This window comes from Oncorhynchus nerka, linkage group LG14 (genome assembly GCF_034236695.1).
Source record: "Oncorhynchus nerka isolate Pitt River linkage group LG14, Oner_Uvic_2.0, whole genome shotgun sequence".
Classification (NCBI taxonomy): Eukaryota; Metazoa; Chordata; class Actinopteri; order Salmoniformes; family Salmonidae; genus Oncorhynchus; species Oncorhynchus nerka.
The window spans coordinates 37,423,698-37,637,263 of NC_088409.1; the positions used below are offsets into that span (position 1 = coordinate 37,423,698).

Consider the following 213,566-nt stretch of genomic DNA (forward strand, 5'->3'; position numbering starts at 1 on the left):
GACAAGTGTAGGGTGCGAAATATCACTGACATTTTGCGGGTGGGGAGAGAGCGAGAGAGGGTGGAGGAGCCGAGGAGGAGGTTTAGCTTGAAAGGAAAGGGAAAGGGAGATACCTAGTCAGTTGTACAACTGAAAGCACTGGCCATTTTGTTATGACATGCATTATCTGAATTAGGCCCACAGAATTATACCTACGGAGGAGTGGCTTCTATGGAGGTACTTTGAATGTCTTTGAACTTCAGATATTTGGCTTAACGTTGGACCAGAGCTAACCAGCTGGCTAACAAATTGTGTGTGCAGAAGGGCACCAGAATAAAATAAAAACTTGTCTTACCTTTTTGTAGTTAATAAATCCAATGTGGAAACTGATAATTAACTAGCATTGAAAAAGTTAATCCATTCTCTGTAATTAAAAATCTCTCTCTAATTTCTGAATCACGCTTGTAACATCAGTAGGCTACAGTAACCTATGCTTCAGAGGGGGAGGGGCAGGAAGCCTACACACGCATGCACGCACACACGTAAAGGTTTTCAGCTGGCAGGCAGACACTGGAATAAGTTTCTGAATGGCAGAGTGATGGCCTTGCATTGGCACTTTGTTGCATTTTTTGTGGGGACTGGAAAAAAAATGTATAATTTATAAACAGGTTTACGCTGCAGCAGCAAATTGACATCTGGATGAATTTAGTGACGAGACGTCAACTTGTCAGAGTGTGTGTGTCTGGGGATGGCTACTCGCAAGTGTAATGAACACGATGGGAGACAGAGAGCTTGTTTCAAGCTCAGGGCGCAGCAGGTGTTTATTGTAAAGGACCACAGGAGGAGGCAGGTAGCTGGATCCAGGGGCAGGCAGAAGGTCATACACAGGGGGTCCAACAAGGCAACAGTACAGGCAGGGAAAAGGCAAATAACGTCATCCAGGAGATCAGGCAATAGGTTGATAACAGGAAATCCGGCTAAGGTACAGGCAGGGAATAGGCAAAAGGCGTCATTAGTGAGGCAGGCAAAAACTACCATACACGGGAAGAGCAAATCACAGGAAAAACCAGCTCAGAAAGACGTGTGTCACAAAACAAAAAATACCTCACAGTGATGGGGTGCAAAGAACTGAACTAAATAGTGTGTGATAATGACATACAGGTGTGTGAACAGGTGATCAGAATTAAGGTGATTGGGATCTGAAGAGTGAGCTGTATTCAGGGGATCTAGGTATTTGAGAGTGTAAGCTGGAAAGTGAGCTGTGTTCTGGGGATCTACATGTTTGAGAGTGAGAGTTGGAAGCAGACTTTACAGCAGGGAGCAGAGGCAAACTGAAGTGTGTGTGTACTGTAGGTGTGCCGTATCATGTCAAATGAAACATCTCATTTGAGTGTACCGCAGAAAAATAGTGATTCATGTACAGGAGCTGTCAGCAATGTTCTGGCACTATACACACCATTATTTGTATATACAAAGCTCAAAAAAATAAATGGAACACTAAAATAACACATCCTAGATCTGAATGAATGAAATATTCTTATTAAATACTTTTTTCTTTACATAGTTGAATGTGCTGACAATAAAATCACACAAAAATTATCAATGGAAATCAAATGTATCAACCCATGGAGGTCTGGATTTGGAGTCACACTCAAAATTAAAGTGGAAAACTACACTAGAGGCTGATCCAACGTTGATGTAATGTCCTTAAAACAAAAAGTCAAAATGAGGCTCAGTAGTGTGTGTGGCCTCCACGTGCCTGTATGACCTCCCTACAACGCCTGGGCATGCTCCTGATGAGGTGGCGGATGGTCTCCTGAGGGATCTCCTCCCAGACCTGGACTAAAGCATCCGCCAACTCCTGTACAGTCTGTGGTGTTGGTGGATGGAGCGAGACATGATGTCCCAGATGTGCTCAATTGGATTCAGGTCTGGGGAACGGGCGGGCCAGTCCATAGCATCAATGCCTTCCTCTTGCAGGAACTGCTGACACACTCCAGCCACATGAGGTCTAGCATTGTCTTGCATTAGGAGGAACCCAGGGCCAACCGCACCAGCATATGGTCTCACAAAGGGTCTGAGAATCTCATCTCGGTACCTAATGGCAGTCAGGCTACCTCTGGCGAGCACATGGAGGGCTGTGCGGCCCCCCCAAAGAAATGCCACCCCACACCATGACTGACCCACTGCCAAACCGGTCATGCTGGAGGATGTTGCAGGCAGCAGAACGTTCTCCACGGCGTCTCCAGACTCTGTCACGTCTGTCACATGTGCTCAGTGTGAACCTGCTTTCATCTGTGAAGAGCACAGGGCGCCAGTGGCGAATTTGCCAATCTTGGTGTTCTCTGGCAAATGCTAAATGTCCTGCACGGTGTTGGGCTGTAAGCACAACCCCCACCTGTGGACGTCGGGCCCTCATACCACCCTCATGGAGTCTGTTTCTGACCGTTTGAGCAGACACATGCACATTTGTGGCCTGCTGGAGGTCATTTTGCAGGGCTCTGGCAGTGCTCCTCCTGCTCCTCCTTGCACAAAGGCGGAGGTAGCGGTCCTGCTGCTGGGTTGTTGCCCTCCTACGGCCTCCTCCACATCTCCTGATGTACTGGCCCGTCTCCTGGTTGCGCCTCCATGCTCTGGACACTACGCTGACAGACACAGCAAACCTTCTTGCCACAGCTCGCATTGATGTCCCATCCTTGATGAGCTGCACTATCTGAGCCACTTGTGTGGGTTGTAGACTCCGTCTCATGCTACCACTAGAGTGAAAGCACCGCCAGCATTCAAAAGTGACCAAAACATCAGCCAGGAAGCATAGGAACTGAGAAGGGGTCTGTGGTCCCCACCTGCAGAACCACTCCTTTATTGGGGGAGTCTTGCTAATTGCCTATAATTTCCACCTGTTGTCTATTCCATTTGCACAACAGCATGTGAAATTTATTGTCAATCAGTGTTGCTTCCTAAGCAGACAGTTTGATTTCACAGAAGTGTGATTGACTTGGAGTTACATTGTGTTGTTTAAGTGTTCCCTTTATTTTTTTGAGCAGTGTATATATATATATGACATGGGGGGGATTATGTGTTTGTATATTTTTTATTGCTTGGTATTACTGCACTACTTGAGCTAGAAACACAATCCTTTCACTGCACCTGTGATAACATCTGAAAATCTGTGTCTGCAATCAATAAACTTTCATTTGGATTTGATTTTGAACAAACGGCACACACACGCACACACGCACGCCACCCTGGTTCAACATAATTTCTCAGACAGACGAGAGAGGTGTGAGGAGGTGCTTAGGAGACAGATACAAACAAATAAGCATGCACATTGTTTGGAGAGTTGGCAGTGGGAGATAAGCCTCCTGCTTGTTGGACTGACTGAGCTTACAAACTTCTTCAGGCTAGGGTATTTTTTTCTCAATTTCCGCCTGACTGATGTGCCCAAAGTAAACTGCCTGTTGCTCAGGCCCTGAAACCAGGATATGCATATAATTGGTACCATCGGAAAAAAGAAAACACTCTGAAGTTTGTAGAAATGTTAAGATAATGTAGGAGACTATAACACAACAGATATGGTAGGAGAAATCCCAACCGGAATTGTTTTTTTTCGAGAGCCCATGCGCTTCCAATGGAACATATAGGAAAAAAAATAAATCTAGCTCCCAGTGTGCAATTCCTATGGCTTCCACTAGGTGTCAGTAGTCTTTGTTCAAGGTTTCAGGCTTGTTTCTTCCAAAACGAGGAAGAATAATGAGTTTTAGTACAGGGACTCCGACTTGGAAATCTGTCTATGCGCGTTCAACGAAGAGGACGCGCACCTGTTAATATCGCCTTCCTATTGAACATACTTCTCTTAGTATGAAATATTATAGTTGAATTACATTTTAGGGTATCTGAGGATTACATTTTGACTTGTTTTAACAAAGTTTAGCGGTAGCTTTTTGGATTCCTTTCTCTGCATGTTGAACAAGTGGATTACTCAAATCGATGGCGCCAACTTAACTGACTTTTTGGGATATATAGAAGGATTTTATCTAACAAAATGACACTACATGTTGTAGCTGGGACCCTTTGGATGACAAATCAGAGGAAGATTTTCAAAAAGTAAGTGAATATTTAATCGCTATTTGTGAATTTATGTGTGCCGGTGGAAAATATTTCGATGTGGGGCGCCGTCCTCAAACAATCTCATGGCATGCTTTCGGCGGTAAAGCCTACTGTAAATTGGACAGTGCCATTAGATTAACAAGAATTGAACCGATATAAGACACTTGTATGTACCTCAATGTTTAATATCCATAATTTGTATGATTATTTATTTGAATTGCGCGCCCTCCAGTTTCACCGGAAGTTGTCCCGCTAGCGGGACCCCTAGCCTTAATTAAAGGAGAATTTACCCCCAAAACAATGTTATTTGATGATGTTTCCACTTACAGGGTACCTGAACTGTTGCCAAGCAACCAATGTAGGTATTTTCAGCAACCTTTCATTAGCTTAGCATACTAACGTGAGTGTCCAAAGAGATCCATGGGCAGATGTTAAAGCCTCAAACCAACTTGAAGTTATTTCTGTCCAAGTTCTATCACCATATTATTATGTGGCCAGATTTGCTCAATCACTTCAATGGACACATTTCTGCTGATGTTCCACTTGGGAGAGATGCCTAGCTCAGGGGAAGAGGGTGAAATGTCAAAACAGCCTAGAAAGAGGTGATTTGACTTTACCAAGCGTGGCCAGATGCTAAGTGATTACTTTCCAAAACCCGGACTCAAAAATATCATAATTTCTCTCTTCTGAGGGCTTTCACACTCACTCACTCACTCACTCACTCACTCACCTCACTCACTCACTCAAATGTATATGCACACACTCTCACAGACACACAAACATGCAAGTGTACACACTCACTCACACACACTCAAGTGCACAAAAATACACACATACATCCACATACAGTACACACACACCTTTTTATAACTCTGCATGTTCCAGCCTCTAAAGATTAGTGTCACTTTGACATTTTCACTGCTCTAATGTTACCTGAACACAAACACCCCCTCTATACTACTCCCTCCCTCTCTTTGTGTTGTCCTCCATCACCACCCCTCCTTCCCTCGCTCCCTCCTTTCTCTTTTCCTTGGCTCAAGCATATTACTGAGGAAATTGGGGCCGATGGAGTCTGTCACTGTATGACCTAGAGCTTACAGAAGAAAATGAGAGAGAATAAGAAAGAGGGGGAAGAGGGGAGGGAAGCAGAGACGGGTGCGGAAGTGTAGAGGAAACAGGCAGAGGGGAGGGAAGCAGAGACGGGTGCGGATGTGTAGAGGAAACAGGCAGAGGGGAGGGAAGAGGAGCGGGAAACAGGGGGACAGAATGGGCAGAAATGGAGAAAGGGGCACAGAGAGAGGGGGAATGCAAGAGAGAGGGAGAGAGAGACTCAAATTAAATTCCCATCATGTCAGGGTAGAGCAGGATTCAGTAGTGTTTATTGGCAGCTCCGAGCCTCAGGGAAATTACATTCTGCTGCAGAGCGTGAACACACTGACACACCCCCACCCACACACCAACACACCCACACATACACAGCTGTTTGTGTCCTAAGGGGTGGCCGCTGAGAAAACCCACTCACGTCAAGTCACTCTAGACGCATGACTGGGTGTGTGTGTGAGGGGGGTGGGCGGGTGAGAAGTTTTTGATTGTGTCCTAAGCTGGCCTATGTCTTCTCTCTTAGATCAAGATCAACCTCACCAACACAAGTCTGTTTTAACGTAGTGACATGAAGATCTAATGTAGCGTTATGAAGGTTTAACGTAGTGTTATGAAGGATGAAATTGTCCCACTCCACCCTGCTGCTTTCCATAAACCCCACTGAGGACAGAACATCTGGAGTTGACATCTGTGATAGCATAACTAACATCTCTCTTTCCCACGTTCTACACCTTCTCTCTTTATCTCTCTCTATCTCTCCACAAATGTTCTCTCTCTGTCCCTCTGTCTCTCTCTCTCTTTCGCTCTCTCTCTCTATAGGATCATGGTGAGAGTGCAGCAGGTACAGTGGAGGATGATGGGAAGTCGAGTTTCTTCTGCCAGCTGTGTGAGAAACAGTACCTGAGACACCAGGAGTATGACAACCACATCAACTCCTACGACCACGCACACAGACAGGTAACAAACACACACAAAAACACGCAAAACCTCCCCTCACACACACACAAAACAAGTTTTCCCGTCTCATCCCACACAGAGGAATGTAAAATAAACATAAAGCTGTTGCTTAGTTGTCATTGTTCTGAACATGAATTACAGCAGCCCAGAGTTAAGGCTTTGTTGTCGCCAGCGGCAAAGACATGAAACGAGCTATAGGAGCGGCAGAGAGACTTTAGCCATGGGCGTTGTACCCACACATTGACACACACATATGCACACACACACACACACACACACACACACACACACACACACACACACACACACACACACACACACACACACACACACACATAAAGACACACACCAGTTTTCGAGCTGTAATGTAGAGACTAGTTAATGTAGCCTATTTGTGCTGGCTGTTCTGTTTGTGATTCAGAGGCTGCCGCTATAAAGACACGTCTGTTCTTCCTTGTCAGGGGTAGTGAAATAAACATGTTGGGATTGTATAACACTACAGAAACACGTGACACACTGATTACGTACTGTTGTTCTTTTATGCCGCGACCATTTGTGGTAGATGGTTGCATTCTGTTATCACACCACACTATCACAAGGAGGGATAGCATGCTGATCTATCGGTAGTCTAAACTGTGGCAATTAATGGAGGTGTTTTCAGTCTGAGAGTCTCCTCTAGCACAAGAGTCCTGCATCAGGCAATAACAACAAAAACTGTCGGTGGTCCTGGAGTTAAGAGAGAACTTGGGTAAATACAATGGGGGAATTTCACTTGACATGTGGACTGAAGATTTTCCCCAAAAAAATCGTGGTGGGCTTTTGGTTTCTCTTCCTCTAAAAACAGAAATAAATCATTCTAAATAACAAACTGGCTTTATTTACAAATTAGTAAGAATGTCTCACCCCATGTTCAAGAATGGCTTTTTTCCAATTTATTCAGATTACAATCGCTCACTTTCAGTTATTTGAAACGAAATAATCTCCAAAATATCATTCTTTTTTAAACAAAGTGATTATTATTATTATTATTATTAACCGTGCATTATTATTATATAAAAGCCCCTTAGATATTCTCACAGACAAGATTTGCCCTAATGGAAAATGCCCCTTAGATATTCATTTAGAATCCTCCAATCATCTAAATGTAATTCTTGGCGGAGAGTCACGTCATTGGCGAGAGTCAGGCAGCATTGGCAGAGTTGAAGAGGGCGAGGAACGAGATGGAGTCACAATCCATGCCAGGCAAACATGCAGATGATTATTTAAAATACATTTTAGTTGGAACAAGTTCGATCGGGTTTAAATCAGGAAACCTACATGTAGAGATTTTAAAAATATTTGTAGATATACTGTAGGCCTACCGTAGGCGACATGAGCCGAACTAGTGTTGAGTACTGTGCTGTTAAAAGTGTTGTAGGTCTTGTTCATTTAAATGTATTTTACTACATAAAGGTCTACTTACTGTTCTGGCGTCTTGACCCAGTTTGTGCCCTCATTTGCATTGCAAACCATAACGAAATACTATGGGAATAAATGGAAGAGGCAAGTGGTAGGTGGGGGAAAGTAAGGAACTTCTCTGTTGGCCCTGGAGGCATATTGAAAACATGTTTTCACCGTGGGATTTTGGTTTCTCTCCATCTAAAAACAGGGAGAGAAAACAGGCGTAGCAGGCTGTTCTGCAAACAACATTTCTAGGATGGGCTATTAGCAGGACAATAGTCTCTTCAACCATTAGAAAGAGTAGTAGTTCCACCTCTGTAGGTGTGACCCCCCCCCACAACTTGCAATGTATTAAGTACTCTAAAGTTTGACGTTTCTAACTCTAAACCTCATGAAACCACAAAACGTTGGATCAACCATCAACTGTACAGTATTTGTGCTTTCTTTAATACCGGTCCACACAAGTTCCTTCAACTGTCTTCTGACGATGATCAGAGCGATGTTGATTGCCTTTGCCGATCGATGATCATCTTCAACCATCAGTGAATCCATCTTACCGAGACTAAAACCAGATTTGCCCCAACAAAAAAATGCATCAAGCCCTACAAATATATACATTTATCATTAACCCTGCATTGTAATTGTAATGCAATTGTTTATTTTGTTATGGATCCAAAACGAATTACTATGGGAATAAATGTCACTGAATGACATGTGGTCAACTATTTCATCACCGTTTCGCGCTGCTCTGAGACCAGCATGGGGACTGGTCTTGATAAATTAGTCAATGAGATAAAAAAAAATATTTAAAAAACAAGAGAACACACATGGTTAATGTGTTTTCTTTTTTTTTTTTACAAATAATTAATAAATAATAATTAATATATATATATATATAAAGTTTGGGATCACTTATAAATGTCCTTGTTTTTGAAAGGAAAGCCATTTTTTTGTCCATTAAAATAACATCAAATTGATCAGAAATACAGTGTAGATATTGTTACTGTTGTAAATGACTATTGTAGCTGGAAAGGGGCTGATTTTTAATGGAATTGGCCAGACACTGGACAGAGGAAATCTGCCAAGAAGCATCCCGGAGTTGTCTCTTCACTGTTGAAGTTGAGTCATTACCCTTCCTCTCCACTTCTTACCTCTTATTTTCTAGTGCTTTTTTCCAGGCCTATGGTGCTGGAGGGAATAGCAGCTGTTTTACGGGATCCTGACCAATTGTGCTATTTTGTGTGTGTTTTTTTTGAGCTGATCTTAACTTCTTTTGTATATAATGTTTCCGCCATCATTTCCTATGACTGAAAAGAGCTTTCGGACATCAGAACAACGATCACTAACATCAATTTGGATGAGGATTTCTACTTCAATGAGTCGGGTCGAATGACATACTGCTCATCCCGGACCAGGCCCAAATCCCGACACTCAAAAATGGAAGAGGCGGTGCTATAAAGCCCAGCATGCGAGATGCCTGACAAGACAACATCGGCGAGTGGGTAAACCACCTCTTCCCTCGAACCAGCAATCACTGGAGAATAAACTGGAGGAGCTCCTTTCAAGACAATCTTATCGACGTGATCTGAAGAACTGTAATATCCTATGTTTCTCTGAGTTGTGGCTGAACAAGGACATGGAACATTTAAATCTAGCTGTTTTTTTCTATACATCGGAAGGACAGAACGGCAGCGTGGGATAAACTCGGGGGGGTGGGGGGGGGGGTGTCTTTGTTAACAAGACCTGGTGTGTGGTCTCTAATACTAAGGAGGTCTCGAGGTTCTGCTCGCATTAGTTAGAATATCTCATGATAAGCTGTAGAGTTTTCATCTATAATTTTCATAGCCCTCTACTTACCACCACAAACCAATGCTGGCACTAAGTCCGCACTCAACGAGCTGTATAGGGCCCTAAGCAAACACTAAAATTCTCACCCAGAGGTGTAGCTCCTAGTGGCCAATGATTTTAATGCAGGAAAAATGAAATCCGTCTTACCTTATGTCTACCAACATGTCACCTGTGCAACTAGAGGCGGAAAAACTCTAGATCACCTTTACTCCACACACAGAGACACATACAAACTCACCCTCCATTTGGCAAATCTGACCATAACTATATCCTCCTGATTCCTGCTTACAAGCTAAAATACACTGAGCTAAAGGCTAGAGCGGGACACTAATCCAGAGGCGTATAAGAAATCCTGCTACGCCCTCGGACAAACCATCAAACAGGCAAAGCATCAATTCAGGACTAAGATCAAATCCTACTATACTATCTCTGACGCTCGTCGGATGTGACAGGGCTTGCAAACTATCATGGATTACAAAGGGAAACCCAGCCATGAGCTGCCTAGTGACCCAAGCCTACCAGACGAGCTAAGAATACGTGAGAATGCTGTTAATTGACTACAGTTCAGCGTTGAAGACCATAGTGCCTTCAAGCTCATCACTAAGCTAAGGACCATGGGACTGAACACCTTCCCCTGCAACTGGATCCTGGACTTCCTGACGGGCCACCCCCAGATGGTGAAGGTAGGCAACAACACATCCACCACGCTGACCCTCAACACAGGGCCCCACACGACACCAACACCATAAATTAAGATTGCCAACGGCACGACGCTGGTGGGCCTGATCACCGACAACGATGACACAGCCTAGGAGGGGGAGGTCAGTGTGGTGCCGAGACAACAACCTCTCCCTCAATGTCAGCAAGACAAAGGAGCTGATCGTGGACTACAAGAAACGGAGGGGCGAGCACGCCCCCATTCACATTGAATGGGCTGTAGTGGATTGGGTCGAGAGCTTCAAGTTCCTCGGTGTTCACCACACTAAGGACCTATCATGGTCCAAACACACCAATACAGTCGTAAAGAGGGCACAACTACATAATTTCTCCCTCAGGAGGCTGAACCAATTTTGGCATGGGCCCTCAAATCCTCAAACAATTATACAGCTGCAAGATCGAGAGGGTCTTGACTAGCTGCATCACCGCTTGGTACGGCAACTGCTTGGCATCTGACAGTAAGGCGCAACAGAGTGTAGTGCATACGACCCAGTACATTACTGGGGCCGAGCCTGCCATCCAGGACCTCTATAGCAGGCGGTGTCAGAGTGTAGTGCATACGACCCAGTACATTACTGGGGCCGAGCCTGCCATCCAGGACCTCTATAGCAGGCGGTGTCAGAGTGTAGTGCATACGACCCAGTACATTACTGGGGCCGAGCCTGCCATCCAGGACCTCTATAGCAGGCGGTGTCAGAGTGTAGTGCATACGACCCAGTACATTACTGGGGCCGAGCCTGCCATCCAGGACCTCTATAGCAGGCGGTGTCAGAGGAAGGCCATACAAAATGTCAAAGAATTCAGCCACCCAAGTCATAGACTGTTCTCTCTGTTACCGCATGGCAAGCGGTACTGGAGCGACAAGTTTGGGACCAAAAGGCTATTGATCCGCTTCTAACCCTCAGGCAATAAGACTGCGGCACATGCTACTTGGACTATTTGCATTGGCCACCTTTCACCGGCTCTATGCATACTCACTGGACTATACCCACACACTCACACACACTACACTGACACTCCAACACACACATACACAAGCACATGCATATTGACGCCACATACACACACACTCACTCAGACACACTTTCACGCTCTTCACATACGCTGCTGCTACTCTGTTTATTATCTATCCTGCGTGCCTAGTCACTTTTACTTCTACCTACAGTGCCTTCAGAAAGAATTCATACCCCTTGACCTATTCCACATTTTGTTGTGCTACAGCCTGAATTTAAAATGGATTAAATATTTTTTGGTGTCCCCCATCTAAACACAATACCCCATATGACAAAATGAAAACATGTTTTTAGCAGTGTTTGCAAATATCTCATTAACATAAGTATTCACACCCCTGAGTCAATGCATGTTTGAATCACCTTTATCAGCGATTACAGCTGTGAGTCTTTCTGGGTAAATCTCTAAGAGCTTAGCACACCTGGATTGTACAATATTTGCCCATTATTCTTTTCAAAATTCTTCAAGCTCTGTCAAATTCATTTTCAAGTCTTGTTACAGATTTTCAAGCAGATTTAAGTCAAAACTGTAACTAGGCCACTCAGGAACATTCACTGTCTTCCTGGTAAGCAACGCCAATGTAGATTTGTGTTTTAGGTTATTGTCCTGCTGAAAGCTGCATTCATCTCCAAGTGTCTTGTGGAAAGCAGACTGAAGCAGGTTTTTCTCTACGATTTTACCTGTGCTTAGCTCCATTCTGTTTCTTTTTCATCCTAAAAAACATCCCAGTCCTTAACGATTATGCAGCCACCACTATGCTTAATAATATGGAAAGTAATGTGTTGTGTTGGATTTGCCCCAAACATAACGGTTTGTATTCAGGACATAAAGTTCATTTCTTTGCCAGATTTCTTGCAGTTTTACTTTAGTGCCTTATTGCAAACAGGATGCATGTTTTGGAATATTTTTATTCTGTACGGGCTTCCTTCTCACTCTGTCATTTAGATTAGTATCGTGGAGTAACTACAATGTTGTTGATCGATCCTCAGTTTTCTCCTTTTACAGCCATTAAACACTAACTGTTTTAAAGTCATCGTTGGCCTCATGGTGAAATCCCTGAGCGGTTTCCTTCCTATCCAGCAACTGAGTTAGGAAGGACCCCTGTATCGTTGTAGTGACTGGGTGTATTGATACACCATCCAAAGTGTCATTAATAACTTCACCATGTTCAAATGGATATTCAATGTCTGATTTTCTTTTACCCATCTACCAATAGATGTCCTTCTTTGCGAGGCATTGAAAACCTCCCTGGTCTTTGTGGTTGAATCTGGGTTTGAAATTCATTGCTCGACTGAGGGACCTTACAGATAATTGTACGTGTGAGTCATTCAGAAATCATGTTAAACACTATAGTCCATGCAAGTTATTATGTGACTTGTTAAGCACATTTTTTACTCCTGGACTTATTTAGGCTTGCCATAACAAAGGGGTTGAATACTTATATACTGAAGACATATCTGCTTTAAGTTTTAGATTTTTTTCTTACTTTTTAACTATGCATTGCTGGAAAAGGGCTCTTAAGCATTCCACTGTAATGTCTACACCTGTTGTATTCGGCGCATGTGACAAATACAATTTTTCCTTCTATTCCCTCTTCACTCCTCTACTCTCGGGTGGTCCAGTCACTGACAATCTGCTCCCTCTATGATTGACATAAGTCCTGTCACACACACACACACACACATTCCTTTACAACTAACCTTGTGGAGAATCTTATTTTCCCTAACCCTAACCCAACCCTAGCTCCTAACCCTGACTCTAAAACTAACACTAGCTCCTAACCCTAACCTTAAACCTAATTCTAACCCTAATTCTAACCTTAACCCTAAACCGCCTAGAAATAGCATTTGACCTTGTGGGGACTAACAAATGTCCCCAGTTGGTCAAGTGCTTGTTTGTTTACTATTCTTGTGGGGAGTTCTGGTCCAACAAGTATAGTTAATCATGTCCACATACACACGGATAGAGAGTTATGTATTATGTATGCATCTGAGTAGGAATATGATTCATATTTCTCACATACCAGCATTTGGCATCAAAGACTCAAAGCTCCTTACTGTACGCTACCTACACACACACACACACGTACGCAGGCACGCACACATTAATACACCAGTGTAGACATGCACGCATGCACTCAAACACACATACCCCCCCCCACACACACACACACACACACAGCAGCAGTAGAGCACATCAAAGCCGTCTACAGTGAGCTGACAGTGGGATGTTAAGTAGTGAGTGATAACACACAGAAACACTTGTTTGTGTTCTGCTCACTACACATTAACCTGAAAACTGTCAACGTGTGTGTGTGTGTGTGTGTGTGTGTGTGTGTGTGTGTGTGTGTGTGTGTGTGTGTGTGTGTGTGTGTGTGTGTGTGTTTTCCTGGATTAGCGGGATGAACTTATCTGACATTGATTAGCAGCCACGGGAGGTGTGATGGTGAGAGTGTGCATGAATAAATGCATGCTCATTTGAGTGTGTCAAGATGTGCCCTTAGGGTTTACTGTGTGTGTGATTTCATGATAGCAAGAGAGGAGAGTGAGAGGGGAGGGGTAGAAGGAGTAAGGAGGGAAGGAGAGAGAGAGAAAGACGGAAGAGAGGAGGTAAGGTTTGACTGAACGACATGTCAGGCAGAGATGCAGGAAATAATCAGCTGTTGGGATAGATAGTTAGCGGCTAGATAAAATTATGGAGTCTCCTAGATACTAAGTTAGGTGTAAATATGATCAACTAATGAGAGCGAGAGAGAGCGAGAGAAAGAGAGAGGGAGGGAGATAGGGAAAGAGGGAAGGGAGACAGCGGCAGGGTAGCCTAGTGGTTAGAGCGTTGGACTAGTAACCGAAATGGTTGCAAGTTCAAATCCCCGAGCTGACAAGGTACAAATCTGTCATTCTGCCCCTGAACAGGCAGTTAACCCACTGTTCCTAGGCCTTCATTGAAAATAAGAATTTGTTCTTAACTGACTTGCCTAGTTAAATTAAGTTAAATGAGGAGAGAGAGGCTGATAGAATAGAGGAGACTGATGCAGCTATTGTCAGACACCTTTACATCCCTCTACAGCCTGAAGACAGACACACTGACACACACATGTATATACCTCTACCTGCCAAGTGCAGATAAAGGCAGGATGAAAAATGATTAACAAAGGAAGGCAGAGAAAGAGAGAAAGAGACATGAATCACTATTTCCCTGAAAGAGCTGGCACGCCTGAAGGAGCAGACTGATGGAGAGGAGACCCACACAGTGGTCTGTTTCTCAGTACTGATGAGATGGTGCTTGCTGTGATCTTAGGAGTTAGAGGTGAGTTCTAGGTTAGAGGGATTTTTGGGCCTTCCAATGCAGTTCCTCTAGTGCTGTTTATGCTTTATTTATCCAATCAGTGGTCTGTAGTTTCTATTAGTAACATCATCTCCCTGCCATACTCCAGTCAATGTCTTCAATGTAAGATTTCAATAAGCAGGCTTATCACTGAGATTTGCGTAATGAAGTAAGTTTCCTAAATGATCCTCTTATGATGAAGTCCATATTAATGTGACAGATGGTTGCTGGCATTTAGGCTGATGATTGAAGGGTTGATACACTGCAGCCTGCTGAGAGATGACAATCTGACAGACTGCAACACTCATCATCATTAGGCTTATAACACTGTCAGTACTCAATCATCACCATTCTCGCTGTCATACAGTTTCTATGGCAGACCATGTAGAAACAACATGTTTCTCTCCATCAGAGTTGAATGAGTCTGTAGACACACACTTTTGATTGATAGACAATTCACACTCAGAGATGGTTCTTCCCAGAGATGGAGGGAGCTGAAATAGTTTCCACACAACGCGCGCGCACACACACACACACACACACACACACACACACACACACACACACACACACACACACACACACACACACACACACACACACACACACACACACACACACACACACACACACACACTCACACACACACACTCTGACCCTCTCCTCTCCTCCTTGTAGAGACTGAAGGAGTTGAAGCAGAGGGAGTTTGCTCGGAACGTTGCGTCTAAGTCGTGGAAGGACGACCGCAAGCAGGAGAGAGCTCTGAGACGCCTGCACCAACTAGCACTGCTACGACAACAGACACACAGGTAAGATGGTGTGTGTGTGTAGAGACCTGCTTTCCAAGCGCACTGCAGGGAAATCTCTATGATACACACAAACTGTCCACATACGCTCACGTGCATACACTCTGTCAGTTTCTCTATTCCTCAGAGTGATGGATGTAAGAGCTGGCCTAGATACTGTAAGCACAGGCTGAGTTAATATAACATGAACACTCACAGTAAACTGCATAATATGGACAGTGTTTCACATGTTCACAATTTTATATTTATTCTGTTCTCTGCTATCCTCTCGTCTCCACCTCTCCTCTCTTTTGCACCAGGGTACCGGGCCAGGTTGTTAGGTTCCAAGGGACAGTGAGAGCTGAGATCCAGCATTCAGAGAGACACTGTGGAGAGAGAGACAACAAACCAGGGGACCACTATGTCCCCTTGACCCAAACAGGGTTAATCCAAACCACAGGGAACTCCCAGCGACCCGCTGTTACCCTTCCTCCAACCCAGCCCCAGACCATCCCGCTCAGCCTCCAGGGAAAGGACTCCCCCCATCTCCAGACCAAGCCTCTCTCCCCCTCCCAGCCCCAGCAGCCAGAGTATCCTACCCACATACCCATCTTCCCTGGAGGGCCCTTCCAAGCCTCCCGTCCCCTAGCCTTGCTTTCCAGATGTGGATCTTCTCTGGAGGATCATCAGCCTCGCCTGAACAACTCTCCCCAGGACCCTGCCTTTCCGTGGGGCAGAGACAGAGGAAGGGTGGGGGTCTCCTTCTGTTTCTCCAGGAGGGGCCCAAGACTAGAGCCATCTGCCTCCGTCTTCTCAGACCAGCAAGAGGAGGAGGGGAGAGGAGGAGGAGGGCAGATGAAGGAGAAGGGAAGGGGAGGAGATGAACTATGGCTGCGTCACCCAGACAACCTGTTAGTAGGGCAACCAACCAACAGCCTTCACCCCGGAAACAAGACAGAACCCCCAGGTGGGGAAGAGGGGGAGGAGAGAAGAGAGAAGAGAGGAGGGGAGGAGAGAGACAGGTTCTCTGCTAGCCATGACCCAGGCTGTCCTACCCACAATGCCAGACTGAGAGAAACAGACCAGAGCCCTGTACACGGGACAGCAGATAAGAGGGAGGAGGGGGAAGAGAGGGAGGAAAGGAACAGGGGTACAGAGCACAGACAAGAGGGCCATGAGGTGAATCAGAATCCTATGTCTGACTCCTATCTCCATGTGGTTGCCAGAGACGGATCCACCCATCTGAGATGGCCAGCAGAACTGCTGCAGTTTACCACAGCCAAACCCCACCTCTCCTACAGCTGTAAGCCCACACACTGGCAACGCCACACCAACCCACTACACTGTAACCCTGAACACAACCACAACCACTGTCAAACCAAGTCACGCTGTAACCACTCAGCAAGCCAGCAGGAGACAGAGAAACACACAGAGGAGTCCGACTCCCTCATGTTCTCTAGCTCCCAGCCTCCTCCTCAGGACACAGAAAATGTAGAATCCAATACAGATCTATATACAGAGACAGGCGGGACAGATGAGGGAACCAAACACTCATCATCCTGTCACGTTGTGGAGAAGACAGAAGCACATGGAGTGACAGCAGCCTTCCAGGCAGAAGCAACAGTGCCAGGGAGTGGAGGTGAATCTGGGTTCAGATGGCACCACCCCCTCTTCGGGGATGGTGACCCCCTTCGCGGTGACAACACGCACACAAACCCCCACAATCCCCAAAGAGGCAGATTAGGAGGACATGTGAGACAGGAGAGAGATCGAGCCGTCAGAACCCCCAGGCCTAAATTAGAGGCTGTCATCCAGCCTTGCGCTGCCGTTTGTGTGTGTGCAAGCGAGGTTAGGTGTGTGTGTACGCACACTGCCAGCTCACGCACATACTCCGTGGGCGGTTCAGTAAGCACTTCGACAGATGTGTCATGCCGAAATTTAAATGACAGCACAAAGAAGAATAGGAGGAGAGGGGAAAGGTATAATGGGACTTCAAACGAGTGCGAGGGAGAGCGGCAGCGTCTTAGGAGCGTCATAACCTCTGTTTCCACCTGGTGGGGCGGAAAGAGGAGATGTGAGGGAGCCAGAGGGGGAGAAGGAGACAGGGAAATAGAGCGGGAGAGAGAGACAGGTGGAAAGAGGAGAAGAAAGGCAGGGGGGAAGAGGAGGAGGGGGAAGAGGAGGAGGGGTGGGACTCTGTGCCTGCTGGGGGAGTGTGACTCGGAGTCTGTGCCCTGCTCTGACAGACAGAGGCCTCACAGGAGTCACAGTAGAGACCAACATCACTATAACTATAACTCTGCCTCCCGTTCAAACCAGCACCAAGAGTCACAGAGAGGACAGAGTACTACAGCACAGAGTCTCAGCTGTATAGAGAGATAGAGAGAGAGAGATATGGAGAGGTGGAGAGAGGAGAAAGGCAGGGATGGCCTTTCTACTGGAGTTCAGACTCCTCTCTGTGTTCTACTTCCGGGTCGCCCTGGGAAAAGGCTCACAACCTCCCAGTGGCATATGGTGGCCTCCACGGTTGCAGCGGGGGCTACCCAGTCTACAGTCGCCATGACAACATCCATGGTAGTAATATTTCCTGTAGCCCAGTGAGGAAGAGTAAATACATCCACAGAAACAGGAAATACATGAGTAGGAAGTGGTCAGAGAGTGAGGAGTGGGAAAGAACAGAGAGTGGAAGGAGGCAGAGCTGGGATGGAGGGAGTAGAGGCTGTCGGGAAAATGGTAGGGAGAGAGGGAACAGAGATTGGGGGAGTAGGAGGCAGGGTTGGGTAAGCAGGTTATCCAGCCCTGGAGGAGTCAGTGGAGGGGGCTGGCAGTGGTATCTCTCGACCCCCAGTCACAGAACTCTGGAGGGTTTCAGGGGATGGAGGTCTAGTCCTGGGGAGGGAGAAGTCTGGAACAGAGGACCAGTAGACTCAAGCCCAGACAGATGTACCTGGGGCAGCAGTGACAGTTGGGAGGACAGGGGGACATACTGCAGGGAGGACAGATACAGCTGGGATGACAACTGGGAGAGACAGAGGTCCACTGAAGGTAGAGAGAGCTGGAGCAGGTGGGAGAAGGGATCACGACCTAGCCCCAGACCTGATAGTTTTAGCTGGGACTGGGCAACCAGATGCCCTGACCATAGACACAGCCGCAGTCCTGGTTCCCAGTCTGTTCCCAGTGTGCAGGTTACCAGATGCCCCATCTCCAGCCCCTGGCCTGATTCTAGCCCTGACTGGCTGCCCCGACAGCCCAGCCCTGGCTTCTGTAGCAGCAGCACCAGTGTGTCAGACCTGAGTGGGGGGTGGAGTAGCTTTAGTACCCACTCAAGACTCAACCTGACTGGGAGAAAAACAACAGGGGTGCCCAGGCGAGCACCATGTCCCTCACCCACCGAGGAGAAACACCAAGCCTCCAGCCTCAAACCTACTCCTCCTCGACCTCTGCCCAGCACTGATACCACCCATCCACAGGACAGGGGCCCCGACCCCACAGCACAGCCTACATGTCTCTCAGACAGAGAGCCCAAAGCCCCCCCAAAGCCCAGAGAGGGGAACCCCAGCAGAACTATGCTACTGCCACTTATCGGGAAACTACCAGCAATTAGGAGAGGAACTAGGAGACGAGGGGCAGAAAGAGAGAGGGAGGGCCCTGACCAAACAGAGAAACAGGACCACAATCAAGACCAGGTCCAGACACAGGACAAGGACCACAACCAAGGGAAGGAGAGTATGAAGAATGGAGCGGTCCAAAGTGGTCGACTGTGCCCTCAACCCCTCTTGTCTCCGAGCCCTGAGAAAACTGGAGAGGACACGTCCTGTCCTTCCCTGACATCACATCCTGCTGTGACCTCATATCCTGCCCTAACCTTACCTCACAGGGGTCAGTGGTCACATGGCCCCTCCCCTCCTCTGGCTCAACAGCCAATCAGCTTCAGCGCTGAAGAGATGGGCAAGTATCGCTGTCTGCAGGAGCAGGCACGAGAGCACATGCAGAGACTGCTACAGGGGACAGAGACACACACACACCATACCCCCTCTCCAGAGCCATACACACACCCCACACTCACTCATACACATGTGGCACAGACTCAAGACAAAAACATACACTCCACTTTCCTAAATACCTCTCTAAATCTAGACGCACACCCCGTACAAACACAGCTCTTACAGACACACTCTACCCCCAGGCTCCCCCCTCCTCATCCTCCTGTCCCCATACCGCAGCCTCTAATGACCCACCCTCCTCCACCCACACAACATCATTACATTCTACAACACACAGCATTCAGTATGGCACTCTCGTCACCCTCCTCTACCTCTTCCTCTCTCGCCCCCCACACCTCACCCCCTCATCACCTGCCCCTCCTACACCTCCCTCTCCCCCATCCCCACCTCCCTCCATTCTCCATCTCCTCTATCTTTCCCTCCATTCTACTCTCCCATCCTCCTCTACATCTCCTCCCTCCCTCCCCTGCCTTCCACCCCTCTCCCCTCACCGCTCTCCCCCCCCTCACACTGCCACCACCGAGACCACCGTATCCAGAAAGACTTTGGTCGTTGAGGTTTCAACAGAAAGCATTATGATGCTCTCTGAGGACATCACATAGTAATACAATGCATTGTTAACTCCTGGACAATAATGTCCCATACAGTATAACAATCCACTGAATTTTCAGAATTTGTGTGTGTGTGTGTGTATTATGTTTTTGTATGAGTGCATGCGTGTGTGCGCATGTGTGTGCATGTCGTCGCTGTCGGATGAAAACCTTTTAACTCCATTTTTGCCCATTTTCATGTTTATACATGTATTGGAAGCATTAACTCCACTCAATGTTCTCTGAATATTTCATGACTTTTGGAACAAGAAAATGTATTCAACATAGCTTCTGTAGTTTCATAATTGTATGTTTCCATCCCTCCCTATTCAAGTATGACTCAAGGGAAAACGTGCACCTGCTAAGACTAGCTGGCTTTCTCTCATCTCTTTCTTCCTCTCTGAACGTTAGGCATACTGGCTGTCTTTAGAAGTACCCTCATACTGGCTGTCTTTAGAAGTACCCTCATACTGGCTGTCTTTAGAAGTACCGTCATACTGGCTGTCTTTAGAAGTACCCTCATACTGGCTGTCTTTAGAAGTACCGTCATACTGGCTGTCTTTAGAAGTACCCTCATACTGGCTGTCTTTAGAAGTACCGTCATACTGGCTGTCTTTAGAAGTACCGTCATACTGGCTGTCTTTAGAAGTACCGTCATACTGGCTGTCTTTAGAAGTACCGTCATACTGGCTGTCTTTAGAAGTACCGTCATACTGGCTGTCTTTAGAAGTACCGTCATACTGGCTGTCTTTAGAAGTACCGTCATACTGGCTGTCTTTAGAAGTACCGTAAAACACCTGAGAGAGAGCGACAGACAGACGACAAGGCCGTGAGCAGAGCAATAGGCCCAACCCCCACTCCTACATCCGCCCAAGCCCCATTCAGCGACCAAAGAGCGATGTATCAGGTGCCCAGTATGTTCTGCTCACCCCTATTAGTCTGAGGCGTAACCACACAAAGCACAACACTGGACACTATGGAACACAAAGCTTTTACTATATCATGCTAGAATATCCAAGGTTATCTGCCTTTGACCTAAAGAGCAGGAATCCAGACTTCACCAAAGACATCAGAAATACAGACATTGTCATCCTACAAGAAACATGGTATAGAGGAGACAGACCCACTGGTTGCCCTCTAGGTTACAGAGAACTGGTAGTCCCATCCACTAAACTACCAGGAGTGAAAAGGGGAAGAGACTCAGGGAGTATGCTAATTGGGTGTAAATCAGACCTAGCCAACTCTATTGAATTAATCAAAACAGGAGCATTTTAGATCTGGTTTGAAATAACAGAGAAAAATGTCCTCCTGTGTGCTACTTGTATACCCCCACTAGAATCCCCATGATTTAATGACAACAGCTTCTCCATCCTACAGGGGGAGATCAACCATGTTCATGTTCTAATCTGTGATGACGTAAAACACCAGAACCAGTCAGGGACCTGACACTCTCAGCGCACAGGGGGGCAAACACCTACCTCGAAGTGACAGCATTCCCTCCCAATATGCCCCCCTAGACACAACTATGACAAAACAACCAACAAAAACAGGTCACAAATCCTGCAACTCTATCGCACTCTGGGTCTGATAGGTTTCGAAGGGAATCCTTCGGTAGGTACACTTACAACTCATCCCTTGGCAATAGTACTGTAGACTACTTTATTACCGAACTCAACCCAGAGTCTCAGAGCGTTCACAGTCAGCCCACTGACACCCCTATCAGATCATAGCAAAATTACAGTCTACTTGAACAGAGCAATACTCAACATGAGGCATCAAAGCTGAACAAACTGCACACCATTACAAAATGTTATAGATGGAAGGAAAGTAGAGTAGAAACCTACCAAAAAACTACTGGCAAACAAAAATGTAATCCCTCTTAGACAACTTCCTGGACAAAACATTTCACTGCAATAGTGAAGGTGTAAACCTATAGTAGAAAGCCTAAACTGTATATTTGACCTTTCAACTTCCCTATCAAATATAACATTTCCAAGCAGACAACCTAAGAAAATGAACAACAATGACAAATGGTTTGATGAAGAATGCAAAAACCTAAGAAAGACATTTTGAAACCTATCCGTTCAAAGACAGAGACCCAGAAAACCTGAGCCTACGTCTTCACTATGGTGAAACATTAAAACACTACAGAAATATACTAAGGCAAAAGAAGGGGCAGCACTTCAGCAGTCAGCTCAAAGTAATTGAAGAACACATAGAATCAAACCACTTCTGGGGGACAACACAGCCCCACCGTCTTCAACATATACAGTATATCACTAAAGTGAGTACACCCCTCACATTTTTGTAAATATTTGAGTATATCTTTTCATGTGACAACACTGAAGACATGACTTTGCTTTCAATGTAAAGTAGTGAGTGTACAGCTTGTATAACAGTGTAAATTTGAAGGCCCCTCAAAATAACTCAACACACAGCCATTAATTCTAAACCACTGGCAACAAAAGTGAGTAGACCCCTAAGTGAAAATGTCCAAATTGGGCCCAATTAGCCATTTTCCCTCCCCGGTGTCATGTGGCTCGTTAGTCTCAGGTGTGAATGGGGAGCAGGTGTGTTAAATTTGGTGTCATCGCTCTCACACTCCATTGTACTGACTGGTCACTGGAAGTTCAACATGGCACCTCATGGCAAAGAACTCTCTGAGGATCTGAAAAAAATAATTGTTGCTCTACATAAAGATGGCCTGGGCTATAAGAAGATTGCCAAGACCCTGAAACTGAGCTGTAGCACGGTGGCCAAGACCATACAGTGGTTTAACTGGACAGGTTCCACTCAGAACAGGCCTCGCCAAGAAGTTGAGTGCACGTGCTCAGAGTCATATCCAGAGGTTGTCTTTGGGAAATAGACGTATGAGTGCTGCCAGCATTGCTGCAGAGGTTGAAGGGGTGGGGGTCAGCCTGTCAGTCCTCAGACCATACGCCGTACACTGCATCAAATTGGTCTGCATGGCTGTCGTCCCAGAAGGAAGCCTCTTCTAAAGATGATGCACAAGAAAGCCCACAAACAGTTTGCTGAAGACAAGCAGACTAAGGACATGGATTACTGGAACCATGTCCTGATGAGACCCTGATAAACTTAATTGGTTCAGATGGTGTCAAGAGTGTGTGGCGGCAACCAGGTGAGGAGTACAAAGACAAGTGTGTCTTGCCTACAGTCAAGCATGGTGGTGGGAGTGTCATGGTCTGGGGCTGCATGAGTGCTGCCGGCACTGGGGAGCTACAGTTCATTGAGGGAACCATGAATGCCAACATATACTGTGACATACTGAAGCAGAGCATGATCCCCTCCCTTCGGAGACTGTGCCGCAGGGCAGTATTCCAACATGATAACGACCCCAAACACACCTCCTTGCTAAAGAAGCTGAGGGTAAAGGTGATGGACTGGCCAAGCACGTCTCCAGACCTAAACCCTATTGAGCATCTGTGGGGCATCCTCAAACGGAAGGTGGAGGAGTGCAAGGTCTCTAACATCCACCAGCTCCGTGATGTCGTCATGGAGGAGTGGAAGAGGACTCCAGTGGCAACCTCTGAAGCTCTGGTGAACTCCATGCCCAAGAGGGTTAAGGCAGTGCTGGAAAATGATGGTGGCCACACAAAATATTGACACTTTGGGCCCAATTTGGACATTTTCAGTTAGGGGTGTACTCACTTTTGTTGCCAGCGATTTAGACATTAATGGCTGTGTGTTGAGTTATTTTGAGGGGACAGCAAATGTACACTGTTATACAAGCTGTACACTCATTACTTTACATTGTAGCAAAGGGTCATTTCTTCAGTGTTGTCACATGAAAAGATATACTCAAATATTTACAAAAATGTGAGGGGTGTACTCACTTTTGTGATATACTGTATATCAATGAATTGCAGAGGGCACTAGATCAGTCTGTAGCACCCGGCATTACCCTACTATACTCTGTAGTCAAATGCCTACTGTTTGCAGATGATCTGGTGCTTCTGTCACCAACCAAGGCAGGCCTACAGCAGCACCAAGATCTTCTGCACAGATTCTGTCAGACCTGGGCCTTGACAGTGAATCTCAGAAAGACAAAAATGATGGTGACCAACTAATTAAAATTCTATCTAGACACCATTGCCCTCGAGAACACAAAGAACTATACCTACTATACCTCAGCCTGAACATCAGCACGACAGGTACCTTCCACAAACCTGTGAATGATCTGAGAGACAAGGCAAGAAGGGCCTTCTAGGCCATCAAAAGGAACATAACATTCGACATCCCAATTCGGATCTGGCTAAAAATACTGGAAGCCGTTATAGAACCAATTGCTCTTTATGGTTGTGAGGTCTGGGGTCCACTTACCAACCAAAAAAAGTCACAAAATGGGACACACACCAAATCAAATTGAAACTCTGCTTGGAGAATTCTGCAAACACATTTGTGTACAACGTAAAACCCAAACTAATGCATGCAGAGCAGAATTAGGGTGATACCCGCTAATTATCAAAATCCAGAAAAGAGACGTTATGTTATGTTATACAACCACCTAAAAGGAAGCATCACCCAAACCTTCCATAACAGAGCCATCACCTACAGAGAGATTAACATGGAGAAGAGTCCCCTCAGCCAGCTTGTTCTGGGGCTCTGTTCACAAACAAAAACAGATCCCACAGAGCCCCAGGACAGCAACACAATTAGACCCAACCAAATCCTGAGACAACTATTTGACACATTGGAAGTAATTAACTGAAAAACAGACCAAACTGGAATGCTACCTTTCCCTAAAACAATGATATACAGTGGCAGAATAGCTGATGACTGTGCACTGGCGTAATGCAATTTCTCTGGACCCCCCAAAGGTCGGAGTTTGCAACTGACCTGTATATCCTACCTGAATGTGCATGACATGAGCCATTCCTCGCAGCTTGGATAGACATTTGTTTTGTGTAAAACCAGTTTATTAATGCCAATCTCATTTTTTCTATGTAGAGGCCTGTAGTAGCTACAGTATGCGGCTGCGTCGGCTTGCATTTTTGTGTGCAAACGTTCTCACCACGGCCCGTAGGTCCAGGTTACAGACCCCACTGTTTTCTATACTGAGTATTGACAATCCAGACAGTTTTTTCTGAGACATTGTGCATTATATGTCCATTGCGCTGCACACAATTTAAACTTAGTCTTGAATGGTGCATAGCAAGATATACCAGAGATAAGGGACTGTTAATATTACAACCACACAACTCAAATGACGGTTCACCAGAATGAACAAAATCAAGAACGCAGATCTGTTTGCATCTGCCAATTTACTGGCTGTCCAGTATACAGACAACATGTCCCAGCGCTTCCTCGGCCTACAATAAAGGAGACTGCGAGAGACTCAATTAAAGATATTGCTGAACTGCTATATTTGAAGCACCAGTCCTTTCTTCCCAGTTTCCCTGACGTTGCTACGGCAATCAAGTTGTTTATAACCATCCTGTAACTGTCACTTCTGTGAAGAGATCGTTTTCTAAACTAAAACTCATAAAGACCTAACTAAGAAGAGTTAGGCTCTCGGTCTGACATGCACGTCTGAACACCTAAGTAATCTCCACTCATGTCACTGGCACCGTGGTAGTTCTGACCAGGCATTTGCTCACCAATATCCACTTCATTTCAATCAGTTTAATGAATTATTTTTCAAGGCCTGAGGGACTTTGATCAGTCACATTATTGAAGCCCAATAAAACAAATGCTTAGCTTCCTAGTATATATGGACATTTAAAAGGTTAATGAATTACTTTTTAGAGGGTTACTGTGAAAATTATTTATTAACTCAAATAAAAATAGACCAACGTCAGACAGGCGCATGGCCCCCCACGGGGATGTGGGGGTATCCAGCAAGCCATCGCCACGGTGACTAACCCAAACTTAAGAAAAGCCTTGCCTATTTACAGACTCCATGTGAGCCTTGCTGCTGAGAGAGGTCGCCATAGGCAGAGAGAGAGAAGAAAGTCTGTGCCCACTGTCCACCAAAACGAGGTGGAAACTAAGCTGCACTTCCTGACCTCCGGCCAAGTATGAACATATTAGAGACACATATTTCCCTCAGATCACACAGACCAAGAAAGAATTTGAAAACCAATAAAATATTGACAAACACCCTTATTTGTCAAAATACCGCAGTGTGCCATCTCAGCAACCAAATGTGTGACCTATTGCCACAAGAAAAGGGCAACCAGTGTAGCACAAACCCCTTTGTAAGAACAACCAATATTGGTTTATTTTCCCTTGCCATTCCTATTACAACTATTTGCACACTGTTACAACATATACCTTGCTAATAATATAACATTTGGATTGTCTTTATCCTTTTGAAACTTTTGTTTGTAATGTTAACTGTTCATTTCTGATTGCATATATCACTTTTGCTTATTGTTTTCCACTTGCTTTGGCAATATAAACATGGTGTTCCCCATGCCCATAAATCCCCTTTGAATGAAATTGAATTGAGGGAGAGAAAGAGAGAGAGAAAGAACAGAGCGAGAGAGAGAGAAAGAAGAGAAAGCGTGAGGGAGAGAGAGAGCCCTCGAGGGATATAGTGAGAAAAAGGGAGGTGTGAAATAGAGGGAGAGAAAGATCAAGAAAAAGGGCCATCTCTGTTTCATACAGGTTAGTTAAGCATTTGTACAAAAAGGCATCAATCACATTAAAAGCTGAAAATACTGTAACTTAAAACATAAAGACTGTATCATCCCTGGGACAACACACACACATATAATGGAATGCAGCTAAATGTAATAACCTGTTTCCATATATCTGGTGTACAATGTAATGTAAATATATCTGCCCTGCTGAGGGGTAGAGAGACAGAGACTGACTGCATTATACAACCATGGGACAATAAAATGACTTTACAGATACAATTTATTCCTGTCTGCTTATTTCACATGCTGTGCTCTTTGTTTTGTTTTTTAGCTCAATGTCTGCTCTCACACACAACCATACACAAACATGCACGCATGGGCACACATAAACATATACACACACACTATCTCAGTTCAGGTCCAGATGGCGCATATTGAGTAGATTACCCAGAGTGATTTGAGAGATTTGATTGATTTGGCCTCTGTGAGATTATGGACCTCCGGGGGAGGAGTCATGAGACTCCTGCTAGGGATGACACACACACACACACCTACAGGACCAGTCAAAGGTTTGGACACACCTACTCAAGGGTTTTTCTTTATTTTTAAAATGTTCTTCATTGTATAATAATAGTGAAGACATCAAAACTTTGAAATGACACATATGGAATCATGTAGTAACCAAAAAGTGTTAAACAAATCAAAATATACACTGCTCAAAAAAATAAAGGGAACAAACAACACAATGTAACTCCAAGTCAATCACACTTCTGTGAAATTAAACTGTCCACTTAGGAAACAACACTGATTGACAATAAATTTCACATGCTGTTGTGCAAATGGAATAGACAACAGGTGGAAATTATAGGCAATTAGCAAGACTCCCCCAATAAAGGAGTGGTTGTGCAGGTGGTGACCACAGACCACTTCTCAGTTCCTATGCTTCCTGGCTGATGTTTTGGTCACTTTTGAATACTGGCGGTGCTTTCACTCTAGTGGTAGCATGAGACGGAGTCTACAACCCACACAAGTGGCTCAGGTAGTGCAGCTCATCCAGGATGGCACATCAATGTGAGCTGTGGCAAGAAGGTTTGCTCTGTCTGTCAGTGTAGTGTCCAGAGCATGGAGGCGCTACCAGGAGACAGGCCAGTACATCAGGAGACGAGGAGGAGGCCGTAGGAGGGCAACAACCCAGCAGCAGGACCGCTACCTCCGCCTTTGTGCAAGGAGGTAGTAGGAGGAGCACTGCCAGAGCCCGGCAAAATGACCTCCAGCAGGCCACAAATGTGCATGTGTCTGCTCAAACAGTCAGAAACAGACTCCATGAGGGTGGTATGAGGGCCCGACATCCACAGGTGGGGGTTGTGCTTACAGCCCAACACCGTGCAGGACGTTTGGCATTTGCCAGAGAACAACAAGATTGGCAAATTCTCCACTGGCGCCTGTGCTCTTCACAGATGAAAGCAGGTTCACACTGAGCACGTGACAGACGTGACAGAGTCTGGAGACGCTGTGGAGAACGTTCTGCTGCCTGCAACATCAAATCAAATCAAATGTTATTTGTCACATACACATGGTTAGCAGATGTTAATGCGAGTGTAGCGAAATGCTTGTGCTTCAAGTTTCGACACTGCAGTAATAACCAACAAGTAATCTAGCTAACAATTCCAAAACTACTACCTTATAGACACAAGTGTAAGGGGATAAGAATATGTACATAAAGATATATGAGTGAGTGATGGTACAGAGCGGCATAGGCAAGATACAGTAGATGGTATTGAGTGCAGTATATACATATGAGATGAGTATGTAAACAAAGTGGCATAGTTAAAGTGGCTAGTGATATATGTATTACATAAAGATGCAGTAGATGATATAGAGTACAGTATATACATATACATATGAGATGAATAATGTAGGGTAATGTAGGGTATCCTCCAGCATGGCCGGTTTGGCGGTGGGTCAGTCATGGTGTGGGGTGGCATTTCTTTGTAGGGCCGCACAGCCTTCCATGTGCTCGCCAGAGGTAGCCTGACTGCCATTAGGTACCGAGATGAGATCCTCAGACCCCTTGTGAGACCATATGCTGGTGTGGTTGGCCCTGGGTTCCTCCTAATGCAAGACAATGCTAGACCTCATGTGGCTGGAGTGTGTCAGCAGTTCCTGCAAGAGGGAGGCATTGATGCTATGGACTGGCCCACCCATTCCCCAGACCTGAATCCAATTGAGCACATCTGGGACATCATGTCTCGCTCCATCCACCAACGCCACGTTGCACCACAGACTGTCCAGGAGTTGGCGGATGCTTTAGTCCAGGTCTGGGAGGAGATCCCTCAGGAGACCATCCGCCACCTCATCAGGAGCATGCCCAGGCGTTGTAGGGAGGTCATACAGGCACGTGGAGGCCACACACACTACTGAGCCTCATTTTGACTTGTTTTAAGGACATTACATCAAAGTTGGATCAGCCTGTAGTGTGGTTTTCCACTTTAATTTTGAGTGTGACTCCAAATCCAGACCTCCATGGGTTGATATATTTCATTTCCATTGATAATTTTTGTGTGATTTTGTTGTCAGCACATTCAACTATGTAAAGAAAAAAGTATTTAATAAGAATATTTCATTCATTCAGATCTAGGATGTGTTATTTTAGTGTTCCCTTTATTTTTTTGAGCAGTGTATTTTATATTTTGGATTCTTCAAAGTAGCCACGCCTTGCCTTGATGACATCTTTGCACACTCTTGGCATTTTCTCAACCAGCTTCACATGGAATGCTTTTCCAACAGTTGGAAGTTCCTACATATGCTGAGCACTTGTTGGCTGCTTTTCCCTTACTCCATGGTCCAACTCATCCCAAACCATCTCAATTGTGATTGTGGAGGCCAGGTCATCTAATACAGCACTCCCTCACTCTCCATCTTGGTCAAATAGCCCTTACACAGCCTGGAGGTGTGTTTTGGGTCATTTTCCTGTTGAAAAACAAATGATAGTCCCACTAAGCGCAAACCAGATGGGATGGCGTATTGCTGCACAATGCTGTAGTAGCCATGCTGGTTAACTGTGCCTTGAATTCTAAATAAATCACTGACAGTGTCACCAGCAAAGCACCGGCACACCTCCTCTTCCATGCTTCACGGTGGGAACCACACATGCGGGGATCATCCGTTCACCTACTCTGCGTCTCACAATGACACAGTGGTTGGAACCAAAAATCTCAAATTTGGACTCATCAGACCAAAGAACAGATTTCCACCAGTCTAATGTCCACTGCTCATGTGTCTTGGCCCAAGCAAGTCTCTTCTTATTATTGGTGTCCTTTAATAGTGGTTTCTTTACAGCAATTCAACCATGAAGGCCTGATTCACACAGTCTCCTCTGAACAGTTGATGTTGAGATGTGTCTGTGACTTGAACTCTGAAGCATTTATTGGGGATGCAATCTGAGGAGCAGTTAACTCTAATGAACTTATCCTCTGCAGCAGAGGTAACTCTCGGTCTTCCTTTCCATTGGCGGTCCTCATGAGAGCCAGTTTCATCATAGCGCTTGATGGTTTTTGCCAGTGCACTTGAAGAAACTTTCAACGTTTTTGAAATTGTCCGTATTGACTGACCTTCATGTCTGAAAGTAATGACGAATTGTCGTTTCTCTTTGCTTATTTGAGCTGTTCTAGCCATAATATGGAGTTGGTGTTTTACCAAATAGGGCTAACTTCTGAATACCACCCCTACCTTGTCACAACACAACTGATTGGCTCAAAAGCATAAAGAAATTCCACAAATGAACTTTTACTGTATACACACATACATTCCTGTTGTGTAAGTATGCAGAACCAAACAGACTACTAGAGTCTCAGTAATTGGAGTTCAAGCCTCCTCTCTCCTCCCTATGACCCCAAATTGTGTGTCTGTGTGTGTGCGCGCCAGAGCACGCACACTCTCGATCCGTCTCCACAGGACAGCAGATCAAACAGATTGAGTGAAATCCAGAGCAGCAGTAATTAGCAGCTGTTACAGCATCAAACCTCTCATCTTAAAACACAGACACTCAAATTGAAGGCACTGATAATTAGTGGATGTTTCATAATCAAGCTACACCAGTCAGCCATCAATCCTCCCCTATCATCTATCAGACACACACATATTCTGACTGAACCACCACACAAACACACAGCTTGAACCTCCCCAAACACACACACGCACACACACACACACACACACACACACACACACACACACACACACACACACACACACCACAAAACACAATGGTTATTATTGAAGTGAAGCAGCGATGCTGAACCCAAAGCTCACTGGAGTTAATGTTCAATGGAACTTCTCTGAGGGTGAGCAATAGCATGTGATGGAGTGATGTAGGAGGTGTACTGCTGAGAGAAAGACCCTCACCAGCATGACTCTGTAACAACAAAAACACACACACACACAAACCACACACACACACACACACACACACCTCAGGATTAGGGGAAAAGGGCCCTTATTAATCATGATGTCACAGTATCATGATGGCGCTGCAGGTAGCCTAGGTCAGAGTGCCGGGCCAGTAACCGAAAGGTTGGTGGATCGGATCCCCGAGCTGACAAGGTAAAAAGAAATCTGTTGTTCTGCCCCTGAACAAGGCAGTTAACCCATTGTTCTTAGGTCGTCATTGTAAATAAGAATTTGTTCTTTACTGATTTGCCTAGTTAAATAAAAACATTCCTGTTGTCTGTCAGTGACGGATTAAATCCTTATCACTAAAATCAAAACCCTGTGTGTGTGTGTGTGTGTGTGTGTGTGTGATTTACGACCAGGAATAGGCTTTTTCTGTGGCCTAATGATGTAGGAAAACAAGGGAGGTGACACAATCTCACACACACACCACTGTTTGTAACTACAGTGTACAGCGGTCAGATGTGAGGTGTCGCTCTAAGACAGCATGGCTAATTGGCTGGTTATGTTATCTTTGAAACACACTGTATCTAGTAAAGATTACGGCGCTCATGTACACACAGACAAACACAATGCTCTTTCACACACACACAGAGAGCGAGAGAGAGAGAGAGAGAGCAGAGCAGGCGGTGTTAGAAGTAGAGTTATTGACAGAATAGTGAGGTCATTAATGAATGGCGTTCCATTTTGTGAAAGGTAATTATAAGAGTTAGTGCGTCTCTGCTAAATAGAGACCGAGTTCGCCTCCTTTCTATTGACTGTTGTACTGTTGAGAATAGAGAGGGAAAACTGAATACTTCATTTTAATTAACTTTTCACTGATGTTTTAACAGACAGATGGAGGCTTCAGAGCCTTTCAGAACACACCGCCCCAACACAGTGATAAAAATACACCCCCCCCGATCCTTTAAAAAGGGCCAGTATATTAGAATGTTTCTTTATGGCCACTTTAAATCCATACTCTCAGCTGTTACTTACTTACTTACTTACTTACTTACTTACTTACTTACACACACACACACACACAGTGTAAGGCTGCTTTTACAGGCAGCCCAACTCTGATATTTTTACACTAATTGGTCCTTTGACGAATCAGGTCAGCTCTGAAAAAGATCTGATGTGAAAAGTTCTGATGTGATTGGTCAAAAGATAAATAAGTGGAAAGAAATATCAGAATTGGGCTGCCTGTGTAAACTCAGCCTTACACACACACTTAAACACACGCGTGTGCTGACCGACTGTGACCACACATTGAAATCTCAGCTATTCAGGAAAACATCAGTGTACAATATGTGATAACTCAGGATGTGTGTATCCATTAATCCATTAACCTTACAGAGGATCCATCACTCTAAACACCAGGATGTTACTGTCTTTAGGAAGTATTATCCCTTTGGGTGCATTATGTATCATACTCATCAGGAAGGATATTAGCTTAGATACACAACTATCTCGCTCTGTCTCTCTCTGGGAGAGGTAGGTTATACACACAGACACAGGTCTGATGTGTTCATTTAGTAGGATTCTGATTTGATGATTTATTCATTAATTCCCTGCAAGATGGCCTGATTAACTCACTAATTAACTACACACACACACAATGATCAATGTTCAGTTCCAATCAATGTGTTGTTATGACAACGCAAGTGTTATAATCTGTTAATCCAGGATTAGCTCTCTCCCACAAGCCTATGTTCTGATTAATAAAACACACTCACAACTACATCACACACAACTACACCACACACACACATATACACTAAGTGTACAAAACATTAGGAACACCTGCTCTTTCCATGACATAGACTGACCAGGTGAATCCAGGTGAAAGCTATGATCCCTTATTGATGTCACTTGTTAAATCCACTTCAATCAGTGTCGATGAAGTAGAGGAGAGAGGTTAAATAATCATTTTTAAGCCTTGAGACAATTGTATTGTGTATGTGTGCCATTCAGAGGTTGAATGGGCAAGACAGAATATTGAAGGCCTTTGAATGGGATATGGTAGTAGGTGCCAGGCGCACAGGTTTCAGTGCGTCAAGAAGTGTAATCCTGGTGGGTTTTTCACCCTCAACAGTTTCATGTGTCTATCAAGAATGGTCCACCACCCAAAGGACATCCAGTCAACTAACAGCATTGGTGTCAACATGGGCCAGCATCCCTGTGGAAAATTTGACACCTTGTCGAGTCCATGACCTGACAAATTAAGGCTGTTCTGAGGGCAAAAGGGGGTGCAGCTCAATATTAGGAAGATGTTCCTAATGTTTGTACACTGTGTATACCTGCACTCTGCAGACACCTACGCAGATGCACACACACCCCCCGTGCACACACACACACACACGTATCCCCCCATGCACACACATGCAAAATCAGCTCTCCTCATCTAAACCCCAGCGTTCCCAAAGCAGCTATCTCTCCCACGGGCCTGATGATAATCAGTCCCGGAATCTTAGATAACATTCCTGTTTAGCGGTGTGGGAATTCTTCAAAGAGACGAGGTGCTGTGCTGTGTTGGGTTAGCTAACAGGCTTGGAGAGACACCTAGGTCAGTGTGTGTGTGTGTGTGTTTGTGTATTTGATTTAACATTGTCTGTTTATCTGTCTCAGATCCAGGAGGTGTTTCATAGTGTGTGAAGCGTAAAGTAGGTTAGAGTTGTGTGAGTACTGTATCTCCTCTTTCTGCTTTATTCGTGTTGCTTTAATGCTTTACTGTTCCTGTTCAGTACTTTTTCCACATTGTGTTACCTTACAGACTTATTCTAAAACTGATTCCATTTGTTTTTTCATTCCACAGACAATACCCCATAATGATGAAGCAAAAACAGGTTTTTAGATATTTTAGCAAAGTTATTCAAAATAAAAAGCTGAAATATCACATTTACATAAGTATTCAGACTTTTTACTCAGTACTTTGTTGAAGCACCTTTGGCAGCAATTACAGCCTCAAGTCTTCTTGGGTATGACGCTACAAGCTTGGCACATGTATTTGGGGGGTTTCTCCCATTCTTCTCTGCAGATCCTCTCAAGCTCTGTCAGTTTGGATGGGGAGCGTCGCTGAACAGCTATTTTCAGAGATGTTAGATCAGGTTCAACCACTTTGAAAAAGTTGGGCCACTCAAGGACATTCAGAGACTTGTCCCAAAGCCACTCCTGCATTGTCTTGGCTGTATGCTTAGTGTCATTGTCCTCACATCATGATGCTGCCACCACCATGCTTCCCTGTAGGGATGGTGCCAGGTTTCTTCCAGATGTGATGCTTGGCATTCAGGCCAAAGAGTTCAATATTGGTTTCATCAGACCAAAGAATCTTGTTTGTCATGGTCTGGGGGTCTTTAGGTGCTTTTTGGCAACCTCCAAGCAAGCTGTCATGTGCCTTTTACGGCGAGTTCATTAGAACGTGCGTTGAAGATGTCGTTCCCATAACAACGATTAAAACATTCCCAAACCAGAAACCGTGGATTGATGGCATCATTCGAGTGAAACTGAAAGCACGAACCACTGCTTTTAATCAGGGCAAGGTGACCTGAAACATGACCGAATACAAACAGTGTAGCTATTCCCTCCGCAAGGCAATCAAACAAGCTAAGCGTCAGCATAGAGACAAAGTAGAATCTCAATTCAACGGCTCAGACACAAGAGGTATGTGGCAGGGTCTACAGTCAATCACGGATTACAAAAAGAAAACCAGCCCCGTCACGGACCAGGATGTCTTGCTCCCAGGCAAACTAAATAACTTTTTTGCCCGCTTTGAGGACAATACAGTGCCACTGACACGGCCTGCAACCAAAACATGCGGCCTCTCCTTCACTGCAGCCGAGGTGAGTAAAACATTTAAACGGGTTAACCCTCGCAAGGCTGCAGGCCCAGACGGCATCCCCAGCCGCGCCCTCAGAGCACGCGCAGACCAGCTGGCTGGTGTGTTTACGGACATATTCAATCAATCCCTATCCCAGTCTGCTGTTCACACATGCTTCAAGAGGGCCACCATTGTTCCTGTTCCCAAGAAAGCTAAGGTAACTGAGCTAAACGACTACCGCCCCGTAGCACTCACTTCCGTCATTATGAAGTGCTTTGAGAGACTAGTCAAGGACCATATCACCTCCACCCTACCTGACACCCTAGACCCACTCCAATTTGCTTACCGCCCAAATAGGTCCACAGACGATGCAATCTCAACCACACTGCACACTGCCCTAACCCATCTGGACAAGAGGAATACCTATGTGAGAATGCTGTTCATCGACTACAGCTCGGCATTTAACACCATAGTACCCTCCAAGCTCGTCATCAAGCTCGAGACCCTGGGTCTCGACCCCGCCCTGTGCAACTGGGTACTGGACTTCCTGACGGGCTGCCCCCAGGTGGTGAGGGTAGGCAACAACATCTCCACCCCGCTGATCCTCAACACTGGGGCCCCACAAGGGTGCGTTCTGAGCCCTCTCCTGTACTCCCTGTTCACCCACGACTGCGTGGCCACGCACGCCTCCAACTCAATCATCAAGTTTGCGGACGACACAACAGTGGTAGGCTTGATTACCAACAATGACGAGACGGCCTACAGGGAGGAGGTGAGGGCCCTCGGAGTGTGGTGTCAGGAAAATAACCTCACACTCAACGTCAACAAAACTAAGGAGATGATTGTGGACTTCAGGAAACAGCAGAGGGAACACCCCCCTATCCACATCGATGGAACAGTAGTGGAGAGGGTAGTAAGTTTTAAGTTCCTCGGCATACACATCACAGACAAACTGAAATGGTCCACCCACACAGACAGCATCGTGAAGAAGGCGCAGCAGCGCCTCTTCAACCTCAGGAGGCTGAAGAAATTCGGCTTGTCACCAAAAGCACTCACAAACTTCTATGCACAATCGAGAGCATCCTGGCGGGCTGTATCACCGCCTGGTAGGGCAACTGCTCCGCCCACAACCGTAAGGCTCTCCAGAGGGTAGTGAGGTCTGCACAACACATCACCGGGGGCAAACTACCTGCCCTCCAGGACACCTACACCACCCGATGTTACAGGAAGGCCATAAAGATCATCAAGGACAACAACCACCCGAGCCACTGCCTGTTCACCCCGCTATCATCCAGAAGGCGAGGTCAGTATAGGTGCATCAAAGCTGGGACCGAGAGACTGAAAAACAGCTTCTATCTCAAGGCCATCAGACTGTTAAACAGCCACCACTAACATTGAGTGGCTGCTGCCAACACACTGACTCAACTCCAGCCACTTTAATAATGGGAATTGATGAGAAATGATGTAAAATATATCACTAGCCACTTTAAACAATGCTACCTAATATAATGTTTACATACCCTACATTATTCATCTCATATGTATACGTATATACTGTACTCTATATCATCTGCTGCATCTTTATGTAATACTGTATCACTAGCCACTTTAACTATGCCACTTTGTTTACATACTCATCTCATATGTATATACTGTACTCGATACCATCTACTGTATCTTGCCTATGCCGCTCTGTACCATCACTCATTCATATATCTTTATGTACATATTCTTTATCCCCCTACACTTGTGTGTATAAGACAGTAGTTTTGGAATTGTTAGTTAGATTACTTGTTGGTTATTACTGCATTGTCGGAACTAGAAGCACAAGCATTTTGCTACACTCGCATTAACATCTGCTAACCATGTGTATGTGACAAATAAAATAGGATTTGATTTGATTTGATTACCGAGGACTGGTTTCTGTCTGGCCACTCTACCATGAAGGCTTGATTGGTGGAGTGCTGCAGAGATGGTTTTCCTTCTGGAATATTCTCCCATCTCCACAGAGGAACTTTGGAGCTCCTTCAGAGCACTTATCAAGAGAACATCCCTGGTCCTCCCTACTGCTGTCACGTCGGTTTGAAGGATCATGAGACAAATGCAAGAATGCGTAATAGGGTTTTCTATTAAGCCCAAATTACGGCGTGCCGTGTAAAGGCACAGGGACGGTGACCAAACAAACACGTAACAAAACACAGGGTAGAAACCCAAAACAAAAGAGCGAGGAGTACCTCGAATAAATAACACACACGCACAATGATTAACCCATGGGACGAGACCCGTAATCATCTGTGCAATCCACAATGGCACGAAAGCCAAACACACATTACAGGTACTCACACGCACCAACAAACATTGTAACAATAATGAACAGCCCAATGGAAAGTATTAATCAGTGGGAATAGGTGACAGGTGTGCGTAATGAAAGTTCCGGAGGGATCGATGACAACTGCCTCTGATCTGAGGGACTCCCTAAGCTCAAATGCTTTGTTTGTCAATTATGTCTGAGTGTTCTCCTGGCTATTCATAAATAAAAAGAAAAAAAGAAAATGGTGCCATCTGGTTCGTTTAATATAAGGGATTTGAAATGATTATTTTACTTTTGATACTTACATATATTTTAGCAATTACATTTACTTTTGATAAGTACCAAATACTAAAAACCAAATACTTTTACTCAAGTAGTATTTTACTGGGTGAATTTTACTTGAGTCATTTTCTATTAAGTTATCTTTACTTTTACTCAAGTATGGCTATTGGGTACTTTTTCACATCACTGATTCAAAGCCCTTAAAAATCTAATTTAAGTTTGAATCACTCCCTCTTACACCAAAGGAATTGTGGGAAAACATTTGAGTGCGATTGTACGGCCACTTGGTCAGGCGACAAGATAATAATCTATGAGGTTGTGTTTGTGTCTAAATTGGGAGGAATAATATTGTACATTTTAGTGATTTAGAGCGACTTGGCGTTAGTGCATTCATCTTAAAGATAGCTAGGTGGGACAACCATAGGCATAGAAAGTACATTTTTCCTCAATAATGTAGCCATCAGTAGAGTCAGAGCTGGGGGGGGGGGGGTGTTGAGGTGAGGAGGAGAATTATTAAGATACTGTTTAACGCTAGGGAAGTGCAGTTCAGATGTTTGGATGGGCTTCGATGGGCCAGGACTGTGGAAGAGCTGTCCTAGCTTCAGGGGAAGCTGGAGTAATCCAAGGGTTTGAGCAATGATAGGAGAGACGTGATGATATGACGGAGCCAAGTGACTAGGTGTATAGAGAGAAGAGGGTCTAGATCCGAGCCCTGGGGGACACCAGTAGTGAGAGTATGTGGTGCAGACACATATCCTCAATTGTGCCGCAATCCAAGAGTGCAGCGCCTGAGACGCCCAGCCCTGAGAGGGTGGAGAGGAGGATCTGATGGTTCATGGTGTTGAAAGTAGTGGATAGATAGAGGATGAGAACAGAGGAGAGAGTCAGCTTTGGCGGTGCGGCGAGCCACCGTGACACAAAAGAGCAGTCTCGGTTGAGTGACCCATCTTGAAGCCTGACTGGTTAGGGTGAGGGAAGTCAGGAATGGGAGAAGGTCTCCAGAGTTGGTCTGGGGAAGGAAGGAGGGGATGGGGTCAAGCCGGCAGGTTGCTGGGCAGCCAGACCTCACTAGTCACAGGATGTCATCTGGAGAGAGGGGGGAGAAAGAGTTCAATGCATAGGGTAGTTATATGAGAGTGAGACCAGTGGACTCAATAGGCTGAGTGAATGAGTAGCGGATGTCAACCTTTTTTTCAAAGTGGTTGACAAAGTCGTTCGCAGAGAGGGAGGGGGTGGAGGATTAAGGAGGGAGGAAAAAGTGAAAAAGAGTTTCCTAGGATTAGAGGCAGAAGCTTGAAATTTAGAGTGGTAGAATGCAGCTTTAGCAGCGGATACAGAGGAAGTGAAGATAGAGTGAGTCACTCAGCCATGGAGCAGGAGGGGAGGGCCGACCCGGACGGGAGGAAAGGGGACAGTGCAGGTCATAGGATGCGGAAAGGGAGGAAGGTAGGGTCGAAGAGGCAGAATCAGGAGACAGCAGGATTCAGTAGAAGGGAGAGATGATAGGATAGAAGAGGAGAGAGTGTGAAGATTCCGAAGGCGTATGACCATATGGGTAGGGGCTGAGAGGTTAAGGTTGGAGGAGAGGGAGACAAAAAAGGAAACAAAGTTGTGATCAGAGACCTGGAGGGGGGTTGAAGTGAGACTAGTGGGCGAGCAGCCTCTAGTAAAGATGACGTCAAGCGTATTGCCTGCCCTGTGAGTTGGAGGGGATTGGGAAAGGGTGAGGTCAAAAGCGGCAAGGAGAGGTAAGAGAGAGTTAGAAAGAAATTAATAGAAGGCGGGGGGGGGGTCAAGGTAAATTGTCCGGTGGCAATTTTATTAATTGTTCAGCAATCTAATGCCTTGGGGGTAGAAGCTGTTGAGGAGCCTTTTTGTCCTAGACCTGGTGCTCCGGTACCACTTGCCGTGCGGTAGCAGTCTATATCTTGGGTGACTGGAGTCTCTGACAATTTTATGGACTTTCCTCTGACACCGCCTATTGAATAGGTCCTGGATGGCAGGGAGCTTGGCCCCAGTGATGTACTGGGCCGTTCACACTACCCTCTGTAGTGCCTTACAGTCAGATGCCGAGCAGTTTCCATACCAGGCGGTGATGCAACCGGTCAGGATGCTCTCGATAGTGCAGCTGTAGAACCTTTTGAGGATCTGGGGACCCATGCCAAATCTTTTCAGTCTCCTGAAGGGGAAAACATTTTGTTGTGCCCTCTTCACGACTGTCTTGGTATGATTGGACCATGAAAGTTCATTGTTGATGTGGACACCAAGGAACTTGAAACTCTCGACCCGCTCCACTATAGCCCTGTCAATGTTAATGGGGGCCTGTTCAGCCCGCTTTTTCCTGTAGTCCACGATCAGCTCCTTTGTCTTGCTCACATTGAGGGAGAGGTTGTTGTCCTGGCACCACACTGGCAGTACACTGACCTCCTCCCTATAAGCCATCTCATCGTTGTCGGTGATCAGGCCTACCACGGTTGTGTCGTCAGCAAACTTAATGATGGTGTTGGAATCGTTTTTGGCCACTCAGTCATGGGTGAACAGGGAATACAGGAGAGGACTAAGTACACACCTCTGAGGGGCCCCAGTGTTAAGAATCAGTGTGGCAGACTTGTTGTTGCCTACTCTTACCACCTGGGGGCGGCCCGTCAGGAAGTCCAGGATCTAGTGCAGAGGGAGAGTCCTTAGTTTAGTGATGAGCTTCGTGGGCCCTATGGTGTTGAACGCTGAGCTGTAGTCAATGAACAGCATTCTCACATAGGTGTTCCTTTTGTCCAGGTGAGCAAGGGCAGTGTGGAGCGTGATTGAGATTGCGTCATCTGTGGATCTGCTGGGGGCGGTGTGCGAGTTGGAGTGGGTCTAGGGTGTTCGGGAGGATGCTATTGATGTGAGCCATGAGCAGCCTTTCAAAGCACTTCATGGCTATCGCCGTGAGTGGCACGGGGCGGTAATCATTTAGGCAAGTTACCTTCACTTCCTGGGACACAGGGACTATGGTGTTCTGCTTAAAACATGTAGCTATTACAGACTCGGTCAGGGAGAGGTTGAAAATGTCAGTGAAGACACTTGACAGTTGGTCAGCGCATGCTTTGAGTACACATCCTGGTAATCCATCTGGCCCAGCGGCTTTGTGAATGTTGACCTTTTAAAGGTTTTGTTCACATTGGCTACTGAGAGCGTTATCACACAGTCATCCAGAACAGCTGGTGCTCTCGTGCATGCTTCAGTGTTGTATGCCTTGAACAAGAATAAAAGGCATTTAGCTCATCTGGTAGGCTCGCGTCACTCCGCAGCTCGCGTCTGGGTTTCTCTTTGTAGCCCGTAATAGTTTTCAAGCCCTGCCACATCCAACGAGCGTCAGAGCTAGTGTAGTAGGATTCAATCTTAATCCTGTATTGACACTTTGCTTGTTTGATGGTTCGTCTGAGGACATAGCAGGCTTTCTTATAAGTGTCCGGATTAGTCTCTCGCTCCTTGAAAGAGGCAGCTCTAGCCTTTAGCTCAATGTTGCCTGTAATCCATGGCTTCTGGTTGGGATATGTACGTACAGTCACTGTGGGGATGACGCGTCGATGCACTTATTGATGAAGCCGATGACTGAGGTGGTGTACTCCTCAATGCCATTGGATGAAACCGGGAACATATTCCAGTCTGTGCTAGCAAAAGAGTCCTGTAGTGTAGCATCTGCGTCATCTGATCACTGGTACTTCCTGCTTTAGTTTTTGCTTGTAAGCAGGAATCAGAAGGATAGAATGATGGTCAGATTTGCCAAATGGAGGGCGAGGGAGAGCTCTGTATGCATCTTTGTGTGTGGAGTAAAGATGGTCTAGGATTTTTTTCTCTGGTTGCACATGTGACATGCTGGTAAAAATTTGGTAAAACTGATTTAAGTTTGCCTGCATTAAAGTCCCCAGCCACTAGGAGCGCCGCTTCTGGGTGAGCATTGTCTTCTTTGCTTATGACCTTATAGAGTTGGTTGAGAGAGGTCTTAGTGCCAGCTTCGTTCTGTGGTGGTAAATAGATGGCTACGAATAATATAGATGATTACTCTCTTGGTAGATAGTGTGGTCTACAGCTTATCATAAGGTACTCTACCTCAGGCGAGTAATACCTTGAGACTTCTTTAATATTAGTCATCACGCACCAGCTGTTATTGACAAATAGACAAATAGACACATACCCCCATGCCTCGTCTTACCAGAGGTAGCGTCTCTGTTCTGCCGGTGCATGGAAAATCCCGCTAGCTCTATATTGTCTGTGTTGGCGGCAGGGTAGCCTAGTGGTTAGAGTGTTGGACTAGTAACCAAAAGGTTGCAAGTTCAAATCCCCGAGCTGACAAGGTACAAATCTGTCGTTCTGCCCCTGAACAGGCAGTTAACCCACTGTTCCTAGGCCGTCATTGAAAATAAGAATTTGTTCTTAACTGACTTGCCTAGTAAAATAAAGGTTAAAAAAAATATAAAAAAGAATTCAGCCACGGTCTTGGTGAAACATAAGATGTTACAGTTTTTGATGTCCCATTGGTAGGATAAACTTAATCGTAGGTCATCAATTTTATTTTCCAAAGATTGCACGTTAGCAAGCAGAAATACGCTGTGAGCAGGACCATTATAAATGCCTATTGTAGAGGGGACTGGTAGATTTCCATGTGTAATACGCTCTCTGCCTGAGTGGAAGCACTGGACTGATAACAGAAGAACACACTATCACACACATACGCTACAGCAATCACAACACAGAAACAGACAGACACACACACTGATTAATTCCTTTTGCTACAAAATGAAACTTCTCCTCTAGTCCACAGTGATGGAGATAAGCAGATCTGGGAATCTTGGCTGAATTAGTCTGCTTCATCCATGCACACATGTGCAAGCACACACACACACACCAGGGTTTCTTTTTATCCGTAATTGCCGGATTTTGGCCGATAAAAAAAATGAAATGCCGATAAATAAAATTTCTGCCGGCCAAATTGACCGGGAGAAAATACAATCCCATTGCAAGATAATACTTTTTATACATTGATGGAAATATTAGTAGATGGAAATACATTTACCGTCATGCTTATTGGTCTATAGGTTAATTTGCTACATTGTGTGGATTTAAATTGAGCCGTGTGTATTTTCATTAGTCCTCATGTATGCCCCACAGCATACAGAGCCTATTTCCCCTTCAAGTGCATAGGCAATGGTAGGCAGGCTAGCAGCCCATCATTACCTACCACTTTGCAATGTGATCTGGAGGCAGAATGCATTTTGAACACATATACTTAATTGTTTGAAACCGGAACGTTTCACTTCATATTATGAGGTATGTCTTACTTTGCTTCAAGGTAGCCGAGGCAAAACCTGACGATAGAAACATGGAGACAATTATTTTATAAAGACTTCCTCCTATGCCATTGAAACCAGCATTTCTTTCCTGTTCTATTGGTTTTCATATCAACTTTCTTTTGTTGTCCAGAAGCAAAAGTCACAATCTTAGCCATATTAGTAAGCCTTCCTAGTTGTTGCATCTTTAGATTCCCCATCATTCTACGTTTCTAACTTTTCATCTCTGTCACATGAGAAATTAAGTTGAATACTCACTTTACATACAGTTGAAGTCGGAAGTTTACATACACTTAGGTTGGTGTCATTAAAACTCGTTTTTCAACCACTCCACAAATTTCTTGTTAACAAACTATAGTTTTGGCAAGTCGGTTAGGACATCTACTTTGTGCATGACACAAGTCATTTTTCCAACAATTGTTTACAGACAGATTATTTCACTTATAATTCATTGTATCACAATTCCAGTGGGTCAGAAGTTTACATACACTAAGTTGACTGTGCCTTTAAACAGCTTGGAAAATTCCAGAAAATGATGTCATGGCTTTAGAAGCTTCTGATAGGCTAATTGACGTCATTTGAATCAATTGGAGGTGTACCTGTGGATGTATTTCAAGGCCTACCTTCAAACGTAGTGCCTCTTTGCTTGACATCATGGGAAAATCAAAATAAATCAGCTAAGACCTCAGGAAAAAAATGGTAGACCTCCACAAGTCTGGTTCATCCATGGGAGCAATTTCCAAACGCCTGAAGGTACCATGCTCATCTGTACAAACAATAGCAAAATAACACCAAGGGATCACGCAACCGCCATATCGCTCAGGAAGGAGAGGCGTTCTGTCTCCTAGAGACGAATGTACTTTGGTGCGAAAAGTGCAAATCAATCCCAGAACAACAGCAAAGGACTTTGTGAAGATGCTGGAGGAAACAGGTACAAAAGTATCTATATCCACAGTAAAATGAGTCCTATATCGATATAACCTGAAAGGCTGCTCAGCAAGGAAGAAACCACTGCTCCTTTACCGCCATAAAAAAGCCAAACTACGGTTTGCAACTGCACATGGGGACAAAGATCATACTTTTTGGAGAAATATCCTCTGGTCTGATGAAACAAAAATAGAACTGTTTGGCCATAATGACCAAAGTCATGTTTGGAGGAAAAGGGGGAGGCTTGCAAGCTGAAGAACACCATCCCAACCGTGAAGCACGGGGGTGGCAGCATCATGTTGTGAGGGTGCTTTGCTACAGGAGGGACTGGTGCACTTCATAAAATAGATGGCATCATGAAGAAAGAAAATGATGTGGATATATTGAAGCAACATCTCAAGACATCAGTCAGGAAGTTAAAGCTTGGTCACAAATGGGTCTTCCAAATGGACAATGACCCCAAGCATACTTCCAAAGTTGTGGCAAAATGTCTGAAGGACAACAAAGTCAAGGTATTGGAGTGGCCATCACAAAGCCCTGACCTCAATCCTATAGAAATGTTGGGGGCAGAACTGAAAAAGCATGTGTGAGCAAGGAGATCTACAAACCTGACTCAGTTACACCAGCTCTGTCAGGAGGAATGGGCCAATATTCACCCAACTTATTGTGGAAGGCTTCCCAAAACCTTTGACCCAAGTTAAACCATTTCAAGGCAATGCTACCAAATACTAATTGAGTGTATGTAAACTTCTGACCCACTGGGAATGTAATGAAATAAATAAAAGCTGAAATAAATCATTCTCTCCACTATTATTATTTATTATATTATTATTTCACATTCTTAAAATAAAGTGGTGACTAACTGCCCTTAAACAGGGAGTTTTTACTAGGATTAAATGTCAGGAATTGTGAAAAACTGAGTTTAAATGTATTTGGCTAAGGTGTGTGTAAACTTCCGACTGTATTCTTGACATAGCTCATCCTGTATAACTACTGCTGTACATACCTTTTCCTACGTATATATTGTCCATGCTGTCTATACCCACCATTAATTTATATTGCTCATTCTGATATTTCCAGTCAGGTCAGCTTTCTTAATTTTTCTTTTGTTTCTTATTTGTCTTTCAGTATTGTACTGTTGGACACTTACCGCACGTATGGCTCTAAAAACATAAGAATTTAGCTCCACATGCTTTAGCATCTCCTAATCTGCATATGGCGACACTTTCATTTGATATGGAACCACACGCATCATTTGCACTGTTTAGAATGGTGTTTTCCTATAAATTGCATTTAGCAAATGTTTGAAAATGACATTTTATTGGCTGCTTTACATGAGTTGCATGTTCTGTTAAGATGAATTACCCGGACCCCAAAAGCGTTCTACCTGGAACCAAAAAAGGTTCTCCTATGGGGACAACCCGAATAACCCTTTTTTCAAAGAGTGTACTCTTAAACACTCACCTGGCTCAACCCTCTCTTCCTACATTCTGCTTCTCTAAAGCCTTAACGGTCCTTGAGAAACATTGAGAGGTGAGTGTTGTACACACACACAAAACTCACTCTCCTCGCTCTTCAGCTGTCATTTCTCTCCTCTCTCCCTTCTGTTAGCAAACTAAATAGCTAACAAAATGACTACATGGACTATCAGAGTTGACTCTCTTATCTATGCACACTCACAGGGCCCTACACACTTACAGTACACACCCACTCCATAATTTGCTCACAAACATTTACACTGACTACACACACACACCCTCTCACATACAATCATCATATATGCTGCTGCTACTGTTTATCATATATCCTGATGCCTAGTTACCTTACCCCTATCGATCCAGTATCCCTGCACATTGTAAATATGGTACTGGAACTGGCCCTGTGTAATATATTTGTTTATATCTTGTGTGTTTTAATTCTACGTTATTGATTACTGCATTGTTGGGGTTAGCGCTTGCAAGAAAGATATTTCACTCTACTTGTGCATGTGACATTGAAACTTAATCCATCTCTCAATGCTCACTCCTCATGAACTCCACAACCCTACAGAATCTGTTCTGTATTAGTTATTTTAGCAGGTCACATTCCGATTGGAATATCTTTCTAAAGTGAGCCTGGGTCATGAAGGGAAGCAAACATTCACCTCATTATTAGAACATGTATCCCAAAAAGTATCAGATTGAGAGGAGAAAAATACAGAAAATAAACAGCATTGAAGTTGTTTTTTTATCTGGTTCATTCCAGGACAATGGAAACAAAGCTTGAGTCGACATGTCAATCACTCTTTTCTAATACAGAACACAATTCAGCACTAATATGACAGAGAGAGAGAGGTCATATGATTCTGGGAAACTCAGGGTTGAACAGCAGAAAGGCACTTCTGAGAACACGATACAGACAATATCTAGAGAGAGATTCAGAGAAAACTCAAGGGCCCATTCATCCTCTCTCAAGGGCCCATCGACTGTCGCACTAGCAACTCTGCTGCTTTCCAACAAAGTGTTGCATCTGGTCTAGTTTGTAAGGTGTACAGTGATAGTTAAGAGGTCTTAGTAAACTACATCTCTATAAACTTGACCTTTATTTAATGTCCGAGTTAATAGTGTACTATAAAAGTAGAGAGTGGTATGCAGTCTAAACGCTGTTTACCCACTTTTTTATTTATTTACGCACCTGTCGCAGAAAAAGATATTGGAAACATGGAGAGCATTACTTTATTCACAGCGAAAGTCTCTCAGCGTTACCAACGTACTGTTTTACCACTACATCACTGGTAGAGAGGGGTGAGGTCAATGTTACATGGTATCCTCTTCCTCATCGTCACTGTAGAGCTCAAAGTCTTCATCCAGTGCAGGGTCTGTCTCCTCCTCCCCCTCTGTCTCACCCCCAGTTCCACCAGGAGCTGCTCCATGTGCTCCAGTATGGGTCCGTCGTCACAGCGCAACTTCACGTATAGCTGGAGAGAGAGAGACCGTTTGTTACATACATGCACATTTCCACCACGACTTATTGTTAAAAATGCCTCTTTCCTAGTGTATTGGACTCAGCAGAACAAGGAAAGCAGAGAGGATTGTTCTCTGCTCTCTCTCGCATACACAGTATTGCTGTTGTTATCTCAGTGAAATGTGCTGTGAAGCAGGACCATTACAAAAGCCTATTGTAGAGGGGACCAGTAGATTTCCTGGTGTATAAAACTCTCTGCCTGAGTGGAAGCACTGGACTGATAACAGAACGGAACCCACCACACACACACTGATTCATTCCTTTTGCTCGAAACAACTTCTCCTCTAGTGAAGGAGATAAGCAGGTCTGAGAATCTGGGCTGAACTGCACACAAAGTACAAACAGCAGCAGGAACAGATCACCTTCACACTTACAGTGTAACCCTGCCAAAATAGTTTGTGCATGCGTTTGTGTCACCCCAGGAACAGTCTCCAAGCAGACGCTTGGCCCCTTAGGAGCTCATTTGGAGACAGTTGATGTCCTTCATTTTCAAGCGGATCAATTGAGTAGCATGGCATATCAATAAAATGTACTTATTCAACATAAGCTGTGACGTTTATGGAATGCTCATTTATAAAGAGGAACGCATCTGCCAGGATAGTATCATTTTTCATTGCGATAGCCGTTAGTTAAATAAACAGTGTTATACATTAGAGAAGAGTGCCGAGCTCGGCAAAGCCACACAATCAATTGAACACATTTCTCATTTAGAGTAATGCAAGTTTCTCTCCCTTCTTTCACAGGTTGGCTGCTCTGTGTATGTGAGAGTGTGTTTGTGTCTCCCTCTTTCACAGGTTGGCTGCTCTGTGTGGTGTGTATGTGTTTGTGTCTCTCTCTTTCACTGGTCAGCTGGTCTGTGTATGTGCATCACGGGTCAGCAGGTTCTCTGGTCTAAACCAAGAAGCTTTCCCTCAAAGCCTGGAGTCTGAGGCACATCTGGCCACTGCTGCACGTACACACACCCAATGACACGTCTTTCTTAAGCCGTTGTGACAGGGGGTGAGGGTGTTGACCTATGAAGAGAGAGGAGGGAAATTAACCCTTTAATTATCTCACCCTCTCGCTCTCCTTCCTCTTTCTCTCCCCACGCTCCAGATCCCTCTCGCTCTCCTTCCTCTTTCTCTCCCCACACTCCAGATCCCTCTCGCTCTCCTTCTTCTTTCTCTCCCCACACTCCAGATCCCTCTCGCTCTCCTTCCTCTTTCTCTCCCCACACTCCAGATCCCTCTCGCTCTCCTTCCTCTTTCTCTCCCCACGCTCCAGATCCCTCTCGCTCTCCTTCCTCTTTCTCTCCCCACACTCCAGATCCCTCTCGCTCTCCTTCCTCTTTCTCTCCCCACGCTCCAGATCCCTCTCGCTCTCCTTCCTCTTTCTCTCCCCACACTCCAGATCCCTCTCGCTCTCCTTCTTCTTTCTCTCCCCACGCTCCAGATCCCTCTCGCTCTCCTTCCTCTTTCTCTCCCCACACTCCAGATCCCTCTCGCTCTCCTTCCTCTTTCTCTCCCCACACTCCAGATCCCTCTCGCTCTCCTTCCTCTTTCTCTCCCCACGCTCCAGATCCCTCTCGCTCTCCTTCCTCTTTCTCTCCCCACACTCCAGATCCCTCTCGCTCTCCTTCCTCTTTCTCTCCCCACGCTCCAGATCCCTATCGCTCTCCTTCCTCTTTCTCTCCCCATGCTCCAGATCCATCTCACTCTCCTTCCACTTTCTCTCCCCACGCTCCAGATCCATCTCACTCTCCTTCTTCTTTCTCTCCCCACGCTCCAGATCCCTTCCACTCTCCTTCCTCTTTCTCTCCCCACGCTCCAGATCCCTCTCGCTCTCCTTCCTCTTTCTCTCCCCACGCTCCAGATCCCTTCCACTCTCCTTCCCCACGCTCTCCCTTCCACTCTCCCCTCTTTCGCTCCAGATCCATCTCACTCTCCTTCCTCTTTCTCTCCCCACACTCCAGATCCCTCTCGCTCTCCTTCCTCTTTCTCTCCCCACGCTCCAGATCCCTTCCACTCTCCTTCCTCTTTCTCTCCCCACGCTCCAGATCCCTCTCGCTCTCCTTCCTCTTTCTCTCCCCACGCTCCAGATCCCTATCGCTTTCCTTGAGGTTCAGGGTGATTAAGTGTACATACAATAAATGGCACACATCTCATAAAAAGAGCAGCAGAAATTGTTTAAGTGAGAGCCGATGTGCCCTTGACGCAAAATGAATGATAGACTTTCTTTCTTTCTTTGGGTGAATCTAATAGAGATCAAGGATTTTCTCCTCGCCTCCCTCTAAATCACAATCACCCTCTCCTATCTCAGCTCCTCTCAAACTTCCTACAAATCTCTCCTGCTGTGTCTCCACTCCCTCCATCCTTCACCCGCTCTCTTTTCCTCCTGACCCACACTACTTTCTTCATCCCTCTTTCTTCACCTTCTCCATCTTTATCGACCCGCCTTCTCTCTCTGCTCCACAAGTGACCTTCCTGTCTGTGTGACAGATCACTGCTCAAACTCCAACCTAGAAACACACACCCACACACACACTCTCAGGAGATGAGGAGAGCAGGGTAGGGAATGATGTGAGAGGTGGAGTGTAGGGGAGTAGAGGGCTGAGGGATGGTGTGGTATGGTTAACAGCAGAGGAGGTGAAATCAATAGTAAAAACATCAGAGAGAGGCAGCCTTGTGTGTGTGGAGTAAAAGAGTATGTATGTGTGTGTGTGTGTGTGTGTGTGTGTGTGTGTGTGTGTGTGTGTGTGTTTGTGAATATATGTGAATATATAAATGAATGTGTGTGGGAAGGAGCAAGTGGAGGTCAAGCGTTTTACTCTTTGATGAGCTAGAGGCGATCCCTTAGGGTATGGATGGCTTGGAGGGTGTGTGTGTGTGATGTAATTTTAATGCTGTGGCTGAAAAGCGTGAGTGAACTCCAGGAGTGAAGTGTTAATAGTGTGTGTGTCAGGGTTTTTGTTAGGAAAATGTGGCGCCGGACATTTAACCGGCAGCATTTTAATTTAACGGACATTTGAGAGATTTACCAGACCTATATGCATTGGGTGCGCAACCTGATTAGGGCGTCAACCCACGGTGCTCAGAATGACAGAACTCACATTTAGATAATGGTTACTCAGAACATGCAAGTCTAGGATGCTACGGTGTGGGTCCTTATCTAATTCCGAAGAGCAATTTGAAGATGTTAGAATAACTGCCACATATACCTTTCCTCAGCCAACAAGACGAGTAACAGAAAAATCACTAGCCTATGTCCATCTACTGTCCCCCTTAGTGGAAAAAGTTGACCTATTCTATTGGTCAGCTTGTTGAGAAAGAAATAGCCTAATCCAAACAGACTCTGGGACAGTTGTGGGACAATATATCCCAAATTCGTACAACCAGTAGGCCTAGGCTACATCAAAAAAAATATGTATAAGCAATGAGGCTGATGCAACAGATCAGAACTTGATAAACTATTAATTCTTCACATTATAAGCGCAGCAATGTGCACAAGGCTACTCGCAAATGTATGCTCCATAATGCAATTAGCGGTAGACACTGTTGTCAAACGCACACCGCGCATGAGTGGTTTCATGTAACAAGAGATGAAAAATATACATTTGAAGTTCCATGATCTCGCCATCACGGTTGACAACTCCATTGTGTCCTCCTCCCAGAGCGCTAAGAACCTTGGCGTGATCCTGGACAACACCCTGTCGTTCTCAACTAACATCAAGGCGGTGGCCCGTTCCTGTAGGTTCATGCTCTACAACATCCGCAGAGTACGACCCTGCCTCACACAGGAAGCGGCGCAGGTCCTAATCCAGGCACTTGTCATCTCCCGTCTGGATTACTGCAACTCGCTGTTGGCTGGGCTCCCTGCCTGTGCCATTAAACCCCTACAACTCATCCAGAACGCCGCAGCCCGTCTGGTGTTCAACCTTCCCAAGTTCTCTCACGTCACCCCGCTCCTCCGCTCCCTCCACTGGCTTCCAGTTGAAGCTCGCATCCGCTACAAGACCATGGTGCTTGCCTACGGAGCTGTGAGGGGAACGGCACCTCAGTACCTCCAGGCTCTGATCAGGCCCTACACCCAAACAAGGGCACTGCGTTCATCCACCTCTGGCCTGCTCGCCTCCCTACCACTGAGGAAGTACAGTTCCCGCTCAGCCCAGTCAAAACTGTTCGCTGCTCTGGCCCCCCAATGGTGGAACAAACTCCCTCACGACGCCAGGACAGCGGAGTCAATCACCACCTTCCGGAGACACCTGAAACCCCACCTCTTTAAGGAATACCTAGGATAGGATAAAGTAATCCTTCTCACCCCCCTTAAAAGATTTAGATGCACTATTGTAAAGTGGCTGTTCCACTGGATGTCATAAGGTGAACGCACCAATTTGTAAGTCGCTCTGGATAAGAGCGTCTGCTAAATGACTTAAATGTAAATGTAAATGTAATGAAATTTAGAAAGAGGGGAGATCTAAAGATGCAACAACTACCACGGATTGCTAATATGACTATGATTGTTCCTTTGGCTACTGGTAAATGAAATAAATAATTGCCTCCACGTTTCGACGGTCGGTTTTTACTTTGAAGCGCGGTAAGACATGCCTCATCATATGAGAAGTAAAATGTTCAGGTTCCAAACAATTAAGTATGTTTTTAAAATGCATACTGCTTCCAGCACATTGTAAAGTGATGTGTGACACGCTGAAGCCTGCCTAAAGTTGCCTACATGCACTTGAATGGCGAATAGAAAGCTCGCTTCAATTAGGCCTACCAGTTGACAAATAAAAATAGTAGTCCTAGCTCTTTTTAAATTGTGGATTTAGAATAGTTTTAGAATGATTGGGCTTATAAAAGCACCTTTAACTCCAGGAGCAACGAATGACCTGTTTGAGAAGCTGTAGCAGTAGCTCCCGCGCTGTCTAACAGATTTTCCTCTCATAGGTTCTGTGTCTGTATACTGTGAGCATGTGATAAACATAACGAATATAGAAATTATAAGCGCGCCAATTTAATTCCACTAAATTATGCAAATTAACCTATGTTAAGCATGAGTGGTCAAATGTGTTTACATCGACTGGTATTTCAGAAAAGCAATATTTTGCCATGGGATTCTTTTTCTTCTCCTGAACAGTTTTATTTAAAAGGCTTAAAAATATATTTTACGCCAAAAGCTGGCTATTGTCAGCTAACAGAAGCCCTGGTGTGTGCACACATGTGTGTACGACTCCCCTAGTGAGAGATAAATTGCCAAAGACATGTACTGTTCACACCACTACCTGTGTGTGCGCGCGCGCGCGCATGGTGTTCATGCCTGTGTCCTATGACAAACATACAAATTGCATACAGCTATTTGTGGCTTTATAAGGGGCTATGGTTTACAGCTCCTCTTCTCTCCTCTAAGAGGGGTTGAGGGAAGGTTGGAGGGGTGTCAAGGTCAACCATCATCCAACCCCCTTGTAAACTTCCATGAGAGCCGAAGAGAAACAGGGTCTGTCTCTTTAGAAGTAATGTGGCGAAGCACATTCATCAGAGGGGAAATGAATAATGGAGATATTTCTAACGAACAGAATCAAATGTGCACAGACACATACATGCACAAATGTAATTAAATATGCACACTCACACAAACAGTGCTAACAACATAATTTAGTATGCTAGAAGTGGACTTGTGTCTAAACAAGCCAGTGTGTAGTAGGCCTCATTAACATGTTCAGTGTTTCTGACTAACTTTGAGACTGAACACTTTAATAATTAACACCACGCTCACAAACACTGGTCTGTTACAATGGAAGACTCTCATACACACACTTGTGATGCGCGGGTTGAAACTAACCCGCAATCCCCGTGGTTAAATCTGTGGGGTGGGCAGGTTTATGGTCATGAAATATTGTGTGGATTAAGGGTGGGTGGCAGGCGGGCGGGTTGAATAAAGAGATAAATCCATAAATGTATAATTATTGTGCAATTCATAGCTATAGGTTACATTGGGGTTTCCCTTTAACTATTTGTATCTGAAGTCAGTGCGTAAGCCTAAGCTTCAGGGCCTAACTGTAAAGGCGCCAAATACACAGCAATTGCCAAATGCTTTTGGGAACACTGGCAGAAACTTTTACGTCAGTCCACTGAGGCAAAAAGGACAATGTCGGAGTATAATTCAATAAGAGAAAAGCTGCTAAATGGAGTTTAAAATAAAGAGAAGGGAGGACCAGAAAAGTAATAAATGGGAAAAATGATGTGTGATGGTTGTGAGGAGCTATACAAATTTGACAGTCACAAGACTGGGACTTCAAATATGTCAAGGGACCTGTACTGTTCAGATGGGTTAAATGGAATAGGAACTGAAATCTGGACATTAACTGTGGGTCTTTAACCTCTCGCATAGTCTTAATATTAACTCCTGCAGAATTAAGTGGTTATTGCAGTAAAATTATACACCAAATGTAAATTGACTTGGAAAGAGCAGTGGATAAATATGATTTATTTATCTTGAGAGAATGAATGCGCGGTTAGAGACCGCCCGTGAAGGTCCTAACTTTATCAGCATCGAAAAAGCTGATAGTATTTCAACCACATAAAATATGTATCCAAGCTCAAATTGAATCTTATCAGAAACATGTTGGGTCGTTTTCACAGCTTTTAACTCCCTTAAAACTAGGGATGCAAGGGTACACAGTATGTTATCGAACCGTTCGGTACGCCCCCTACGGCTCAATACACACACGTGAACCGCGGAATTACGGTATGAATGTAATGTTCTTATAATTTCCTAAATTTACTTATTGGGCTGCAGACTACACGCACATTGTACATTCAGATCCACCAAACCAGACGCGCAGTTTGTGGCCGTTAAGGGGCTTCCTGGGGGCTGACAAACTTTACTCCACAGCAATGTCTCAAAATGTGACAACCGCAGTGACAGCAACCCCCCTCCCCTTAAACAACCAATGGACGATTTGCAATGACAGTAGGAAACCTCCCTAATGCGGCCCCATGAAGAGAATGGAAACTAAAAATAATATTCTCTCAGCTCCGTGACAATGGCAAGACAGAGAGAAGCAATGCCGTCTTTCAAATCCGCTGTGTGGGAACATTTTGGATTCAGCGTTCAATACGATGATGAGGGTAAGAAGACCGTAAAAAAAACAAAGTACAGTCTGCAAGCATTGCTTTGCCACTTTCGGCTACTCGAGTGGAAACACTTCTAACATGATGTGTCATTTACGTCGCCATCACTCGGCCCTATCCCTAGCAGGTGGAGCTGGAGCAAGGAGCGTCCACTCGTTAGCGAAAACACAACAATCTCTCGCTGCTGCCTTCCAACAACAATTTGCGACAAAAAAAAATAAATAAAGAAAGCAGTGGGATTATTAATAGCCAAAGATTTGCAGCCCTATTCGGTGGTTGACTCTGGATTTCGTCACCTGATTAAATGTTTTTTTGCCGCGTTACAATGTCCCCTCCCGCACACATTTCGGCAGCGAAGTAATTCCCAAACTATGAAACATCACGGAGAGAAATTGAAAACGAATTGACACAGACACCCTATCTAGTTCTCGCCACTGATAGTTGGACCTCCAGAGCAACTCAAAGCTACCTCGCTGTGACGGTTCACTGTGTACTGGAAGCTACCTCACTGTGACGGTTCACTGTGTACTGGAAGCTACCTCACTGTGACGGTTCACTATGTACTGGAAGCTACCTTACGGTGACGGTTCACTATGTACTGGATTGGGAGATGAAGAGCTACGTGTTGCCAACTCCAACTCGTCCCCTTTATGAGTCATACAAGCACACACTTTTCTTAAAAATAAAGACACCGAAACCATACCCCACAAACTGTGATACATACCGAACCGTGGGCCCACTGTACTGTTGCATCCCTACTTAAAACTGGTAAAATGTTGGTAATTTGGACATTTTGCACAGAAAATCGTTCCCATTTTGGGGGGTTATTTCTGCGCAGAGAAACAGATGAAAGAACTTTGCCGATGTCAACTAGATTGAAGCATTCATTCTATCGATGTATACATACATCTTTTCTGTTGAGCAAGGGTTTATTTTGTTTTCTAAGGCAACAAGTAAATGACAAAAGCTGCATGTATCTAATTATAGACAAGTCGAGTAACAAATAGCCTAACAAAATGTCAGAAAGCAGAAACATATGCCCACCTAAAAATAAATCCTGCACCCCCAGTTAAAAAATTGTTCCAGCATCTGACTGTACAGGACATTTTCTATATTAGCAGTCAGATGCAAGCCTCAGATTTCCACTTTGTCACAATTTGGCGGTTGCGGATGGCTTATTAGCAATTGCGGAGGGGTTGAACAAACAGCTGACCCGTGCATAACTAACCTTGTGGGGACACACAATTCAGTCCCATTCAAAATCCTATTTCTCTAACCTTAACCCCCAAACTGAACCTTAACCCTAAAAATTAACCCTAGCTCCTAAAAGTAATTCTAACCTTAACCCTAAACCCCTTTTGTTTGTTTACTATTCGTGAGGACACACACACACTTCATAGGGCTCTCCATATAGAGTGTAACAAAATTCTAAATTAAGAAAGGGTTAACATTTCAGATTCACTGCCAGCAGTGAAGCTCTGTATCATACATGTGTATTACTGACTGTACAAGCTGACAGTACAATATTGACCAAACAGGCTGACATCAATACATGGCCTCATCAGTGTGTACCTTCTTGGCTTTGGACAGGTAAGATCTGGCTGCCTCCTTCAACGCTTCACACTCCTCCCGCTCTTCTCTCTCCTCCCTTGTTCTCTCCTCATCGCTCTCTTCTCTCTCCTCCCTTGTTCTCTCCATGTGCAGGTAACACACCCAGCCTGAGAGATACCACACCTGTGAGAGAGAGAGAAATTTGTATTTTATTAAGTGAGCTCAGCTGTGACAGGGAAAAACACATTTAACGGTCTAGCCTGCGTGAAATCTGTACCTGGAACTGTGACAAACAGGCTTTACACACGCGCACACACCGGAGGCACTTATTGAAATGCTCACGGCATCCTCATGAGCTGCCACTATGGTAACGAGCTGGGCCTGTGCCGCTTCACTGTGTCTTCGCAAACTTTCGTCTCCATGCGTCAATCTGACAGCGCTGTCACACACACACACACCACTTACAGACTAAAGGACAAAACACAGCTACACACATTGCATTCCTTCTCACCTCTCAACTACCTGCTGTATTTTCTCTCCCTCATACCAATATTGTACACACCTACATTAAAACACACCCTACATAGTTTACCCTCTTCCTTCCACCTACAACACACAGCACACTTGTACTTCAGAAACGTGTGTGAGGGTGTGTATTTCATCTGAGGACAAGGATCAGCCACCAACACTTTTTGCAGAAGCAGGACATTAACATTCCCCTCATTTACTATTCATTTTACAACAGAAAACATCCGCGACCTCCACCTCTATCGGTAGACCCATTACATGCATGCACGCACGCACTCATGAAGACAAGAGGCTTGAAGGCTGAACATAACTTTATGCCTTTTGAATGATTATACAATTATTAGAAGCATCCTCTTCATGACCTGATCTGCAACTCTGTAACTTAAGTTGAGCATAGCGGTTTCAGAACTTTTGAATACACGCACTGACCTGTGTGTGCATGTGTGTGTGTGTCTAGATCTGGGTTGCTACTTCAATCAGAATGTCTTTGCTTCCTCAAAAGAACCTTCATTAGAATAAGTCTCTTTGAAAGTGTTTATGAAATATGGTCTGTTTTGCTCGTATTTATGGATGTATTAAACTAAGCACACACACACACTTCATGAGCACACACACCACTCATCTCAGCAAACGAACGAGCCAGCTAATTAAGAACATCAGAGAATCCACTCAACACCCACACGTTATTCTCTTAATGATAAGTCTACAGTAAGGAGGTGTCAATCAGTCCTCTTGGATGAGACAAGAGTCACAGATACCATCTAGTTCTAGAGAGTATTTGTAGTTTTAACAAGGTCCATGTAAAGACGTCTAAGTCAGAATTCTATTGTTGACAAAGTACTACTTTGTACAGCGAGTTACGTGCCACCACCTTGACTAGTGGAAGCTGTTTGGGTCCATTAACAATGCATGAGTTACCGAGGTGGGTGACTTATCAAAAGGAATGGTTAGCACAAATACAGTTTGAGCTGTGGATAGAGGGTTTAGAGTAGGCTGTGTCTTCGTCATTTCCAGTTGTGTTATACAGGTTATTCTGATGGTGCGACTGACAAAACATGCGCTTTACAGTATATTCATAGGAGTTCAAACTGTGTGTGTGTGTATATATAAAAACAAATATATATATATATATATTATGTGTGTGTGTGTGCGTGTTTCTGCTTAGAGCAGGTGTCTCCTGAATGAGTTCAAAGGTTCAGCAAGTGACTGCTCTCAATCTGTCAGCTGAGGTGTGTAGGAGGAAGGGTGAGAAAGAATGAGCACACTGCAGTGAGATCGTCACACACACACACACACCCTGCAAAGAATACCAATATGGCTCTGGAGCAGAGAGAACTGAACAGAGGCTGCAGGTGTGTGTCCTGCTCACTTCACACACAGAAAATAAAACTACCCCAGAATCTTTTCAGTGTCTATTTTCAAAGGATAAAGGTAAAAACATGAACAACTTCATAGTTAAGAACACTATAACAGTGGAAGAAAATGTAACTTCAGAACACTATAACAGTGGAAGAAAATGTAACTTCAGAACACTATAACAGTGGAAGAAAATGTAACTTAAGAACACTATAACAGTGGAAGAAAATGTAACATATTCTATACAAGAACCAATATCACTCCCTAAAAACAACCCTATGGAACAATCCTTGGATAGCTTTTCAGAATTCACAGATAAAATGGTCCACATTGAAAACTAAAAGGCATAGAAACTGTAAATGACGGTAATAGGAAATAAATGTATTTCCATGACAGAATTAAAAAGCAATTTTGAACTGACCAATGTAGATATTTTCAAATGCATGTAACTTAAAAGTTATATCAAGAAATGTTTATTTAAAATATTTTAGAATCCCATTTGAGTCAGAAAAGGATATTCATATGATAGGTTAAGTATACAAAACCTTGCAGAGACCATAATCAACGGACAATCTCTTAGAAAAAAGAACAAAAAGAAACTATTGGAACCAAGACTTAAAAATAACTGATATTGGCACAAGATAGAGGGAATGTTGGAACATAACTAACAGAATTACAGTGCACGAAAATGTACGCTTAACCCAGTATAAACTAAAGAGACAAAATGTATAAATTCTACACCACAACGGCAGAGTCACGTCTTAAGTGTAAAACGAATAATGACGCAATAATCCATGCCTTCTGGGAATGGTGAAGTCCAAAAGTTATGGGGAGAGTTAGAAAGTTGGCTGTCAGAAGGATTCATGTAAATAAACTTTTAATCAGTCTGTCTGCATACTGTATTTCAAGACTTGGCATATGAGGGTGCAGTGAGATACCCAATTGGTTGGACAATACTTTTCTCATCAATCATCTTGAAAAAACTTACACTTAAAACTGGAAATCAATCAATCCCTCGTTAACACAATGGAAAAGGTCAAATGCTTTATTGTCTAAATGTTTAAAGTATGTAGGCGACGGAGAGAAACAAAATGGTGCAGTAGAGGCCAGAGAAAGTGATGCGGGTGCTGGAGACGGGGGTGTGAGCAGGTGGGCCTGGGCAGGGGTGATGTTGTTGATGTTTGTGTGTGCCTGTATGCTATCATTTGTGTGTGGATGTTTTGTATTGTGTAAAAATATATATATATAAAAACACACACACACACAAAAAAAAAACTGACATCATGACTCACCTGCACCACCTCGTCATCTTCCTTTAGTAGACCCTCCAACACATCTAGTGCTGTCAGAGAGAAATCATTAAAAAAACACACAAACCATAATTTCTGTTGTTCATTATACATCAAGCACATCCTGCTCCTAGCCTGAGTGGCTATGTGTGTGGAGGCAGAGCGAGCGAGGTGTTTCCTGTCACACACATCTCGCTCTTTCTGCTGCCCTAATCAATGGATGTGATCAGCGAGTCTGATTAGACTCTCAGAACCCAGTGATCCGTCGACACGGTCGTCAATAGCAACAGGACAGCTTACACAGTCATCAATACACAACGAAGCTAATCTCGTGATTACTATCAATAATCAGTCAATATCGCTCCTTTCCAATAGTCCTCGACCACAACAACCAATACAGAACTGGTCATGGTCAATAGTTCTAGTCTTGATCACCAGTCCACGCCCTCCTGTCCTGATGATTCCAGACTAGTTCACCTTACCCCTCCCCAGTGTTTATGATCTCACGCATCTCTTCAAAGAGTTCACCTGTCCCGTTTTCTTCTTCCCTCTTACACTTTTTATCATCACTTGTGTATGCGAGAGACAAAGGGTGTGTGTGTTCATTAACTGTGGCGCTGATTACCTGCTGAGTGGTATTACGTTTGATTAATTACCAATTCTGAAGGGAAATCAACATCTCATTCCTGATGATCTACAGAGTACATGTTTTGTATTAGAGCGGAGGTTGATCAAACTATTTAGCCGATGTAGTTAAACACTCAACTATCTGTGTTAGTTCCAGACCTCCAAGGAGCCAACCACTGAGTAACAACAGCTTACTAGAAAACAGACATCAACTCACAACAGACAGACATTCCCCTGACAACAACCCATGACGACGACAACAACTCAACTCTAAGACTGGTTGTCATGACACTACCTCTTGTAAGGACAAAATATTATTCCTGTGTGAATTGCTGAGGACTTTTACCTGTTTATATGGTCTTTATATACATGTACCTCCTGCATTATTCACTTGAAATACACCGATTGTCATTCACAGTTGCTTTGGTGTTCCTGCATCTCTGTCTCTGAAACAGTGTGTGTGTGTGTGTAAGAGAGACAGCTCTCCTGACTATTGTAGTCATTTGTCTTGTCCCTATCTATGCTCTGCACTCTTGTAAAATGGTTCTGTTCAGCAACATTGCCTGCAGATTACTCAACAGCAACAACAAATATACACACGAAACGTGTCGTCCCCTTTGCTTCAGGACCAGTTAGAAACCACCCTCCTGGGAGTAGCTCATTTATAACTCTCTCTATGTGTCTATGTGTAGCCGTGAGCATGCTTGTGTGTGTTTGTAGTGTCTTTATTAGTGTTTGTTGAGTCAGACTCCCGTACCTTTGTAACCTCCTGTCATATGAGTGAAAAACAAAGTGATTCATTTGACACTTGGAATTTACCTAAAGGTCCAATGAAGCATTTTAAGCATATTTTTATTTTTTAAAGCTTCAATATCAAATCATTTCTGGGTAACAATTAAGTACCTTTACTGTGATTATTTTTAACCATTTTAATTGAAAACAAACTGAAATAGCTTCTTAGAAAATAGCAAATTTTCAAGCAAGAACTTAGCTAGGGCTGGTCTGAGTGGGGAGGGGAAAACTGAAAACTAGCTGTTATTGGCAGCGAGGTTTGGAACTCTTATTGGTCTATTAACTAATTTACCTCTTGGTGATGTCACCAGGTAGGCCAAAACTGCATCCCACCAAAACAGGCTGATGTTTTAGGCGGTCTATTCAAACAGCTCTTACACTAAAAGGGCATTACGATCATTTTCACTGTATTTTTCCAGTCTCAGTGTGGAAATATACACTTAGTGGACAGTTTATTAGGTGCACCCTGTTCACAAAAAAATGTGAAATGGTTCACTCCTACAGGCAGTGAGTCACATGGCTGTGGTTTGCTATATAAAGCACGCAGACAGGCATTGAGGCATTTAGTTACTGTTCGATTGAACGTTAGAATGGGCAAAATGAGTGACGCAAATGATTGAGTGTGGTTTGATGGTCTGTGCCAGGCGCTCTGGTTCCAGGATCTCAGAAACGGCCAGCCTCCTGGGCTTTCCACGCACGATAGTGTCTACGGTTTACAGAGAATGGTGCGACAAAAAATAAAAATAAAAATACATTCTTTCAGGGGCAGTCCTGTGGGCGAAAACACCTCATTGATGAGAGGTTGAAGGAGAATGGCAAGAATCGTGCAAGCTAACAGGCGGGCCACAAACAGGCAAATAATGGCGCAGTACAACCGTGGTGTGCAGAACGGCATCTCCGAATGCACAACTCGTAGGTCCTTGTCATGGATTGGCTATTGCAGCAGACGACCACACCGGGTTCCACTCCTATCAGCTAAAAACAAGAAGAGGCACCAGTGGGCACGCGATCACCAACACTGGACAACAAAAAGAGTCCATGGCTAAATTGTGCCTAGTGTGAACAGTACTGGCTGGTGGTGGTGTAATGGTGTGGGGAATGTCAAGTCCCTTGATACCAATTGAGAAACATGTTCATGCCCCAAAGAATTCAGGCTGTTCTGGAGACAAAGGAGGATTCAACTCAGTACTAAATGGGTGTACCTAATAAACTGGCCCAGTGTATATAAAAAACAGAAAAATCTGTTTGACTGCACTGGGCCTTTAACATCGCTCCAATGCAATGTGTAGACTGCATCTTACTTGTGCTATGGTGATATATGATAAAACAAACAGGCCTAGCCTTCATATGCACTTAACAAAAATAGTAGTGCAACATGTAGTGATGGAAATAAAAGATCCCATTAAATATTCCAACACAGCACAAAAGCTTATTTCTCTCGAATTTTGTGCACAAATTTGTTTACATCCTTCTTGTGAGCCTTTTATCCTTTTCCAAGATAATCAATCAACCTGGCAGGTGTGGCATATCAAGAAGCTGATTAAACAGCATAACACAGGTGCACCTTGTGCTGGGGACAATAAAAGGTCACTAAAATGTGATGTTTTGTCACGCAACACAATGCCACAGAGCTTGCAATTGTCATGCTGACTGCAGGAATGCCCACCAGAGCTATTTCCAGATAATTTAATGTTAGTTTCTCTACCATAAGCCACCTCCAATGTCATTTTGGATGTTTTGGCCTGGCTCTACAGTGGGTGTACATGGCTCCCAAGTGGGTGGACCTATACCCTCCCAGACCCACCCATGGCTGCACCCCTGCCCAGTCATGTAAAATCCATAGATGAATGACTGATTTCCTTATATGAACTGTAACTCAGCAAAATCTTTTAAATTGTTGAATGTTGCGTTTATATTTTTGTTCAGTATATATACAAACTACATGACCAAAAGTATGTGGACACCTGCTCGTCAAACATCTCATTCCAAAATCATGGGCATTAATATGGAGTTGGTCCCCCCTTTGCTGATATAACAGCTCTTATGGGAAGGCTTAGCACTAGATGTTGGAACATTGCTACAGAGACTTGCTTCCATTCAACCACAAGAGCATTACTGAGGTTGGGCACAGTTGGCGATTAAGCCTGGATCGCAGTCTGAGTTCCAATTCATGTCAATGGTGTTAGATGGGGTTGAGGTCAGGGCTCTGTGCAGGCCAGTCAAGTTCTTCCACACCTATCTCGACAAACCATTTCTGTATGGACCTTGCTTTCTGCACAGGGGCATTGTCATGCTGAAGAGACATTTGGAAGCACAGAATGGTCTAGAATGTCATTGTTTGCTGTAGAATGAACATTTCCCTTCAATGGAACTAAGGGGCCTAGAGCTGAACTTGTTGGAAAGGTGGCATCCTATGACGGTGCCACGTTGAAAGTCACTGAGCTCTTCAGTAAGGCCATTGTACTGCCAATGTTTGTCTATGGAAATTGCATGCCTGTGTGCTCGATTTTATACACCTGTCAGCAACGTGTGTAGCTGATATAGCCAAATCCACTAATTGGAAGGTGTCCACATACTTTTGTATATATAGTGTATTTTTGGAATGTTCGTTCAAATCACCACTGAGTTTTTATTTCAGCTGTTCAGAAATACCATCTTGGTTTACGGCTCAGAAGAGGGTGAGTAAAAGCATAGAGTAAAAAGAAAAACTTGAATGTGTAAAATAACACGTGCAGAACATAGTTATGAGAAAGAAGTTTACAGAGGGGTGGAACAGGGGTGAGAAATCCGTATTCATAGCCAATTATATTTGACCCTGGTTGTAACCACAGTCTTTTTCTCCCTTGTTCCCTCTCTGCTCTACTTGGGTCAAATGCTTCTTGTCCGCTGTTTAACAACGGATTCCCTATTCGATTCCGATGTGTGTGTTGTTGTTGTATGAAAACTGCAATGTTAATGACTTGCCTCTGGGTTTTACCACTGCTGTGTAGAAACTTTTAACAATAGAAGACTAAAATAGTCTGTTATTCTAGCTCTGAGTTATCTTGTCAGGCATCTCCTGTTCTCCAGTTATCTGCTGCTTCCATATTGTTGTTATCGTGGTGAATGTTCCAAAGCTCACAGCCATCTTCATCCTCATCTCCTCCTCCTCAATTGTGTCTGATTCCTCAATAGATGCACTGAGTCTGTAGTGTGTGTGTGTGTGTGTGTGCGGCTTGCTGACACATGCAGGAGGATGAAGACAAACAATGTGTCAGACACAAACACCTCTCCACCCCTCTCCCTCCAGATCATTTCTAAAGCCCTCTATCCTCTTATCTCCGTTCCTCCCTCCATTTACCTCGCTCTCTGGGTAAAGACCACTCCTCTATTATTGAAGATGATCTCTGGCAAAGATAAAGAATACAGAGCACTGGCCTTTTCAAAGAGGAAACTCATCCTACACACATATATTCCTATCTCGTACTCTTCTGCCTCTATGAGGAGTTTGGCCGTGGTGATGCGGGATTCATATGGTGGGAAGTCACTCTGGAAAGGGAACACCAATTAGACACACACACACTCACTCACAGAATCTCTCTCACACAGACACACACAACGTCACACACAGACAGAGCGATAAGTTGGCCCTCTGACTTGGCTTTTATGCTCTGGGTTGTCTGACTCACCTGTGTGTGTATGTGTGTGTGTGGGGGGGTTAGTCTCTCACCTGTGTGTGTTCCTCCTCTATGTCCTCTCTGCTGGGTGGAGCGTCACTCTGTTTCAGGGTAGGTAGCCACGCATCCACACTCCTCATCAGGTACTCCCTCCCCTCCTACACACACAGAAAATCAGACATCTGCTCCCCTGAACTGTCAAGTAAAACTCCATCTGGTTAGACCCACAGTGCCATCTGGTGGCTGGAGGAGATATTATCAAAAGTAACCTTGAGAAAATCTGCAGTATTCCAAAACTCGTCCCCTCTTTGAAATGTTAAGAGTAATTTAGGAGTAAATACCTAGCTAGCTGTTATTGTTGCTCCCTAAAGATTAAGGTTTGCCGAAGAATTGGAGGCCTGTCTCATTGCAGTGCTAGGACTAGCAGATTATCATAAAATTATATGGCAATTGCAAATGCTCTGATTGTTCAGTTATAGACTATTTTTCTCTCTCCCCTTATCACTTTCTTTTGCTCTCTCTCCCCCCACCTTTCCTCCTCCTCTCTTTGTCAGATGTGATCCCTGTGCCCAAATGTATCTGCTTCATAACTAATTCTGCATTAATATCTGTCATAAACTGATTCATGTGTGTGTGTCTAGCTCAGCAGATTAATGGCATATGATTCCATTTTCTCACATTAATTAATCTGATCTGATTAATCTGATAATCTGATCGCTGCTTTAATAAAATGATAACTTAGTGTGAGACATACCACCCTCTGATTTATAGCCATACAGTGTGTGTGTGTGTGTGTGTGTATGTGTGTGTGTGTGTGTGTGTGGACCTGGTTCTTCTCTGTACTGAACAGGTAGCTGGCCATCAGCTGTAGAGCCTCTGGGTTGTCAGGGTGATAGGTCAGCGCTCTCTCTATGGCCTCTCGACACTGATCTCCTGCCCTATCCTCCATACTACACAAACACACACACACAAATCTGTAAATTCAATACACAACAGGCCTTTCAGGTAACAAAAATGTATATATGACTTTTGTGTTACCAGAGGTCAGTGAAGTAGATCTCTGCCACAGAACAGTAGGCCACACACACGTCTCTGGCTGTCAGGATCTCTGACCCCGAGTCCTGGAGTGGGAAGGCTGCTGCCTCAGCTCCTGCTCCTGCCTGCGGTGACGGTTGGGGTAGAAGTTTTCAGCATCTCTGGCTGCCAGTTTGTAACCATTAGTTTATGATAGTCAGTTTGTGACAGTCAGTAGACGTGTTCAGACTGAAGCAACAGCTCCTCCTAGTGTTCTGTGTTAGACATGCATTCAACAAGATCCATAATACGTGTGTGTGTGTGTGTGTGTGTGTTTGTGTGTGCGCTCACTGTGGCTTGTGCATGTTTCTCCAGCATACACTGTAGTATCTGTATTCCTTTGAGGTAGTATTGCACAGCCTCCTGGCCTGTATCTGCCCTAGAGACATGTATTTACTATGACCTTCATCAGGACTCAACTGCACCGCACGCAGAAACACTTAGAGCTGGGGTTAAGGAACACACACACACACGCATGTGCGTTTGCACAACACACACAGAGATGCAATCAAACCATACACACACACTGAAGGATATTTCCTTAGCCCTCTCTGTGTCTCCCAGTTCAGAGTGGATGTGTCCTAGCAGGTCCAGGGTAAGGAGGTTGTCAGGCTCGCTGTCAGAACCTCCCCGCCATCTTAAACTCCAAACTGTCCATACCCTCCTCAGTCTGAAACACAACACAGGACAGATGTTAGTGTGACGCGTGTGGCAAACTCCAAACCTCCTGCACACTCCTGACTCCATCTGAAACAGGAGAAAGAGAGAGTAGGTCTGGAGTGTGTGTGTGTGTATGTGTGTGTTCTACCTTCCCCAATAGTTGTTATACAGTATATATACAGCAGTTTTTTTCTTGGCTTTCTCCTGCATCTTCAGCTTCATTCAATCTTGAGGTGACAGACCTGCCAGTCCAGAGCCTGTTGCAACACAGCCCCTATTGTCAACAATAGCCTACATAAGTCTGCCTACAGTTACTGTAGCTAGCAAGCAAGTTAGATTGCTAGGTTGTTCTTTCCAGAGCGGACTAGCGAGCTACAGTGCCTTCAGAAAGTATTCACACCCCTCGACATTATCCACATTTTGTTGTGTTACAGCCGGAATAGAAAATTGATTAAATTGCATTTTTTTGTCATTGGCCTACACACAATACCCCCATAATGTTAAAATGGAATGATGTTTTTGAAAATATAAAATGAAAAGCTGAAAAGTCTTGAGTCAATAAGTATTCAACCCCTTTGTTATGACAGGCCTAAAGTTCAGGAGTAAAAATAATAAGTTGCATGGACTCACTCTGTAACCAATAATAGTGTTTAACATGATTTTTGAATGACTACTTCATCCCTGTGACAAACACATACAATTATCTGTAAGGTCATTTAGTAGAGCAGTGAAAATCAAACACAGATTCAACCACAAAGACTAGGGAGGTTTTCCAATGCCTCGCAAAGAAGGGCACCTATTGGTAGAAGGGTAAAACAAAAAGCAGACATTGAATATCCCTTTGAGCATGGTGAAGTTATTAATTAAACTTTGGATGGTGTATTGATACACCCAGTCACTACAAAGATACAGGCGTCCTTCCTAACTCAGTTGCTGTAGAGGAAGGAAACCGCCCAGGGATTTCACATTGAGGCCAATGGAGGCTTTAAAACGGTTTTACTAGGTTTAATAGTGGTGGCTGCATCATGTTATGGGTATGCTTGTAGTTAAGGACTCGGGAGTTTTTCAGGATAAAAAATAAACAAAGGTGCTAAGCACAGGTAAAGTCCTAGAGGAAAACCTGGTTCAGAATGCTATCCACCAGACACCCGGAGATGAATTCACCTTTCAGCAGGACAATAACCCAATACATAAGGACAAATCTACACTGGGGTTGCTTACCAAGAAGACAGTGGCCAAGTTTTGACAGTTTTGACTTAAATCTACTTGAAAATCTATGGCAAGGCCTGCAAATGGCTGTCTAGCAAAGATGAAAAAACCATTTTGGCAGAACATTAATATTTTTCTAAAGAATAATGGGCAAAAAAAAAAACGACTCAGAAAAAGAGGGAAACGAGGCGGTCTTCTGGTCAGACTCCGGAGACGGGCACATCGTGCACCACTCCCTAGCATTCTTCTCGCCAATGTCCAGTCTCTTGACAACAAGGTTGATGAAATCCGAGCAAGGATAGCATTCCAGAGGGACATCAGAGACTGTAACGTTCTTTGCTTTACGGAAACGTGGCTCACTGGAGAGACGCTATCGGAGGCGGTGCAGCCAGCGGGTTTCTCCACGCATCGCGCCGACAGAAACAAACATCTTTCTGGTAAGAAGAGGGGCGGGGGCATATGCCTTATGGCTAACGAGACATGGTGTGATGAAAGAAACATACAGGCACTCAAATCCTTCTGTTCACCTGATTTAGAATTCCTCACAATCAAATGTAGACCGCATTATCTACCAAGAGAATTCTCTTCGATTATAATCACAGCCGTATATATCCCCCCCCAAGCAGACACATCGATGGCTCTGAACGAACTTTATTTGACTCTTTGCAAACTGGAATCCATTTATCCGGAGGCTGCATTCATTGTAGCTGGGGATTTTAACAAGGCTAATCTGAAAACAAGACTCCCTAAATTTTATCAGCATATCGATTGCGCAACCAGGGGTGGAAAAACCTTGGATCATTGTTACTGTAACTTCCGCGACGCATATAAGGCCCTGCCCCGCCCTCCTTTCGGAAAAGCTGACCACGACTCCATTTTGTTGATCCCTGCCTACAGACAGAAACTAAAACAAGAGGCTCCCACGCTGAGGTCTGTCCAACGCTGGTCCGACCAAGCTGACTCCACACTCCAAGACTGCTTCCATCACGTGGACTGGGATATGTTTCGTATTGCGTCAGATAACAATATAATAATAAGCTGATTCGGTGTGCGAGTTCATTAGAACGTGCGTTGAAGATGTCATTCCCATAGCAACGATTAAAACATTCCCTAACCAGAAACCGTGGATTGATGGCAGCATTCGCGTGAAACTGAAAGCGCAAACCACTGCTTTTAATCAGGGCAAGGTGACTGGTAACATGACCGAATACAAACAGTGCAGCTATTCCCTCCGCAAGGCTATCAAACAAGCTAAGCGTCAGTACAGAGACAGTACAGAGACAAAGTAGAATCTCAATTCAACGGCTCAGACACAAGAGGTCTACAGTCAATCACGGACTACAAGAAGAAATCCAGGCCAGTCACGGACCAGGATGTCTTGCTCCCAGGCAGACTAAATAACTTTTTTGCCCGCTTTGAGGACAATAAAGTGCCACTGACACGGCCTGCAACGAAAACAGCCCTCAGAGCATGCGCAGACCAGCTTGGACGGTGTGTTTACGGACATATTCAATCAATCCCTATACAAGTCTGCTGTTCCCACATGCTTCAAGAGGGCCACCATTGTTCCTGTTCCCAAGAAAGCTAAGGTAACTGAGCTAAACGACTACTGCCCCGTAGCACTCACTTCCGTCATCATGAAGTGCTTTGAGAGACTAGTCAAGGACCATATCACCTCCACCCTACCTGACACCCTAGACCCACTCCAATTTGCTTACCGCCCAAATAGGTCCACAGACGATGCAATCTCAACCACACTGCACACTGCCCTAACCCATCTGGACAAGAGGAATACCTATGTGAGAATGCTGTTCATCGGACTACAGCTCGGCATTCAACACCATAGTACCCTCCAAGCTCGTCATCAAGCTCGAGACCCTGGGTCTCGACCCCGCCCTGTGCAACTGGGTACTGGACTTCCTGACGGGCCGCCCCCAGGTGGTGAGGGTAGGCAACAACATCTCCACCCCACTGATCCTCAACACTAGGGCCCCACAAGGGTGCGTTCTGAGCCCTCTCCTGTACTCCCTGTTCACCCACGACTGCGTGGCCACGCACGCCTCCAACTCAATCATCAAGTTTGCGGACGACACAACAGTGGTAGGCTTGATTACCAACAACGACGAGACGGCCTACAGGGAGGAGGTGAGGGCCCTCGGAGTGTGGTGTCAGGAAAATAACCTCACACTCAACGTCAACAAAACTAAGGAGATGATTGTGGACTTCAGGAAACAGCAGAGGGAACACCCCCCTATCCACATCGATGGAACAGTAGTGGAGAGGGTAGCAAGTTTTAAGTTCCTCGGCATACACATCACAGACAAACTGAATTGGTCCACTCACACAGACAGCATCGTGAAGAAGGCGCAGCAGCGCCTCTTCAACCTCAGGAGGCTGAAGAAATTTGGCTTGTCACCAAAAGCACTCACAAACTTCTACAGATGCACAATCAAGAGCATCCTGGCGGGCTGTATCACCGCCTGGTACGGCAACTGCTCCGCCTACAACCGTAAGGCTCTCCAGAGGGTAGTGAGGTCTGCACAACGCATCACCGGGGGCAAACTACCTGCCCTCCAGGACACCTACACCACCCGATGTTACAGGAAGGCCATAAAGATCATCAAGGACATCAACCACCCGAGCCACTGCCTGTTCACCCCGCTATCATCCAGAAGGCAAAGTCAGTACAGGTGCATCAAAGCTGGGACCGAGAGACTGAAAAACAGCTTCTATCTCAAGGCCATCAGACTGTTAAACAGCCACCACTAACATTGAGTGGCTGCTGCCAACACACTGACACTGACTCAACTCCAGCCACTTTAATAATGGGAATTGATGGGAAATGATGTAAATATATCACTAGCCACTTTAAACAATGCTACCTTATATAATGTTACTTACACTACATTATTCATCTCATATGCATACGTATATACTGTACTCTATATCATCGACTGCATCCTTATGTAATACATATATCACTAGCCACTAACTATGCCACTTTGTTTACATACTCATCTCACATGTATATACTGTACTCGATACCATCTACTGTATCTTGCCTATGCTGCTCTGTACCATCACTCATTCATATATCCTTATGTACATATTCTTTATCCCCTTACACTGTGTATAAGACAGTAGTTTTGGAATTGTTAGTTAGATTACTTGTTGGTTATTAATGCATTGTCGGAACTAGAAGCACAAGCATTTCGCTACACTCACATTAACATCTGCTAACCATGTGTATGTGACAAATAAAATTTGATTTGATATGAAATGTTGCACAATCCAGGTGTGGAAAGCTCTTAGAGACTTACTCAGAAAGACTCACAGCTGTAATCACTGACAAATGTTTTCACTTTGTCAATATGGGGTAACTCTGGGTAGTAAGTTGGTGGTCTGTTGACATCCCTCTAGTGGTGTGGGGGCTGTGCTTTGTCAAAGTCGGTTGGGTTATATCCTGCCTAGTTGGCCTTGTCTGGTGATATCGTCGGAAGGGGCCACAGTGTCCCCTGACCCCCCTTTGTCTCAGCTTCCATTATCTATGCTGCAATAGTCTGTGCGCCGGGGGCTAGGGTCAGTCTGTTATATCTGGTGTCATTCTCCCGTCTTATCTGGTGTCCTGTGTGAATTTAAGTATGCTCCCTCGAATTCTCTCTCTCCCCTCCGGAGTACCTGAGCCTTAGGACCATGCCTCAGGACTACCTGGCCTGATGACTCCTGGCTGTCCCCAGTCCACATGGTCGTGCTGCTGCTCCAGTTTCAACTGTTCTGCCTCTGGCTATGGAACCCTGATCTGTTCACCGGACGTGCGACTGTACCTTGTCCCAGACCTGCTGTTTTTCGACTCTCTCTACCACACCTGCTGTCTCAACCCCTGAATGTTCAGCTACGAAAAGCCAACTGACATTTATTCCATTAGTCTACAACCACTGTAATTATTATTCACTGGCCAAGTACTCTAATCTCCACCCGGCACAGCCAGAAGAGGACTGGCCACCCTTCAGAGCCTGGTTCCTCTCTCGGGGTTCTTCCTAGGTTCCTGTCTTTCTAGGGAGTTATTCCAAGCCACCGTGCTTCTACATCTGAATTGTTTGCTGTTTGGGGTTTTAGTATAAACACTTAGAGACATCTGCTGATGTAAACTGGACTTTAAATACATTTGATTTGGTATTGTGTTTAATAAAATATTTAATACATTTTGAATTGCGGCTGTAAGACAACAAAATATGAAATACGTCAACCGGTATGAATACTTTCTGAAGGCACTGTAGCTATCACACAGGGACAACAACACAAGTTGTCCTTTATAGCGATCTAGCTAACGCCTTAGCCACGTCTCATACCCCCGTTAGAGCACGGATCTTTCCTCTTGGCTTTGCTCTTCTTTTTGCCATTGGGTTTGCCTCCCATTACAACAAGAACGATTTGTAATCAACTTCTATCATTTATGTTAGAATCACTGTAAAAATATGGGGATAAATGAGTCCACCCATAGGATATAAGTGCACATACTCAGTACTGTTGGAACAAACAGTTCCAGTCCCAATGAATGACAGTAAGAAGTCACTGTTTGAGAATACCAAAGGCAATCGATTTGATGTTGCGTTTTCTTGTGTCTTATTTGTTATATACAACCTTAATTAGTTGAGTCTTTGATCAAAATATTTGATGTTAGGTCTCCTTGTGTCTCATTTATTATATACAACCTGAATTAGTTGTCTTCGATCAACTGCCATTGATAAAGTATTGAACCAAACGTCACTGAGATAATGTACAGAAAATAGGCGGGAAAGATATGACGTAGATAATTGACAGTCAGAACTCACCAATGGACTGCCAAGCCTGAGCCCATACCTCAAGAACATTCTGGATTTGGACCAATCCACAGCTACGAGCGTTTTCGTCACTCAATACACATTTCCAAACAGCTGTTGTAAATAGACGAATGACATACTGCTAGCTAGTCTTTGATACCGGCAACAAGCATATATATTTTTCAAGATTTTACTACTTTCGTTATCCATTACAGGTGTTTGCCTCCTAACAATTGACTAAACGAAAGTTACCGGCAGGCAGACCTGAATTTAAACTGCCACCGCCTCAGCGCTCTTTGGAACATCAAAACGTGATGCATTTAACGTTAGCTAGCTAACGTAGCAAATTGGTACTAACGAGTTAACGTTAGCAGGCTACTAGTAGCAAGGTAACGTTACGACTTGGACCAAGGGGAATTGAGCAGTTAGCTAACAGTCTAGCTCCCTAACTTATTGTTATCAATCTGGACAGCTGACCAGACCGCTAACTAGTTTACACCAGCTTTGCTGGAGAAGTCGGCCCACGCAAAGATAGCTGGGCAGTCGCGCCCACTTAACATTAGCTCGGTAGCTAACTAACGTTGATGCGCCTATCTCCCGCCTGTCCGCTGGTCAGACCGGGGAGATTGCCTTGTCACGGAGTTTCGTTGTGGCCGATGCCACCGGCCCCGTTTGCCGAGGGAAGCAAAGCACCAGTTCTTGGAAAGTCGAAGGGTAAACCACAACGCTATAGCTAAGGTTAGCTATCCTACTCCAACCCGAACGGGACCGTGGCTGTGTATGTAGTGACAGCTCTGTATTTGATTGTAGTTAGCTAGCCAGCTAACCCTTTGCCAGGGCTGTTGGACCAGTCTTATAGAGCGATGGGGGAGTTAAATAAAGAGGTTGTGGATCTAGTTTGGAAAAGACCAGGCAGCAACGGGGTGTCTGCTTCACTCTTCCGGAGATGGACCCAAGGTAAGCTACCTCTCACCTCTGTTTCGCTCCATTCTGCCGCAATTCTCCTCTAACCTGAACACCATCCTAGACATTGTCAGTGTTGAAGCAGGTAGTGGTGGGGCAAAATAAGTGGCTCTGATGTGATTCCTGTGTTTCAGGGTTGGTCTTCAGTGAGACAGAACACACAGCACTGGAGCAGTTTGAAGGAGGACCCTGCGCTGTCATTGCTCCTATACAGGTATGGACCAGTCCCCAGAAAAGGCAGCGCATAACCTTACACACAAACATGAGTTAGGTGGCCCAGCCTATGAGCAGGTAGAGGGTGTTGGTGTCTGTTACCAGAATGATGATATCTGGACAGGCACACATCTTCTTAGATAGCACTTTCCGGAAGTCACCTGACAGGCACTCAGCTGAGTTGCCTTCTCTACTACTGTTTATTATAGTACTATATGGTGCTTTCAGAGAGTGTCTTTGTAAACATCTGTTCTTAGAGTGGATAGGGTTGATGAGGATGGCAGGTTGCGTTTTTGATCCTACTATAGAGATGGGTTACAGCTTGTAGAATATTTCCTGATTGTGTGTTTCCTGCAGGCCTTCCTTCTGAAGAACATCTTGTTTAACAGAGAGAGTTCTAACTGGAGACATATCACAGGTAACCTTGACCTCTATCCCTAACCCAGTGTTTCCCGAACTCAGTCCTCGGGACCCCAAGGGGTGCACATGTTGTTTTTTGGCCTAATACTACACAGCTGATTCAAATGATTAAATCTTGATGATTATTTGAATCGGCTGTGTAGTGTTCGGGGGAAGAAAATAAAAAAAGAACCCCTTGGGGTACCGAGGACTGAGTTTGGGAAACCTAGCCCTGACACTGTTTAACTGGAAAAAGTTGTAACTGGAGGTAACCCTAACTTCTGACCCCTAACTGACCCTGTTAAACAGAGAGCGCTACAAATGGAGACGCATCATAACTGGGTTTATATATAAACTCAGCAAAAAAAAAAAATGTCCTCACTGTCAACTGCGTTTATTTTCAGCAAACTTAACATGTGTAAATATTTGTATGAACATAAGATCCAACAACTGAGACATAAACTGAACAAGTTCCACAGACATGTGACTAACAGAAATGTAATAATAATAATATGTCCCTGAACAAAGGGGGGGTCAAAAGTAAGTCAGTATCTGGTGTGGCCACCAGCTGCATTAAGTACTGCAGTGCATCTCCTCTTCATGGACTGCACCAGATTTGCCAGTTCTTGCTGTGAGATGTTACCCCACTCTTCCATCAATGCACCTGCAAGTTCCCAGACATTTCTGGGGGGGAATGGCCCTAGCCCTCACCCTCCGATCCAACAGGTCCCAGACGTGCTCAATGAGATTGAGATCCAGGCTCTTCGCTGGCCATGGCAGAACCCTGACATTCTTGTCTTGCAGGAAATCACTCACAGAACAAGCAGTATGGCTGGTGGCATTGTCATGCTGGGGGGTGATGTCAGGATGAGCCTGCAGGAAGGGTACCACATGAGGGAGGAGGATGTCTTCCCACCAACATTGAGATTGCCTGAAATGACAACAAGCTCAGTCTGATGATGCTGTGACACACCGCCCCAGACCATGACGGACCCTCCACCTCCAAATCGATCCCGCTCCAGAGTACAGGCCTCGGTGTAACGCTCATTCCTTCGACGATAAACGCAAATCTGACCATCACCCCTGGTGAGACAAAACTGCAACTCGTCAGTGAAGAGCACTTTTTGCCAGTCCTGTCTTGTCCAGTGATGGTGGGTTTGTGCCCATAGGCAATGTTGTTGCCGGTGAGGACCTGCCTTACAACAGGCCTACAAGCCCTCAGTCCAGCCTTTCTCAGTCTATTGCGGAGAGTCTGAGCACTGATGGAGGGATTGTGCATTCCTGGTGTAACTCGGGCAGTTGTTGTTGCCAGTACCTGTACATGTCCTGTAGGTGTGATGTTTGGATGTACCGATCATGTGCAGGTGTTGTTACACGTGGACTGCCACTGCGAGGATGATCACCTGTCCCTCCTGTCTTAGGCGTCTCACAGTACGGACATTTCAATTTATTGCCCTTGCCACATCTGCAGTCCTCATGCCTCCTTGCAGCATGCCTGAGGCACGTTCACGCAGATGAGCAGGAACCCTGGGCATCTTTCTTTTGGTGATTTTCAGAGTCTGTAGAAAGGCCTCTTTAGTATCCTAAGTTTTCATAACTGTTACATTAATTGCCTACTGTCTGTAAGTTGTTAGTGTCTTAACGACCGTTCCACAGGTGCATGTTCAGTAATTGTTTATGGTTCATTGAACCAGCATGGGAAACAGTCTTTACAATGAAGATCTGTGAAATTATTTGGATTTTTATGAATTATCTTTGAAAGACAGGGTCCTGAAAAAGAAAAAAAAGAAACGTCCCTGAGTTTATATATTTATATGGAATCCTAGCCTATATCTTCAGACAGCACCTTGGCAATGAATTATTTTGATTGTATGTGTTCCTTGTAGAGGAGGAGCAGAAAGCGGCCCTGTGTTCTACTCTGGCTGAGATCCTGGAACAGGCCTGCTCTACTTCCTCCACTACCTCCTTCTGCCTGGTGACCTGGGCCAAAGGACAGTGCCCCCACACTACCACTCATACACCCCTCACAGGGGGTCCAGAGACCAGCCAGACCCCGCAAGACCAGCAACCCAGTGAGTCCCACTACTCATCAATCCACTAATACCCATGTAATATGAATAACTGCATTGCTGTACTGAGTGGTATTAATCATCGCGTATGATAGTGGGTAGACCACATAGTGAGTAGTATTGCAGTCACTGTTAATCTAGAATAATGACGTGTTGTGTTCTGTCAACGTTACCTCAGTTGTTTCACTAGAACGTGTGTGTGTTTGCATCTCTGTGTGTCTATTGTGTGTAGCTGCTTTGGCTGATGAGGATCTTGGCTTTGAGCGGTTTCACAGCATCCTCCAGTAAGTAACTCTACTGACTGTGACTCGTCTCTATTGGCCATGACTTCCATGGAGATGAAAGGACCACTGCATTGCAGGAAAATCAAGAACGTTAGTGTGTATCTCCTTCTGTCTGGGATTGGCTAAGCCTGTGCGTGTGTGACTGGAGTTTCTCGATAATGATTTACAACCTGCTGACTCAGCACACACACTCCTCACTGATTCCTTAAGGAGACACACACACACACACAATCTTTGATTTTCTGCCAGAGGAGCATCAGATTGCCATCTGGCCCATTGCGTAATAATACGACACTGTCAGCATGAGCTACTGCACTGTCAGCATGAACTACTGCACTGTCAGCATGAACTACTGCACTGTCAGCATGAACTACTGCACTGTCAGCATGAACTACTGCACTGTCAGCATGAACTACTGCACTGTCAGCATGAACTACTGCACTGTCAGCATGAACTACTGCACTGTCAGCATGAACTACTGCACAGTCATAGCAGTGTGACAGTTAATGACTGCTATACAATAACCTTTCAGTAACTGTTCAGTAGTTGTATGGTTATTATACCCACATTAACCTGAATCCCCCCCTAAATGAGTGCAATGTCATTAGAGGTGCTCTCGCTGACTTCTAGCCACTGACCTTTGACCTCTAATCTCTACAGGAAGCGTATTGTGAAGTCATTATCAGAGCTTAGAGAGGAGGTGGTGTCTCTCTACGAAACCTGGAAAGGGCGCTGTGGAGTCCTGTTCTTCCTCTACTCTGTCATTCTCACCAAGGTAAGGCTCTGCGTGTGTTTGTATGTATGCGTATTACTCTGCACTCTGTACTCTGTGTGCATGCATGTAACCACTTTTCTCTTTCTGTCTCTACAGGGGATAGTTAACATCAGGAATGAGATTGAAGATACTACAGAGCCTCTTGTAGATCCAGTCTATGGCCACGGCAGGTACGACCCCTGATCCCTCACTTTATTGAATCTTTATCAGCTACCTTTCTTTTGACGACTTCAGCTATGTGATGTTCCAAAAAGCTTAAGCCATTACTTTTCTTTCTCTCTGCAGTCAGAGTCTGGTTAACCTGTTAGTGACGGGCCATGCTGTCTCTAATGTGTGGGATGGAGACAGGGAGTGCTCTGGCATGAGTAAGTACTCCACACGCTGACACATTTTTAAAAACTTTTTTTGTAATTTAGCTGACGATCTAATCAGAGCGATTTACAGTATTGAATGCATACATTTGTATGCTTTATTTTCATACGGGTCCCCTGTGGGAATCGAACCCTCAACCCTGGCATTGCAAGCACCATGCTCTACCAAACGGGGGACACACAGCGGATTACATTATCTTAGTGCAAAGTGTTGTGCAATAAGCCTCGTTTTCTGGCAGCGTGATTTCATTTGAAACTTTTCTTCAATGAGCGTTAGCCGATTATTTATTGCTCAGTTTACTAACGGTGTTTCGAAGACGTCCAGTTTCCTGGTGACTGTGATCCCACAGCTGAACACTAGATGGCAGTGATCAGTCACACTTTCACTTGGTCAACATACACACAAAGAGACCAAAGAAGCTGTTTCATTTAAGAGTTTTTATTTTTGGTCTAAGCTAGGCCTCTTTCCCTCCCTCAGAGCTCCATGGTATCCACAACCAGACATCCGTGGGCTTCCTCACTCTCATGGAGTCACTACGCTACTGCAAGGTACAAAAACACACACAGACAACATTCCTTCAAGCTTGTTATGTCCAAACCATAGTGGTGAGTTTGTTCTTGTTCACTAGTCACGAATAATTGCAAGGGGAGAGATTCAAACATTCTGTGAGAGAATCAGCACCACAAATAAACACATTGTCATACACACCCTCTCTCACACATACTGCCACTTCTTGTCTGTGACTGACTACAGTAGATTAGGAACTACAGTAGATTAGTAGAACAGCTGAGTATGTCTGGGTAGATGAGTTAGACCTGGGTACATTGGTATGATCGTGCTATAAACCTGCTCATTGAAGAACCATTGTATTAGCAACAATATGACAGTCTTCTCTATTACTGTACATATTCTATTACGACATCAGATTGTATTCCCTGATCATTCCTTCTGTTAGTTGAAATGGCATCAGAAAGCCTTTATTCTGTAAAACTAACTTCGTCTGGGATCAGACAGTTAAGTCAGTCTGGAATATGAATCAGAACTGCTTTGCTCTAGTTTTGCTATGTATGTGTGTTTCAGGTGGGTGCGTTCCTGAAGTCTCCTAAGTTCCCTATATGGATCCTTGGCAGTGAGACTCATCTCTCAGTGTTCTTCGCCAAGGTAAGAATCACACAAAAACACACACTCAACCTGGGCCCTGTGTGTCTGTGTATAATATAAGCCAGTCTCTCTTCCAGCAGCAGGTCAGAAAAAGCAGAAACAGGAATGTGTGCTGTAACAGATTTAATACTGCACAGTTCACATCAGAGAGAGAGGGAGACAGGAAGAGTGAGAGGAGGTATTAGAAAAGATAGGACGGCAGTAGTATGGTCTTATATGGCTAGTTGCTGCTGTTTTTTTTGGCGTTGTCTTGAAACCTTGTGGTCAGCTGCAACTGGGAAAATCAGCATGTAAAGTATCTGTCATGCCAAGCAGCACAAAACACACACACATCAGTGTTTTGGGCAAAGCAGGGTTCGTGTAACACAGCTGATGTGGGGGTTGAGAAATGACAGCATGTTCACAACATTTATTAATTGTTACAAATGGACTCTTAAAGGTAGACTCCTTAATGGTGAAACTTCCCCGTCTGTTTGTAATATTACAACAAAAACACCGCCCTCCCCCCCAGTCATCAGTGCAAGCGCGATGGCAGTGCACAATATGCAGTGGTGATTTTAGCATGAAAATCTTGGTGGGGCAGAAACAAGTGGGATGCATGCCATCAAACCCACTACACTAAACAAATACATTAATTGCACAAACGGTGCCCACAAACTGTTAGGGCCCACATAAAGCTGTCCCAATAGCAGGACCAACATTTTACCACTGATACAACTGTCTTTCAGTGGAGCCTTGTCTGGCAGTGAAACGGTTCATTCAACTTAATTTACAAGGCATATAAACTATGGCATAAGGGGATGACAAGCGGATAAGAGGCCATCCCTAATTTCGCTTAAGACATTAATGCGCGAGCTCGGACGGACATAGTCAATATAACTATTTATTTAGCACTTTTGAAATCTGCAGCGACAGAATTCAAAACATGGGCCATTCTTACAGTGTTCTCCCTGTACACCAAGAACCGTATGTTAAATAAATGTGTCATATAAGCACACAATGAAAGCTCTTAGAATATTCGATGAATACATTTCTCAAAAACAGGTTATAGGCTACATGTGAACCACGAAGTCAGAACAGTAGGTGATATAAGATGGGTAAATAGACCAAATTATTAGGGTGAGGCACATAGGCTACTAATGTCTTACACACGACATACACTTAGTATTACTTTCTTAGCTACAGTATACATATTTCCCTGGCATATTACATTTATGCAGCAACATACAATACATGTTTGGACTCACCTTTTTGTCTTGAACTCACGGAAGTCAAGTTTTTATACACTGCTCAAAAAAATAAAGGGAACACTTAAATAACACATCCTAGATCTGAATGAATGAAATAATCTTATTAAATACTTTTTTCTTTACATAGTTGAATGTGCTGACAACAAAATCACACACAAATTATCAATGGAAATCAAATGTATCAACCCATGGAGGTCTGGATTTGGAGTCACACTCAAAATTAAAGTGGAAAACCACACTACAGGCTGATCCAACTTCGATGTAATGTCCTTAAAACAAGTAAAAATGAGGCTCAGTAGTGCGTGTGGCCTCCATGTGCCTGTATGACCTCCCTACAACGCCTGGGCATGCTCCTGATGAGGTGGCGGATGGTCTCCTGAGAGATCTCCTCCCAGACCTGGACTAAAGCATCCGCCAACTCCTGGACAGTCTGTGGTGCAACGTGGCGTTGGTGGATGGAGCGAGACATGATGTCCCAGATGTGCTCAATTGGATTCAGGTCTGGGGAACGGGCGGGCCAGTCTATAGCATCAATGCCTTCCTCTTGCAGGAACTGCTGACACACTCCAGCCACATGAGGTCTAGCATTGTCTTGCATTAGGAGGAACCCAGGGCCAACCACACCAGCATATGGTCTCACAAGGGGCCTGAGGATCTCATCTCGGTACCTAATGGCAGTCAGGCTACCTCTGGCGAGCACATGGAGGGCTGTGCGGCCCCCCAAAGAAATGCCACCCCACACCATGACTGACCCACCGCCAAACCGGTCATGCTGGAGGATGTTGCAGGCAGCAGAACGTTCTCCACGGGTCTCCAGACTGTCACGTGCTCAGTGTGAACCTGCTTTCATCTGTGAAGAGCACAGGGCGCCAGTGGTGAATTTGCCAATCTTGGTGTTCTCAGGCAAATGCCAAACGTCTTGCACGGTGTTGGGCTGCAAGCACAACCCCCACCTGTGGATGTCGGGCCCTCATACCACCCTCATAAAGTCTGTTTCTGACCGTTTGAGCAGACACATGCACATTTGTGGCCTGCTGGAGGTCATTTTGCAGGGCTCTGGCAGTGCTCCTCCTGCTCCTGGCCTGTCTCCTGGTAGCGCCTCCATGCTCTGGACACTACGCTGACAGACACAGCAAACCTTCTTGCCACAGCTCGCATTGATGTTCCATCCTGGATGAGCTGCACTACCTGAGCCACTTGTGTGGGTTGTAGACTCCGTCTCATGCTACCACTAGAGTGAAAGCACCGCCAGCATTCAAAAGTGACCAAAACATCAGCCAGGAAGCATAGGAACTGAGAAGTGGTCTGTGGTCACCACCTGCAGAACCACTCCTTTATTGGGGGTGTCTTGGTAATTGCCTATAATTTTCACCTGTTGTCTATTCCATTTGCACACCAGCATGTGAAATTTATTGTCAATCAGTGTTGCTTCCTAAGTGGACAGTTTGATTTCACAGAAGTGTGATTGACTTGGAGTTACATTGTTTAAGTGTTCCCTTTATTTTTTTGAGCAGTGTAGTTCCGCGTTAACAGTTTTGAGCATGGCACAAATCATGCTTCATTGACAGCATGGCCAATGTTGAATGTTTATCATTTTAAATTTGGAAAATAGCCTCTTAATCCCAAATTTGGGACCACACAGCCGTTCCACTGAATACCAGGCTAGTGCTTTCTTTGCAATGCTGGCAGTTAGGCACTGTCATTGATTCCTTGGCAACAAAAACAATAGGTTAAATAAAATGTCACACGGTGCTGAGCATTTGATTTGACTGCTGGTGGGCAAGGAGAGCCCAATCTCTGCTTAAACCATTGACAACTACTTGCCATTTTCAAGGGGTTGTTTAAATGAATGTTAACTATTTGTTTTTAATATAATCACCTCCTTGAAGAGCATCGTCAGAACTACACAGTTCAGATTACTCCACATTTAGCTCTGATAGTTTTACTGCATGCTTTCAGTAAACATCAATTGATCATGTACTTCAGGGTAGCCTATCCATTTGGCATATAGCTGGCTAGCTAAGCAAACATGTCATTTAGCTTGCTTCATCAGAGATTTAGGCTTTTGGAAAGAGTTTGACATTGGCAAGTCCTTGTCCTGGTAAAGTCGTCAGTCACACTACTGTAATCACCAATATAATAGATGGCAAGCAAATATAACAATATTTGGATATAGCCATCTAGTTTATCCCCTGAAAGTTAGCTTGTTAACTAGCCATATACAGTGAGCTCTGGGGCTATTGGGACAGTGACACTTTTTTTGTTTTGACTCTTTTTATCCCAGCACTTTGGATTTTAAATGATATGACTGACTAAGTGCAGACTGTCCTCTTACATTTGAGAGTATTTTCGGGTGAACTGTTCAGAAATTACAGCACTTTCTGTACGTGGTCCCCCCCCACCCCACCATTTTAGGGGACCAAAAGTATTGGCACATTCACTTACAGTACCAGTCAAAAGTTGGGGTTTTTCTTTATTTTTACTATTTTATGCATTGTAGAATAATAGTGAAGACATCAAAATTATGAAATAACACATGGAATCATGTAGTAACCAAAAAAAGTGTTAAACAAATCAAAATATAGTTGAGCTTCTTCAAAGTAGTCACCCTTTGCCTTGACAGCTTTGCACACTGTGTTCTCTCAACTGGCTTCACCTGGAATGCTTTTCCAACAGTCTTGAAGGAGTTCCCACACATACTTGTTGGCTGCTTTTCCTTCACTCTGCAGTCCAACTCATCCCAAACTAACTCAATTGGGTTCAGGTTGGGTGATTGTGGGGGCCAGGTCATCTGATGCAGCTCCTCACCACTCCATCTTGGTCAAATATCCCTTACACAGCCTGGAGGTGTGTTGGGTCATTTTCCTGTTGAAAAACAAATGATGGTCCCACTAAGCGCATACCAGATGGGATGGCGTATCGCTTTATTTCTAAATAAATCAAGCACCATCACTCCAACATGCTTCACGGTGGGAACCACACATGTAGAGATCATCCGTTCACCTACTTTGTGTCTCACAAAGACAAGGCAGTTGGAACCAAAAATCGCAAATTTGGACTCATCAGACCAGAGGACAGATTTCCACCGGTCTAATATCTATTGCTTGTGTTTCTTGGCCCAAGCAAGTCTCTTCTTATTGGTGTCCTTTAGTAGTGGTTTCTTTGCAGCGATGCGACCGTGAAGGCATGATTCACTCAGTCTGCTCTGAACAGTTGATTGAGTCTGTTACTTGTTTGTTACTTGAACTCTGAAGTGTTTATTTGGGCTTGGAATTTGAGACTGGTAACTGGTAATTAACTTATCCTCTGCAGCAGAGGTTACTCTGGGTCTTACTTTCCAGTGGTGGTCCTCATGAGCCAGTTTCTTCATCGGTGCTTGATGGTTTTTGAGACTGACCTTCATGTCTTAAAGTAATGATTGACTGTCGTTTCTTTTGCGTATTTGAGCTGTTCTTGCCATAATATGGACTTGGTATTTTACCAAATAGGGCTACCAATCTTACCTTGTCACAACACAACTGATTGGCTCAAATGCATTAAGAAGGAAAGAAATTCCACAAATTAACTTTTAATGAGGCACACCTATTTATTTAACTAGGCAAGTCGGTTATGAACAAATTCTTATTTACAATGACGGCCTACCTCTGCCAAACCCTAACCCGGATGACATTGGGCCAATTGTGGTTGGGATACAGCCTGGAATCGAACCAGGGTCTGTAGTGACGCCTCTAGCACGGAGAAGCAGTGCTTTAGACCGCTGCGCCACTCGTCAGGAGCTCCCCGAGTGTTCATCAAGGCAAAGGGTGGCTACTTTGAAGAATCTCATATAAAATATATTTTGATATAACACTTTTTTTTTGGTTACTACATGATTCCATATGTTATTTCATAGTTTTGATGTCTTCACTATTATTCTACAATGTAAAAAATTAAGAAAAACCATGGAATGAGTAGGTGTTCAAATTTGACTGGTACTGTATGTGTATTTAAGTAGTCAAAAATGTAGTATTTGGTCCCATATTCCAAGCACGCAATGTTTACATCAACGTTGTGACTCTACACACTTGTTGAATGCTTTTGCTGTTTGTTTTGGTGGTTTCAGATAATCTTGTGCCTAAGAGAAATTAATGGTAAATAATGTACGTTTCCAAACATGCTACCATTTTTACGGATAGTTTTTACAGTTAGTCCTGAATGAATGGCACAAGTATCACCCCCCCCAAGACATGCTAACCTCTCCCATTACAATAAGTTATGGGAGGTTTGCATTTTTTGGGGGGGTATGATATTTATTCCTCTAACTTTCGAACACTTAAACAAAGTTGAAAAGGGGATGTTAGCTAACTTCACTAAGTAGGTCTACGTTGGTTGGATAAAGTACATTAGGTCTACTTACCACTAGGTTTAGCCAACTGTACAAATGTTCTACTGGTAGCTTGCAAAGTAGAAAATATCAGCTAACAGTACATTAGTTACACAGTTCTGCTGCTTGACAGGCAGAGCCCACAAAGGATGGGAAAATTATCTTAGACTTAAAATACTTGTCAGGTATAATTCACTTTTATTTTATCACTCAAATTAATGGTGGCCAATATTGAGAGATCGAGGCTACCCTCATGTATGACAATCATGCTTACTGACCATGAAAAGCATGCAGTTTCTTGCTATATAAATGATGAAAGAGCTGAACTAAATGTGAGCAATTATTTTGTATGGAAAAATCAGAAATTTGGCGTTCTGACTATGCTCTTCAAGAGGTGATTATGTTACAGCCAAATAATTAATATTTTATTCAACAATCCCTTAAACTGCATGTAGTTGTCACTGGTTTAAGTGGAGTTGGGTCTCCTTGCCCTCTAGCAGGCAAATTGAATGTTCTACACCGTATTGTGATGTTTTATTGATAATGACCTATAACAATTGTGGTGGGGTGGCACTGTTTCCACATTCTATCTTGAAGTAAATTTACTTTAACAATTTGGAACACTATTTTAGTAAGTAATTCTTCCAAGAATAAACTGAAATCCTTCTGCATACATACAGTGGGGCAAAAAAGTATTTAGTCAGCCACTAATTGTGCAAGTTCTCCCACTTAAGATGAGAGAGGTCTGTAATTTTCATCATAGGTATACTTCAACTATGACAGACAAAATTAGGGGGAAAAATCCAGAAAATCACATTGTAAGATTTTTAAAGATTTTATTTACAAATTATGGTGGAAAATAAGTATTTGGTCAACAACAAAAGTTTTCTCAATACTTTGTTATATACCCTTTGTTGGCAACGACAGAGGTCAAATGTTTTCTGTAAGTCTTCACAAGGTTTTCATACACTGTTGCTGGTATTTTGGCCCATTCCTCTATGCAGATCTCCTCTAGAGCAGTGATGTTTTGGGGCTGTTGCTGGGCAACGCGGACTTTCAACTCCCTCCAAAGATTTTCTATGGGGTTGAGATCTGGAGACTGGCTAGGCCACTACAGGACCTTGAAATGCTTCTTACGAAGCCACTCCTTCGTTGCCCGGGCGGTGTGTTTGGGATCATTGTCATGCTGAAAGACCCAGCCACGTTTAATCTTCAATGCCCTTGCTGATGGAAGGAGGTTTTCACTCAAAATGTCACGATACATGGCCCCATTCATTCTTTCCTTTACACGGATCAGTCGTCCTGGTCCCTTTGCAGAAAAACAGCCCCAAAGCATGATGTTTCCACCCCCATGCTTCACAGTAGGTATGGTGTTCTTTGGATGCAACTCGGCATTCTTTGTCCTCCAAACACGGCGAGTTGAGTTTTTACCAAAAAGTTATATTTTGTTTTCATCTGACCATATGACATTCTCCCAATCTTCTTCTGGATCATCCAAATGCTCTCTAGCAAACTTCAGACGGGCCTGGACATGTACTGGCTTAAGCAGGGGGACACGTCTGGCACTGCAGGATTTGAATCCCTTGCGGCTTTGTGAGTTACTGATGGTAGGCTTTGTTACTTTGGTCCCAGCTCTCTGCAGGTCATTCACTAGGTCCCCCCGTGTTGTTCTGGGATTTTTGATTACCGTTCTTGTGATCATTTTGAGTCCAAGGGGTGAGATCTTGCATGGAGCCCCAGATCGAGCGAGATTATCAGTGGTCTTGTATGTCTTCCATTTCCTAATAATTGCTCCCACAGATGATTTCTTCAAACCAAGCTGCTTACCAATTGCAGATTCAGTCTTCCCAGCCTGGTGCAGGTCTACAATTTTGTTTCTGGTGTCCTTTGGCAGCTCTTTGGTCTTGGCCATAGTGGAGTTTGGAGTGTGACTGTTTGAGGTTGTGGACAGGTGTCTTTTATACTGATAACAAGTTCAAACAGGTGCCATTAATACAGGTAACGAGTGGAGGACAGAGGAGCCTCTTACAGAAGTTACAGGTCTGTGAGAGCCAGAAATCTTGTTTGTAGGTGACCAAATACTTATTTTCCACCATAATTTGCAAATAAATTCATAAAAAATCCTACAATGTGATTTTCTGCATTTTTTTCTTCTCATTTTGTCTGTCATAGTTGAAGTGTACCTATAATGAAAATTACAGGCCTCATCTTTTTAAGTGGGAGAACTTGCACAATTGGTGGCTGACTAAATACTTTTTTGCCACACTATACATACATACAGGCATACATGCATGCATGCACTGGATTCTGTTGGCTGTGGATCGTGTGTGTAACTGTATACTGCTATACCTGTGTATCAAAGCCAGCAATCAGCTTAAGTAGTTGTAGATGGGTGTCGCCTTACCCCTCTCGTCGAGCCTGCTCTTCAGCTTCCCATTCCTCCTTTCTCTACCCCTCCCTTTTTGTCCCTCTGTACTGTCCTGACACTTACTTTCATCTGCCTCTCAATCTATCCATCCCTGACCATTTTCTTCCTCTGTCACGCTAACAGGAACTCCTAGTCTACAGTGTATGTGGTGTTGGTTTAGTGTTTCACTTTGTTAGGTGGAGAGCCTCTTGAAGCAGAAGACTCAATTACACTCAGACCTTTGTCCTGGCTAAGAGGGGCTGAGAGGTGTGTGCCAGAGAAAGACAGGTGATTAATGGTCTGTCAGGGACAACAAGCTCTGGGGTCTCTCTCTCTGTGTGTGTGTGTCTGAACAAGACTAGAGAACAGGGCTATACAGGGCAGCTATAGAGACTGAGACCAGTCACAGACAAGGGGCCAGGCCCTATCACACACAGCCTTTGTCCCTGCTAGAATAGAACTGGTCAGATGCGTCAGAATATTAATGACGGTTACTGTACACTTCTTTCACTCAGATCTAGCTTTGTGTGTATGTGAGAGAGAGCACTCACAGGTAAGGTACCATAATTATTTTCTTTTTCTTAGATGCTCTGAAAGGGAGACCTGCCTCAGACCTAATGACCCCGTCCGCTCTCTCACTGAGACATTTAGGAAGATGTGTGCTTGTGTCTGTATTATACATCAGACACATGCTCTTTGGGGAAAGACAGAGTGTGTGTCAGTAAGAGGCCAGTCTCTTGAGAGACACTGGGGGCCAGAAGAGCTGCTCTATCTCCCGTTAAATCACTGACCCATAACGGTGCTACTACACACACACACACACACACACACGGTTAAACCATCAGAGTGCGTAAACACACACACAGCTCCCGAGAGGGGCTTGAGGATAGAGGCCTGTGAATGGCATCACTCTCAGATGGAAAGGAGGAAACACTACAGAGAGCGAAGACAAGGGACATGGTCCCCTAGGGCAGCCGGAAGCCCTTTTAAAGTACATATTTCCTTCCGCACTCCCTTCCATCCTTTCCGGATCAAAATATGTCATTATGACTGATGTGACAGGACAGGGTTAATGACAGGGCTATAATGGAGCAGGTTGAACTTCAAGATTCTAGGTGTCCACATCACCAACGAACTAACATGGTCCAAGCACACCAAGACAGTCGTGAAGAGGGCACGACAAAGCCTATTCCCCCTCAAGAGACTGAAAAGATTTGGCATGGGTCCTCAGATCCTCAAAAAGTTCTACAGCTGCACCATCGAGAGCATCACCGTCTGGTATGGCAACTACAGAGGGTAGTGCGTACAGCCCAGTACATCACTGAGGCAAAGCTTCCAGACATCCAGGACCTCTATACCAGGCAGTGTCAGGAAGGCCCCAAAAAATTGCCAGACTTCAGCCACCCTAGCCAGACTGTCCTCTCTGCTACCGCACGGCAAGCAGTACCGGAGCGCCAAGTCTAGGTCCAAAAGGCTCCTTAACAGCTTCTACCCTCAAGCCATAAGACTCCTGGACTATTTGCATTGTCCCCCCTCAACCCCATTTTTAAATTGTTTCTACTCTGTTTATTATCCATGCATAGTCACTTTACCTCTACCTACATATTACCTCAATTACCTGGACTAACCTGTGCCTCTGCACATCGACTCTGTACCGGTACCCCCTGTATATAGCCTCGCTACTGTTCTTTTTTTGTTTCTCCTTAATTATTTTTCAATTCAGATTTTTTTTAAATTACACATTTAAAAAAAAAATCATTTTAATTTGAGTAAATACCTTTTTTATTATTAACTGCATTGTTGGTTAAGGGCTTGTAAGTAAGCATTTCACTGTTGTATTCAGCACGTGACAAATACAATTTGACTGATTAACTGTACAGTAGAATTAGAACGCAGTGGCTGTACAGTAGCATGCTATACATGACAGAGCTAAGAGTCTCCGCTTAACATTGGGCAACTTTTACAAAAAGACAGGAAAATGGTCCAATTCACACACTCGAGAACATCCGTGGTCATCCCTACCGTCTCTGATCTGGTGGACTCACTAAACACAAAAGCTTAATTTGTAAATTATGTCTAAGTGTTGGAGTGTGCCCCTGGCTATCTGTAAATTTAAAAAACAAGACAATGGTGCATTCTGGTTTGTTTAATAAGGAATTTGAAAAGATTCATACTTTCACATTTGATACTTGACCCTTGTATAGTCTTAAACATTCTGTATACTCCCCTTGTCCTAAGGGTAAAAATGACCCGCCTTCACTAAACCCCTAAAATAAAGCAGCTTAATTTTATTTTATTTTGCATGAAGAAACAACCTGTCATTCATCACAAACTTTGAATATCTGTGTTTTTCCCTCTTCACAATGCAGAAAGACAGTGTTTAAATCAGTGAACACTACTCCTTTTTATTACAACACACCTGTCATAATTGTTTTCTTAACTAAAGTAGGTTTATTTTTTTATTGCATAGGTGTAAACATTTTTTTTATTTTTTTTAGCAAGAGAAAGCAGCAGAAATGTGCACAATGTCATTTTGAATGCATTTTATTGAAGGGAAATGTTTTTGGCAACATAGTGATATATTCTTATATAGTGTACAATGAGGAATTCAACTACAAAATACTAGCCTCCCATTTTTTAACCATTGCCCACACCCACAAGGTGTATAAACAACAATAAATAAAAAAATTAAAAAATGTGAAGAACATAAAATCAATCAACTCTAAATTAGCACATGTAGGACAGTATGCAAGTGTGTGTGCATGGACTTTGCAGATGTATCTCACATGTGCAGCACATAGTATTTGTTTTACAGTCCTTCTTTGGGGGGCAGAAATGGCATCTCCTCCTCTTGCCTGCCCCAGCCTCAGGTGGATCAGGACAAGATTCAGTCCCCTGAACAGCTTTCACAAGTGCTGCAGAGGCTGCTGTGCGGGGGAGGCGCTCCCTTTGAATGTGTGGGGTTACAAGTGCCTTTCCCAGCTGCTCCAGGAACACCCTCTTGTTCCTCTTATCAGGCATCCGGGTAGGGTTGAGCTTGTTCCATATAACAAAGGCATTGTATGAGGGCACATCAATGATGTTATGGAAGATGACCAGGGGCCAGCGGGCAGTCATCCTCCAGTAAGTACTATCACCTTGTCCAGGTTGTCCATGCCTCCTTTGTTGTGGTTGTAGTCCAAGATGATGGCTGGCTTCCTGTCCTCATGATCGCTGATCTAAGCCATTTTGTGCAGTGTGCTCAGGAGGACCACATTCTTGTTCCTCTTTGGGAGGTAGGAAATTAGAGTGGTGGTGAAGGCAAACCTTTGATGAGAAGGCCTCTCTCCCTCTTGTTGCGAGGAGTGCAGGGGGTGCTCAGACGTGTTCTTTCTAACTGTGCCAACCATGGTGATCTTCCTCTTCAGGAGCTGCTGGCTAAGTTGAATCAGTAACACACTTAATCTCAATTTATCATTGTGTGCATCTTTGTGGTTTGTAAATTATTTTATAACAGCCGCGTCAGAAATGACCGTAATATAATATTTTTTACCCTGGTGGTGTACAGCTTTCATGGAAATATGAACAAAGGCGATGTTTCACTTTTTCTAATGTTGGGGTCACTCTAGGAAAAGGGAAAAAAACATAATTTAGGGGGTTCTCTGCTGTTTTTGATTTTTGACCTTAAGACAACACACGGGATAAGTATCTTTTGAATTACAATTACTATTGACCGTTAAGTATATTTAAAACCAAATACTTTCAGGCTTTTACTCATTAAGTATTTTACTGGGTGACTCACTTTTACTTGAGTCATATTCTATTGAGGCATCTTTACTTTTACTCAAGTATGACAATTGGGTACTTTTTCCAACACTGCATAAAACGCATATCATAGTGTCAAGGTTTATTTATGATCACTATGTTTGTATAAGATGAGTTGGTGTTATACCCTGGGTTGTCCTCAACAGAATGAGCCTGTTTGTTGTGAAGAGAATTTGCTGTGCACCACGCATCAATGCACACATGACTCAATTCTGAGAACCAAAATGATCTGCTTCTCTGAATTGCCTTGTCAAAGCCTAACACAAGATTCTTATAAAATAATTTAGCTTGTCATGTTGGCAATAGAAGTTTTAAAATTATGCTCACCTGACCCAGATTGCGATTTATAATGGACTATCAGTAATTGGTAAAGGTGGGGATGCTGGGCTGTGTTCAAAACAACTACAAGTGTGCTTGCTCTAGTTCTTCAATGGCACAGCTATGAGAGCTTAAAATAAATCAAAAACACAACTCTTCTTTGAGTCATAATGTGCATTGAAATTACTGTGCACACTTTGGAGAGGTATGGATGTTGTCTCAGTTTTCAAATACAAAAAATATTCTCTCCACCATCTCTCTCCTCCCCTGCCTTTCTTCCTTCTCCTCCCTCTGTAGTCTCATCCCCTTCTCCTCTCCCTCCTATGTGGTGACAGAAGGCCTCAGATCCCATTACAGGCCATTATAGAGAGCCTGTAATGGGATGAAGAGAGGTGGATGGAGGGGGTGAGAAAGGTAAAAAGAGGGAGGGTGGTGGAGAGGGGGAGCTTTTGTCCTGTTAGATCAGATAAAAACACTAATGCTGTGAGGCAGTCACACACTAATGGTCTAAAAGCCACACTAACAATGACAGGACATCACACGCACTAGATAGGGACACAGGGGAATCCTAGAACAGGCATCACAAGATGCATGGTTTGAGGTCAGCTCCAGAGCTCTCAACACTAACACACTGAACACTGTCGTCATCATCGCACACGCACACTGACATTAACTAGTTACAAATGTAATGACACGATATGCACGCGCGTGTGTGAAAAAGGGAGAATGTGTGTCTGATGGGGCAGACGGCTCCTCTCCCTAATCAGCGTAGCGTTAGCTGCATGAGCTCATTGTGTGTTGAGGATGGAGGAGAACCCAAACCAGATGCCATATCCTACATATCTTTGCTTACCATAATAAAATGCATAACCTGCTCGATTGCTTACACAAAAGTTCAAATGGTTTGAAGTAAAAGGGCAAAAAATATATATTTTTTGTTTTAAAATTTTACCTTTTTTGTGATATTCACATTGGTAGTTACGATCTTGTCTCATTGCTGCAACTCCCCAACGGGCTCGGGAGAGGCGAAGCTCAAATCATGTGTCCTCTGAAACAAGTCACGCTGTGTCTTAACACCTGCTTGCTTAAGCCGGAAGCCAGCACAAATGTGTCGGCGGAAACACCGTTCAACTGACGACTGAGGTCAGCTTGCAGGTGCCTGGCCCACCTCAAGGAGTTGCTAGAACGCGATGAGCCCTGGAAAGCCCCACAGTCAAACCCTCCCTTAACGACATTTACATTTAAGTCATTTAGCAGACGCTCTTATCCAGAGCGACTTACAAATTGGTGCGTTCACCTTAAGACATCCAGTGGAACAGCCACTTTACAATAGTGCATCTAAATCTTTTAAGGGGGGGTGAGAAGGATTACTTTATCCTATCCTAGGTATTCCTGAAAGAGGTGGGGTTTCAGGTGTCTCCGGAAGGTGGTGATTGACTCCGCTGTCCTGGCGTCGTGAGGGAGTTTGTTCCACCATTGGGGGGCCAGAGCAGCGAACAGTTTTGACTGGGCTGCGCGGGAACTGTACTTCCTCAGTGGTAGGGAGGCGAGCAGGCCAGAGGTGGATGAACGCAGTGCCCTTGTTTGGGTGTAGGGCCTGATCAGAGCCTGGAGGTACTGAGGTGCCGTTCCCCTCACAGCTCCGTAGGCAAGCACCATGGTCTTGTAGCGGATGCGAGCTTCAACTGGAAGCCAGTGGAGAGAGCGGAGGAGCGGTGACCCTGTGACCCAGATCACACAGGCACACAGAATTATCAGAGGCCTCAACATGTGACAATCCAAACTTGAAATAGCTCTAGCTCCTGAATATCACTCTCTGTACCAAAAATCAGCAGATGCCTCACTGTTCAATTGAAAGTTGAATGAGATTCATATCACCCAACGTCTGTAATGATGCATGTATACGTAATTCAGAAAGACTATATACCGTAGCCTTGAGACAGAAGAATAAATTGGCCTTTTGTGCCATTTTGTTTCTTAGCCATTTAGGGTTTTTTAGCCACTGGTTTTGACATACTCTAGATGTAAATGCCATGCTATTAATTCTGTACTATGCTCTTGCATCTAAGGAACTTGCCCTCACATCTTGCATATTGAATGTAAATTCATATACTCAAACGTGTTACTTCGAGCACACCAAGGCCTTGAGTCTCCATTCTCTCCAGCCATGTGAAAAATCCGAAATGAGGGGTCCACGGTCTCCAGCGGGACAAACGGATCCAGATGGGAACTCTGGGATCACATTCCCAACAGGAAAACAACCACCTGAGGGTGCACACACACATCTATGACCATTAATGCTAATCAGGATCAGGTTCCCCCTCTTTCAGGAATTTGTGTGTACTATGTCACTAGTGCCTTGGGAGCCATGGTGGTTATTGGAAGTCATCACAGTGAAATCATAAGGACCATGACTCTGGGTCATCTAGTTTGCCTCGACATGGGGACATGAAATAACTGCTCTAATCTAAAATGATAGTTCACTCCAACATCAAGATGTTTCCAACCCTCAAGACATAAGTGGAGTTGAAGCACAATACACAACATCTTCACAGATGATATGGGACTTGGACTCATCACAATAAGACCCCTTTAAAAGGCCATGGAAACTGCTGACAGACTTCTGCTTTTGTAGTTAATGATCACTTTATACAATAATTGTATTATCCATTTCCTCGAAAATCCATTGGGTGTGGTGTTATGAGGTAAATGCTAGCTGAAACATTCTGTTTTCATCTGATGCCATAACCTGTACCAGAGAGAATCAATTCCCTCCGGCCTTAAATCTCAGGAGAGAGCGAGGGGTTAAGGGGAGGCTGGAGGGAGGGAAGGTGAGAGGGTTAGAAAATGCCCAAACTAAAGTAGGAAGGAAGGGGAGAGAACCAGATGGATAGAGATAAGCTGGACTAGTGTGTTTCTGTTTTAAGAGGTTTTCTGTTGCTGTTCAGGAGCTGGATCTGATTAATAAGAATCTGCTCCAGTAGACAACCCAGACTTGAGGGTGTGTGGAACAGAATTAGGTTCTGAGCTAGTTTGGAATGCATTCCTCTTGATTTTCATAGCACACACATCTTGGTACCATTGGGGGGTGTGCACGTGCGTACACATTTAGAGAATGCAGTCCTCTGGTCCAGTGCACGCAAACAAGAGGCTGGAAGGGGACGGTGCTAATACACACACCCCTTCCCTGTGGAGTGTGTGACATGACATGTAATCTAAACTCAGCAGCATCTCCAGGCCTCAAATAAAACACAAAGACATACTAGCAGGCCAGGCATTTAACACACCCACACACTACACACACATGGGTAACTGCCAAAATAAAGGAAACACTTGGGTAAATGAGGAATACAAAATATGTTGAAAGCGGGTGTTCATTAAGATAATTCATATCCCATCATGCTTAGGGTGGTGTAATATAATGCACAGTTGCCCATTATTTTGGCTATCATGGCTAGAAGAGATCTGTGGCTTTTTGAAAGAGGGGTCTCAAACGAGCATAGGAGGTTTAAAGTTTCTGTGTGTGTCACCAGATCTCAACCCAATTGAACACTTATGGGAGATTCTAGAGCGGTGCCTGAGACAGCGTTTTCCATCAACAAAACCCCAAATGATGGAATATCTCATGGAAGAATGGTGTCGGATCCCTCCAATAAAGTTAGTCAATTGTAGAGTTTATGCCAAGGTGCATTAATAACCTCTTGAAGCAAGGGGGCAGTATTTTGATGTTTGGATAAAAAAACGTTCCCAAAGTAAACTGTCTATTTTTCAGGCTTAGAAGCTAGAATATGCATATAATTGGCAGATTAGGATAGAAAACACTAACGTTTCCAAAACTGTCAAAATGTTGTCTGTGACTATAACAGAACTGATATTGCAGGCAAAAACCTGAGGAAAATCCAACCAGGAAGTGCTGTTTTTCTGAAACTACTCTGTTCCATTGCAAGCCTATCCTCCATTTAAAGGGATATCAACCATATTCCTTTCCCTATGGCTTCCACAGGGTGTGAACAGTCTTTAGACATAGTTTCAGGCTTTTATTCTGAAAAAATGAGCGAGAATGATCACATCGCGTCAGTGGATAGCTAGGTGTCCCCAGATTTGTTCATGCACGCGACACAGGAACGAGACCTTTTCTTTCTCTCTTGTATTGAAAAGGCTACCGTCCAATTGAAATATTATCGATTATTTATTGTACAAACAACCTGAGGATTGATTATAAAAAACGTTTGACATGTTTCTACAAACTTTACGGATACTATTTGGAATTTTTGTCTGCCCGTCGTGACCTGCACGTACCTGTGGATTACTCAACAAAACACGCCAACGAAATGGAGGTTTTTGGATATAAAAATAATCTTTATCGAACAAAACAAACATTTATTGTGTAACTGGGAGTCTCGTGAGTGCAAACATCCGAAGATCATCAAAGGTAAGCGATTAATTTGATTGCTTTTCTGACTTTCGTGACCAATCTACTTTGCTGCTAGCTGTTTGTAATGTTTTGTCTACTGAGAACTATCCTCACATAAACGCTTGGTTTGTTTTCGCTGTAAAGCTTTTTTGAAATTTGACACGCCAGGTGGATTAACAACCAGCTAAACTGTGTTTTGCTATATTGCACTTGTGATTTCATGAAAATTAAATATTTTTAGTAATTTAATTTGAATTTGGCGCTCTGCAATTCAGCGGATGTTGACGAAAATGATTCCGCTAAAGGGATCGGTGCGCCAAGAATGCCAAGGTACATTAACTTCTGGTGGCTTGTAGTGGCCCCACGCCCTATTAAGACTTTGTTGGTGTTTTCTTTATTTTGGCAGTTACCTGTACATAGACACGTTTTGTTAGTGTGTCCCATTATTGTATCTGAGCTCATCGTATGTGTATGTGCAGACTTCAGGTAATGATATGTTGCCTTGTCTGTAAATGAGAGTATATTTACTGTCTCTTAAGGAGAAGTGTATCTAAAGTTCCATGCATAACACTTGAATTTTCATCAACATTTATGAGTATTTCTGTGAATTGATGTGGTTCTCTGCAAAATCACTGCATGTTTTAGAACTACTGAACATAACACGCCAATGTAAAATCAGATTTTTGGATATAAATATGCACGTTATCGAACAAAACATACATGTATTGTTTAACATGAAGTCCTATGAGTGTCATCTGATGAAGATCATCAAAGGTTAGTGATTCATTTTATCTCTTGGTGCTTTTCTTTTTTTTCTTTTTTCTATTGGTGATTTCCCACTTCCTGTTTGGATTTTTTCTCAGGTTTTCAGCCTGCCATATGAGTTTGGTTATACTCACAGACATCATTCAACCAGTTTTAAAAACTCAGTGTTTTCTATCCAATACTAATAATAATATGCATATATTAGCATCTGGGACTGAGTAGGAGGCAGTTTATTCTGGGCACGCTTTTCATCCAAAAGTGAAAATGCTGCCCCCTATCCCAAATAAGTTTTAAGGAGACTCCAGACCTGGTTATGACCTGAGACATGGAGCTGAGAGAACGTCACAACTCTGCCCGCTTGTGTTGAAAACAACCTGTGGTGATTACCCCATTGGCTCACAGCAAAAACTTGGTCTGTTTTAGTCGTTTTACAAAAGTACATTTTAAGAAAAGTACATGTCTAAAGTTTACTTTTCAACATTGCCCGCTCCCTAGCGTTCTCCCTACTTATAAAAAAGGTAATATTGTAGTGCTTCCTACACCCCTTTTCATGGTGATGCTAGCAGCCACGTGAGTGAGTGCTAGATAACTTTAACATTAAGCTAGCTAAGACCAATAGCACAGACTATACAGCTGCAAGTAGTTAGTGGAGTTTCAAACGTACTATACTAAACAAGTTAAATGTCTTACCTGTGATGAAATTTCTTCCACACACGTGTGTAGACTACATGGACAACACGTCCCCACATTTTCCACTCTCCCACACCGGATAACCTGAAGACACAGGGCTCTTCTCGCAAGATCTATTTCCCTACATGGGAGCATTGCGAACCGTAGGTTGTGATTTTTGACCTGGCTACATGTACTTTGAACAACACAGCAGCTTTTCGGCATGTTTTGTTATTTCTGTAGAACAAAAAAACTACGACCAAGTTGCAGCTTACAATGAGGGTGATTGAAAAATGTTTTTTTCTGCAATTTGTGGTTGAGAGGCATTCCATATTATTACTTGAATACCGACTGGGAATATTTCCGTGTGTGTGTGTGTGTGTGTGTGTGTGTGTCCTGCATCTCTCATTTAGGTTCCAGCGCTGTGTTATTAACTACAGTTATAACTCTTGAGTCTTAACCCTCACTGCTAGAGAGTACATGAGTTAACCCTGTCTCTATAGCTGGGTTAAACTGTACAGTGGCATCAAAGTATTCAGACCCCTTGATTAAAAAATATATATATATATTTTTTTAGAATAAGGCTGTAACGTAACAAATTGTGGGAAAAATCCTCTGCGTACTAAACAGAATACCACATAATGACAAAGCAAAACGTTTTTTAGGAACATAAATATATTTTCGGTCACTTTGCTATGTCGTGACTATCATTGTGTTTGACTGTTTATTTATAAAATAATTACATACCACGTTCAATTATTACGCGATTAATCATATAACAATTAAGTAGTAATCTGAGGCACCATGGGAAAGTTGATGAGGTACTATCTCCCGACTAAACTCTAAATATATAAATATCTCTTACATCAGTCGATTCATTAATTATCATTTACCTTATCACACTCATTCTGAATGTCGCAAAATTCTTGAATATCTGCACGAACCCTAGCATAAATGAATCAGTGGTATGCAAATTGGCTTAATTATTTATTTTAACTAAATGATCATTCAGAAATACACACACATACACGGTATAGTTATTGGTTACTAACACAATGCAATGAAAAGTCCCTGGTGGACTAAACCGATATGACGGCTTGTTACACAAAATGGCAGACTCAAAAGAGGGAAAGGGGAGAAACAAAGGAATTCCACGATTGTACATACAGCTCATGGAAATGCAAATACTTTGCACATGAACGGCCGCTCATTCGAAAGAATTGCAATGTACATATTTACGTGTGTATGTCTTTGCTGTCTCTCTTGAAAATACTTGAGCCATCTATGGGGAGTAATTCGACAGTCTCTATTTGTGTAAGTCTTCTGGTTCGCCACCAGAGGTCACCATGTCCTTTGTAGCTGTTGCTTCTCTGAGTGCCTGTTAGACCGAATCTTCCAGAGAAAGTGTTCGTTAAAATGGATCTTTCAAAGTACCACCCGGTGGTTCTCGGTCGAGTTTACTAGACTAAAGTACTTTAAACAGCTGCAGACTGAATGTTACTGTGTGGTCTTCTTCGATAGAGATTTTCAAACCATTTCGTACCTTTCAGCTCACGCTGTCGGTCACGCTGGTCTAATGTAGAGCTAGAACCATTTTAGCCACTCAAAAATATACTGGTCTCTAGAGATTTAAATTCCTACCATTTCAACGTGCAGCCACGCTCCATGGTTTTTCTGGTTGAATATGTAAATTCTTCAGTGAGTCCTATTAAGCACTCACCTTGGAGGGCGGTGTCATTCATGTTACCACAAGGTCTGTGCTCATGTGGGCGTGGTTACTGATTGAGTAAAACTTTACATGAAAAACAATGATCTACTTTAGAAGGCTAAACTGACATTTCATCTTCTCACAAATAGTTTAATATTTAATCATATAAGTTCCACAACATTTAGATGTATACGTCCCAGTTATCAGATTTACATTTCTAGAGTTATCGTTATTTGGTTATATTTGGTTTAATGACATCACAAAATTGTAATGAATTCAACAGGATTGTTCTTTAAATACCCATGGACCATTCCAAGTGTTTGGATTACGGAAATATTGTTTCATTATCCAATCTTGGATGTCACAGTACTACAAAATCTCTGTTGTAACAAAGGGGTTTTTAACTTTCATTTCTGCATAGTGGGAGAGTGAGTTCCTGCAGGTATTTATGACTGTCATAAAAGGGAAAACTTCACCCCTCTCCCCCTTTGTCGGAGGGAGCGAGGGCGCTGTATAGCGGACCCACTGTAACCTGATCATTCAGGTCTTCACAGGAGAGTCATGACAGCTGTGAGACTCGAAATTGAGCTCAGGTACATCCTGTTTCCATTGATCATCCTTGATTGGAGTCCGCCTGTAGTAAATCAAATGTATTGGACATGATTTGGAAAGGCGCATACCTGTCTATATAAGGTCCCACAGTTGAAAGTGCATATCAGTGCAAAAATCAAGCCATGAGGTCAAAGGAATTGGCCATAGAGCTCCGAGACAGGATTGTGTCAAGGCACAGATCTGGGTAAGGGTACCAAAAAATGTCCACAGCATTGAATGACCCGAAGAACACATTGGCCTTCATCATTCTTAAATGGAAGAAGTTTGGAACCACAAACTCTTCCTAAATCTTGCCGCCCTGCCAAACTGAGCAATCGGGGAGAAGGGCCTTGGTCAAGGAGGTGACCAAGAATCCGATGGTCACTCTGACAGAGCTCCAGAGTTCCTCTGTGGAGATGGGAGAACCTTCCAGAAGGACAACCATTTCTGCAGCACTCCACCAATCAGCCCTTTATCGTAGAATGGCCAGACGGAAGCCTCTCCTCAGTAAAAGGCACATGACAGACGGCTTGAAGTTTGCCAAAAGGCACCTTAAGGACTCTCAGACCATGAGAAACAAGGTTCTCTGGTCTGATGAAACCAAGATTGAACTCTTTGGCCTGAATACCAAGCATCATGTCTGGAAGAAACCTGGCACAATCCCTACTGTGAAGCATGTTGGAGGCAGCATCATGCTGTGGGGATGTTTTTTCAGCGTCAGAGACTGGGAGACTAGTCAGGATTGAAGGAAAGTTGAACAGAGCAAAGTACAGAGAGATCCTTGATGAAAACCTGCTCCAGAATGCTCAGGACCTCAGACTGGGGTGAAGGTTTACCTTCCAACAGGACTATGACCCTAAGCACACAGCCAAGAAATCGCAGGAGTGGCTTCGGGACAAGTCTCAATGACCTTGAGAGGCACGGCCAGAGCCCGGACTTGAACCCGATCTAACATTTCTGGAGAGACCTGAAAATAGCTGTGCAGCAACACTCCCCATCTAACCTGACAGAGCTTGAGAGGATCTGCAGAGAAGAATAGTAGAAACTCCCCAAATACAGATGTGCCAAGCTTGTAGTGTTATACCCAAGGAGACTTGATGCTGTAATCGCTGCCAAATGTGCTTCAACAAAGTACTGAGTAAAGGGTCTGAATACTTATGTAAATGTGATATTTCTGTTGTATAAATTAGGTTTTTTAAGAAATGTTTGCTATGTTTGTTTTTTTCATTATGGGGTATTGTGTGTAGATTGAAGGGGGAAAAAAATATTGAATACATTTGAAGTGTAACTTAATAAAATGTGGAAAATTCGGAATACTTTCCGAATGCGCTGTATGTCACACATACACACTCCCTTCAGCAGCATCCTCCTCAGTAAATTATGCTCATGTAAGGGCAGTTAACCCCTGACCATTCATTAACCCTTAACACACACGTCTATCTATCTGGAGGAAGAATGTACCGTTTGATTTATAGAGATACTTAAACTAACATCTACCCATTCTGTACCCCCAGCTGCTCTGACAGTGAGAGATGTGTGTGTGCACTCCTCTCTACCAGCTGGGAGCCTTCTCCTCTTGATGTCTCTTTCTTTCTCTCCAACTCTTCCCCTGATCTCCCTCTGTCATCTCTCTCCCTCTGTTCGTCTCTCTCTCTCTCTCTCGCTCCTACTGTTTCATCTGAACTCCTACATTAATAAAGGCTAGCTAAGGGAGATGTGCTCAGTTTATTTGCTCTTTTCTGTCTGTGTTTATGCAGGCTGAGTGTGTTTGTGTAAAACGCCACTGTAGTAAACATACTCCAGTTCAGTGGATGCGGCCAGTGTCATTAATACTAGGCTAACCACGGTGCGTGTTTGCTTATGCAGTTTGGTTCACAGCCTGTCAAAACTGTCATATTTCACTATGAAACTTGGGTAAGGGAGTACGGAGTTGGGGGTTGATGAATCCAGAGGGCCGGACTAACCCCCCCATCTCAACACACACACACACACACACTGTCCTATCTCTTTGAAATCTGTCTTCCCTTATTTCTCCTCCGAGTCCCCCTGGCAACATCACTCTGAGCCAGCAAACAAACAACTATAATTCTGTATTAGCGCCTGATTGGCTGATATGTGTTTTGAGTGAAAACAAAATGTCTGGTTTTATCTGCAGATCAGCTAATAACCCAACAGAGCCTGATGATAATGATAGTCCGTACACACACACACACACACACACACACACACGCGTACTCCTTAGAGTTGTAGTCTTAATTCTTGACCTATTATGTGATCTTTGTGTGCCTCGGTCTACACAACATCTCTCTCACTCTCGCTCTTGGGATTTTCTGGAGAATTGGAAGCCTGTCTAATTTCTGTGTTTAGACTATAATATAATGTTGAAATCTGACATATGTCCCATTCTCTTGTCTTTGTAGGAGATGTGTCTGGTGGCTCCTGAGTCTCCATCTGAACAGGCCAGGAGAGTCTTCCAAACCTTCGACCCAGAAGGTAATACCGTTCAATGATAGTCTGATAGTCTCTAGGGTTGGGCAGTATCCAGATGTTCATACTGTTTCTGTACCATACTGGGGTATACAGTATTACCGGAAGTGCACACAAGGGGTGCTATTAAAATAGAAACCACAACAATTTAGGCAACGAGGATCTTGATCTAGGAGGGGATTGAATGTCTCTGCTGTAACCAAGAAGCTTGATCTTGACACTTAGCAAGTTAGCAAACCAAATGCATAGCTGGAGCCCTGAGCTGGATATAATTGATTTGCCACATCTTAGGTTTCTTATAGTTATAAGCAGTGGCTTAGCACGCAAACCCTGGTTTATCGGTATTGAATATCATACCATCTGTATTTCGAAATACCCCAACATACGGTATAAATGTTATGTTGCCTAACTCTCTCACTCACTCACTCACTCACTCACTCACACCAATATCCTGGACATGTTATATTTTCTCCTCTCTCCTTCCTGGTAGAGCATGTGCCTGTATAACCTCCCATTCCTATCTTTTCATCCTCTCTTCTCCTCACCATCCTCTCATCTCTGCTGTTGTTTTGGGGTTAGTGTCTGTGTCAGCCCGCCCGCCCCAATCTCCCCACAGCTGAGTCAACCTGCAACCATCCTTTTCCTCTTTTTGGGGTGACCGGGGGGGGCAAAGAAAGGGGCAAGGATAGGGCATCCAGCTTGGTCTCACGTTAGAATCATCCATATTTCTCAAGCATCGAATTTAGAAGTTTTTCAAAAAGTCACATTTTGAAGTATTTTTAATGTTCAGGCATTAACTCCGAAGCAACTTTCTATCGTTGGATTCTAACTTGCAACCCGAGGCAGATGCTTACACCTATCCGCCATCCCTGTCCACAACAACGCCCTAGCAAAACCGAAACCTACTTGAAGGTAACAGCGCTCACTGTTGCCTCTAGTGGCCGGTTTCCAACGTCCTGAGACATGGATGGATGTCGAATACTGACTTGTATCACGGGTGACCTGGCTGGAGAATGGAGGGACGTAGCGGAGTTCTACTTAACTCTCTACTGAGTCTGAGTATTTACTGAGTCGAGAGGATGTTAGATTCTGAGGCCCGCTGCTTTCTAATCACTACCCTCTGCTTTTGGCCGTGGAAAGAAGGTGAGAGACTGAATGAACGATGAGGGGAGAGGGACACACTATATTACCAAAAGTATGTGGACACATGGTCGTCAAACATCTCATTCCAGAATCATGGGCATTAATAAAGTTGGTCCCCTCTTTGCTGCTATAACAGCCTCCACTCTTCTGGGAAGGCGTTCCACTAGATGTTGGAACATTTCTGCAGGGACTTGCTTCCATTCAGCCACGAGCATTATTGAGGACGGGCACTGATGTTGTGCGATTTAGGCTTGGCTTGCAGTCGGCGTTACAATTAATCCCAGAGGTGTTCGATGGGGTTGAGGTCAGGGCTCTTGTGATCAAACTTATTTCAGCCGATGTTACAAAGTGATATACAGAAACCCAGCCTAAAACCCCAAACAGCAAGAAATGCAAATGTAGAAGCACGGTGGCTAGAAAAAACTCAATAGAAAGGCAGGAACCTAGGAAGAAACATAGAGAGGGACCAGGTGAACAGGGGACAGCAAGGAGTCATCAAGCCAGGTAGTCCTGAGGCAAGGTCCCAGGGCTCAGGTCCTCCGAGAGGGGAGGGGGAGAGAGAGAATTAGAGGGAGCGTACTTAAATTCACAGAGTACACCGGATAAGACAGGAGAAATACTCCCGTTATAACAGACTGACCATAGCCCCCGACAAACTATTGCAGCATAAATACTGGAGGCTGAGACGGGAGGGGTCGGAAGACACCTACGATACCCCCGGACAGGGCCAACCAGACAGGATATAACCCCACCCATTTTGCCAAAGCACAGCCCCCACACCACCAGAGGGGTATCTTCAAGGCCAGTCAAGTTCTCAACAAACCATTTCTGTATGGACCTCACTTTGTGCACAGATACGTTGTCATGCTGAAACAGGAAAGGGTCATCCCCAAACGGTTTCCACAAAGTTGTAATATAATTGTATGCTGTAGCGTCAAGATTTCCATTGACTGGAACTAAGGGGCCGAGCCCGAAGCATGAAAAACAGCTCCAGACCATTATTCCTCCTCCACCAAACATTAGTTGGCACTATGTATTGGGGCAATAGCGATCTCCTGGCATCTGCCAAACCCAGATTAATCTGCCGAACAGCCAGATGGTGAAGCGTGATTCATCACTCCAGAGAACGCAAGCCTAAGTCCAATGGCGGCGAGCTGTACACCACTCCAGCCAACACTTAGCATTGTGCATGGTGATCTTACTCTTGTGTGCTGCTGCTCAGCCATGGAAACCCACTTCATGAAGCTCCCCACGAACAGTTAATCTGCTGACATTGCTTCCAAAGGCAGTTTGGAACTCGGTAGTGAGTGTTGCAACCGAGGACAGGCAATTTAAAATATATATATATGTGTGTGCTACAGCACTCTGCGGTCCCGTTCTGGGGCTTGTGTGGCCTACCACTTTGCGGCTGAGCCGTTGTTGCTCCTAGATTTTTCCACCTCACAATAACAGCACTTACTGTTGACCAGGGTAGCTTTAGCAGTGAAGACATTTGACAAACTGCTTGTTGAAAGGTGCCATCCTATGACGGTGTCATGTTAAAAGTCAGAGTTCTTCGGTAAGGCCATTCTATTGCCAGTGTTTGTCTATGGAGATTGCATGGCTGTGTGCTCAATTTTTTTACACCTGTCAGCAACGGGTATGGCTGAAGTTGCTGAATCCACTAATTTAAAGTGGTGTCCACTTACTTTTGTATATGTAATGTATGTATGGAGCGATGGAGTTACCCATGGTATGTGTGATTGTCACACTACACGATGAGAGCGTGATGCATGTTGCTGGAGTGTGTGTGTTTAGCTGAAGACTGATAAGGTCACCAAAGTAATAACCCCCCACACACACACACACACACACACACACACAACCCCCCCATGGACCAGACCTGCACAGACACATTTGTATGTTTGTCGCTGTCTTTGATGTCTGTCTTTAGTGAGCGCTGCTGTGTGTGTTCCAGCAGGATTTGACGCCATCTTTTCTGACGCACTAATCAACATTCCTCCGTTTCATGTTTATTAGAACAATATGCCTCTTAACATGGCTGAGGGTATGTGTGCGTCTGTGTGTTTTGTGTTGTTTTTTAACAAAGTGAGCCTCACCAGCTGAGAGTAGTCTATTCTATTTGCCACACCAAATATGTAGTAAACACACTGACCCATTCAGACCAGAGAGAGAGAAATTGATGGGTCTTACTGCGCCCGAGATGAGTTTCTGCTGTTTTGTGAAAAACAAATCATATATACCATATGGATGTTTATACACACACTAAAACCAGCAGAGTTGAGAGCAGTGTCAAAGCCCGATAAATCTGCCAGTGTCACATCTAGAGTCGGCCCAGTTCACTATGTTATAGAAGAGAGGCGCCAAAAAACACACACATCCCGCATGCACGCAATAATTTACACACAGGTCTCACATGCACTCAATAACACGCACACATAGGTCTCCCATTCATGCAATAACATACACACAGGTCTCGCATGCATGCAATAACACACAGCTTCATTAGTGTTCCACACAGAATTTGAAACTATGACTCTGCTGTAGTCCTTCCCAATGTACAACACACATGCTCAAATCAAATTTTATTAGTCACATGTGCCGAATACAACAGGTGTAGACCTTAAAGTGAAATGCTTACTTACGTGCTCCTAACCAACAATGCAGTTAAACAAATATGGATAAAAGTAACAAGTAATTAAAGAGCAGCAGTAAAATAACAATAGCGAGACTATATACAGGTGGGTACCAGTACAGAGTCAATGTGCGGGGGCACCAGGTAGTTGAGGTAATATGTACAGGTACAGTGGGGAGAACAAGTATTGCATGCCATAAGTATTTGATCACCTACCAACCAGTAAGAATTCCAGCTCTCACAGACCTGTTAGTTTTTCTTTAAGAAGCCCTCCTGTTCTCCACTCATTACCTGTATTAACTGCACCTGTTTGAACTCGTTACCTGTATAAAAGACACCTGTCCACACACTCAATCAAACAGACTCCAACCTCTCCACAATTGCCAAGACCAGAGAGGTGTGTAAGGACATCAGGCATACAATTTTAGACCTGCACAAGGCTGGGATGGGCTACAGGACAATAGGCAAGCAGCTTGGTGAGAAGGCAATAACTGTTGGCGCAATTATTAGAAAATGGAAGAAGTTCAAGATGATGGTCAATCACCCTCGGTCTGGGGCTCCATGCAAGATCTCACCTCGTGGGGCATCAATGATCATGAGGAAGGTGAGGGATCAGCCCAGAACTACACAGCAGGACCTGGTCAATGACCTGAAGAGAGCTGGGACCACAGTCTCATTGAAAACCATTAGTAACACACTACGCCGTCATGGATTAAAATCCTGCAGCGCACGCAAGGTCCCCCTGCTCAAGCCAGCGCATGTCCAGGCCCGTCTGAAGTTTGCCAATGACCATCTGGATGATCCAGAGGATCTCCTCCTCAACTGACGATACTGTCTGCATGCACAAGAGTATGGTCATGTGGTCTGATGAGACAAAAATAGAGCTTTTTGGTCTAAACTCCACTCGCCGTGTTTGGAGGAAGAAGAAGGATGAGTACAACCCCAAGAACACCATCCCAACCGTGAAGCATGGAGGTGGAAACATCATTCTTTGGAGATGCTTTTCTGCAAAGGGGACAGGACGACTGCACTGTATTGAGGGGAGGATGGATGGGGCCATGTATCGCGAGATCTTGGCCAACAACCTCCTTCCCTCAGTAAGAGCATTGAAGATGGGTCATGGCTGGGTCTTCCAGCATGACAACGACCCGAAACACACAGCCAGCTCCTTGGTGGCTCCGTAAGAAGCATCTCAAGGTCCTGGAGTGGCCTAGCCAGTCTCCAGACCTGAACCCAATAGAAAATCTTTGGAGGGAGCTGAAAGTCCGTTATGCCCAGCGACAGCCCCGAAACCTGAAGGATCTGGAGAAGCTCTGTATGGAGGAGTGGGCCAAAATCCCTGCTGCAGTGTGTGCAAACCTGGTCAAGAACTACAGGAAATGTATGATCTCTGTAGTTGCAAACAAAGGTTTCTGTACCAAATATTAAGTTCTGCTTTTCTGATGTATCAAATACTTATGTCATGCAATAAAATGCAAATTAATTACTTAAAAATCATACAATGTGATTTTCTGGATTTTTGTTTTAGATTCCGTCTCTCACAGTTGAAGTGTACCTATGATAAATATCACAGACCACTACATTCTTTGTAAGTAGGAAAACCTGCAAAATCAGCAGTGTTTCAAATACTTGTTATCCCCACTGTAGGTAGAGTTAAGGTTACTATGCATAGATAACAACAGAGAGTAGCAGTGGAGTGAGTAGTAGCGGCGTAAAAGAGGGGGGGCAATGAGGTGGTGTAAAGGGGGGGGGGAATGCAAATAGTCTGGGTAGCCATTTGATAAGGTGTTCAGGAGGATTGGGGGTAGAAGCAGTTTAGAAGCCTTTTGGACCTAGACTTGGCACTCTGATGCCGTGAGGTAGCAGAGATAACACTCAGACAATTTTTAGGGCCTTCCTCTGACACCGACTGGTTTTAAGGTCCTGGATGGCTTAAAGCTTGGCCCCAGATGTACTGGGCCGTTAGCGCTACACTCTGTAGTATCTTGCGGTCGGAGACCGAGCAGTTACCATACCAGGCAGTGACGCAACCAGTCGAGATACTCTCGATGGTGCAGCTGTAGAACCTTTTGAAGATCTGCGGACCCATACCAAATCTTTTCAGTCTCCTGAGGGGGAATAGGTTTTGTCGTGCCCTCTTCACGACTGTCTTGGTGTGCTTGGACCATGTTAGTTTGTTGGTGATGTGGACACCAAGGAACTTGAAGCTCTCAACCTGCTCCACTGCAGCCCCGTCGATGAGAATGGGGGCATGCTCGGTAGTCCACAATCATCTCCTTTGTCTTGATCACGTTGCAGGAGAGATTGTTGTCCTGGCACCACACGGCCAGGTCTCTGACCTCCTCCCTATAGGCTGTCTCGTCGTTGTCAGTGATCAGGCTACTACTGTTGTCATCAGCAAACTTAATGATGGTGTTTGAGTTGTGCCTGGCCGTGCAGTCATGAGTGAATAGGAGGGGACTGAGCACGCACCCCTGAGGGGCCCCTGTGCTGAGGATCAGCGTGGCAGATGTGTTGTTACCTACCCTTACCACCTGGGGGCGGCCTGTTAGGAAGTCCAAGATTCAGCTGCAGAGGGAGGTGTTTAGTCCCAGGGTCCTTAGCTTATTGATGAGCTTTGAGGGCACTATGGTGTTGAATGCTGAGCTCTTGTCAATGAATAGCATTCTCACATAGGTGTTCCCTTTGTCCAGGTGAGAAAGGGCTGTGTGGAGTGCAATAGAGATTGCATGATCTGTATGCAAATTGGAGTGGGTCTAGGGATTTTAGGATAATGGTGTTGATGTGAATCATGACCAGCCTTTCAAAGCATTTCATGTCTACAGACATGAGTGCCACGGGTCTGTAGTCATTTAGGCAGGTTACCTTAGTGTTATTGGGCACAGGCACTGTGGTTGTCTGCTTAAAACATGTTGGTATTACAGACTTGGACAGGGAGAGGTTGAAAATGTCAGAGAAGACACTTGCCAGTTGAACAGCGCATGCTCGCAGTACACGTCCTGGTAATCCGTCTGGCCCTGCGGCCTTGTGAATGCTGACCTGTTTAACTTCTTATGGCTGCAGGGGCAGTATTGAGTAGCTTGGATGAAAGGTGCCCAGAGTAAACGGCCTGCTCCTCATTCTCAGTTGCTAATATATGCATATTATTATTAGTATTGGATAGAAAACACTCAGAAGTTTCTAAAACTGTTTGAATGATGTCTTAGAGTATAACAGAACTCATATGGCAGGCAAAAACCTGAGAAGAAATCCAAACAGGAAGTGGAAATCTGAGGTTGGTCGATTTTTCAACCCAGGCCCTATTGAATTCACAGTGGGATATGAATGAAGTTGCACTTCCTAGGGCTTCCACTAGATGTCAACTGTCTTTAGAAACTTGAATGAGGCTTCTACTATGGTGTGGGACTGAATGAGTCAGGTTACTGGCAGAGAGCCATTTACTGGTCACGCGCATTCCACATGATATTGACCTGTGTTCCGTTGCTCCTCTACTCATAGGAATTCTCCGGTTGAAACTTTATTGAATATTTATGATAAAAACATCCTAATGATTGATTCTATACTTAGTTTGAAATGTTTCTTCGACCTGTAATATAACTTTTTGAAGTTTTTGTCTGAAGTAATGCTCGACCTGCATGAGCGTTTGGATATGTATACCTAACGCGTTAACAAAAGTAGCTACTTGGACATAAATAACGGACATTATCGAAACAAATCAAGAATTTATTGTGGAACTAGGATTCCTGGGAGTGCATTCTGATGAAGATCATCAAAGGTGAGAGAATATTTATAATGTGATTTCTGGTTTCTGTTGACTCCAACATGGCGGCTAATTTATTATTTTTCTGAGCGCCGTCTCAGATTATTGCATGGTTTGCTTTTTCTGTTTTTTTTTTTAATCTGACAGCGGTTGCATTAAGGAGAGGTTTATCTATAATTCCATGTGTATAACTTGTATTATCATCTACATTTATGATGAGTATTTCTGTTGAATCGATGTGGCTATGCAAAATCACTGAATGTTTTTGGAACTAGTGAACGTAACGCGCCGATGTAAACTCAGATTTTTTTATAATTATATGAACTTTATCAAACAAAACATACATGTATTGTGTAACATGAAGTCCTATGAGTGTCATCTGATGAAGATCATCAAAGGTTAGTGATTAATTTTATCTCTTTGTGCTTTTTGTGACTCCTATCTGTCGTTGGCTGGAAAAATGGCTGTGTTTATTCTGAGACTTGGTGGTGACCTAACATAATCGTTTGTGGTGCTTTTGCTGAAAAGCATATTTGAAATTGAACACTGTGGTGTGATTAACAACAAGATTACCTTTAAAACGGTGTAAGATACATGTATGTTTGGGGAATTTTAATTATGAGATTTCTGTTGTTTTGAATTTGGCTCCCTGCACTTTTACTGGCCGTTAACGGGATTGCAGCCCTAAGAAGTTTTAAAGGTCTTACTCACATCTGCTGCTGAGAGTGTGATCACACAGTCTTCCGAACAGCTGGTGCTCTCATGCATGTTTCTGCGTTATTTGCGATTATCGAAGTAGTTTAGCTCGTCTGGTAGGCTTGTGTCACTGGTCAGCTCTCGGCTGTGCTTCCCTTTTGTAGTCTGTAATGGTTTGCAAGCGCTGCCACATCCGACGAGCGTCATAGCCGGTGTAGTACAATTTGATCTTAGTCCTGTATTGACGCTTCGCCTGTTTGATGGTTTGTCGGAGGGCATAGCAGGATTTCTCATAAGCTTCCAGGTTAGAGTCCCGCTCCATGAAAGCGGCAGCTCTAGCCTTTACCTCAGTGCGAATGTTGCCTATAATTTACATTTACATTTACATTTAAGTCATTTAGCAGACGCTCTTATCCAGAGCGACTTACAAATTGGTGCATTCACCTTATGACATCCAGTGGAGCAGCCACTTTACAATAGTGCATCTAAATCTTTTAAGGGGGGGGGGGGGTGAGAAGGATTACTTTATCCTATCCTAGGTATTCCTTAAAGAGGTGGGGTTTCAGGTGTCTCCGGAAGGTGGTATCAAGGCTTCTGGTTGGGGTATGTATGTATAGTCACTGTGGGGACGACGTCATTGATGCACTTATTGATAAAGTCAATGACTAATGTGGTGTACTCCTCAATGCCATCAGAATATATTCCAGTCTGTGCAAAACAGTCCTGTAGTTTAGTATCTGCTTCATCTGGCTGCTTTAATATTTGCTTCTAAGCAAGAATCAGGAGGATAGAATTATGGTCAGATTTGCCAAATGGAGGGCGAAGGAGAGCTTTGTATGCGTCTCTGTGCATGGAGTAAAGGTGGTCAAGTTTTTTTTGTTTTTTTACCCCCGCTGGTTGCACATTTAACATGCTGATAAATCCGTTTTAACACATTTCTAAGTTCCCCTGTATTAAAGTGACAGCTATGAAAAATACAGATGAAAACTCTCTAGGTAGATAGTGTGGTCTACAGCTTATCGTGATACTGTACCTCAGGTGAGCAATAGCTCTAAACTTCCTTAGATATCGTGCACCAGCTGTTATTTACAAAAATACATACTCTGCTGCCCCTTGTCTTACCAGACACCGCTGTTCTATCCTGCCGGTACATTGTATAACCAGTCAGCTGTATGTTGATAGTGTCGTCATTCAGCCATGACTCCATGAAACATAAGGTATTACAGTTTTGAATGTCCCGTTGGTAGTTTAGTCTTCCGCGTAGGTCATCTATTTTATTCTCCAAAGATTGCACGTTTGCAAGCAAAATGGGAGGAAGTGAAGGTTTATTCGATCGCCTACGAATTCTCAGATGGCAGCCTGCCCCTGGCCCCTTTTTCTCTGCCGCCTCATCACGCATATCACGGGGATCTGCGCCTGTTCCCGAGAAAGCAGTAGTATATAATTCGTGTTGGGCTCGTCAGACACGTTAAAGGGAAAAAAGGATTTTGCTTGTCCGTGGTGAGTAATCGCAGTCCTGATGTCCAGAAGTTATTTTCGGTCAAAAGAGATGGTAGATGGCCACATTAAGTTACAAACAACACAAATAAACAAAAAAACAAAACACAGTGGGTTGGGAACATGTAAAACGTCAGCTTTCTTCTCCAGCGCCATTGCACACACACACACACACAATCATCATATGTTAGTGTTTTAAGACAGGTTGGACACACGTGCATATGGACACACGTGGTAGTGTTTAAAGCTGGTCCTCTCAGGTACAGAAGTCATAGCTGAGGAATGTAGGTCAGACAGAGGAGAGAACAAGGCTGGCTTTTGTGTGTGTGTTGCATGTGTACATATGTGTTTGTGTGTGCTTAATTTCCTCAGTTAGCTCAATGTAAACTGTGTGTGTTCAGTGTGAGGGAAAGTGAAGGCCTGTCCTGTCTCAGTGCCACTGGGACTTGCTGATAATGGCGCACCCTCTCCATCCCACCTCTTTGATCATGACTCCCAGAACACAAACACACGGAATTGCTGTGGAATCTGAGGCCTGTCTCCTAGCTGTGTTAGAACTCAAATTATCTGACAAATATTCTCTTTCTCTCCCTCCAGATAACGGCTTTATTCCAGACTCTCTGTTGGAGGAGGTGATGAAGGCACTAGACCTCGTCTCAGAACCTGAATACTAGTAAGTGTGTGTGCTCTTGTCCAGCACCAGTTCCAGCCGGCTTAGCTAATGTTTCACTGCTGCTGGGTAAAGAGCAGAGAACACCGACAGAACAAGAGAGCGAGAACACTAAACGTCCAGAGGATGCGAGAAAGAGGGGGTGGAGGGGGTATTAAACTACTAGCAGAAAGACTGGAAGGAAATAATTGAATGTGCTGCTTCAAACAAGGTTTAGAGTGAGGAATAGTTCAATTCAAAGGGCTTTATTGGCATGGGAAACATGTTTACATTGCCAAAGCAAGTGGAATAGATAATAAACAGAAGTGAATTTAACATTGGCAGTAGAATGGCCTTACTGATGAGCTCACTGACTTTCAACGTGGTACCATCATAGGATGCCACCTTTCCAACAAGTCAGTTTGTAAAATTTCTACCCTGCTAGAGCTGCCCTGGTCAACTAAGTGCTGTTATTGTGAAGTAGAAATGTCTAGGATCAACAACGGATCAGCCTCGAAGTGGTAGGCCACACAAGCTCACAAAACGGGGTTGCCGATTGCTGAAGCGCATAGCGCGTTAAAATCATCTGTCCTCGGTTGCAACACTCACTACTGAGTTCCGAACTGCCTCAGGAAGCAACGTCAGCACAGGAACTGTTCGTGGGAAGCTTCATGAAATGGGTTTCCATGGCCGAGCAGCCATACACAAGCGTACGATCACCATGCGCAATGCCAAGCATCGTCTGGAGTGGTGTAAAGCTCGCTACCATTGGACTCTGGAGCCGTGGAAATGCGTTTTCTGGAGTGATAAATCACACTTCACCACCTTGCAGTCCGACGGACGATTCTGGGTTTGGCGGATGCCAGGAGAACGCTACCTGCCCCAAAGCATAGTGCCAACTGTAGTTTGGTGGAGGAGGAATATTTGTCTGGTGTTGTTTTTCATGGTTTGGAGGGAATCTTAATGCTACATCATACAATGACATTCTAGATGATTCTGTGCTTTGTGGCAACAGTATGGAGGAAGGCCCTTTCATGTTTCAGCATGACAATGCCCCCATGAACAAAGATACAGATGGTTAGTCGAGATCAGTGTGGAAGAACTTGACTGGCCTGCACAGAGCCCTGTCCTCAACTTCATCGAACAATTTTGGGATGAATTGGAACGCCGACTGAGACCCAGGCCTAATCGCCCAACATCAGTGCCCGACCTCACTAGTGCTCTTGTGGCTGAATGGATGTCCCCGCAGTAATGTTTCAACATTTAGTGGAAAGCCTTCCCCAGAAGAGTGGAGGATGTTATAGCAGCAAAGGCGGGACCAACTCCATATTAATGCCCATGCTTTTGGAATGAGATGTTCGACGTGCAGGTGTCCACATACTTTGGGTTATGTAGTTTGTATTTACAATGGTGTTTGTGCTTCACTGGTTGCCCTTGTGACAACGGGTCACAAATATTGCTGCTGTGACGGCACACTGTGGTATTTCAACGAATCGATGTGGGAGTTATCAAAATTGATTTGCTTTCAAATTCTTTGTGGGCCTGTGTAATCTGAAGGAAATATGTGTCTCTAACATGGTCATACATTTGGCAGGGGAACTGAACAGTTATTTTAAAAGCATGAGAACCGGTTAAATTCTTGGCGCACCCATCCCGTTAGCGGGATCATTTTCATCAACATCCGCTGAATTTCAGAGCGCCAAATTCAAATTAAATTACAAAAAAGATTGAATTTTCATGAAATCACAAGTGCAATATAGCAAAACACAGCTTAGCTTGTTGTTAATCCACCTGGCGTGTCAGATTTCAAAAAAGCTTTACAGCAAAAGCTATCCAAGCGTTTATGCTAGGACATCTCTCTCAGCAGACAAAACATTACAAAGAGCTAGCAGCAAAGTAGATTGGTCACGAAAGTCAGAAAAGCAATAAAATGAATCGCTTACCTTTGATGATCTTCGGATGTTTGCACTCACGAGACTCCCAGTTACACAATAAATGTTCCTTTTGTTCCACAAAGATTGTTTTTATATCCAAAATACCTCCATTTGGTTGGCCCGTTTTGTTCAGTCACGACGGGGCAGAGGAAAATTTCAAAAAGTATCCGTAAAGTTTGTAGAAACATGTCAAATGTTTTTTATAATCAATCCTCAGGTTGTTTTTACAATAAATAATTGATAATATTTCAACCGGACCGTAGCTTTTTCAATAGGAGAGAGAAAAACATGTCTGCTCCAAGCTGTTGTGCATGCAAAACTCTGCTGGCACCCAGCCACCCACTGACGCGATGTGATCATTCTCGCTCATTTTTCAGAGTAAAAGCCTGAAACTATGTCTAAAGACTGTTCACACCATGTGGAAAGCCATAGGGAAAGGAATCTGGTTGATATCCCTTTAAATGGAGGGAAGGCATGCAATAGAACGGGGAGATTTGTTTCTCTTAGGCACTTCCTTGTTGGATTTTCCTCAGGTTTTCACCTGCAATATCAGTTATGTTATACTCACAGACAATATTTTGACAGTTTTGGAAACTTTTGTGTTTTCTATCTATCCAATTATATGCATATTCTAGATTCTGGGCCTGAGAAATAGGCAGTTTCATTTGGGTTTGTTTTTCATCAAAATACTGCCCCCTACACTCAACAGGTTAATCTAGTCCCACAACAAAATGCCTATGCAAAGCCCTGCAGTGTCTGCCTGGAAGCTGAAAAGCTTTGCCCTCCCCTGCCCTCCTTTTGGCAAATCTGACCATGACTCCATTTTGTTGCTCCCATTCTATTGGCCGAAACTAAAACAGGAAACACCCGTGCTCAGGTCTATCCAACACTGGTCTGACCAATTGGATTCCACACTTCAAGATTGCTTCGATCACGTGGACTGACAGACAAAATTAGAATAAGAAAAATCCAGAAAATCACATTGTAGGATTTTTAATGAATTTATTTGCAAATTATGGTGGAAAATAAGTATTTGGTCAATGATAAAAGTTTATCTCAATACTTTGTTATATACCCTTTGCTGGCAATGACAGAGGTCAAATGTTTTCTGTAAGTCTTCACAAAGTTTTCACACACTGTTGCTGGTATTTTGGCCCATTCCTCCATGCAGATCTCCTCTAGAGCAGTGATGTTTTGGGGCTGTTGCTGGGCAACATGGACTTTCAACTCCCTCCAAAGATTTTCTATGGGGTTGAGATCTGGAGACTGGCTAGGCCACTCCAGGACCTTGAAATGCTTCTTACGAAGCCACTCCTTCGTTGCCCGGGCGGTGTGTTTGGGATCATTGTCATGCTGAAAGACCCAGCCACGTTTCATCTTCAATACCCTTGCTGATGGAAGGAGGTTTTCACTCAAAATCTCACGATACATGGCCCCATTCATTCTTTCCTTTACACGGATCAGTCGTCCTGGTCCCTTTGCAGAAAAACAGCCCCAAAGCATGATGTTTCCACCCCCATGCTTCACAGTAGGTATGGTGTTCTTTGGATGCAACTCAGCATTCTTTGTCCTCCAAACACGACAAGTTGAGTTTTTACCAAAAAGTTATATTTTGTTTCATCTGACCATATGACATTCTCCCAATCTTCTTCTGGATCATCCGAATGCTCTCTATCAAACTTCAGACGGGCCTGGACATGTACTGGCTTAAGTAGCGGGACACGTCTGGCACTGCAGGATTTGAGTAGTGTGTTACTGATGGTAGGCTTCAATCTGTCCTTTGACAGCTCTTTGGTCTTGGCCATAGTGGAGTTTGGAGTGTGACTGTTTCAGGTTGTGGACAGGTGTCTTTTATACTGATAACAAGTTCAAACAGGTGCCATTAATACAGGTAAATAGTGGAGGACAGAGGAGCCTCTTAAAGAAGTTACAGGTCTGTGAGAGCCAGAAATCTTGCTTGTTTGTAGGTGACCGAATACTTATTTTCCACCATAATTTGCAAATTAATTAATTAAAAATCCTACAATGTGATTTTCTGGATTTTTTCCCCTCATTTTGTCTGTCATAGTTGAAGTGTACCTATGATGAAAATTACAGGCCTCATCTTTTTAAGTGGGAGAACTTGCACAATTGGTGGCTGACTAAATACTTTTTTGCCCCACTGTACATATTCTTATATATTCATCCCTTTACATGTGTGATTTTGTTTTGATGTTCTTTTATACATTTGAATATTTGTAGCGACTTTTTGAGAAAATACCTGCGGTCAATTTGTGCGTTACGTCAGGGGATAAAGATTGCGTTCATTTCACCCGTCAAATAATTTTTCATTGTAAAGCTAACCTTTAGTCCCCAGTCACGTGGTGTTTGTTTAAAACACATAACGACAAGAGACCGGAGCTTTGTGAGTTTTTTATTTTATTTTATTTCACCTTTATTTAACCAGGTAGGCTAGTTGAGAACAAGTTCTCATTTGCAACTGCGACCTGGCCAAGATAAAGCATAGCAGTGTGAACAGACAACACAGAGTTACACATGGAGTAAGCAATTAACAAGTCAATAACACAGTAGAAAAAAAAAAAAAAAAAAATGGGCAGTCTATATACAATGTGTGCAAAAGGCATGAGGTAGGCGAATAATACAATTTTGCAGATTAACACTGGGGTGATAAATGATCAGATGGTCATGTACAGGTAGAGATATTGGTGTGCAAAAGAGCAGAAAGGTAAATAAATAAATAAAATAAAAAACAGTATAAAAACAGTATGGGGATGAGGTAGGTGAAAATGGGTGGGCTATTTACCAATAGACTATGTACAGCTGCAGCGATCGGTTAGCTGCTCGGATAGCTGATGTTTGAAGTTGGTGAGGGAGATAAAAGTCTCCAACTTCAGCGATTTTTGCAGTTCATTCCAGTCACAGGCAGCAGAGTACTGGAACGAGAGGCGGCCAAATGAGGTGTTGGCTTTAGGGATGATCAGTGAGATACACCTGCTGGAGCGTGTGCTACGGATGGGTGTTGCCATCGTGACCAGTGAACTGAGATAAGGCGGAGCTTTACCTAGCATGGACTTGTAGATGACCTGGAGCCAGTGGGTCTGGCGACGAATATGTGCGAGGGCCAGCCGACTAGAGCATACAAGTCGCAGTGGTGGGTGGTATAAGGTGCTTTGGTGACAAAACGGATGGCACTATGATAGACTGCATCCAGTTTGCTGAGTAGAGTGTTGGAAGCCATTTTGTAGATGACATCGCCGAAATCGAGGATCGGTAGGATAGTCAGTTTTACTAGGGTAAGCTTGGCGGCGTGAGTGAAGGAGGCTTTGTTGCGGAATAGAAAGCCGACTCTTGATTTGATTTTCGATTGGAGATGTTTGATGTGAGTCTGGAAGGAGAGTTTGCAGTCTAGCCAGACACCTAGGTACTTATAGATGTCCACATATTCAAGGTCGGAACCATCCAGGGTGGTGATGCTAGTCGGGCATGCGGGTGCAGGCAGCGATCGGTTGAAAAGCATGCATTTGGTTTTACTCGCGTTTAAGAGCAGTTGGAGGCCACGGAAGGAGTGCTGTATGGCATTGAAGCTCGTTTGGAGGTTAGATAGCACAGTGTCCAATGACGGGCCGAAAGTATATAGAATGGTGTCGTCTGCGTAGAGGTGGATCAGGGAATCGCCCGCAGCAAGAGCAACATCATTGATATATACAGAGAAAAGAGTCGGCCCGAGAATTGAACCCTGTGGCACCCCCATAGAGACTGCCAGAGGACCGGACAGCATGCCCTCCGATTTGACACACTGAACTCTGTCTGCAAAGTAATTGGTGAACCAGGCAAGGCAGTCATCCGAGAAACCGAGGCTATTGAGTCTGCCGATAAGAATATGGTGATTGACAGAGTCGAAAGCCTTAGGCGAGGTCGATGAAGACGGCTGCACAGTACTGTCTTTTATCGATGGCGGTTATGATATCGTTTAGTACCTTGAGCGTGGCTGAGGTGCACCCGTGACCGGCTCGGAAACCAGATTGCACAGCGGAGAAGGTACGGTGGGATTCGAGATGGTCAGTGACCTGTTTGTTGACTTGGCTTTCAAGACCTTAGATAGGCAGGGCAGGATGGATATAGGTCTATAGCAGTTTGGGTCCAGGGTGTCTCCCCCTTTGAAGAGGGGATGACTGCGGCAGCTTTCAATCCTTGGGGATCTCAGACGATGAAAGAGAGGTTGAACAGGCTGGTAATAGGGGTTGCGACAATGGCGGCAGATAGTTTCAGAAATAGAGGGTCCAGATTGTCAAGCCCAGCTGATTTGTACGGTCTAGGTTTTGCAGCTCTTTCAGAACATCTGCTATCTGGATTTGGGTAAAGGAGAACCTGGAGAGGCTTGGGCGAGGAGCTGCGGGGGCGGAGCTGTTGGCCGAGGTTGGAGTAGCCAGGCGGAAGGCATGGCCAGCCGTTGAGAAGTGCTTATTGAAGCTTTCGATAATCGTGGATTTATCGGTGGAGACCGTGTTACCTAGCCTCAGTGCAGTGGGCAGCTGGGAGGAGGTACTCTTGTTCTCCATGGACTTCACAGTGTCCCAGAACTTTTTGGAGTTGGAGCTACAGGATGCAAACTTCTGCCTGAAGAAGCTGGCCTTAGCTTTCCTGACTGACTGCGTGTATTGGTTCCTGACTTCCCTGAACAGTTGCATATCACGGGGCTATTCGATGCTATTGCAGTCCGCCACAGGATGTTTTTGTGCTGGTCGAGGGCAGTCAGGTCTGGAGTGAACCAAGGGCTGTATCTGTTCTTGGTTCTGCATTTTTGAACGGAGCATGCTTATCTAAAATGGTGAGGAAGTTACTTTTAAAGAATGACCAGGCATCCTCAACTGACGGGATGAGGTCAATGTCCTTCCAGGATACCCGGGCCAGGTCGATTAGAAAGGCCTGCTCACAGAAGTGTTTTAGGAGCGTTTGACAGTGATGAGGGGTGGTCGTTTGACTGCGGCTCCGTGGCGGATACAGGCAATGAGGCAATGATCGCTGAGATCCTGGTTGAAGACAGCGGAGGTGTATTTGGAGGGCCAGTTGGTCAGGATGACGTCTATGAGGGTGCCCTTGTTTACAGAGTTAGGGTTGTACCTGGTGGGTTCCTTGATGATTTGAGTGAGATTGAGGGCATCTAGCTTACATTGTAGGACTGCCGGGGTGTTAAGCATATCCCAGTTTAGGTCACCTAACAGAACAAACTCTGAAGCTAGATGGGGGCGATCAATTCACAAATGGTGTCCAGGGCACAGCTGGGAGCTGAGGGTGGCCGGTAGCAGGCGGCAACAGTGAGAGACTTATTTCTGGAGAGGGTAATTTTCAAAATTAGTAGTTCGAACTGTTTGGGTATGGACCTGGAAAGTATGACATTACTTTGCAGGCTATCTCTGCAGTAGACTGCAACTCCGCCCCTTTGGTAGTTCTATCTTGACGGAAGATGTTATAGTTGGGCATGGAAATCTCTGAATTTTTGGTGGCCTTCCTGAGCCAGGATTCAGACACGGCAAGGACATCAGGGTTAGCAGAGTGTGCTAAAGCAGTGAGTAAAACAAACTTAGGGAGGAGGCTTCTGATGTTGACATGCATAAAACCAAGGCTTTTTCGATCACAGAAGTCAACAAATGAGGGTACCTGGGGACATGCAGGGCCTGGGTTTACCTCCACATCACCCGCGGAACAGAGAAGGAGTAGTATGAGGGTGCGGCTAAAGGCTATCAAAACTGGTCGCCTAGAGCGTTGGGGGCAGAGGATAAGAGGAGCAGGTTTCTGGGCATGGTAGAATATATTCAGGGCATAATGCACAGACAGGGGTATGGTGGGGTGCGGGTACAGCGGAGGTAAGCCCAGGCACTGGGTGATGATGAGACAGGTTGTATCTCTGGACATGCTGGTTGTAATGGGTGAGGTCACCGCATGTGTGGGAGGTGGGACAAAGGAGGTAACAGGGGTATGCAGAGTGGGTCTAGGGGCTCCATTGTGAACTAAAACAATTATAACTAACCTGAACAACAGTATACAAGGCATATTGACATCTGAGAGAGACATACAGCGAGGCATACAGTAATCACAGGTGTTGAATTTGGAAAGCTAGCTAAAAACAGTAGGCGAGGCTAATCCGCTAGCACAACAAACAGCAGGTAAAATGGCGTTGACTAGGCAACGGGGCCGACAGGTAAGACAAACAAGCAGAAAGGAGTACCGTGATTAATGGACAGTCCAGCGTGCGTCAGCTATGTAGCCAAGAGATCAGTGTCCAGGGGGCAGCGGTGGATGGGCAGGGGGCTGGCGAGTGATTCAGGTATTTTTTTTTTTTTTTTTTTTTAATTTTAACTAACAATGACTAACTAGCTTGTAGCTAGTTAGCTGGTTAGCGTCTGGAGGTTCTTGAGTGTCATAAAAATAAAAATAAGAGTAAAAGTAATAGCGATTCCGTATCACATTGGGTGAGGCAGGTTTCCGGAAGGTATAAACAAATTAAAAATCAAAAAGAGATAGAAAGTAAATGGGGTCAGAGAGTGATTGGGACGCGGTGGTACAGACGGTTAGCAGGCCTGTGCTAACAAGCTAACAGTTCGTAGGCCCGAGCTAGACAAGGTAGCAGTTAGCGGACCGGAGCTTGACAAGCTAGCCGTTAGCAGGCCGAATTAGCAAGCAGGGAGATAGCGAGGGCTAGAGAGTTAACCTTTGGGGGACGTCGCGATGGGGTGAGTCTGTTTATTTATTCCTCTTCATGCGGTGAGCTGGAGATACAGCGATTCAGAAAGCTCGCGGGCCTTGGCCAGCAGATGGATCTTTGGCGATGTTGCAGCGGAGAAGCCTGTTGAAACCCCCTCGGACGATTATGTCGGCGGACCAGTCGTGATGGATCGGCGGGGCTCCGTGTCGGCAGTAGAGGGTCAGTCGAGGGTCCAGGCCAATTGGCAAATTAGGTATTTTTGGACCTCTTCGGGTAGTCGGGAGATGGGTTTAGCTCGAGGCTAGCTCCAGGCTAACTGGTGCTTGCTCTGGGACAGAGACGTTAGCCAGGAGTAGCCACTCGGATTGCAGCTAGCTATTTACGATGATCCGGTATAAAGCTTCAGAGCTTGCGGTAGGAATCCGGAGATGTGGTAGAGAAAAAGCAGTCTGATATGCTTTGGGTAGATGTCGCGCTGGTGTCCTAGTTAGCGTTGAAGACCGCTAGCAGTGGCTAGCTAGTAGCTAGTTAGCGGCTAGCTTCTGATGAGGGTTCCGATTACTGTACAGGACGGGACAAGACAAAACACACGTCCGACTGCTACGCCATCTTGGATCTAGTCACTCACTGTTGTGCAGTACGTGCCTGGTGATCTAGTTACAGTATGGAATTCACTACTAAATGTTTACCAACTAGATATCTAGTTAAGTTAACTATTAAGTTAACAATCTAAAATGTGCTAAATGCTCTGTTGTGCATTTAGTTTACTAATTTAGTAGCTAGTTAGCTATCTAGCTAAGTGGTTAGTGTCTTCCAAAATCAAGCTTTGTTTGGTAACAGCAGATAATTCCCTCCTGGATCAAGAGTCTTTGTCTCCTTTTTTTTCGTGAGGTAACCTGTGAGTAGAATTTGAGTTAGTTGTTTAACTTTATGAGCTGGGATGTCTGTTCTGCAGAGACTATCAAATGTTTGCACTGCGCTCGTTAGCATTTAGTTAGCATTCTCTATGGGATTTTACATGTACTTGTTAGCATTGCTAACCTCCAGATTGCAGTGGAGTTTGAAAATGGCGGCCCATTTGTGTTCAGTGCCGGTATTACTGAATATCCCGGGATGTCACAAGGTCGGTATGACAATCTGGATACCTCGCAAGCACACTGCCAGGGTCCAGGTCTGACAGAATCTGTGCAGAAGATCTAGGTGCTGCTGTAGGCTCTCTTTGGTTGGGGACAAAGCACCAGAAGCAAACAATAGACATTTGAATTCAGATTCCAGTAGGGTGAGGCCGGGTGCTGCAGACTGTTCTTCAGATTCCCTTGTCAATTCGTGGATGTATACACTGAGTGTACAAAACATTTAGAACACCTGCCTAATCTTGAGTTGCAATTTGTCGGTCCATGGACTTTACAAGGTGTCGAAAGCGTTCCACAGGCCCATGTTGACTCCAATGCTTCTCACAGTTGTCATGTGGCCTGGATGTCCTTTGGGTGGTGGACCATTCTTGATACACACGGGAAACTGTTGAGTATGAAAAATCCAGCAGTGTTGCAGCTCTTGACACAAACCGGTGCGCCTGGCACCTATTGCCATACCTCATTCAAAGGAACTTAAATCTTCTGTCTTGCCCATTCACATTCTGAATGGCACACATACACAATCAATGTCTGAATTGTCTCGAGGCTTAAAAATTGTTTTTTTTAACCTTTCTCCTCCCTTTCATCTATACTGATTTGAAGTGGATTTAACAACTGACATGAATGAGGGATTATAGCTTTCACCTGGTCAGTCTAATATGGAAAGAGCATAATGGTTTGTACACTCAGTGTATGTTGGAGGGTGGGGCTCAAGCTGCATCCCTGTCGCACCCCCACAGCCATAAGGAAAGAAATCTGTGTTTTTGGCCATTTTAACTGCACAATTGTTTTTGTACATGGATTAAAACAATTTTTTAAAAGTTTTATTAAGTTTTCTTGTTTTTCAATCAACCAACAAAATACATTCCACATTCACAGATGTGACAGACATAAAAAAAATAGAAATAAAAAATAGTTATATATTTAAAAAATAATTATAATAATACAAAAATAATAATAATATATAATTATAAAAATATATATATATAAAACATGCAGCAGCACTATCAAGGTTCTTATTAGCTATTTCCAGCCTTAGCTGAGACGATGAGCAAATAATTAGTTTTTAGATTTTACAGCACCTTACACAACATGCATCTGCTCATTTCCCTAATCACCCCATTCACTCTGTCCAATTTGAAATATAGTTGAGTAGTGGAGACCAGAGTCTATCAAACTTGGGCTGTCTCTTGCGGAGGTCATAAGTGAGCTTTTCAAGAGAAAGTCAGCAATCTGGTCAATCCACATTTTAAATGTAGGAGGGGTATTAGAGGCCCACAATAGAATAATACATTTCTTAGCAAAGTATGTAATAGTCATAAGCAAATTGTCTCTGTCAGGATCAAGAACAAAGTCCTGCTGGGCATTAAGAAGATAGATATACGGGGTCATATCAAACTGTAGGATTTTCTGTGCAGGAGTATGTATAGATTGCCAGATTTTGGCAATCTCTCTACAGTTCCAAAATACATGCATATAGGCTCCACTTTCAGAGGTACATCTTTTACAGTTAGGAGAGATTCTATGGAGTCTCAAAGGAGTGTAATAAAATTTGTAATTAGATTCTTTCATTTTTACATTAGTAGAGGAGCAGTATACCCTGTCGCAAACCTCCGCCCATAACTCATCACTGATAGTCAGACCAAGGTCCTTTTCCCAGATTATTTTTGAAGGAGTAAAGGAGGAGCCTCCTTTCTCAGAAAGGAGTCTATAGATATAAGATATTTTGCCTTTAATGGATTGTGCTGTGACAAGAAGGGTTTCAACTTCATTCAACTGAGTTTCTATCCTCCTCTTGGAAGTAAATGAGGAAATGAAATGTCTAATTTGAAGATATTTCTTCAAAAAATAATAAAGGAAATGGGATCTTGGCACATTGAATTCACTGCAGAGCTCTTGAACAGATTTCAGTGTAGTGTTTTTCTGATGAAATAGGTCTGAAAAGGTCCTGATTCCTAGAATATGCCAAAGATGAAAGTTGGCATCCTTCAGGACTTTTGTCAAGTCTGGGTTGCCTACTATGGGCGAGTGAGAACATATTTGGGAGGAAATACCCAGATATTTCTTACAGATATTTCTTACAGTCCGCTAGTAGGGTGCTGTAAATCACAAAGGTTTTGGCCATGTTGCCCACTTCACTAAAGTTATTAATGAATATAATTGAGCTTAGTGGCAATGAACCACAGGATTGGGCTTCTATCTGAATCCACGTTGACTCTTGTCTGTTTGTGATCCATGTTAGCATGTTGCGGATTTGGGCAGACCAGTAGTACAATTGAAGGGCAAGACCACACTTAGATTCAGGTTTCGATAGAGTGGAGAACTTGATCCTAGGTGTTTTATTGCCCCATATAAATTTGATGATGCTTTGGTTAGTTGTTTTGAAAAAGGAAACTGGGAGATAGCATGGGGAGCATCTGAAATAAATAGTTCAGTCTAGGGAGGATGTTCATACGGATAACATGAATTCTTCCTACTAAGCTAATTGGGAGGGAGATCCAGGTTTGGAGATTGTTCTTTATTCGATCCAGGAGTGGAAGATAGTTGTCCTTGAAAAGGCTATTCAGATCTGGTGTAATGAAGATCCCAAGGTATTGAAACCCCTGTGACTTCCATTGGAATTGACATAGTGTCTTCATAGAGCTGGTGAGCGTAAGATTGAGAGGGCAGACAGTGGATTTGTTCAAATTGATCTTATAACCTGAACTTGCCATACTGAGCAATTGTCTAAAATGGGAGGGATTTCTCAGGGTTGGATATGTAGAGCAAGACATCTTCCTCGTAAAGCGAATTCTTGTGCTGCAGGCCGCCTGCAGAAACGCCCGTAATACTTGGATTGCTCCTTATCAACTCTGCCAGCGGCTCCGCCCCCAACAAATAGAGCAGGGGGGGACAGCGAACACCCTTGTCTTGTGCCCCGTCCCAAAGGGAATCTGTCAGAATTCAGTCCATTAGTAGTCACCATGACATTTGGATGAGAGTATAGTGATTTGATCCATTTAATAAAGTTTGGGCCCATATTGAACTTTTCTAAGACAGAACAGAATGCTCCACTCCATCCTGTCGAACACCTTCTCAGCATCCAGTGAAGCCAGCAGGACAGGGGTCTTCTATGTGTTTACTTGATCAATAATATCAAAAAGACGGCTAATGTTATCAGAAGAGTATCCGTCTCAAATAAATCCAGTTTGGTCCACTTTTATTATTTTGGGATGAAGAGTGTTTGGTCTTTTGGCGAGCAATTTGGTAATTATTTTGTTGTCGAAATACAACAAGCTTATGGGCCGGAATGTACGAGCAGGATAGAGGCTCCTTGTCTTTTTTGTGCAACACTGTAATGTGAGCTGTGTGCATTGAGTCTGGGAAAACTCAGTTTTTGCAAAAACATCCAGCATTGGCATGAAAATAGGGCTAAGCTGGAGCCAAAATGCTTTGTAGAACTCTCTGGGGAATCCATCTGGGCCTGGGGACTTGTTAGGTGACATGGCTGTAATTGCCTCCAGGATCTCCTCAGGAGTGCGGGGGAGTTGAGATCTTCTTAGTCGGTATCTGATAGTTTAGGTAGCGAGATTCCCTCTAGGAAGGAGTGGATTTCTGCCGCTGTGTGTTTTCTCTCAGAGGTATATAGTTTGCAGTAAAAATCATGAAAGGTTAAATTGATATTTTTGGGGTCTTATGTGACCTCGTCCTCTGCTGTTCGGATAGCCATGATTGTACGCTCTAACTGCTCATTTTTAAATTGGTAAGCAAGCAATCTACTCTGCCTATGGCTATGGTATTTCTGTTTAGTAAAAAACTTTTTTTAAATCTCCCGAGTATAGTCCAAATTCAGTTTGGCTTTGGCTGCTTTAAGTTGACTCCAGGAGGTGCTGTCTGATGATTGTTTATGTACTCTTTCACAGCATTCTAGCTCACTCTCAAGAACTAGCCTGTGTGCTTCCATTGCTTTTTTCTTAGAGGGAGCATATGCATTTAGATGACATCTTAGTGTGGCTTTGGCAGCGTCCCACATTGTGGCTGGAGAAACAGGAGAATCTTTGTTGTCTTGTGTGTAGTTGTCTATCCATGTAGTTACCAATGTATGGAACAATTTGTTTGATAACATGGAGGTGTTGAATTTCCAGCTCTTTGACCTCGGATGTTTTTGCAGAGGTCAAAGCGGAGGTGGACAAAGGCGTGATCTGAAAGTGCTATGGGTCCGATTGTACACGTGGCTGAAACTCTTTGGGATAAAAATGTAATCTATACGGGAGTAGGTGTTATGGACATTCGAGTAGTATGTATAGTCCATAGATGAGCTATTAGTCTCTCTCCAGATATCTATCAGTCCCATCTCTTTAGTAAGAGAGTTCAACATCTTTGCAGATCTAGGGTTTGTGGTGGGAACTTGAGATGATTTGTCTAGGGTTGGGTTAAGGGTACAATTAAATTCTCCCGCCACCACGCCAAAGGAAGCACAATGCTCATTGAACAGGGTTATCATTTTTGACATGAAAGCAGGGGTATCTGTGTTAGGGGCGTATATGTTTAAGATAGTAATTGGTTGTCCATACAGTGACCCAGTTATCAAAATAAATCTCCCCTCCGGATCAGATATGTTTTTGTCAATTATGAATGGAACATTCTTATGGATAAGTATGCTTGTACCTCTACTGTTTGATTTGAAAGATGAGAAATACACCTGTTCCCACCCAAGCTCTGCGGAGTTTGGAATGTTCGGCATCACAGAGGTGTCTCTCTTGTAATAGCGCAATGTCTGCTTTTTCCTCTTTTTTTTTTTTTAGAGCACATAGTATCTTTTTCTGTTTTATTTCATGACCTAGACCATGGCAGTTCCATGTCAATAGATTTAAGGTGCCAGTCATCGTAATCGAACTTTAGTGCAAGACATCTCTGGGTAAAGGTGGATAATAGTTACAGCTGCGTTCACATAAAATAATCTCTGAACACCCCAACCGAGTTCCCAAACAACTCAACATATCCCGTTGGATCTATTACCCCCCCGCTCAGTCTCAATCCTGTGTTCCGAAAAAAATAATAAAAGGGAACAGTTAGCGACGCACAACGTCTCACCCTCCCCACCAAAGAAATGCCTCATCCTCTCCTCTCTGCCCCGCGTTGAGTAAGTGACAACGTAGCCCCCCGTCCAGACCACTTTAAAAGAGGGAGAAAATAAAATCAATAGCTCAGCCTACATATACCTCCCCCAAGGGACATAGGAAACCACAAGTGATAATAGCAACGGGAAATAAAAGCAGGCTGAAACGTTAGTAGGCCTAGGTTAGGCTATAGAGCATTTCCCTCTCAGCCAAGGGAAAATAAATATAGATTAGACGGCTATAATAACATTTAGCGGGGCGGGTGGGTCTTTGGATATCGGCTATATGTTGTCTTACCTCCTTTAGTAATAACAGTAATAGTATTTAGTCATTGGTCCATTTCTCATTGACCAGGATTGTCTTTCAAAAAACGTTATGCCTCTTCGGTAGTTTTGAAGTGTCGCAGGGCTCCTTGGTGAAGAATCCTGAGCTCGTTTGGGTATTTGAATCCCCTGAAGATGCCTCGGTCAATGGAGTATTTCTTCACCTCGTCAAACTCTCTGCGCTTTCGGCGTATTCCAGCTGACAGGTCCGGGTGTAAAGTGAGTTTGGCATTTCCCACTGTAATGGTGTTGATTTTCGCCGCCTGTAGGACTCGTTCCTTGTCGGTGAATCTCAGGAAACGTATGGTGATTGGGTGCGGTGGTTGTCTGGCTGCTGGTGGGGGCCTCAGTGCTCGGTGAGCTCTTTCGAGTTGTTCTATGGGCCTGTCGGTGGACAGGTGGAGCCACTCGGGAAGTTTGTCTTGCAGGTAGCGGATCAGGGGCATGTTTTCCCTCTTCTTTCTCGCCCAGATTTAATAGAACACAATTATTCCTTCGCCCCCTATTTTTCAGGTCCTCTGTTTTCTCTTCCAGATGCTCTATTTTCTTTTTAGCATATGCTATTGTTTCCATGGTGTCTGTCAATAAGTTTTCCATGGATAGGATTCGCCCCTCTGCCTCGTCCAGGCGTCCCGCGTTTATGGTTCTTGTTGTTGATGTCAGGCAAAGCATTTTCCAGGATTGTCACCTTGCCCCCCTATCGCACTGAGCTGAGAGTTAATGGCATTTACTTTAATGTTGAGTTCTGTACGTTGGGATCTCAACTCAGAAAGGATGTCTTCGACAGAGTGCGAGGTTGGCATTCGTTGGGCCTCGGGGGGGGGAATGGGTCCTCTTGCTCCTGGCTAATGGCGCTAGCTTTTTCTGAAGCTAGCTGCTTCTTGGAGGCCTTTTCCGTCGCTAATGCTCGAGTCCGGGTAAAAATGTCACCTGTAGTGTCGCCTTTTGTAGCCGCCATGACTTTTTGACTAAAGCTAAAGGAGTTTAAACCTTGAAGTGGAGGTAAGATTAGGAATTGGAAACTACTTGTGCGGAACTCTTAGTTCATGCAGCCATCTCGTTCAAGGGTCACGTGGTCCCCTCTACATGGATTTTTATATTTTTTTATTTACCTCAACACCGCTTTCTATCAATTTATATAGCAGACCCTCATGACAAATTGAGTCTCAAGCTTTTTTGAAATCAACAAAGCATGATTAAACTTTGCTTTTGTTTTGTTTGTCAATTAGGATGTGTAGGGTGAATACCTGGTCTGTCGTGTGGTAACTTGGTAAAAAGCCAATTGGATATTTGCTCAGGATGTTGTTTTCACTGAGGAAATGTAGGAGTCTGCTATTAATGACAATGCAGAGGATTATTTCTCTGACTGCAACATCAGATGACACACACACCCACACACAGTCTTAACTGGGTTATCAGCCTCTGTGTCTGAGCATGTAACACTCCTCTTATTTCTGCCTTAAAAGGGAAATGTTTTTCTGTTTTATCACTGTGGAATAAGAATAATATTACTGCTGTAACACACAGGAATGTCTAGTGGTATATTTAGTATCACACATACACACACCAGAACTCCTCATCAGACGGGGTTACCGTACATTTCTCCAGTGTTTGCTTTCTTACACATAATCTTTTACACAGAACATGACACATTTATACCTCAAGACAGCCCTTCACACCACCTCCCTCCTCACCAACACCATTAGCGATCCCTCCTCACCCCTCACCTCCCTCCTCAGCTCCACCCTTGCTCCTCACCTCTACCCCTGCTCCTCACCTCTACCCCTTCGGCCTCCCTCCTCACCTGCACCCGTTCGCCCCTCACCTGCACCCCTTCCCCCTCCCTCTTCACTTCCACCCCTCATCCTCCCTCACCACTCCTTCCTCAACGCCACCCTTTCCCTTCCACTAGCTCTCTCCCAATGTCTCTTCTTACTACCTCTCCCTCCATCGGACACACGGGGCTGATTTTAGATTTTCTGAAGAATTGGAGGCATGTCTCATTGCTGTACTTAGACTACAAGACAATGTTGAAATGTCAAACTGACAAACTGAACTCTTTCCTCTCTTCCTCCCTCTTTCTCTTCCTCCCTCTCTCTTCTTTCCTCGCTCCCTCTCCAGTGTGAGTCTGATGAAGAGTAAGTTGGATCCAGAGGGCTTGGGGATCGTGCTGCTGGCTCCGTTCCTCCTGGAGTTCTTCCCTGATCAGGTAACTGAAGAGGAGCTGAGATACTTTAAAGCTGCAGCGACATCCATAAAACATGCTGCGAAGACCGATTTGGTGTATGTGTGTACGTACATGAGCGCTTCTGTTTTGTTAGTGGCTTGTGGCTGACGATAGATATGAATTTGTTGAGTCAAATCTTTTACAGCAATGCACTGGTGACCAAAATGTTTAAATATATATTTACACAAACTCCTGTTCAGACAGGGACTCTGTGGCAGGGAACCATGGCTGAAGAGTGGGAGAGCGAGAGGCAAAGAGAAAGAAAGGTGGGAAGAGGGAGGTGGGGACAGAGAGAGAGAGGAGCGGGAAGTGTGTTAAAGTGATCAGGGCTTCGGGGACTCACCAGAGGAATGGCCCTTGGCCACAAAGAAATTATACTGCCATTAGCCAACTGGACACACACACACACAGACTGAGGTCATGGTTTCACATAAACATACTCACACAGTCTATTAGCATTCTGGAACGTCCCAGCAAAGTGTTTGGCTCTGTGTCACTATTGACTGGTTTCTAATATAGGCTGTTCTGTGGGATTGGGGTTATGGTTTCACAAACGCGTGTGTGTGCACGCGCGCTCACACACACACACACACACACACACGTATGTGGGTTTGGGGTTATGGATAGGGTTTCAGGCTAAAGTATGCTGAATTGTCTGTGGGTTCCCATATACACACCTTCCAGAGCAGAGTTATCGACAGGCATCCCAGAGATGACTCCATGATTGTTAACTGGTGTATATTGTGTTTTCAGGATACTGGAATCCCAGACTCCTTCCCTGTCTACCACTACAATGGCCTGAAACAGTCCAACCACAACGAGAGGGTAAGATATACACACACACCTCTAAAACAGCCTGAAACTGTCACACCACTATGATAATGTAAGGTGTTGGTGTGTGTTGTCTCTCTTTGTCAGGTGGAGTATGTGCAGGGTTCAGCCCTGGTCCTGGGCTTGGAGGACCCCATGGTGAGGACAGATGACACTCCAGTGAAGCGCTGCCTCCAGACCAAGTGGCCCTACATAGAACTGCTGTGGAATACTGACCGCTCCCCTTCACTTAACTAACTCGCTGCTAGGGTGGTAGAGGACTGACTGATCTCTACAGGAAAGAAGACCACAAAGACTGAGACACACAGTACATGTACACTGCTGCACACACACACAGCAATTTGCTCACTGTCCTGGGCAGGACAAAAACACAGAACATATGCCATTACACACACCCTTGACATACAGACACACTTGTTTACTGTTTAATGCTGTTGTGTTTTACAGGACTGTAAATGAAGTCACAGGATGTTTTTGGTTTGTTGTAAAAATCTGAATGAATTATTATTGTCACCCTGTAGATGACTGTTTTATACTCTGGGATATATGCACCTAATAAGAACTACATGTAAAGGAAACAGCTGACCACGTTGGATGTAAACCTGTAACTGACTGACTGGAGCTATGCTTCTGTAACACCCAGCTTTCTGACTGTTAAAGAGATAAACAACCAAAGCTTTCCGCAAGACAAATATACAGTGGGGCAAAAGAGTATTTAGTCAGCCACCAATTGTGCAAGTTCTCCAACTTAAAAAGATGAGAGAGGCCTGTAATTTTCATCATAGGTACACTTCAACTATGACAGACAAAATGAGGAAGAAAATTCAGAAAATCACATTGTAGGATTTTTAATGAATTTATTTGCAAATTATGGTGGAAAATAAGTATTTGGTCAATAACAAAAGTTTGCTCAATACTTTGTTATATACCCTTTGTTGGCAATGACAGAGGTCAAACGTTTTCTGTAAGTCTTCACACACGGTTGCTGGTATTTTGGCCCATTCCTCCATGCAGATCTCCTCTAGAGCAGTGATGTTTTGGGGCTGTTGCTGGGCAACACGGACTTTCAACTCCCTCCAAAGATTTTCTATGGGGTTGAGATCTGGAGACTGGCTAGGCCACTCCAGGACCTTGAAATGCTTCTTACGCAGCCACTCCTTCGTTGCCCGGGCGGTGTGTTTGGGATCATTGTCACGCTGAAAGAACCAGCCACGTTTCATCTTCAATGCCCTTGCTGATGGAAGGAGGTTTTCACTCAAAATCTCACGATACATGGCCCCATTCATTCTTTCCTTTACACGGATCAGTCGTCCTGGTCCCTTTGCAGAAAAACAGCCCCAACGCATTTTGTTTCCACCCCCATGCTTCACAGTAGGTATGGTGTTCTTTGGATGCAACTCAGCATTCTTTGTCCTCCAAACACGGCGAGTTGAGTTTTTACCAAAAAGTTATATTTTGGTTTCATCTGACCATATGACATTCTCCCAATCTTCTTCTGGATCATCCAAATGCTCTCTAGCAAACTTCAGACGGGCCTGGACATGTACTGGCTTAAGCAGGGGGACAACGTCTGGCACTGCAGGATTTGCGTCCCTGGCAGCGTAGTGTGTTACTGATGGTAGGCTTGGTTACTTTGGTCCCAGCTCTCTGCAGGTCATTCACTAGGTCCCCCCGTGTGGTTCTGGGATTTTTGCTCACCGTTCTTGTGATCATTTTGACCCCACGGGGTGAGATCTTGCATGGAGCCCCAGATCGAGGGAGATTATCAGTGGTCTTGTATGTCTTCCATTTCCTAATAATTGCTCCCACAGTTGATTTCTTCAAACCAAGCTGCTTACCTATTGCAGATTCAGTCTTCCCAGCCTGGTGCAGGTCTACAATTTTGTTTTTGGTGTCCTTTGACAGTTATTTGGTCTTGGCCATAGTGGAGTTTGGAGTGTGACTGTTTGAGGTTGTGAACAGGTGTTTTTTATACTGATAACATGTTCAAACAGGTGCCATTAATACAGGTAACGAGTGGAGGACAGAGGAGCCTCTTAAAGAAGAGAGCCAGAAATCTTGCTTGTTTGTAGGTGACCAAATACTTATTTTCCACCATAATTTGCAAATTAATTCATTAAAAATCCTACAATATGATTTTCTGGATTTTTTTTCTCATTTTGTCTGTCATAGTTGAAGTGTACCATTGATGAAAATTACAGGCCTCTCATCTTTTTAAGTGGGAGAACTTGCACAATTGGTGGCTGACTAAATACTTTTTTGCCCCACTGTATGTGCACACACACACACACCTATTTGAACTACATCTGAGTTAGTTTGACCTCTTAATACTGAGGCAGGGTATCCCTGACCCAGATTAGGTTTACTGCATTATCGCCATTGAAATAGTCCAGGTGCAGCCTAAATCTGGGGCTGGGAAAGTAGCCTCAATGGTTTTTACAGGAGATTACACACACACACACACTGGTGTTTACAGCATAAATGGACCAATCACAGCAGAGACATGAAGACATTCCTCCTGTTTAGTGGTTTGACCTGGATGTAGAACCTTTGGCTGGTTTTACACGTTGCGCAACTTCTCTCTTCACACCAACGCAGGACGTGATATGGTATTTGTCACCCCCCCAAACGAATAAACCATTTTTTCTTCACTTCTCGTGTGTGGGCTTGTTCGACGTTGCCGACTAATCTACACATCACCTTGCATCATAGTCTCGCCTAACCATCTCTCTACTTGCATCATAAGTAACTACTCATTATTGTTTGTAGATCAGTCAGTCACAATTGAACTACAATTCATCATGGATTTGGACAGAATGCTCTCGAACATTTTTTTTATTTATTTTTTTTATTTTTTATTTCACCTTTATTTAACCAGGTAGGCTAGTTGAGAACAAGTTCTCATTTGCAACTGCGACCTGGCCAAGATAAAGCATAGCAGTGGGAACAGACAACACAGAGTTACACATGGAGTAAACAATTAACAAGTCAATAACACAGTAGAAGAAAAGGGGAGTCTATATACAATGTGTGCAAAAGGCATGAGGAGGTAGGCGAATAATTACAATATTGCAGATTAACACTGGAGTGATAAATGATCAGATGATCATGTACAGGTAGAGATATTGGTGTGCAAAAGAGCAGAAAAGTAAATAAATCAAAACTGGGGATGAGGTAGGTGAAAATGGGTGGGCTGTTTACCAATAGATTATGTACAGCTGCAGCGATCGGTTAGCTGCTCAGATAGCAGATGTTTGAAGTTGGTGAGGGAGATAAAAGTCTCCAACTTCAGCGATTTTTGCAATTCGTTCCAGTCACAGGCAGCAGAGTACTGGAACGAAAGGCGGCCGAATGAGGTGTTGGCTTTAGGGATGATCAGTGAGATACACCTGCTGGAGCGCGTGCTACGGATGAGTGTTGCCATCGTGACCAGTGAACTGAGATAAGGCGGAGCTTTACCTAGCATGGCCTTGTAGATGACCTGGAGCCAGTGGGTCTGGCGACGAATATGTAGCGAGGGCCAGCCGACTAGAGCATACAAGTCGCAGTGGTGGGTAGTATAAGGTGCTTTAGTGACAAAACGGATGGCACTGTGATAAACTGCATCCAGTTTGCTGAGTAGAGTGTTGGAAGCAATTTTGTAGATGACATCGCCGAAGTCGAGGATCGGTAGGATAGTCAGTTTTACTAGGGTAAGCTTGGCAGCGTGAGTGAAGGAGGCTTTGTTGCGGAACATGGCCTGTATGTATGTGCGTACATGTGTCAGTCTCCATATGGTGTATGTGTGTTATTGGAAAGGGGATATCTCTGTGTGTCTTTGTTGGATGAAACTGGGAGAGAGAGGAGAAAACAATAACAGATGGTTGAACTATTGAGCGCACACTGAAACTTATACAAATTACAACGCTTTTACCTGGTGAGGGACCCTCATAACACAGGCATGCGGCACACCAAAGAGAGGAGCACTACTCTTTTTCTAGTCCTCTGTGTGTGTGTGCACGCACATGTGTATCCTCGCCAGGTGAAGTTTCTAAGAACTGAAATCCTGTTGAATATCTCAAGTCTCTTTTTTTCATTCTGTTCATCTTGGATTTACACGAAAGCAGTTGAGAAAGAGCAGTCCACCTATCAACATTGTTCAAAATGGCAGTTTTAAGAGTGCTGTTCACGTGTGTGTGTGTACACTGAGTTAAACTGTCCACCTCTATTTGCCTGCACACAGCAAGCAGAAACATGCTCACACAGTTAGCATATGTGCTCCATGAGACCATGAGAATGGCAGGTACACAGGCATGGTAATTCTGTTTGTGTCTGTCTGTCGTTGGTCACCATGTGCATGTGTGAGACCATATGCTGGTCTGTAATATAATGAGCCACTATGGTTCCATCTGTCTCTGGAGTTCAACACTGACATTCACTACTGTTCAAAAGTTTGGGGTCACTTGTTTTTTAAAGAAAATCATTTTGGTCCATTAAGATAACATCAAATTGATCAGAAATATGGTCCAGACATTGTTAATGCTGTGTACTACTCCCTTCACAAAACAGTACAAACTGGCTCTAACCAGAATAGAAAGAGTGGGAGGCCCCGGTGCACAACTGAGCAAGAGGACAACTACATTATAGTCTGCCTAGAAGGCCAGTATCCCGGAGTCGCCTCTTCACTGTTGACGTTGAGACTGGTGTTTTGCCAGTTGAGGACCTGTGAGGCATCTGTTTCTCAAACTAGACACTCTAATGTACTTGTCCTCTTGGGCACTGGGGCCTCCCACTCCTCTTTCTATTCTGGTTAGAGCCCGTTTGTGCTGTTCTGTGAAGGGAGTAGTAGGATTTTATAATGATCAATTAGCCTTTTTAAATGATAAACTTGGATGAGCTAACACAACGTGCCATTGGAACACAGGAGTGATGGTTGCTGATAATGGGCCTTTGTACGCCTATGTAGATATTCCAATAAAAATCAGCTGTTTCCAGCTACAATGGTCATTTACAACATTAACAATGTCTACACTGTATTTTTGATCAATTTGATGTTATTTTAATGGACAAAAAATGTGCTTTTCTTTCAAAAACAAGGACATTTCTAAGTGACCCCAAACTCTTGAACGGTAGTGTACATTAACAGGGAGGGAAGGGGTAGATTGAGACGGAGAGAGAGGTACGGACAGCAAGAGGAGTGCAGAGAGACATAAGGAAAGAGATTGAGAACAGCAGAGGGAAAGAGAGGGAGGGGTAAAGAAGGAAGAGGGCATGTGAAGGGGAGGGGTTAAGGAGAGTTGGGGAAACTTGTCTCCATCTGGTAGGTCAAGGTTGCTCACTGTGACTCCCTCTCATCACCATGCAGCCTCAGATTATGTAACAAGCACAACACACACAACCCCACCTGGTTCATATCACTTGTCGGGAAAATATGAAGAAGTGGTTTACAGTAACATCCTAACTCTACACACGCACACACTAACATAGAAACACATACATTTCAGCCTAAGTACTTCATTTTGGACAACAGCTAAATAAATTGTTACTCAGGTCATCACAGATCACAGATGTTTGGACAATGTGGTCCACATAAGTCATGTTTCTCTAACACAAATGGACATAGAGCATCTCTTTTAACATGTTCCTCATAACAGCTGAGAAAGAGCAGTACTCCACAGCAGTCACAGTTTTACAGCTCACTATGACTTTATGAGACTTTCAGTCTCTTGACAACAATGAAACACTCTGAAGTTTCAATTTAATTAAAACTCCTGATGCTGATTAGGAGCAGACTGAGTTAACGCAGGAACACACACACTTTACACACTTTATATACACACACACACACACACACACACACTGGAGTAGTGATGTGGGCATAATGGTATGGTCTGCGTTGATAAGACAACACTTCAGATCTACTGTACAGGATGTAGGCTATGCAGGCAAGATGTCTACAACACACACACAAGTTGTGTGTGGATCAGAATAGGTTACGAATTTATTTATAGCTTCACTTTTAGGAGAGGACTCGCGCAGGACAGGGGACTGGTAACGCGTGCCGTGAAAACCCATCACACACACACACACGCACATAGGCCTACACACACAAACACATTTAGACACACACACACAACGTGTTAGGCCTAACCCATCTTTAGTTTTAGTCCGCGGGCTGGCGTGTTTAACTTTAGACTTCAGTAATAATTACGCAAGATAATTACCGGTGATTATTCTTTAATGGAAGGAAACGCACCTAATTAAACCCGCGCGGTCAGAATAAACGGTTTAATAATAAAACGCCGCGAAACGCGAGATCTGTAATATCAGACTTCAATCAGTATCACCACACTGACTGAGGTCATGCCATATTATAGGACTATTGTGCGTGCGTGCGTGTGAGTGAGCGAGCAAGAAAGAGAGAGAGAAATAATTAATACATCCACTTTATAGTATTATTGCTTCTCGATCCAAACCTACGAATGGAGAAAATTGCTTTTTTCCCTCCATATAAAACGATAGCTTTATGATGCAGCCACTTGGCGCGCGTTTTGATGTGGTCTGGGTACGGTCTTGAAGTGGGTCGAAGTGTTGTGCAACGGGGGCGCGCACAGAATAGAAGCGCGCTGCCGCAGCGACAGGAGAGTCTGTCTACAGACTGTAGAGGAGTTTAGAGTGTGTGTGAGTGAGAGCATCAAGAGATCTGACCCGGCGGAGAGTGTGTGTGAGTGCCTAGTGTGGGAGACAGCGGCGAGAGCGGAACGCACGGGCACGCACAACTTGAGATAACTCACCTGGCTGGACAGAAACATCTCTCTCCCTCCATCTCGCCTATCATCTCTCTCCTTGCTAAGGGATTCGAGCGGTGTGATAGACTACTGGTCTGGCTGCGGGGAAGGTGTTAATGTGTGCCTATAGGATGTATGCATTTGGTGGGATGTTGTGTCGCGTGGTGTCGGTGCTATGGCCTGTCCTTTCGGTTGTCTCGGGCTTCAACCTGCATGCGGAGCGCCCTGCGGTGTACCGAGGACCAGAGGGGAGCTACTTTGGTTACTCCGTGGACTTCTACCGACCGACCCCCGAAAGCAGCACGTGAGTCCGAAACAGTCCGAGACCACTACTATCAGTTTAAAACATTGCATTTTTTATGTTCTTAATTTCAATTTCGAACAGCCTACAAAGGTCTGCGGGTTCATGTTGGGTTAATATGAATTAAGTTTGGATTCCCCGAAACAACATGTCCGGACAGAGAGATGGGTTCTTTCTCCTAATAAAATAGTATAATAAAATATCATTATTTCAACAGGAAATTCGTCTTGCTAGTGAACACAAATACAGTAACAAATGTCACAGAATAGTAAGCTGTTGGGAGTTTTCCAAGCCCACCAAGACTACAGGAAACAATATGTCATATTGCTAGTAGCCTACTGTACTTGTGCTTTCTGTGCTGACTGTGATGAGCGCTGGGATTTGTAAACAAACTGAGGGCTGTTTTATTACCAAGATGCTCCTATCATGATTCTTGTTTCAGCTCCTTAGTTCTATGCTCTGGATAAGAGCTTCTGCTAAATGACTAAAATATTAATGTGTCTTGCCCAATGAATGTTTAATACTCTCACTCTCTCTCTCTCTCTCTCTCTCTCTCTCTCTCTCTCTCTCTCTCTCTCTCTCAGAGTGTGTGGGTCTTTGTGTGTTAAAGACAATTTCTTTCTGTTAAGTTTTGTATGTGAACATTCGGTTAGTGGCATTATATCTCTGTCATGACTGTCCCTGCAGGTTGAGTGTGTTGGTGGGAGCGCCCAAGGCCAACACATCCCAGCCAGGCATCATAGAGGGAGGAGCTGTCTACTACTGTCCCTATCCCCTAAACCCTGACCCCACCAAGCAACCCTACAGCTGCACACAGATACCCTTCGACAACGCCAGTGAGTTACACCATGCGGTGTACCTGTGTGTATGATGTGTGTGTGTGTGTGTGTATGTGCTAGTTTTGCTCTCACAAAGTTAATGAGTGAGTATGAAGGGGTTAACTCCTGCCCATGTGGTTGGCTTCAGGTTTCAGGAGCACAGAAGAACTGTACATGTGTGTTTTGTGTTCCTGTTAGAAGTGTAATTTCACCCGATGCACTTACATACATCCGGACAAATAACAGAACACAAGAGAGCGCCCTCACCACTAATGTGTGTGTGTGTGTGTGTGTGTGTGTGTGTGTGTGTGTGTGTGTGTGTGTGTGTGTGTGTGTGTGTGTGTGCGTGCGTGCGTGCGTGTGTCTGTGTGTGTTATGATCCACATGGTCTTTGTCAGCTGGAGTGTGTATGAAGAGGGCCATAGAAAAATAACTACTATTCATGTCTATGAGAAGGATATGTCGGTGGGTGGTGGCTGAATGCATCTGTCTGTCTGGAATTCGGTCCTGTCACCTCTGTTTCTTTATTGAAAAAATACTTCCTGTTGCACTAACTGGTCTATTCTGATAGGATGGGCAATCAATTTCATAGAGATTAATAACTCCTCCACTATCGTTCTCTCTCTCTCTCTCTCTCTCTCTCTCTCTCTCTCTCTCTCTCTCTCTCTCTCTCTCTCGCTCTCAATTATCCTGGGGGAGGGGTAAAGTGTGAGTGTGTAAGAAGCAGTCAGCGGGCTAGGGGGGCTAAACTGTGAGCACATGGGAATTCATTTTCCCTCTGAGACTGTGAGACTGGAGGGGATAAGAGGGGGGAAGGAGGGGATGTCTGCTTTTTATTAGATCTTCAGATTTGTGTGTGTGTGTGTGTGTGTGTGTGTGTGTGTGTGTGTGTGTGTGTGTGTGTGTGTGTGTGTGTGTGGTGGATATGGCTAAGGTTACTGTAGCCTCATTAATACAGGTTCAAACCAGCGACATAAGAGACAGACACACCCACGCATATAATCTATCATCACACACACATACACACACACACACACACACACACACACACACACACACACACACACACACACACACACACACACACACACATAGAGCCATACAGGGGGAAGGAGAGAGAGATTGAAGGAATTAAGCAAATTAGACTAGAGAGGGTGCATTATGGTGATCAGTGGCAGGGCTGTGGTGCGCCTGGCCTGGTGCAGTTAAAGGGAAGAGAAGTAGCCACTTACACACTCCAGCTGTGTGCAGGTGTGCATGAGGTCATTCTAATGACAAAACATGACACAAGACATATGGGGATAGCTCACTCAAATTTCATAATTAGCTCATCTCATTCTTACCTTGTCGTCTAGAATGGGCCGGGAGAAACTGCAGTCTTCAGTGTGTGTGTGTAGGCTGCTGGTGTTTTATGAGGCGTAGAGACTCCGTCTCTCTAAACAGGCCCAGCTGGCCTTCAATAACACAGGAAAGGATCTGCATTGGAGCAGGCTAACACACACACACACACACACACACACACAGTAATGCACATTTTGAGCATGTAATGGACATTAAAGATCAAGGTGTATTTCTAGAAACTTCAATAGAAACATCTTTTTTTTTAAGTTAGTGATGTCCATGTTACTTTAGTTAGCTAACAAATCTGGGCCTTCCATGGTGTATAGGCAGGCATGACCCATGTTGTACAGAGACTAGACCTATTAGGGCTGGGCCAGGTTGATTGATGACATAATAAAACTCTCTCCCTCTTTCCCTCCTCCCTCCCCCATCTCTCTCTATAGATAACAGGATGATTAAGGTTAATGGCAGCAGGGAGCCTCTGGAGTTCAAGTCACACCAGTGGTTTGGAGCCTCAGTTAGAACTCACAAAGGCAAAGTGGTGGTGAGGAATGATATTCTGTCTAACTAGTCATAGATGTAAACCACCAGTGCTATGACTAACTAATACACTTTGAACCAGTCATATACATGTATCGTGTGTGTGTGTGTGTGTGTGTGTGTGTGTGTGTGTGTCTAGGCCTGTGCTCCTCTCTACCACTGGCGTACTGTGAAGGTGAACGGTGAGAAGGACCCGGTAGGAACCTGCTATGTTGCCGTGCAGAACTTCAGCGCCTACGCAGAATACTCACCCTGTAGGACCAGTGAGTTCACACACACACTAAGGTCACTATCAGGTGGCCATTTGTAAACACCCACTGGAACACACAACTAGTCTTAGGCGGTATACCGTATATACCGTATACTGGTGTATTTGGAAAAAAGCCACGGGATGGTTTTTCAATACTGTCAAAACAAAAGTTTTTCAATTCATTTGAATATTTGTAGCAACTTTTTAAGTTATTACCTGCAGTCAACTTGTGCAATACCTTAGGAGATAAAGCAGATTGCGTTCTTCATTTTAACCTGTCACAATATTTTAGATGAAGCTTACAGTAGTTCCCCAGAACAGTTGAGCCAGTCACGTGTTTGTTTTTTAAATAGCACCACGGGAGAAAGCGAGCTGATGAGTCCATAACTTTCTATATCTATTGGCGAGTCTCTGTTGTGCAGCGCACATGAGGTGATGAAGTTACACTTGGATGCAAATCACTGCTAAATAATGGCTTTCTGCCAGAAGTCAACGAGCTCTGGATGAGTTGTCTGTATAGCTGCTGTTTTTTTTTTTATAGCTGCTGGGCTTCTACCAATGTTTTGTTCCCCCCCCGTTCATCTCCCCATCTACTCCGTGTACACATGCTGCTCTTCTTTTAGAAAAGCACGCGTCACAACTTTTCATTTGCACAACATCTCTTGTTTACTTTTGCTTGGAAACGTCCGAACTCACCGGAAATGACATTCGGTAGCTACTTGCTATGCTTGGATAACTTTATGAGCTGTATTTGCCTGTCTGCAATTAGTTTATGTTCATTTTCGCCCGTTAGCATTTAGCTATGTAATTTCGCTATTAGTTTGTGCAAATTTTATTAGCATTCTGGTAATAGAGGCCCAATGGGCTTTTCTTGCATTTTTACCCCCCCCCTTGTGTTCTATGCCGGTAATATTGTAAATCCCGGTATGAGAGAAGGAAGGTATGACAATATGAAAATCTGAATACCGTCCAACCTAATGCACAACTCTTATTATTGACTCTCTACACAAACATCCTGACACACACACACACGCACGCACACACACACACACACACACACACACACACACACACACACACACACACACACACACGCACACACACACACACACGCGCGCGCACACACACCCGTCTGGTGTTTTAGTGATTCTGGAGGTTATTTAAGGGTTTGTTTTATGTTGTCAGTGATATTCTACAACATCGACATCAAACAACCTAAATGGAAAACATAAAACATTTTACTCTACTGGACAGTTTTTATTGAGATCAACGTGATGGTCCCAAGGGGGTTGGACGCACAATGCTACTGTACAAACCCAGCACACCTGCGCTCGCACACGCACACATACACATATCTACACACACACACACACACACACACACACACACACACACACACACACACACACACACACACACACACACACACACACACACACAGACACACACACACACACACACTCAGTCACTGTAATGTTTCCAACCCAGTGTGTGTATTTCAACAATTCTCTCTGGGAGCTTCCTGTTTAGAATTTAATGTGGATTTATGACCTCCGAGCGTACACACTCCAGCTAACACACATAGCAGTCAGTATGTGTGTGTGCGTGTGCGCGTGTGTGTGAGTAGTTACGACTCATTTCACCTCTCCTCGGGGTGCCTCTGGAACATGGGGAATGATTCATTATCAGCCAGATTTATACACACACACACACACACACCATACACTCTGATTTCTTCCACATAGAGTTTGGACATATGGAATAGTGGAGAGGTAAAGTTCGAGCTACTTGGAGGGCCAGGGTCAGACTTTGTGGAACACTTCAACTAATAACAATTCATCATAGGAGGGTTGAAACAATGATCTGATATGGTGTGTGATTGTGTTTGTCAGATGATCCAGACCCGGAGGGACAGGGTTTCTGCCAGGCCGGGTTCAGTGTGGACTTCACCAAGGTAACAACCATCACTATCCACGTGACGTCCTCATCACCGTCCATGTCATGACATCCTCATCACTGTCCATGCCATGACATCCTCATCACTGTCCATGTCATGACATCCTCATCACTGTCCATGTCATGACATCCTCATCACTGTCCATGTCATGACATCCTCATCACTGTCCATGTCATGACATCCTCATCACTGTCCATGTCATGACATCCTCATCACTGTCCATGTCATGACATCCTCATCACTGTCCATGTCATGACATCCTCAATACAGAGAGAACCCCTTAGTTATTTTCTAACACACAATCACAGCCGAGTCAACATATTCCGAGACGTATGTGTAAAAAGACCTGTTTGTCATAACAGCCTCCCTCTTCATCCTCACTTTCTCTTTGTTTGACTCCTCCCTTCTCAGGGCTACAGAAAGACACACAATCAGGGTTAGAGGGGAGGGAGCTAGGAGGCATGCAACTTTGTCTGTTTCAATCACAGAGGGCCTTGCTCATGTGAATATCTGAACCCTCTGCCTCTCTGCTCAATGTACCCTCTTGTACAGGAAGCTGTCATTTTCAACAGGAAGTACACATGGACGACTGAAGACAGTGTACACACACACACACACACACACACACAGAGAGAGAGAGAGAGAAACACACAGACATTGTCTTTTATGATTGTTTCTTCACAGTTTATCAATCAGTGTATACAGGTAAATCAGGATGAGCTAGGCCAGTTCAAGGTCCAATGCAGCCATTTTTATCTGAATATTAAAAAATGTTTGGGTAACAATGAAGTACCTTACTGTGATTGTTTCCGATTAAAAGGGTAAAAATAAACAAAAACAGCTTCTTAGCAAAGAGCAATTTCAAAGCAATAATTTTGCTATAACTGTCTGGGAGTGGTCTGAGTGGAGAGGGGAAAACTGAAAATTAGATGTTATTGGCAGAGAGTTTTGGAACTGACTTTCTTATTGTTCTATTAACTAATGTACTACCTGGTGATGACACCAGACAGGCCAAAACTACATCCCAACAAAATAGGCTGACATTTCAGATGGTCTTTTCAAACACAGGGAAATCATGTTTCTAACTGCACTGGGCCTTTAAAGTGCATTGAATTTGGTTTGACACAGGTAGATTAAGTATCGTCACTTACAGTGGGACAAAAAGTATTTAGTCAGCCACCAATTGTGCAAGTTCTCCCACAAGATGAGAGAGGCCAGACAGTCTGCTTGGAGTTCGCCAAAAGTCACCTAAAGGACTATCAGACCATAAGAATCAAGATTCTCTGGTCTGATGAAACCAAGATTGAACTATTAGACCTGAATGCCAAGTGTCACGTCTGGAGGAAACCTGGAACCATTCCTACGGTGTGGCATGCTGGTGGCAGCATCATGCTGTGGGGATGTTTTTTGGCGGCAGGGACTGGGAGACTAGTCAGGATCGAGGGAAAGAAGCAAAGTAAAGTACAGAGAGATCCTTGAAGAAAACCTGCTCCAGAGCACTCAGGACTTCAGACTGGGGCGAAGGTTCACCTTCCAACAGGACAACAAGCCTAAGCACACAGCCAAGACAACGCAGGACTGACTTCGGGACAAGTCTCTGAATGTCCTTGAGTGGCCCTGCCAGAGCCCAGACTTGAACCCGATCGGACATCTCTAGAGAGACGTGAAAATAGTTGTGCAGCGATGCTCCCCATTCAACCTGACAGAGCTTGAGAGGATCTGCAGAGAACAATGGCAAAAACTCCCCGAATACAGATGTGCCAAGCTTGTAGCATCGTACCCAAGAAGACTCAAGACTGTAATTGCTGGCAAAGGTGCTTCAACAAAGTACTGAGTCTGAATACTTATGTAAATGTGATATTTCAGCTTATTTATTTTTAATACATTTGCAAAAATATCTAATAACCTGTTTTTGCTTTGTCATTATGGGGTATTGTGTGTAGATTAATGAGGTGGGGGGAAAAACTATTGAATCAACTTTAGAGTAAGGCTGTAATGTAACAAAATATGAAAGTCTGAATACTTTCCGAATGCACTTTAAATTCAGCTTTTGTCCAGTCTTGAGGAAGTTATCCTATCCCTGGACTGACCCAGACTTTCTCTTCCTCAGGAGGGGACACTGGTGGTGGGTGGACCTGGCAGCTTCTACTGGCAAGGTAACATTAGCTCCCTCTATGTGAAACAATAGAATTGCAAAAAAGAGGCAGAGAGAGGGAGAAAGAGATGAGTTTAGCAGCACGATCAAGGCACATTCCTGCACCAAACCTGGATTCACATAGTATTTGATTAAGCACTGCTCCAGTTCATTTCTCTCATTCCTGGTGTGCAGTTTGATCCCAGGAGAAGCCAGATTAGGACAATGTAGAGTGAGAGCCCCTGCCTCCTCTCTCTCTGATAGGAAGTGTTTTAGTGAGTCTAGTCTCAGTTGTAATGAGCTTATCAGAGGGAAATGGGGTGTGCAGGAACGCCCACTCACCCTGATAATTAGTGTGTGTTGGAGGGCAGACACCTGCTTCACAGTGGACCTTGAAGTTGGAAAGTGTGTGGGTGTGTGTGTGCTGTGGGGGGCATGGTGGGAGGGGTTACTCTTCCTGTCTCTCCTGTCCTGATGTCTCCTTGCTTATCTTCATTGAGGTGATATTAGCACACAGCTGTGTGTGTGTGTGACGGTGAGTGTGCATGCAAGTGTGCATTTGTGTGTTTATGAGAGACAGTTACTAATACAGGGTAGTAAACGCTCCTCCTTTTATCACGGTCACATCATGTTAACCTCTGTGCCCTATCGCTCCAGTCGCTTAATTCATTTTGAAAACGAAAGAGGATAGGAACATGCTTTTACAACAAGAACTGCCTACTATGTCTGCCATATGTGTAATGAATATGATGGTAGACAGAGAGCTAGTTTCAAGCGCAGGGTGTAGCAGGTGTTTATTGTAAAGGACCACAGGAGGAGGCAGGTAGCTGGGTCCAGGGGCAGGCAGAAGGTCATACACAGGGGGTCCAACAAGGCAACAGTACAGGCAGTGAAAAGGCTGGTAACGTCGTCCGGGAGATCAGGCAATATGTAGATGACAGGAAATCTGATAGGCTAAGGTACAGGCAGGGAATATGCAAAAGGCGTCGTTAGTGAGGCAGGCAAAGACTATCATACACGGGAGGAGTAAATCACAGGAAAAACCAGCGCAGAAAGACGTGTGTCACAAAACAAAAAATACCTCACAGTGATGGGGCGCCAAATAGTGCGTTATAATGACATACAGGTGTGTGAACAGGTGATCAGAATTCGGGTGATTGGGATCTGGAGAGTGAGCTGCGTTCAGGGGATCTACGTGTTTGAGGGTGTGAGTTGGATGCAGATGTTACAATATGCCTTCAAAATGGAGCGAGAGACAGAAGTGGGTGAGAGAGAGAAAGAGAGATGGAAAGTCAGTGAGTATTTTTATGACTTCATATTATGTTGTATTAATCCTTTGTTGAAGGTGGTTTATGATCTCTCTATGCCCCTGGTTTGTGTGCATAAGCGTTTGTGTGTGTGTGCATGTCGTTGCCCTCAGCTTGGCTCAGCTTCCTGGTGTTTAAACACTTCCTCTAGATGTTTATAAAAGCTCTGAGCAGAGAGTTTATTGTCTCTAATATACAGCAATTATCACAGGTGATTATGCTGAGTTATTATGGGAAGCCTTTTATACAGCTTATTATCAGAGGATCTGAAGGAACCTCTTATACTATCAGTAATGAGGAAGTCTGCAGAGGGTTAGGGGTCTGTTTCTGTAATTAGGGTTAGGAGCTGTCTGTGGAGTGTGTGTGTGTGTGTGTGTGTGTGTGTGTGTGTGTGTGTGTGTGTGTGTGTGTGTGTGTGTGTGTGTGTGTGGAGAGGGTCTGTGTCTGTGGTTACGGTCTGTGAAGAGGGTCTGTCTTGTCTGAGTAGAAGGTCTGTCTTTGTAAGTCTGTGACTTGGGTTAGGGTCTGTGTAGGTATGCGTCTGTATTTAGGCTTAGCGTCCAAGTCTGAAGGGAGTTAGGAAAAGTGGGAGTCTGAGACAGGGGCGATTTCTCTCTGCCAGGACCCACCACATTAAGGAGGATTGATGTGAGGTTGAGGGCAGCTGGAGATAAAGCAGTAGGCCTATGTTTGTCTGACCTCCCCCTCCATCGCACAGCATTTGCTACAATAGCAGAGAGAGAGCGAGAGAGAGAAAGTGTGTATGTGTGTGTCATTCTAACTCCTGCCTAAGAGGTGTTTCAGTGTTCCTCAGGGAAGAGCACCTCATACCTGTGAGTTTCATAACAAATGGCAGGAAAGTGTGTGTGAGGGCGTGCATGTGTGTATGATAGACTGACAGTGTGTGTGAGGGCGTGCATGTGTGTATGATAGACTGACAGTGTGTGTGAGGGCGTGCATGTGTGTATGATAGACTGACAGTGTGTGTGAGGGCGTGCATGTGTGTATGATAGACTGACAGTGTGTGTGAGGGCGTGCATGTGTGTATGATAGACTGACAGTGTGTGTGAGGGCGTGCATGTGTGTATGATAGACTGACAGTGTGTGTGAGGGCGTGCATGTGTGTATGATAGACTGACAGTGTGTGTGAGGGCGTGCATGTGTGTATGATAGACTGACAGTGTGTGTGAGGGCGTGCATGTGTGTATGATAGACTGACAGTGCGGAAGTTATTGCTCCTCATTGGGTCTGGGGTTGGCCTGTTCGTTAGTTGACCATTGTGTGTTCCTTTCTCTCTCCAGGTCAGGTGATGACTGCAGGCGTAGCAGAGATATTGAATGGTTACTCTCTGAAAGCCGTGCTCAGGAGAGTCCCTGGAGAGAAACACACACACGCTGCAGCTGATACCCATGATGACAGCTACCTAGGTAACACACACACACAGTTTCATCTACACACACAAACACTCACACGCTCACTCACTAATATATCTCTCTTGTCTGCAGGTTACTCTGTGGCAGTGGGGGAATTCACAGGAGACTCGGAGCAAGGTAAAATACAACACTTTCATCTCTGTGTGTTTGGTGCTTGCAGGGTTTCAGAGGCTACTCCCATGAACCGTAACTAACTAGTAATTACACTGCAAACTAACCAAGAAATGTAACTTGCTACAAAACCGTATGTTCTGCCTCCTACATCTTCCTAATTAAAACATGGCACCAAGTGCCAAACCAAAGGTTGACACATGGTTGTATTATGATTTTATTGTGGTTGTAGGCTGGTTGTGGTCTCATCTTTGAATTCCTTAAAGCTGGAGCTTGCTGGCTTGGGTTTCTGGTCTGGTCTGTACTGGGAACAGGGTTGGGGGAGGTATATCTTTCTTCAGCTTTTAGTGTCTTCAGTCAGGGTGGCCTAGAGAGAGAGACACACTGAAAGGCAGGCATCCAGACAGGCAGACAGAAAAGCAGGCAGGCAGTGTGATGTAATGTGTGTTCCTCTCTCCTTTCCAGAGCTGATAGCTGGTGTTCCGAGAGGGGCACAGAACTTTGGATATGTAAGTACAGAATCACAAGCATGCATAACAGCACACAACCACACACACACACGCACGCACGCACACACACACGCACACACACACACACAGTATATGTAAGTATTGAATTTTAAAATTCCTGTGTGTCCAGAGAGGAAATGTTTCCAAAGTAGAATTCCATTCCTAGTTACTATCGCTTAGCAACAACAACTCCCCCCAATCTGACCACAACACAGTCCTATCTGTGTGTGTTTGTGTGTGTCCTGGACTCTCCTAAATGACACACAACTTCCTCTCCATGAGAGCTGACCCAGCCTGACCCCTTTCCCTGACACACACATGACCCCTCACCTCTAACACACAGCTCATTGCCTGCTCACACACACGCACACACACACACGCACACACTGACAGACACTGAAACCTAGATAGAGATGTATTCAGAGCAGACAAGACTGCGAGGTTGTGTCAACAGGCTCTGGGGCCGGTAGCCCTCACATTTGTGGTCAGTGGGCGTCAGGGTTAGGTCTGTTTGGCCTGATGAGACTAGAGTAGCTGTCAGCCCACGTTAAGCCTCTCAGACCTGGGAAGACAACCAGCCTGACACCCCTGAGAGAGAGGCGGAGGAGGGGGGGCCAGGGAGTTAAGTGTCTGCACATGTCTTTCCCTCTGTCTGCCTCTCTCTGTCTGTCATTCCGAGCGACTGTCTGTGTGTATGTCCGTCCGTCTGCCTGTCCGCCTGTCTGTTTCTCTATATTTGTTGGTGTTTTGTGTATTTGTTTGTCTCTCTAACTTTGTGAGTGCGTGCACATGTTTATGGGTGAGTGTGTGTAGCCCCTGGCTGTCTCCATGTGGTTGTTATTGTAGGTCTTTTGAAGGAATTCCCAACCCCTCTGTCTCCCCCACATCTGGGGTTATGGAAATGGAGGGTACGGAACAGAGGAGGGGAGGGGGTAAGGCAATGGGGACAATGGGGGGTTGAAGGGGCGAGACAGGGGGAAGGGGGACCAGGCAGAGGGAAACAAAGAGTTTTGGGCTGAAGAATTCTGTTTCTATTTCAGCTCATTACATCCTGCGAATGCGTTTGCATGATGCATGTGTGTACCCGTATTAGGTGTGTGACTCTTGTGTCCTGTTTCAGGTAGCTGTGATTAACTCCACTAATCTGACATTCATCATGAACTTCACAGGAGAGCAGGTCAGTAACACACAGTAACGTCACACACATACACATACACACACACATACACACACTGCTATTAATCTTTTACCTGACTACTTTATAGCACTGCTGTACATCCCTGACTGTAGAGTCATGTTGTGAAATGTTTTGTCAGATGGCTTCCTACTTTGGCTATTCTGTGGCCGTTACTGACCTCAACGGAGATGGGTGAGTTGTCTGTCTGTCTCTCTCACCTTTTCTATCACTTTCTCTCGCTCTCTCGCTCGCTCTCTCAATTTAATTTTCAATTTAAGGGGCTTAGCTTTTCTCTCTCATCTCTCTGTCTGCCACTTTGCCACTTCTTCCCTCTCTTCCTGTCCCTACAGATCTTCATGGTTCTTGCAGTGAAATAATTGTTTAGTCCGAGCAAAGAATGAAGACAGTTGAGTGGGCGAGGGGGGAATGAGAGGGAGAGGATTGTTAGTATGTGTTCCAGCTGTAGCTTGTTCTCTGATTCTGATTACTGAACTCTATTTCTGGAGCCAGACCACATCCTTTCTGACATGTCTGTATAACACACTAAGCTATGTGTGTGTGTGTGTGTGTGTGTGTGTGTGTGTGTGTGTGTGTGTGTGTGTGTGTGTGTGTGCGTGCTGCCCTCTGTGTGTGTGTATTCTAAAGCTGTGTATCTTTCCCCCAGGTATGATGATGTACTGGTAGGAGCACCTCTCTACATGGAGAGAGAGAGGGAGAGTAAACCCAAGGAGGTGGGCCGTGTCTACCTGTACCTCCAGCACTCCCCGCTCACCTTCTCCGAGCCCCTTCTCCTGACGGGAACACACACCTTTGGACGCTTTGGCACTGCCATCGCCCCGCTAGGAGACCTCAACCAGGACGGATACAACGGTAAGCTGTGTGTGTGTGTGTGTGTGTGTGTGTGTGTGTGTGTGTGTGTGTGTCTTTCCCCTCTCTTTCTTCCCGTTCAGTGTCCACTCCCAGTGTATTGGTAGGCAGAGGTTTTTATATGTTTCCTCTTCATCTCTGGTTGTTTGGTCTTGGAGAGCGGATATCTTATCAGATGTTCCGATGGGGGAAACCGAAGGTTCTTCAGCCAATCAGGAATTGCGGTGTTAGTGTTTCCTTGTGGAGTTCTTCCCCCACTTCCTGTACTGATGAGCAGGGTTTGAGGTGTGTGAGCGCGTGTGTGTGTGTCAGAGAGAGAGTTATTTTTAATCTCCAGATGTCAACTAAGATAGGGGCATCTGGAAGTTTCTGTCCCGCTGCCCAGAGTTCATTCTGCCTCTCGTTGTGTTTGCTTCTTAAACACACACACCAGTGGAGGCAGATGAGGGGAGGACGGATCATAATAATGTCTGGAACAGAGCAAATGGATTCGCATCAAACACATATTGGATACCATTCCACTCATTCCACTCCAGCCATTACCACAAGCCTGTCCTCCTCAATTAAGGTGCCACCAACCTTCTGTGACACACATATATACACACACACACACACACAGACACCCAAACACGTTCAGGTCTGGAGCCCAAATGCTTTTCGGAGCCTCAGGCATTTCTCTGGTGAACATATGATAACAATCCTACTTAGTTATTTATGTATGTGTTTATGTTCTTAAAATGAGCCACTCTCCCTCCACTCCCTCCACACCATCATCATCATCAGTACTAAATCAATAAACCTGAATCAATGTCTATCAGGTTGGAGGCATAACTCAATCAGTCACTCAAACGCACATTTAAGACAACAACCTCTCCCTCAATGTGAGCAAGACAAAGGAGCTGATCGTGGACTACAGGAAAAGGTGGGCCGAACAGTCCTCCATTAACATCCCCGGGGCTGTAGTGGAGCGGGTCGAGAGTTTCAAGTTCCTTGGTGTCCACATCACCAACAAACTATCATGGTCCAAACACACCAAGGCCGTCGTGCCGAGGGCACAACAAAATATTTCCCCCCTCTGTCACACAGCCTGGAGTGGTGGGTGCAGAGTCAAGCGCAGAGAGCAGAGGATAATGTGGAAAACCAGGCTTTATTGCGGCATCCACAACACACGCCCAAAACAACAGGCAAATATCAAAGAAAGTGTCCAACCCAAAACAGGGCACAAACAGACAGGGAGCACAACACACAACAACCTTGACTAACAGAGAACAAGCCCGCACAAAAACAGGGGGGCCTAACAGGCTTAAATAGTCCTGAATCAAAACTAAAACAAGAAACAGGTGCAACCAATAAGACATAACAAACAGAAAAGGAAAAGGGGATCGGTGGCAGCTAGTAGACCGGTGACGACGACCGCCGCCCAAACAGGAAGAGGAGCCACCTTCGGTGGGAGTCGTGACACCCTCAGGAGAAAAGATTTGGCATGGGTCCCCAGATCCTCAAAAAGTTCTATAGCTGCACCATCGAGAGCATCCTGACCAGTTGCATCACCGCCTGGTATGGCAACTGCTTGGCATCTGACCAAGACCTATATGATAGGCGGTGTCAGAGGAAAGCCTATAAAATTGTCAGATTCCAGTCACCCAAGTCATAGACTGTTTTCTCTGCTACCGCACGGCAAGCTGTACCGGAGTGCTAATTCTAGGACCAAAAGGCTCCAAACTTGGTGGGTCCCCTGTGGTACAGTTGAGCTAACGTAGGCTAATGCGATTAGCATGAGGTTGTAAGTAACAAGAAAATTTCCCAGGACATAGACATATCTGATATTAGCAGAAAGCTTAAATTATTGTTAATCTAACTACACTGTCCAATTTACAGTAGCTATTACAGTGAATACCATGCTATTGTTTGAGGAGAGTGCAGAGTTTTGAACATAAAAAAGTATTAATAAACAAATTAGGCTTATTTGGGCAGTCTTGACACAACATTTTGAACAGAAATGCAATAGTTCATTGGATCAGTCTAAAACTTTGCACATACATTGCTGCCATCTAGTGGCCAAAATATAAATTGCACCCGGGATGGAATAATACATTATGGCCTTTCTCTTGCATTTCAAAAATGATGGTACTAAAAAACAATTTTTTTCTTTGTATTATCTTCTATCAGATCTAATGTGTTATATTCTCCTACATTCCTTTCAAATGTTACCAATAATATGCATATCCTTTCTTCAGGGCCTGAGCTACAGTCGGTTCGATTTGGGTATGTCATTTTAGGCGAATATTGAAAAAAGGGCCGATCCTTAAAAGGTTTAACAGCTTCTACCCCCAAGCCATAAGACTGCTGAACGATTAATTAAATAGCCACCGGACCATTTACATTGACCCCACCCCCACATCCTCCATTTGTTTTGCACACTGCTGCTACTCGCTGTTTATCATCTATGCATAGTCACTTCACCCCTACCTACATGCACAAATTACCTCTAACCTGTACCCCTTCACACTGACTCGGCACCTCCTGTATATAGCCTCATTATTGTTATGTTATTGTGTTACTTTTTATAATTTTTTTACTGTAGTTTATTTGGTAAATATTTTCTTAACTCTTCTTGAACTGCACAGTTGGTTAAGGGCTTGTAAGTAAGCATTTCACGGTAAGGTCTACACTTGTTGTATTCGGCACATGTGGCAAATTAAGTTTGATTTGATAAGCCTGCACACACACACACACGCACACACATGCATTGAGTGAACTCAAAGGCTTTTGTCCTTAGGTTGATACATCAGCCAGGGTGTGGCTGGGTTAGACTGGGAATGTGGAGGTGATCACACACAGGACAGATCAGTAGAGGATCCATTAGTCTCAGGAAACTGCAGAGCAAGCAAGCGTGATGCGTGATGTTCTCCCTCCTTATCATACAGTAGTGTGTGTATATCTGTGTGTGTGTGTCTCTGATTACCTCCCTCATAATCACAGAGCAGTGTAACCATGACAACCCTCTGTTTGTAGTTTTCAACTCCATTTTTCCCTACAGCGAACATGATGTAGGTGGGGAGTTGCAGTGTGTGTGGGGGAGGGGGACTAACACCTGGCAATCACTGGTGGAGGGTAACCATCGGCTGCTCACTGCCCCAGAATCTCCTGCCTGTGCCTATTAGACAGTTCTACATGTTTGACATATACATTTGGACAGAGAGAGAGAGAGAGAGAGAGAGAAAGAAAGAAAGAAGGAAATGGAAAGAGAGAGGGGTAGTCCTAGGTAGTCTCTTTACCTCTCCCTCAGGGGCTTTCACTTGATGATGTCTAAACCATCCCTCTCCCTCTCGTTCTTTTTCTCTCATCCCTCTCTCCTGCTGATGTGAGCTGGTCTGCTGTATCACTTCAGGAGGCCAGCCTTAAAACTCATACTGGAGTTTGTTTTGTGTTTCTATCTGTGTTTCCTACCGTCATACCCCCCCCCCTCTCTGTCTCATAGACGTGGCGGTGGGTTGTCCGTTTGGAGGGGAGGACCGGAGTGGCCTGGTGTTGATCTACAATGGCCAGAGAGACCTGACGGCCCGCGGCCTAACCCTCAGCCAGGAGCTCTATGGAGCCTGGGCCTCCAGTAGTGGCCTCTCCGGCTACGGCTTCACCCTGAGGGGGGACAGAGACCTGGACAACAACCATTACCCTGGTACACTCCCATGCACCTTACTTATTTTATCCTCTTTTTTCCGTTTCACTTCTCTCCTCCCTTCTTCTGGTGAAGTCGTTACTCAGGAGGGGTAGTGGGGTTACAGAGCTGTTGCCACGACGTTTCTCTGAGGACTTCTTGTCCTGTCCCAGGAAGAGAGAGGGGGGGGGCATGTGCACTAAAACATCTAAAGGAAATGTCAAAATGTTTCAACTTCATATTCATCATCTCCAGCACCACCCCAACATCAACGTATGTGAAAATAGTGTTTCCATGTTTTGTGGGGAAAAAGATATGAGGGAGATAAGTGTTTCCAATGACATCATCAGTGTGCATCGTGTGATTTTAACCAATTATGAGTAGGTATTGTCTACTAATTGCCTACTAATTGTTTGATGATGTCATTGGAAACACTTATTTTCTTTATTATTTTTGCTACAAAACATAGAAACGTGCCATTTACACATATGTTCATGTTGGGATGGTGCTGAAGATGGTGAATATGAAGTTAACATTTTTTTAAATTTCCCTTTGAAAGTGTTTAGTCTGTTTGCCAGATATTTCACCATAGTGTTGTAGGCCTCTAGCTGACACAGGCCTCCAATTCCTCAGAAGAACATGTTCATGTGGCTGATATTACTTTGGAGAGACTTCCTCTTTTGTGATGTCATGGTACAGATGAACAGGCCACACTGCAGCAATCTGAAGGGAAAGCCTGTGTCTGAGTGTTTGTATTTACATGTTCAGTCAGTGGTAGTCTGAATTGCTGTGTGAGTGTTTAAAAAGGTGATTTGAAAATGTTTTGAAATTAAACTTTTGTATCCCTTTGTTTTCCCTTCAATTTGGAGCCATTCTAAAGGCAGCATAGTTCAGTCTGTTTACCTCTATAGACCAAGCTGAAAGGCAGCCATTCTAAAGGCAGCATATTTCAGTCTTTGTACCTCTATAGACCAAGCTGAAAGGCAGCCATTCTAAAGGCAGTATAGTTCAGTCTGTGTACCTCTATAGACCAAGCTGAAAGGCAGCCATTCTAAAGGCAGCATATTTCAGTCTTTGTACCTCTATAGACCAAGCTGAAAGGCAGCCATTCTAAAGGCAGCATAGTTCAGTCTTTGTACCTCTATAGACCAAGCTGAAAGGCAGCCATTCTAAAGGCAGCATATTTCAGTCTTTGTACCTCTATAGACCAAGCTGAAAGGCAGCCATTCTAAAGGCAGCATAGTTCAGTCTTTGTACCTCTATAGACCAAGCTGAAAGGCAGCCATTCTAAAGGCAGCATAGTTCAGTCTTTGTACCTCTATAGACCAAGCTGAAAGGCAGCCATTCTAAAGGCAGCATAGTTCAGTCTTTGTACCTCTATAGACCAAGCTGAAAGGCAGCCATTCTAAAGGCAGCATAGTTCAGTCTTTGTACCTCTATAGACCAAGCTGAAAGGCAGCCATTCTAAAGGCAGCATATTTCAGTCTTTGTACCTCTATAGACTATAGACCAAGCTGAAAGGCAGCCATTCTAAAGGCAGCATATTTCAGTCTTTGTAGACCTCAGCCATTCTAAAGGCAGCATAGACCAAGCTGAAAGGCAGCCATTCTAAAGGCAGCATAGTTCAGTCTTTGTACCTCTATAGACCTAGATGAAAGGCAGCCATTCTAAAGGCAGCATAGTTCAGTCTTTGTACCTCTATAGACCAAGCTGAAAGGCAGCCATTCTAAAGGCAGCATAGTTCAGTCTTTGTACCTCTATAGACCCAGCTGAAAGGCAGCCATTCTAAAGGCAGCATAGTTCAGTCTTTGTACTTCTATAGACCAAGCTGAAAGGCAGCCATTCTAAAGGCAGCATATTTCAGTCTTTGTACCTCTATAGACCGAGCTGAAAGGCAGCCATTCTAAAGGCAGCATAGTTCAGTCTTTGTACCTCTATAGACCAAGCTGAAAGGCAGCCATTCTAAAGGCAGCATAGTTCAGTCTTTGTACCTCTATAGACCCAGATGAAAGGCAGCCATTCTAAAGGCAGCATATTTCAGTCTTTGTACCTCTATAGACCCAGATGAAAGGCAGCCATTCTAAAGGCAGCATAGTTCAGTCTTTGTACCTCTATAGACCCAGATGAAAGGCAGCCATTCTAAAGGCAGCATAGTTCAGTCTTTGTACTTCTATAGTGACAGCCATTCTAAAGACCCAGCTGAAAGGCAGCCATTCTAAAGGCAGCATAGTTCAGTCTTTGTACTTCTATAGACCCAGCTGAAAGGCAGCCATTCTAAAGGCAGCATAGTTCAGTCTTTGTACTTCTATAGACCCAGCTGAAAGGCAGCCATTCTAAAGGCAGCATAGTTCAGTCTTTGTACTTCTATAGACCAAGCTGAAAGGCAGCCATTCTAGCCATTCTAAGAGCTGAAAGGCAGCATTCTAGTTCAGTCTTTGTACTTCTATAGACCAGCTGAAAGGCAGCCATTCTAAAGGCAGCATAGTTCAGTCTTTGTACTTCTATAGACCAAGCTGAAAGGTAGACCAAAAAGGCAGAACTTCAGTCTGACCAAGCTGAAAGGCAGCCATTCTAAAGGCAGCATAGTTCAGTCTTTGTACTTCTATAGACCAAGCTGAAAGGCAGCCATTCTAAAGGCAGCATAGTTCAGTCTGTGTACTTCTATAGACCAAGCTGAAAGGCAGCCATTCTAAAGGCAGCATAGTTCAGTCTTTGTACTTCTATAGACCAAGCTGAAAGGCAGCCATTCTAAAGGCAGTTCATCTTTGTTCATAGACCAAGCTCTTCTGTAGTTCAGTCTGTGTACTTCTTTAGACCAAGCTGAAAGGCAGCCATTCTAAAGGCAGCATAGTTCAGTCTTTGTACTTCTATAGACCAAGCTGAAAGGCAGCCATTCTAAAGGCAGCATTGTTCAGTCTTTGTACCTCTATAGACCAAGCTGAAAGGCAGCCATTCTAAAGGCAGCATAGTTCAGTCTTTGTACTTCTATAGACCCAGCTGAAAGGCAGCCATTCTAAAGGCAGCATAGTTCAGTCTTTGTACTTCTATAGACCAAGCTGAAAGGCAGCCATTCTAAAGGCAGCATAGTTCAGTCTTTGTACTTCTATAGACCCAGCTGAAAGGCAGCCATTCTAAAGGCAGCATAGTTCAGTCTTTGTACTTCTATAGACAGACCCAGCTGAAAGGCAGCCATTCTAAAGGCAGCATAGTTCAGTCTTTGTACTTCTATAGACAGACCAAGCTGAAAAGTATGAATTATTATTTTATTTTTTATTTTCTTTCCATATTGTCTTCTTTCTGTAACAACAACAGATGTCCTCTGATCTCTCCATCCCACAAACAGGAAATATTTTATAATGAAAACATCACACACGCACACACACGCTAACACACACAAACACACATACAGACACATATGCACTGCATGGCTTGTGATCAATTTCACTGGCCTCTGAGTGTATGTGTTGAGTCTGTGCCAGGCTATGAACCAAAGCCAGACCATATACAGAATCACCCCACATCGAGTTACTCAGTCACACACACTGTACAAACACAATGCATATACATATAAGCATGCAGACACACACGCGTGCGTGTTGTAATTCAGGCTTTCTAAGGCCCTCTGGGAAAGATCTGGTAGTGGAGGGAAAGCTCCCGGGTGGCATAGCCATCACACACACACACACACACACACACACACACACACACACACATATAGTCTGTCGTTAATATCTTAGTAAAGTCACACTTTGGTAAAGGATCCTCAGATGTTTCATCATTATGGGAGGACTGCTAAGGCATCTGTGCGCCTGTGTCACGGTGTGTTTCTGTGCATAAGTCTGTTTCTATAGGTGAAGTTGTATGATCCCATAGGTACAAAACCCATGTTACTCTTAGAGAGAGAAGGGCGGGAGGATTAGAGAGATGGATCAGTGTTCCTGATGGATACAGTCGTGTGTCTCTACCAGGGGACTCATGTGTCCAGCTGGGTATCAAACCTCGATTGTCTGCACGCCTCAAGACTGCATTAACCCACCGAGCTCAAGTCTAGGCGGCATCTCTCAGAGGCAACACAAGTCTTGAGGTCTTTCACAACAAGGTTGCACATCAGCTTCTTGGAAGGAGTGTTCCTATTTAAACTAACCCTGGAGAAGTGACTGGGTCAGAGTCAGAGAGCGCAATCAGTCAGGAACAGCAGGAGATGTCCCTAGTGCACAGAGGTTACAGCCTGCTAGACGCACACTGACCCTGGGAAGCTCTGCTGTTCCCACTCCTAGGGTTAAAGGTAAGGTCAGATGGCCTGATGGCAGGAATTATGTTCAGCGGTAGAGATCAAATGTTGTAGACATTTAACTTGCCAATCAGCAATCCCACTGACTCAGCTCTACTGAACAGAAAACACACACAGCACACACACACACACACACACACACACACACACACACACACACACACACTGAACACTTTGACAGTGGACACACTGAACACTGGTTCTAAAGAGAGCTCATACAGAAGTTTGAAGCAGCCAGTCTCTGACAGGTTGTGTAAACGTTGGATGGCAGCCATATTTCTCAGAGCAGGGAGTCCGGACTGGCCTAGAGGTTTAGTTACTCAGCATACCCCAAAGGTACACTTACTCCAAATGTGTGTCTGTATGTGCGTGTGTTTACATACTAACCTCAAATCAGTGGTGGCAGACATGTTTTTATCAGTGTGGAAATATGATTGACTTGGAAGGGGAAAGTGTGCCATAGGCTATGTTTTATTTACTCCAAAGGTACATTTACCCCAAATCATCCTCTGTGTCAGTAGCACTTTTCAGAGGGAAAAGAACGGCTGAGTAAGGAGTACAGATGTACCTATGGGAGGAACATGCACTCGCGCACACACAAACACACACACACACACACACACACACTTAGGCACGCACCACAGGAGGTTGGTGGCACCTTAATTGGGGAGGACAGGCTTATGGTAGTGACTGGAGCGGAATCTGTGGAATGGTATCAGATACATCAAACACGTGGTCTCCAGTTGTTTGATGCCATTCCATTCGCTCCATTCCGGCCATTATTATGAGCAGTCCTCCCCTCAGCAGCCTCCACTGGCACGCACGTATGCACACATACACCTACGGAGTAGTGGGGTTGGAGTGTAAGACGGACAGATCCAGGACTTTGGAATGAGAGCAGCATTCTTCTGTTGGACGTTTGGGTCCCTGAGGCTGAGATGATGTTTGGACTGTACTTTTTGCGTGTATGTGTGTGTGTGTGCGGTTAGATCTGCCTGCTGAAAGCACACCTTAGCTCTGATGACTTTTACAGACTGTGGTTGAAAGGCCAAGTGCTTTAGCTGCTGTCCTCTTTCCTCCTCTCTGCCTCGTTCCCCCTCTTCCTCCTTTCCCCCTTTCCACCTTCCCTCCTCACCTCTACCTTTCCAACTGCCCCCCGTACCCCACAGACAGCTAGAGGTCCCACTTCCTCTGCCGGCCCCTTGTTACACCTATCACACACACACACACACACACACACACACTGGGGGCTAGGGTGTAATGTTGTGGTTTCAGAGGACCAGCAGGCTAAGGCTGTCTCACTGACAGCAAAAACAGATGGACCACTCCTACATTCAATTTAGACTCACGCTCACTTAAACACGCGCACACACACAAGAACACACACGCACACATACGCACACTCAATAGATCTTATTTGACTCTAATAGTTGAACCATTTAAACAGATGTCACTCACAGTGTGCGTGGGTGTGTCACACTCTAGCCCTCTATCAGCATCAAGACTTAACCTAGTCCGTTTCATTTGATGGATAGCCAGGTATGTATATTCCCAACAGATAAGAGGCTATCTGAGTAGGATTTCTCGACTTGACTGTTACTAGTAAACTAGAGACAACCTCTCTGTCACGTGTCTTCAAAACCACATTTTTCCCCTTTCACTAGACCAACTAGAGAGCTCAGAACTCTTTCAAACAGAACTGCAGAGGTCAGAACTAATGAGCTTAACCAGTCCCATTGATATATTAACATGAGTAAACTTAGCCTCTGACCCTCAGCCTCATTGATATTAGCATGACTTACCTTAGCCTCTGACCCTCAGCCTCATTGATATTAGCATGACTTACCTTAGCCTCTGACCCTCAGCCTCATTGATATTAGCATGACTTATCTTAGCCTCTGACCCTCAGCCTCATTGATATTAGCATGACTTGTCTTAGCCTCAGTCCCAGTGCTGTATCAGCTTCAGAGCTTAGCTTAACCTCTGTCTTCCAGTGACAGGACTAGCTAGATCTATGGTTGGGGGTCAGTCCTGTGTTAGCGTTGTGTTAGCTTAGTGTGTCTGGCAGGGAAGGCTTGTATTGATTAAGTCTCTTTCCCACTGCGGTTTCAGACTTTCAGTCAACGTGTGTGTGTGTGTGTGTGTGTGTGTGTGTGTGTGTGTGTGTGTGTGTGTGTGTGTGTGTGTGTGTGTGTGTGTGTGTGTGTGTGTGTGTGTGTGTGTGTGTGTGTGTGTGTGTGTGTGTGTGAGTGGTATGTCTCCCATGACCACACTCATTAAAGTGCAGCTCTATTTTAAACAAAAACCCAATTAAGACTCTTCATCTTCAAAACACATAAACACAAATTAACTGAGTAGAGCACTGGACTAGTTGTGTGGCTGCTACAGACTGACTAGTTGTATAAGGCACATGATTATAGTAAAGTGAGGGAATGTTCTTGTTGTGTAGCAGAGGTTTCTGATTGGACCAATGGGAATGTTCTAATGGAGCTGGAATGTGCCGTGGGGTCTCTCCGTTGCGACACACACACACACACACACACACACACACACACTGTGTTCCTATTTTGATAGTTTCATTCTGAACCAAAATAGTGCTGCAAAAATAGTTATATTCACTACTCAAAGCTGGTACAGACTAAATGTGTTTGTGTATGTGTGTGTATCTGTGTCAGTGTGTGTAAAACGTGAGAGGTCTGTGCTTGATGAAGATTGCTGGAGACCTTGAAATCAGTCCCATCTGTGCGTTTCTTTGAAGCTCATGCAGTCTCCCTGTCTTGCTCTCTCTCTTTCTCTCTCTCTCTCTTTCACTGTAGATCTGATAGTGGGAGCATTTGGTAAAGGGGAGGTGTCGGTGTACAGGTAAGATATCTAATTATCTGATTGGCTAGACTACATTGTTTCATGTATCAGATTGGCTGCTAGTTTACAATGGTGAGATTGTGTGTGTGTGTGTGTGTGTGTGTGTGTGTGTGTGTGTGTGTGTGTGTGTGTGTGTGTGTGTGTGTGTGTGTGTGTGGGCTCGTCCTGTAGTGTCAGTGGAGGCAGAGATGATCCTGACTCCTAGAATCCTGAACCCTGATGACCGATCCTGCCTCCTGACAGAATCTGATACCATGGTAACCTGGTGAGTACACACGCACGCACGCACACACACACACACACACACACGCAGTCACTAGGTAACCTAGTGAGTGACAGACAATTGACCAATAGGGTGATTTTTAGGCTATGTGTGTTGGCAGGACAGAGACATGGTGCGTTTGGGCAGATTGACAGATGGCACCAAACTGTGGAATTCTGTCAAAACAAACACAGCTGATTGAAATAAACCATCAGACTGGCTGGAGGAACGAGACAGGACACAACAACACATGTACTATTAGGGAGTTTTTAGGACCGTCTGCGATTGTTGCTTTTTATTTTATTGAATAGTTGTTTTATTGAGAGCTTTGGCCAGTTGAGGAGTTTTTCTGGTTGTTTTGGGGAAACTGAGAGGACGAGCAGTAAAGAGGACGTTTTTCTTCTAATTGGTGCTCATTGTTCTGTCCTGAGTGGTTCTGGTTGGCAGGCATTTCAATGCTAGAGAACCTGTGTGTGTGTGTGTGTGTGTGTGTGTGTGTGTGTGTGTGTGTGTGTGTGTGTGTGTGTGTGTGTGTGTGTGTGTGTGTGTGTGTGTGTGTGTGTGTGTGTGTGTGTGTGTGTGTGTGTGTGTGTGTGTGTGCTGTGTGTGTGTGTGTGTGTGTGTGAGATCGAGATGAGTGCGTACACACAAACACACACTGACATACAGAGGAGCACTTTTTTATCCTGTCTCAATCTCCCATGTCTCTCTACCTCTCTCTCTCTGTTATCCAGTCTAAGGGTAGATATTTGTGCAAAGGTGAGCGGTGTGGGGATCCCAGACTCTGTAGGTAAGTAGCTCTGACTGGGGATGAAGAGGGGGGAGGGAGAGGTTTATGCATAAGTTAGTGTTAGAGATGCTAACTGTATGAATGCATTGTTTCCACTGGCTAATGATGCTCTGTAGAAACTAAAAGGGATAAAGTAGACCATACCCATGGTTCCCTCCTGCACACCAGATGAGAATACACACACACTTCCGCACACGATGGGACCATATGGAACCCCTCCTCACTCACTCACTCTCTCCCTCCATCCCCCTCTCTCCTCCACCTCTCCCAGTCCTGAATGCAGAGCTGCAACTGGATTGGCTTAAAGGTGTGAGGGGCGGAGTTAAGAGAGTTTATTTCCTGGATTCCCATCAGCCCCAGCACACAGGGGTCCTAACGCTTGGCCACAGCCATCCTCACTCCTGCCTGAACTATACTGTCTACCTACGAGTAAGTCAAACACACTCCTCTGCCAAAAAAATGAATTTGAGTTTTTTTTAAAGAAAAGAGGCCTCCATCCTTGCTGTGTTTGGACAAGATCCTCTCAAAATATCTGTCAACTCAGCTGAACCTGTTTTTGGACTAGTTATAGTGAACAAACTTTCTGTTACACGGTATCTCCCCCCCCCTCTCTCTCTCTGTCCCTCAGGGGGAGGATGAGTTTAGGGATAAATTGACTCCCATCTCATTGGCTCTGAACTACAGTTTAGCCCCTCCTTCCAATCTGGACCTCCCCCCTGTCCTCAACCGCTACAGCAGTACCTTCCTGCAGGAACAGGTGTGTGTGTGTGTGGGCTCTCTTTCTCATCCAATCAAGACCACTTACAGCATATCGTTAGACTCGACCTTAACCCCCGTCCCTCTCCCCATCGGTCTCTCCCTTTCTCCTTTATTTCTCAGGCATATATTCTGCTGGACTGTGGGGAAGACAATGAGTGTATTCCAGACCTCCAGCTATCTGCAAGCATGTAAGTATGTACTGTATGTAACATGTGTAGCATATACGTCAACATGAAACCGTTACGGTCTCATTTTAAAAACAGTAGTTAAGTAACCTTACTGATATAGGGGTGTGTTACGCCTTGTGGTGTGTTGTGCCCTGACCTGTCAAGTGAGGCATGCTGGGAAGATTCAGAAAAGTCCTTGTCAACCTGTAAACTTTCAACATATGTACATACTCACACACATTCAGACACACACTCACACACGCACACCTAAACAAAGGCTAGGACTGTGTTACAGCATGCAAGGAGAGAAGTTTGCTCTCTAATTGTTTACATTAGCAAGAGAGTGTGTGTGTGTGTGTGTGTGTGTGTGTGTGTGTGTGTGTGTGTGTGTGTGTGTGTGTGTGTGTGTGTGTGTGTGTGTGTGTGTGTGTGTGTGTGTGTGTGTGTGCGTGCATGTTTTTCTTCTGTTTTCATCTGTATGCAATTGCCATGGCAGCCCAACACAAACCCTGTCATTCTCCTCTGACTGATACACACACTCACACACACTCCAACCTCTACTGTTTGACATAGTATTGACTTGTTTATTTCTCTCTCCTGCACACACACAAACACAGAGACCGTACAGAGCTGGTGGTCGGGGATGACAACCTGGTCATGTTGACCATAAACGCGGTTAACAAAGGAGAGGGGGCATATGAGACTGAGTTACACACACTCCTACCCCCTGAGGCTGATTACATAGGAGTGGAACGCAGGATAGAGGTGAGAACACACATTCCCACACACACTTCCACCCCCCCACACTGGCCCCAACCCTAGACCAGCTCAACTAGACCCTACAGCCTTGCTGACCTTTTTACCATTACATTACATCCTGTTGACAACGTCAGGGTTTTTTCTCTAGAGAGTGAGTGAATGGATGTGTAATGGGGCCCTAAGATGGATGAGATGAGGTTGTTACTGTCAGAACATTCTTCACTCTCTTCCTCTCCTCCCTTCCCCCACATATCACCTCTCTGCCACCCTCTCCCTTCCACCTCCTCTCCTCTCCAGGCTCTATCCAGGTTGAACTGTGAGTACAGGATGGTGAATGACTCCAGACTGGTGGTGTGTGACCTGGGGAACCCTATGGTTGCCGGAACAGAAGTAAGTCCAACACACACACAAACACAAAAGAACACAAAAAAATACACACACGCACATGCACCCACTCTGACCTCCCCCTCTACTTGGAAACAACCACTTCCTGCCCAAACAGGAAGCTGTCACTCGGATACAGTGGTGCTGATTGATAGTTACCATGCTGAAGGATCACCCAGATACCCTGTGCCCCACTGAGTCCCACACTCTGAAGCTGTCTGTGGATATTTCTGTGTGTGTTAATCCGTTCGCCCTTGCATGACACATCCAGGAAGCACAGGCTTTGTAAAGTAAAGAGTGGTCCCATCTGACATGTAACTCTACCCTGTGTTTCTGTAACCGCTCTGTCTGTCTGTCTGTGTGTGTGTGTGTGTGTGTGTGTGTGTGTGTGTGTGTGTGTGTGTGTGTGTGTGTGTGTGTGTGTGTGTGTGTGTGTGTGTGTGTGTTGTGACCCTGAGAGTGGTATTTGTTAGCTCTAGAAGCGACACACGTGTGTGCACGTCAGCTCTCCTTCAGACCAGATGTTTCCCAGACATACTTACCCTTGCCCCTTTGGACCTGTAGGAATTCATGAGCTTTTATAGAATAAACACACACACACACACACTAATCATACAGCCGGAGTAACGACGCTTGTAGACCATTTTGAATGTATCTTTTTCTCATTCTAATATTTTTGAGTCAAGCCTCTAAAATGCAGACTGCCTCGCCATGTTTCTTTAAAACGTTGTGTATTGTCAGCATTTTTTGTATTTTATTAGGATCCCCATTAGCTGGTGCTAAAGCAGCAGCTACTCTTCCGGGGGTCAACAAGCATAGCGGTGAAAACAGACACTTGTTTATGGGTAACATTCCAGGTGGCAGGGCTGCCGGAAAATGTGTAGCGAGGCAGCATTTGCCACACTTTTCAATCACTTTTGATTTAGTTTAATAAAATATATCTACGCAAAGTGTAAAAGAAAAGGGGCAAAGTGCTGTTTTTTTAGACCGATTTGCCTCATGATTTGTCTGTCTTTCACACCAAAGTGCTGCTACAGGCTCTTTGTGTGTCTTGACCAATCAGATTAATGCTCAAGGCGCTCTCCACTTTCCTCTGGTATTTATTTAGTGAGCTGATAGCACATCACTCCCAACAGACACAAGCAAAAACTCTTACATCAATGGAGCAGCCTTTACTCCTAAACATTAGCGATCTGACATGTGTTGCATGGTAACGAGACACTTTTTGAGTCTGATCCACTGTAGGCTACTAACAGCAGCTGCATAGTCAGGCCTCCTATGGGCCCTGTCCCTCTGGCCAGGGTAAACGAAGTGGTAACGTAGTGTGGGCTATTTATAACCCAATGGGATTACATTTGGTTTATATTTAAACTTGGGCTAACCAGGTTACCTAGACTTTTTCAATCCAAGAGTATAAACTTGAAATAATCATTAAACACAGTAGCTGACATAAACTGTGAGTACATTTTGTTATGAGTATTACAGTTGAGCAGGAGCAGGACTACATGATGCAAACCTGCATATTATCCAATCATGTAGCTTTCTGAGTGTCTGTGTATAGGACCCCCCCAGTCCTTCTTTAAAATATAATTCATAACAACAAGTACAAGGTTGCTGCAGTTTAACAGGGCTTTCATCCTCCCCAAGGCCAGGAGTTTTTTTAAACCATGTGAAAAACTCTGGTCCCATCATAGCCCATATTCAACAGATGAATCACGTCATACCGTATAAGGGCCAGAGTTTTACCTGGTTAGGTTACCAGATCAGGAAAAATGATGTACCCCAGAATTTTGTTTTCCGCTACACCACTCTGGGGCCTGTGGTGCCACCTCTGCCAGACGATCAGCATGTATAATGTGAACAGAAACGGCCCCTCCACAGAGCCCTGTGGAACACCATATATAGCCTTGGAGCAATCAGAGGTCTCACTGGGCAGAAAAATAAATGTATACCTGTCTGTTAGTTTGGTCGACGGCGTCAATCTCTGCTCTTACATCAAGGAATGTGAGAACAGTCACAGAGCCTCGGTCGTTTATTGGTCGATGCATTAGATCATTTCCTTGACAAACACTGTCTCTGTACTATGGTGGGTTCTACAGTACATCCAGGTTAGACAGTTTTACAGTGGTGCTGGGGCTGTTCAGAATATGGGAGAGAAGTGACAGGAAATAAATGTTTTCCAGATTTGGGGAGAGAGATATATTTGGGTCACTTTGTCTGTCTCTCTCTCTTTCTCTCAGCCTGGGGACCTCAGTGATTTAGACCCATTTGGTCTTTCGTCGTCTCTGTTGAGTTGTTCTGATTATCTCTCTGATGTGCAATAAAGTCTCTGACTTTGGAGTCCTAATGAGTTTCCACCCTCAGGCTTCTCCCTTGTAGTTTTAGCGAGTGTTTTAAGAGTTTCCGGCATTGACTAGTGTCTAACATGTTGTTCATGAGAACATTATTACACAAACACAAGAAGCCATTATCATACTCATGGTTATGAACTAAGCCCTCCACGTGGTGTGAGTTAAGCAAGGGTAGAGTGGGGTTTAACTGGGGTCTAGAGGGGAAGGGATCTGGTCTGTCTCAGCCCACAGATCTGTACTGATCCTCCAACTGAGACACAAACACAGAATACAGATACGTAACTCAGATACACACACCATGGCCAGGTTCTGGTTAGCTTTCACAAAGGGAAACTCTACATGGGGTTAGAAGGCTGCTCGCTTTAACTGAACACTTACAGATGTCACTGACACAGACTTTGATTCGTCTCTCTTTGACTCTGTCTCTGTCCCTCTCCCTTTGTCCCTCTGTCCCTCTCTCTCTGACTCTCTGTCTCTGTCCCTCTCTCTCTGACTCTCTGTCTCTGTCTCTCTCTCTCTGACTCTCTGTCTCTGTCCCTCTCTCTTTGTCTCTCTGTCCCTCTCTCTCGGTCTCACTGTCTCTGTCTCCAGGTATCTGTAGGTTTAAGGTTTGCTGTCCAAAGGCTGGATGATGCCGGTCCTCACATTGACTTTGACCTACAGATCCACAGGTGACAGACACACACACACACACACACACACTGCTGAAGAGCTGTGACACACATAACTGTAAAAAGGAACCTCTGTCAGAATTCTGAGTATTTCTGTGGCTTTCCCAAACAAAGAGCATCGAGACAGATGACCGGAGGAAAACAGACGAGACAAAACATTGACTGTTCACCTCGCCACAAACACATGGTCACTCACTCATTTACTCACACACCATACATCACCACATTACATCCAAACATCTTTACTGACTCGTGTGCCTCTTATCTTACAGTTCAAACAAAGACAGCTCCAAGAGCAACCCAGTCAGTCTGTCTCTCTCCATCTCTGCCAGAGCTCAGCTAGACCTGAGGGGGTGAGTGACACATCTCTGTTCTGGTTGATCTTTTCGCTAACCCTGTGACAGTAGAATATCTTTGCTCTGTTTGATGCACTCTGTTGTCATACAGTGTATCTCTTTGTCTCATGCCATGTAGGTGAGACAGGTTCATATAGTTTGCTGTATTTCTATTGCTCAGTGTGGTTGAGTCTGTGTATGTTAATCATCTATGTGTATGTTAGTCTGTGTATGGTAATCATCTATGTGTATGTTAGTCTGTGTATGTTAATCATCTATGTGTATGTTAGTCTGTGTATGTTAATCATCTATGTGTATGTTAATCATCTATATGTATGTTAGTCTGTGTATGTTAGTCTGTGTATGTTAATCATCTATGTGTATGTTAATCATCTATATGTATGTTAGTCTGTGTATGTTAATCATCTATGTGTATGTTAGTCTGTGTATGTTAATCATCTATGTGTATGTTAGTCTGTGTATGGTAATCATCTATGTGTATGTTAGTCTGTGTATGTTAATCATCTATATGTATGTTAGTCTGTGTATGTTAATCATCTATGTGTATGGTAATCATCTATGTGTATGTTATCTGTGTATGGTAATCATCTATGTGTATGTTAGTCTGTGTATGGTAATCATCTATGTGTATGTTAGTCTGTGTATGGTAATCATCTATGTGTATGTTAGCACATTCAGCTGAAGTTCTGAAAGAGCTGAAAAATCTGGACCCCTACAAATCAGCCGGGCTAGACAATCTGGACCCTTTCTTTCTAAAATTATCTGCCGAAATTGTTGCCACCCCTATTACTAGCCTGTTCAACCTCTCTTTCGTGTCATCTGAGATTCCCAAAGATTGGAAAGCAGCTGCGGTCATCCCCCTCTTCAAAGGGGGGGACACTCTTGACCCAAACTGCTACAGACCTATATCTATCCTACCGTGCCTTTCTAAGGTCTTCGAAAGCCAAGTCAACAAACAGATTACCGACCATTTCGAATCTCACCATACCTTCTCTGCTATGCAATCTGGTTTCAGAGCTGGTCATGGGTGCACCTCAGCCACGCTCAAGGTCCTAAACGATATCTTAACCGCCATCGATAAGAAACATTACTGTGCAGCCGTATTCATTGATCTGGCCAAGGCTTTCGACTCTGTCAACCACCACATCCTCATCGGCAGACTCGACAGCCTTGGTTTCTCAAATGATTGCCTCGCCTGGTTCACCAACTACTTCTCTGATAGAGTTCAGTGTGTCAAATCGGAGGGTCTGCTGTCCGGACCTCTGGCAGTCTCTATGGGGTGCCACAGGGTTCAATTCTTGGACCGACTCTCTTCTCTGTATACATCAATGAGGTCGCTCTTGCTGCTGGTGAGTCTCTGATCCACCTCTACGCAGACGACACCATTCTGTATACTTCCGGCCCTTCTTGGACACTGTGTTAACAACCCTCCAGGCAAGCTTCAATGCCATACAACTCTCCTTCCGTGGCCTCCAATTGCTCTTAAATACAAGTAAAACTAAATGCATGCTCTTCAACCGATCGCTACCTGCACCTACCCGCCTGTCCAACATCACTACTCTGGACGGCTCTGACTTAGAATACGTGGACAACTACAAATACTTAGGTGTCTGGTTAGACTGTAAACTCTCCTTCCAGACCCATATCAAACATCTCCAATCCAAAGTTAAATCTAGAATTGGCTTCCTATTTCGCAACAAAGCATCCTTCACTCATGCTGCCAAACATACCCTTGTAAAATTGACCATCCTACCAATCCTCGACTTTGGCGATGTCATTTACAAAATAGCCTCCAATACCCTACTCAACAAATTGGATGCAGTCTATCACAGTGCTATCCGTTTTGTCACCAAAGCCCCATATACTACCCACCATTGCGACCTGTACGCTCTCGTTGGCTGGCCCTCGCTTCATACTCGTCGCCAAACCCACTGGCTCCATGTCATCTACAAGACCCTGCTAGGTAAAGTCCCCCTTATCTCAGCTCGCTGGTCACCATAGCATCTCCCACCTGTAGCACACGCTCCAGCAGGTATATCTCTCTAGTCACCCCCAAAACCACCTCTTTCTTTGGCCGCCTCCTTCCAGTTCTCTGCTGCCAATGACTGGAACGAACTACAAAAATCTCTTAAATTGGAAACACTTATCTCCCTCACTAGCTTTAAGCACCAACTGTCAGAGCATCTTACAGATTACTGCACCTGTACATAGCCCACCTATAATTTAGCCCAAACAACTACCTCTTTCCCAACTGTATTTAATTTATTTATTTATTTTGCTCCTTTGCACCCCATTATTTTTATTTCTACTTTGCACATTCTTCCATTGCAATTACTACCATTCCAGTGTTTTACTTGCTATATTGTATTTACTTTGCCACCATGGCCTTTTTTGCCTTTACCTCCATTCTCACCTAATTTGCTCACATTGTATATAGACTTTAAAAAAAAATTGTTTTACTGTATTATTGACTGTATGTTTGTTTTACTCCATGTGTAACTCTGTGTCGTTGTATGTGTCGAACTGCTTTGCTTTATCTTGGCCAGGTCGCAATTGTAAATGAGAACTTGTTCTCAACTTGCTTACCTGGTTAAATAAAGGTGAAATAAAATAAATAAATAAATAAATAAAAAATCTATGTGTATGTTAGTCTGTGTATGATAATCATCTATGTGTATGTTAGTCTGTGTATGGTAATCATCTATGTGTATGTTAATCATCTATATGTATGTTAGTCTGTGTATGGTAATCATCTATGTGTATGTTAGTCTGTGTATGTTAATCATCTATGTGTATGTTAGTCTGTGTATGTTAATCATCTATGTGTATGTTAGTCTGTGTATGTTAATCATCTATGTGTATGTTAGTCTGTGTATGTTAATCATCTATGTGTATGTTAGTCTGTGTATGTTAATCATCTATGTGTATGTTAATCATCTATATGTATGTTAGTCTGTGTATGTTAATCATCTATGTGTATGTTAGTCTGTGTATGTTAGTCTGTGTATGTTAATCATCTATGTGTATGTTAGTCTGTGTATGGTAATCATCTATGTGTATGTTAGTCTGTGTATGTTAATCATCTATATGTATGTTAGTCTGTGTATGTTAATCATCTATGTGTATGGTAATCATCTATGTGTATGTTAGTCTGTGTATGGTAATCATCTATGTGTATGTTAGTCTGTGTATGGTAATCATCTATGTGTATGTTAGTCTGTGTATGGTAATCATCTATGTGTATGTTAATCATCTATATGTATGTTAGTCTGTGTATGTTAATCATCTATGTGTATGTTAGTCTGTGTATGTTAATCATCTATGTGTATGTTAATCATCTATGTGTATGTTAGTCTGTGTATGTTAATCATCTATGTGTATGTTAGTCTGTGTATGTTAATCATCTATGTGTATGTTAGTCTGTGTATGTTAATCATCTATGTGTATGTTAGTCTGTGTATGTTAATCATCTATGTGTATGTTAGTCTGTGTATGTTAGTCTGTGTATGTTAATCATCTATATGTATGTTAGTCTGTGTATGTTAGTCTGTGTATGTTAATCATCTATATGTATGTTAGTCTGTGTATGTTAGTCTGTGTATGTTAATCATCTATGTGTATGTTAGTCTGTGTATGTTAATCATCTATGTGTATGTTAGTCTATGTATGGTAATCATCTATGTGTATGTTAGTCTCTGTATGGTATTCATCTATGTGTATGTTAGTCTGTGTATGTTAATCATCTATATGTATGTTAGTCTGTGTATGTTAATCATCTATATGTATGTTAGTCTGTGTATGGTAATCATCTATGTGTATGTTAGTCTGTGTATGTTAATCATCTATATGTATGGTAATCATCTATGTGTATGTTAATCATCTATGTGTATGGTAATCATCTATGTGTATGTTAGTCTGTGTATGTTAATCATCTATGTGTATGTTAGTCTGTGTATGTTAATCATCTATGTGTATGTTAATCATCTATATGTATGTTAGTCTGTGTATGGTAATCATCTATATGTATGTTAGTCTGTGTATGGTAATCATCTATGTGTATGTTAGTCTGTGTATGGTAATCATCTATGTGTATGTTAGTCTGTGTATGTTAATCATCTATGTGTATGTTAGTATGTGTATGGTAATCATCTATGTGTATGTTAGTCTGTGTATGGTAATCATCTATATTTATGTTAGTCTGTGTATGGTAATCATCTATGTGTATGTTAGTCTGTGTATGTTAATCATCTATGTGTATGTTAGTATGTGTATGGTAATCATCTATGTGTATGGTAATCATCTATGTGTATGGTAATCATCTATGTGTATGGTAATCATCTATGTGTATGGTAATCATCTATGTGTATGGTAATCATCTATGTGTATGGTAATCATCTATGTGTATGTTATCTGTGTATGTTAATCATCTATATGTATGTTAGTCTGTGTATGTTAATCATCTATGTGTTATCTGTTAGTTAATCATCTATGTGTATGTGGTAATCATCTATGTGTATGTTAGTATGTGTATGTTAATCATCTATATGTATGTTAGTCTGTGTATGGTAATCATCTATATGTATGTTAGTCTGTGTATGGTAATCATCTATATGTATGTTAGTCTGTGTATGGTAATCATCTATGTGTATGTTAGTCTGTGTATGGTAATCATCTATGTGTATGGTAATCATCTATGTGTATGTTAATCATCTATGTGTATGGTAATCATCTATGTGTATGTTAATCATCTATATGTATGTTAATCATCTATGTGTATGTTAATCATCTATATGTATGTTAGTCTGTGTATGTTAGATATTCCTGAACAACGTCTACTTGCGCCCCTACTGGATGGAAATTATAAATGTAATGGCTGTGCTCAATGCAATGGCACTTATAAATGTAGATCCTTCAAACACCCACAATCAGGGAAATCGATCCCAATAAAAGGTGTTATTACGTGCTCCACTAAGGCAGTTATTTATCTTATAAAATGGTAAAAATGATGTAGGTAAAACAAAGCGCAAATTAAAAGTACGTATCTCAGAGCATCGGAGCACCATTAGGTGTAAAAACTTTATTTATCCGGTTGCGGCCCACTTCTTGGAGGCAGGCCACTCGATTTCGTCTCTGCGTTATATTGGGATCGAACATGTCACCCTCCCTAGGAGAGGGGGTGACCTTGATAATTTATTGTTAAAACGAGAGGCTGCCTGGATCTTTCATTTAAAGACCCTTGCGCCCTTCGGTCTCAACGTAGACTTTGATCTGAAGCCATTCTTGTGATTATTGTGACTTTGCCATTGTAATTGTGTGTAAACTTGTATAGTCAAATTAATCTATGATCATATGCTATCCATTTGTTTGTATACTGTTCTTTGTATGACATTTTAATATTTGATTATTAACCAATGATATTAGGCCACTCCTGGCCATGATTACAGACACCTGTGTCTTTTGACACTATATAAACGAGTCATCCCGCAGTGTTTGTGATTATACCCTGATGAAGACAGCTTGGCTGTCGAAACGTTGGTATTACATTTTTGCATCTGAGCTCCAAGAGTGTGCTCTCTTTTATTTTCAAGTCTGTGTATGTTAATCATCTATGTGTATGTTAGTCTGTGTATGTTAGTCTGTGTATGGTAATCATCTATGTGTATGTTAGTCTGTGTATGTTAGTCTGTGTATGTTAGTCTGTGTATGGTAATCATCTATGTGTATGTTAGTCTGTGTATGTTAATCATCTATGTGTATGTTAGTCTGTGTATGTTAGTCTGTGTATGTTAGTCTGTGTATGTTAGTCTGTGTATGTTAATCATCTATGTGTATGTTAGTCTGTGTATGTTAGTCTGTGTATGTTAGTCTGTGTATGTTAGTCTGTGTATGTTAATCATCTATGTGTATGTTAGTCTGTGTATGTTAGTCTGTGTATGTTAATCATCTATGTGTATGTTAGTCTGTGTATGTTAGTCTGTGTATGGTAATCATCTATGTGTATGTTAATCATCTATGTGTATGTTAGTCTGTGTATGGTAATCATCTATGTGTATGTTAATCATCTATGTGTATGTTAGTCTGTGTATGGTAATCATCTATGTGTATGTTAGTCTGTGTATGGTAATCATCTATATGTATGTTAGTCTGTGTATGTTAGTCTGTGTATGTTAATCATCTATGTGTATGTTAGTCTGTGTATGTTAATCATCTATGTGTTATGTTAGTCTGTGTATGTTAATCATCTATGTGTATGTTAGTCTGTGTATGTTAATCATCTATGTGTATGTTAGTCTATGTATGGTAATCATCTATGTGTATGTTAGTCTCTGTATGGTATTCATCTATGTGTATGTTAGTCTGTGTATGTTAATCATCTATATGTATGTTAGTCTGTGTATGTTAATCATCTATATGTATGTTAGTCTGTGTATGGTAATCATCTATGTGTATGTTAGTCTATGTATGGTAATCATCTATGTGTATGTTAGTCTGTGTATGTTAATCATCTATGTGTATGTTAATCATCTATGTGTATGTTAATCATCTATGTGTATGGTAATCATCTATGTGTATGTTAGTCTGTGTATGTTAATCATCTATGTGTATGTTAGTCTGTGTATGTTAATCATCTATGTGTATGTTAATCATCTATATGTATGTTAGTCTGTGTATGGTAATCATCTATATGTATGTTAGTCTGTGTATGGTAATCATCTATGTGTATGTTAGTCTGTGTATGGTAATCATCTATGTGTATGTTAGTCTGTGTATGTTAATCATCTATGTGTATGTTAGTATGTGTATGGTAATCATCTATGTGTATGTTAGTCTGTGTATGGTAATCATCTATATGTATGTTAGTCTGTGTATGGTAATCATCTATGTGTATGTTAGTCTGTGTATGTTAATCATCTATGTGTATGTTAGTATGTGTATGGTAATCATCTATGTGTATGGTAATCATCTATGTGTATGGTAATCATCTATGTGTATGGTAATCATCTATGTGTATGGTAATCATCTATGTGTATGGTAATCATCTATGTGTATGGTAATCATCTATGTGTATGGTAATCATCTATGTGTATGGTAATCATCTATGTGTATGTTAGTCTGTGTATGTTAATCATCTATATGTATGTTAGTCTGTGTATGTTAATCATCTATGTGTATGTTAGTCTCTGTATGGTAATCATCTATGTGTATGTTAGTATGTGTATGTTAATCATCTATATGTATGTTAGTCTGTGTATGGTAATCATCTATATGTATGTTAGTCTGTGTATGGTAATCATCTATGTGTATGTTAGTCTGTGTATGGTAATCATCTATGTGTATGTTAATCATCTATGTGTATGTTAATCATCTATGTGTATGTTAGTCTGTGTATGGTAATCATCTATGTGTATGTTAATCATCTATATGTATGTTAGTCTGTGTATGGTAATCATCTATGTGTATGTTAGTCTGTGTATGGTAATCATCTATGTGTATGTTAGTCTGTGTATGGTAATCATCTATGTGTATGTTAGTCTGTGTATGGTAATCATCTATGTGTATGTTAGCCTGTGTATGCTAATCATGCACACTTGGGCCAGTGCTAGTGCTACTTGGTCACACACACACACACACACACACACACACACACACACACACACACACACACACACACACACACATGCCTGCACACACATACACACATGCGCTTGCATACACACACACACACACACACACACACATGTTTGATTTACTATCCTTGTGGGGAACAAAACATTGATTCCCATTCAACTCCTATTTTCCCTAACCATTAACCTAACCCCAACCTTAACGCTAATCTTAACCCCTAACCCTAAAACTAAACCTTACCCTAACTCCTAAGCCTAACCCCTAATGCTAATTGTAACCTTAACTCCCAAGCCTAAAATAGCCTTTTACCTTGTCAGTCCTCACTTGTCCGAATTTTCCTTGTTTTACTATCCCCCCCCCCCACACACACACACACTTCAAAGCCTGGACCCCAGAGTGACTTGGCTGGGTCTACGGATGTTGTACACACAAACAGACAGTGATCTGTGGGGGGGCTGTGGGTGTTGGGGACTGGAGGGCGGGAGGTTAAGGACCAACTGGCATTGGGTAAGTTGTGTTTGGCAGCGGAGTGGCGAGTGGCTTGGTATTCACCCCCCCATGTTGTCCTGGACGTTGTAAATCATTTGTTCTCCATATCATTTGTTCTCATACTCTCTCTCTTCTCTTCTCTTTCTTTCTCTATCGCTCCTCTTTTTCTTTCTTTCTCTCTCCCATCTCTCTCTCTCTCTCTCTCCCTCTCTCTCTCTCTCTCTCTCTCTCTCTCTCTCTCTCCCTCTCTCTCTCTCTCTCTCCCATCTCTCTCTCTCTCTCCCATCTCTCTCTCTCTCTCCCTTTCCAGGGTGTGTCATCCCTCTCAGGTGGTTCTTCCGTTTCCTCACTGGGAGCCCAAAGAGAATCCGGTCAAAGAGGATGACGTAGGACCCCAGGTCACACACATCTACGAGGTACATACACACACAGTAAAAGCAGTAGCCCTGTAAGTACTGGCTGCTGTCTGATCAAAGGCCTCCTGAACAGTGGTAATTACTGTCATAAAGGAAGAGATGGGGGGGGATAAGAGGGGGGATCAGACATACGTTTGTGTGTGTATGTGTGTGTTGAAGAGGCAGTGAAGGGGGACATCTGCTGGATGTCTACAGGGTTTGGGGCTGCAGTGCTCCTGTCCTGCAGTCTGTCCAGCTGGTTATAGTTAGGTCGGCCAGAGTTTCTCTCTCCGAGAATTCCTTCCTGGAGCACTGAGACCATGTCCTGTTTGGGTGACTCACCATCATCACCTTCAGAATTAATGAGTGTGTGGAAAGGGGCTAAGCTGAGTGGATTGGTGTTCTCATACTCTCTCGCTCTCACTCTCTCTTTCTTTCTTCTTCCCTCTCTACTCCTCTCCCCCCTCTCTCTCCATCTCCTCTCTCTACTCCTCTCTTCCTCTCTCTCTTCTTCTCATCTCTCTGTCTCTCCTCTCTTTTTCCCTCTTACTCTCTCAGCTCCATAACTCAGGTCCCAGTAGTATCCAGGAGGCGGAGCTCCAGGTGGGCTGGCCCTCTCGTTTCCGTGACGAACACCTGCTCTACGCTCTGGAGGTTCTAACAGACGGACCAATCAGCTGCCGGAGCAACACCAGCCTCAACCCCCTGGGCCTACAGGTAACACAACCACACCTCCTGCTGAGACTGGACATGACCCTGTACTCATGCACTGATGTTCTATATTTATTAACCTCTATTGGTCTTCAATGTTTTAGAAACAATGGCATAAATGCTTTTGTGAAGTTACAGCCCAGTTAGATCAAAGTGTGCTGACCCAATCTAGCATTGATGTAGCTTGGTTCTTGTCATTATAAAATAGGGTAACGTCTGGTAACGTCATAAACCATCTGGTTTATGTTTGTGATGATGACTGAGGAATGTGCTTTAATGATGACAAGACAAAGTCACTCATTCCATGTTTATTGAAGACTGTAGGAGGACGGAGAGGGACTAGTGGAGTCGGCCCATAGCAGGGTTGGTGGTGAAGAGCAGGATCCCAGTAAAGACAATGTGGTTGTAGTTGTCATCATACAGCCCCCAGCCCTTAGGAAGCCTTAAGTACACCAGGTCATCTTTCTCTAGCTCCAGAGCCACGGCGCCTGTCATGTACTCATAACCACCATGGAAGTTGTCCTGGACGTTGTATATCATTTGCTCTCCATTTTTGACCAAGTAAACACCCATTTTCTGTCCAGGCTCTCGGCCCATGGAGGTGAATGTGAAGTAGTAGACTCCTCTCACTGGTGCTGAGAACATACCTGTATCAGAGGGGAAGCAGGGAGAGATCAGCACTATCCGTCTCTCTTAGGCTCTGTAGCAGCCTGTTAGTGGTTTGGGTCTGTGCCAGTAGCTGGCCCCTGTGGGCACCACAGGCGCCCGGTGGCACCATAATTGGGTAGGACAGGCTCATAGTAATGACTGGAGTGAATGGTATCGAACACATCAAACACATACCATTCCATTCACGCCATTCCAGACAATGTTATGAGCCGTCCTCCCCTCAGCAGCCTCCTGTGGTGGACACGTGAGCATGGAGATTGTGTGTTTATGTTTATATCTTTCTCTGAGTTGTAGATGTATTGCTGTGTGGGTGAACCTGTAGTATTGTTACGGTGTAAGTTTCATCTGTAGTATTGTCGGCGTAAGCTGTACCAGAGTTGGTGTCGTAACCGTTGCCAATGTTGGTGAAGATTTTTTCATAGACCAGAGTGATCTCAGTTTGAAAGGGTCCCACATATCCTGAGTCCGTCAAACCAACAGAAAAGGCCACCTGTCTTCTGTCTGCGAATACATGAGAATGAATTCGATCAAGTCCACCGTAATGTCTCAAATGTATTCATTTCATACCCTACTGTGGGTTTGATTGAATTGATCTGTTCTTACCTAGCCTCAGTTCCTCCACCTGGCTCTCAGCGACACTCAATCTTGCCTCCAGGGCTGAAATAGCAAGATAATAATATCTTAATAAACTCATACTCTGAGGTAGCTTTGTTGTCATTGCTGTGCTTAGATACATCCTGATTAGATCAATTAGATCAGTCAGCGGTCCAGGAAAGTGATTGTAGCCAAGCTCTTATTAGTGCAGCATAGTTACATGTGTTACATTACATTACATTTAAGTCATTTAGCAGACGCTCTGGTTGTCGCTCTGCTTCCCAAGGCTAACAGTTCTGCTGCTTGGGCTCGATTCATGCACAATATCCAGAGGTGTTCATCATCTTCTTAAAAAATTTACTACTCATTACCTGCATTCTCTTTCTTCAACTCTGCCACCTGGCTCTCACTGGTTGTCACTCTGTTCTTCAACTCTGCCACCTGGCTCTCACTGGTTGTCAATCTGTTCTTCAACTCTGCCACCTGGCTCTCACTGGTTGTCAATCTGTTCTTCAACTCTGCCACCTGGCTCTCACTGGTTGTCACTCTGTTCTTCAAGTCTGCCACCTGGCTCTCACTGGTTGTCACTCTGTTCTTCAAGTCTGCCACCTGGCTCTCACTGGTTGTCACTCTGTTCTTCAACTCTGCCACCTGGCTCTCACTGGTTGTCACTCTGTTCTTCAAGTCTGCCACCTGGCTCTCACTGGTTGTCACTCTGTTCTTCAACTCTGCCACCTGGCTCTCACTGGTTGTCAATCTGTTCTTCAAGTCTGCCACCTGGCTCTCACTGGTTGTCACTCTGTTCTTCAACTCTGCCACCTGGCTCTCACTGGTTGTCACTCTGTTCTTCAAGTCTGCCACCTGGCTCTCACTGGTTGTCACTCTGTTCTTCAACTCTGCCACCTGGCTCTCACTGGTTGTCACTCTGTTCTTCAAGTCTGCCACCTGGCTCTCACTGGTTGTCACTCTGTTCTTCAAGTCTGACAGTTCTGCTGCTTGGCCTGAAATTATATAAATATTTTAGAGAGGCAATAGACAATATCCAGAGCTGTGATTTTTCCTCTTTCTTCTATTGAACAAATGATTTACTTTTTCTAAGTTCATTATTACCTGCATTCTCTTTCTTCAGTTCCTCCAGCGTGCTCTCATTGGCTGTCACTCTGGTCCTCAAGGTTAACACAAGTGAATTTCCAGAAATGTTCATGTTTCCAGTGACTTATTTGACTAAATATTTGTCATAGCTAATTGCTTATCATCATTACCTGCATTATTTTTCTCCAGTTCTGCCACATGACTCTCACTGACTGTCACTCTGGCCTCCAGGGCTAGAAGATCATTTATGCAAGAATATCATTTATGATGACAATGATAAGCCATGATGTAGTTTTGTTACATCGCTTTGTTTTTTCATATCTTGAAATGAGCGGAATCTTATTATGTTCAGGTGAAGAATACATGTAGTCCTTCTTATAAGTGAAACATTTGAGTCACCTGCATTCGCTTTCTTCAGTTCTGCCACCTGCCTTTCGCTGGCTGTCAATCTGGTGTCCAGAGCTGAAATAGTATAAAAATAATTAACAGTAAAAATGGCTATTAAACACACACTTTTGCACAATATATCTTACCTGCATTTACTTTCTTCAGTTCAGCTACCTGACTCTCACTGGTTGTCAATCTGTTCTTCAAGTCTGACAGTTCTACTGCATGGGCTGAAATTATATAAACATTGTAGAGAGGCAATAAACAATATCCAGAGCTGTGCTTTTTTCTATTGAGTAAATTAGTAACTCAATAGTTTTTCAAAACACTTCTTGTTACCTGCATTCTCTTTCTTCAGTTCTGCCACCTGGCTCTGAAGGGTTGTCACTCTGCTTCCCAAGGATAACAGTTCAGCTACTTGGTCTTGAATCATATGAGTCAATATCCAAAGTTGTTCATCTTTCTAGGCAATTAATTATTAACTGAATTATTTTCAATTCACATGTAATCATTACCTGCATTCTCTTTCTCCAGCTCCTCCACCTGTCTCTCACCAGCTGTCACTCTGGCCTCCAGGGCTAGAAAATAGTTTGTTTTATCATAATTTATGATAAAAAAATGTTAAACCAAGATGTAGCTTTATCATATCCTGAAATAAGCTGAATCATGTTAAATTGAGACCTAATATGTGGTAGTTCTTATATGTAAAGATGCACTACATTGCCAAAGGTATGTGGATACCTGCTCATTGAACATCTCATTCCAAAATCATGAGCATTAATATGGAGTTGTTCCACCCTTTGCTGCTATAACAGCCTCCACTCTTCTGGGAAGGCTTTCCACTAGATGTTAGAACATTGCTGCAGGGACTTGCTTCCATTCAGCAGCAAGAGCATTAGTGAGGTCGGGCAACGACATTGGGCGATTAGGCCTGGCTCACAGTCGGCGTTCCAATTCATCCTGAAGGTGTTCGATGGGGTTGAGGTCAGGGCTCTGTGCAGGCCAGTCAAGTTCTTCCACACCGATCTCGAAAAAACCCTTTTCTGTTTGGACCTTGCTTTGGGCACAGGGGCATTGTCATGCTGAAACAGGAAAGGGCCTTCCCCAAACTGTTGTCACAAAGTTGGAAGCACAGAATCATCTAGAATGTAATTGTATGATGTAGCGTTAAGATTTAATTTCACTAGATCTAGCTCGAACCATGAAAAACTGCCCCAGACCATTATACCTCTTCCACCAAACTGTACAGTCGGCATTATTCATTGGGGCAGGTAGCAGGTAACTCCTGGCATCCGCCATACCCAGATTCGTCCGTCGGACTGCCAGATGGTGAAGCGTAATTCATTTGTCCAGAGAACGTGTTTCCACTGCTCCAGAGTTCAATGGTGGCGAGCTTTACACCCCTCCAGCCAACCCTTGGCACTGTACGTGGTGATCTTAGGCTTGTGTGCAGCTGTTCGGCCACGGAAACCCATTTCATGAAGCTCCCGACTAACAGTTCCTGTGCTGGCGTTGCTTCCAGAGGCAGTTTGGAACTCAGGAGTGAGTGCTGCAACCAAGGACAGATTATTTTTATGCGCTACATGCTTCAGCACTAAGCGGCCCCGTTCTGTGAGCTTGTATGGCCTACCACTTAGCAGCTGAACCGTTGTTGCTCCTAGACGTTTCCACTTCACAATAACAGAACTTACAGTTGCCCAGGGCAGCTCTAGCAGGGCACAAATTTGACAAACTGTCTTGTTGGAAAGGTGGCATCCTATGACGGTGCCATGTTGAAAGTCAGTGAGTTCATCATTAAGGCCATTCTACTGACAATGTTTGTCTATGGAGATTGCATGGCGGTGTGCTCGATTTTATACACCTGTCAGCAACGGTGTGGCTGAAATAGACAAATCCACTAATTTGAAGGGGTGTCCACATACTTTTGTATATATAATGTATAGAGTCACCTGCATTCTTCGCCTTCAGTTCTGCCACATGCTTCTCACTGACTGACACTCTTGGCCTCCAGGGCTAGAAAATAATGCATACAAGAAAACAATCAACTGTGATGTAGCTTTGTTACATTGCTTTGCTTTATCATGTCCTAACATTAGCTGAATCATGTTCAGACGAGGCACACATGTAGTAGCTCTGATAAGTAAAAAAAAAATAAAAAAAATAAAATGGCACCTGTATTCTTTCCCATCAGTTCTGCCACTTGGTTCTCACTGGCTGTTACTCTGGCCTCCAGGGCTAGGAGATCATTTATGCAAGAAAATCATTTATTTAGAAAATTATGTAGCTTTGTTACATCACTTTGGTTTTTCATATCTTGAAATGAGCGGAATCTTATTATGTGCAGGTGAAGAATACATGTAGTCCTTCTTATAAGTGAAACATTTGAGTCACCTGCATTCGCTTTCTTTAGTTCTGCCACCTGGCTCTGAAGGGTTGTCACTCTGCTTCCCAAGGATAACAGTTGTGCTGCTTGGTCTTTAATCATATGAGTCAATATCCAAAGTTGTTAATCTTTCTAGGCAATTAATTATTAACTGAATTATTTTGAATTCACATGTAATCATTACCTGCATTCTCTTTCTCCAGCTCCTCCACCTGTCTCTCACTGGCTGTCACTCTGGCTTCCAGGGCTAGAAAATAGTTTATGAATCAACAAAATGTATGATATAAAAGGTTAAACCAAGATGTAGCTTTATAATATCCTGAAATAAACGGAATCATGTTAAAGTGAGACCTAATATGTGGTAGTTCCTATAAGTAAAGATAAATAGTCACCAGCGTTCTTTCCCTTCAGCTCTGCCACATGACTCTCACTGACTGTCACTCTGGCCTCCAGGGCTAGAAAATATGGCATACAAGAAAACAATCTACTGTGATGTAGCTTTGTAACATTGCTTTGCTTGATTACATCCAAACATTAGCTGAATCATGTGCAGGTGAAGCGTACATGCATTAGCTCTGATAAGTAAAACATTTTAGTCACCTGCATTTTTGGCCATCAGCTCTGCCACCTGGCTCTCACTAGCTGTCACTGTGTTCTCCAGGGCTGACAGCTCTGCTGCTTGATCTGGAATTATAGAAATCTTGTAAAGAGGCAAAAGGCATTATCCAGAACGTTGATGATTTTTTTCTTCTATTTAGCAAACTATTAACTCAATAGATCATCAGAACACAATTCATTATTACCTGCATTCTCTTTCTTCAGTTCTGCCATCTGGCTCTGAAGGGCTGTTAGTCGGCTTCCCAAGGATAACATTAGTGCTGCTTGGTCTGGAATCATATAAACATAGTAGACGATATGTAACATCCATATGTTATAGGCAATATTCAATATGTTGTTGTTTCTATTGAGAAAGTTAACTCAATATCTATTTTTTTAAACATCTCGTTATTACCTGCAATCTCTTTCTTCAAGTCTTCCACCTGGTTCTCACTGGTTGTCACTCTGGCCTCCAGGTCTATCATTTTTTAATGATAAAAACGATGATCCCTGATGTAGCTTTGTTACATCACATTGCTTTTCATATCCTGAAATGAGCTGAATCATGTTCAGGTGAGGAATACACAGTATGTAGTAGTTCTTACAAGTAAAACATTTTAGTCACCTGCATTCTTCCCCTTCAGATCCTTCAGCTGGCTCTCACTGGCTGTCAATCTGGCCTCCAGGGCTGAAGTAGTATGAAAGTAATTAACGCTAAATGAACAGAAAAACACACGTTTGCACCATATAGCTTATCTTACTGTACCTGCATTCTCTTTCTTCAGTTCCGTCACCCGACTCTCACTGGCTGTCACTCTGGCCTCCAAGACTAAGATCAGACAGTTGGAAAATGTAGAATGCTTTATTAGTTGTAAGTGTTATTTACTGTCAGAATACATGAGGGTGAAGTTTATATTAGTGCTTTACCTGCATTCTCTTTCTTCACTTCGTCCACCTGGCTCTCACTGGCTGTCATTCTGGCCTCCAGCGCTGAAGGAGCATGAAAATAAACATTGCTGAACATATCGACCATTACTGTTTTTTTGTGACCAAATTAGAATTGTTTTAGTTATTTATTTATTTTTGGGGGGGGATTACAGATACATTATCCATTTCAAAAGTATACGTTTATAAAAACTTGTAATCTGCCGCTCAACAGCAACAAAAAATTTTAAGAAATACATACAGAGTTTAACAATAAATAGTCAATTCAGTATAAACAGGAAAATAAAAAAGAAGTGGGCCTCCCACAACTTCCCATCCCATTCCCCCAGCCAACATGTCTCCATACTACTCCCCCTACCCCCATGTCCCCCCCCCCTAGCAACAAGGGTTGCTCGTCAGTCACCCACCGCCCACCCTGGCGACCATAGAAAACCCTCCCCATACCACCCCTTCCCCATGGGGCTGAAAGTAAAGAAAGTCAAATAAATATTGAAATAGGTGTGTATATATAGTGCCTAAAGAAAGTATTCACACCCCTTTACTTATTCCACATTTTGTTGTGTCATAGCCTGAATTAAACATTTATTAAATTGAGATATTGTGTCGCTGACCTACACACAATACCGCATAATGTCAAAGTGGAATTTTGTTTGTAGAAAAGGTTTTTAATGAATACAAAATGAAAAGCTGAAATGTCTTGAGTCAATAACTATTCAACCCTTTTGTTATGGCTTAAATAAGTTCAGGAGTAAAAATGTGCTTCACAAATCTCATAATAAATTGCATGGACTCATTCCGTGTTCAATAAAATTGGTTAACATGATTTTTGAATGACTACTGTACCCCACATATATAATTATCTGTAAGGTCCCTCAATTGAGTAGTGTATTTCAAGCACAGATTCAACCACAAAGGCCAGGGAGGTTTTTCAATGCTTCGCAAAGAAGGCCACCGATTGGTAGATGTGTACAAATTTTTAAAAAGCAGACGCTGAAAATCCCTTTGAGCATTTTAAAGTTATTAATTAGGCTTTGGGTGGTGTATCAATACATTCTGTCACTACAAGATATAGGCGTCCTTCCTAACTCAGTTGTAGAGAGGAAGGAATCAAATCCAGGCTGTTTCACATCCAGCAGTGATTGGGAGTCCCATAGGGCGGCGTACAGTTGGCCCAGCGTCGTCCGGGTTTGGCCGGTGTAGGCCGTCATTGTAAATAAGAATTTGTTCTTAACTGACTTGCAGAGTTAAATCAAGTTTAAAATATATATATAATTAAAAAGGAAACCGCTCAGGCATTTCACTTTGAGACCAATGGTGATTTTTAAAACAGTTACAGAGTTTAATGGTTGTGGTATGAGAAAGGAAGATGGATCAACAACTTCTAGTAGTAACTGTATCCACTGGTGAATTGGTGAGCTTTTTAAAATGACAAGTTCACAACTTCACTTACAGAATCATACATCTCATATGCAAAAACAAAAATGTGGTACATCATGTTTATTCATAGTAGTCTCCTTATTACCTGTATTCTCTTTCTTCAGTTCCACCACCTGGCTCTGACTGGCTGTCACTCTGGCCTCCAGGACTGAAATAGCATGAAAATATATAGCTGAGATGCAGCTAAAACAAAGCTTTGTTTATTTCTCCCTGAAATTAGCTATGCTCATCTGAGGCACAGTAGTTCTTATGAAGTCTACCTTTAAAGAAAGATGGGAACCCCCGTGCTAAGCAATCCCTTTGCGGTAACTCTGGGCTGAAATCATAAGGAAATGTGTCTTGTACATTACCATAAAATGTCCAGCAAAATCCACAGCTGTACATTTTTGATTGAGCTAATGAACTAAATCGCATTTAGTCAAATGAGCATTTTGTTAGCACCTTCGTTCTAGGTCTGTAAATGGAACGTCAGTATCACATTGGCACTCTGTCTGTCGTCTAGTTCTGTCAGTTCTGCTGCTTGAGCTTTAATGATAAAGATATACTGTAGCCTGTGTATGATCCATTTCAGCAGCTGACTTTTCTATTGAGTGAATTATTATCTAAATCCATTTAAGAAATGACATCTAACGATGATTATCTATGTTCTCTGTCTTCAGCTTGACCACCCTGTCCCCCCCAGGACTGAAATGGCACCAACATAAATGTCCAAACTTATCAATCAATACAGAATGAGACTTAAGCAAGCACTACTTACTTGCGCAGGTTTCATTACCTGTATTATTACGTGAGGCTACCTTTGTTCTTTCTTTCTCTGTCTATATATGCATTACTACAGTACCTGTGTTCTTATTCTCCAACTTCTCTACTCGTTTCTTTGTGTTGTTCAGCATGAGTCTCAGGTGATTCAGCTCATCCCAGACAGCATCTATGGTAGTGAATAGAATGTTCTGGTCAATCTGATCCATCCCTCCTTTACTCTCCCTCAGCCCAGGCCCCAGACAGATAGAACATCAGCACCAGCATAGCTACAACACCCCTCATTTTGAATGATGCCTTAGTTCAATAGTAATGTAATGTCTATGAGTCTCAGTCCCATCAAAAAGAAGGGGGGCAGAATGGGGAATCTTTATAGAAACGCGTCAACAAGAACTAGCCCACTACGTGAGAAGTCAACATGTGGTGGGTGTAAAAAATAGCACCAAGGGCATCTGATCAAACATCAAGAGAACCAGAGTAACCCAGAACCCCTGTGTTGTTTGGTCTCTTCTTTTTCCACAAGGTAGAAAACTGACTACAAGGCTGCTGATCAGGCTACTAGACAGTGTGTCATCTACAATGTGTAGGCTTATGTATGCCTTGCAAAAGTGTTCAAACCCCTTGGATTTCTTCACATTTTATTGTGTTAGAAAGTGGGATTCAAATGGACTTCATTGTAATTTTTTGTTTAGACAAAATACTATGTAATGTCAAAGTCTAATAAAAATTTAATTTAAAAAAATTATAATAAAAATGTGATAACTTTAGGAAGGTACTGTAAGTGTGTACCTGTGTTGTTTTATGTTTTGGATGATTGGTTGGTCTTAAAAGTGGTTTGTAATAATGTGACTTCATTATCTCCTCTCCTTCTCGCTCTCACACTCGCTCGCTCTATCTCTCTTTCTGTCTCTCTCTCTCAGACATCCTCTGTCCAGGACACTCCAGAACTGTTGGGCTTTCTGAGGAACAGTAGCTCTCCTCACCGCTACAGACGAGCCACCAATGCTGCCCAGCCCTACAGCAGCAAGACCCTGGTACTTACTTTCAGTGTCAGCTTGTTTGGTATACAGCAGCAGTTTTGGAATGTATATGAACTCTCTCTCTCTCTCTGTAGAACTGCAGTAACATCATTTGTCTAAGAGTTCTGTGTGTGGTCGGGCGGTTGGACCGTGGTCAGAGCGCTGTAGTCAAGATCCGCTCCCGACTCTGGGCTCACACCTTCCTCCAGGTGAGCACAAGCACACAAACATAAACCCAGACTTATATACTAATGGGAGTATTAGTATTATTGTATGTATTAATGTTATTATTAGTATTAAGAAATAAAGTATCTATAACATCTATTCACCTTGCAGAGACGTAACGACCCATACCTCCTCAACTCTACCGTGTCCTTCAGAGTGACGGCCCTGCCCTACCGCCTCCAACCCTCCTCCTTACCCCAACACACCACTTCAGTAAGATACCCCTGACACTAACCCATACCTCCTCAACTCTACCGTGTCCTTCAGAGTGGACGGCCCTGCCCTACCGCCTCCAAACCTCCTCCTTACCCCAACACACCACTTCAGTAAGATACCCCTGACACTAACCCATACCTCTACACCAGGGGTGTCAAAGTCAAATGGACGGAGGGCCAAATAAAAAAATCAGCTACAAGACGAGGGCCGGACTGTTCGAATGTTCATTGAAAAATTTTAAATGACGATATAGTCTAGTGAACCTAATTGAACCTACTGGAAAACCTAACAAATATATTACAATATGATCAGATAAATAAAGCAATATTTTCTTATGGCTCTGTCAGTAATCTTTAATTTTCAACAGACACAAAAGACAAATTTCCTTTATATAAATATCCCCATAACATGAACATTAAATGAAAGAAACCGGTATTCAAGGCACCATCAGTAGACTATATTTTCTATTTTAGCAAAAGTGGGCTAAATTTACTTCAAAGAAAAAACAATAATAGCAATTTTCTATCATCCACTCAACTGAAATATTTTTAAAATATAATTGGATTGAAATACAAAAATAAAGTGCAAAAAATCTATTAATCAAAAACAACACTTTGTTTAAGGAGAAGTAACATGCAGTGAAACAAATATTAAATTTTAACTTTAAACTTGAACTGAGTAAAAACTCTAAATATGTGATTGCACAGTAATGTTCACTTGTTTGAGGTTGAGGGTGATACTTGGTGGTGTCCCATCTTTTCCACAAGTTCATCAATGTTCGGGGTAAGGCTCTGAGCTGAAGAAATCCTCAGAATTGAGTGGAGGTGTTCAGCAGTAAGTCGACTTCTGTGTGATGTTTGTTCAGGTTCATCAAAGAAAACAGTTGTTCACACAGGTATGTGCTGCCAAACATAGACAACGTTTGAGCAGCCTGGATGCGCAGCTGGGGCATTGTGCCGGGAGGAAACGGGCGAACTCCGCAGCACCCACTGCCGCATATTTTGCCCTCAGTGCATCATTGCATTGAGGTCAATCAACTCCATTTGGAGGTTTGGTGGTGAGCTTTCCACGTCAACAGCAAATGGGTTACCGAGCAGTTCCAACCTGCTTTTTTGTGCTTCAAAGTCAGCAAATCAAGCGTGAAAGTCAGCGGCAAGCATACCTATTTTATCAGCCAACTGTGTGCTCGGGAACGCACTGGTAGAGAGCTTCTCTTCATGGTCTGGCAGCTGGGAAAGTGGCTCAAATTTTCTTTCCGCATCTGCGTCTCCCACAGAGTCAGTTTGGTTTTAAATGCCTCACTGTACTGTACATATCAGAGATGACACGATCCCGACCCTGCAGCTGCAAGTTTATTGCATTCAGATGACTCGTAATGTCACACAGAAAAGCCATTTCACACAGAAACATTTCGTCTCGGAGTTGTGTTGTGTCTTTCCCTTTGCTGTCCAAGAACAGACAAATCTCCTCACGAAGCTCGAAACATCTTTGAAGCACCTTTCCCTGGCTTAGCCATCGCACCTCTGTGTGATAAGGCAAATCACCATGCTCCGTTTCTAACTCCGTCAGAAATGCCTTGAACTGGCGGTGATTCAAACCTTTGGCTCTGATAAAGTTAACTGTGCGCGTGATGATGCTCATTACATGCTCCATTTTCAAGGCTTTACCGCACAACGCTTCCTGGTGTATGATACAATGATAAGCTGTCAGCTCACCTGTCGCGTTTTCCTCTTGCATCTTTTCCCGTATCTTCGCCACCAGTCCGCTCCTGTGTCCACACATCGCAGGTGCTCCGTCGGTTGTCAAACCCACGAGTTTTTTCCAAGGCAGCTCCATCTCATTTACATCTTGACACCTCTTCATACAAATCATGCCCGTAGTTGTGCCATGCATAGGACGTAAAGCCAAAAACTCCTCTGTCACGCTTTAGGTTGGAGTCCACTCCGCGGATGAAAATTGACAACTGGGCAATGTCAGAAATGTCGGTGCTCTCATCCACAGCCAAGGAATATGCAATAAAATCTTTTTCCCTTTTTCACAAGCTGCTCTTTTAGATTGATGGACAACTGGTCTACTCTCTCGGCAATGGTGTTTCTGCTCAGACTCACATTTAAAAGAGTTGCCTTTTTCTGGGCAAACTTCGTCACAAACTTTAATCATGCAGTTTTTGATGAAATCCCCTCCGTAAATGGCCGGGCTGATTTAGCGATCTCTTCTGCCAAAATAAAACTGGCCTTGACAGCAGCCTGGCCTTGTGATTTGGCTTTTTTGAACAGAGCCTGTCGAGATTTGAGGCCTCGTTTTAATTCCTCTGCCTTTTGTAGCCTTTGTTCCATGTCCATATTCTTGTTTTTGTCCGCGTGTTTCGTTTCATAATGTCGTCTCAGATTATACTCTTTCAGTACCGCCACACTTTCTCCACACAGAAGACACACAGGTTTTCCAGCTACCTTCGTGAACATATACTCCGACTCCCACCTTGTTTGAAACCCCTGTTCTCAGTATCCACCTTCCGTTTGCCATTTTTGATGGGTATCTGAAAGTTAATTTTACTGTGATGCTGACGACTGCTGTGCCAATAAATATTGAAATGAAGCAGCCTACTGCTCGGTGCGTCACCTTTGCATTGTGGGAAATGTAGTATTGGTGCGTGTAAAAGATCTGCGGGCTGCCGGCTTGCTGCGGGCCGGTTCTAATAATAAATCAAGATCATCCCAGGGGCCGTAAAAAACCTTCTTGCGGGCCGGATGTGGCCCGCGGGCCTTGACTCTGACATATGTGCTCTACACTCTTATGAGAAAAGGAGCCTGGAAGAACCTTCTGAGATTCAAAAAATTGCCACACAGGGAACTTTTCCAGTTCAAGAAGTACTTAGGTACTTTACACCACTGGTCTTTGAGGAACCCCTGTTTAAAGGTTGAAACCGGAACCTTTTTGTGATGGGAGGGGTTCAATTTTGAACTTTTTCAATAATATATTGTAGCTTATTTGGCCACCCATTATGAGTAAATGTCATTCCTGCTCATCATGGTAAGTTTATACACTGCATATTACATATTCTAATAAAATAATAATGATATTAACATTACTGATTACATATACATACAATACCTTTCAAAAGTTTGGGGTCACTTAGAAATGTCCTTGTTTTTGAAAGAAAAGCAAAGAAATTGTCCAGCTGAAAACTGTTGTTCTCATTAAAGAAGCAATAAAACTGGCCTTCTTTAGACTAGTTGAGTATCTGGAGCATCAGCACTTGTGGGTTCGATTACAGGCTCAAAATGTCCAGAAACAAAGTCCTTTCTTCTGAAACTCGTCAGTCTATTCTTGTTCTGAGATATTAAGGCTATTCCATGTGAGAAATTGCTAAGAAATTGAAGATCTCATACAACGCTGTGTACTACTCCCTTCACAGAACAGTGGTAGGCCCCAATGCACAACTGAGCAAGAGGACAAGTACATTAGTGTCTAGTTTGAGAAACAGACGCGTCAAAAGTCCTCAACTGGCAGCTTCATTAAATAGTACCCGCAAAACACCACTTTATGCGATGTGCAATGTAGAGAACACCGGAAGAAGAATTATAATTTAAATACCATAGTGAATTATTGTAATGATTGTTTATGTGTCAATTAATCCCATAAGGGATGGGTTGCCGATTGGCAATTTGACACGAAAATCAAATGTAATTAATTAATTCATATAGTTATAAAGTGGTAACTATTCCAACTTTGGGATTTGCATAGGCTCTTGAGGAGCTCATACACCTCTGAAAACTCCATTGAAGCTACACAACTGTCAGTGTTCAACCTTAACATATGATGACAATAGAACAGATGAACAGGTGTCAGAGGAAGACAGAGAACGCCTGAGTGAACAGTTCTCAATTCCTGAATTGTTGGAGGCCATTAAATCCTTACCTTCTAACACATCACCTGGGGAGGATGGCTTCCCTCCAGAGTTCTATAAAGAATTTAGGGAGCTGTTGGTCCCCTACCTTATGGAGGTACTTAAAAAAGCCGGGGAAGACAACTGCTTTCCAGAGTCCTTCTCTCAAGCAGTGATTACTGTAATCCACAAGAAAGGGAAAAACCCGCTAAAGTGCGCCTCCTATAGACCAATCTCTCTCCTTAATACGAATTGTAAACTGGTCACCAATACGTTATCTAAGAGACTAGAGTCATGTCTTCCCCTGTTGGTCAACCCAGATCAGACTGGCTTCATAATTAATAGATTGTCCTCCAATAATCTCAGAAGGTTCTTTCATATAATTCACCTTGCTAACAAAAACAAAATACCTAGTGTCGCAGTCTCCCTCGATGCTGAAAAGGCCTTTGATAGGGTTGAATGGCCATAACTCTTTCGCGTCTTGGAAAAGTTTGGTTTAGGTACTGTGTTTGTAAATTTGATAAAATCACTCTACAAATCAACTAAAGCTAGGATTGCTACCAATGAGATTACCTCCTCCTCTTTCCCTCTCTATAGGGGGAACGGACAAGGTTGCCCAATTAGCCATGACCTCTTTGCCCTCGCCATCAAACCTTTAGCTGAGGCTATTAGCCCTGACATACATGGCTTTGAGGTGGGCCCCCATACCCATAAATTATCACTCTTTGCAGACGACCTTAGCTTATTTGTAACAAAACCAGAACACTCCCTCTCTCACTTGCAGATCCTACAGTGTTATAGTTCTTTCTCTGGATATAAGGTCAATTTTGATAAAAGCTAAATCTTACCGTTGTCTGTCTTTGACTACCATACCATCAAGCACAAGTTTCCTTTTAGATGTTCGCCTATGGGCTTCACATATTTGGGCATAATGGTGGATGGTAATCTGAACAACCTCTATAAACTCAATCTGGCCAGTTTGTTGTAAAAGGTGGAGGTTGACCTTTGTAAATGGATGGACTTACCTCTCACTCTACTGGGTAGAATCAATGCAATTAAAATGAATATCCTGCCCAGATTTCTATATTTGTTTCAATCTCTCCCTATCCCTGTGCCCGCAGCATTATTTTCCTCTCTCGACAAGCTGACCAGACGGTTTATCTGGCACGGCAAAACCCCTAGGGTTGGTCTGGATTATCTGACCTTTGATTACGGTCAAGGTGGCTTAAAGAATGTACTACTGGGCTGCACAGTCTAGGTGTCTGGCTCAGAGGTTTGACAATGGTCCCTCTCCCTCATGGTTGAACATTGAAAAGCTTGAGGTGAATGATGACACTGGGGTAGAATTGTTTTACAAATGGGACAGAAAATCTATAAAAACCATCACAGACAACCCTTTAATCATACATTCTGTCCTGGCATGGTGCAAACTGCATGAGCTGTTCAGACGAGGGGGATTCCTTTCCCCTAAAACCCCTTTATGGAACAATAGATTGATCCCTATGTTTTTCCAGAACAGTAACTTTAGACCATGGTCTGATAAGGGGATCACTCTTCTGGAACATTGTTACGAGGAGGGAGTTCTTATGTCTTTTCATCATCTGAAACAGAAATACCACTTGCCTAACAGGGACTTCTTTAGCTACCTACAACTACGACATTTTATTAGGGTGACTCTCAAGGGACAATGGAACCTACCTAAGATGTCACCTATTGAACAACTCTGCCACGCAGACCAACCACTATTCAAGACCATTTCCCGTGTATATGATGCTCTTATGTCAGGACTAACACTGCCTGGGCTAGATAAACCCTGACTTAGATGGGAAAAAGATCTGGGTATTGATCTTGATGAGGATCTATGGAGTGACCTATGCAGGGATGGTGTTACATCCACATTGAACTCCAGATACAGACTGATCCAGTTTAATTTCCTCCATCAGCTCTATATCACCCCATCTAGACTGCACAAGTTCAACCCAGATATCTCCTCCCTATGTTTTAGATGTGGCTCAGATGAAGGAACATTCCTCCATTCCACTTGGCAGTGTTCAAAACTACACAGTTTCTGGCAGGGGGTATGCTATACCATATCCTCAATTCACGGGGTTGCATTCCCTTTAGACCCGGAGGTCTGTCTACTGGGTAACTTTACTAACAAGAAATGTATTGCCTTGAAATGGAAATCGGATTCCCCCCTGCCAGTTGCAATGTGGTTATCGGAAGTTAATAGTTGTATCCCTTTGGAGAAAATCACTTACTGCTTGAGGAATAAGTTAGAGACATTTTACAGAATTTGGCAACCTTTTATTGACTATATGGAGAATCTCCCCCACATCACATTGATTGAATCTCTATATAACCCATATAATGTTTCACACGTAATGTATAGCATGTAGCTTATGATCCAATGGCTCATTATTTTAATTTTTAATTTTAGTCTTTATTATGACTTATTTATTGTATGTTTGTGTATATATATATATATATATATATATATATATATATATATATATATATATATATATTATGCTCGTCTGTCACTGTCACTTTGTCCTGTTGCTGTCTAATATCTTTTCACTTTTGTTTTGAATGTTCTTATTTGGAAAATGCAAAAATATATTTTTTTTTAAAAGAACAGATGAACAAGAATGACATTTACCCCCTAAAAAGATCTATCTGAAAGCCACGTCCCTACTAAGCCATGCCTCCAGTCAAGGGTTTTGCTACATTAAAACATTAAAGGTTCCTCCAAATCAAATCCAATTGTATTTGTCAGATACACATGGTTAGCAGATGTTAATGCGAGTGTAGCGAAATGCTTGTGCTTCTGGTTCCGACCATGCAGTAATATCTAACAATTAATCTAACAATTTCACAACAACTACCTACAAGTGTAAAGGAATTAATAAGAATATGTACATAAAGATATGTGGATGAGCGATGGCCGAACGACATAGGCAGATGCAGTAGATGGTATAGAGTACAGTATATACATATGAGATGAGTAATGTAGGGTAAACATTATTTAAAGTGGCTAGTGATACATTTATTACATCCAATTTTGTATTATTAAAGTGGCTAGAGATTTGAGTCAGTATGTTGGCAGCAGCCACTCAATGTTAGTGATGGCTGTTTAGCAGTCTGATGGCCTTGAGATAGAAGCTGTTTTTCAGTCTCTCTGTCCCTGCTTTGATGCACCTGTACTGACCTCGCCTTCTGGATGATAGCGGGGTGAACAGGCAGTGGCTCGGGTGGTTGTTGTCCTTGATGATCTTTATGGCCTTCCTGTGACATCGGGTGGTGTAGGTGTCCTGGAGGGCAGGTAGTTTGCCCCCAGTGATGCGTTGTGCAGACCTCACTACCCTGTGGAGAGCCTTACGGTTGTGGGCGGAGCAGTTGCCGTACCAGGCGATTATACAGCCTGACAGGATGCTCTCGATTGTGCATCTGTAAAAGTTTGAGTGTTTTTGGTGACAAGCCAAATTTCTTCAGCCTCCTGAGGTTGAAGAGGCGCTGCTGCACCTTCTTTACCACGCTGTCTGTGTGGGTGGACCGTTTCAGTTTGTCCGTGATGTGTATGCGGAGGAACTTAAAACTTTCCACCTTCTCCACTACTGTCCCGTCGATTTGGATAGGGGGCTGCTCCCTCTGCTGTTTCCTGAAGTCCACGATCATCTCCTTTGTTTTGTTGACGTTGAGTGTGAGGTTATTTTCCTTACACCACACTCCAAGGGCATTCAACTCCTCCCTATAGGTCATCTCGTCATTGTTGGTAATCAAGCCTACTACTGTAGTGTCGTCTGGAGGGTACTATGGTGTTGAAATGCTGAGCTGTAGTCGATGAACAGCGTTCTTACATAGGTATTCCTCTTGTCCAGATGGGTTAGGGCAGTGTGATTGCGATTGCGTCGTCTGTGGACCTATTGGGGCGGTAAGCAAATTGGAGTGGGTCTAGGGTGTCAGGTAGGGTAGAGGTAGTCATTTAGCTCAGTTACCTTAGCTTTCTTGGGAACAGGAACAATGGTGGCCCTCTTGAAGCATGTGGGGACAGCACACTGGGATAAGGATTGATTGATCATGTCCGTAAATACACCAGCCAGCTGGTCTGCGCATGCTCCAAGAACCTAACCATAGGTGCAAGTGTGAACCATTATCAATGGCTCCTCAAGGATCTCCAGGGTTCTTAGTCACCACTAATTCTAAGAGTGTACCCTGCCTTACCGCCTCCAGCCCTTCTGCTTATCCCAACATACCACTTCAATAAGATACCCCTAACACTAACCCTTACCTCTACCCTGCCCTTTAGCCTCCAGACATCCTCCTTACCCCAACACACAACTTCAGTAAGATGTGACATCCACCCTAACTAGTACCTACAATAACCCTTACCCTGAACCCCATCCAGCCTGCAACTAACTGTGTGTGTGTGTGTGTGTGTGTGTGTGTGTGTGTGTGTGTGTGTGTGTGTGTGTGTGTGTGTGTGTGTGTGTGTGTGTGTGTGTGTGTGTGTGTGTGTGTGTGTGTGTGTGTGTGTGTGTGTGTGTGTGAATAGATGGGTACACTGGTGCTGTGGGGAACTCCTGATGTGGCGTTTGCTATTCCTCTGTGGGTCATCATCCTAGCCATCCTACTGGGACTGCTGGTCCTGGCCATGCTAACACTGGCCATGTGGAAGGTACACACACACACACACACACACACACACACACACACACACACACACACACACACACACACACACACACACACACACACACAAGGACTTTAGTATAACTTAACCCTCTATTCCTCAGTGTGGTTTCTTTGACCGGGCTCGGCCGCCAGCGGATGACGTGTCAGACCGTGAGCAGCTGACCTCTGACCAATTAGCAGACGCCTAAGAACACTCACTGGCACCATGGAGACCAGTTCCTGATTCGAGGAGGCTGTTTGGGATGAGTTCCACGTCTTGAGTGAAATTAAACTGAAATGAGATCTGCAGGCAGACTGCAAACTCACAGATCAAAGGTTATTTACCCCTTTTAAAGCTGATCTGTCATCAGTGAGTGGACTGCAAACTCACAAACCAAAGGCTGAAGTACCATTAAGACTGGTATTCAAACGGCACCAGAGAGACTGGGAACCATGCACACAGACAGAACTACACACATTAACACTATTTAAGCCAACACAATGACTTGGATGTATATGAGGCCTCAAGACAATTTTGGACAAGTAGAATGGACTCCTAACCCTGACCCTGGTCCTAACCCTGCTTGTAGTTGAATATGTTTCTATGCACCGCTTGCCTCTGTGGGTTAGACTACTTGGGGATCTGTATGGTTGGATAATTCAGTTGGAGTTAACCAGTCTGGCTAACTTCAAATGGAGTTACCATCTGATGTCAGTGACTTGGTGTCCGCCTGCTTTCACTGTTAAATACATTCCATCATTGATCAATCACACACATGCACACATACATGCGCACACACACGAATGCACACGCATGCACACACGCAAACACAGGGGGCTGTACAGTATATATCTATGGATGGTGTATGTGCAATATTGGGATATTCTGTGTGATACTGAAGCTTGTTTACACTGGTATTATTTTATTAGAACTTGATGTTCAAATTGTTTGTGTATATTGTTTAGTTAGTATACTATTGTGTATGTGAGTGTTTTTGTTGGTATATTAGTGTATGTGTCTTCGGAAAGTAGAAGAACCCTTAACTTTTTCCACATTTTGTAATATTACAGCCTTATCCTAAAATTCATTAAATCATTATTTTCCCTCATCAATCCACACACAATACCCCATAATGACAAAGCAAAAACAAGTTTTTAGGAATGTTTGCACATTTCTTAAAAATAAAAAACAAACTATTACATTTACATACGTATTCAGACCCTTAACTCAGTCTGAGGTCCTAAGCGCTCTGAAGCAGGTTTTCATCAAGGATCTCTCTGTACTTTGCTCTGTTCTTTCCCTTGAATCTGCCAAAGGTGCTTCAGCAAAGTACTGTGTAAAGGGTCTGAATACTTGTGTAAAATGTGATATTTCCGTTTTTCTTTCAAAATAAATTAGCAAAAATGACTAAAAATCTGTTTTTGCTTTGTCATTATGGAGTATTGTGTGTAGATTGATGAGGATAAAAAAGCGATTTAATCAATTTAAGAATAAGGCTCTAACATAACAAAATGTGGAAATAATCAAGGGGTCTGAATACTTTCCGAAGGCACTGTAAGTGTTAAAACAGTGCAGTGTTTATAACGGGTCCAACTGTTTACAAAAAGAACGTGGGACTGGGCTAAATACAAAAGGAATTGCATTAACATTAGCATTATCCAATGTGAGAGGTTTAGGCCTAGATTCAATCAGACCCATTGTTAATCGGCACTAGCCAACACCCCACAACTAGCCGACAACCCCAGAATGATTCCAAACACATTTAAAAAGAAAGGGAAAGTCATTGAGTTACATATCAGAAAACACAACACTAAAGTATACAACATAATATTACTTCAGTACAAAGCAAAAATGTAATAGCCTAACAATGTCAGGTGATTAGGTGATCTTCTAGGCCAATATAGCAGTAACCTCAAGGGCTGGAGGTAAGGCCAAGAGTACTAATCTGGAGGGAGCTGATGCTATAGGCCAATATAGCAGTAACCTCAAGGGCTGGAGGTGGGGCCAAGAGTACTAATATGGAGGGAGGTGATGCTATAGGCCAATATAGCAGTAACCTCAAGGGCTGGGGGTTGGGCCATGGTCTACTTAATTTCGTCTAATTGTAGGAAAATGAGTTGGGCCAAAGAGAGGCCGAGGGAGGATTGATAGATCCAATAGAATCCAATCCAATAGAATCCTTCTGCGTGCCAACAGGGAGGCAAAGGCAATGGCATCTAGCTGTCTATTGGTCAGGGAAGGATTGTTGTTTGGTACTCCAAAAATGGCCATTTCTGCACTAGGCTGCCACTCAATATCAAATGCTTCAGAAAGGGTTTTAAATATAGTGGACCAGTAGTCTGCCAGACTGGGACAAGACCAGAATATGTGATTCCAATGCGCCAAGGAGCTTTTACACCTGTGACATGTACAATCAATATTTGGGTAGAATTTGGAGAATCTGGCCTTACTGAAATGGATACATTGATGTACCTTAAACTGTATAAGGCCGAGCCGGGCACAAGAGGAGCTTCCATTTACCCCAAGTAAGGCACTATTCTAGACTTTGTCCGAGGTCTCTCAACCAAGTTCCTTTTTCCCGCTCAGATGACGGGTTATCAAGGGACATGATTATCAAACAAATAAATACATGGAAATACCTAAATACACTTGAATGGGGTAATTACATTTGGAAATACCTAAATATACTTGAATGGGGTAATTACATTTGATAGCGAGGTCATCAAAATTGGCAAAGGTGCCATCTATATAAAGGTCACTAAACTTAGTAAGGCCATTCCTCTGCCACAGACGTCAAGCTGAATCTAGATTGACTGGATGGAAGAGGTGATTATTACATATAGGATCTTGAATAGAGAAATCACAGAATTTGACGGAATTAAGGCCAAATTTTAAGAGTATTGACAACAATTGGATAGGATGTATAGCGCAAAGCTGAAAGAGTAAGATTGGAGGTGACTAAAGCTGACAAAGAGGAAGAGAAATAGGAGATGACTTCTGTTTGACAACAGTCAGTTTCTGGGGTGCGAAGCCAGTAAACAATATTTTGTATATTCGCTGCCCAGTAACAATACATAACATTAGGAAGGGCTAGTGTGTTCTATCTCTCTGGAGGAATGCTTTACATATTCTTGGACTCTCACCGTTCCCCCCCCCCAAAAGAGGCTTGGGTAGAAAAATTGCTGATGTTTTGGCAGTGTCGTAGGTGTAACTGCATTGGAGCAGTCAGATTGGTGAGCAGCTGCTCTTGATAACTGCCATGAAGCCACACCGTCCCACTGGCGTTAGAAGTTCAGAACGAGAAAGTGTAGGCTATATAGAAATAATGACGCTCAAATTGAAAATGTAACTAAATAATGAGGCTTTCTATCAGCCTAATCGAGGTGAAGATTACATCTCACATTCTCGTGTTCAAATTTGTAAACAAGGCTACATGGGATTTCTCTTAATGCGACGCTGTGCAGCCAATGGTAATGTCCTCTTTAGGTATAATACCAGGAGCCAATTGTGGATTTGGCAGCTCTAGCGCAGTTACACCTCCGACACCGCCAAAACAACCACTATGCAGATGTCGGCTGAAGTGGATCTGATTGAATAGAGCCATTAGGGAGTAAGGTTCAAACTTCATTTCAATTTACTTCACTTCTAGTAATTCACAGTATGTAAATATGAAGGATTTTTGTCACAAATTTGATTTGTGTTTTGTTTTTGTACTGAAGAATACTGAAAGATTATTGAAATAAAGTGTCCTTAATTGCCAAGTCTACATTTTCTAATATTGTTTACTGTGTTAAGGTGTGGTTCCTCGCTGTCTCTTTTCACTGTATTTTTATTGTGAACAATTGTTTTTATTGAATCACATCATAACCAATACAATCAATAAAAAAACATACAATTTCCCCCCCTTTTGATCAACCCCACTGCCCCTCCCACCCCAACTATCACTTTCTACATTGACCTATTCCATCGGAGAAGCTAAGGTGGGTCTAGAATGGGCTCATTCCAGCTATCACAGAAGCAACAACAGGAATGCTGGACACCAGAGAAGACATCAGAGGGCAGAAGAGAGCTGCCAGTCACAGCGAAGGAGAACTCAACTCGCCCAAATGCTGCCTCAGTAGCCCCTCCAGAGGAATACTGCAGTTGTTACTGGACATTTCAAAGTACACAAACCCCCAGTTAGGGTTGCTCATCAAAAATACACACAAAAAACTATACAATTTCATAAAACTCACAAAGGGAAATATATTAGAATCTGTAGGTATAAATATGTTTTATCCCTGTCAGACTTCACATTATTACATGGAAGGCAATTTGAGATATTTTCTATCCTTTTGAAATCAATATAGTATTGTCATTTGCTCCTTGCATGATCTCTATTGCTTTAGAAAGATGGTATGAGTAACTTTGGGAAGATGTATTTTTTACTTTGGCAACTACAGTAGGTAAAAATATGAACAGGATGAACAATACATTGTAAACATTGTCTTACAAATACTGACATATGAACCAAACGTACATTCAAAAACAGTCCCTTATGAAATGAATCGAGACGTTATTACAACTCACTGCATACCAAATGTAGACACACAAAGATGACGTAATAAATTAGTGATAAATTAGTTTCTATACAAAGGATGAAACCACTGTAGTATTATATTTACTATAAACAAACCACTAAATTCCCCTCCGTGATAAAATAAATGGAAAATAACAGAAAGTGATACAAAAAATTTGTTGAAGATGCCATTTACTGTCTGGATTTGTGGAATTATGCAACAGGCCATCCTCTGTGCTGAGATGGATAATACATCTTGTCTTAATACATTTGTCTCAGCATAGTTAAGGGATTCGGGCTTCAAGAGTTCACTTCTATCCTCACTGAGAGCACTCACCTGTATTTATTCCTGTCAACATTCTTCTCCTGCTGGTAGAAAATGAATCAGGGAAACATTGACCTCTGTAACCAGTTATAATGCCATGTTCCAGCCAGTCAAAGGTGATGCCTGTTGTTTATGAAACAAGGCCATCAAGTATGAAGAAAGAGCATCTGCTTGGTCAGAGTCAGTGTGGCTAATGCTATGCCCACAGCTCCTACCAGTCACTAGTTCATAAACACTTCCCCGTCCACAGAGCCACCAGACGCTCTGATAGGACAGCCACAGCCAGGATCAGAGGCAGACATGGGCTACTCCTATCGGCCTTGCCCCCCAGTAGCAGATGCACCTTATTGGGGTCTGAAATCATTCCCCGGGCGTCTTCCAGGGCCGCCACGGCCGCCGTGCTGGAGTTGAGGTCCCCTGTGGCCAGCAGGTCAAACAGGCAGGCCTGGTAGTAGATGTCCCTGGCAGGGAGGAGGGCTGCACAGTGGACATGGGCTGCAGCAGAGAGCTGGCTGGAGGAAGAGGAGGAAGAGGGGCTGGGTAGCGTCTCTAGGCGCTGTGAAGGTGGGCAGCCATACACACACAGCTGCAGGTCCTGCTCGGGGGTGAATGCTTCAGCAATGGCGCGTGGCGAGCGTACTGACAGTCCCAGGGACCGCCCACTCTGACGCACCACCAGGGTGGTGCCGATGTGGGCGGCACGGATCTCAGCCTGGTGCCCAGGCAGATCAGAGTGGACGCTCAGGCTGTACTGGCCCTGCCTCTCCCCGCTGGTCACTGAGCCGTCCACGAAGGCTGTGGGAACGTTGTCCAGCTCCGCCTGGTAAATCTGCTGCTCGATACACTGGCGCCAGTTCTTAAAGATGATGGTAATCTGGTGGAGAGACAACCCTGTTGTTACACACACCCTTCCAATGAGCTAGACGTACATATGCAACTTTATTTAAGTATTGTCGTGGCCAAAAGTTTTGAGAATGACACAAATATTAATTTCCACAAAGTTTGCTGCTTGAAAGGTCCAATGACACCCTAGACCCACTCCAATTTGCTTACCGTCCAAATAGGTCCACAGACGATGCAATCTCAACCACACTGCACACTGCCCTAACCCACCTGGACAAGAGGAATACCTATGTGAAAATGCTGTTCATCGACTACAGCTCGGCATTCAACAACATAGTACCCTCCAAGCTCGTCATCAAGCTCGAGACCCTGGGTCTCGACCCCGCCCTGTGCAACTGGGTTCTGGACTTCCTGACGGGCCGCCCCCAGGTGGTGAGGGTAGGCAACAACATCTCCTCCCCGCTGATCCTCAACACGGGGGCCCCACAAGGGTGCGTTCTGAGCCCTCTCCTGTACTCCCTGTTCACCCACGACTGCGTGGCCACGCACGCCTCCAACTCAATCATCAAGTTTGCGGACGACACAACAGTGGTAGGCTTGATTACCAACAACGACGAGACGGCCTACAGGGAGGAGGTGAGGGCCCTCGGAGTGTGGTGTCAGGAAAATAACCTCACACTCAACGTCAACAAAACTAAGGAGATGATTGTGGACTTCAGGAAACAGCAGAGGGAACACCCCCTATCCACATCGATGGATCAGTAGTGGAGAGGGTAGCAAGTTTTAAGTTCCTCGGCATACACATCACAGACAAACTGAATTGGTCCACTCACACTGACAGCGTCGTGAAGAAGGCGCAGCAGCGCCTCTTCAACCTCAGGAGGCTGAAGAAATTCGGCTTGTCACCAAAAGCACTCACAAACTTCTACAGATGCACAATCGAGAGCATCCTGGCGGGCTGTATCACCGCCTGGTACGGCAACTGCTCCGCCCTCAACCGTAAGGCTCTCCAGAGGGTAGTGAGGTCTGCACAACGCATCACCGGGGCAAACTACCTGCCCTCCAGGACACCTACACCACCCGATGTTACAGGAAGGCCATAAAGATCATCAAGGACATCAACCACCCGAACCACTGCCTGTTCACCCCGCTATCATCCAGAAGGCGAGGTCAGTACAGGTGCATCAAAGCTGGGACCGAGAGACTGAAAAACAGCTTCTATCTCAAGGCCATCAGACTGTTAAACAGCCACCACTAACATTGAGTGGCTGCTGCCAACACACTGTCATTGACACTGACCCAACTCCAGCCACTTTAATAATGGGAATTGATGGGAAATGATGTAAATATATCACTAGCCACTTTAAACAATGCTACCTTATATAATGTTACTTACCCTACATTATTCATCTCATATGCATATGTATATACTGTACTCTAGATCATCGACTGCATCCTTATGTCACTAGCCACTTTAACTATGCCACTTTGTTTACTTTGTCTACATACTCATCTCATATGTATATACTGTACTCGATACCATCTACTGTATGCTGCTCTGTACCATCACTCATTCATATATCCTTATGTACATATTCCTTATCCCCTTACACTGTGTATAAGACAGTAGTTTTGGAATTGTTAGTTAGATTACTTGTTGGTTATCACTGCATTGTCGGAACTAGAAGCACAAGCATTTCGCTACACTCGCATTAACATCTGCTAACCATGTGTATGTGACAAATAAAAATTGATTTGATTTGATTTGATTTGCTTCAGTGTCTTTAGATATTTTGGTCAGATGTTACTATGGTGTGTCAAAGGCTTTTATTGACAATTACATGAAGTTGATGCAAAGAGTCAATATTTTCAGTTTTGACCCTTCTTTTTCAAGACCTCTACAATCCGCCCTGGCATGCTGTCAATTAACTTCTAGGCCTGACTGATGGCAGCCCATTCTTGCATAATCAATGCTTGGAGTTTGACAGAATTTGTGGGGTTTTGTTTGTCCACCTGCCTCTTGAGGATTGACCACAAAGTTCTCAATGGGATTAAGGTCTGGGGAGTTTCCTGGCCATGGACCCAAAATATCGATGTTTTGTTCCCCGAGCCACAGCTATCACTTTTGCCTTATAGCAAGGTGCTCCATCATGCTGGGAAAGGCATTGTTTGTCACCAAACTGTTCCTTTTGTCACCAAACTGTTCCTGGATGGTTGGGAGAAGTTGCTCTTGGAGGATGTTTTGGTACCATTCTTTATTCATGGCTGTGTTCTTGTGTGGGGTTGCTGAGAAGCAACCCCACACATGAATGGTCTCAGGATGCTTTATTGTTGGCATGACACAAGACTGATGGTAGCGCTCACCCTGTCTTCTCCGGACAAGCTTTTTTCTGGATGCCCCAAACAATCGGAAGGGGGTTTCATCAGAGAAAATGACTTTATCCCAGTCCTCAGCAGTCCAATCCCTGTACCTTTTGCAGTATATCAGTCTGTCCCTGACGCTTTTCCTGGAGAGAATTGGGCTTTTTTGCTGCCCTTTTTGACACCAGACCATCCTCCAAAAGTCTTCGCCTCACTGTGTGTGCAGATGCACTCACACCTGCCTGCTGCCATTCCTGAGCAAGCTCTGTACTGGTGGTGGCCCGATCCCGGTCCTGACACTTGCTGGACTTTCTTGGGCGCCCTGAAGCCTTCTTCACAACAATTGAACCGCTCTCCTTGAAGTTCTTGATGATCCAATAAATGGTTGATTTAGGTGCAATCTTACTGGCAGCAATATCCTTACCTGTGAAGCCCTTTTTGTGCAAAGAACTTATGACGGCATGTGTTTCCTTGCAGGTAACCATGATTGACAGAGGAAGAACAATGATTCCAAGCACCACCCTTCTTTTGAAGCTTCCAGTCTGTTATTCGATCAGTTATTCAATCAGCATGACAGAGTGACCTCCAGCCTTGTCCTCGTCAACACTCACACCTGTGTTAACGAGAGAATCACTGACATGATGTCAGCTGGTCCTTTTGTGGCAGGGCTGAAATGCAGTGGAAATGTTTTTGGGGGATTCAGTTCATTTGCATGGCAAAGAGGGACTTTGCAATTAATTGTAATTCATCTGATCACTCTTCATAACATTCTGGAGTATATGCAAATTGCCATCATACAAACTGAGGCAGCAGACCTTGTGAAAATGTATATTTGTGTCATTCTCAAAACTTTTGGCTACGACTGTATAAAGACCTGTCATGGATTGTACATAGTTATATTTGAAAGGTCCAATGCAGTTATTTTTTAGCTCAATAATAAATCATTTATGGGTAATAATAATAACTTACTGTGATTATATTCAATAAAAATAGTCCCCCCAAAAATTATAGTTTCTTGGCAAAAAAAACATTTTTCAAGCAAGAGAGGGGAGGGAAAAACTGAAAACTAGCTGTTATTAACAGAGAGGTTTGGAACTCTCTTTCTTATTGCTGTATTAACAAATGTACTGCCTGGTGATGTCACCGGGCAGGCCAAAACTCCATCCCACTGAAACAGGCAGATATTTCAGGTGGCCTTTTCAAACAGCTCTTACACTAAAAGGGCATTATAATAATTTCCACAATTTTACAGTATTATTCAAACCTCAGGGTGGAAAATCGCATTTTTGACTGCACTGGGCCTTTAAGAACGGAACGTAAGTTGTATAATTAAAAATATATATATTTTATAAATTATAATTTACTACTGTATATCATTTTAGAAATGAGGCCTACCGTGGTGAGAGCCGTGGCATATGCCCCTCCTCTCATGGGGGCGCTAGTTGCCTGAACGTATAGATACTCATTATCTATCAGTGGCCAGGCCCCTTGTACAGCGCACGTCTGGAACTCATCACGGAAGGTGCGAACATGGGGATCCCCGAACACCCCACAGTGGAGATAGTCAGGGGTCCGGCCCTCACGCTGGAGGTAGCCCTTCTCGTAGATGCAGGCGTCCCCAGAGATGGGGGCCTGTGGCAGGGGCCGGGGCTGAGCGGTGGGGCCTGTCCTGGGGCAGCTGTGCTGGATGAGGAGGTCCTCGATGCCCTGCACAGCCGAATGGTAGGCCAGATCTCCCCGGCAGGCACGGGCCATGCGGCGGGTACACATGGCGTAGGAGCGGAGGGCGCTGCAGTAACCCGCATTTCCCCCCTCTCTGCTGCCTCCTCCGCCCCCTCCGCTGCCCCCAAGGTCCAGGGTGACAGCTACAAAGTCAGAGTTGCACCTCAGGATGCGACAGGATGCCCATACTGAGTGAGGAGGGAGAGAGGTGGAAGCTCCAGTTCATATACCACAACTTGACAATAGTAGGAGCAAAAATATGTCTTTCCATTGAGCATGTAACATAAGTACCACAGTTGCTTGACATTATTCGGAAGCTTGAAGACAAAAGCTGTGGATCATTGAAAGTACCTTGCAGGCAGCACAGGTGAAAAAGTAGCAATGCCACTATGATGCTGCGTTTCCATGACAGCTGTGAGTAGTGGCTGCAGAGGGCCAGTGTCCCCATCCCCTTCCAGCCTCAGGCCGAGGGCTGCAGACCAGGCTCAGGCTCAGTACAGGGGCTACAGCTGCAGGCAGGACACAGATAGAGAGAGACATTACACACTGTGGCCTGTAGGGGGAAACCCCACACCACTACCACAGGCACAATCTAGGCTCGACTCCAGTAGACCATTTGTCAAGATAGAGTGCAATTTGTATTGAATACATTAACAAATGCATATTGTAATATTTTATCATATAACAAGCGGATCACAAGATCTATGTATTTATCATACCTAGTTTGAAAGCAAAACACAATATTTACAGTCAGAGTAACATGTGAAAAACAATACAGAAAGATATAATTGTAAGTAATAAAGTAGATGTAGTTCATACCTTTTTGAATAGATGCTAACTACTTTTTAAGACTGTGTGTTTGTGCAAAACAATCTCCCACACTCTTGGAACCCATCAACAGCACTCAGACTGAAGTCAACACCGTTCTGCTTGGACATGGACAAGATGATGGCAATGGAGAGAAAACTGTTGACAAACAAACATTCAAGAATCAGAGAAAAGCAACACCAGCGGCCACCATTTGGTCACATTTAGGAATAGGACCAATAATTTGATCAACAGTCTTAGTTTATGAAAGCAGTCTTATCCACCTGACCACCGGTCAGATCAGATCATGTTTGAAGCTGCCATAATCATAGTCCTATAAACAGCAGTATTTACATTACAGAGCTTAGGTTTCCATACAGTAGATAAACTGCCCAAGTAACCTAACATCTGTGGTAACCATTGGCATAGCAAACAATTATCTGTTAGTGTTGTGAAGCTAGGCTTGAGACAAAATATAGTAAAACAAAGAAAAGCTATGGCTTACCATGTGTGCCACAGCACTAAGCATCAAAAACCCAATTTGATGTTGTATTTCAGTTCTTGGTATAAAGCAAGCATTTACCCGTCAAAGCTAGGCTACAACAATGTTGGTCACTTGGTCAATTGGGCATTTTGCAATTTGGACTCTTCTCCCTTTTCTGTTTGCCAGCGGACAAGAACAAACAAGGGCCAAAGAAAGTGGGTAAAACAAAAAAGCTTATCTTCGTCAAGTCCAATTTAGTAACCAAAAGGATGGCATTATTGTATCTGATTTATGTGTGGAAAGATCTAAGTTTAAGGAAAGGTGTAGGCCTACATTCCGGTAAGACCTTCACAGAGCTTATGTGCATTACATAGTAAAACCTTTGGCAGTACAAGGCATTCCTAAAGCATTGGTGCCATTGGAAGTGTGCCTTTGAAAGCGACATGGCATGGGCTAGATTGAACCATGTGTGCAGTGCGTTTGTGTGTGGTCCTCTCTCTCTCTCTCTGAACCAACACTAAAGTCTGACCTTTATTACAGTTTGGGAGACCTGTGCACTGCGCCAGGGAGAGGGGGTATGAAGGGAGGGGGGGGTTACGAGAGCAGCAGGGGCAGAAATAGAGCATGCTAAATATACCAGACTCTCTCTCACTCCACCCAGCCCCTTTCCTTCATGTGTTCCCCTGGTCTGAAATAGTCAGGGCTACAAGGCAGAGGAGGGAAGGGTAAAGCAGGTGTTCCCAACGGCAGTTCCAATACTCAGGGAGGGAGTGGCTATGGCTACTAGCTGTCCCAATCAGTCTTCAATCAGACACATCTTCAACTTACATTATCAAATGAATCTTATTTAACGCTATTCCAACTAACAGCAGCAGTGTATAGCACTCTCCAAACCCAGTCTCTTCACTTCTGTTTTCAACGTTTTTCAATGCCCTAGATTGGTCTCCTTTTGTTGTCCAGTGGGCATTGTGTTCACTAGTGTAGTGGTTGAGGTCTGGAATGTCGGCCAATGGATTCTGATGCAGCTGCACTTTTGGAGTGGGGGTGTATGCCCCCGCCCCCCTTCTTTTTTTTTGTTGCACTGCTTTGAAAATCCCGGTGACCTCCCTCTGTGCACAGTCCAACAACACTGACAGGGTCCTGTTTGTTCCATCCATGAACAGCAAATAATTACTGTGCATACACACACAAACAGTCGCTTGTGAATTAAACACCAATATGGTACTACCTTTAGGGCAACACTGCACCCATACCCTTGTTTAACCACAAAACCCTAACTCCCCTTCACACACACACACATTTGTTTTACTATTCTTGTGGGGTTCAAACCTAGCCCTAAACCTTAACCTAACTCTAACCCTAACCTTAACCCAAAACCTAACCTTAACCCCAAACCCCTAAAACTAAACCTAATCCTAACTCCTAACCCTAAAACCTAAAACCTAATTCTAACCCTAATTCTAACCCTAAACCTAAAATAGCTTTTATTCCTTGTGGGGAAGAGCGAAATGTCCCCACTTGTTTGAATTTTCTTTGTTTAGGCTACTATCGTTATGAGGACCTCTGGTCCTCACATGGATAGTAAAACCAAACACACACATACACAACGTCACCATAGAGGTGGGTTGGTCACATGTGCGACTTAGGGATGTTTTTGCTCATGGTTTGGCCTGGAGTGACATGTCAATGTGCTTCTACATGTCAACAACAGCTCACGTAAAGACCAGTGGTTTTCACTAATTCATTAGATCAAACCTCAACTGGTATTGGACATAAAGACCACAAACACAGAGCAAGCTGTTGGTCGTTTGCCTCAACCTCACTTGATTTATTGATGGATGAGACTTTAATGTGAATCCAATCTGTTTGTGTCTGCATGGGAAAGGTCAATGCACATCATAGCATCTTTGTATTTGTAATAGTGCAGCTCTCTCTCTCTCCTCTCAAGGTTTCGTTCCACCTGACGTTTTCCTTCCCACTGTCACATGTCTGAACTGCATTTAGACCAGTATATTTTGATGGTCACTATCAAAACATTCAAATAACTTCAGACTGATTGACTAATTGTATGATCTGTTTTATTGATAATCTATCTATTGTACAAATCTATTGTATATTCTATCTATCTATCTATCAATATGAATTATCCGTGAAAGCATAGGATTGATGAAAACAATTATTTATGACAATCAATAGCTGTACTTCAGGACAATTCAGGGGGTACTATTACACAAATTAATGGCTAATATATGGGTATCATTCTATTGTTGTTGTATAACTGCTGATATAACCTTAAATTCCACATCGCCAATGTCACCCAAGTGTCAGTCTACAGTACATGCCATTCTGCTGTATTTCTTGATTTCCTCACAATGACAGGGAGTTTGTTCTAATATTAGGCCATGGAGAAACTATTTAAAGCAGCAAGTTCCATTAGGGGACAGAGTGAATTGTTCTATTCTACAATGTTAGAAAAAACATGTTCCAATCCAATGAAAGCTGTACAGTTACTTGACCCAATCCATACATGTCCATAGCTCACAATTAAATAGCAGCATCTCCTGGCACACTGACTAAATCAACATTGTTGCCACGTAATTTGAATGAAATTAGGTTTAACCAACGTGGAATAGACGTTGAATTGACGTCTGTGCCAAGTGGGCAGGTAAATAATATGCCACATTTCTGAATTGTGTAGCACATGATTAATTTAAGAATGAACCAGGCAAAGCACCATTCATATCCTCACCCAATCACACCTCTGCTGAAGCTCGGTATGAGACTCTGCGTAAATGTCCCCACCTCACTCGTTCCAATAGGAAAAAGGCGAAGTAGGTTATGCCTGCACTGACACCAAACTCCCACACTGTCCAAGTGAGCTGCCGACACTGATGTCCAGTCTCAAACTGGTTTCATTGCAAGCCGCTACTCCTTCCTCTCTCGTTGTCGGCACTCAGATGAGTGAGAAATTTGACAGTGTTTCTCCACGAGTGGTATAAATCACTCGCGTCGAACACCTGCTGCTCGCGTAACAACTGTCCACTTGGGCGCACACTCTCCTAGGCACCGGGGGGCTATTTCAAACTATCACAGTGGCTCTGGCAACCTGTTCTATTTGCAACCTGTTGTTGCTAGTGTGTTTTCTTATTTTTATAGTAGGCCATTCTGTATTTATTGCCCTCTTGGTCATAAATCCCCAAGAAAGTCGGTTCAAGCAGTTTTGACAGATATCGTAGCCAGTTGAGTAAAAAAAAGTGTAGACTTTTGTCAATATTGCACTGGCTGGTCTCGGGGCAATTCGTATTATTCTGTGCATAAATCTTTGACACTCCATTTAGTATGATACATTATGCTACGTTATTCATACGAATAATAGGTCGAATTGTGCTACACAATTCAAAAGTAGCCCATCATTCCACAGGGCAAAAACTGGTTGAATCAACGTTGTTTAAAGGTAATTTGTCAAGGTATTGTGACGTGGAATCTATATTGAACAAAAATATGAATGGAACATGTAACAATTTCAAAGATTTTACTAAATTACAGTTCATAGGAAATCAGTCAATTGAAATAAGGCCCTAATCTATGGATTTCACACTACTGGGAATACAGATATGCATCTGTTGGTCACAGATACCTTAAACAAAAGGTAGGGGTGTTTATTAAAAAAACAGTCCGTATCTGGTGTGACCACCATTTAGCTCATGCAGCAACACATCTTCTTTGCATAGAGTTGATCAGGTTGTTGCAGTCATCATGCCAACTGCACATTCCCTCAAAACTTGAGAAATCTGTGGCATCGTGTTGTGTGACAAAACTGCACATTTTAGAGTGGCCTTTTATTGTCTGCAGACCAAATTGCACCTGTGTAGTGATCATGCTGTTTAATCAGGGTTTTGATATGCCACATCTGTCAGGTAGATGGATTATGTCAAAGGGAGGAAAAAAATAGAGAGGAGGCAAAGGAGAAAAATGCTCACTAACAGCGATGTAAATACATTTGCGCCCAACATTTGAGAGAAATAAGCTTTTTTTGTGCATAATGGAACATTTTTGGGATCTTTTATTTCAGCTCATGAAATATGGGACCAACACTTTACATGTTATGTTTATATTTTTGTTCAGTATACATGGAAAATGCATTGGGGCGGCAGGGTAGCCTAGTGGTTAGAGCGTTGGACTAGTAACCGAAAGGTTGCAAGTTCAAATCCCCGAGCTGACAAGATACAAATCTGTCGTTCTGCCCCTGAACAGGCAGTTAACCCACTGTTCCTAGGCCGTCATTGAAAATAAGAATTTGTTCTTAACTGACTTGCCTAGTAAAATAAAAAATAAAATAAAAATTGGATTTGATAAAAATAATCAACTATTGTTTTTAGGGTGAAATTTAAGCAAATTGACTAACCTTGTATAAAATATGTTGAATTTGTACCTTTAAAACAACATTAGATCTTCAACTTTAGATCCATTATCAGAAAGAAATTATAATCATAAGAATTCTACAAAAAAAATAGACAATATAATAGGCCTAAGGTTTCAACCTTTGAGATGTAAAGACATTTAGTGATATTGAATTTTGTTGGGCTGTCAATGTAGCCGATGCGAAATGTCTAGCTACTTAGTGGTGGTGCGCGCTTGTAGCGTTTCAATCGGTGATGTCACTCGCTCTGAGACCTTGAAGTAGTGGTTCCCCTTGCTCTGCAAGGGCTGTGGCTTTTGTGGAGCGATGGGTAACGATGCTTCGAGGGTGACTGTTGACGTGTGCAGAGCGTCCCTGGTTCCTGCCCAGGTCGGGGCGAGGGGATGGACGTGAAGTCTATACTGTTACATCAACACAACCAAATGTCAACATTTGATGGAGATGTATCTTCTGCTTGGATAATTCAATCTGCCACTCTTTTGAAATACAATAAATAGCCTATTAACTTGTTAACAAATAATATGTTGGATTCACGTCTCCAACTCAACCAAAAATACATGTACACAAATGGGATGACTCAGATGGAACTAAAATGTATTAAAATGTATTTTAAAAAGATGTTTCAGGCCTTTATGGTAGAGTGGCCAGGTGGAAGCCACTCCTCAGTAAAAGGCACATGACAGCCCACTTGGAGTTTGACAAAAGGCACTTAAAAGACTCTCAGACCATGAGAAACATGGTCTGGTCTCTGGTCGGATGAAACCCTGAGCGTTCAGGGCCTCTTTGACTTGAATGCAAAGCGTTACGTCTGGAGGGAACCTGGCACCATCTCTACGGTGAAGCATGCTGGTGGCAGCATCAGGCTGTTGGGATGTTTTTCAGCAGCAGGGACTGGGAGACTAGTCAGGATCGAGGGAAAGATGAACAGAGCAAAGTACAGAGAGATCCTTGATGAAAACCTGCTCCAGAGCGCTCAGGACCTCAGACTAAGGCAAAGGTTCCAACAGGACAACGACCCTGAGCACACAGCCAAGACAATGCTAGAGTGGCTTCGGGAAAAGTCTCTGAATGGCCCAGCCAGAGCCCGGACTTGAACACAATCGAACATCTCTGGAGAGACTTGAAAATAGCTGTGCAGCAACACTCCCCATCCAACCTGACAGAGCTTGAGAGGATCTGCAGAGAAGAATGGGAGAAACTTCCCAAATACAGGTGTGCCAAGTTTGTAGCGTCATACCCAAAAGAAGGCTGTTGTCGCTGCCAAAGGTGCTTTAACAAAGTACAGAGTAAAGGGTCTAAATACTTATGTAAATGTAATAGTTCCGTTTTTTATTAGTAATACATTTACAAAAATTCTAGAAACCTGTTTTTGCTTTATCATGATGGGGTATTGAGTGTAGATTGAAGGGATTTTTAAAATCCATTTTAGAATAAGTCTGTAATGTAACAAAATGTGGAAAAAGTCCAGGAGTCTGAATTCTGAAGAATGCACTGTACATATAAATGTTGATATTTGGTTGCATTTTAAACCCCAAAAAATGCAATATTACTTTTGTAATACAGTAAATAGCCTAAAGTTAAGGCTTTTGCAAACTGATGTAACATTCAACCTTTAAAATGAGTAACACATCCATGGCCACATTTTGAGGTTATTGTAACTATACTACTTATGTAATCATATAAAATGTGTACAGTATGTTCAAGATAACATGCATAGGTCTTCTCAGGTCTTCACAATTGCTGTAATAATCTGTGCAGAATCTTGAACGGGCTTGATCACTTACACCATGTACTTTTAATATAATCTCAACTGCAATCCAGGTCATTTGGTTCTGCTATTATATTAAGCACAGCGATAACCCATTTAACTGTTGTATAAATAAACAAAATATCTGACATTGTTTTCCAATTTGAACTTTGCTCTACTTTTAAATGGTTGAAAGTGAAGTGATAGACATTCGGGTGACAATTTATCAGACATTGTTTTTCCATTGGAATTAGGTTGTGCTTTTAGATGGTTGGAAGCATATTGATTCAAAAACATGAGCTGGTGCATACCCAGAATAATAGTTAGTGTGGAGCTGCTGACTAACGGCGAATAAACTATAAACTATCAAAATAAAGAAAGTTGCACACTTCATCAATAAACTCAAAGCAATTGAATGGGTATTTACCAACGTTTCAGCATCACTGTGCCTTCCTCAGGGAAGCATATTGATAACATATTGAAAATTCTGCTAACTTTTGGCTGTCTTTTTGAGTGGGTGAATATAGGTTGTAATCTCATTGATCAACATCTCAACCAAATACTATCCAATTATCCATGTTTTGATAAGGTGGTGTGCCCAGTTGGGTACCTCTTACCAGGTCATAAAATAGCATACGAATTGGATAATGTGATTTATCATACGTCTTGGATGATGTATAGTATTGTATATCTTTCTCTGTGACCAGAGCCCTTTACTATGATTCAGGTTTGAGGAGTTAGCATGTACTGTAACTTTGGTCAACTCTTTTTTCAAATCAAATCCAATTTATTTGTCACATACACATGGTTAGCAGATGCGAGTGTAGCGAAATACTTGTGCTTCTAGTTCCGACAATGCAGTAATAACCAACGAGTAATCTAACCTAACAATTCCAAAACGACTACCTTATACACACAAGTGTAAAGGGATAAAGAATATGTACATAAAGATATGAATGAGTGATGGTACAGAACGGCATAGGCAAGAGGGCCCTCACCTCCTCCCTGTAGGCTTTCCAAACTGTACGTTTTTTCGCACAATTGTATTTTGAAATTTGCAAAAAGAAAACTGACAACTGTAACCAACCAATGACATATAATCCATAGATGGCAGTTCCCATTCAAGTCATGACTGGTGGCCATTGCTAGTGTATTCATGAGTTTATCTGTAAAATTGCCAGGGTTAAAGATTCCAAAACCCTGCTACAGATATGTCTATATATGGCCACAATGCAACAAGCTGTTCCACAGATCGAAGAAGGAGCGATAGTAGTGGGAAACAAGGTGCTTGTGCATTGATAAACACACCAAAGCACACCAAACACGACATTAACGATAAGTAATAAAATAAAGATAACTTTTCTTTCATTATAATTTCAGCACAAATGAAAATGTGGCACTGACCCACCAATGGATTGATATTTCAGCATTGTCTCAATGAAGAGTTCGCCTTCGACTAGCCATGTGCGACATGCACACGCAGTTACAAGCCTGCTAGAGTTAACGGCAGGCGGACAAGCAATATCCACCGTCATACGGATGAAGCCTGACCTGGAATGTGAAGATAACTGAAGCTGGCTAGCTTTATAAAAGCCTGAGTAGATCTAGTTTGCTTCATAGTATACCACTCAGGTTGCTTGTTGCACCATAACAACAAAGGTGAATTACGGGGAGAATTTACGTTGGTGTTTTGGGAAACTAACGACAAATGTTTGGATAATTTACGTAAATGGTTAGGAGAACTAAAAAGACAAAGTTTAGGTAAATTTACAAAGCAGGTTGGTGAATTTGGTTAAGTTTAGAATAAGGGTTAGGGGAAGGGTTAGCTAAAATGCTACAGTTGTCCCCAGTTTGACTCAAACACGCAACATTTGGATTGCTAGATGGTCACAGATTACACCCATCCATCCTCCCTGATCCAATCTCCCTACTTTTAGTTCTGTCTAAAGTAACTAAACCATTGGTGGGCATCATACTGTAGGCCTTGGAGGTGCCCAGAAATACGTAAAGTATGTTTCCTATGGCTCTGAGGACAGGCTGCATGGTTTGTAAAATGACCCAACAAAACCAATTGTCTGCACCATGCACCATTCATTCACACAGCCAAGGTGCTAAACTCAGCTGGAGTAGGACAGGTGCCAAACCGTCCAAACGAACTGTAAGGCTATACTGTATATAGAAACTTTGAAATTGGTATAGAAAATACAACAAAGTGACAAAACGTGTTTTCAGATAGTAGGCGAACGTCAGTAAACGACATGACTAAAAGTGTTACCCTTTCAATTTATCGCTAGGTTTTCACGTGACATGTGGCGTGCAGAAGTGGCGCGAAATGTCATTGATTGACATCTGAATATCATAAATGCCGAATTTGGGTGAGTCCATTGTAGTTTAATATTTCATCATGTTTTAATAAAAGTTCAAAGAGGTAGACATTCCTGCAGGGATACACACACAGGGGGAAGGATAGGCGGACGTGTTTCCTCAACTGCA

The 213,566-nt window shown here is 43.8% G+C and overlaps 5 protein-coding genes and 1 pseudogene across 12 annotated transcripts in view; 3 read left to right on the plus strand and 3 right to left on the minus strand.

Annotated features, from left to right (window-relative positions):
• Positions 1 to 19,852, plus strand: part of LOC135574981 (G patch domain-containing protein 8-like) — a 50,670-nt gene extending 30,818 nt beyond the window's left edge. The window contains 4 exon segments of the mRNA XM_065027118.1: positions 6,007 to 6,144; positions 15,163 to 15,293; positions 15,590 to 17,574; positions 17,577 to 19,852. Coding sequence (XP_064883190.1) covers positions 6,007 to 6,144; positions 15,163 to 15,293; positions 15,590 to 17,574; positions 17,577 to 19,852 — 4,530 coding nt within the window.
• Positions 19,853 to 45,773: 25,921 nt separating this feature from the next.
• On the minus strand, positions 45,774 to 71,288 carry LOC115142037 (uncharacterized; annotated as a pseudogene).
• Positions 71,289 to 71,330: 42 nt separating this feature from the next.
• Positions 71,331 to 131,530, plus strand: LOC115140964 (ubiquitin carboxyl-terminal hydrolase MINDY-3-like). Of its 2 annotated transcripts, XM_029679494.2 has the most exons (16): positions 71,331 to 72,194; positions 72,335 to 72,414; positions 72,771 to 72,831; positions 74,699 to 74,884; positions 75,114 to 75,165; positions 75,826 to 75,940; positions 76,037 to 76,110; positions 76,226 to 76,305; positions 76,790 to 76,860; positions 77,393 to 77,473; positions 100,183 to 100,255; positions 110,578 to 110,653; positions 127,943 to 128,030; positions 128,249 to 128,314; positions 128,802 to 128,873; positions 128,967 to 131,530. In XM_029679494.2, the coding sequence occupies exons 1-16, from the start codon at positions 72,101 to 72,103 to the stop codon at positions 129,114 to 129,116; spliced, it is 1,419 nt and encodes a 472-aa protein (XP_029535354.1). In that variant the 5' UTR covers positions 71,331 to 72,100; the 3' UTR covers positions 129,117 to 131,530. The 2 variants fall into 2 exon arrangements, with proteins under 2 accessions (XP_029535354.1, XP_029535355.1); XM_029679495.2 differs by lacking the exon at positions 128,249 to 128,314.
• A 3,965-nt stretch (positions 131,531 to 135,495) lies between these two features.
• Positions 135,496 to 197,572, plus strand: LOC115140966 (integrin, alpha 8). The gene is made up of 30 exons (XM_065000037.1): positions 135,496 to 135,950; positions 136,635 to 136,783; positions 138,550 to 138,650; positions 138,786 to 138,909; positions 140,789 to 140,850; positions 142,964 to 143,009; positions 145,596 to 145,721; positions 145,800 to 145,844; positions 146,304 to 146,347; positions 147,468 to 147,524; positions 147,664 to 147,716; positions 148,189 to 148,394; positions 151,873 to 152,070; positions 159,157 to 159,201; positions 159,359 to 159,467; positions 160,199 to 160,254; positions 160,526 to 160,683; positions 160,883 to 161,011; positions 161,134 to 161,201; positions 161,798 to 161,945; positions 162,237 to 162,329; positions 165,266 to 165,345; positions 165,618 to 165,698; positions 174,127 to 174,232; positions 174,770 to 174,928; positions 184,706 to 184,819; positions 184,900 to 185,013; positions 185,141 to 185,242; positions 193,687 to 193,809; positions 193,928 to 197,572. The coding sequence occupies exons 1-30, from the start codon at positions 135,763 to 135,765 to the stop codon at positions 194,012 to 194,014; spliced, it is 3,171 nt and encodes a 1,056-aa protein (XP_064856109.1). The 5' UTR covers positions 135,496 to 135,762; the 3' UTR covers positions 194,015 to 197,572.
• LOC115140967 (cytotardin-like) lies at positions 175,216 to 184,122 on the minus strand. 5 transcript variants are annotated; one of them, XM_065000035.1, is made up of 20 exons: positions 183,868 to 184,122; positions 183,112 to 183,174; positions 181,572 to 181,634; positions 181,411 to 181,473; positions 181,270 to 181,332; positions 181,060 to 181,122; positions 180,851 to 180,934; positions 180,648 to 180,731; positions 180,440 to 180,502; positions 180,232 to 180,294; positions 180,056 to 180,139; positions 179,837 to 179,899; positions 179,614 to 179,677; positions 178,180 to 178,242; positions 178,004 to 178,087; positions 177,811 to 177,894; positions 177,677 to 177,739; positions 177,448 to 177,510; positions 177,296 to 177,345; positions 177,151 to 177,186 (listed from the first exon to the last, which is right to left on the minus strand). In XM_065000035.1, the coding sequence occupies exons 1-13, from the start codon at positions 183,992 to 183,994 to the stop codon at positions 179,649 to 179,651; spliced, it is 912 nt and encodes a 303-aa protein (XP_064856107.1). In that variant the 5' UTR covers positions 183,995 to 184,122; the 3' UTR covers positions 177,151 to 177,186; positions 177,296 to 177,345; positions 177,448 to 177,510; positions 177,677 to 177,739; positions 177,811 to 177,894; positions 178,004 to 178,087; positions 178,180 to 178,242; positions 179,614 to 179,648. The 5 variants fall into 5 exon arrangements, with proteins under 5 accessions (XP_029535358.2, XP_064856106.1, XP_029535360.2 ...); XM_065000036.1 differs by having other exon boundaries at positions 177,155 to 177,186; positions 177,296 to 177,351; XM_029679500.2 differs by lacking the exons at positions 179,837 to 179,899; positions 180,056 to 180,139; positions 180,232 to 180,294; ... (7 more) ...; positions 183,112 to 183,174; positions 183,868 to 184,122 and adding exons at positions 175,481 to 175,569; positions 175,766 to 175,822; positions 175,964 to 176,092; positions 176,195 to 176,248 and having other exon boundaries at positions 176,557 to 177,186; positions 177,296 to 177,510; positions 179,614 to 179,649.
• A 168-nt stretch (positions 197,573 to 197,740) lies between the features above and the next one.
• LOC115142038 (hemojuvelin-like) lies at positions 197,741 to 207,936 on the minus strand. Of its 3 annotated transcripts, none has more exons than XM_029681517.2 (5): positions 207,666 to 207,936; positions 204,435 to 204,581; positions 203,967 to 204,124; positions 203,289 to 203,803; positions 197,741 to 199,563 (listed from the first exon to the last, which is right to left on the minus strand). In XM_029681517.2, the coding sequence occupies exons 3-5, from the start codon at positions 204,061 to 204,063 to the stop codon at positions 198,916 to 198,918; spliced, it is 1,260 nt and encodes a 419-aa protein (XP_029537377.1). In that variant the 5' UTR covers positions 204,064 to 204,124; positions 204,435 to 204,581; positions 207,666 to 207,936; the 3' UTR covers positions 197,741 to 198,915. The 3 variants fall into 3 exon arrangements, with proteins under 3 accessions (XP_029537377.1, XP_029537375.1, XP_029537376.1); XM_029681515.2 differs by having other exon boundaries at positions 207,656 to 207,936; XM_029681516.2 differs by lacking the exon at positions 207,666 to 207,936 and adding an exon at positions 204,928 to 205,119.
• Between the last annotated feature and the right edge of the window lie 5,630 nt (positions 207,937 to 213,566).

Excerpts from the sequence above, each read along its gene's own strand:
- LOC115140964 (XM_029679494.2), top strand. The coding sequence starts at position 72,101 with ATGGGGGAGTTAAATAAAGAGGTTGTGGATCTAGTTTGGAAAAGACCA. Across the intron at positions 75,166-75,825 it reads CGGTTTCACAGCATCCTCCA|GAAGCGTATTGTGAAGTCAT; the intron begins GTAAGTAACTCT and ends TAATCTCTACAG. Across the intron at positions 110,654-127,942 it reads GTCTCAGAACCTGAATACTA|TGTGAGTCTGATGAAGAGTA; the intron begins GTAAGTGTGTGT and ends CTCCCTCTCCAG.
- LOC115140966 (XM_065000037.1), top strand. The coding sequence starts at position 135,763 with ATGTGTGCCTATAGGATGTATGCATTTGGTGGGATGTTGTGTCGCGTG. Across the intron at positions 135,951-136,634 it reads CCGACCCCCGAAAGCAGCAC|GTTGAGTGTGTTGGTGGGAG; the intron begins GTGAGTCCGAAA and ends CTGTCCCTGCAG. Across the intron at positions 184,820-184,899 it reads CCTACAGCAGCAAGACCCTG|AACTGCAGTAACATCATTTG; the intron begins GTACTTACTTTC and ends CTCTCTCTGTAG.
- LOC115140967 (XM_029679498.2), bottom strand. The coding sequence starts at position 177,389 with ATGAACATTTCTGGAAATTCACTTGTGTTAACCTTGAGGACCAGAGTG. Across the intron at positions 176,249-176,556 it reads GTTGAAGAAAGAGAATGCAG|CCCTGGAGGCAAGATTGAGT; the intron begins GTAATGAGTAGT and ends TTGCTATTTCAG. Across the intron at positions 175,570-175,963 it reads CGGTTACGACACCAACTCTG|GTATGTTCTCAGCACCAGTG; the intron begins GTACAGCTTACG and ends CCTCTGATACAG.
- LOC115142038 (XM_029681517.2), bottom strand. The coding sequence starts at position 204,063 with ATGGGGACACTGGCCCTCTGCAGCCACTACTCACAGCTGTCATGGAAA. Across the intron at positions 203,804-203,966 it reads TCACCTGTGCTGCCTGCAAG|TATGGGCATCCTGTCGCATC; the intron begins GTACTTTCAATG and ends CTCCTCACTCAG. Across the intron at positions 199,564-203,288 it reads ATGCCACGGCTCTCACCACG|ATTACCATCATCTTTAAGAA; the intron begins GTAGGCCTCATT and ends TCTCTCCACCAG.